This window comes from Corvus cornix, chromosome 21, assembly GCF_000738735.6.
Source record: "Corvus cornix cornix isolate S_Up_H32 chromosome 21, ASM73873v5, whole genome shotgun sequence".
NCBI classification, from domain to species: domain Eukaryota; kingdom Metazoa; phylum Chordata; class Aves; order Passeriformes; family Corvidae; genus Corvus; species Corvus cornix.
The window spans coordinates 5,439,893-5,685,296 of NC_046350.1; the positions used below are offsets into that span (position 1 = coordinate 5,439,893).

A 245,404-nucleotide genomic window follows, 5' to 3' on the forward strand; every position below is an offset into this window, starting at 1 on the left:
TGAAAAATGACCACCATTTTCCTGGGAGACAATGGGGAATTTTTTTTGAGGGAGTTGTTGCGCTCTTTGTGTGCTTTGTGGGGTCTGCTTTGCTCGGTTCTGACTGGGGCGAGTTTTATCAAAGGCCCGGAGTGACTCGGAGCCGCGGGGACAATGGCAGGGGGATGAAGCCACAGCGTTAATCTGCTCTGTGCGGCTCTAAAGAGGTGGAAACTGCCGTGAATGCCATGAAATCCTCTCCACAATGAGCCCGCTCAGAGGTGCCAATCACGAAGCCAGGGCGGCCACGGAAGGGGAAATCCTGGGAGGAAAAGGTCTGGAGCGACGCCGATAGAAGGAACCTCAAACGTGTGGCCATACAGGATTTTTATACACGGAGAAATGGGAAACCGAGGGGATGGGAGTTCACGGAACCATGGAATGGTTTGGGTTGGAAGGGACCTTCAAGCTCTTCCCATTCCACCTGGGCAGGGACAACTCCCACTGTCCCAGGTTATTCCAGGACCCGGCCCCAAACACCTCCCAGCAAGGAGCCCTCATCTTTATTTCAGTGACAGGATGAGAGGAAACGGCCTCGAGCTGCTCCAGAGGAGGTTCAGGCTGGACATCAAAAGGAATTTCGTCATGGAAAGGCTGTTAAAGTTTGGAATGTGCTGCCCACGGAGCTCTGGGGTCCCCATCCCTGGAGGTGGTGACAAGGTGGGGACAAACTGGGCACGGCTGGGACTTGGTGACCTTGGAAGGCTTTTCCAGCCTCGATGATTCTGTGATTCTGGATGTGGGTCAGGAACTCTGGCACAGGAAGGTCCCAAACAGATTTTTTCCTGGTGCCTGCCGAAAGAAAAGCAACCCAGAACTCTCCAAACCAGTCCTGGAGCTGCTGCTCTGTTTTCCTTGATTCTCCCGAGGTTTGTTTGATGGGAAGGGTGGGCTGGGCAAAGGACAGATCCCAAAGTGTGTCCCAGCACCTGGAGAACTCCAGGGAAAAACAGCTGCCTCCTAAACAAGCCGGGCTTTCCCCAGAATATCAATTTTAGGCCTGGAATGAAATATCCCGGCTCTTCGGGAATTCCATTCCCTCTTCCCGCGGGTTCCCCGTGCCTCGGCTCGAGGCTTTAAAGGAATTTCTCCCCTCTTTTGGATTAGTGACCCATTCTAACAGCTCCTCGCTGCCCGGGAGCGTGGGGCTCTCAAAGGCCCCATTGGATCCCGCTTACAAAGGAGCTGAGCCGGAGATGAAGAGTTTACAAAAAGTTTGTAGGAAGCCCTGGAGTCCTTTTAAAAGAGAATAAACTGCCACTGCTGTGTCTGGGTTGAGTTAATCTGATTAGGCCGAGCTCATCAACAGCCCCAGTGAAAGGAATGAGGCGGGGGGGAAAAGCTGTGGACAGGGCCTGGAAAAAAAAAACCCAACAAAAAACCAGGGACCCTTTCAGCAGGGAAGTCAAACAAACCCCATTGAGGGGGAGCACGCTCGCCTGCAGATGGCAAAATGACAGATCTGGTCAAAGAAAAGCAAATAGCGGTGACGGCTTTTTCTTCCCCACCACCTTTCCCCCAGGTATGGGAACAGACACTTCATGGGATTAAGGGAAACTCAAGGGGAAAGGGCTGGGGAATAGAAGAGGAGGATGGGGTTTACCTGCTCTGCGGAGAAACTTGAGGGATAAAAGGACTTCCGTGAGTTTTTTGTGCTGCTGTGTCCCTTAGGAAGCACCATTCCCTCACTCCCAGCTAAAGTTTGGGCTTTCCCAAACTCTGCAAGCAGCAGCGCCCATCCAAGGGGGAGTGAACCACCAGGACCTCACCCAGGAGAGGCTGAATCCCTCGGGAAGCCGTGGCCGGCTCCAGGCTCAGCAGGGATGGGGCTGTGCAGGGCCAGGACACAGGAACGGCACCATCACCCCATCCCCCCCTTGTGAGATTTTAATTGAGTGCCACTCAAAAATCCTCAGTTAACGCCCTGCCAGAAAGTGCCATCCCCACCACCGCCGCCTCCCAGGAGACATTCTGGGCTCTGCATCCGGAGCAGCTGGAACCGTGCTCGGCTTTAACTCCTCAGATAATTCGGAGCCGGAGCAGTGCCAGGCGTGGCCGGAGATTTTCTGCCCCAGGAGATTTTCTGCCCCAGGCTGCCTCACAGCCGCGGGGAACCGACTCAGTTTTCTGCTTCCCGCACACGCACGGCTGCGAGTCAGCCCCTTTTCTCTGTCCTCAAACCACCAGGACCCCATGAAAGGGATCCCTGGGTGGGAGAAGGTGGCGCTGGGCTGTGGTAAATGTGGGCACAGCGCGGCTCCGCTCCCTCCTTTCATCCCCGCCGCCTTTTCAAGATGTTTTCCAGGGAAGGGTAAGTCAGCAGATCCGTGCTTGGGCAGAGTTTTTGGCACTTGCAGAAGAAGGGAACATCTGTCTCAATCAGCTGGGCTATTCTGTGGCGGCTCCTCCTCAGCTCTCAGCACCGAGAGAGACAAAACAAGGGCAAAAATCTTCAAAAAAGGGGGTTTTGTCTACGCCGCCACAATTTCCTTTTAGGAAAATTTCCAAGGGCGGGGAAGGAGGAAAGGAGGGGAGAAAAGAAATTAAAGCCCATTTGCTTCCTCGTGAAAAAGAGTAAAAAAAAAAAAAAAAAGAGAAAGAAAAAAAAAGAATCTCCATTTCTAACGGAGTGAGATTCCTGCGGCGGCGTTGCCATCGCTGCGTTCCCAGCCCTCAAAAGGATGTCCTCAGCAGCAGCGGGCAGGATGAAGAGGAGTTAATTAGTGCAGACAGGAATTTTCTTGGAAATATCTCCACTCTCACCTGGAGGAGCCCCGACAGCTCCTGGGTTCGCTGGGATTTTGCTCCATGATGGAGCAGCCAGAGCGTGGTGGACACGGCGAACGTGCCCAGCCCGGAATCCAGAGCGAAACCCAGGAACGGGGGAGGCCTTTGGCACACCTTGGGGCACGGTCATGGACCCATGGAATCAGGGAATCATGGAATTTTAAAGGTTGGAAAAGGCCTCAAGGCCCAGCCATCAACCCAGCACCGCCACCCTGCCCATGACGTCCTCAAGCCACATCCACACATTCCCCGACCGCTTCCAGGGATGGCGGCTCCCCCACTGCCCATTTCCAGTGTTTACGGCCCTTCCCATGAATTCCTTTTCACCGACATCCGATCCAAGTAAAAGATGGAAGAGCCCCTGGATGGAGACACCCGGCCTGGGCTCCGGAGCTTTGCAGAGGCACCTGGGAATACCCAGATCCTGGATAAGATGGAGCCGGAGCCTGTGGATCCTCCCCGGCCTGATGCTGTTGGAAGTGACTGCAACTGGCCCGGGAGGGACGGGAGAAGCAGAGCACAGCAGGAACGGGCCAGGATGCACAGAAACCGCCCCGCGTTCCCCCAAATCCCTTCCTGGGCCTTTTTTTTTTTTTGGGCGGTTGGATTTTGGCGCTCAAGTGACCCTGCTAATTAATGCCAGCTGATTAGTGCTGGGAGCTCCGCGGGGACAAAAGAGGCCACGGGAGCTTTGCCGGGATGCTCGGGGCCGGAGGCTGCGCTGTAATTTGTTCCCCATTATGGGCCGCTAAAGAAGCTCCTCGCAAGCTGCCAGCCCTTAATGTCTTCATTCCAGCCACCCGCATTCCCCGTGACACATCCCAAAGTGATGGATGGCGCGGGGGGATCCAGGCCGGGGGAAATCCCGGCGGGATTGGAGCCCAATCCCTGGGCAAACAGCGCTGGAGAGGCCGAGCAGCCCCAGCTGCCTGCCCAACAATGCCCCGAGCAAACAGCGCCAGGGAGGGGCACGGGGACAGCGACAAAAGCCCCGCCGAGCCCCCCGGGACCCCGCGCCTTTTCATGAGCCTCTTCACCCCCGCTCAGCCGCAAAGCTTTTCGGTGGCGTTTCCAAATTTCGAGCGGGCTGGATGTAATAAAGTCGGGTTTAGGGATCAAAGGGAGCGGGATGCAGGGCAGGGACAAGTGGGGACGGCCACCAGCGGTTTGTGCGCTGCTTCGGCCGGCCTCGTCCCCTCAGCGCTGATATTGGGGTTAATAACCCGTCTCACACCGCCAGAATTCAAAGCTTTTAAGTTGTTTTTATTTAAAAACGCGACACGCATGAACACGAGGTGTTTTTTTTTTTAAGGGATCAAGATTAAATATATAGGCCAGGCCCAGAGAGGAATCACAGGGACTTTGCACATAAGCCCTAAGAAGCAAAATCCCAGGTCTCCATCCAGAGGCTGTTTGAAGGCTTTCACTTCCCAGCACAAGGTGGAAAACCCAAATTATCCCAGGGCAGGGCAGCACCGGCTACAAGTGAGGAACTGCAGGAGGGGAGGGTGAAATAATCGCAATTCCAGCGGCGAGGGGATAAATGCAGCGGGATAAATGCCAATGAAGGGATGCAGTACCAGCTGCCATTCCAGGATTCACCAGTCCTGGCATTTGTGCCCTTGGCGCCTCCCTCGGACCTTGCAGGGAAGGTAAAATAGGTGTAAAAGAGGTGTAAAAGATGGGCTGGGCTGGAGAGAAGCTGCTCAGAGGGAGAAAAGCCTTGGAGAGGGAGACTCTGCTCAGCACCACTCCTCGCCCTGATATTCCAGCATTTTCCCGATATCCCACAAAACTCCCAGGGATTTATTTGGCACGTCCCCATGGATCTTTTCCCACCTCCCGCTCCCAGGCTGCAAGCAGGGAATTTTCTGGGCTCCTTCTGGGGTCAGGGGGAGTTTTCCTGCTGCAGGGCTGGGGAGTTTGGGCAGGCACAGCTGGCCACAGCTGCGGAGCTCCGACGGAGGGTGGCAGGGCCGTGTTTGTGTCCCCATCCCGTCCCCATTCGATGGCCGCTAAAAGGGTGCAAAACCCCGCAGAATGGGAAATGTCCCTGGGCACAGCCAAATGTGGGATAGGTGGGGAGAAAACAACAAAAATAAACAACCAAAACGCCAGTCCTGGGGGAGGGCAGAATTCCGGCTTCGCCTGAGCTCAAGGAAATGAGATTTCCCCAGGTTTCACCGAGCTCTGAAACCTGAGGACGCTGGAAACCGGAGGAGCAGGGCTGGGAGTGATGTCAGGAGTTCAGAGCGGCACCAATTCTCCCGAGTTATCCCACGGAATTCCCTCTGGAGAGCAGCGCAGCCGGCAAGAGCTGCTCCCAGCCTGGCAATTGCAGCACTCGCTGGGGATTCTGCTGAAATTCTCCATTCGTGACATTTCATTTTTTTTTTTTTTTTCCGGCGTAATTATGTAATTAACGCGTTCAGAATGAGCTGCCGAGGGAGGGGCTTTTTTTTTTTTTTATTATTATTATTATTTTGATGATGATGATGACTTATTTCCTCCCAGGATTTTTACGGCCTCCCTTATTTTTCAGGGAGATTGCACAAGGGGCTGTTGTTCAGAGGTTTATTGCTCTCAGAAGGAAACCGAGCCCTGAACCTTTGCAATGACACTCCAAATGCCCTTTAATAACCTTTATTCTTCCCCAGGGATGCAACCTGCACCTCGGCGCCCTTTTTCCAGAGGAACGGGCTCCACTGTGTTGCCATTTGGACTCCCCCAGAAAAAAAAAACACCTCCCACACAGCAAAAATCATAATTCAGCCCGGAATTGCTGTTCCTGTGGTCACGTGTGCGTTGGGGAGAGAGAGGAAAAGGCTCCTGAAATAAATGAATTCTCCTGGAGCCTTTGATGTCTGCGGGAGGATGAGGCTGCTTCCTCCAGCGCGGCTGCCTTGGGTGCTCTTGGCAGCCGGGATGTGGCAAAGCACCTGAAATTGCTCCGGAGATGAAAGGCCCGGGATCTGATCAGCCGGGAGAATGGGAATACTTCCAAGTGCTTTTCTTTCCTTTTTTCCCGTCTTTTTTTCCATCTTTTTTTTCTCCTTTTCCCCCCCTTTTATTTCCAAACCTCTTTTCTTTCCTTTCCTTTCCTTTTCCTTTCCTTTTCCTTTCCTTTTCCTTTCCTTTTCCTTTCCTTTTCCTTTCCTTTTCCTTTCCTTTTCCTTTCCTTTTTCACTGGAGCGAATTAAAAGCGAAGCAGGAGCCGGGCCAACAACGGGGATTAAATTCCGTGTGAGGTTCCCTTCTCCTCCCAAAGAATTCCCGCAAACTCAGCCGGGTCGCGCTCGTTTTTTTTCAGCGGGAGAACCGGACGTGTTTTCCTGAGAGCTTTCACAATTTTTCTCCTTCAGGATGGGTAAGGAGAGGCGGGGGGGGGGAAAAGGAGCAGCGCTTTTCCAGCCGAGGAACCCTCCCGACTTTCAGCTGTCGGCCTGTGCCAAGCTAATTCCCAATTTATGATTATTAAAAGATTAAAGCCTGCAGCAGCGAGATTTCACACGAGGGCTGCACTCCCAGAAAAGGTCTTTAAATAGGCAGGGTTTGAAATTAGCCAGGAGCTCGGAGGCTGCTTAATGCCGGCGGTGCCACATTAAAGGAATTTCTTTGGGGCGTGAGCCGTGCCAGGCGCGGGGAGCGCCCCGAGCCCGGTGGCCACCGCCACCCCAAACCCCCCCAGGTTTGGGGGGACACGCCGGCCCTGTCCCAAAGGGAGCCCCGGGGTGGCACAGGAACACGGGGGCCGGTTCGCCACCCTGCCCGGTGCCACGCTCGGCCGGGGGGGCACAGAGCCCTGCCTGCACCAACCTTAGAGACAAAAAGCGCCAGAATTGGGGCAAGCGGCCAACTGCCCCCTGGTAGGGGCACGGGAGGGACCTTGGCGCATCCAAGGCGTGTCATACCTGGGGCTGGTGACACAAAGGGGGGGTCCCTCACCACTCCGGGGGGGTCCTGCCCCTTCCAGCCCGGCCAAACCGGGGGGGTCGCGGGGTACCGGGGAACCACCGGAGTGGGAGAAGGCGCTGGGTTACCCCGTCCCCGCCTCGCATCCAGCTTCCTCCCGCTCGGCCACCGCCAGGATTGGCTTCCCGGGGCCGGGTGGGGGAAGCGGGGGAAGCGGGCAAGGAGGGAGCGGAGGAAGGCGGCAGCCCCGCGGGCGGTGCGGCGGGGCGGCTGCCGCTGGCGGGCGGCGGCGGGGCGGGGTTTTCCCATGGCTCCGGGAGCCGGGAGCGCTCCGGCACGTGCTCCAACGGGAAAACGGAGGGGAGGAATGGGAACGGGGAGGGGGAGGAGGAGGGGGGAGCGCACTGGGAACGGGGGAAACCGGGGGGGGGGGGGGGGGGAGAACCGCGCAAGCCGCCGTGATTGACAGCGGCGCCCCCGCCAGCCAATGGGAGGCCAGAGCGCCCGCGCGGCCGCCCGCTCCCCACGCCCATTGGCCGCCCGCCGGCCGCGGCCTCGCGTGCCGCGCCAGCCGCCGCCGCCGCCGCCGCCGCCCCCGGGCCGGGTGTCACAAGGCGGGAGGGCGGGCGGGGCAGCGAGCGGGGCCGCGGCCGGGGCCAGCGCGGTGATGCCCAGCCCGGCCCGGCCCGGCCCGGCCCCGCCCGCGCTCTCCCCTCACACACTCCACCCCCACCTCCTCCCCCCCCGCCTCCCCTTCCCTCACCCCACGTGGCCGCGCTGTGGGGCGGGAGGGGGGGGGTGGGGGCGTTCCCCGCGCGCGTGACGGGGCGGGGCGGGGCTTCCCTCCCCGCGCGCGGTGGGAGGGGGTCGGAGGGGGGGGGAGGGGTGAGGCGCGGACCAATGGGAGCGCGGGGTGCGCGGGCGCCGGGCGCGGGCCGGGCGCTGATTGGCCGCGCTCGAGTGTGGGAACGGCGGCGGCGGCGGGTTCACACGAATGGGCGCCGCCGCCGCCGCCGCCGCCGCCGCCGCCGGGCTATAAAAGGGCGCGGGCGAGGGGCGGGGGGCGCCGCCGCCGCCACCGCCGCACGCCCCGCGCCCGCCGCCGCACGCGCCCCGCGCCCGCCGCCGCACGCGCTCGCTCCCGCGCCGCGCTCCGTCGCTCCCTCCGTCCGTCCGTCCTTCCTTCCCTCACTCCCTCCGGTTCCCCGGTCGCCGCTCCGCTCTCACCGTACCGTACCCAGCCATGCCCGCCGACACGGGCATGGAGAAACCGACCGCGTCGCCCATCGCCGGCGCGCCCGCCAGCGCCAGCCACACGCCGGACAAGCCGCGGAGCGCCAGCGAGCACCGGAAGGTAAATGGAGGAGGAGGAGGAGGAGGAGGAGGAGGAGGAGGGTGCCGGTCGGGGCGCAGCAACGGTGGCGGCGGAGCTGGATGGCGGCAAGCCCGCGGCCGTGCTGAGGTCGGTGATGGTCGGGGGATGGGTGCGGTCCTGGGGGTCCCGGGGCTGTGCGGGGGGCGCTGACCGGCTCCGCTCTCCCCGCAGTCGTCCAAGCCCATCATGGAGAAGCGGCGCCGGGCGCGGATCAATGAGAGCCTGGGGCAGCTCAAGACGCTCATCCTGGACGCGCTCAAGAAGGACGTAAGTGGGGCTGCGGGGATACCGGGGACAGCGGGGGCTTTTCCCGGCCGCGGGCAGCCCTGACCGAGCCGCTCTTGTCCCGCAGAGCTCGCGGCACTCGAAGCTGGAGAAGGCGGACATCCTGGAGATGACCGTCAAGCACCTGCGGAACCTGCAGCGGGCGCAGATGACGGGTGAGTGCCGGCCCCGGGGGCTCCGGGCATGGGGACCGGGAGCCGGGGATGGGGACGGGGATCGTGATCTGGACAGGGACCTGGGGACAGAGGACGGGGACGGGGATCCGGACCGAAGGCAGGGGACCGAGAACCGGACTCTGGAGCAGTGACTGGGGAGTGAGGACGAGAGAACGGGAGCCGGGCTCCATACCCGGGATTAGGGACAGAGGACCGGGAACCGGAGTTAGGGACTGGGCACAGGGTACCGGGGCCGGTAGTTCGAACCTGCCACTGATCTGCCACCCCCTCCTCCCCCCCTTCCAGCCGCGCTCAGCGCCGACCCCACCGTCCTCGGCAAGTACCGGGCCGGCTTCAACGAGTGCATGAACGAGGTGACCCGGTTCCTGTCCACCTGCGAAGGGGTCAACACCGACGTGCGCACGCGGCTCCTGAGCCACCTCTCGGCGTGCCTGGGCCAGATCGTGGCCATGAACTATCCCCCGCCGCCGCCGCCGCCGCCCGCCCAGCCCGCACATCTGGCGCAGCAGCCGCTGCACGTCCAGCTGCCCCCGGCCGCAGCTGGAGCCGTGCCCGTGCCCTGCAAACTCAACCCCGCCGAAGCGCTGTCCCCCAAGGTCTACGGCGGCTTCCAGCTCGTACCGGCCACCGACGGCCAGTTTGCCTTCCTCATCCCGAACCCAGCCTTCCCTCCCAGCTCCGGACCGGTTATTCCTCTCTATGCCAACGCCAACGTGCCGGTGTCCGCGGGCGGCGGCTCGGGGAACGCGGCCGCCACCCCCTCGGCATCGCCGGTGCAAGGCTTGACATCATTTGGGGGCAGCATCGGTCCAGCGTCCCAGGCCGGGAGTCCCATTGGAGAGCGCAGTGAATCCGTCTGGAGACCCTGGTGACTTCCTTCAAGTTATTCCCCCTCTCCAAAAAAAAAAAAAAAAACCAAACTCTCGTTGGCTCCGTTGTATGGAGCCCCTGTTATATTTTGGGGTTTTTTAAGCAGATTTAAGCAGAAAGGAAGAAAAGGACCTTGCTATGAACGTGCTATTTATTACTTTCAGAGGTTGGGATCTCGACTTGTATTTTTACTCCTTTAAAATGCCTTTATTTGAGATACTTTTTTTAAAGAAACAAAAAAAAATAATAAACGAGAACTAGTTTTGTAACGAATATTCAAAAAGTTATAATGCCAAAGTTGTTTGTATCCCGTTGGTCTGTGGGTGTGTGCGTGCCTGTGTCGAAGACTTCCAAAAATGAAAAGAGAAAAAAAAAATTATGCAGGTGTTTCAATAAAGGAACTCTTTGAAATAGATTTTTTTTTTTTTCCCACCCTTTCATTTTGTTTGAGAGTGGGCAAGGACGAGCTCATCCTCTGTGTGCAAAAAAAAAAAAAAAATAGGAATGCACTTTATGGCCTTATTTCAGGATAATTGGAAGGGATGTGGGGAAGTGATTGGGGGGGGGGGGGTTAAAAATCTCGTGAGTTTTGCAGGCAGAAGAAGGATTCCTAAAACAAAATCTGCTGCTGGAAGCTGAGGAAACACCTCGTGCCTGCTACCTGCTCCCGAAATCCGGCTGCTCTCCAGCTTTCCCTCCTTCCCACCTCTCCCGGGGCCGGCCGGGGTGGGGGTGGGCTGCACAGAAGTTACTCTCGGGCCCACAAAAGCGGCGAGAGAGTCTGTCCCTATTGTCAGGAGGGTAATTAGAAGGTATAAAGGGTCTCATCGAGTATGCAGCGGGCTCTTTGGGAAGTTGGGAGCCCTATTGAAGCGCCTGGGAACTCGGAGCTGAGGGTTAATGTGTGTCTTTTTTTTCCCCGGCGCTCTCATTGACAGGGCCAGATAGACTCTGATACTCAATGCTGTTGTAAATTCAATTGCCTGGCCTCACAATGCCCACCTCATAAAAGAGAATAACTCGGGGTTGTGGCTTTTTCTTTGCCACTGAGCAGGGGGACTGAGGAAAAGACAGTTTTGCCACCCATTCTGACTCACCCCCGGCACTTGAATCGTGGCCAAGTGGAAGCAATTGCAGCCTCTCGCACACGGAGAATGAACCGCTTCCAATTGTCACCAATTAATAAGGCCGCGGTGTGGAGAAAAGACCATTAAGAGGGAATGCTCGGGGTGCAAGGCGAAGCTTTGTGCGCTCCGCTCCGAATTTGTGAGGTGGGGCTGTCCTGGAATCCGCAGGAGATGATGTGGGAGTGCCAAAGGCATCTCCCACCTTGGCTGGGGGTCTGTGGGGTCCTGATTTCCCTGATCTCCCCCCCTCCCCTTCCTGGGACCCTGGGGATTGTCCTGGTGGGTGGGCAGGGAGGTGGGACCAGCAGCGTTTCCCAGTTCAGAGAACGAGCTGATATTTGCAGAGCATCCAATGACACAAACACAGGGATTTTTATTACTTTTTTTTTTTTTTTCCCCGAATAGAAATGCAATTCCATCTTTCAAGGTCTGCTCCTATTAACAACCAGGCTGCAGCTTCTGTGAGAACAGGGCCTGTGGCTGTGTGTGCTGGGGGTATAAAAAGCAGATTATCGGCTCCTGAAGGCTTTTTACAGCTTCCTGATGGCTCAGGCGCGGCTCGATAAAGGAGCACAGGCTGCTCGGAGCCTGGTACCGATCCAGCCCAGCAATTCCTCCGCACCAGAGCGTGGGCAATCGATCAGTCTGAGAGCCCTCCATCGCCCCGGCAGAACGAGGGATCCATTCGAATCAGGAGGTTCCCAGGAGGTTTTGTTATGCAATCACAGACATAAAATCATGTTACAGCAATTCTCCTCCATCCCCCACAGCCGGGCCCTACCCCTCCTCTTCTGTCTGAAGGAGGCTCGGAAGAGCAGATGAAAGCCTGGCTGTCGCCTGCCTGGAACCAAATCCCTCCCTGGGGCAGCCCCGCATCCCCGGCCTGGCTCTCACTGCCCGGTCCCCCCCAGATCGCCCCGAGATGCGGCGAATTCCCTTTATTCCCGAGGCAGCCAGGCCAGCAGCGAGGCTGTCACGGCTGAGTGCAGGCAGAGCAGAACCCTCTCCTTTTGAGTGGGTTTTGAGCGACGGCAGCGGTGCAAACACGGCACGGAGCGCGGCGCTCCCCGGGGACGCGGCTCCCGGCGCGGGGGAAGCGGCTGGCAGCGCTCTGCCTCTGGAGTGACACCCCGGGATGCCAGCACGGCGTCACCTCAGCCCCCCGAGACCCCTCAGAGCCCCCGGGGCAGGGTGAGTGCCCACCGCTGCCACCTGCTCTGCTCGGGGCCTCGGGGGCTGCGGGATTGTGCTGCTCCCAGCGCCCCAGAAATGCCAGGTCTTTCCAAGGAATGTCGCTGCCGTGAAGCCCAGGTGGCTTCAGGAGATGCCCAGCTCTGTTCCATCCCTGGGCTGTACCCGGGAGCCTCCAATCCATCCCTTCCAGGTTATTCCCCAGCAACAGCAGCGCTGCCGAGCCCGAACCCCCCCCCAAAGGCTCCGGGTGCGGCCGCTTTTCCAGAGGGTTCTAAATTTGCCCTTATCCCTTTAAAAGTGCACGGAAAGGGCAAAGTGCGCGGTTTCCCAGAGGGAAAAGTCCAAAGGGATGGACGCAGCGCCAGAGCGATAATGGCTCGGTGGAATTCAGGCGGCCGGGAATTCACGGGAATCATGGAATGATCGGGGTGTGGTGGGGGAAGGAGGGGTGGGAAGGAGACAGCGGGGAGAAGTGGAGATTCCTCCTCATCCGACCCGAGCTGCAGCAGCTGCGCCTCGTTCCATGGGAAAGGATGTGGGGAGAGGTGTTAACGAGCCATTTCCAGCGAAACGGAGCCGGGAACGGAGTTCCAGGCGCAAAAAACTCGCTGGAATGTTCGGCCGGGGCTCAGCTGTGTCTCCACAGCGCCGTGACCCCATGGGCATCCCGAGAAATCCTGTCCGGAGCGGGGAGAGGCTCCCCCAGGCCTCCGGGCAGGAAGCAAAACCCTTCCCAGCTCCTGGGCCTGCCCAGGCCGCCAGTGGCAAAAGGAAAAACCACCTGGAAAAGCACTGGAAGTTCTGGATGAGTCTTTTCCCCTTCCCAGCTCCTGTCCTGGTGCCTTTGCCTTCTGCTTCCCAGTTTCCCACCGAGCAGGGGGCTGGGAGAGGAGCTTCCAGGCTCCTTTCATTTCCATTCCATGATTCTGTGACACTTTTCTGGGATTATCCTCCTGCCTCCCACGGCTGTTTCCTCACAGCAGCCACATCTCCTTCCCTGCTGCTTTGCTGCTCCCCTTCCCTGTCTGGGAGGGAAAGGGCAGCGCAGGAGAGGCTGGAAAAGGGGGGGCAAAGCCATCCCTGCCATCCCACACGTCCCTTTTCCCTCGGGAGGTGGGAAAGCGCTGGGTCACAGAGGGATGGGGGGCTCTGGGGCTGTGTCCCTGATATTCCGAAGGCTGCTAATGGGGGGGATGAGGGCATCCCCGAGCTCCAGGGCGGTGATTCGGGCAATCCCACAGCCGCCCTGGCCCTTTGGATGGCTCATCCCGGAGCCCTCGGGAGGAACAGGAGGAGGAGCGGGAGCCCGGCTCAATGGACGCAGGCAGCTTTACTCGGGCTGTTAAGCTGATTAATTGAAATGAAGTTCCTCCCGAGCCTCGGCGCGTTCTTTGAGGTCAGGGTCACCGCACTGAGACGCTTAATCAGATCTTCCCATTTAGCCCCTCTTAGGCAGGGCTGGAATGCGGCCCTTTCAAAGCCGGGCTCTTGGCGCCAAATTCCTGCTCTATCTCCCTCTCCCATTCCATGGGAGCAGCACATCCATCACCGGGAAATCCAACCCAGCGCCACCGACCCGGCTCAGGTGAGCTTTTCTCAACCAGAGCCGGTAGGAAAGGAAATAAAATTTAACAATCAGCTCGCGGGTTGATGCCGGGAGTGTGAAAAAGCAGCGTGGGGAGGGAGGGCGGCTGTCACCCCCGTCCCAGGACAGGGACAGACGTTTCTGTGTGGATAACAAACCCCTTTCTCCAGCTGCAGGAGGTTATGTCAAGGTTACCCCGATTTACTCTTCGGGGCAGGGGTTTTCCAGCGCAGCCCCAGAGCCCATGGTGCTGCCCCGAGATAAATCCCGGCCGCAGGGCAGGGCAGCAGCTCTGCTGCAACAGCGAGGGCAGGGCCCGCACGAATTAAAGCTCGGAGAGCTCCTCCTTTGTCCAGCTGCTGGGCCAGGAGTTCGTATTCCCAATTAACAGGGACCCCTCCATCCCCTGGGAGAAGCACAGGATGTTCCTTCCACAAGGAAGAAGAGAATTATTCCCATTTCATATTCTATTAATTCTTCTCTCCCATGGCCTGGGGCCCGCACCTGCGTTTACAACATCCTCAGACGGATTAAAAACGCAACACGAGCCCATTGCAGAGCTGCACAAGCAATCGGGGAACCTCCCAGACCTCGGGAATGCTGGCTGGGATGGGGGTGTTCCCCAAAAAAAACATCCTTTCCCAAAAGGTCAAGGCAACAGCCGGGTCCAAATTCCTCATTTTCCTGGGGTCGTGGCTCTGCCAAAGCTGCCAGGGCTTTAAAAAGGGAGGAGTTTTACCCTAAAAATCCACTTTAAACCAAACAGCAGCATTAAAAGTGTCAGCCCTGGATCAGGCAGAGGCCTTTGAGGTTTTGAAGCCATCAGAGTCTGTTTCCAGCTTTGTTTTTTAGGAATTCTGACCCCCACCAGCTGGAGATGCCTCTTTGCTGGGAGCATCTCACCGGAGCGGCCACAAACTGGGGTGGGGGCAGGGGTGGAAATGGTAAAACTTCTGCCTGCTCCTCAAATGCTGCAGCTGGAGAAGAGTGGAATCCTGGAATATCCTGGTTTGGAAGGGACCCACCTACTTCACATCCTCGTCTCACGTTGGCGACACCATGGAAAAGGCTGTGGGGGATGTGGGAATATAAACGTGGAATGTTTGTACATGGAATGGGTTCCACAGGGATTTTCTCCCAATCCCCACTCTGCTGTTCAACACGAAATAATCCATAAATAAAATTATTCCTCCCCGCATCCCCCTCACCTCTGCCTCCCCACTCCCTGTCAATCCCTCACGTGCCAGCAGGGTGAAAAATCCTTCTCTTTTTTGGGGGGCAAATTGGGTCTTTCTGGCTCCTTGGAAGATCCTGGAATCACAGAACTGGAAGGATGATCCCATCCCAACCCCCTGCCACGGATCCATCCCTCACATCTGGATCGATCCCCCTTCACATCTGGATCCAGGTGTTGCCCGTGCAGAGCTCAGCGCTTTCCCCTCCCGCCTGCAGGAACGGCAGAACTTCTCCCAGGCAAATATTTGTAAACAGCCTCGCTTCCAAAGGAGAGGAAGATCCCAAGGCCAAGCCATAAAAATAGAGCAGAGCAGATGGAAAAGAGCCCCGAGAATCCACGGAGGCTCAGCGGAGGCAGCTCGGAGCAGCCCGAGTGGTTTTTGGCAGCGTTCGGGTGCTAAAGCAGCGACAAATCCCGAGCTCAGGGGCTCTGCTGGGATTCCCCGGATCCTTCAGGAGCACCAGGGGCAGGGCAGGGAACGCTGAGCTGCGGGGGTGGGATGGGGTGAGGGCAAAAGCACCAAAATCAATCAGCAGCAGCAGGAGCTGAGTTGAACTCCGGTTCTGGAAGCAGCCCCTGGTTTATCGTGTGCTCCTTAAAGCTGTTTGCACATCCAGAGACCCCAAACCTGGAGATAAATCAAGGCTGCTCACACAGGGGCAGTTCCCAGGTTTTCCCTGGGAAGACAAAACAGGATCACTTGGCAGAGGGAGGCTCAGACTCTGACCTTGGGCTTGGGCTAATTCAATTTAAAACCTGTCCCCTCGCACAGGAGGAGGCCAAAAAATGATACCAAAAACTCCACTTTCTCTTTGGGAATCCTAAAACAAAGCCCTGACCCAGTGGGATGCGCAGTGTGATCCCAGGATTTTTCATGGAGCGATGGAATAAAGCCACGGGGACGCTGATTTAATCGGAGTAGGGGCAGTTTTCACCCCTCCTGCTCCGGCTCCACCTCCCCTCGCTGCTCCTGGTGTTCCCCGTGTTTTGGCACACGGGGGATGTGCGGAATGCTGAGCCCCTGGGGTCTGTGGGATCCCCTTTTATCCTCCAGCATCCAGAAAAAGAAGGGAGAAAGTGGAACAACTCCTCCAGGTGCTGAGCAAAGCCAGTGCTGGGTGCTCCTGGTGGCACCCAAGACACCCAGAGGGATCAGCGCGAATTTTTTCGCATACATCGCTTTTTGGGCAGCTTTTCCCACTCTAAACCCAGCTGGGAATTATTTTTCCACCAGCGCTGAGCATGGAAAGCTCCATTTTTGGGGGGAAGCACCAGGCAGAGCTGCACCCAAGGCCGGGAGAGGCCACAAGGAGCTTTATTTAACCTCCAAGCACGCTCAGACACATCCACCGCCGGTTATTTTTAGTGGGGACCAAAGGGCAGCGACCCGGCCGGGAGGAGGGGGGATTCAGCTGCCTTGGAGCGACTCCACAGGATGGGAAAGGGCAAAGTGTCCCTGACGAGGAGCTGGCGGGGCTGGTGTCACCGCCAAGGTGACCCGGGGACAATCCCTCAGATGCAGGGTGTTTACGAGGCTTGAAGTGCCCTGGCCGCGGGCTGCAGAAGGGGGAAGCTGCCCGTGCCCCTCTCCGAGGAGATTCTGGAAGGACAAGGTCAGGGCAGGAACAGAGACACAGGAACATCCATTGGGAGCTTTTCCTTCTTTCCTGTCTCTTTCCTTCCTTCTTTCCCGTCTCTTTCCTTCCTTCTTTCCCATCTCTTTCCTTCCTTCTTTCCCATCTCTTTCCTTCCTTCTTTCCCGTCTCTTTCCTTCCTTCTTTCCCGTCTCTTTCCTTCTTTCTTTCCCGTCGCTTTCCTTCCTTCTTTCCCATCTCTTTCCTTCCTTCTTTCCCATCTCTTTCCTTCCTTCTTTCCCATCTCTTTCCTTCCTTCTTTCCCGTCTCTTTCCTTCCTTCTTTCCCGTCTCTTTCCTTACTTCTTTCCCGTCGCTTTTCTTCCTTCCCGCTGCTGGTGAAATCCCCGGTGAAGCTCTGCTCTCAGAGCCATGGAATCATGGAACATCCTGAGCTGGATTGTTGATCCAGCCCCTGGCGCCAAACTTTCATCCCAAATTCAGCCCTGATTCCTTAGGGCTGGCACAGGTCACTTCTCATCGTCATTTCCCCTCTCCACGCAGAGGATTTGGGATGGTTCTGATGGAAGCAAGAAGCCAAACAGGAGAAGTCCTCCCCAGCTCTCCCAGTCTGCAGCAATTTGCTCAGCCATGGTATTCCTGCTCCTTTGCAGGGATTTTCCTCCCTTTCTCTGCTTCCTGCCTCCAATTCCCTCCGAGGAGTTCGGACAGGGATGGAAATCCCCCCTTTCCATTTGCTGACCCTCCAGGATTCCTCGGACCAGCAGCCCAGCCACCTCCACCCCTGGGCCTGTCAGATCCCATCTCTCAGCCGGGCAGGGATGCGGAGGAACGCTTGGGATGAGCCAGGGAATGATTTGCTGCAGCCATCTCATCATAAATGGATGCTGGAAGTCTCCCAGTGCTGACCTGTCAGGCCGGGCTGGGATGACACATTCGGAGATAACAAACCGGGCTGTCAATCACCCCCGGCGCCCGAGCAGCGCCTGACGTGACAGCTCTGCCTGACAACAGCTGTGATTGACAGCTGCAGGGATTGCAGGTTATGGAATGGGAGCAGGAGCTGGACACGGCCTTTGGAGCGCTTTAAAACCCAGGGAAAAACCAGGCAAGGTTGTGGGCAGAGCGCCTTGTGATGACAATTCCTGTCGGGAATGTTCAGGGCTGGTTTGTGGGAGCTCTCGGGGCATCCTGGTGGAAATCCCAGGCTCTGGAGGTTCTGGTGTCTCATCAGCCAGCGCTGGCACTGCAGAGACTCCCCACACCCCTCACCCTGCAAGGAGCTGCCTCCCGACTTCACTGCTCAGCCCCAGGTCTGGCTGTTCCCCAAAAAATGAGCAGCCAGCTCAGTCCCTCTGCTCTGTCCTGGAGGAGGCCCAGCTGCTCGGTCCCCTCTGGCCCCAGCTCTGCCCAGGGCAGCTCCATGGCCGGGGGGGGTCACTTTGGAGAGCACAAAATTCCCCAGAGCAGCGGCTGCTCCCGCTCCTTTTGGCCCCAGAGCTGGAGCACAGCTCAGAAACTCTGTCTGGAGTTTCGGGTGAAAGCAGGGAGCGTGGAGAACCACGGGATCAGGGAATCATTGAGGCTGGAAAATAAATTCACCACCATTAACCCAGCACTGCCAGGCCAACCAGAGCACCAAACCTTGTCCCCAAGTGCCACATCCACAAGTTTTTGGAGCACTTCCAGGGGTGCTGATTCCACCACTGCCCTGGGCAATCTGATCCGATGCTTTACCACCCTTCCAGTGAAGGGATTTTCCCTGATATCCAACCTAAACCTCCTCCGGCGCAACTTGAGGATTTCTCCTCTCCAGGAGAGGCTGGAACGCCAGCAGGGATGGACACGGGCAGCCAATCCCAGCAATTCCTGCAGGATTTGGCAGCATCCCTGCTGCCAGTGCTCAATCCCACCGGGCCAGCGCCTTTCCCCCAGCACCCAGGGCAGCTTTCATGGCTCACTCCAGGTTTCCCATCCCCTTCCCCTCGGCCGCCTTTCCCCTCCTCCCCCGAACCCTCTGGGCTATTTCGGGCGAGTGACGGAATGCAGGTCGGTGTCCCAGGAGGGGCAGGGGAGGGAAGTCAGCTGTGAATCACCGGCAGGCCAAGGCACGCTCTGGGCCGTGGCTCCGGGGAAGTTATTCATCTTCTCCTTCACCCCTGGCTCCCCTCGGCCCGGCTTTCCCAGTCATTGTGCAGGTATCCTGCCGGGGCTGTCGGGCTGGGAGCGGCCCCTCATCCCGGCCTGGGAAAGTGGGAGCCTGCCAGGAGCTGGAAGGCTGCCGCTGGCAGAGCGTTTGACGGCGTTACAACACCCGCACAGGAGCAGCAGGTTTCGCCTCCCGACCTGCTGCAGGCACGGGAGGAGGGTAGGGGTGGCAGGAGGGAGGGCAGGGAGTGGGGGAAAGGCGGCTGAGCTGGCACTGGCGGCCACGTGCCCTCCGTGCCCTGTGCCAGGGACAGCCAGGAGCCACCCGGAGTGCCCAGAGAGGCGCTGGGCCAGAGGGGATTTGGGAATCAGCGGGGAGAGGGAGGGATGGGGGGGTCTGGGATGGGTCTGTGGCTCTGGGAGAGAGAACTCGAAGGGAAGAGGGGAAAAGGCAGCTGCATCCTCAGGGAGATGCTCCCCCAGCCCCTCTGTGGCTGCTAAATCCATTTATTCCCTGTCAGCAAACCAGGGAACACTTCCCAAGGGATGAAACAGATCCTGGCTGCTGCTGAGCCCCTGAACCTCCTCCTGCAGGGATTTGAACTCTCTTGTACCCAAAATGTGATCAGAGGAGGGGACAGTCCCGACCACCAGCCCAGGCAGAGACTGAGAGAGAGGGAGGGAGCAGAAAAGGCTTTAGTGGCCCCAAAAAGGGAACGGAAAAGTCAGGAAAAGCATCCAAGTGCCCCAGATTCCCCTCCAGGACACACCCCAGCTCCCCCGAAGAAAAAGGAGACCCAGAACCGCCCGTTCCCCCTTTCCCACGGCAGCAGACGCAGGGGCTCCCTCTTGTCTCCCTGCTCCCAGCGCTCCCAGTGCTCCCAGTGCCAGCCCACTGGGATTGAGTGGCTTTGGAGGGCAGCCACGAGCGGCTCGTGTGCCGATGCCCCGATAAGCCGAGCAGGGCCGGTCCCACGCGCCGTCCCCGCTCCCTCCCTCTTTCCCAAGCGCATCCCGGGAACGCCGCTCATTGCTCCGGGGGAGCTCCGTGCCCACACCCCGCTCCCAAACCCCGGGGCAGCCCTTTGAACCTTTCAACAGCTCCTCTGTTTTAAACTTTTTTGGCTTTTCCTCGCAGCGCTCAGCCTCTTAAATCAACCCTAACCCAGCTGCCGAGGGAAATCCGGAGCTGCTCCGGGGCAAGAGTTAAAACGTGTTAAGCACCGAGATCCAGGCCAGATGTGGAACTCTCCAGGGCCACCACGGGGCTTTGAGCCGCTTGTTTGACACCTCTGCTTTCGACATTAGGAGTCCCAGCGGGGAGGAAATCCTCCTGGCCCGAGTCCTGCGCTGTTCACCGAGGGGGCTCCTTGAAAGGAGTCCCAATAAAACCTGGAATAAGAGTAAATTATTAGCACGGGCTGGGAACAGAGGTTTATTTTTTAAGGCAGCTGGTTTTATGGAGTTGTTTTTTTTTTTTTTCCTGCAGTGCTGGATGGAGATAAAAATCCTTGTGCCTCGGAGGGGTAAGGGAATGCTGGGGAGGCAGGGAAGTGTGGGAGAGCTCTGGGTCCTGTTTGGAAAAGCACTCGGCAGGCAATAAACCCCTTCCAGCTAAATCCCTGGCATGGGATAGCTGAGGCTTCTGCCCCCCGAATCAGATGTGGCAGGGAAAAATCAGGAATTTACTGGCTGGATGCTCCAACTCCCCGTTCGGAACCTCCTCCTCTCTCTGCTCCTCTCTGTTCCCAGGTTCTTCCTGTGGGCAGGCATGCCCAGGGAAGTGGTGGAATGGCCGGAAATGCCCAAAAAATGTGTGGATGAGGCACCTGGCGATGTGGTTTCGTGGTCAAGGGTTTGACTCCATGATTTTTGCGGGTTTTTCCAGCCTTATCCCAGTGCTGTGGGACAAATCCCAGCACCTCAGCTCCCGTCCCATTAGCTCTGGGATCTGCCTGCCTGGGAGTCATAGGAAGGGGATTAGGGACACGCTCCTGCCTTTCCCAGCTCACTTTCACCGGCCCAGGCGTGAATCACAATGGATTTCGTTCCTTCTGGCTCTCCTAAAAGAAGGAATGGCCCTTAAAATGCACAAAAAGGATTTCCCTAAGCTCAGAGGGCTCAGGGGTCTTTTCCAGGGGTCTTCACCCTCACACGGGGATCCCACCTGGATCAGAGGCATCCAGGCACTGACAGAGGGTGACGACAGGGCTGGATTTCGAGCCAGGACTCCCAAAATCGGTGAGCAAACCACTCTGGCTCCTGGCAAAGAGATTTCCCCCCCTCCCCGAGGCCGGGAAGAACACAAACCCTCCCCCCGGGGCTGATGTGGTTCAAGGAACATCCCTGAGCAGCTCCCTGCCCCTGTTCCCATGGGTTCCACCCCCAGCTGTCAGAATCCCCCGAACCTGAGCCCTTCCAGGACACCAAACCCGCGTCTCCCGTGCCCTGACATGACTGGAAGTGGCAGGACTGCTCCTGCCCATCACTGCTGCCCTTGAGTTGTCTCCCAGACTCGCTGCTTTTTTCCCCCTCCCAGCGTTTGATTTCCTTCCTGCTGCTCCATTTGCTTGTTTGTTTTCCTCCCTGCTCGGTGTCAGAGCACCCAGAGTGGCCGCAGGGCTCGTTCCGAGGCTGGCAGGGCTGAAGGGATGGGGTTTTCCTGCGGGGCAGACGCTGCTTTAGAGAAATCCTTCTCTTTTTATCCAAAAGGACACAGCCAGTGCTTGCTGGGGATTCGCTGGTGCCAAAGACTTGCAAGGGAGGGGAGTGACAGCTCCTCCATCCCCTCTTCTCCCTGAATATCCCTCCTGAGACTTCCCAGGGCCAGGCTGGGATGCTGGAAAGGACTTCAGGATTCAGGGGAAAGCAGAGCAGACCTAAAATTGCCCACGAAACAGATTTTCTAGAGAGTTCTGCTCACAAAAACAAAAACCAAATAAAGGCCAGGAAAGCCCTGGCCCAGAAATCCCAAAGTTTTCCCCTCAGCAGCTCAGACGCACAGGAATTAAAGGATGGGATACTGGGAAGGAATTGTCCCCTGGGAGGGTGGGGAGGCCCTGGAATGGATTTCCCAGAGCAGCTGTGGCTGCCCCATCCCTGGAAGTGTCCAAGGCCAGGTTGGAGCAACCTGAGATAGAGAAAGGTGGAATGGGATGAGCTTTAAGGTATTTCCAACCCAAACCATTCCCTGATTCTGTGGTTCACTCCTCAGCAGTCCCTGGACGAAGCAGAGTTAGGGGCACGGAGGAAAAACCTTGTGGGGTCACAGACCTGGCCGGTACCAAGCCCAGCATTTCCCAGACCCCACTGTGGATTTTCCTCTTTGCCACAGGATCACCCCGCTCCTGTCAGCCGAAGATTGCAGAGGAACAACCCAGAGAGATCCACCGAGCGTTTCAGAGGAACCCGCAGGGGAACGCAGCCCCTGGAGCGTGGCTGGTGCCCAAATTCCAGCGGCACTGCCGGGAATATGGGGCCCAGCGGTGTCCCCGGGCTGTCCCCGGGTTGTCCCAGGGCTGTCACGCTCCTGAGTCACTCCCAGCTCCGGGCAGGCTCCCTGCCCTGCCCAGGGAGCCGAGGTTCCCATGGCCCAAAGCCGCTCTGTGCCCCCTCCTGACTCAGCCGTGCCCCGGCACCCGCCGGGCCGGCCCAGCCGGTCCCTCTCAGGCGTGGCCGTGTTATTTGCTCGCTCATTACCGAAATAAAACCTTCATTAAAGCTCCTGCTGCCACCCCGCCGGGCGTGTGCCTCCCGTCTGCGGCATTCCCTGATTCCCGGCCAGGCTGCTGCGCTTCCACCCCCCTCCCTGCCCTCCCCGGGATGCTCCGAGGGGCGGCTGCTCTTTGGGATTGGGTTCTGTGTGCCCAGCTCACGGGGCAGCACAGACCCCCACATTTGCCAGGTTTGTGCCTCATCCCCTTGCTGGGCAGTGCAGGGATGGCGGAGTGGGAAGGGGAAAGCAGAGGAGGAAGGAGGGGGTTTCCCAAAGGGTGAACCCAGCACCGGCTCCATCTCGTTATTGGAAAAGGGGAAAAGTGTCATTTTAAACAGATATATTCCTTACAATCACAGGCTGAGCCCCTGGAGCACAGCTGGGTTTCCCAGAGCAGGGATTTGCTGGATTTGAGCTCGGTCCTGCACAAATGCCCCATCCCAGAGCTCGGGGCTGACCCCAAAATCCTCAAAGCCACCAGCAGTGGCACACGGTGACACTGGCACGTGTGTGCCAGCCCTCAGAGAGGGATCCTGGAGTCTGGATGGGCTCTGCATCCTGGGAAATCCCTGGGAAGCAGCTTTTGGGGTGCCAGAGCTCCTTGTGTGGCTGGGACAGCAGTCCCAAAGCCCTCGGGGTTGGCACTGTCCCTCCTCCCCTGACTCTGCCACTGTGACACCCCCAGAGCTGCCCCCAAAATCCCCTCGCCGTGCCCCAGGGAGTGACCTGGGCTGGTCACCTGGCCAGGTGGGGGGGTGGCACACACGGGGACCCTGCAGTGGCAGGGACAGAGGGGACGGAGGTGACAGTTCCTCAGGATTCTCTGGGAAAAGGAGGAGAGCCCTTCTCTCCATCTTGGAAGGTTTCATGCATTCCAGGAAAAGAGAAGCACGGAACTCCCAGAAATCCATTTGCAGCAAATTTTCTTCTTAAAGCTCGGATTTCTGCCCCCTTTGAAGCAGCGATTCCTTCTCGCTTTGCTTTCCCTGTGACCCCGAACCATCCGCTGTGACATCCCCGAGGCCGCAGAGCTCTGCTGCCAGCTCCTCCTGATGTCAGACACGTGGAGCCCCAGGGACCCAGCCCAGGTGTATCAGGGAGTTCACTCTGCCCTCTCCAAAACCATTGAAATTCCACAGCTGGGATCGGGCTGGGAACGTCTCCTGGAACGCTCCAGCCCGACGGAGAGCAGGCTGACATTTAGGCTGGGCTGAAAACGCGTGAAACTAAGCAGGATTTTTTGAGGGAAGAGGGTAAATTCGGGTCAGCAGCGCCGTTTGCTCGGAGCAGGGCAGGAAGCCTCTGTGTTTACGGGGCTGGAGTTGTTTTTTCCTGTGGCACACACACGGAATGCTCCCGGAGCCTGGAAAGGTTTTTATGGCAGGCAGGACTCGCTGTAGGGATTGTCCTGTAGGACGCATGAAAAAACATTTGGAGCGCAAAGCTCTTGAGTGGATGTGGAGAGGGGAGCCTGGGAAAAAGCACGAGGAAGGCTCATTCCAAGTGCTGGCAAGATGGATATTCCCAAATTAAAGCAGCTCCCCGGGAGAGCCCAGATCCAGGGGACCCATCCTCCTTGTTCATAGCCCTGAGCCGGTTCTCACGAGGAGAGAAATCATCTGTGCTGCCCTGGGATCCAGAAACAAATATTAAAGCACCTTCCATGGAATCAGGAGGAATTGAATCCCTCCAACTGGAGGCTTGGACAAAGCCCGGGAGCGCACGGCCAGCGGGCTCTGGGGAGGCTGCAAATGAGATTCCCAGAGAATTTGCCTCGCTCCGTCCCCAGTTTCCTGTGCCCACCTCGGAGACCGAACTGGACACACTCGAAGCCCCCTTTTTAAAGGGAAAAGATTCCTCCCTGGATGGGAGCAGCCATGCAGTCAGGAGCTGGGGAATTCCTGGGATTTCTGCCTCGGCTTGGGATTCCCAGGGCAGCTCGGCCTTGGGTACATTTCTCCCCCATTTTCCTGCTTCATCTCCCACCCCAGGACCGGGGAGATTCATTGGGATCTCCTGTGTCCCTTCCTACAGGGGAACAACAACCCCGCCCTGGTCCATCCTGGAGGAAACAAAGGAATTTTTGTGCCTTCCAGGTTGTTCTGAACTCAACAAACCCTTCCTGTGCGGGGCTGGATTTGGTTCCCAAGGATTTTTCAGGTCTTGGAGGGGAGTTGCTCATCCCAAGAGTGCAATCACTCCTTTCCTCAGCAATCCCAGGAGGAAATAGGTGGGAAAAGCTTCTGGGATTCTCCTGGAGAACCCTCAGAGCCCACAAACCCCACAGAGCAGCCCCAACAGCAGCCCCTCCTCCCCTCGCTGGGGTTTCCTCTTTGCTGTGAGGAGCAATCCCGGAGCTGTTAGGGTTTAACAGCTCGGACAATCCCCTTTGAACAAAGCTTGGGAGCCCATCCCGGCATTTGCAGGGCACTTCAGGAAGGAAGGAAGGAGCAATGAAAGGCAGGGCTGTGCTCAGGGATTGGGGCTGTTCCAGCAAACAGCCCCAGGTGCGGGGAGAGGCAGCCTAGTGATGCTTCCAGCCCTGGGCTGGCTCCTCCAGCGCTCTGGGTTTGCCCCCCCCAACCCCAAATTGCACATCCCGGGTCATTTTCACAGCTTCGCTGGTAGTTCCTGGGCTAAACCACATCTGGTGGCCCTCAGGAGCATCCCCAGAGTGCCGTCCTAATTACGGACAAGGGATTTTGGGAAGACAGAAAACTCATCAGCCACTCCCCACCGCGGGCACAGAGCTGAATTTGGGGTTGTTCCCGTGCCAGGGGAGGAAAACAGGGACAAAACAGAGGGAAAAGTGGCCAAAACCCCCTTGAAGAGCCAGAACTCCCTGTGACCCCACAGCCAACCCGACATGGACCTCACAGAGGGGGCAACGTCCGTGTGGCTGTGGCTCATCCCTGAAAGGGCGACTTTCCCAACCCAAGGGGAGCTGTGTCCGGCAGCCTGGGCCCCTGACCCCCGGGCAGCAGCGGGGTCAGCGCTGTCCGGCCAGGCTGAGCTCACCCTCTGGCCCCTTCCCGGAGTTTGAACTTCCCTGGCACTGCCAGGGCATGGAGAGCACCAGGCAGCAGCTTTGGGAAGCGACTTTCCAAAGGGTCAGGCGGCGTGGGAGGCTGGGAGCAGCCATCTGGGGAGGGAACGAGGGCAGCAGAGGAGGAGAAGGCGCTTTATGACGGGCCCAGATGTCAAAGGCTGCGAGAAGCGCGGGAATGAATCCATTAAGGACCAAATGGATGCCATAAACCGGGGATTTTCCCTTTCTTTGGGTTTATTTCTGTTGCTTTCATCCCAATCAAAAACATTCTCAGCCTTCTGCAGAGGCTTTGTAAGTGAGGCTTCACTGAGGAAGAAGTTCCTGACGGCGGCGTTTTCCTCGTTGTACAAATTCCCGGCTTTTCCAGCAGAAAATTCCCCCCTCAGCAGCAACCCCAAGGAAAAGCTGGGCTGTGCCATTCCCACGAGCAGCCTGCCGCCCGTTTCCTCCCTCCACGTTCCCAGGCTGCCCTTTTCCTGAGGAGCAGGAGGGATGCTGGAAGCACCCTGGGGTAATTAACAGCACAGGAGGACTCATTCCCGAACTTTGGAGCGTGCGGGATGTCAGGATGTGAGGCGGGATTGGCGTCACTTCCTCTCCTCCAGCCTCACCTCAGCACCTTCCTTTTCTCCTCCCTGCCACAAATCCATCCTGCACAGGCCTGGGGATGTCCTGCATTGCCCAGATCCTGTTTAAAAACGAAACTCACCGGAATTCCGGGCTGGGATGGGAAAATCCGGGACGCCTCCTGCAGCTGGAAGCCTCTGGCCAGGTTTTTCACCTCCCCTTTTGCTCTGTGTTGTTCCTCTCAGCTCAAGAAGAGCAATTTTCCTTTCAAATGCAAGGCCTGGCCATAAACTTGGCAGGAAAATCCCTCCCGAGCAAATGGCAAGGAAAGGAGAGGGAGTTCCGCTGTCCTGGGGGGAAGTTTTGCCACCTGCCTGACCTCCACAGCTGCAGGTTTAGAGCAGCATCGGACTCCTTTAAAAAACGATTCAAAAAAACCCCCAATCCAAAGCAAAACGGGCTGATAAATATCTCAAATAAAGAATTCCAGCGGGGTCTCCCAAGGAGAGGAGCTGGTTTTCCCCAAGAGGAGCTGGGAGATTTCCAATTAAGGCGTTACATTTCCAGCTGGGAAAACTCTGGGATATGTTGCTGGGGAAAGAAGCATTTTTTCCCCACAAGAAGGGGATTTCACTGGTTTCATTGCAGTCATTTTTAAGACCCTACGGTCACCCTGCTGCAAAGGCGTTTCCCTGCACCTCAGGCACCTGCAGGAGCCAGGGGAGGGAAAAGGGTGGAATTTCTGGAAGGCAGGAGATCTCCTGTATCCCAAGGAGATGTTGGAAGAGATCTCCAGGAGAGCAGCCTCTGTCACACTCCTGGCTGCAGGGATTCCCTTTCTGCATCCCACAAGACAAGAGGGAACCGTGGAAATTTTGCTCTCTCCAGTCTCCTGACTGCAGGAATTCCCTCACTGCATCCCACAAGACAAGAGGGGGATCCCTGGATTTCGAGACAAGAGGGAACCATGGAAATTTTGCTCTCTCCAGTCTCCTGGCTGCAGGGATTCCCTCTCTGCGTCCCACAAGAGGGATCCCTGGATTTTTTTGGTGTCCCAGTCCTCCTTACAGAAATTCCCTCTCCAAGCGCTGTGACCCTTCTGAGACAAGAGGGACCTCCGGATTTTACGTTTTCCCAATCCTGGCTGCAGGAATTCCCTCTCCAGGAGCCACAACACTTTGAGACAGGAGGGAACCCTGGAATTTGGGCTCTCCCAGCTCTGAGGAGCTGCCTGCAGCCCACCAAACTGCCAGGAAATAACCGCCCCTCCTGGTGCAGCTGGAGACAAAGTCACAGCCCGAGATGAAAGGGGGAATGCGGCTGATCCCGGTCCCTTCACACCCGCTCCTGGCCACAGCAGCCACGGGATGGCTCAGAGGGGTGGAGAGCAAGGAGGAGCGGAGCTTTTATAGCCCCCCCACCATCCTGGCTCAGCCACCTTTGGGAGTTCTCCTCTCCAGGAATAAAATCCGCATTTTTGTGAGCATCGCACGGTTTGGCAAATCAATTATTGAGGAGATTTTTCAGGTTTTTTCCCGCTTAAGGAAGGTTTTCTTTGGGAAATTCACGATTTTAAAAGAAGGATTTCTTGCCCAGTTTGGCCAGTTTGCTCTTCCTGCACAGCACTGGTGTGGCAGCTTCTTTCTGGTGACTTTTATGAGTCTGACTTTCAGATTCATTCACGAGGGATCCAAACCCAGGGCTCCACCTCAGACTTGGAGGAAGAACAGCCCAGGATTAGGTGTCCACATGCAAATCCCGTTGGTTTGTGGGGTCACCAAGCAGAGCTCACAGGTGGGGCCTTTACAAGAAATCAGCTTTTCGGGTCACACAGTTCCTGCTTTGGTCAGGGAGGGAGAACAATGCAAACCCAGCCGGTTTGACAAATAAATCACCTGGAAAAATTCGGGTTTGGGGGTGGGGTGAATGTCCTGCACGTCCCTCTTCCCTGTGGGATGCATTCAGTGCTGGCTGTGTACCAGGTGGGATCCAGCTGGGATCCAGGTGGGATCTGGGGCCAGGGGGACCCTCAGCCTGATCCCCCTTCAAAAGCTGGGAATGTTCACCTGGAGAAGAAAAGGCTCCAAGGAAAGCCCCTTCCAGGGCCTAAAGGGGCTCCAGAAGAGCTGGAGAGGGACTGGGGACAAGGAATGGAGGGACAGGACACAGGGGAATGGATCCCACTGCCAGAGAAAAGGGTCAGATGGGATCTTGGGAATAAATTCCTCCCGGTGAGGCTGATGAGGGGCTGGGATGGAATTCCCAGAGACGCCGTGGCTGCCCCATCCCTGGAAGTGTCCAAGGCCAGCTTGGAGCACCCTGGGACAGTGGGAGGTGTCCCTGCCCATGGAAGGGGTGGGACTGGTTGGGATTTCAGGTCCCTTTGACCCCAAACCGCTCTGGGACTCAAAGACCGGGAACTCTCCCCCGCTCTGCTCCGATGTCCGCGCCCTTTCAGCTTCCAATCAAGTGGAAAGCAAACATCTCTGGGACATGGAGAGCCTTTTCTTCCTGCCTTTATCTCCTTTCTCCCTCTCTCTTTCTTCCTTTAGTGCTCACGGGGCAGAGATTTCAGCCAGAGAAAAGCCCCAAACGCGTGGGGGGAGAGGCCTGGGCCCGTTGACTTGGCCTAGGGATGAATAGGCCCGGCCTAACGGGGACAGGGACCCAGAGGGGCCGGGGACTGCTCATTGTGGGGCTGTTTGGGGTCAGCACGGACCATATGTCACCATTCCAGTGCAGGGTCTCCATGGAGCCCCCTCGGCCCGGCCCTTTGTCCCCGTGTCCCCCCACAAATATTCATGGCCTGGCCGGGCCGTGCCCGGGGACAGAAACAAATTGCTACAACCAAGCGCCCACCCCGTCGGGCTGGCAGGAGCAGACAATGAAAGGCCACTGCAGACTGGTTAAAAGCTGGAGAAAGGGCCGGTTGCCATGGCGATGGGATGGGAGGCCTGTTGCGGCCCATTAAACTCCAATCACATGTAAATTTATCCCCAGGCCTCCAGCGAGGGGGGACCCCCAGAGCTGCCGAATAGCCCCCGACAATAAGCAGTTTGTTTATCAATTCAGGTGCCGTTTAATTGGCTCCATTCAAGCCCCACTTTGTTTAAAGTAATAACCTTTACAAAGCCCCACTGATTTATCATTTCCAGCACTCCATTAGATGGCCTTCTTTAAATCCTTGCAACCACCTCATCTCCCGGGAGAATAAATCAAGAGGGGATGCTCCGAGGTGGTACCCGGGGGTGGAGGGGTCTGGCATCCCTGAGGAGTTTCCTGGGATCCCTTCCATGGCCTGACTCCTTGCAGGGGCTGTGTCAGGAGCAGGTGGAAGGACCTCGCTGTGAGCTTTGGCTCCTCTGCCATCTGCAGCCTGGAGGGGTGGGAAGGTCACCCTGGAGGTTTGCAAAGAGGCAGAGAAAAAACATCCCCGAGCTGAGGGGCAGCGAGGGGGAAACTGATTTTTAGTGAGGGTCTCCATGGAGGAGGAGGGTTTGCTCCTCCGGGTGGTTTTTTGGGGGAAGTTTTAGGGGGAAGGAAGCGGCGGAGAGGCTCAGAGCGATGCTACAACCAGGGACGGCTGAAGGCCCCAGCAGGCGGCAAAGGGAGCCACAAAGCTGGCACAGAGAAGTTGTGGATTCCCCATCCCTGGAATTGTCCAAGGCCAGGCTGGATGGAGCCCTGAGCAAACTGGGATGGTGGCACCCATGGGATGGGTGGCACTGGATGATCTTCAAGGCCCCTTCCAACCCAAACCATCCCATCTTTCCGTGGGCTCAGTGGATTCTGTTTCACTGCTCCTGAACACCGACAAATGCAGTGTCTTAATGACAGCCAGGGATTGATGGACAGCCAGGGATTGATGGATGTCCAACAGCACTGCCAGACAGGCTGGGGGAGCGGCAGATGAGCCCTTGTGGGAGGTCTGTGCATCCTGCACCTCCTATTCCACAGATCCCGCTGGAATTCCCTTTATTCCTTGTGTGCAGAACACGGGCAGGCTGGAGCTCTCTGGATTGCTCAATAATTTCAGCCTTCCCCGAGGAAATTGCAGGGAAAAGCTAAAAATGCAGTCTCCAAAGGCAGGGGAATGAGGAAAGCAAAAAGGACATCAAATAAGTCTGGGTTTGGTGGCAGCTGCGTTGGTTTGGCTCTTTAGCCCATCAGCACTCGGTTGAGGAGACTGAACACAGAATCACGGAGTCATTAGGTTTGGGAAAAAGTCCCAAATTTTTGGGAGAAGTTGGGAAAAAACCTCCAAGATCATGAAATCCAACCTCGGAGTGAGCACCCCCAGCATTCCCACCCAACCATTCCTCCAAGCGCCACCAATCTCCTCCTTTTTTGAGCTCTTCCAGGGATGGTGACTCCAGCACTTCCCTGGGCTGGGGCTAATTACATCTGGCTAACGAAAAAAGCTCCCAATTGCTTTTTAGCTGCAAGGAAAGCAGCCTGAGAGGAGCTGGGATCCCAGGCTCTGTCCGGAGGATCCCCTTTGGAGCGGGATCGGAGGGCCAGGGAAGCAGCAGGGAAGGTCAGGGGTTAAACGACAGCACCGGGAAGTTTTTTGCAAGTGAAAAGTGGGGTCTGCAAACCTGGGAATAATCCCGAGGCTTCCCAAAGCTTCCCAAGGTGCCCCCCAGCCCAGGGAAAGCAGCCCCAGGGCAGAGGGAGCAAATCCATGAATTCATTATCCCCCTGGACAACGCCTCGCTCCCAGCTTGATTTTCCAAATGAGGCTTTTAAAAACCCCAAATGTGACACAAACCTGAACCTCTCCCATGGTTTTCCCCTCTCTTTTCCAGGCTCCAGAGGCAGAGAAGCTGCTGGGAATCTCCCGGAGCCGGTGCGGGCGTCTCCTCCCCGATAGGGAGCCACGGTCTAATTAAGAAGAAACCTCCACAAGCCCCTTACAAAGTCTGAGTGGCAGCTGATTATTGTAGCAAAGTGCAACCTCTGCCATTTTGTCAAGCAAGCCCATCAAATTAGGGCGAAATAAGATGTCCATCTGTTTCCTGAATGGCAGCGCCGCCAAAAAATCAGATTCCCACCAGTTCCTTAAGTCCCAATTATTCCCAGATTATCTTTTGAGATCGGGAGATCCGCGCTGAATAAACCTCGTGGCCTCGTTACTGACAGCCTGGTGCATCTCTAAGGAGGGCAAGGGGGCTCGGGGCCCCGGGTGAGGGTGTCAGTCCCCGGGGTGACCCCGGGGCTGGGCATGGCCCGGTGGGGACTGACAGGGATAAACATTCCCGGCTCCCTCGGGATAAACATTCCCGGCTCCTCGCCTCGGGCACTGCAGCCGCGGAAACACAGCGGGCGTGGGGAGTTAAGGAATAACGAGGAGGAGGAGGAGGAGGAGGGGTGAGGACTGGCAGAAAATTGGGGCTTCATCCCGTTTTTGGGGATGTCAAACCGAGGGTGAGGGGAATCATCTCGGGAGGAGGAAGGGAAAAGTCACCCCGTGGCTCCCAGTCCCACAGGGGACACACCTCAGGAAGGCTTTTCAGGTGACGCAAGAGTTGTCGTTTTTAAGACACTTCCAGCATTTTCCTGAATGCCCCAAGTTTTGTTTCCTTCCCTTTTCCCGCTGGCCAAAAACCCGGGAAAGGATTTCCTTGGAGAACAAAAGACTTGTCCTGCTCTTCCCACTCATCCCCAGATGGATTTTCTCACACCGTAACTCCCCTCTCGTTCCCCCAGCACGGCCACGGTTTTCTCCCCCCTCTCTCTTGGGACTTTTGAAAAATAAAATCCTCTTTCTAGAATCCCGGAATTTGGGATTGGAATCCCAGGTTTAGGGTTGGAAGGGCCCTCAGAGATCATCTCATTCCAAACCCCTGATGGAGTTGCGGACTTCTGCTGTGGAATTTTTCACCTCCCAACTCCCTCAAAATCCATTTAGTTTAAAAGGAGGGATGGGATTGGGAATACAAAGTAAGAATTCCAGTTTGTTCTCTTCCCTCTGCTTCACCCACCGAGTTTAATCCTGAGTTTTCCACACCAGACGCTTTCTCTTGGAAGCCAAGCAAGGACAGCACTGCCCAGAGAGGCAAATCTGTGTCCCACAGGATGAAATTCCATCATCCTCTTCCCACTCATGGGGCCACAAAAGGGGGATCAGAGATTTTGGGAGACCCCCCTGTTCCCACAGCCTGTACACGGGGCAGGAAGAACCCACAGTTCTCCCCCTTCCGCTTCCCAGCCAGCCCAGAACATGGAAAAACTTTTTGATGCCTTTTTTCCTCCTCCTCTTTTCCCCGTTCTGAGGCTTTGATTGCAAATCCTTTTGTCTTCCAGCTCCAGGGAACTCCCCCTCTTGCAGGTGGTGCTTGGCAGGCGAGGGGGAACTTCAGAGATTCCAGCCTGTGCCCGGAGAGAGGCCGGGGATGAGCTGGGCTGGGGTGGGAGGGAGGAACTCGTGCCTTTATTCCATGGATCTAACAAGCAGAGCTTCCCAGAACGTTGCTGGGAGCATCCAGGCTCCAAATCTGCATGAATTTCCACTTCAAACGCTGCACAGAAGCATCTTTATCACTCAAACCGCTGGCCCAGCTCCCCTGAATGAAAGATTCTCCCATCGCCCTCCAAAAGCTCTGCTGAAGTTAAAAAAAAAAACCAAAAAAACCCCCAAACAACACAAAACAGAGGCAAAAATAAAGCTCCAGAGCCTGGTCATGGTGGTTTCTGTCTGGAAATGTCCCAGCTCAGGTTGGTATGGGTCGAGAGCAAAGCACTGGAGATCTTAAAATGAAAATAAAGAGCTCTGACCACAGCAGATCCCCACATTTCATCCAACCAGATTCCCAAATCCCAGGCCCAGCCCTTCCTTCTATCCTTATCCTGGACACTTTTCCCATGAAAACCCAACAGCTTTTTGCCCCCAGATAAATCCCCTTCACCCGGCTGCTGCCCATGAGCGTGTTTTGGGATCCAGGACTGACAGGACCAACCTCCCCTGGATTTTGGTGGCCAGGGAATGAAGTTTCCAGAGGCTGTGGGCGAGCTCTGGCCACCGGGGAAGACGCCCAGCATCCAGAAATCGAGGCAGAATGAGGGGAAAACCGTGCGGGATGTGTTTGGTTTGGGAACTGCCAACGGGAATGCAAATCCCTCCGGGAAAAGCAGCTGGAGAGAGGCAGGGAGGCGGAAGGAATGCATCAATATTCCAGGGAAAGCTGCCCTCCATCAGCACGGGCTGCACCCCCGGGGCAGGGCAGAGCCGTGGGACTGTCCCAGGTTCTTGTTGGGAAAGAGTCCGGGGGTCCCTTTCTCCACCCCAAAGGGACTGAGAGCGCAAAAAAGAGGGGGGAAAAAAAAGCCAACAGCTTTTCCTGCGTGACCCAGATTGGTTTTGAACGTTGCTGGGGAGGGCAAAAATAAACAACAATCTGCTCTGTTGGAGTGGGGACACCTCGCAGGTCAAACCCGGCGTTAAATTGTGGGATGGCACCGTTTCCATGCAAATGCTGCGGGGGGAGAGTTGGGAAAGAGCAAAGGCAAAAAAAAAAAAGAGGAAAAAAAAAAAATAATAAAAGCCCTCCACAAGCCCCAGCCACAAAACTGCAACTCTTGATTTCATTGTGCGCCGGTGACAAGAGCAAACCCAAAATCAAAGAGTTTCATGGTCATTTTTCTATCAGCAAGTGATGCCGGGTGAATAACTTATTTACATGCCAATGTGGAGCCCTGAAATGGCCCAGGATGGGAAAAACGCAGCGCCTCTGTTATCAACAATGATAGCAGCAGCTCCTGGGAGCCACCCCGGGAGGAGGGCCCTAACGAGGCCCGGCTGCAGCAGCAGAATGGCAATGAGTTTTTAATTGGTGACACATTATATTTATCAAGCTGACAGCAGAGGGGCAGAGCAGCAACCTCCTCGTTGTGTGTTTGCCTTCCACGACTTCCTTTGAACCCATTCACGTGTGAAAAGAATTTAAAGGTTATGGGAGGGGGGGGGGGGGGGAAGAGGAGGAGGAGGAGGAGGGGGAGGACGGGAGGGAAGGAAGCCTTGTAATAATCCAGCATCATCCTGAATGATAACACTGAATTATTCAGGAGGGTCCTTAAAAGGGGAGCGAAATCAAGGCTGAAACAAAAGAGGAGCGAGGCCATTGTGCCCGGCTCCTTCCACTCCGGAGCTCCAGGAATCCAGGCAGGAGAAGGGAAGCAGGGCAGGGGAAAAAGTCCTTTCAGAGTCATTTAGCGGAGCAGAATGGGCTCGGCGGCGTGGCAGGGCAGAGTTATTGAGAGGTGTTTAATATTTGTAACCAGAGCCTTTGTGAGCTCGGGGGTGGAGGGAGAGCCTGGGAGCAAAGGGAGCCCTCCCAACCTGGGAAAGGCCATTGGGAGACGATGGGATGGGATGGGATGGGATGGGATGGGATGGGATGGAACAGGCAGGATTGGACTTCTGGCTTTTCCTTCCCCACCTCCTCGTCCTGCAGCCTTCACATCTTTGGCCACAGTGGAGGTTTGGATCGGGAATTGGGAACAAATCCTTCCCTGGGAGGGTGAGGAAGCCCTGGAATGGATTTCCCAGAGAAGCTGTGGCTGCCCCTGGATCCCTGGAAGTGTCCCGGGCCAGGCTGGAGCACCCTGGAAGGTCCCGGCCCATGGCAGGGGTGGAAGGAGCTGACGTCGAAGTCCCTTCCAACCCAAACCACTCCATTGTTCCATGATTCCATGATCCGCCTCAGCAGGAGCTGGGAGCCACCACCCCAAGCGCTGGAATGCAGCATCCGTGCAAGGGCTGGAGTTTCCCTGGTTCCTGTCCAGGGAGGATCCCGGTGCTGCCTGAGGGGACACCCGACGGTGACAGGGCAGCTGTTGGCTTCCCAAACCTTCCTTCCCGGATGAGGGATAAAGTTTGGATTCGTTTTATCCCCGCCCAGCTGTGCTTAAGCTCATCCAGGCTGCAGAGGAGGAGGTTTTCCTCAGAGGGAATCGATCCCAGAATCTCCTGAGCTGGAAGGGACCACAAGGATCACCAAATTCAACCCCCAAAATCCCACCAGATCCTGAGAGCCTTTTCCAAGCACTCCCAGCCCCTCTGGCTGCAGCATTTCAGTGTTGGCCTGCCTAAATAAACAGGTTTAAAAAAATATTGTACCTGGGAAAGTTTCTTTTTTCCCTTCCTCTCCTGCCTTTGTAATCCCACCCAGGACAGCAGCACGAGGAGCTTCCCCCACCTCCAAACCCAGCCCTTCCCCTCCTGAGCCTCTCCTTTAATCATTTGTCGACCCAGACTTTTCATGTCCACATCGGGTTTTTTTTTAAAATTTTTTTTTAAACCCAGAACAGGTAAAAAAAAAAAAAAAAAAAGCGAAAAGAAAAGCCCGAGAAGAAGAACCTAATGAAACATTTAAGATTTTTTTTTTTTTTTTTGCGAGGGAAAGCCTTGGAAATGCTGACAAAGGTTTTGTTTGTTCCCGTCCTTTGTGCGGGCGGCCGGGGATGAGCCTGGAGCAGGTTGCAGAAAGCGCCGGGGTCACTCCAATATTGAGGGGAGCTGTGTTGGCATTGGTCACAGCTGTGCCGCCCCGGCTCCCGGCTGCGCCACCAGCCCCCCGGCCTTTGTCCCCTCGCTGTCCCCGCTTTGTGCTCCGGACGCGGCGCCGAGCCCAGACAAAGTTGATTGCGGGGCTCCTTTGTTCGTGGCCCGGCTCGCCACGCTCGCCACCCCGGCCGAGCCCGAGCCCCCGGCCCGCAGCCAGCGGCGGCCGCTGACAATGCGCAGAATTCCTGCACCGCTGCGCCGCATAATGAACTCAAACGCTGCTGCCCTGCCTCGGAGCGGGAGGGGGAAAAAAAAACAGCCCCGTATCCCACTGCTTTCCTCCTTGGAACCGGGTTTTTTCCCACTAACCGCTCCCTGATTTATGGAGCCTCTCCTGTGCCGAGCGTTTGTGGCTGCGGGCATTTGGCATTCGCTGACATTTCGCTGGAGCAACTGTGAAAGGGCAAATTTTCCTGGAAACGGAGCTGCCTCCCCTCCTTTCTCCCCCGGATCCCGGCAGGGATCTGGAGCATCTCTGACGGGAGAGGCTGGAGCGAGGAGGGCGCATCCCAGCTCCCTGGGCTGCTTTTCCCTCAAGGATATCCCTGCAGAGCCAAACCCTGCTCTCCCTGCCGCCTCCACAGGAGTTTCCAGGGGAGGGCTCACCAAACACGGTGTTTTCTCTTTTTTTTCCCCAGAAAATAGTGATGGATGGGGCTTTTGGGATGTGTTTTCCCACCCTCCTCTCTGGCAGGGTCTCTTGCTGCCATGAGCTCTTTATCCTGTCCCGCTTTTCACCTTGGAGAAGGAAGCAAACAAAAGCCTGGCAGGGATGAACCTGCCCGTGTGCGTGCTCTAATTCAGCCCAGGGGCATCCCAAATGGAAAATCCAGCCTTTTCCTGCTTCTGGAACCCCTCTGGAGCATCTTTGACTCCAGGAATTTCCCGTGAGAGCAGGTGAGGAAGGATTGAGGGACGCTGAGGCTTGGGCACTCCACATCCCAAAGCTCTTCTGCTTGGGATTGGCTTTGGGGAGCAGGAGGAGAATTCCTGAGCACCTGCATCCATCCAGGCACGGCCCCAAATCCTCTTTCCCAGGTCTCCAGCTCTGAATATTCCCAAGATGGGGCTCACAGATCCCAACCTCCCAGGGCAAAAGGAAGGGATGGCTCCTCCCCTCCTTGCCAACAACCCCACACGCTCCAGGCCTCAAACCCCGCATGGAAAAATCCCCCCCAGGGCATCTCGCAGGTCCTGGCAGGGATAACACTGCCAGGATCCTGCTGGGACCTTGCTGCAGGTGCAGCTCGGGGCACACACACAGCTTTTAAAGGAAAAGGTTTGGGGTTTCCCAGGACAAACTCGGCCTGTTTGTTCCTGCACCTCCAACGGGCTCAATTCAGCTCATTCCTTGGAAATCCTGAGCTCTCCTGCGGGACAAATCCACCTTTGCCTCCAGTTCACGCTGTGCTGCGTAAAGACACAACCCCTGCAGCCCCGTGACTGTGAGAAACTCAGGTTTTGCTTAAAAAGCGCTGAAAACACGGCCTGGTGGCTGAAAAATGTAATCTGAGGAAACGCCAGGGGCTGAAAAAACTCTGAGGGCAACCAAAGCCCCCATTCGGCCCCTCTCGGGCTCACAACCTTAAATTTCATTTCCCAGCCGTGCACATTTAGGGCTGAGGCGTGACTTTTTTTTTCCCAGGTCCTCGAGGGCCAGCACAGAGAATGGAGGAGAATTCCTGTGATACGGCTGCAGAACAGAGGGAATTTTCCCGATTTTTTTTGTCCCCGTGCTTTTGGAGATGAATCCAGCCCGGGATTTCCCACGAGTGATTGTGACAGGGCACAACATCCAGAGTTGCTTCGTGCTCAGCCTGGTCCTAGTTTGAGGCATAATAAAAACCACAATAATTGGTGAAGACAAAAAAAGTTAAAAGTGAGGAGAAAAATCCCCAAAAAACCAAAGGAAGGAACCCCCAAAACACCAGAGACACCCCACAAACACATTGGCACCATGAAAACGCTCCAGAGCGGTTGTAGGACTTCTCTGTCCCCTTCCTAAATTGTCCCTGTCGGGCTCACCGAGTCCTCTGCCTGCTCTGGGAGCTGTTTGGGACTGGGAGATCTGGAAGTTCTTTCTAAATGTGGATTTCTCATCATTCACCCCGCTCTGACAAGGAGCTAAAACGGCGTCGGCTGCTGCAGCGATTCCTGATTTATTGGGAATTTGGAGAAACATTCCGGGCTGGGAACAGACAGGTCTGTGTCACACTGTGCCTCAGAAGGAGGAGATAATAAATGCATGAGGAGCCTATTTATAAAAATGGCATCAGCCAGGAGGGAAAATCACTCGGGAATATTCAGCAACCCCAAAAAGGGGAGGAAGAGTCGGAGGGAACAAAAAGCTGCACAGGTGGGGACGGGCCTGGAAAGCGGGGGAGCATCTCCGGGTGCCATTCCAGCAGGGAAGATCAGGAAAGCCTGGGATAACAGCTCCGAGGGAACGCTGGGAGTCTGGTCCCTGCTCTTCCCGCTCGTCCCTGCTCTTCCTGGCAGGACTGGCGAAGGAAATGGACCTGCCCCAAGAATGTTCTCGGGGAGAAAAAGCTCCCCCTCTGCTCCTTGTTCCTCAGGGAATCCTGTGACATTCCCGCTTTCTGCTGGGTCAGCTCCATTCCCGGGAATGTCTGAGCATGGAGGGGTCAAAACAGGGAAAGGTTTGTGTTGGAGGGACCTGAAAGACAAAGGAATTTCATGGGAATTGTGGAATTCCCTGCCCGTGGCCCTGACTCCAAGGCCTGACCCCCAAGCAGAGGCTCGGCTCTCAGGGCCAGAGCAGGGAACAGCTCCAGCTGAAGCCAGTGCATTAAAATATTCCTGGAAAAGCCAAAATAACTTTGCTGGGAGTCCTCTGGAGGACTGAGGAACAGGGATGGAGCTGGTCTGGGCTGGGGGGTGGTTGGAAAGGAGGAAAATATCCAGTGGAATAGCCCGGAACTCATGGAGAGGCAGTTCCCAGGGGGAAATCCCTTGTGCCAAAGGCCAGCACCAAGCCCCAACCCCAATAAATCTCCAGAGTGGATTCCACCTGGGAGACGAGGAATAAAACCCACCCCAGCCAGAAATGGATCTGGGTCTGAACCAGCTGATTTGGGAATTGCTGAGAGGGAGGGAGGGAGGCTTTGATCGATAATTTTTTTTTTTTTTTTTTAAATCTAATTTCCTTCTGGATATCTTTCCAGAAGAGCTTTCCAGGGAAGCTGGCATGCAAGGCTGGGTAATAAGAATAAATGAGAGCACTTTGGTGAGCTCCCTCAGAGCTGCTGGCTCCTTCCCTCTCCCTGATTTGGGGAAGATTGAGTTTTCAGGGCGAGCCTGCTGCTGCTGAGCCTTGTTTCAGCAGAGCTTTTTCCAGAACGGGCTGGTTTTAGTCCAGGTTTCGGCTCCTGGAGTCGAGTGATGTCAGCAGAAAAATCAGCTTGGGGTTGGAATTTATTTAAAAAAAAAAAAAAAAAAAAAAAAGCTTTGTTGTATGAAAAACAACCTGGTGTCCAAAGAGGATCCCAAAGCGGGGTTTTGGTGGGTCTGGCTGCTCAGTCTGGCACAGGGGGAAAGTCCCCTGTGGAATGAAAACCTGGATTTTCCTGCTTAATTGATGCTTAAGTGCATTGATTGAGCTGTTATTAAATGGTCTTTAAGGCCCCTTCCAGCCCAAACCATTCCAGGATTCCACGATTCTCAGGCTGCCGTGTAGGAAAACCATCTGGCACTGGGCACGGTATTCCTGAAAGAGGGATGAATCCCGTACCAGAGCTTGAATCCCTGAACGTTTTCCTGCTGATCTGTATCAGAAAATCATGGAATGGTTTGGGTGGGAAGGGACCTCAAAGCTCCTCCTGCTCCACCCCTGCCATGGTGCTCCAAGCCCATCCAGCCTGGCCTGGGACGCTTCCAGGGATCCAGGGGCAGCCACAGCTGCTCTGGGAAATCCATCCCAAATTCTTCTTTACTCTTACTTTATTCTCCTTCCCAAAATCCCATCTCAAACTCCTGTCTGTCAGTGGGAAGCCATTCCCCTCTGTCCTGCCACTCCATCCCTTGGAAATATTCCCTCTGCACCTTCCCTGCAGCTCCTCCAGGCCCTGCAAGGCCGCAGCGAGGTCACCCCGGAGCCTCCTCTTCTCCAGGCTGAACAATCCCAATTCCTTCAGCCTGGAATTCCCACGTGGCTCTTCATAATCCCTTTTTTTTGTTTGTTTTTTGGAGGAAATGGGAAAGCCCAGCAGCTCCCCAGGCCTCGGTGAGGTGACAGCCACCCACCGCTGTGACAGCGGGCTCGGGGCCAGCTCTGCCATCCCAGAGCTGAGGATCCGAATTCCAACGCACTCACCGAGAAACCGGCGGTGCGAATTCCCTGAGGGCTTCATGGCCAATAAATGTTCGTTTTCCTAAGGGCTCAGAACGCAAAAACACCGCGGAAGGAGAGGGAAGCCGCTCCTCCTCCCAGTGATGCTCCAGTCCATAAATTAGGGAGAGGGGAAACGGAGGCAGGAAGCGAATTTGCTCTCTTGCAGCCACGGATGGTCAACACCTGGGTGCAGAGCCTGAGTTTTGGGGGTAAAACCCTCCTTAGGACTGGAACTGCCCCCGCTCCGAGCACAGCTGGGCTCAGGGAGGGCGGGGGCAGCGGGGTCAGGCTCCCGCAGATCCCAGCACTCCCTAAAGCTGCGAGTAACGAGTGAGAGACCCCAGAGGGAAGGATCACATCCGTCTGCCTCGGCCCTGGATGGGGAGGGGACACGGGGACAGCCCCGGGGCTGGGGAGGGGCTGCGCATCCCTCCGGGGACGCTGCTGGGGGAGCGCGGCCCCGGTGCTCCCGTGCGGCTCCAGGCTGGGCTGGCACGCAGGCGGCCTCGTTAGCGGTAATTAATGATCCCTCAGGTCCCGCGGAGCCATTCCGGCTGTAATCAGCCACAGCTGGAGCGAGGTTTCCGGGCGGATGGACGGGAGGGGTGGCCTGGAGCCCGCCCGTGTCCAGCTCCCGGCGCTTCCCGGAGCCTGGGGGGCTCCTGGGGAGGAAGCGGCTCCGCGGCCCCCCGGGCGTGGGAACCGCTCCAGGCCCTCCCATCCCCTCCTCCCCCTCTTCGGCGGGCAGGCAGGAGGGAGGGGAGACTCCCCAGGGCTTTCCTTGGCTAAGAAAAGCCTGCCTGAAAGCCAGGAGCTGCGGGAAGGCAGGAAGGGGAAGAGGAAAGCTGGGAGGGAGGGAGGGATGGATGGGAGCATCCCGTGTTATCCATGGCTGTGAGGGGCTGCGGGGAGGGAGGGAGGGGATCGGGATCTGCAGGGAGGATGCTGAGGGATGGATCCAGGCCCTGCAGAGACGGGGATGGATGGATCCAGGAGGGGGAGGGATGGATCCAGGATCTGCAGGGAGTGGGATGGATGGATCCAGGAGGGGGAGGGATGGATCCAGGATCTGCAGGGACGGGGATGGATGGATCCAGGATCTGCAGGGAGTGGGATGGATGGATCCAGGAGGGGGATGGATGGATCCAGGATCTGCAGGGAGGGGGATGGATGGATCCAGGATCTGCAGGGATGGGGATGGATGGATCCAGATTCTGCAAGGAGGGGGATGGATGGATCCAGGCCCTGCAGGGAGGGGGATGGACAGATCCAGGCTCTGCAGGGAGGGGGATGGATGGATCCAGGCCCTGCTCGGTGGTGCCAAGCAATTGGAAAAGCGGCAACAGGCAGAGCCAGACGCACAGGAAGCTCCACCTGAATCTGAGGAAGAAGCTCATTGTGAGCTCTGGGCCCAGCAGCCCGGAGCAGGGCGTGGAGCCTCCCTGGCTGGACACGTTCCAGAACCCTCCAGCCACGCTCCCGCGCCACGTGCTGGGCCAGGGAGGTGGGAGCAGAGGGGCCGCGGTGGCCCCTTCCTGTGACCCCGCTGAGGCAGGGGAGGGGTGAACCCCCATCCCTGATCCCAGAGCTCGCCATTCCAGGCTTCCATCCCGACTGCAGCGCCGGTGGGGAGGACCCTGGCCCGCTGCCACCGCCGCCGCCGGCCAAGCGCCGTCCCCCAGCGCGTGCGGGCGGCGCGGGGGCCACCGGGGCCGGGTGACCTCGGCGCTGGCGGTGGCCCAGCCTTGGCAGGGAGAGCGTGAGAAACCAGGGGGCGACACCCAAGTGTCATCACAGCTGCAAAAACTGCTGAGCAGAAAGAGCCTAATTACAAAAATATGCGCCCGGAGGCTTTTCCGTGATGAAAACAGAGCCGCGCTTCAGCCTCGCCTGCCAGGGCAGCAGGGCCGGGCTCTGCCGGGCAGGGGGGGTTTAACGAGCCGGGCGGGGGGCTCGGGTGCCGGGGGCTCCATAAAGCTTGTCATCAGCGAGTGTGGCGTATCTGCGAGATGAAGGAGGAACATAACACACCCCGTTAAAATTAACAAAGCCCCTTTTTCTTCCTGCTTGGCTCTTTCTCCCTCCTCTTCCCCCTCCTCCTCCTCCTCCTCCTCCTCCTCCTGCCGGCTGCCCCTCACCCCTGGCTCCTTGGCTGCCGCTGTTTGCAAAGTGACTTCGGGAACTGATAAAGCACTTTAAGGGCAGCCAAACACCATCCTGGCCTCACATGGCAACGCTGGCAGGAATGTCCCACCACCGCACAGCACGGGCGTGACATTAAAATGGAATCTGCTCGCTTGACGCAGGCAAAAAAAAAAAAAAAACAGAACAACACCAACCCAGGCATGTGCCACCATGTCCCCAAGGCCTGCTTCTCTGTGCCCTTGACACGTGGCTGGCAGTGCCACCAGGGCCACGGGGCTGCCCCGGTTTGACCTCGCTGGCAACAGGGCACAGCCAAAAAGGGGGCATGGTGTCCCCTGGGGACGGGAGGGTCAGTCCCTCTGCCAAGCCCTGGGACAGCGGGGGGATGCCAGGCCGTGGGTTTGGCTGTGGTGATCGGGCTGTGGGGACGCTGCTAATTAATTAATTAATTAATTGCACGTCAGCTCATGGGGAGGAGGAGGAGGAGGCGGCTGGTGTGACCTCGGCTGGGATGTGGATCCCAGGGAAGTGCTCTTTGCTCCCACTCGCCGCCGCTCCAGGCATGTGACATCCCACCCCTTCCCCGGCCAGGCACTGGGTGTCCTGTCCCCCTCCCGAGCCCCTGAGGAGCAGTGGCAGCAGATTCCTGCTGTCCCAGTGTCCCCAGACCTCCACAATCCCAACGGTCCCAGATCTCCACCGTCCCAGTGCCCCCAGGTGTCCCAGCTGGAGCACCCCACCCTTGCTGCTCTCTGAGCCATCCTCAGCCCAAAGACACCCCAAACTTCATTCACAGCCCCGCTAAACCCATGCACACACAGCAAATCTGTTGCCACACCTGCTGGAATCCCATCCCAAGCCGTCCCTGCTGCAGGACACCGTCCCCGCAGCTCCGTGGAGCTCCCCACAGAGAGGGGACACCCAACGCCTCCATCCCTGCCCCCAGCAGGGCTCCCACCCTCCCTTCTGCCCCTTGGAGGGCTCCCAAGCCCTGGGGGTGCTCTCCCCTGTGCTCCCACACCCCGAGAGTCCATTTCACACCAGGAGGTGTCTGGGCCTCCAGGAAATCTCTGCTGCTGCACTCGAGTGGCCTCCACTGAGCGGGGCAAACAAAGGTTGTGGTCCCGGTGTAAATACGGGTATCTTCAGCCTTTATCTAATCAAAGTTACATTTTTATCTTTACTGCCACTGGTGTTTAAATGTTTGCTCTACATTTTTAACTGGCCAATGTAAGAGGGGCCATAAATCCGAGGCGCGTTTCCACTGCGGCGGTTCCGGTTCTGCATTTGCTCTTTCAATTAATCCCCAGCTCAGTTCCTGGAGTTAACAAATGAGCCCCACAGCAGCCGTGGCCATCCCCAGGCTGCTGCTGAGGGGGACATGCCTCAGAAATGGTTATTTACCCATCGCAGCCACATTTCGCCCCTCTGTCTCCAGTTAAATCACATTAAGCAGCGACGGCAGCAGTGTGAGCGGAGCTCTCTGCAGGCCCCCAGCTGCTTGCCAGGCTACGGGTCAAAAACGAGATGTCTTTAATCCCAGAAATGCTCTAAAGGCTGTGAGAAAAAGCAAAAAGCCCCGTGTGAAGCGTCGGCTGAGGCCTGGGGAGGTGTGCTGGGCTGGCAGCGCTGCGCAGCAGCCACGCGAGGCACGGGAGAAGCTTTTCCAGCTGGGAAAGAAGCAATCTCCCGGGAGGAGAGTGGGATCTCAGGCTCTCAGTGCTCCTCCGCTGGGATAAATTAGCAGCCCTAAAATCACTTTTCTCCATCAGGACACAGGGGACGGACCTCAGGTGTCTGCCCGGTTTCTCGACACAGCCAGACATCAGCCAGCACGAGTTTGGGGTCAAACTCTGGCCCAGGAGGGCGAGATTCCCAGTTTCCCTCTGAAATCCCACTGGTGGATCCTCCCCCTGCCCCTCTCGGCTCCTTCCCCATGCTCCAAGCACGCAGGGAAGGGTTGGCTCCCCATAAAAGCCTGGGCAAGCCGAGGTCACGGGGTGGTGTTTGTCTGTGCCAGGGTCAACGCCACGGGGACAAATTCCAGCCATAAAAATTAAAAAAACCAGAGACGGGAGAGGAGGGAGAGGAGAGAGTGAGAGCATCGGGGCTGGCACTGCCGAAAGGAGCCAAGGTCCAGGGCACGAGTCACCTGCTCGGAGCTTCCCAATGGGAATTCGCGGCTCCAGCAGCAGATTGCAGCGCACAGAGTCCCGCAGACAGTGCGGGGGAAGCCTCCGTGTGTTCACCCGCGGCCGCTCCTCCCCGAGCCGGTTCCAGGGGAGGTTCTGGCCGCTGATTGCCACATCCCCGCTGCCCTTATCAGCCCCCGCTGCGATAGCATCGCTGCCTGCAGCCCGCGGAGCTGCCGGCCAGACAGGGAGAGGCTCAGGGGCACCGCGGATGATAAAGCCCGTGCGGAGGAAGCTGCTGGCTCCCAGCAGTCCCCTCCTGGAAGCTCCTGGGCATCACGCGGATGCCGAGCTGCGCATCCCGAGCCGTGTGCGGGAGCCGGTTTGGTTCCTGCTCCTCCCCCGGCAGCGCTGGAGCAGATTAGGGCGGCTGGGAGGGGAATCCAGGTGCTCCTTGTGCAACTTTCCCGAGCGGTTGTTTGCTCCGGGGAGCAGCGAGGGCACGGTGTGACCTGCGGGGGGGTGACACGCGGCCCTGGCAGGGGGACAGGCACCTGAGGCTGCAGAGCTGCCTCCAAACGCAGCCCACAGCCGCTGTGGGACGTGCTGCTGGCCAGAGGACAAGGGACAGAGGCCAGAGCTGTTCCCAGAAATGGCACTTTGCGAAAGTCCCTCCCTGTGTGCCAAAGGAGAATGGGATGTAACACCTCCTAAATCTGGATTCTCGGGGGGTTGGGTCCTTTGCAGCGCCCTCCCCACCCCCAGATTCCCAGCTCTGATCCTGCAGAGCACACACAGGTGGCGTTTCCAGCCGCCAGCAGCACAAAGAGGAGGATGTGAAGAAAACCCCTTTGTTTTAGGAATCAGCTCCCCTCGTGCTGTAACTGGGATTCATTTCAGGACCCTCCGGACATGCCCTGCCCATCCAGAGCTGTGGCATTAAGAAACCCCAAGCGTTTTCCTGCTCCAGCTTCTCTCCCGTTTCACCAACAGGAGCAGAGCTGGAGATAAAGGAAAAAAAAAAAAAAATCTAGGGCAAAGCCAAGCTCCAACTCCCCCTCAGCTCGGCTTTTGTCACGCTGATTAAAGTTGCACCGAGCCGGGCTGGGGTGATTGATCCCTCTGCAGAACGACTGGAGCTGACCTAAATTAGCCAATCAATACCTCCAGCAGGCACTCTCCAGGGCTGGCACCGGCACCCAGAGCTCTCAGGGTCTGGACAATCCCACGGTTCATGAGGGAGAGCAGGACCTAAGGGTGAAGATGAGGAAAGCAGCACCCAAAGTGACGCCACATCTGGCAGGTTCGGATCAGCTGCGGCCTGGATGGTGGAGTTTATTTAAATCCCACGCACTGGAGTAACCAGAGAGGCTCCAACCTCCCCCTGCCACCCCGAAAATTCAGTGTCCTGTGAGCCAGACACGCTGTGTGCCCCAGTTTGTACTGGGATCCCTCAGCAAAACTCCTCCCTGAGTCATTGGTGCTCTGAGCAGAGCCTGCTCTGCCCCAAGACCTTCCCCAGGCCTGGCTGTTGCCTTTTTATTGGGAATTAATGATGTCGTGGTCCCAGGCACCATCTCATCCCACCCCACCTAATCCCAATCCCACCCCAGCAATGAATCAGGAGGTTCCAGTGCTTTGAAAAGGCACTAAAAGAGGATCTGTGGCTGCTCCGGGGGGGTTGGGAGCAGCAGGGAGAGGGTTGGGAGCAGCAGGGAGAGGGTTGGGAGCAGCAGGCACATCCTAATGACCATTTCCCCGCGCGGGGGGAGCTGCTTCGTGCCTGGGAAAGGCGAGCCAGGCACGCAGCCTGCGCTGCCACCCACGCAGCCGCCACTGGAGCTGCTGGCGTGTGTCACAGGAGCTCCTCGTCATCCTCCGCCCCCTCCTCCTCCTCCTCCTGCCGGTCGCTGTCACTCGTGCAGCCGCCCCGCGCTGCCAGGGGCTGCAGGGCCGGGCACACCCCCCTTCCCCAAGGGGGCAGAGCCGGGGGCACTTCTCCATCCTGCCCAGCTCATCCCGAAAGCGCGGCGCGTGTTTATTTCTGTGTTTGCACACATCCCCTCCCCTTCCTTCCTCCTCTCCCGGGCTATTTTTTTCTCCTGCCCTGCATTTTTTCTCGCTGTCAGCCTCCCCTCCTGCCTGCTGAGGACAAACATTGCCCAGCCGCTAATTCCTATCTGCTCCAGCCAAAACACCGGCAGCTGCCGGGCTGGGGAAGACGGATGGGCTGTTCCTGCGGGCTCCTGACAGGGAGCAGCACAAACCCCTCCCGAGCTGGGAGCGCCCCTAAAACGCCCTTTGGGAGCAGCAGCTCCTCCCGGATAACCCGGATAACCTCCTGCCCTCAAGGAAACTCTCCCTGCACAGACGGGGCTGGATTAATCCCCCAAGCACGGTGCTGCATCCCTCTGACTGTGACTGGGTGTTTCCTTGTTATCCAGGCAGACTCCTAATCCCTGCTCCATCTGATCCCCGCTCCATCTGATCCCCGCTCCATCTGATCCCAGCTGCTCACTGCCTGCCCCGTGCTAAACGATCCCGCACGGAGGGTTTGGGCTGGGATCCCTCCCCGTGTGAAGCAAATCCATCCTGTTCTGGGTGCTCCCGGTGTTTTACAGCTCCAGGGATGCAGGATGAGGACGGGGATGGTTCAGTGATGGATGCCAGCACCAGCTCTGGGATTTTAAACACCCTGGGCACCAGGGCCAGCTCGGCTGCAAGTGCTGAGGGCAAGAACTGGGGGCCAAGTGCACGAATCTCGGGCTGGGGCAGGGGAAGGCTGGTTCTTAAAGAGCCGGATGCAAATCGTGGTGTCAAAGGGAAGCAGATCCGGATCTCTGCGTCCCTCAAGGTGCTCCAGGAATGGGGAACTGAAACTCGGCAGGGCTGGGCCGGACCAGCACAAGGCTGAGCTCTGGAACGGGGCCTCAGCCCCCAGTGATTGATGACCCCCAGGTTTGGCCACACCCTGGCGAGGTCAGGGCAGGAGCCACTCACAGCCAGGACACTGCCCAGCCTCCCTTTTTACTGAAATAAGTGACAAGCAATTAAACAAATTGCCTTTAGCCCAGGAGCGGGGCTGGGGCACGGCAGAGGCTCCACGGGGCCGCTCCCGAAGGAAGTCAAACCCAAGGAACCCGGAGTCAGGGAACCTTGGCAAGCAGCGCTCTCCAGGCTTTGCTTCAGTGCTGTCCCGTGGGAAAAGGGAAGCCTTGGGGTTTATTTTTGATCCTTTTCTATCCCTTCTTTTCTTTTCCGAGGCTAAGCCGTTGGAGCGGATGCGCTATCCCAGAAATCCGATTCATTTTCCAGTGACGAGTTTGCTTTTGAAACACAGACACGAGACAGATCTCTTGTATTTATTTTTATTTTTCTCTCCCTCTCTCTCCCAAGGACAAGTGAAACGTCCCTGCCTTCACTTGTACCTGGTTGTTATTGTTGGCTGGCAAAGCCTTCCGTGCATGCAGCTCCTGGGAATGGGTTTTCCAGAGGAATTCTGGATCCCAGGAAGTGTCCAAGGATGGGTTGGATGGGGCTTGGAGTGACCTGGGATGGTGGAAGGTGTCCACGAAGGGAGCGGATGGGTTTTAAGGTTCCTCTGAACCCAAACCTTTCCACCATCCTGTGATTTCCGCTCCTCCTAAGGACAGGGAAGCAGCTCCCGTGGCCCCGGGGCCACGCCAGGAGCGCACCAGGGACAGAGCTCAGCGAGGGGGACAGGAAGAGGCAGCCACAGCCCGGCTGGAGGTTTTATTGTTGCAAGCTGCTCCTGTCCCGGCCACATCCGAGCGCGGGTGCCAAATTTGTCATTCCCGATATAAACCGAGGTGCTAAAAATAAACAAGGCAGCTCGGGGGGGAAGAACTCGCACCGCGGCTGCCGGCGCGGCCAAAAGCGTCTCTCGCTTCCCGCGGCACCATCGCCCGGCCTGCCTGGGAGCCCGCTGCTGGCACCGGGGCTGCCGCGCCGAGCCCTGCCCGGCCGGGACTGAGCCGGGGTAAATCACCACCCTGAACTGGGATAAATCACTCTGAACTGGGGTAAAACACCCTGAACTGGGGTAAACCACACCAAGATGGGATAAATCATCACCCTGAACTGGGATAAATCATCCTGAACTGGGATAAATCATCACCCTGAACTGGGATAAATCATCCTGAACTGGGGTAAACCACCCTGAACTGGGGTAAACCACGCCAAGATGGGATAAATCATCACCCTGAACTGGGATAAATCATCCTGAACTGGGGTAAACCACCCTGAACTGGGGTAAACCACGCCAAACTGGGATAAACCACCCTGAACTGGGATAAACCACACCAGACCGGGATAAACCACACTGAACTGGGATAAACCACCCTGAACTGGGATAAACCACACCAGACCGGGATAAACCACACTGAACTGGGATAAACCACCCTGAACTGGGATAAATCATCCTGAACTGGGGTAAACCACCCTGAACTGGGGTAAACCACACCAAACTGGGATAAAACACCCTGAACTGGGATAAATCACTCTGAACTGGGGTAAAACAGCCTGAACTGGGGTAAACCACGCCAAGATGGGATAAATCATCACCCTGAACTGGGATAAATCATCCTGAACTGTGGTAAATCATCACCCTGAACTGGGAGAAATCACCCTGAACTGGGGTAAACCACCCTGAACTGGGGTAAACCACACCAAACTGGGGTAAACCACACCAAACTGGGATAAATCATCACCCTGAACTGGGATAAATCATCCTGAACTGGGGTAAAACACCCTGAACTGTGATAAATCACTCTGAACTGGGGTAAACCACTCTGAACTGGGGTAAAACACCCTGAACTGGGGTAAACCACGCCAAGATGGGATAAATCATCACCCTGAACTGGGATAAATCATCCTGAACTGTGGTAAATCATCACCCTGAACTGGGATAAATCATCCTGAACTGGGGTAAACCACCCTGAACTGGGGTAAACCACACCAAACTGGGGTAAACCACACCAAACTGGGATAAATCATCACCCTGAACTGGGATAAATCATCCTGAACTGGGGTAAAACACCCTGAACTGGGATAAATCACTCTGAACTGGGGTAAACCACCCTGAACTGGGGTAAACCACACCAAACTGGGATAAATCATCACCCTGAACTGGGATAAATCATCCTGAACTGGGGTAAACCACCCTGAACTGGGGTAAACCATGCCAGACTGGGATAAACCACCCCAAACTGGGGTAAACCACACCAAACTGGGATAAACCACCCCGAACTGGGATAAAACACCCTGAACCATGATAAACCACACCAAACCGGGATAAATCACCCAAACTTGGGATAAATCACCCCAAACCAGGATAAACCACCCTGAACCAGGATAAACCACCCTGAACCAGGATAAATCACCCCGAACCAGGATAAACCACCCCGAACCGGGTTAAGTCACCGCTCCCTCCCCGCGCAGCCACCTCGGAGCGTGCGCAATAACCTCGGCCTCCCCGGGGTGCCGTGAGCTTTAATTGCTTGCAGACGGCCCCGAGCTCCTCCAAGATTTGCAGAGGAGCAAAGGAATATTAATGCCCCGGCCCGGCACACACATTTCCCATCGTTCTCCATCCCGCCCGGCTGGACAGGTTCCCAGCATTTTGCTCCGATGATTTTGCCTCGTTTAATCCATTTTAATTACCTCGCGCTGATTGCTTTTGCCCTTTGTTTAAAACATTTCAGATTCTTAATTGCAGCCCTGGCTTCTCCCATCAGTTGTTGTCGGGGCTGGTTCTTATCAGCCGGGCTGGGTTTGTTTTCCAGGCTCTGGGGGGCTGGGGAGCCAGGCACTGGTGGGATGGGGAGGGAGGCACTGAAACCCCACTCCGGGTCATGTTTATTTGTTTGCTTTCCCGGTGCAGGAACTGGGCAGGTTTTCACAGCTTCTCCAGGAAAGGGGCCACCCATTCTGTGGTCTGCACTTTGCTAACAGATCATTTCAGGCCTGAAAGTAAACAGGCGATTTTGGGCTGCCTGCCGTGGTAAATGAGTGGTTCCCGGGGCTTTTTTTTGGTGGTGGCTGCAGCAGTGAAGCAGCCCGAGACCTCACCTGAACCTTGCAGGGTTCAGCCCGGTGTGGGTTCTGGGATGCTCCAAAGCCCTGGGTAGTTTTTCGGATGCTCCAAAGCCCAGGGTCAGAAGGAAGGAACCCAAATTCCAGCAGGAACCCGAATTCCACTCAGAATCAGCACCAAAAAGCAGCTTGAAAGCTGAGGATGGGAATATTAACCCAGTTATCCCCAGTAAGGCAGGTGGACACACACAGAGCCCAGACTGGGGCACCCACAGCCCAAACTGGGCACCCACACACGGTGACAGCCCTGTCCCAGGCGTGTGCCCGCAGCTCCTGGCTGGGTGTGGCACTCCCAGGCACCGAGCCACGCGTCCCTGTGCCTTGGGGACGGCTGTGCCAGGCCCACCCTGCAGCCCTGTGTCCTGGCACAACCCACGGCCACTGCCAGGGCCACCAGGAGAACCCACAGTGGGCCAGGACACTCAGGGGTGCAGTCACAGCAGCATCACCAAGTGGATGGGACACAAAGGCCACCCCAGAGGGAATCAGGGATGTCTGAGCAGAGCCTAAACCCATCTCGGGCATTTTCTGAGCTGCCTTACCCGCGGCTGGGGAGCGTGGGGCACTCTGCCCTTGGTGCTGTGCCACCCTCGGCCTCCCCACCTGGCTCTGCCCCAGCTCCTGCCATTCCTCTGCTGCCTCTCCCTCGCACTCCCTCCTCCCCCTCTGTGCCCCCAGCTCCAGCCCTGACTCTCCCCGCGCCCCAGCTGCCACCCTGTGTTTATTCTGTCACCGTCAGGGCTCCTTCCCCGGCGTGCCCAAGGCGGGGCTGGCACCTGGCACAGTCCGAGCTGCCTTTCCCTCCCCACCTTCACCTTCCCACCTCCTTCCCCGCTCGGCTGGTGTTGGCCCGTCCCAGCTGAGCCGCCTGTCACCCCCCGAGGAGCAGGGACCCATCACAGCCATTGTCACCCGCTTCCTCCTGCGGGGTTTTCGCTCCTCGCTGGGGATGGGCGTGTGGGGAACACAACGGTTCTGCCTCGCGTTTAACGATCCGCTGACAGCCAAGATCGAGTAGGCAGAAATCTCAATTCTGGATTCTCTCCAGGGCTTTTTCTTTTTTTTTTTTTTTTTTTTTTTTTTTTGGGTTTTGGCTTTTTTTTTTTTTAAATCCACGGGAGCCCAAAGCCTTTCAGCATTTGGGAAAGCAGCAACAGGAAACGAGGCAGGGGGAATTTTAGGAGCTGTTGAGATGGCTGCGGTGTTTTACATTCCCAGAACTCAGCAGGCAGGCAGCTGCCTGGCCCATTAATCCTCCCCGAGCTCCCCTCCTGCCCCACAAACACATTCCCGATGTGCCCGTGGAACACGCGAGGCACGGCCCTGCCCCGCACATGGAAAACGGGGAAGCGCCGGCAGCGGGGGCACATCCCAGACCTGCTGTGCCGCCCGCCACGGCTCCAGGGCCCCCAGCTCCCAGCTGGATTCCCCGTGGCAGCGGCCTGGGGGGAACAGCTTGCAGGGAGACGCGGATTTTTCCGCAGGAAGGCTCAGGAAAGCCTCCCCGGCGGGGCTGCGCTCAGCTGGATGCGCTGCCACATCCGTGTTTTCCTTCCTCCTTGGCCCAGCTGCCGGAGCTGCTCTCCAGACCCTGCCAGCACTCTCAGGGCTGTCTCCCTGCCTTGTGCAAAAGCTGGGAGCATCCCACGTCTCCAGGAAAGTTCTGGAGCTCAGGACCCCTCCAGAGGCCATCTGGATGGAGGAGCAGCAGCCAGGGGAGCTGCTCCAGCTCTAGCTCCGGGCGAGTTCCTCTGGGGTCAGGGTCAGGCCCCATCAGCGGGGCTGTGTGAAGGAAGCCACGGCATTAATTAGAGGAGCTGTGTGGCTGCTGGAGCGTGCCAGGAGCACAGCCCCGGCCCTGGAACCTCGCAGCAGGCTCGGCTGGAAAAACCTTGGCATCCAGAGGTGACCACTGCAGCCTGGCACGGGCTCAGCAGAAAATCCCCGCTGGCTGCTCCCTCCCTACCTGCTGAAGGAAATCTGGCCAGGAGAAAAAAGCCAAAACCTCCTCCCTTTTCCACGCTCCGGTCCCATGCCGGCCCCCGCCTCCCCCACCGCGCCAGGGAGCGAGGCAGAGGCCAGAATTCCTCCCCCAAAACGCAGCTGGAGAGCAGCCACGGAGCTGCACACAAAGGGGAAGAGGAGGCTAAAACAAACAGGCACGCACAGGGCGCGCACACGCACGGACACACACACGGGGATGGAGCGGGGGGAGAAGCGGTGGGAGGGTGGCTGGGTGGTGAGGAAAAATTTCATGCTGGCCTCTTTAAAGGTGTGTTATTTGTTCAAGGCTGTCCAAACATTTGCGGAGCGCTGGCAGGCCCGGAATGTGTGCGAGAGCTCCGGCAGCGTGGCTGAGGCGTGGGAAAGCTCTGCTCTCCTCAACCTTTACAGGCTTGTTCCCCCTCAGGCAGGGATTCAATAAAACCCGCGCCAGAGATTTATTGAGCTGATAATGACAGCTCCAGTCAGCAGGCAGACACCAGCAGGGCCCGCGAGAGGGGGAGAGGGACTCCCAAGTCGCTGAGGAGGGAGCGGAGATCCCAGAGCCTTTCTGGGATGGGGCTCGGCATGGGCTGGGGGCTGCACCTCGCTTATCCCAACCGGCTGAGGAGGCACCAGAGATGCCAGCACCGTCCCAGGACGGGGCTGGGGGCTGCACCTCGGCTCCCAGCAAGGGGCAGAGCCGGATCCCAGCCCCTGTCACCCTGCCAGGTGGGCAGAGGCCGCTCCTGGCAGCTGTTCCTGCAGCACTCCCCGCTGTGGGAATCGCTGCCGTCCTCGCCCCTGGCCCTGCGGGGTCAGGGCTGTGCCGTGGGCCAGGCTGGGCGCCTGCCCAGGGGTCACCGTGTCCTGGCCGGGCTCTGGGGGCTGTGCCCCGCTGGCCCCAGGCCACCTGCACGAGTTGCTTCACCTCCCACTCTGCCACCGCCCCGGCACCGCCGAGCCCTGGGTGATTCCCCTTCCCGGCAAAGGCTGAGCTGAGAGGGGCAGCCAAGGCTCCCAGCCCGAGCTGCTCCCGCTGCTGGAGGCACTGGAGGTGCTGGGAGAAGCTCTGCTCCTCCTGGACATGGTTTTGCTGCAGGTCTGGGTCACACAGCCCAGCCGGGGCTGCTCAGGGACACAGAAAACGCCCCGGGACAGAGCCCCGGGTCCCACCCAGGCCACTGAGCCACCGCCGCTGCCGTCCCTGCTGCTGCCAGAGGCACCTGGTGATCCTGGAGGTCTTTTGCAGCCTTCAGGATCCTTCAGCACAACCGCGGCAGATGAAAGCAGAGGAAGCCCAGCGGTCCCTGTCCCTTCCCTGCTGCTTTCTGGCCGCTCTGGAGTTAAACCCCACAAACACACCTGTGGTTATCAATCCCTTTTCCCAGTGGGAAATGCTTGAGATAGAAGGGAAGTGACTCACCCTGCACAGAGGCAGCAGCAGCAGGGCCAGGAACCAACCTCGCTGACCCCCTGCCCGCGATAACCGCGGGCTTTGTGTGCCTGCAAACAGCCCTGGCACCCGTGCATGGCACTGAAACCCCCTCCTGGCAGCCCTGGGTGGCTCCACACCAATTTTCCTGGGCTGCAAAGCCGTTCCACGGCCCCTTCATGTGTTACCTTGGGATGGGGGGGGAGGAATTTCTGCTGTTTTAACAGAAAATCTCCAAGGAAAATCCTTCCCGAGGTAACTTCCAGCCCTGCCAGGGACACAGAGGCACCTCTGAGCCTTGGCACGGGGTGGCTGGAGGCCGCAGAGGCGCAGAGCAGCGTGGCCAGGGAGCAGAGCTGGATGAAAGGGCCCCGGCCTCGCCTCTCTCATTTAATTATTCCCGTCTGCGCTCTCTCTGGCACCGGGAACTTGGCAGCTCCTTGCCTGCAGGAACAGGGAGTTTTCTCCAGAGTGAGAGCGCTCTGCAGGGCTGGAGAGGCTGGCTCGAGCCTCACACCCTGAGCTGCCAGGCTTTCCCCAGCCCTGGGTTAAATCCCAGCAGGATCCGGTGCTCCTCCGTGCCGCCTGGCGTGGGGAGGGCGTGCTGGGGGCTCTGCAGGGCCCTCGTGGATCCAGCAGCCCTCTGCAATTTGGCTGTCAGCAGCCAGGGCAGCTGGTTCTATAATAAACACCCGGGGATAGGTTTTCAAAGAGCTGCCTGCCTCGGGTGGGTGTGATTTGTAACAGAGAGCAAATTCGAGTGTCTGGAGCGCTGCCTCCCCTGCCTTGCGCTTGGCTCCCGCGTTTGGGCTCGGGATGTGGCAGGAGCTGCTCCTCCGGTGGTTCCAGCCCTGGCTGTGCTGGTTGATGTCTTCAGGGCTGCACTTCCAGGTGATTTCCCAGATGGATCTTTGCTTTTAGGCGGGAGCAATCCCGGTTTTAGCCTTCACCCCCCTCCCCTGACCCCCAGGATTGACCCTGTGCTGCAGCCATGGGTTTGCCTGTGATTAGGGGATCATTTTGTCCTGCCCTGCTCCTGCCTGGGCCCTGCGAGGCCCCCAGCCTCACTTGGCTCGGGGGAGCAGCCTCTCCATCCTCTCCATCCTCTCCATCCTCTCCATCCTCTCCATCCTCTCCATCCTCTCCTTCCTCTCCTTCCTCTCCATCCTCTCCAAAGGGCTCTGCCTCTCTGCCTCTCTGTCACCCTCAGCTCTTGGGTGTTGGTTCAGTGAGGTGCCTCTGATCCCTAAAAAAAGGGCAAGGCAGGCAGGATTCCAGCTCTGGGCAATCCCATAGGAGCCTGGGATGTATTCCAGCCACTCCAGCTTGCAGGGGAACGGGGGGCCAGGGATGCCAACTCTGAATTCGCTGGGAATGTGCCGAGTTGTTCTGCGCTGGAGGAGTTTGAGGAGGGGCACAAAAAATTGCCCATTCCCACCCAGATTTGCCCATTCCCACCCAGATTTGCCCATGGAGAAGGGAAGGGGTTTGGATAGAGTGAGAAGAGCTGGTTCAGGTCTGCAGGGTGAGAGCACTCAGCGAGTGGCACTGACCAGGGGACAGCAGTGGGGACACAGGCCCCGTGAGTGGGACCCACACCGTGCACGTCCCCCCACTCCCAGCAGGGCGAGGGGCAGGAGCAGCTCAGAGTCCTTTCCTTTGTCCTTTTCTTCCTGCCTGGATCCTGATCCACACCCCAGCCCGCTGTGCAGCCCTGCTGCAGCCCAGCTGGTGGCTCCAGGACACCCAGCTCACATCCCACGGCTGCTGCCCAGGCCCAGGGCACCCTGTCCAGCTGCTCCCCTGAGCCAGGAGCTCTTTTAGGGCTGGGCTTTGCCAGAGGAGAGCTCCCAGCTGTGTTCCAGAGCGTTCCAGGGCTGGCTGAGCCCACACGTGCGGCGGCTGCTCGGCCACAGAGCCCCCTTTGATTGCCAGCAGAGCCACCAGGAGCTGCCCTGAGAAACCTCTGCCCCTGTGCCCAGACCCTGCCTGGCACGGGCATCCCCGGCAGGGCAGCCCCTCCCTGGGTGGCAGGTACGGGATCAATCTGGCGCTGCGGGGGGAAGCCACAGCGCGATCCCACACGTGTGCGCCGGCACGCAGCCCTTCCCGAGGCACCGCCGGATCCCCGGCAGCTGTTCCACATCTCCTTCCTCCTTTTCCAGGCTCTGCAGCCTCGCTCCGTCCTCTGCCAGATGTTCCCGCTCCCCCCACCCGCTGCCCGCATGAGAACTCGCTGGGCAGGCAGCGCAGCCGGGGCCGCTCTGGAGCCGCTTCGGGATGGGGTGTGTGGAACCAGGGCCTTATTGCCTCCTTCCCCTGTGCCCCTGAGGGCTGCCCCGGGTGTCCCTCACGCGTGTTTTACGCCCCATCCCTTGTCCCTTAGCAGCAGCAGCCTCTCGGCACGGAGGTGGCTTCACCCCGGCGCAGAATCCGGCGGCTCCCGGCGGTTTGTCCCCGTGGAGCCGGGCAGGGACACGTAGGCAGGCTGGCAGCCAGGGCAGGGGCAGCCCTGCGTGGGAGAGGAGCTGTACCACAGCTGAGGAGCCCGGGCGGGTGGCCCTGGCCCTCGCTGGGGACAAAGCTGTCCTTGTGCTGCTGGTGGGAACTGGCTGTCCCAGGGCAGGGACACACAGGGACACTGTGATGGGAGCCACGAGCGTCGCCGGAGCCATTTCAATCCCCCAGGATTTACCCACTGAGGAAATCTGCTCGAAAAACTCGGCCGAGAGCTCCGATTCCCCCAGGGCTCGGCCTGGAAATGCTGCAGAAAAAGCACAAACACGCCCAGGGTTCTACCTGAGGCCATGGGGGGCTCACGGGGAGCCTCCTGCAGCCCCACTTCTCCTGCACCTTCCCTGGCCCCTCCTGCTCCTTCTGGGACACCCTTGCAGCCCAAATGAGGGGATCTGGCTGCAGGGACAGCTGAGGATCCTCGGGATTCCAGCATCTCTGGGTTTTTGTGGAATCACAGACTGGTTTGGGTCGGAAGGGAGCTTTAAGTTCATCCCATTCCACCCCACAGTCGCCTTCCACCATCCCAGGCTGCTCCAACCTGGCCTGGGACACTCCCAGGGATGCGGCAGCCACAGCTTCCCGGGGAAATCCATTCAGAGGGAAGGATTTCATCCCAAAATCCCACCTAACCCTGCCCTCTAGCAGTTTGAAGCAGCTCCCTTTTGTCCAATCCATTTTCCCTGCGGCGAGACCCTGAGGAATTTGGGGCCGAGGTTCAACTCCGGGACATCTGCAGGCCACAGAGGAGCCAGACGTGGCTTCCCGAGGGAAAACCGGGAGCAGGAGAGGTGAGCCTGACTCCGAGGCATCCACCCAAGGGCTGGGCGCTGCAATTAGCGGGCGGTGCTAATTCCCTGTAATCAGCCGCGCCACGAGGCCGGGCCTCAAAGGGTTCGCGGGGGTGGCGGTGACACCCAGGGCCGTGTCTGTCACCACCTCTGGGTGCTGTCACAGCTCCCCCCCCCCACACCGGGCACAATTCCAGCCATCCCAGCCCCAGCCAGCCCGGCAGCTGCAGGGAATGCGCAGGGACGGCTCGGGGCGTCCTGCTCTGCACAGAGCCCCTGCTCCAGGGGCGCGAGGATGTGCTTGGCTTCGGGGAATCAGGGAATGAGGCTGGAAAAGACCCCCAGGAACACCGAGTACCCCCATGGCCACTGAAGCAGCTGGTGAAGTGCCACATCTGCTCGTTTTTGGGGGCATTTCCAGCGGTGGGGACCCCACCACTTCCCTGGGACACTGTCCCAGCGCTCGCCCATTGCCCGGGGGCCAGGGCTGTGTCTGGGTGAGCGCAGAGGGCTCGGCGCTGAGAGGGAAGGGGAAGGATCGTGGTGTTTTCTGCAGCCTTTTGCAGGAGGAAACATTTCGTGGAGTGCTCGAATCGAGGTCAGGACGGAGCCGAACCCCAGGTGACCACACAGCCTTGGGAAAACCCTACAGGAACGCCCTGGCTCATCCCAACCACCCTGCACCGCTCCTCCTGCTGCTCCAGAACCCACAGCTCCAGTGCCCTCCCGGGCCCAGCTCCCCTCCGGGGCTCGGGATGGGGAAGTGGGCAGGGGAAGCAGCAGGGAGAGGCCGGGCTCAGCCCCGTGGCCACGGCTCCGCTCCGTGGTGGCCGTTTCCGTGTCAGGGAGTTCGCGTCCGCAGAAGGGGAAGCCCTGCACGCTCCTGCCCTGCCCCACGCTGCCTCTGCCTGACTTCCTCGTGCGTCTCCACGCGTGTGGGGCGTTGCCTTTGGCACCCAGGAGGGTGTTTATGCTTTTCCACGCGGGATAACACCGCTGGAGAGGGATCTGGCTTGGGGGGGGGGGAAAAAATGGAAAAGAGACAGAAAGAGCAAACCCCAAAGTGCAGCTGGAGAAATACTGCGAGTTCCAGGGTGGCCAAGATCAACAGCAAGGACAGGCTGCTGCTCTCTGAGGGGTTTAGGGATGGGGTTGGCTGTCCCCCTTCTAATTTGGGATGAAAATAGTGCCAGGAGGAGGGTGATGGGTGCCTGGCCCTCAGCACACCTCGCTCTGGGGCCAGGGGGACACTCCTGGAGTCCTTGCAGAGAGCTGGGAGACACTGGCAGAGCTCCTGAAGGGGTTCAACTCCAAATCCCTTCTGTTCCCTCAGTGTGAGAGCAGCAAAAACCCTTTGGAAGCTGGGACCATCCCATGGGGGCTGGGGGCTGTCCCCTAGCGCTGTCCCAGAGCCCAGACCCGGCCAGGGGTGACACGGGGGTGCTCTGGGTGCTGCTCCCACCCCTCCCAGCCTTTCACAGCTCATTTGTGGTCCGGGAAGGACTTCTGGGGCACCGGTGCTGCAAGAGGGAGGGGAGGCTTCTTTTTTGGGGGGGGGCTGTCAGTTTTCCTTAACTCCTCAAGCGGTGTCACCGTGATGGAGGGAGGAATCACCGGTCCTTGCCCCTGCCCTGTCTCTGTCAATTGTCTCCAGGACTTCCCTCTCTCACCCACCTTTCCAGTCCAGCTCTTTTTTCACTCTCAGCTGCCTTATTGGCATGACACGGTCGGCGAGCATTGCCAAAGTTAATTTATCAAGTGGCCCTCCCCGGAGCCGGCTCTGCGCGGCACAATTGCTCCCCAAAGGCTCCCGAGCGCTCCGGCCACGGCTGAGCGCTGGGGTTTAATGTCCTCATTAAACACCGATGAGTGGCCGCCCCACCCCTCGTCGGTGGCAGCCCGGTGGTGGCAGAGCCCGCAGCCTCTCCTGCGGCCCCAGGGAAGCGCTGGGAGCTCACCCCGAGCTTTGTTGGGATTGCAGACACCCATCCAGAACGAGGACAATCCCCGGCCCGCAGAGCTGGGACGGTGCCGACACAGAAACGATGATTCCTCTCCTTTTCCTGCCCGGGATTAAACCCCCTCCTCTCCAGGGACTAAACCGCAGAACCAGTTCTCCTGCCAAGATGTAAATCCCGGCTCTGCCGGGCCTTCCCATGGAATTTGCTCCACTGAGGATGCCCCGGGCTCTTGCAGGACTCGGAGCAGCTCCATCCCTGGCTGGGCAGATCCTCCTCTGCTTCCAGAGGGATGTAACTGGTGGGTGTTGGAGGTGTAACTGGTGAAACTGGAGAGGAGCTGTTCGCAGAGGCACGAGGCGACAGGACAAGGAGGAACAGTCAGAGTTTAGATGGGATATTGGGAAGGAATTCCTCCCTGGGAGGGTGGGGAGGCCCTGGCACAGGTTATTCCATGGATTCCCCATCCCTGGAAGTGTCCAAGGCCTGGCTGGAGCAACATGGGACAGAGGGAGGTGTCCCTGCCCATGGCAGGGGGTGGAAGGAGATGGGATTTAAGGCCCCATCCACGATTCCCTGATCCACATCAGCCGCAGAGCTGCCGCCCCAGCTGCTCACCCTGCAAACCCCCCGGGCACTTCAGGATCGCGGCGGAGGAGATCAGTTCTGCTTTCCTGGCACCTCCCGGGCAGGGCAGGGCTGGCATCCACGCCCAAATTCCCCCCCGGGAGCCCAATCCCCCGCCCGGCTGGGCCGAGGGGAGCGACCGCTCTGCTCTCAGCCGGCAGGACGGGCAGGGTGGGTTATCTGAGCTGGCAGCTGAGGTGGGCGCTGTGACAGAGCGGTGCCACGGGGACAGCGCTGATGGGCAGCGGTGCCACGGCTCAGCTGGTGCGCGGTGACACTGAGAGCTCCGGGACTCGCTCACGTCTCCCTTCAGACTCATCCCAGCCCTTCAGACTCATCCCAGCCCTTCAGACACATTCCCCATACCCGGCCTGAGCAGCTGAAGGACCAGAGGTGACTCACGAGGCTCAGGGAGGAACCTCTGCTCTGCTGGCAGCCCTTTGCCTGGGCTTTCCCCGCAGCCTGATCCAGTTTTTAGCTGCTGGAACCTGAGCCACGGGTCGGATCTACCTAAGAAAGGCACGGCCCCACCAAACCCCCACAGGGTAAAGCTCAGAGCATGATCCCTCTCCTCTCTTCTTCCCCGTCTAAATCCTAGAAAATCACATTTTCCCTGTTTAATTTTGGGGCTGGGCACACCAGGTTTGTGCACAGAGTTCTGCACGTGCACGCTGCATCCAGGTCGCCTTTCCACGGCACAGAAGAGGATCCCAGCCGGGATCAGCAGTGCCCGCGGCCTCACATCCTCCCTGCTCCTTCCCAGAGCTCGGCATGTTCAGAGATACGCCCGCAAAACAAAGCGGCGGCCTCGTAAAGAAAAACCTCCCATGGAGGCACTGGAGGGAAGATTTCCCCATCCCTGCGCCGGGAGACAATGGTGGGAAGGAAGTGGGAATCATCCTCGGCATTGTTCCCAGCTTCAATCAGCTCCTGGGGATTCGCACCTTGGCAGCTGGCGGGGAGAGGGCTTCGTGCGCCCGTGCGGGGCAGGGCTGCTCTCCGAAGGGCTTTTGCTCCCTGCTGCAGCCCGGCTCGTGGATCTGCGCTGGGAGGAGCGCCGGGAATGGCTCCGGGCAGCACAGAAAGGCCGGGATTTCTTGGGGGTGCTCCAGGGGTTGGGGGACCGACGAGCCCTGCACTGCCTGCGCCTGCCCGCGTCACAAGGAGCCGGCGGGAGGGTGTTTTTTCCCAGAACCTGTTTTCCAGATCCCCTGGCATCCTTCCACGGCTCTCGCCGCCTGCGTCATCCTTTTACGAGGCTGCCTGGTTCCCCGGGAGCCCCTTCCCCTCCCCTTCCCCTCCCCTCTCCCTCTCAGCGCTGAGATTTTATTTATTTGTTTATAACACTTCTCCTGTCCCCAGGACGCCTTTCATCCTGAAAACACGGAGCCGTTTCGGTGACAGGAGGGAGGAGACAGCCTGGGGACACCGGGAATAGCTGTCACTCCTTGACGTCCCTTGGGGGATGCTCCAGAGGCTGATCCCGGTGGGACCGAGCGCTGCAGGAGCAGGGACAGCGTCTCCCAAGGACACAGAGCACCCCTCACATTGTGGGTGTTGCCTCCAGACACCAACTGCGGCCTCTGGCTTCTCTTTAAAGGGATTTCTGGTCGCGGATGGAGCATTAATGGGGGAGATCCTGCTGCCCCTTTGAGAGGAGGCCATGGGCGGGGGATGCCACCCATTATCCCAGGTTGGTCCAAACCCCGTCCAGCCTGGCCTGGAACACTTCCAGGGATGGGGCAGCCACAAGAATCCCAGAGAAAAGCCCAGGAAAAGCTGCCGAGGAGGGGCAGAGGGGCCCAGGTCCGGCTGTCACCCCCGCGGTGAGGGCAGGGGGGGACTTCACACTCGGCACCGCCACTTCCAGGGGAGCTTCCAGCACCCAGCGCGGGATGGGGGGAGCTGAACCTCTCAGCCTGGCGAGTGTCAACAGCAATTAGCGGTTCACACCCGGCCGGAGAGGGGGATAAACACTCCCGAGTGAGCCGGCAGTGCCGGGGAAGGAGTGCCAGACAGGGAGGAGGGGAGCCCGCGGGACAGCGCCTGCGAATGCCACTGCGCATTTCCCCCCTTTTCGGCGAGGGAAGTTCGCGGCTCGGTGGGACAGATGCTCCTCCGTCCCAGACATTTTCCTGTCTCCCCCTCGCTGCTTTGCGGTTCCTGGCTGCGGGGGAGGCCCGGGTGTTGGTGTTTAGTGCCCTGCGGGGCTGCAGAGGGGAGGGAATGTGGAGGGAGCGTGGCTAAACCGGTGCTGAAGGACAGGGATCACGAGGTCACAGCACTGATAATCAGAAAAGACCTTTCTGATCATCAGGCCCAGCCATTCACCCAACACTAAACCCCATCGGGAATGGCTGGGATGGTGCCTTGTGCAGAAAACACCTTCGTTTTTCCATGCTGGGAGCAGGTACAGCTGCGGCAGCCTGAGAGGAGCTGAATGCACGCATTGTCGCTGAGCCAATTTCCCGTCCTCCTTCTCAGGGAGCTGACGCAAATTTGGCTTTCAGAGTTCTCCTGTTCTTCCTGACGGTGCCCAGGAACCGTGGCTGGCTCGCTCCTGCTTGGCTCCTGCTGGTGAAAAACAAAAAATAGGTGCTGAGCACTGGGGGAGGTGGGATTTAGGATTCCGCAGCGTTTTTCCTGCTGGAGCCCCGTGGTGGGGTTGGAAAGCAGCGCTGAGGAGCTGCCACCACGCCAGGCCTGGAATTAAATATTAAACCTCTCTTCCTCGCAGCCTCCACAGTGGCACTGCTAATGACATTTCCTGCTGGCGCTGATGGATCCGAGCCCTGCTGTGCCAGATGCTGCCACGGCAGCGAGGCCCTGCCATCCAGCTGGACAAACCGGGCAGCGAGATGAAGATTGATTCCTTGTTGCAGCACCGAGGAGCAGAGGCCCAGCAAAGCTGAAATGATGATGTCAGCGCCTGAGGGAGCAGATCTCTCAGGAGGAGAGGGTCTGGCTGACTCCATCCCGAATCCAGCCTCGGGAGCTCCCAGGGAAGGCTGGAGCAGGCTGGTTTCCCTCTCAGCAAGACACAAAGGCTGCCTGGGCTCAGCTCCTGCCCCGGGCTGGGCTCTGGGGCGAGCAGAGAGAGGCTGCAGGCCCTGGAGCCCCGGGGTCGGGCTGTGCTGTGCCAGCCCCAGCTCAGTGAATGTCCCTCCAGGAACCAGCCCTGCCCAGCTCCTGGAGCCCGAGGCAGCGCTGCTCCCTCCTCTCCCGCAGCCCTGAGCTGCTGGGGCTGCACGAGCATGGCACAAAGAGCCTTTGTGGGCACGACGAGAGGGCAGGCGGGCTCTTTGCGAGCCTGGCAGCAGCGAGTGCTGCCTGCCCTGCTCCCCTGGCTGCCCATCCATGCCTGCCCTGGCTCCCCAGCCCTTCCTGCCCTTCTCCCTTGGCTCCTCACCCATGCTTGCCCTGCTCCCCAGTCCTTCCTGCCCTGCTCCCCAAACCTCCTCCCCTGGCCCTCCAGCCCTTCCTGCCCTGCTCCCCTGCTCCCCAAACCTCCTCCCCTGCCTCTCCAGCCCTTCCTGCCCTATTCCCCTGCTCCCCAAACCTCCTCCCCTGCCTCTCCAGCCCTTCCTGCCCTACTCCCCTGCTCCCTAAACCTCCTCCCGTGGCTCTCCAGCCCTGCCTGCCCTGCTCCCCTGCTCCCCAAACCTCCTCCCCCGCTCCCCATCCCTGCCCAGCCCCTTCGCTGCGCTGCTCCCCGCTCCTCACGTGCGCTCACACGCGCAGGGACGAGCGGCTGCGGCTGCTGCGGAGGGGGAGCTCCCCGAAGCGGGGATGTGCTGCTGCTCCAAAGCCCGGCAGCTCCCCCGGGAGCCGCTAATCCCACCCAGAGCAGCTCCCGGGAACGGGAAGGAGCCGCCGGAGGATCCCTGCTGGCCGCCCGTGGCTGGCACTGCCCAGGGCGGCACTGCCCAGGCTGGCACTGCCCGCCGGGCTCCTCGGGAGTGACAAACTGCAGGCAGGCTCCCTGGCAGATGTGTTCCCGTCAGTTTCGGGGCTGTTCCTGCGAGGAGCGGCGCGGTCACACGGATCCCATTAGCGCTGTGCTTAACATGAACCAGAACCAGCAGAGCCACCAGCGCCGCCCCGGCACAGACACGAATCCCGGGATGAAATCAGGCCAGAGCTCCGCTGTGCCTGGCTCCAGGGCCCTGGGAGGGCACGCAGGGGCCGCCTGGAAAATTTTTCCTTGGGGAGGGGGAATCCACCCGCGGCAACTCGCTGGCGTCGCGTGGTTGTGTTTTAGTTTAGGGATGGGAACTCCCTGTGCTCTGTAATTCCATGGGTTTCGCTTTCCGGATGGGAACTCCCCGTGCTGCACACGTTATTTACCTCATGGAGGGGAACAACCGTGCTCCCTAATCCTTGTTTTCCACTTTCGGGATGGAAACTCCCCGTGCTCCATCCACCCCCAGCCCCGTGTGAGCCCCGGGGGTCCCGGGCAGGCATCACTCGCTGATGGCTTTGCAAACATCCCAGGGGGTTCAAAGAAAGCCACCAAGTGGGTTTTTCTCTCCTCTCCACCCCCCTACTCGTGCAAATCCACATGAGCACAAAACCCTCCGAGCTGCCGTGTCTGGGGCCGGGATTGCAACACCCGGGTGGTTGGGCAAGAGTCCGGCGAGCAGAGACAGGCGCGGGCACCCTCCTGCAGGGGCACTTGGGGATGGTGACAGGTCTGACACCAGCCGCCCCTCGGGGGTGGCCCTGGCACAGCCCCGCGGAGTGACCGGAGCACTCGGGTGATTAACTGGGGTGTCAGGCAATTAACTTTTTCACACTTGCAGCCTCTAAACTCGCCCATAACTCAGAGGCGACAGACTCGGCGTTTATTTTCTGCTTTAAAGAGGAGCCGGGTGCAGCTCCCAAAGGAAAACAAGCCCTTCCCGGTTTTATAGCCGGGCTCCGGGGCGGATCGCAGGACGGAGGAGGCAGAGGGGTTGCGAAGCTGCGGGCCGGGCCCGTGCCCGCAGAAAGCGGCATTGAGGAAGCGATTCCATCAGCACGGACCTGGGCAGGCTTTGGATGAGTCACTCCGTTCCCTGAGTCACCGTGTCTGTCCCCACACGGATGCAGCAGGAAGCGGTGACACCGATTAGAACCCGACAGGCTCAGGGCAGGGGGAAACCGGGCTGGGTCTCGCTGTGCCCTCGAGCCCCGTGACACGGCACATCTGCTCACCCGTCAGCGATTTTATTGCCTTTTGAAGCATTTGGGGGCAGGGATCCCGACTGGTCCAGCGGGAATCCTGCATCCATGCTCGAGGCTTTGGATTTTGTCCTCGGGCAGCCCTGAGCTGGGTTGTGCAGGTGTTCTGCTGCGCTGAGCCCCAGGACAGCCTCAGACCGCTCCATCTGCCTCTTGTTTTGATGCAAACACCTCTGCACAGCTTCCCTGCCAGGGCAGAGCGTGCCAGGGCTGACAGATCGTGGATCTGGACAGGAATATTCCCAGCGGGAAGCAGAAGCTCTGCTCCTGCCTGGCCGTGGGCCAGGGGCTGCCCCGTGGTGGGTCTGGGTGAGGAGGAGGAGGGCTGGGCTGGGTTTGCAGCAGGTGTTGCTCAGCTTTGCCACTCTCTATTTATTTCTCCAAGCTGGAGATGCTCTGAGTGCTGCCACAGGCGAGGGTTTGCACCGTGGCCAAGGAGGGACACCAGGGACCCGAAATCTGGAACCAAGGCTGGGCCTGGCTCGTGAGTGAGGGTCCTGATGCCACCGGATGGGCCAGGGAATTTGCTCAGAACACCCATATTTTGGTTGGAAGCAGGAGCACCTTCCCAGCCCGCTGTAAGCACTCCAGCTGCCGCACAGGGATTGTTTTTTATAGCAACACCGCCAAGGCCTCAGCCTCGTTATCCCCATTTTTAGAAACGGAGAAGTCAGCACAGGGAGGTGCTGCTGCTCGCAGAAGGTCCCCTGAGGGGCCAGCAGCACATCCCAGCTTCCCTGGAAGCCCTAGCCCCGTGGCCAGACAGTGCTGGGATCGTGCCGGGAGCAGCTCCCAGCTCCCACAGCCATTCCCAGCCCCACAGCTGCTGCTCCGGGCTGACAGCAAAGCCCGGCTGCTCTGAAGGTTAAAAACGCTGCCCGTGGGGAGAGCAAAGTCTGCCAGTGCCTGCAGCAAACTTCTCGCCTGCAGTTATTGCCGGGGGATTAGCAAAGGTCAGGGTTTAGTACTCCAGCCCTTCCCAGTCTCTTCCTTTACTGCACGTTCAGGGATTTTGTTGATTTAGGCTGATCCGTAAGTGCATGGAAAAATCCCACCCAGCCTGGGGGAGCCAGGGGAGCAGAATTCCTGCAGCAGATGTCATCGTGCTGGCAGAGGGAAAATACCCCACCCCTTGGCTGCCGGAGCCTGGGTGGGAATTCTTGGGATCCTGGTGGGCAGAAAGCTCCTTATCAGCCAAGGCTGTGCCAGCCTGGCCCTGGCACCCTCCCTCTGGAAAAGCCGGCTCCTGCTTCACCCTCTGCTCCTCCTGCTCCTGCCTTTTTACTCTTTTCATCTCTTTTCTCCCTCCCGCCCATGTTCACTTTGCCCTGACGACTTTTTCTTTTGCCGTGCAGGATGTGGGAGGGATGAAAGCTGCAGATAATGAACAACCCCGGCGCTCCTCAGCGCTGCCTTCCTGGGAGAGCTCCGAGATTCCTGCTCCCTCCACCTCTGCCTCCCCCTGCAAGTGCTCTCACCCCAGTCATGTGCTGTCTGTTCCCTGACAAATCGCAGCTGGCAGCTCCTGCTCCCAAACACTCCGGGTTTGGATCCGGTTTGAGCTCAGCAGCTCCTCTGGAGATGGGGTCACTGCAGTTTATCCCCAGGAAACTCCATTTGTGGCAGCAGCTCCTTGGTGTGGGCCTGGGAGGGCTTTGCCAAGCCTGAGTTAGGAAAGACTTCCCAACTCCCCAGGAAGAGCAGGAATTGCTTCTCCTGCCTCTGTCCCTCCTGTTTTGTCCCTCCCAGCAGCCCTGCAGGTGGATCAGGCTCAGGGCAAGGGCTCCTGATGTCTCCTTTGTGCTGCCTCCCCTGCCGTTGGCTCGGTTGGAAAGAAGCGCCTGGTCTGGAAAAAGAGATCCAGAAAGGCAAACCCAGCACCTGGAGAAAGAGGAGACCTGGGACAGAAACAAATCAGGGCTGCTGCAGAAACTACCTGAGCAAACAGCAGGAAACCACGGGGAGAGGCCAAGGAGAAGCTGCTGATAAACCCTGATCCCTTCCCGAGGCTCCCACACCGGATCCATCCTGCCCAGGAGGGAGCAGCCGGGCAGGGCTGAGCTCTCTGTCTCTGTCACACCAATTCTGCACGAGCCTGGCCGCAGGAACCTCTCCTGCCCTGCAGAGCCCTGGGGAATATTCCTGGTGCCGTTCCGTGGTGTGGATGCCACCGGCAGCTGCAGCTGAGGCCGTGCAGCTCATCCAGCTGTGCAGCTCATCCAGCTGTGCAGCTCCTCCCTCGTTCCCGGGGCTGCTGCAGAGCTCTGGTGTCATCGAGGGGAGTGTGCCATGGACAGAGAGGAGCCCCTGGCATCCCTGCAGGCTGGGGGACGCTGGGGAAGGGCCCCCTTTGCTTCAGAAACCTCCTGGATCCCAAAGCTGGGTCCAGCAGCTGGAAAACAAGCAGCCCTTCACCCCGGCTTATCCCTTTGCCGTGTCCCCAGGAGAGAGGCTGAGCCCGACTGGCTTCTCCCAGCACATTCAGCCTCTCATCCCAGTTTTCAGCTGCGCCTCTTCCCGGTTTGGAGCTGGGGAGGGACACCTCTCTCAGCTCCAGCTGTTGGCACTGTTTTATTTTGGGGGCTCCCCTGGCTCTCTGTCCCCCCTTCCCATTCCAAGAACTGGCACCCTGTGGCTTTTCTCCCATTTGTGGCCTGCCTTCAATCCCTGTCCCAGCGTTTTGTCCCTGCACCCCCCGCCTGCTGCAGGGATTGAGCATTCCAGCACTTTTTCTGTCTGCCTCCCAAGCCAATATTGACCCAGGACCCCTTGGAGGTGAGGGAGAGGAGGTGAGGACATGGCTGCTCCTCAGAGGGGACAGTCCCACCGGGATTTTGTGTCCCCTGGCCGGACACAGCCCCAGGACACTTTTCCTCCTGCCCTGAGGGATGCTGAGGGAGGAGCTGGTGGTCCTTCTCCCCATCCAGTGCTGCTCCCCTGCTCCGGGAGCACACGGAATGGAAGGGCTGGATCCTTCCAGAGCAGGAGCAGATTTGCACCTCCCAATTACGATCAATTAAGGAGCGCTAATGGGGCTGGGCTTGGCCCGAGCACTGAGGCAGCAGCGGGGTCAGCGCCGCACAATATCCTGTTGACATCACTCCCGAGGGGCAATTCCAGAGGAGAAGGGGCCTTGCCGAGCTGCTCCTCGGCACAAAAAACTCAAAGAGGGCTGTGGCCTCTCCTCCTGCCTCCCCTGGCTCCATTATCCAGCGTCCTTAAGGAAAAGGTGGAGAGGGAAGAGTGGCCCTTTTCCCTCTGGCTCGTCCTGGAGATGCTGGCGGGGAGGGGGCCGCGGGGGGCCGGGGGTTTGGATAACCTGCCTCATTAGTGGCTGGATGACATCATTATCTCACATTAGCCACACTCTTCCAGAGGTAATTGGGAAGCCTCTGGAATGGCCCCGTGACCTTTAATTAATGCAGCGGGGCCTTTTCCTTGTGCAGCTCCTCACTCTGCCTCGAGCAGCTGCTTCTTGTTAAGATGCCAGAGCAGGGGAGCCTTGGTCCCATGCCGGGAGTTTCTGAGCCTCTCTGCCCCGGGGGAGGAATAAAAAAGGTGCAGGAGCAGCCTCAGCTGCTGCCTGACTCTGCTTCAGCCTCTTTCCAGCAGCCCCTCGCTGGCTCCAGGCGCTGTCTGGGCAATTACCCCGGAGCTGATTGTCCCAGCCAGGGCTCCTGCCCGGCCCATGGTGCCACGAGGGCTCTTAGAAAAGTCGGGATGTGGAGAGGAGGATGATGGAACCAACAGAGAGACCCAGGCCTTTTCTTGCAGGAGGGAAAGGAAGAATTTAGGGAGAAATTTAGGCTGGGGAGGCCCTGGCACAGATCTGCCCCATCCCTGGAAGTGTCCAAGGACGGGGCTTGGAGCAGCCTGGGGCAGTGGAAGGTGTCCATGCTGACCGTGTCCGTGAACTGAGCTTTCTTCCAGCCCAAACCATTCCAGGATTCCATGGTTTGTCCCAGCTCTGCGTTTTTACTTTTGCTGCTCTGCCCCAGCTCTGGGAGCCCCCAGCACAGACACTGCCCGAGGCGCTGGAATGGATAATCCAGAGTTGTTCTAATCCTAATTCTGCCTCAGAAACCTCTGTAAAAACCTCCAGCCTGAGGAGATCAGGGCTGCCTGTGATCCTCTGTGGGTTTTGTATTCAAAAATGTGGAAACAAATTAAAGGAAGCTCTGTTCAGATCGGAGCTTTCCATTCCCAGGTGAGCCAAGGCGGTGGATTTTGGGATCAGGGGATGATGTCCTCAGGTCCTTGGGAGCCGTCAGCTGGCAGAGAGCTGGAGCTTTTGTGACAGTGGCATTTGGACTCATCAGGCCTTGGGGCTGAGCCTGATGCTGCTCTTGGCACAGCTCCCTCCTGCACAGCTGGCACCGTGTCACCGTCCCTTGCTGCTGGCACAGCCACGGGGGGCTTGGAAACCCTTCCCGTGGGCAGAGCGGGGTGCAGCTCCCCAAGCATTTGGGGATTCCCACTTCAGATCCTCGGAATTGAGAGGGTTAATGAATGTCCTCGGCTCTGCTTTAATCCAAGCCAGGCTGGAGCACTCCTGGAGCAGGGACTGCGGCGGGAGAGGGGCTGAGCGTGTGCAGGGAGCTGCCGGCTCTGTTGTGTTTGCAACCTGACCTGGTCCCCGCTCTTTGAAGCTGCTGGCAGTGGGTGGGCCGGGATTAGGCCGGGATCAGGCCGGGATCAGGCCGGGATCAGCGCAGGGACTGACGTGCCGGAGTTACAACAACAGCACAGCCGCGGTGCCCATCCAGCCGGGAACTGGAGCTGCTGGGACAGGGGTGGGCAGTGCCAGAGCGAGGAACTCAGGACCTCGCGGGCTGGCAGGGCCCTGCGGATGTGGAACAGCCTGTGTTTGGGGCTGGGCTGAGAGGAGAGGCCCTTTCAACCCAAAACATCGTTAATCAGCGCTCGGACAGCGAGCGGAGCTGGGGCTGCCGCTCCCGCTACCGTTGCCCTTTCCAGGCCCGCAGCCAGAGCAGGGAGGGGAGAGCTTGGCCAAGCCTCAGCTCCTTCTCCCTTTCTCTGTCTCATTCCAGAGCCTGTCCTTGTTCCTGGTGGCCAGGGTGGTGGCCATGGTGGCCACCAGTGCCTTCCATCCCAAAGCAGCCGCTGTCCCTCGCGTCGTGTTGGGTGCAGGAGAGGAAGGACACAAAGGGGTGGCCCAGGAATGCAGCTCATGGTCCCAGGAGACCTCACTGCAGCTTCCTCACAAGGGGCAGGCACTGATCTGGTGGCAGGGACAGGACCCAGGGGAAGGCTGGAGCTGTGCCAGCGGAGGTTCAGGTTGGATTTTAGGGAAAGGTTCTTCCCCAGAGGGTGCTGGGCACTGCCCAGGCTCCCCAGGGAACGGCGACATTCCCGAGGCTGCCAGAGCTCCAGGAGCGTTTGGACAGCGCTGCCAGGGACAGGCTGGGATTGTTGGGGTGTCTGTGCAGGGCCAGGAGCTGCACCAATGATCCAGCTCAGGATATTCCATGATTCCATGGCTCTGGGAGCAGACCTTCGCCAGGGATTTTACCAGCAGTGAGTGAATGGCTGCAGCCCTGGCTGCTCCGGTGCCACCACAGCCCCGCTGTTCTGCACACCCAAGCGTTTTTAGGATTCCCACAGACCCGCTGCAGAGGATTTTACCCTCCGGAGAGGAGGTTAAAAATCCCGGGAAACCGCTGACTTCGTGGCTGTAAGTGACATCTAGTGGAAACGGCAGGGAAAAGGAGCGCACAGGTAAAACCCTGATCCTGTTGGATTCGGGGCGGGGGGGAAATGGATTCCCGGGAGCTGAAACGTCAGCCCAGAGGCCTCTTTTCGGGACTTGTAAAAAAAAAAAAAAAAAAAAAAAAGGAATAAATAGAAGAATAATGGAATAGCAATAGAGGTTAATAATAGAATAATAAAAGAGAATAAAGAGAATAAAGAGAATAGAGAGAATAGCTTTCTCTGCCTGGGTAGAGCTTGTCTCACCTCAGTGGGCAGCATGGGAAGGGAGGTGGCTCGGACATGGCAGTGGTCACCTGGCCCTTGAGCTGCTGTCCCCGAGCCAGGAGCGCCACAGCCACCCAGGCCATGGTGTTACTGTGCTACACAGAGTCATGGAATCATGGAATGGTTTGGGTTGGAAGGACTTCAAAGCTCACCCAGTCCCACCCCTGCCATGGCAGGGACACCTTCCACTATCCCAGGCTGCTCCAAGCCCTGTCCAGCCCGGCTTTGGACACTCCCAGGGGCAGCCACAGCTTCTCTGAGCAGTTCCTCTGCAGCCCTTTGGCTCATCCTGCCGGGTTCTGCGCCTGGGGACAGCTCTGGCACAGGGGACACTGTCCCACAGCCCCTGCCCGTCCAGACAACGCTGGGGACTTGCAGACCCTGTCCCCAGGGACAGTGCCTCCCTGCTCCCGGATCCTGAGCCCATCCCTGTGCCTCTCAGGCATCTCCCTGCTGTGTTTTCCCTCTCCTCGGAGGTGGCTGGCGCTGCCACCCCAGCCCCTGGCACTGCCGCCCTGGCCCGGCCGGAGGGGTCCCGCCAGCAGAGCGGCTGCAGCCCGGAGCTGTTCTTGTGCGAGCGAAGGCAAAGCTTGAGGAGGAATCTGAAACCCGGCGAGACTTGGATTAGCAACCCGAAACTCCGGCCAGGAGCCGAGCTTTGGGAAGAGCTTGGCAGAGTTTCAGGCGAGTGCGGGCTGCGTTTCAAGTGAGCCGAGTGTGACCTTTGCATGAGCCCGCTGCTGGCAGCTCGGGGAGCATGGGCTGGAATTTTAACAGAGCCTGGGGAGCGAGTTTCAGGCAAAAAAAAACAAACCAAAACCAAACCAAAACCAGAAAAAAAAAAAGTTAAAGCGTTTGAGTAAAACCAGTGCGGAGCTCGGGTGGTTTGGGGGTGATAATTGCTGCTCACCTGCCCCAAACCAGCAGAACCAGACGGGTGGTTCCGGCTCTGCTGCACTCGGAGTTTCACTGCAGGGTTAACCCTTTCCTCAGCATGGAGCTGTTCCTCCCAGGCTTTCCCTTCGGTAGATCGGAATTCCTGTTCTTTCCCCTGTTCCCATCCCCAGGGAGGTCTCCTGGCCGTGGGCAGGGTAGGAGCTGGACGTGAGCAGCTCGGCGTTCCCTGATCCCGGGGGCTGAGCTGTCCCTGTGACAGGCTGTGCCTCGCAGGAATTTATGGAAAGGAGGGAATGGATCAGATCAGGGGCAGATCACGGGGTGGGAGGGCTGGGGAGAGCACAGGACGAGTTTCCAGGGAGCAGCTGGACAAGGGCAGACAAGGCCGCTGCTGTCAGTGCCCGAGGCTCAGGGATCATCCAGCTGAAACGGAAGAAAGATGAGAGAAAATAACCACAAATAAACCTCTCTGTCCCGGGCAAGCAGCAAGGGCCAAGGTTGTCTTGCTCCTGAAGCTGTGGATAGATTTTTTTCCATTCTATTTTTTTCCACTGTTTTCCCTACAATCTCTCCCTTCCCGCCCTGGCGCACAGCATGAGATGGGTGTAGATCAGGGCAGGGAGGATCTTCCTAATCAAACCCACATTTCTCTGCATTGTCTGCCCTGTCTCCCGGGGAGCTCAGCCAAACCCCCATGCTCGCGATGCTCCAGCGCTGTTTGAAAAGCTGCACGAAGGTAGGATTTTCCCAAATGGAGTTTCCTGGGTCGGAAGGGAATTATTCCACTTCGCCCTGAGAGCTACTTTCCCAGAAATTGAGGACCCTTTACACTGGGAGCAGTGAAAGCTGAGCCTGGAGCCACAGAAGGGGGCTCTACCCCAAAGGAAGTGCCCTCCATGGCGCTCCCAGTTTTCCTGCCTTTTCCATGCCCTTGATCCCAGCAGTTTCTCCCATGCCAGGCACAGGGGAGCTACATCTGCTGCTTTATTTCGGGCCCTTCTCTCATTACAGGTGACATTGGTTATTTATATCACGTCCTCAGTCCCACAACATCCATCCTGGAGGTGCTGGGTGCCATCCACAGGATGGGGCCGGAGCAGCCCAGCAGCATCCCAGCAGCTGGCACCGGAGAGCTGGAGCCAGGAATCCCGGAGAGGCACAAGAGCCAAGAAGGAAACGGGCCATGGGCTGTCCACTGCCACTAAAGGTCCTCAGCAAGGTGGCACGATGCCCCTCTGCCGCCTGTGGGGCTCAGGGACAGCGGGACGTGCCCTTGAAGGCCACGCTGGGCTTTTCTGGCCCCCCGCAAAAGGACGGGAAGTGGCGGCTGAGGCGTCATTTCCCCACGGGCGCCGTGTGGGCTTCTCCCTGGCCAGGGCAGAGAAATCCTGGGCTGTCTCCTGCTCGCAGACTCCTTGGTGTCCCCGGCTGGGCCGTGTGGCGCAGTTCCTGTGGCCGAGCAGCCGGGCTCCAGAGCGGCACCCATAACGCGGCCCCCGGCCCCGTCTGCTGCCTCTGCCCCTTTCGTGGTCCCTGCAGGCGGAGCTGGAAGGTTCCTCTGGCTAAACCCCGGCTCGGAGGGAAGGAAGTCGGCTGCAGCCCAGGAAAGGAAGCCAGCTGGTTTCCCTTGTGCGTCTGCGAGGCGTGCGGGGGGAGCAGGGCGTAGCCAGATCGAGATAGGATGGGGAGGCAGCGCCTCTTTCCTTCCATGTTTTCCGGGCTGGACGCGGGAAGCGTGGCCTGGGCATTATTTCCTCCAGCTGCTGCTGGGCTGGGCTGTCCTGGCTCTCTGCTCGCCGTGCAGTGCGGGACAGCAGCCACGACGGGGAGCTTCCATCCCGCGGGACGGCCGGGCGGGACACGGGCCCCGCTGTCCCCTGCCTGTGGGGACAGAGCCAGGCGCTGCCCCCCGGCTCCCTGGGGTGGGCAGGGTGGCTTGGCCAGCACCTGGCCCTGGGAGGCGCAGAGCTGGTGGGACCCCCCAAGGGGGATGCAGAGCCCACGGGTCCCTCTCAGCTCCCATGGCATCCCCACCCCTGGCCGTGGCCATGTCCAGCTGGGGTGTCCTGGTGGCCGAGGGGGTGGCTGGAGCCTCGGGGCAGTGCTGGGGGCAGCAGGGCCTGGGGCAGTGCTGGGGTCACTCTCCCTGCTCCTTCAGGGCAGCTATTTCTGGCCCTGGGACGGGGAGGGCGTGTGGGGGCAGGAAGGTGGGAGGAAGGCTCCGGGGCTCATGGGAGCTGAGGGCTATTTCTGCCTCGCTTTGTGACCTGCCAGGCCACCCTTGGCCACCGTGTCAGTGGCCTGTGCCAGGCTGCCCCTGAGCCTGCAGCCCGAGGCTCCCCACAGCACGTGGCCCAGGTGGCCCTGGGTGGCGCGGGACGTGTGCCACACACCCTGCCAGGTTTGTCACAAGACCGTGATGCTGGCTCTGATCTCCTGATGTCACCCTGCAGCAGGCCGGCAATAAATGCCCTGGGAGTGCCCGAAATAGGTGAACCCTGCCCCTGAGGTGATTTTGTGTCATCCTGGAGAGGGTGACTAAGGCAAAGTGGCTCTGTGGGAAAAAGAACAGTCATTGCCACCCAGCTGTGCCAAAGGCTGGAAGCTCCGTGGCCTGTCCCCCTTCCCTGCTGGCCACCCCATGGAGCAACCCCAGAAAGGAGCAGTGGGCACCGGCAGTGGTCCCAGTGCCCCCAGACGTGGCTGTGGCACAGTCACGCATTGGCTGGCACCCTGGCATGTCCCCCACCAGTTCTATATATGGGCCTGCCCTCTCCGGGCCGCGGCACCGGGATCTCAAGTGACACCGGGGAGGGAGGGGGGGGGTCTATTTTTAGCCCTTGAATGGATCTGAGCTGCAGCCGGGCTCCCTGCCCCCGCCGAGGGTTCGGCATCATGTTGTGCCGGGAGGGTTTTCCTGCGTGGCTCCTCGAATGGCTCCGTCCCCGCCTGGGGCTGGGGGACAGGTAGGATGGGCTTTGTCAGCTCCCTGCTTCTCCTGCTGCCGGATCCCCCCGCGGCTGTGCTGCTCCTCCCTCCCCAGGCCCGCGGGAAGGACGGGGCTGCTGCCGTGGCTTTGCTGGAATGTCCTGTTTGCGCTGAGCTTCGGGAGGCCGTGGCAGGAATGCTCGGGAACATCAATCCCAGCTTTTAAGTGGCAAAAGGAGTAGGAAAGGGGGGGGGTGAGGTGTGGTGCTGCTGTGGAGAGAACCCCAAACCTGCTCTAACTCTGGAGAGAGCACCAAGCCCCCTATGCAGCTGTGGGGAGAATCCCAAAGCCCCGGGGCTGCCATGCTGGGGAGCAGAGGGTGGTGGCACTGTCCCTTCTCACTGCTGGCAGGGCTGTGGTCCAGCACAGCCATCCCCATCCTGCTGAGGCTGCCAGGAGCTGGAATTTCCAGCTGGGTTTCAGCTGGACACGAGTGAGGATGAGCGAGGATGAAAGGAGGAACTGGCAGGAAGGGCTGGGGGCACGCACCTCGCCTCTGTCTGCCCACACCGATGCCACCCCCTCGTCCCTGACCTATCCCTGCTCCCCTGCTGCAGGCATGGATAACTTCGAGTACAGCATCCAGCTGAACGACCGGGAATGGGCTGAGTTCTTCCAGGCCTCCGAGGAGTGCAGCCTGGCGCCGGCCTCGCTGGCCACGGCCGAGGAGCAGTGCCTCAGTGACATTGAGCAAGGGGACGCCTCGGGACGGGACTGTCCCCGCAGCAGCGCCGGGCTGACCGCGGCCAGGCCGGGCAGCGAGCCAGCGGCTGGCACGGGTAGCCTGCCCCACGTGGGGTGGCCGGTGACACCGCCCCGCGCTGGCCGGAGCGTGGCCACCTCTCCCTGCCGGAGCTGCTGTCGGGCAGCGAGGACGAAGCAGAGCCGGGCTCTGTCGGGAGGATCCTGTGTGACAGCGACGAGCCCAGGTGCCGGTCACCCGCTGCCATGCCCAGCGCCCAAAGGAGGCAGCCGCCACGGCCACCCGCGGCCACTCCGGCCGGTGGCACAGCCCAGGGCAGCCCCGGGCAGGACGCGGCGGCGGAAAAAGGAGCGGCCGGAGGCGGCCAGGCCATGGAGCCCCCCGAGCAGGGAGGGGATGCAGGAGGGGGACGAGCCCGTGGCAGCGCCCTGGTGGCACAGCCGGCGGTGGTGGCACAGCCGGAGGCTCCAGCAGCCTCTGCCTCCCCGGAGGGACCGGCCGGGAAGGGCTCTGCCAGCGCTGCCCCGTCGGAGCCCCGGAGTGCGGGGACCGCCGGGGACCCCCCCGAGCCCGTCACCGGGACGGTGCCCAGGGTGGCCCAGGAGGAGGAGCGGGCGGGCACGGAGCCGAGCTCGCCGGGCGGATCCCCCAGCGTGGTGAGGCCCAAGGTGCCGGCGCAGCCGAAGAAGAGCCGCAGGCAGCGCGGAGCCAGCGCCACCGAGGGGGACAGGGACCCTGCACCGGGCGCGGCGGGGGCCGGGAAGGCACCCCCGGGCTCGCCGATGTCCCCTCGGAAGGGCAGAGGGAAGGAGAAGGCGGCCAAGGGAGCGCTGGTGAGGCTGGGCAGCGAGGAGGCTGCGGACAGCAAGCGGTCAGTGCCCGGCCCTGGCGTGGATGGCGGCGATCCCGGGACTGCTGCCCCGAAGCAGAGGGGAAGGAGCCGGGGGGCGCAGTCCCCAGGGAAGACAAGGGCCACCAAGCACCCAAAGGCAGCGCAGGCCGGTGGCTCGGGCGTACGTGACAGTGTCCCAGTGGTCCCTGGCGACGGAGCCGCGGCTGTTCCAGGACAGGCGTGCCAGGAGATGCCAGGGAAGCCTCTCCAGCCCGGGAGCGCGGCAGCCTTTGGAGGGAATGCTGCTGAGGGGGCTGGGGGGGAGCCTGCAGCTGAGATCCCTGGAGTTCCTGCTGTTGAGATCTCCAGAAAACCTGCAGAGATCCCTGGAATTCCTGCTGTTGAGATCTCCAGAAAACCTGCAGAGATCCCTGGAGTTCCTGCTGTTGAGATCTCCAGAAAACCTGCAGAGATCCCTGGAATTCCTGCTGTTGACGATCTCCAAGAAAACCTGCAGAGATCCCTGGAATTCCTGCTGTTGAGATCTCCAGAAAACCTGCAGAGATCCCTGGAGTTCCTGCTGTTGAGATCTCCAGAAAACCTGCAGAGATCCCTGGAATTCCTGCTGTTGAGATCTCCAGAAAACCTGCAGAGATCCCTGGAATTCCTGCTGCTGAGATCCCTGCAGCTCCTGCAGCTGAGATTCCAAGGAAGCCCTCAGAGATCCCTGCAGTTCCTGCAGCTGGGATCCCTTGGGAGCCTGCAGCTGTGATTCCCAGGAAACCTGTAGCAATCCCTTGGGAAGCTGCAGCTGGGATCCCCAGGATTCCTCCAGTGGGGATCCCTTGGGAGCCTGCAGCTGGGACCCCCGGGAGTCCTGCAGTCGACATCCCCAGGATCCCCGCAGCTGAGATCCCCAGGATTCCGGCCGTTGAGATCCCATGCGAGCCCACAGCTGGGATCCCCCCGATTCCTGCGGCTGGGATCCCTTGGGAAGCTGCAGCTGAGACCCCCAGGGAGATGAGCCCCCTGTGCTTTGCCGATGGGGCCTCTGCCAGGCCCAGCTCTCTGGATGTGACCTGGCCCGAGATGTACGATTACTTGTTCTGTGATTCCCAGGAGGAGGAGGACGAGCTGGGGAGCTCCGTGGAGGGGTGGAAATCCCCCTTGCAAAGGGAATTCTGCTGGCCCGAGCTGTACGAGCACTTTTTCAACGAACCAGAAGGAAGCAGGAAAAAAGGCAAAGCTAAAGACAGGAAAAGGAAGAAGTTCAGCAGCTTGGACCACGCTGGGCTGCAAAAGGAGGATCCCAGCCCGGCTACAGGCAAGGACACCGTGTTTATCCCAATCCCTGACGTGTATGGACATTGCTTCCCAGAGAGAGCCCAGAGCAGGATGGGCTGGAGAGGGATTTTCTCAATGGCTCCGGCCTCCGAGGTGAAGAAAGCTGTGGGGGCTCTGAAGTCCCTGCTGCAAAGGCAAATCCAGCTGGGAGGAGGCCAAGCCCCAGCATCCCAGGCCCTGGTGCCCAGAGGATCCGGAGAGAAGCTCGCCCTGGTCCCGCTGGGAGGAGCCCAGGTGTGGCCGGGAGATGCAGGCACGGCCCTGGCCCTGAGAGGTAAACCCCGTTGTCCCCTGCAGGGACATGTCCCAGGCTGTGTCACCCTGGCTGGCCCTTGGGATGCTCCCTCTGTCCCCTCTGGCTCTCCCTTGGGATGCTCCCTCCCTCTGTCCCCGTGCCAAGCGGGTGCTGCTGGCCAGGTCCCCCAGCACTGCAGGCATGAGCAGGTAAAATTTGGGATTGTAAAACCCACTCCAGAGGCCTCAGAGGTCACCTGGACATTGCCTGTTCCTGGAGGCAGGTGGGAGAAATGGGAATAAAGGGAGAAGTTTGGCCCATGAGGACAGGCAGGGATTTATCTTTGAGCTTAAATGATGCTCAGAGCCTCAGAGTTAATATTAAACCCAAACAACGAGGGAGCCATCCCGAAGGGAGCCTCAAAATCGAGCTTCCAGTCTGTTTGCATGGAGAAAAACCCCTTTGGGGTGGTCACAGCTGATTAACAAGCCGGTTTTAATTGAAAGCCTGATCAAATGAGTAGGAGCAAGAAGAACCTGATCTTGACATAGGCCTGCAAGTTGTTCCAGGCTGGAACGGCAGCGGGGCAGGGAGCGCCGGGCCCTCAGGGATGTCCTCGTCCCTGGAGGAGGCAGGGAGCAGGAGTGGGGTGGGGTGGGATGCACGGAGGGATGCTGAGCACTCTCGGATGCTGTCCCAGAGCTGGCTGCGCCTCGGGACCTCGGTGACAGCAAGGGGAGCTTGCCCGAGGCCCCAGGAATTGCTCTGTCCTAAATCTGCTCCCCAGACCCAATTCCAGCCTCCAGAGAGAGCTGGGGAGATGCTCAGGGAGGTGGTGAGGCAGCCTGGGGTGGCTTTAACAAACATTTCCCTGGCGTTTTTAACAAAGTGTGAGACTGAGAGGGGTGACAGATGAGCCACTGTCCTTCGGGACTGCGCCCGAGCCCTGGCCAGACCCCTCTGACTGCACCTCTGTTGCAAAAACACCTTCAGGGACGATTCCCTGGGAGCACCAGGCATTTGCTGTCCCAGAGGGTGGGGAGGGGAGGCAGAGGAGGTGGCACAAAGCCCCCAGAGCTCGTGCTCCTCTCGTGGCAGGGGCAGCAGAGAACCCCCGGGTGCTGAGCCACAAGGACATGTGCCTCGTGTTCTGCGCCTTCGCGTCCTGGGCTGTGAAGACATCTGACCTGCAGGCTCCGGATGCCTGGAAGACCAGTACGTACAGTGCCCGCCTGGAGAGGGGTGGGAAGGGCTCTGGGGGGCACTTGGCAGGGAGAAAAGCTGGGATATTTATACCTGCAGCTGCCTGTGGGGAAGTGCAGCGTTTTCCTGCTTTTCCCAAGTGCTTTCCATGCTTTCTGTCTCCTCCGCTCCCGGCTCCTGCTCGCTTCCTTTGTGCTTTCCCTACAAAGTGGCTGCTGGCTGGAGCTGAGCTGTATCCACGGCCTTGGTCCTGCTCCATCCAGCCCCTGACAGGGACCAGTTTGTCAGGATTTCCTTGGGATCGGTGCTGTCAGGGCCTGCAGCGAGCAGGTTTAGATTCCCTCATCCCAGCTGGAACAAAATTCCCTGCTTTTCTGATGTGCTTGGAAGGCTTAATCTTCCCCCCCAAACACAGCTCGGCTGAGGCATCTTCCTGCTGCTCTGAGTCCTGCAACTGCTCAGAGATCTGTGGGATCCCCTCCTCTCCAACCACAGCACCTGGAAGCTGCTGGGAAGAGAAGAAGCTGGGGAAACACAAATTCACTGAATCCCCCCGGAGTGGGGATCGCTGGATGAGCAGGGAACGGCTCAGGGCGAGCAGCATTCCCAATTCCTGCCCTGGATGCAGCAGGTCCAGCCCTGGAGAGCCCTTCCATGGGAAGAAATGCTGGGATCAAGGCTTCCTGCTGCTTTTCCAGGCGAGGAATGTTCCCTGCTAAGGTCACCAGGAAGCTGACACCCGGGCTGGGAATAGCTCCTGAGCTAAGGCTGCTCAGTGCCATCATCACAAGCAGCTCTTGGCCTGCTCCTCCTGGGCGACTGAGTTTGGGATGGAGGACGTGGCCCCGGGAAAGGTGTGGAAAGCGGGATACGCTCCTCGTGCCCCGGGATGGAATAACCTGGGGAGGAGGAGGGAGGCAGGAGCAGTTCCACGCCCCGGAGCAGCCATTCTCTCTGGGCATTTGGGCCTCTAAAAGGTTAATTTCTCTCTTTATGTCCCTCTAACACATAAATCAGAATCCAGTCTGAATATAAGGTGGGAAGTCTGAAGGCACAGCTTGGATTGCCAGCTTTGCTTGGGAATCAGGGGAATTTAACGTCTCTTACAAACCAAATCAAAGACACTGAGTGCAAGCACAGGGCAGAGCTTGCTTTGTCTATAATCCCCATCAGTTATTTCTTCTGTCCCTACGTTTTTTGATCCGGGGTTTTGGATATTTTCTGCTTTTGGCTGGGACCAGAAAATCCACAGGAAGTCCACAAAATGGGATTTTCCTTGGCATCCTCCTGGTTTAAAAAGAAGCAGGAAATGAAGGTGCTGCCCTGAAGCCCTGGTGAGATTTTTCTAGCATGTCTTCCTCATCCAAGATCAAATCTCCACCCAAACCTGTGGCTCCACCCAATCCATGAAATTCCCATCTGGATCTGTGTCCGACACTGTGCATCACCAGTGGAGCCTTTTGAGCATTTCCCCTAAAAACAGCCGTGTTTTATGGAATGGTGGGGTCTCCATGTGCCCAAACTCCGGGACTGGATGTGGCCAGTCAGGCTGTGGGCAGCTGGGAACGCACTGGGAACAAATTCCTCATGGTGGGAATGAAAAGCAAAGGCAGGAGGGGGCTGGGAAAGGATGAGGAGTGACCCCGCTGTGTCCCACGGAGCAGGGGGGGCCCAGCAGTTTGGGATCCCCCACGCCCGGGGAAAGATCCTGAGGTCTGGGAGAAGCACCCGGAGTCACAGTGGGAATGTGTTGGGCTCTTTTCCAGTGTTCCTGGCAAGTTTCGGCACCCTCTCAGCCATCCGCTACTTCCGACGGCAGGTCAGGGAAGGGCACCCCCGGACTTAACCCCGGCCACGCCGGAGCCGCTGCCCGAGGCCGGCGCAGGCAGAGGCTGGGACTTTGTTCTGGACACTGGGAGAAGCCTGGAGCCAGCACCAAGACTTCTGCGGCCCCATCCGTGGCGGGACAGGATGGCACAGGGAGCAGGACCTTCCCGGTGACAGGAACTGACGGTAGGACAGGACAGGACAGGGGTGGCTCTGCCCTTCCCTTGCACGCTCCTCGCGCCATTCCCGGGAATGCCCAGGGTCTGCTCCAGGGCACTGCTGGTCCCTCCTCCCTGCTGGAGTCGCCTGGTGGCACAGGAAGGAGCTGAGGTGGCAGCGAGAGAAAGCAGGGGAGTGCTTCATCCCGACAAAAGCTGGGATATCCGTGAAGGAGGAAAGGAGGGCTTTGGGAAGAGCTTGGCTAGGCCCGGGCTGGGCGGCAGCTCCAGGGGATGGAGGGGCCACTCCCTTGGCAGAGCCCAGCGCTCCCATGACCGCTTTGAACACTCCAGGAGGGCTCATCCTCTTGGATTTCACTCCAAGAAGTGGCAGCTCAGTGCAGCAGCTCTGGGATAAGGTTTCTGTCGCACGTGGCCACCGCAGCCCTGGCATCCAGAGGCACGGACGGGTCTGTCCCTGCGGGACACCTGCTGCAGGGACACGTCCCCGTCCCACGGGGGAGGACGGGCAGGGTCACACAGCCAGAACGGGGGGAAAGGGCGGCCAGGGAGGGTCCTGCGGGGGATGCACAGGGTGGGAAGGGCAGCAGGGAAAGGGCTGAGCTCAGGGAAGTCTCAGGGAAGAGGACAGGAGGATGTTGGAGAGGAGGGAGGAGTGCACGGACAGGTTTGGCTGTGCCAATCAGCAGGGAAAGGGTCTGGATATTTGATTTATTTCCTCGTGTGCCTCCCGTCCCAGAGAGGCAGAGTTTGGCTGGGGGAGATGTGGGGTGGGGGGAGTGTGGAACCTGTGGGGCTGGGGAAGGGCTCCAGGGGCCCTGGAATGGAAAGTGGGGGCAAAAACGAGAAGAAAATGGTTCAGTCTCCCCCCTCTCCCCAGTGCCTCCCTCACCCCTCCAGGACATTATCCAGGAGGATTTTCCTTCCCTCACCAGTCTGGTAACAGCACCAGTGTGGGATTGAGCGCTCAGGGACCAGACCCACCGAGGCTCTGAGGGCAGCAATCAGCCCGGAGCTGCAGTGTGGAGCTGCCTGTGAGCTCTGCAGGAACGCTGTGCTGGCGTTTGTCCCGAAAGAGGAGAGGGGAGGTTTCCTTCCTTGTGCTGAGAGTGCCGTGAAACTTCAGTGTGTGTGTAGGGGTGGGCTGGAGGCCGTGGATTACTGCTGATAGGAGAGGGCAGTGAGACGTGGGACTGGGAGATGGATGTGGCCAGGCTCTGTGTGGGCCAGAGCAGCTGTGCGCCCACTGAGAGCTGTTCTGTGAGGAGGGCAACAGATGGAATGTGCTGGAAGCTTCTAATAAAGCTCTGTCTCATTTACTACTTCTGTGTCCGTCCCTGTGTCTGCGGGGAGCCCTTAAAGGGGTTTTAAAGGAGGATAAGTCAGTGCCCTCTGTGTGTGTGTGTGGATCCAGAACTGCAGGAGCTGACGGCTCTGGAGCCCTGGGGACACAGCAGGCAGGGGGATGGGGCTGTGTCCCTGTCCTTGGCTCAGTCCCCGTTCCTGCCCCCCTGAGACACGGCCTGGCTGTCACATGTCACCAGCAACCCGCTCCAGAGATCCCTCCTGGCTCAGGAGCCCTTGGCTCGTCCCCAGGCAGCGCCTCTGAGCACAGCAGTGAGCCCGAGGCAGTGCCCAGCAGCACGACCTCCATCCCCTCTCCGCTCCCGGATCCCTCAGGATGCTGCATCCAGGAGCTCCTGGCACTGCATCCTCAAAAAAAACCACCCTGAAACACTCCGTGTGCTCTGTCTGCAGCTCACCCGTGAAACTCTGCCCTGCTCTCCATGCCGGGTGGGAGCAGCAGCCTGGGGGGGAGACGGGGAGCAGCTGGGGGAAGTGGGAATTTCACTCCTCCGGGATTTCCTGGGGGGCTGTCCCGGGGAGCTGAGCGCAGCAGGAGTTGCTGAAAGGTCCCGCCAGTGTCAGGAGGTCTGGGAGCCTCTGCCACGCTCAGCCGGGCAGGAGAGCAGCCTGAGATGTTAATGCTTGGATTATTCCCTGACCTTTCCAGCTCTCTCCTCTGCCTCAGCAAGGCCAGCCTGCCCGGGATTTCCCGTCCGTGGCCGAAATTCGGGACTAAACCTCACAAATTCAGTATATCCAAGGATTTCTCCCTGAAAAAAAGCTGCCAGGACAGAGGGGTTTTGACCTCCCCTTTGGGGGCAGCCAGGACGCCCCCAAATCGCAGAGACCTTTCCGTGCATCCTCCGTGCCCCGAGGCTGCTCCCGTGCCACGGGCGCGCTGGGAGCGCTGCCAGGCCTCGCTCGCCGTGCCCCGCACGTCGCTCCCTCATCTGACACCTCCCCAGTGCCAGGCACATGAAAAAGTCAGGCAGGTGCGCCCCGAGGAGCTGAGCCCGGGTCTCACTGATACCATGAAGATTTTTTGCCTTTTCTTTTATACCCCTGTTATACTTTTTTACAGCTTCTGTATTCCCAGTGCTTTTTGCCTACATTCTTGGACTTGTTTGTCAAGCTCAGAGACTCAGCATTTTAGAGGCATCGTAGCTAGGGATCAGTGTGCCCCAGAGCCCAAGGTCCTCTCCAGAACATATTCTGTAAACCAAGATAGAACCATCCAGGGGAAGGCTCCTTGGGGAGGGGGGGCTCACTTGAGCCTCTCATTGGGGAATCTTTGATAGATCTGCTGATTAGTAACACCTATAATGTTATACCCAATGTTGGGAGACACAGAGACACAGACAGAGACAGACTGGGCGGGGTGCATCTCGATGCACATGACCTGGACGTGTGCACCTAAGGATCCTTAAAAATAAATGCCAAGGTAAAATCCCTTTTCCCCTTCTAACCGTGTATGCCTCTTGATTTTAAGACCAGGAAAAGGCATCATCACCCCGCTGGACGCGCCGGCTGGGAGCAGGGATGCCGCTCCCCCTTTTCCCGGGAATCGGTTTGGCCGCAGCGGCTCCTTCGCTCTGACTTCATCTTGCTCCATCTCTCGGGGGTGAAACCAGAGCGGAGCTTCCCACGGGGATTTCTGTGGCCATTCCTGGCTGTTCCCTGCCCTTTGGGGGGGGTTCGATGCGGTGCCGGCCCCGGCAGAGCAGAGGGAGCGCTGACCCCGCTCTGCTCCGGTCGCTCCCGTCCGTGGAGCCGGGAGAGCTCCGCAGGTTTTGGTGGATTCTCCCACCACCCACAGGGCGCTCAGGGAGTTGCTGGGCACAGCCCGGGGCGGATCCCGCACATCCCCGGCGCTCGGGAAGGGAGGGATGGGTCCTTCCCGAACTCTGGCTGTGGTTCCGAGCAGGAAGGGACACACAAACCTCTCCCCGAGGAATTCCTGAACCTCAAATGCCTTCGGGAAGGGAATAAAGATACAGGAACAGGCTGATTTCTGCTACACCCGTTGTTCTCTGGCAGAGAATTTCTCCCAGCTCCCAAAGCCAAAGGAGCAGGTTAAAAGCTCCACTTTCTATTGAGTTGTGGGGTTTTTTTAAATTTCGCTGTTTATTCTTTGAGGGAAAAAAAGAGTTTGGAATCGTGGCTTGAAAATCAGAGAGCAGAGAGAAATCCAACATCCCTGCTGCAGTCAGGGTGAAGGACGGGCTCGGTGGTCGGGGTTTAAGAGGTTTTTGTGGGTTTGCAGGTACCAATTTCCACTTTAGTTTAACCTGGACAGATCTGGTGCTGCTCTAAATAAACCAGTTTTTAAATCCTGAGCCTGCTGAGGAAGGTGTTGGAGGAAAAGCAGGAGAGGAGATTTCACAGCCACAAACCTACCTGGATCAGCATCCGAATAGGGAAAACCAAACCCAGGTCCTGCTGTCTGACAAACCCTGGGGAGGCTTTGGTCAAGGATTAGGGGTTTGCAGGAGTCTGGAAATCCTTGGGACACAGGGCCCCAGAGTCCCCAGGGCAACAGTGATGGGCAAAAATCCACCTCCATCAGAGCAGACGATGGCAAAGAGAGGGAAATTATCCCAGGGGATGTGCATTGGAATTGTCCAACCTCCTAGAAATCCACGAGGGAACTTTAATATCAACAGGAAGGGGACCTTCCCCTTTGATCATTGCAGGAACTGCTGTTGCAGCTCAATTCAGGGATGTTGGTGACCCCCATCAAAGTGTTCACAGCAGCTCAGGGGCATGGAGAGCTCCCAGCACATTTGAGATGTCCCCTAGCACAGTTTAGTTCTCAATAAATGGATCATTTGGGGGTTATCAGATACAAATCCTCCCCGAAACAGAGCAAACCTGAAAGAAAACAGCAGCAGCTCCAAGACCCAAACCCACACACTCCTGCACAGGCCCCTTTACAGAACTGAACACCAGCCACAGCTAGAAAATTAAACAGCTCTTCAACTCGGCCACATTTACAGTTAAATACACAGAACCCACTCAGGCTTTACATGTAAACTTTGTTGGATACCTCCTGGAAAAAACTGAAATTACAGCGGGAGACATTCAAGCACAGCGAGCTCCCGGATCGCTGTGGCTGCACCGGAGGAAGAACCAAAGCAGAGGTTTTGTCTCTGTGTTTGATTTGCAGCCTCTCGAGGGAACAAAGGTTGAGGATTTGGAGCCCCAGGTGAAAACATTTGGATTTGCCGCTGACCTTCCAAAGGATCTGGCCAAAGAGGCTGGAAAATAACAACCCTGAGACTCTGTCCTTTGTTTGTGTCCTGTCCGGGCTCTGGAGGGGTCCAGAGGGACATCCCAGCCCCCCTGGCCCTGCTCTGGTCACTGCTCTGGTCACTGCTCTGGTCACTGCGGGGCTTTGGCTCTCCTGGATTCTCTCCTGTGGGGAATTCTCTCCCCTCCTTGCCCGGACAGCCACAGGCAGCGTTTGGTGTGAGCCAGGGCAGGGGTGGGAGGAAAGGAGGGGTTCCCTGCCGGGGATTTGGGGCTTCCTCTGCAGGGCAGGCCTCAGGGAACACAGGTCACGGGCATTTCTGCTGGCTCTGCCTGCCGAGGGGCTGGGCTGTCCTGCTGCAGGTTTGGAGCCAGCACTGGCAGGAAGGAATTCTTCTGGCGTAAAGGGGAAAGAAAATCCCACTGTGCTCAGATCTGGTTGGGGTTTTTTCCCTCCACATCCTGTGCCCTAACCCTGCTCCTGCAGGAGGACGATCCTGCAGGCACAACCATTGCTGCCAGCCTTGTGTGCCAGCACGGGGCACCTCTGGTGCATCCTGGCAGCCCCCAGAGCTCACTGGGGGAAGGTTTGGCTGTTCCCAGGGATCAGAGGGACCAGCTGAGGGCTCTGCTGCAAAGGAATCCAACTAATCCAGGCACCTTTCTGGCTTTCGAGTGGCTGCTCCCTCCGAACACTGAGCCCCTTCCACCTGAGGGAGCCAGACCCTTTTTGTCCCCGGATTTTCAGGGGGCAAAGCTGTTCTCCCTGAGCACCCCCTGGGCATGGCACTCACGCTGCTCCTCCAGCCCCACAGAGGCTGTGGCTGCTGGGCTCTGCCCCCACCCTCAGATTTAGGGCAGGACCCCTGGACCTGCTAGGGGAGCAGAGCAGGGCTCTTCCCTTCACATCCCTGGGCCCCTCATCCTGGAGGGAAGCCCAGTGAGGGAAGAGCCCGGGGGCTTTCCCGTGCCTGGAGCACCCCTTAGACCTGGTAAATCTGCTGGGCAGGGGATGGGGAGCTGCAGGGGGTGCCCAGCTCCTTCTCCTCGGCTTCCCACAGGTTGTCGTAGCTGAGGTCGCTCTGGAAGCTCTGCAGCTCGGCGTAGTCGTGGTAGGACGAGGAGTCCCGGCAGGGCAGGCGGCATCGGCCAGGCCGTAGGTGCCACCGCTCCCATCTGCAGGAAAACGGAGAGGGAACGGGAAAAAGGGGTCAGGGGGGAGTAAAATCACAGCGCAGGGCTGGGCAGAGCAAGGGGAGCGTGCCTGGAGCACGGCAGGAGCCCCTCGGGGTGGCAGTGGAAGGCAGGCCAGGTGAGCCCAGGCACAGGGCAGGTGACAGAGTCGGGGGAGCAGGAGGGATGAAGGGATCAGCTCTGAAGGGCGTGGTGGGCAGGGAGCAGCCCAGCAGCTCAGGGGTCTCACCTGCGGGGTGCAGCGAAGGGCCCAGCCGCTCCTCTGGCAGGGAAGAGATCTGGAAAGAGAGGGAGGACGAGCTGTGCCATCCTGGGACGCTGCCCAGCAGGGAGTCAGCCCCATCCCTGCTCCACCAGGACGGCCCCTGGCACTGACCAAAGGGCTCAGAGCCCTGCAGGGACCACCGAGGCAAACTGGGACCCGGGGTTGCTCCCCTGCACCCCCTGAGTGTCCCCCTGAAGCCCCCGAGTGTTCCCCTGCAGCCCACAGCGGAGTTTGCAGCCTCACCTCGCCCAGGTAGGAGCCCTGGGCCGGTGCCCGCAGCTGGAGCCGGCGTGAGGTGCCCGGGGTGCTGTAGGTGGGGGCTGTGGGCACCTCCCTGCAGTTCCAGTGCTCCAGGGATGGGTGCTGTGGGGCTGGGACCGCCGGGTTCCCCTGGGCTGGCCCCGTCTGTCCGTGGCACTGCAGGAACTGCAACCAAACCAGCCCCAGGTTGGGTCCCGGCTGGGGAGAGCTGGGAAACGCCAGCCTGGTGCTGCCCACCCCGAATCCAGCCCTGCTGAGAGCACGTTCAGGCCAAGCAAGGACTGCTCTTTGTGCCCTCCCCACAAATTCTGCTCCGTCCCAGCCCTGGAGGCCTCAGATGGGAGAGAGAGGATGGCCAGGGGTCATTCCCAGTGACCCACAGGCGTGGTGGGAGCTGGCCAGAAGCGAAGGCAGGAGGATAAAACCGGCTGAAGGGATGCAGGAGGACAGGGAGCAGCCAAGGAGGACCCTCGAGGGAAGGGGGGTCACACCAGGGTGGAGGATGACTCAGAAAGTCTTTTCCCAAGAGATTGTCACAAGCAGAAACGTGGCCTTCAGCAGGCACTCGCTTATCACAGCTGGAAGGTTTTTGGGGGTGGGCAAAGTGGTCTCTGGCTCTGACTCATCCCCACTTCCCGGAGCCTGGCTCACATCTCAGTCTGTGCCTCTGTCTGGTGCTTTGTGGCTCCTCCCTGGGTTGTTGTGATCAGACAGGGGAAACCTGTTCCCCTCGGTCCTGGAACTCAGCCCTGGAGTTTCCCCATCCCTGCTCAGATGGCAGGAAAAGAAATGGCCCCAGGCACAATTCCTGGAGCCAAGGGCTTGGGTGCTGAGTCAGGGCCAGCTGGGAGCACTGGGGGAACTGGGAGTGTAGGGATCACTGGAAAGGGGGAGCAGTGGCTGCTCCAGGGAGCTGGGAGCTGTGGGGGGCTGAATTCCCACCCAGCTCCATCTGTCCAGCCCCGGGGCAGGATGGAAACAGGGACAGGGCGCTCGCAGCTCATCCCCAGGAGGGGTTGGGGCACGGAATCTCCCTACGAGTAAAATCCCAAATGCTGCTCATCCCTGTGGGATGACGGGGCTGAGTCCTGGCTGTGCCAACGAGGGAAATTCCTTAAGGAACAGTCACTGAGGGTTGGGAAAGTGGCATCACGAACTGAGAACTGATGGAGACATGCTGGAAAACCCTTGGGAGAAGAGGCTGTGTCCCATGAGGCAACAACCCTCCTACGCACGGATTGCCTCAGGCATCGGGGCCCAGCATCCCAGGGCTCCATTGCCCCACCTGCCATGTGCCACCTCCCCTTCCACAGCCCCTTTTCCCATGGAAATGGTTTCACACCTCCTCTGGAGCACCTGCCTGGCCCCCTATCCCTGCCAGCAGCACCGGCACGACGAGGTGAGCCTTGCTCTGCCCAGGCAGGAAGATCTGGCCTCATCCCATCCCATCCCCATCCTGCATCCATCCCCATCCCATCCCCATCATGCATCCATCCCATCCCATCCCATCCCATCCCATCCCATCCCATCCCATCCCATCCCATCCCATCCCATCCCATAGTTCCCATCCCATCCCATCCCATCCCATCCCATCCCATCCCATCCCACGTGCCTCCCCTCACCCTGCCCAGCTCCAGGTGTGCCGGGGGGTGCTGCTGGGGGCAGTGAGCTGCGTAGGGCTCGTGGTACACCGGGGACTGCAGCTCCCCGTTGGGATTTGCAGGGATGAGGCCGCAGCCGCTCCTCTCGGGGTCCTGGTTGGGCAGCTGCTGCCCGCTGCTCTTGCCCTTGGATTTCCTGGTGCTGTTCCCCCGGCGCAGGTCCTGCGTGGGCAGCGCCGTGCTGGGCCAGCTGGGCTGTGCCAGGCACTGGAATGAGAGGACAGGCCCTGGAGCTGGCGCTCCTTTGGATGGCAACACGCCTGGACATCACTCCAGGCTCGGGAATTGCCACAGGCCCGCACTGGGCCCTGCCCCACGCGCTCTGCCATCCCTGGAGAGCAAAATCCTACCTGGCCATCGCCTCCACCCACCTGCAGCTTTGATTTGGGGATTTCCCAGCCTTTGAACCCTTCTGTGATCTTCTATAATCCCCAACAGCCCCTGGGCAGGGCAGAGGACTGGGATGGGACTGGAACTGGGACTGGGAGGGAACTGGGATGGGATGGGATCCCTCAGCAGCGTTTTCCCTGCTCAGCACTGACCAGGCTGAGCCAGGAGCAGCCCCAGCTCCGGGCAGGGATTTGCTCCAACCCCCCAGCAAACACTGCCCAGCCCCCAGACAGCTCCCTCTGCTCAAAGGCAGCTCCAACCCCATCCCAGGGGATCCCCACGGGCATCCCAGGCTGTTTTGGGGTTCACTCACGTGGAGAGGCTGGGAGTAGCCAGGGGAGAGGGGCTCCTCGAGCAGCCGGCCCTCGGGCAGCAGCAGGAAGGAGTGTCCGTCGGGCAGGGAGCCGCTGGGCTGGGACAGCTGGGTCAGGGTGGTCACTCTCCCTGCGGACGCCCAGGAGTTGGTGCGGCCGTCGGAACTGAGGGATCCTCTCCCGCTGCTGGTGAACTGCACGGGGACAAGAGCACCCTGGGGAAGAGCTCCCTGAAACGGGGGCACAGCCCTGCCCAGCCCTCGTGTCCCTGGGGTCTGGGCTGTGTCCCCATGGCCAGCAGTGGCCCGGTGGCTGTGCCGGGGTGTGGGATGTGCCTGGGTGTGGGACATGCTGCTTATGGGGCTGAGTGTGGGGTGGCCGAGGGGAATGAGGGGGTGCACAGCAGGAAAAGGGTGCCAGGCACCCAGCCCCATCCCAGCTGGCAGCGTGGGTCTCCCATTCCTTGCAGGAATCACGGGATATTCCAGCTTGGAAAGGACCCACTGAGTCCAAAACCCTGTCACTGTCCTTGTGCCAGTGCCTCACTGCCCAACCCTGTCACAGGCCGTGTCCAGCCTCTGCTTTTGAAGGAATTCAGTGTAATTTTTGCCTCTATAATGTCCTGTAGGGCTTTAAATAATTTCCAGGGATCAGCAGCTTGCTGGCAGCTTCGAGCAGAGCCTGCTGTGCCACAGGAGTGTGACAGGAGTGTCACAGGAGTGTCACACGTGGCCACGGATGGGACAGCCACGGATTCCCACCCAAAGCTGCAGCACCCCTTACCTGGCTGGGGTGTGGGGGCTTTGACCCCGAGAAGCTCTCGGACCCTGAGAGGGAGGAGTCGGCGTTTCGGAACTGGGCGGTTTTGAGGCAGTAGAGCCACTCCTGGTAGTCCTGGTAGCTGGGACAGGTCACTCGGATGGAGTTGATCAGGCGGCCTGGAAAACATCCCCCACTGCTGATCCTGGGCTGGATCCCTCAGAACCCCACGGGAGCCCTCCTGCTCCATCCCGCCCCACGTTCCCTGGGATCTGGAGGTGCCGCTGCAGGGAATGCTCTGCCCTCGGTGCCCCGTGCAGGAGCTGCTGTGGCTCCCGGCCTCTCCTGCCAGGGCACAGAGGGTCCCAAATTTCCAAGCAGGGCAGTTCGGGGAGCCTGGCTGCCCACCAGGAAGGTGCCACCGCACCAGCCCCCGAGCCGCCCGTGGCTGTGCCAGACACCCACCTTCGATTAAAAAGGAGGTTTTGTCGTTCTCCTCAAAAAGCACCTGGAAGGCGTTGAGTGGGAGCTCTCCCTGTGGAGAGAGGGGCAGGATTGGGATCTCGGAGCCCAGCAGGGCTCCTGCCCGTGCCATGGGGCACAGGGACACCATGGGGAGCTGTGCCCTGCTCTGGGGTGAAGCTCTGCTCCCACAGGGGCTGTCCTGCCAGGGGAGCCAAAGGGCTTTAGGAGCCTTCAGGAGCGCAGGGGTTTCAGGCTTTAGGAGTGCAGGGTTTTGCTGGGAGCACGAGGAGGGAAGCCCCCAGTGAGGATGGAGCAAGCCCAGCTCCTGCTTTGTGCTGGCAGCTGCCCCTAAGAAATGGCCTTTGGCAGCTCGGCTGCTGCTGCTGCTCAGCTCTCCTGCACATCCCAGCAGGATTCCTGCCCCCTCCTGCACACCCCAGCGAGGCTCCTGCCCCCAGGATGTGTAGGGCCGGTGCTCCATCCTCCCCTTCACAGCAATCCCCGAGGGTGCTGAGACACCCTCTGGATAAAAGTCCCACCTCAGGAAGCGCAGCAGCATCCCACAGATAACTCCAGCAGCTCCCCCTCGCTGGTTTCCACCTTGCCCAGGGCCTTTTCCCACCGGAGGATTGGGGTGAGCCCCATCCCAGCCCCTTCCCTGCCCCACACGCTTGGCAGGGGCAGCTGCTGTGGTCGCTGTGAAGCTGCGGAGCAAAAGGGGCCGGGCTGTTCCCTCGCCCAGCCCCAACTGCGGGCAGGGGAAGGGAAGGGAAGGAAAAGTGCACTCGAGCAGCCCCGGGAGGAGGCTCCCGTGCCCTGACACGCCTGTGGAAAAGCAGGTTCCCAGTGTCACAGGCTGGTGAATCAGCCCCGGGAGCGCGGCCCCGGCACCGTGGGAAGGGAACATCGCCTGGGAAGGGAACATCGCACGGGGCAGGTTTAGGGTTTCAAAAGAGATGAGCTCATGGGAGAGCCCAGCCCAGGCCCCCTTGCGTGGTGCCCCATTCCCAGGCGCTGCAAACAACACGCTCCCGAAACCAGGCTGTGCCCGAGGTGTGTCCCAGCGGCTGGAAAACGCCTTCCAGCGCCGCTCTGGGATGGGGAGAGCTCTGGCCGGGAAGGAGCCTCCCGGGAGATGCTCTCCCCGGGGATAACCACAGCAGCGTTCCGCAGGATGCGGAGCCGCGTGGAGCAGGAGCCCGGCGGGTTCCCGGGGCATTTCGCAGCCCTCCAGCTCTGCAGGGCTGCTTGGGGCTGGCTGCCGGCTCGGTGACTCAGGGCTGCGGCAGAGCAGCAGCTCCGGGGTCACAGCCAGGGCGCTGCTCCTTCCGGCACGTTTGTTCCAGCACAGGAGAAGCAACGAGCACAGGGCTCGCAGTGATGCTCGAGCTCACAGAATCTCTGCAAGGGAAGGGCAGAGAGGCCCTCGAGCATCGCCGAGCCCAACCATCAACCAGCACGGCCGTGCTCGCGCTGAGCCGCGGCCCCAAGTGCCACCGGGGATGTCACCAGCTGATTTTAAGGCCATTCTGGCTGCTCAGTGCCACTGGCTGCCCGTGCTGAGGCTCCAGCACTGCTCCCACAGACAGACACCCCAGACACCCTCTGGCATCCCTTGGGATGCTCCCTGTCCCTGCTGAGACAGAGGGAGAACGCTGCCAGCGCTCCCCTCCCCTCCCGTGCCCTTCCCCACAGCACCGGCTGCGCTGCCGGGCTGCCCCCGGCTCCCGAGGGGTTCCCTGGCAAAGGACCAGAGCAGCAAAGCCCCCTCAGGGGCACTCTGGGGCTGTGCCAGCCCGTCTGGAGCAGGAGGGCCGGGCTGGCTGCCAGCACAGCCTCCCCCCTCCTCCTCCTCCTCCTCCTTCTCCTCCTCCTCCTCCTCCTCCTCGCAGAGACGCGGCTTCCCTGGCAGGCAGCTCCTTCCCCCTGGGCTGCCGGAGCAGGCCGAGGTGTTTCTCATGGGAAGGGATCTTGCACCATCCCTGTGCCTGCTCCTGCCAGCTGGCACGGGAGGCGGCACGGGGAGCGCAGGTGGAGGGGAGAGAGCGGCGGGATGCTCCCAAAGGAACTCACCTTGAAACAGAGGCCACTGGGCTCCTCAGACATGATCACCAGCGTGGAGGGGTAGAGCACCAGGAGCCGGTCGTGCTGCTCCTTGGGAAGCAGACAGGGAGAGGGTTGGATCCCTGGGAACAGCCAGGGCTCGGAGCTGGAGAGCCCTTGGCTTTGTCCTTCTGACAGCAGCCTGGGGCAGGGGCTCTGGGAACAGCTGAGCTGCTTCCCTGAGCTGGGAGAGCCTTTGGGGAGAACAATCCACCTCCCTGCATCAGGAGATGGCTTTGGGGAGAGCCAGGCTGCTTCCCTGAGCTGGGAGATCTTTTGGGGAGAGCCAGGCTGCTTCCCTGAGCTGGGAGATCCTTTGGGGAGAGCCAGGCTGCTTCCCTGAGCTGGGAGATCCTTTGGGGAGAGCCAGGCTGCTTCCCTGAGCTGGGAGATATTTGGGGAGAGCCAGGCCGCTTCCCTGAGCTGGGAGATCTTCTGGGGAGAGCCAGGCTGCTTCTCTGAGCTGGGAGATGGCTTTGGGAAGAGCCAGGCTGCTTCCCTGAGCTGGGAGATGGCTTTGGGAAGAGCCAGGCTGCTTCCCTGAGCTGGGAAATGGCTTTGGGAAGAGCAGTAGGAAACCTTTTTCCCTTTCTGTGTGGGTAAAACACCCCTTGGGAGCTGCTGGGTGGGTGGCAGCAGGGAGGCAGGAGCCTGCACCAGCGACTCCACCCATGGATCCATCCATGGATCCATCCCTCCCTCCACCACTCCCCGGAGCTGTGTCCTACCTGGAAGGGCAGGTGCTGGAGCTTCACCTTGGAGATGCAGAGGATTTCTCCCAGGGATTCCCGCTGGGTCCCTCTCCAGTCCTGCACGGGCAGGTTCTGCACGGACCAGCGCAGCTCCTCCTTGCCCCCCGGGCTCTGCTTCCAGCCGCTCTAGGGACAGCACACACTGACCACAGGCCTTCCCCGGGCACAGCCAGGCTGTGGCCCACCTGGGAACACTTTCTTGGGGTGGCAGGAGTGGGAAAGAGTAAATAAACTGGGCAGGAGGCGGTTTTCCAGCTGGGAATGGACAACCATTCTCCATACCGAGCGGCACCTGGAAATGCCTTTCCAAGGGGGATGTTTCTGTTTGGCAAGTGGGAGATGGAGGCAGGGAGGGAATTAAAACACCCTCAGAGACTGGGGGAGACAATCTCTTGAATCTGGGCCTGTTTTCTGGGCCTCCTCCAGGGGTTCTGCAATCTCTGGGCGGTTGCACAAGAACCCAAAAGCGTGAGAGCCTCTGTGAGCCAGGCCCGGAGCTCCGACCCCGCAGAGGTTGTGCTGCTGGTGGCACCTGAGGGTGGCAGCTCCTCCTTCCTGCACATCCACCTGCCAGTGGCTCTCAGACCCCTCTGGGGAGCTCTTTTTGCACCCTTTTCTCCCAGGAAAGCCCCCAAAGGCAAGCTCCAAAGAGAATCCATGCCGGGGTCCCAGCTGGGAGCTGGCGGTGGGACACGGCCGCGGGACACCCACCTGGGACAGCAGGGGCAGGGCCAGGCTCCCTCCACAGAGCTGGATCTGCTTCTCCAGGTGGTACAGCCACTGCTTCAGCTCCGCCTCGGAGGGGCAGAACACCACCAGGGGGTTCAGCAGAGGGCCTGGGATGAGGCACGGGATGAGTGGAGAGATCCGGGCAGGGATCGCAGCATCCAGCGGGAATCAGCCGGCGGAGCTGCCGCACGCTGCCCACCCACCACGGGGTGCTGGGGATGCCCCTGCTCCGCTGCCACCCCCCTCCAGCCCTCCCTGCCACCCCCCTCCAGCCCTCCCTGCCACCCTTTGGTCACATCAGCCCTCTCAGACTGCTCCAGCCCCTCCTCAGGCACACCAAGCCCTGACCACCAGGCACTTTTTAACCCCAAACCGGACCAAGAACAAACCCCGAGGTCGGCCCAAAAGCCAAGCCTGACCTCCAGAGCCAGATTTCAGCTTTCAACCCCCTCGCCAGCAGCTTGTGGGAAGCCTCTGTGTGGGCAGGGGCTGTGCCAGGGTGCTGCTCCCTCAGCAGAAGGCCCCGCGCTCTCTCCCAGTCTCACTTTGGCTCTCCGTACGTAGAACACCAGCAGCTTTCTGACACAGTTTGTTTATTTATTGCCTCAGCGAGCAGAATCCGTGCCAGCCAAGCTGAGGATGACTCCAGACATCCCCTCGGAGGGAGGGCCAGCCCTGCAGCTTGTTGATCTGAGTGTCTCAGAGCACGAGCACAGGTCTCCCACACCCTCTGCCACTCTCTCCCGACACAGCCCGGGGAGGGCAATAACCATTGCTGGCAGGATGCAGAGTGGATGTTGTGATTAATAATTTACCACTCGGCTCACATTAAACCCAGCTTGCTGCAGGCTCAGAAGGATCTGCCTCTGTGGGACTTGGAAGTGCCCAGATAAGCCCGGATAAACGCGGGACTTTGCCCTCCTGCGGTATCGTTAGTGCCCTAATTCCTGCATTATTTATAAACAACATTTCACTGAGCCTTTGAGGCACGTCTGGCTTTCAGGAAATGCACAGTAAACAAAGCTGAGGTGGGGCAGACACTCCCCGAGTGACTCCAAACCCATGACAGCAATTTGGTGTCGAGCGTTTTCTGGGCACCCACGTGTCCGTGGCTCTGGAGTTCTCCTGCCCTCCTTCCCTTTGTTTTCCCTGTCTTTTAACGAGGGCACAGCGATCACAGAGCAGCCAGGAGGGTGTGATGCTGCTCCTTGGGCATTCTGGCAGCTCTGGGTGCTTCCCTGGGCACCCAGCTCCTCACACGAATTATAAATACAAATTAAACGCAGCAGGAATCCGTGCTGCCAGGGCATGACCCGCAGCGTGGCCCTCGGGTGGCACTGCCACCCCTCAGGCACACCCCGGCGGCATCACCCATTGCCACATCTAAACAGGGCCCAGAAAGAAGAGAAAATGAGGAAAGGAACTTGCGGGACACGCCTGGGGCTGCGGCAGGAGCTGCTGTGAGGAGTCTGAGCTGCAAATTCCTGCCATTGCCCCTGGCCCCAGGGCCACGTCCCCATGCCCCTGCCACGCTGAGGTGCAGCCCTCGGGCTCCTTCCCTGTGCCCTGTCCTCGCTCTTTCCCTGGGAGCGCTCCCAGAGGAGCGCTGGAAGCAGCAGAGCCCCTTCCCGGGACAGGAGCAGTTTGTTCCTGCCCAGACCCCTCTGAGGGGAGGCACCAAAGGGGTGCAGCGAGGCACGGGGGGCTCCAGGTGCTCCATAAATCCGTCAGCAGAGCCCAGGGCACAGCCAGCCCCTGTCCCCGTGCCAGGAGGGCTCTGCATCCTTCCCTCTCCCCGATCCCAGGCATCCCGCTGGGCCGAGCAGCCCTGGCCGTGCAGCGATGGGGAACTGCTGGTTCCACAAACCGGCTGCCTCAGAGTCATGAGATGAGGCATTTCCACCCTGACCCTGCGTGGGGACACGGGAAGGGCTCCCAGCCCCTCCGTGCCTCCATTCCTTCCCCTCTAAGCAGGGAAATAAAACTGTTCCAGCGTGTCCCAGCAATGCTGAATGTCCCTGGTGCTCCCTGCTGCTGCTTCCCGAGCACCCAGCGCTGTCTGCAGGGCTCTGGCAGGACACAGCCCCCCAAAGCCGCACTCCCGGGTGGTTTAAGGCAGAACAAGCACCCCAGTCCAGCACAGACAGCCCTGGAAGTTTTCCCTTGTTCCCCCAGAACCCTGGAAAGGTTTGGAGAGCCCTGCCTGGTTCACCAGTCCTAAAAATGAGTGGGGTGTTTATGCCACGTCCTTTTTATCATTTTTGGGAGGTTTTGTCCTCTGGCAGAGGGTACCAGGGGCAGAGTCAGTGGGCCTGGGACACAAATGGGCTCTGTATCATTACCGGGGGTTAATTAATGCTTTAATTGCACTCTGGGGGGCTTGTCCCTCTGTCATCCAGCAATGACTGAGCCCAAAGACGCCTCTATCCAGGCTGCAGAGGGTTGTCATCCCAGGAAATCATTCATGAAGCAAAACCACTCAGAGGAAAGTTTAAAAAGCTAGGGATGGAAGAGTTGGTGAGGTGGCACTGGGTCCTGCCAGCACCAGACTGGTGTTACTGGGAGAGAGGCAGCTCACCCCTGGGCACTGCTGCCCGTCCCGGGAACCTGAGCAGGGCCCTCAGGGTCACTCCCTGCCCTCGGGAGAGGCGGGAGAAGGAATTCTATCCCATCCCACTAACGGGGCAGAGGTGGGAGCTGTCCCCGCGTCTCCCCAGGCCCACCCTTCCCCTGCCCTTCCCTGCGGCAGCACCGGGTGGGTGTTCCCCGGGCTGGCCCAGGGAGCAGCCACATCCCAATCCTGCCTTCCCGAGCTCCCAGACACCCACCTGAGATGTGCAGAGCGTGGTCCTGCTGCCCGGGGCTCTGCCCAGCCTCCAGCTCACGCACCTGCAGCTCCTTCAGAGGCAGCAGCCCCTGGGGAAGGAGAGCAGGGGTTATTCGGGGGCAGTCAGTGCCCTCAGCAGGGTGACCCCACACCCGCAGGGTGACCCCACACCTCCAGGGTGACCCCACACCCGCAGGGTGATGCAGCTCGGGGGCAGGCTGGGAATATTTGGGATTTGGATCCAGCAGGCTCCCCAGGGGAAGCAGGTTCAGCACTCCCCGGGCTCCACAATCCTGTGCCACGCTGAGGAATGAATGTCTTTGTGCTCCACGTTGTTCCTCCTTCCCGTTTTAAGAGAAACCTCAGCACAACAACGGTGGTTTAACGGGAGAAAGCCAGAAAATGGGATTGGCCCTGAAGGCAAATGGAGCTGTCCAGTTCCCAGAGCCTGGACGTTCAGGTTCCCACTCTGACAGAGCCCAGGAGCAGCTGGCAGCTTTGTGCTCCCTGTTCTGGGCTCCCTGAGCGAGCTCCATAAAAGATGCTGATGGCTCTAATGCCTCGGGGCACAATAATTCCTCCTTAATTCCTGCACAATTAATAAACTCAGGAGCTGTTTCTAAAGGAGTCAGGAGAGTTCGGGATGTTGTTTGTCCCCTGACATGGGAATTTTCGGTTGAAGGCTGCCTTGGGGGGTGACCGGAGAGGTTTTACTGATGTTTTACATCCACCTCAAGTCACCTGAAGGCCAATCAATCATTTCTAATTCTACAATCATCTCCCAAACACGCTCACTTTTAGCTCCACACTCGTGTGGAGGAAGAGAACACTCAGGGAGTGCTGTTTCCCAGCCGTGGCTGTTTGGCTGCAGTGCAGAGCAGCCCTTTCGTTCATTATTTGTGACTCCCCAGCACCGCCAGGGTGAGAAGATTTGTGAGGTGAAGAGCTCCCGAGGCTCAGGTTTCTCTTCTCCCACAGAATAATTAACGCTGGAATTGCCCAGCCTGCAGGTGGAGAACTCCCCCTTGGCCCAGGAGCCAAGACCCCCACGGGCACCAAGGCCAGGGGGAATTTGGGCTTCCCAAGGCTCAGCTCCTTGTGCTTGGAGCACAAAGGTGGCTCCAGGTCACCTCCCACCTGCCCCTGCCCCTCCCTGGGCTCCTCGATCTCTGCCCAAGCTCCCCTGAGCTGCTCTGGGGACAGCCCTTGGGACAAAACACCTGTTTGGAGTTCAGCATCCCCGGGAAGGGACCTGGGGACATCTCCCAGAGTTCGTCTGCCCGGTGTCCCCAGCGTGGCCGCAGTGCCCAAAGCCCAGCACGTCCAGGGGATGCCCTACCTGGTAGGTGAGGCCATTGGGGCCCGCAGACTGGAAGTACAGGTAGGACTGGAACAGCTCCAGGAAGCAGTCACTGACCTCCTGCAGAGGGGACACGTTTGGGGTTATCCCAGGACACATTTTGGGGTTATCCCAGGACACATTTTGGGGTTATCCCAGGACACATTTTGGGGTTATCCCAGCCTCCCTCTGCATCCCAGGCCGATCCCTGCATGGAAAAGCTTCTCCATGGGCCACATCTCTGCTCATGGAAGCACTCCCCAGGTGCCCACAGGGACGGCAGCAGGTGGGCACCGCGTGGCAGCGCGTCCTGGGCCTCGCAGCAGCCCCAGGAATTCTCCACGAGTCCCATTTCCCGGAATTACCCCTCCCTTCCCAGTCCTGCAGGGTCACACTGGCCCTGGGCAGAGAAACGCCCACAAAGAGGTGCCTCAGGTTTACCTGGCAGTGCTGGAACTTAAACTTGACCTTGGAGTAATAAATCATTTTGCCCAAATTCCTGACAGTCGTTTTCCTTCGGCCCTTCTTGAACAGGCTGGGGAACCTCTGGTCCAAGTTTTCTTTCTGGTTTTCCTGGTTCTGAATGATCTGTGCCGAGGATACAGGGAAAAAACAGCTCAGAGAAGTGGGGGAGACATTCCCAGAAGATCTTCCCAGCAGGGATTCCTGGGAAAGGGCCCTGGGCAGGTGCCCAGGAGGGGCTGTTTGTTGTTGGGTCTCCTTGCCAACCTGGGGCTGGGGCTCAGTTACTGCTGGGGGCCTGCAAGGAGATCCTGAGCTAAAGGTGGAGTTCCTGGGCTGGAAAAGAGGGGGGCACAAGCACATTTCACTTTTAGGGTGTCCCAGCTCCACAGAAAAACCACCCCTGTGCTCCCTGAGTGTGCCTTCCACTGGGCTGAGAGGAAAGGTTTCCTCTGCTCTGGTTCTGCCTGGGCTCCTCAGCTCTCCCAGCTCGGGTCCCTGCTCAGATCCCTCGGTTCCCCTCGGTTCCAGGTGCCAGACAGTTTTGGGACAGAGCCCCACAGCCATAAAAGCAGCTGCAAGGCAGCTTTTTGTCCCTGGAAAAGCTGCAGGGATCCAGCAGGCACCACAGGAGAGCCAGGGCTGAGGAGAGGAGACGGCACTCGGGGCTGGGGCCTTCCCTGATTTCCTGGTTACGTGGGAATTCTTCCTTCTGCGCAGGAGCACAACCTCACAGCCCTCTCTTCTCACCGGCCTGGGGAAAAAGCTCTTCCTGCAGTTTATTCCCGGGGGCTGGCTGATGTCCCTGGGGAGAAGGGCAGGGCTGTGCCCCAGCCCTGATCCCCTCACTCCACACCCCACCTGCAGAGCCTTTAGCCCATCCAGACTCAGGGAATTCATTCCCAAGCCAAAACTGGGTGGGAGAAGGGAGGTCCTCAGCGGTTCCCTGGGACTCAGCGGGGCTGGTGACACTCCCAGCATGTCCCCATTCCCGGCGTGTGCCCGTTCCCGATGCCATCCCCGCTGTGCTGTGCCAGGGGACAGCTGCGTGTGCCCGTGATGGATGAGGGACCAGCACAGACCCCCGGCTCTGTCCTGCAGGGCCCCTCTGTGACTCACCCCTCTGGCATGGGGTCAGCCCTGCTCCAGACATCCCAGGGAGCTGGGAATGGAGCCGGGAATGGAGCTGGGGAGCTGGGAATGGAGCTGGGAATGAAGCCAGGGGACTGGGAACAGGAGCTGTTGGGAGTCTTTCACCTGCAGAGCTCAGGGCTCCTTCCAGGGCCTGGCCGAATTTTGGTTACTCTTTTTAGGACACGAGTTAACCCTTTCCTGCCGAAATCCTCCCTCCAGCTTGCCCAGCTATGGAACAGAATTTAGGGATCACACCGGGTGCCCATTAAAGGCCTCACTGGGGCAGCTCAGCGTAGGAAAGATGGTATTTGTGCCACAAATCCAGAGCAAAGAGCAGCTGGTCACGGGTACAGCAATAACAAAATGCGGCTCGGATAAGGCACCAGCAGCACCTGGGAGTGGGGAGAGGGTGAAGTAATAAAATCATGGGCACGGAGATAAGCAACAGCAGCAGCCACCAGCTGCCGGGGCAGTGCTGCTGCCTGGGACGTGGCAGCCAAATTTCCCAGGAAAAAACGAGGCAGAGAGAGGAAAAAGCGAGCTGGGAGTGCAGCAGCAGCGCTGGGAAAGAGCTTCCAGAGGGATCCAGAGGGCAGCAGGGAGAAGGGAGAGCGTCCACAGCCACGCGTGTGGCAAGAAATAAATGGAATATTTCCCTCTCCCAAACAAGCCCAGCAGGGGTGGCGGCGGGACTGAGGAGATGGGTGTGATGGCTGGGCACAGGAGCAGCTCCAAGGCCATGGAAAAACGGGACCACATCCCTGAAATCTGCTGCCCTTCCAGGCACCCCTCAAACCGTGGGGATGCCTCCTTTAGCCAGAGCCAAAGGGGCCTGGCATTTTCCGTCCCTCTGGAATTCTCCCCAGCCTGGCCCGTGCACCCTCCCACAGCCCCATCCCGAGCCATTCCCGTTATCCCAGCGCTCCCGCTGCCTTCCAGGCCCTGCAGATCCTGGGAAGCCGGGTTCCTCGCGGGGTTTGGCGAGGTGCAGGCGCCCTGACATGTTCTCTCCCCCCCGTAGGTCTCATCCTACAGGTAGAACGAGTTACTCATGAGCTGCTCAGCCCTGCAGCCCGCGGCTGAATCAGCAGCAGCAGCAGGAAGGGCTCAGCTCGCTGCCCCGGGGCTCCCGCAGCTGCCGCTCCATGGGAAAAGCAGAACCGAGCGGCTCTTGGGGCGCATCCTCCCCCCGGCTCTCACCGGCCCGTGGGAATCGGGGCAGCGGGGCCGGGGGTGCCACAGGGCGCACGGATGGCGCCTGCCCCGGTCCCACATGGCCTGTGGTGGCCAGAGGTTGGGCGATCGCATCTCCTGCGGGGCCGCATCAGAGCCCCGCGCTGGGAGCTCCGAGCCGGCCCTGCGGCTGCGGCTGCTCCCGGAAAGCCGGCGGAGGGAACGGGGCAAAGCCGAGCCTTCCTCCGGGCCACACAGGGAGCTTGGGAGTTTGCATCCCCTCTGCCCCAGGCTAGAAGCCTGCCCCACCCTCCTTCCTTCCGTCCCTGGAGAGATCCCGCACTCCCTGGGGTTTCCAAAGGAGCCATCTCCCAGTGACCTCTTCCAGGATCCCTTCTCCGGGACCCGCTAACACTGGCAGCTTGTCCTGCTTGCCCAGGGAAGCACCCAGGATCCATCTGGGACCTGCCTCACCCCTCTGGATCCAGCTGATTCCCGCAGGGAGCCCTTCCTGGAATTCCCTCTGCCTGGCACCGAGGCTGTGCCTCAGTTTCCCCTTCCCCACATGCACACGGACGGGATCCATGAACACCCAGCACGGCCCAAATGCGCCCCAAATCCCCCCCACACCCCTGGCCCACCCAGCGGGACCCCCCAAACGCGCGGGGGCTCCCAGTTTCCCTCCGCTCTCCCCGGGCAGCGCTGGGAACGGGGCCATGCGGCCACGAGGCTGGGCCGTGCCCGGGGCTGCCCTGCCCTTCCTGATTCCCTTCCCAGGCTCGTTGCTAATCCACTCCTGCTCCGTCTCATTCCGGCGTGGGAATGAATCACCCCACCTGCCAAAGCTCGCTCAGGTTTTCCCTTCCCTCGCGGGCGACCCAGAAACAAAAGAACCGAGAGCAAAGGTTGGGGGGAGATGTCGCCGCGTCCCCTGAGTGGCTCCCAGCATCACCCCGCACCCCATCACAGCTCCTGGCTGATCCAGGTCCCCTCCACACCTGCACGGGGACCCTGGGCAGGGAACTCAGCTGCTGGGAGGGGCTCATCCCTTCCTGGGCTCCATCTCCTTGGGACAGAGCTGCTGCTACCCCCAGACCCAAACCCAACATCCCTCCTGAGTGCTGCGCTCGGGGTGGGTGGGAATAAACCCCTGGAGCAGTGGGGAGCAGGCTGGAGGTGCTGGCACTTGCCTTCGCTGGAATATACTGCAGGATTTTGTCCGTGGTCGTGTCTCTCTCCTGCCCTCCGTCCATCCCAAAAAAGTTGGGCAGCTTTTTCTTGCCATTTTGTCTACAAAGGGAAGGAGAAACATCCTCAAAACACACACATGGAAACCCAGGCTGAGGCACAGTGAATCCTGCCCAGAAATAAGGAAGCCAGGACGCCAAGCAAGCCACTTGTCACGGGCTTTCGAATCATCCCAGCCCGGCCAAGGGCTGACAAAGCCTGGGAGAACTGGAACGGGACTTGTCCTGTACTTGTTGGCGTTTCTCTGCTTTTCTACAGCTCCTTGCTCAGCCCCACGATCAGCTTGGCTCGCCTGTGCCCCCAGACCAGCACCGGGGGCAGATGTTCCACGGCAGAGCACAAAGACCAAGCCCAGCCCTGGCAGCTCCTGCCAGGCCCCCGGAGTGGGGATGGATCCGCAGGTACCCACAGACCGGGCTGCTTTCTGCCTCTGTGGCTTCCCTCTGCCGTTCCTCCCTCTCCCAGTTTCTCCCTGCGTGCACACCAGTACCAGGCAGCCACTGGTGCTGTTGGGAAGCGCTGGGACTGCTTTGCTGGGACTTCCCAGCAGTTCCTTCCTCAGATTGCGGCACAAAACCAGGATAATCCCCGCGGGCGTGGGAAGCTGGGAGTCAGTGGGACTGGAGGAGCTCTGGGGCTTGGCTGCTCCACCACAGGGCCCTGATGTGAGACCCCCAGGCCCAAATTCCCCGAGGGATCCCCTCTCTTCTACCCCAGAGTAACTCCCCAGACTCCACAGGTTTGCCTCTGATTTCTGGCAGCACAGGACACCAAGGGGACAGTTCAGTGTCTCCTTTTCATCAGAAACCCCTCAGCCTGGCAGAGCTTGGGGGGGTTTTGGCACAGCCCAGACACTGAACCCAACACAGACAGGGCTGGCAGGTTCATGAGGAATCACCTGGCTCCCCCCAGAGCTCTTTTCCAGCCCGGGGAGCTCTGGCTGTGCTGATGGGAGCAGTGGGAAAGCCGGGAAGCCTGCAGTGCATTCCCTGGGAGGCTCTATTTTGGGACAGCCACCCATGGCCGCGGTACCTGAGCGCTGCCCCGGCCAGCCCCGCGCCCAGATCCCACAAGGATTTCACGGGGTATTTTCTGCTGCTCCTCCCTGGGGTTTACAAACACCAATCCCACGGCGGAGTGCTGGGATTTGGGGCTTTCTCCCTAAAGCACGAGGAGCGGGAATGTTGTTTTTTCACAACAAGCACCACAACTCTGAGTAAAAACACTCTCGAGTGAAAACAGGGAACATCAGGTGTTCCGCGCCTCGTCCCGCCGGGGGGAGCGTAATTACCCAAACAAAAATTAACGCAGTGGCGCTTCTCCCGAGGGCTGGCATTCCCCGCCGGCTGAGAATTCCATCCCAGGCGCTTGGGGCGAGCTGGCCCCGGGCTCCGACAGCGCCCAGCACCCCCGAAACCACCGGGAAATAGGAAATCCCCGCCGGCTGCATCCCACGGGAGAGATCCCGCCGGGAATCCAGCCCCACTGCCACAGCCCAGAGCCGGAGCCGGGTACTCACTCCTTCTTCAGCGAGGGTTTCCTTCGGAAGGAGCTCCGGAAGCCGCCGGGAGCCTGCGGGACACAGGCGATGTTCCCCATGCCGGGATCGCTGCGGGATCGCTGCGGGATCGCTGCGGGATCGCTCCCGGGCCGCTCCTTTCCGCCCGCCGGGACTCGAGTGGGTGTGGGCAGAGCCCAAACCCCGATCCTGCCCCTCGCTCCCGCCCCGCGGGCTGGGAGGGGCGAGCCAGGTACCTGTTCGCTGGGAATTCACCCCGGGAGCCGCAGACCCAGCCGGCATTCCCGACCCACCGGCGGGATAGAGCCGGAGCCACCGATAAATCCATCCCGGAGCGTTTTCCCAAATGGAATTCGGCCGCCGCACGGGCGGAGATAAGGATGCAGCGAGATAAAGTCGGTGGTTGTTGTTTAAGCATTAACAAAAATCTCCGAGGCTGCGCTGGTTGAAGGGTTCCAAAGGCTGAGCTCCGAGCGGCCGTTCCCACTGGGGTTAGAGACGGGAAAAGAAATGGGCAGCGGGAAAAATATCAAACGGGACCCCGATCAAAATCTAGGAATGATGGAAAATGGATCAAGGAAGCAAAGAGCAAAAGGAGACATGCAAGGGGAGCAAAACCTAAGGGGTATTTACAGAAGAAATGCTTTAAAAGGAAGCAAACTGAAGATTCCTGCCCGTCCTGTGAGTGCCTCACCGCAGGGAAATATAAACAATAAAAATTAGAAGTTCATGACAAAACAAAAGGTAAATACAGGCTCAATATTTCTGCGCCAAAAAAAAAACCCCAGGAACCACAACCATAGGGAACGAGAAACCCTTTTCATTTTCGGGTGGCTGCTACGAAGTAAACACAAAACTTGGATGCTCTGGGTCAAAAAATAGAGAGAATTCACGTGAAAAGCTTTGAAAGAGCTGGACACAAAGGGCTTGGATCGCTGTTGCAGTTAAGTCTTGCAGGACCACGGGATTTGCAAAGAAATTGCACAATTTAACAGGGATATCGGTGTTTCCATGGGTAAAAAACCAGCCCGGTAATTATGGGGTTGTCAGTTGACAGTAATTCCTGGGAAAATGATGTAACAGCTGTGAGGGAGTTGGATTAACTTTGAGAATTACAGGAGGAGAATGTAATTAATACGAATCAGCGTGGGGCTGTGGAAATCAGATCTTGTCAGGCTGATTTAATTGATGGCACGTTTGAAAAAAACAAAATCAGATTTGGTGAATATAAATAACAGTGATAAAGGATGAGATGTGACAAATATACACGTTATTTTAGGAGGACTCTGAGAGGAGGTTTTCCTGGGGAATCCGCTGGAATCAAGCTGGGGTTGATGGACACACGGGGTGTGTTGGACTGTTCCTGTTTGCATTTTACCCTTTGCAGGAGCAAAATATTCCCCAAAAAGGGGATTGCACAGTCAGGCCTGGAGGGAGCAGCTGAGAACGGATGTGCCATAACATTTCTCCCCATCTCTGACCTTTAAAAGCAGCTCCTGCGGCCCCCTCCCCTTTCTGTGCGTAACCCATTAACCCTTCCCGGCCCAGCAAAGCGCCAGCACGCCCCTCCGGAGGGCCCCCAGCAGAAATGCCGTGATTTCCATGGCAGGGGCTGCTCGTGTGAGCTCTGCGCTCGGAGCGCAGCTGGGAAGCAGCGCTGGGACAGCCCAGCCGCAGCCCAGCACCTCCTGGCCGAGATCCGACACTGCAGCGAACAGCCCCGAGAGGGTTCTGCGCAGGCAGAGCGCGATCCCTCCTCGCATCCGTGCCTAACACGGTCAGGCCGTGACCACAAACGTGCTGTTCCTCCAGGGTTTGTTCTAAATAAAACCTCCCGGCTCAGAGCAGGGGCACAACTGCTGCCGCTGCAGCTCCTGCTGCTGTCACAGGTCCTGTTTGCTCACTGGGACAGCAGTGACACCACGAGGGCTGGCACGGGCAGGTGGCACCAGTGGCTGAGGACTGGCCCGTCAGCCAGCTTGAGGGAACAAAGCTCTCCCAGAGCCCACGGCTCTGCTTCCAGGAGAGCCTGGACTGGAGGGAAGCAGCCCCTGGGCTCCAGGAAGGCTTTCAGAGCTCAGCAGTTATTTATAGAAGCCGGAGCAGAAGCAGGAGAGCAGCAGGAAAGGGGACACGAGGGGCTGCAGCCGGGCCAGGCATTCCGGCTCCCCCTCGGGCCCCAGGGCTGGTGCCAGGCAGCTCCCGCTGTTCCTTCCACCCTGCACCCTGGAATGGGCTCAGCGTTCCCATGGGCAGCAGCCCCAGCACCAGTTTGGGCAGCAGGATGGGCTCAGTGCTCCCCTCTGTGGGCAGCAGCCCCAGCACCAGTTTGGGCAGCAGGATGGGCTCAGTGCTCCCCTCCATGGGCAGCAGCCCTGGCACCAGTTTGGGCAGCAGGATGGGCTCAGTGTTCCCCTCCACGGGCAGCAGCTCCAGCACCAGTTTGGGCAGCAGGATGGGCTCAGTGTTCCCCTCTGTGGGCAGCAGCCCTGGCACCAGTTTGGGCAGCAGGGTGGGCTCAGTGCTCCCCTCCATGGGCAGCAGCTCCAGCACCAGTTTGGGCAGCAGGATGGGCTCAGTGTTCCCCTCTGTGGGCAGCAGCTCCAGCACCAGTTTGGGCAGCAGGATGGGCTCAGTGTTCCCCTCCACGGGCAGCAGCTCCAGCACCAGTTTGGGCAGCAGGATGGGCTCAGTGTTCCCCTCTGTGGGCAGCAGCCCTGGCACCAGTTTGGGCAGCAGGATGGGGCCAGCTCTGCACGTCCCCGGGCACAGGGGCGGCTGCGGGTGGCAGCTGGAGGGCAGGGCCAGGCTCCTCATCTGCTTCTCATTCCCGCTGCAGGGAACGCACCGGGAGGCCTGGGGAGGCCAAACTGGGGTTTCGTGGCAGGAGAGGTGTAAATCAGCCTGGCTCTGAAGCCTCCGGGGCTGCTCCTTGGGCTTTTCCCAGGGGTGTCCAGCACCTGGGGCAGGGTGTCAGAGTGGGACACTGCCAGCACCAAATCCTCACTGGGAATACAAAGCCCCTTGTCCCCAGGACAACTCCCCCACACCCACCAGGCACCCAACAGCCTCAGCTGAGCCTGGGGCTGGGACTGGGCAAAAAGGAGTGAGCCAGGGAAGGGAGAGGGAAGGAGGCACGAGGCAGGATCCGGTATCCAAGAAAACGTCTTTATTGTACACGTTGGCTTCTATTGCTTGTATCCCCTCCCCGGTCCCACGTAGTGCAAAAAATTCAGAGAAACAGAGTTCCACATAAATAAAGTCGGATAAGTTACAGAGAAATCAAAGTGACGACGCTCGGACGTGGATCTGGAGCAGGTGCACCCAGCAGGGAGGCCAAGGGAACCTCTGCCCCCCTCAGGGCAGGGGCTCCTGCTGGAGAAACACCCAGAGCCCGGAGCCCCCAGCTCGGGGCCACCCCTCTGCTGGGAATTCACACAAGGAACATCTTGGGTGAGACACCACGGACTAACACTGCCAGGGAAGCCACACAGAGTTGTTCTCCTCCCCTCAGACAGGGTTGCTACGCACAGACAGACAGACACAGACACACGTCCCCTCCGAGCTCTCCTCCTCCTCCTCCTCAGCAGGGGACGTGCAGCACCAGGAGCAATCCCACCCTGGCACCTGCCAGGGCAGATGCTGACACCTCGTGTCCACACAGTGTGGGTCAGGGGGCTCGGGACCCCCAGAAGGTGCTGGGGAATTGTTTTGCCCTTTCCTTCCTCCTCCCTCCGGCACGGGGAAGCAGTGAGCACCTGCATAGTTTGGGCAGCAGAGACGAGAGGCTCCCTGCTCCCCGGGTTTCCATGGATCAGGCTCAGTGGGATATTGCTCAGGACCCAGGCAGGGGGCACAGGAGTCACTCTGGCCCTTCCCTGCTCCTCAGGAGGCAGCACAGCATCACACACGATTTGCAGCGTGACTGCTGAAGGTTCCGGTGGAGGCCGAGGGCTCGTGGCACCAAAGTTCTCCTCAGCTGCTGCATTTCTCACTTCCCTCAGGCTTTGGTCCCGAGGCACAGCCCTCCCCTTCACTCCACAGCAGCCCCAGCTGGAGCAGAGGCTGAGCCACTGCTCCAACACCTCATTCCCTGTTTGAAAGCAGCCCTGCTTCCCCCTCAGCAGTTCCTGCACTGCCCCTCCTCGCTGGGCTCCATCTCCCTTCATTCCTGACTCCTCCCGAGCTGCTCAGCACCTCGGGCCAAGCCCAGCACCAGCACCTTCCACCTCTCCGTGGGGCTTTTGGGCTGATCCTCCTCCAAAAGGGACCCTGGAGCCAGGGACACCTTGACCTGAGCCCAGCAGGAGAGGGAAATCCTGATGTTGGCTACAGGAATGGGATGGGAAGGGTTGAGAGCTCGCTCAGGTGGAGGCACACACACAAACCAGAGCAGACTTCACTGGTTTTGGAACAAAGCAGATTCCTCTGACCTTCCTGGGGCAGCCCACAGGGACCAGGAGACAAGTGCAGAGCCTGGACACTCTGCAGGCCAGGGAAATGGGAGAGCTGCTGAGCTGGGACAGGCTGGGGCAGCGAGAAGGGGACAAAAAAAAGATTTAGAGCCTGTTCCAAAAGCCAGAAAGGCCTCCTCAGGCTGAGAAGCTCAGACTGTCCTTGGGGAGAGGCCGGAGGGGGAAGCAGGCCTGATTTTCAGAAGCTGCTGGGAATTCCAGGTGTCCAACACGAGGCACTGTGAGTGGGCTTGTGAAGGATGCCGGCGGGCTTGGAAAACCTGCAGGCACCTGTCCAGGGGAAATGAGACTGCCAAGAAATGGGTCTGAAGTTGGGGGGTCCCTGTCTCACCTCAAACTCTTCTTTCACCCCCCCCCAAATAAAAGGAGAAATCTCTCGCTACTTGAAAACTCAGGCCCGCAAGTACCACACGAGTGAAATCTGAACTCTGTGAGGGAGAACTGAGAAGCAGGGGGGGAAAAGGAGAAAGGAATGAGTTCCAAACAGCTGGGCCATATTTCCAATGCTACATTTGAACACGATTGAGGTACCAGTGGTTGAGTTGTTCCTCTGTAGTGTGGGGAACACCTGATCTGTGCCTCAGCTCACACCTCACACGCAGCACACCCTGAAAACACCACCCCACAGGGGCCCTGGCTCTAGGACAGGCCTTACAGTACTAATTTATCCAACCTTTAGTTCATTAAAGTGGTTGCTTGATTGGCAGGGAACCGCTAATTGGAAACAGTCCCTCCCGTGCTGCTTTTGGCACCTCACACATGCACACACCCCACCCATCCAGAGAGAACACCTTGCAGGGCACAGGAATCATCTCCTCAACAAATGAGAAAAGGAACTGCATCCCTTCTGCTGCCTCGAGAGCAGAGGGGATGGGGAATACCAGGGCAGTGTAAAAAATAAAGGGACATGAAGTCATATTAGCGTCCAAATAAAAAAAGGCAAAAAAAATCAATACCCAAAAAAAGTAACGCCAGGCAATCCTCCTCGTTCCGAAGGCTGGACTGCTCTTTGTCCAAGAACAGACTCCTTCCCACAAACCCAGAATCTGCTTTGCAGAGAGGGGAACAGCAAACAGGCCGGGCTGTTCCCAGGCTGAGGCAGGCCCACGTGCAGTCCCAGTCCTGGAGCCTGGCACAGCGACGGCAGCGATGCCACCAAGGTCCCCACTCAGCTGGCATCTCAGCGGCTCAGGGAGCGCTGCAGGGGCCAGGATGCTGCGGCCAGCTTTGCCTCCAACCCTCCCCACCCCGCAGGGCTGCGCCTGGGCTGGGCTCCTTCCCTTGGTGTGTTTTAAGGCATCGATGAGACACCCTCGAGAGCCGGGGGGCGGCCCCGGAGTCTGTAACAGTGCAGGCTTGGCTGAGTTTGGCTACAGTGACATTCAGAGGAGCGGTGGTTGCACATTCGCCGTGGCCCCCGGGGCCACCCCAGGGCCGGCGGTGCCCGGTGGCACGGCTGGAGCACGGCAATCCCAGAAGCAGCGATGGTTCGGGTTCCCCTGCCCAAAGGAGCCTTCAGGGGTGCTGGGATGAGTCTGGCCGGAGGGAGAACCCCCTCCACTCGTCCTCCAGGGAAGGGCCAGCCCTGGAAGCACATCTGCAGCTGCTGCAGGTGGCCCTGGTGACGCCGTGGGTGCCCCCAGAGCGGGGAGAGCCCCCCAGGAGGGCCGGGCTGGGGTTCCTGCTCCCCGCTCACAGCGACGCCGGCCGGGGGCCACTGCTGCGCCCCGGCGCTGAGGCACGGCCGGAGCCGGTGTCAAAGGCTCGTCGAGGACACCGAGAGGGTGGGCGAGGAGGGTGGGGGGAAGTTGAGGAGCTCCAGCACGGCCACCCCCACGCTGCTGCGGCGGGTGAACATGCAGGAGGCGGCCACCCACTTGTTGGTGCGGGGGTTGTACTTCTCGATGGAGTTCAGGCTGGAGCTGCCGTCGTTGCCCCCCACGGCATAAAGCCACCCGTCCATGGCCACCAGGTCGTGGGTGCTCCTGGAAGGACCGTGCAGAGACCACGGGGGTGAGGCTGGGAGGTGTGGGGGGAGCTCAGGCACCCCGCCAAAGGAGTGCCCAGCCCCACAAACAGCCCGTGAAAATGAACTGCCGGGGCTCAAACGGGCAGAGTGCAGCACAGAGCCACAGATCTCCCCCTTTGCTCTGACACGCTCGTCCAGACCTCATCCAACACCAAACCCTATGAGCCCAAAATCCTCGGACTTGCAAGCCTGAAATCCTCCCACAGCCCAGCAGCAGCTCCGTGGGCTCAGCCAGATGAACCCCCTGGCTCTTTCTGGCCACAGCGAGTGCTCAGGATAAATCCCTCTGCAGAACATCTCTGCTGTGCCCTCCTGGCACACCCCCCAATCCCTCTCAGCACAGCAGGAGCGTGGTGAGCCAGCCACAAACCCTAAAACCCCTGATGTGTCTGTGTTTGATGGTTGGCAAGGCACAGCACGGTGAGATCCCCGCCCCTGCTGCAGCAGCCGAGGCTCCAGAGGGGGCACAGCCCCTTACCTGCGGATGTTCATGGGGGCCACGCTCTCCCAGGTGTTGGATTTGGGGTTGTAGCGCTCCACGGAGTTAAGGCAACTGGTGCCATCATTGCCACCAGCCACGTAGAGCATCCCCTCGAGTACGGCCACGCCCGCGCTGCTGCGGCGGCTCAGCATGTTGGCAATGGGGGTCCAGGTGTTGATCTGGGGACAGGGAACCCATCAGCCGCTCCACAGGGCATTTCCCACACACCCCTGCCAGATCGGTTCTGGGGGGGTCAGTCCTGCTCTGACCACGCAGCTCCTGGCATAAAAACCCCTTTGGGAGGACCCCACTTCTTTTGTCCCCGCTCTCCCAAGTTCCCAGGAGGAATCTCCGCTGCCTGGCTCAGGAGAGCACAGCAGCAGCTGGCAGGAGCCATCCCAGGGGCGCAGAGATGCCTGTGCCAGGCCACCAGTTGTGTCCCAGCTGAATGCCAGCCCCGCCACGGGGACTGAGCTGTATCTATTTCCAATCTGTGCGAGTGCAGCTGGGGCTTTGCAGCTCATGAAAGGCCTCCAGGACCTTCTCTTTGATCTTTCTGCAGACCTGGCTGGAGCAGAGCTGTGTGCCCCTGGGCACAGCGCATGTCCCCGGCCCACCACACTCCCTGCTCACCACACTGGGTGTGCAGGAGCTCAGCTGGGAGCTGGGAGCAGCTCAGGGCACGGACAGGATCCCTGCAGAACTCCAGGCAGTGGGGACAGAGGGTGCTCTGGTGCTGAAACCTCACAGAGACCTCTCACAGAGGAGCTTGGATCCTTTTTTGTGCTCAAGACTGCACCCTGGACGCTCTGTCCCTGCTGACACCCCCCCATCTCACTGCCACACACGGTGGGTTAGGGCCTTACTGGCACCCCTAAAGAGGGTAGAAGCAGAAGGGGCACCCAGATCTCCTGTGTTTACCTGGGGCTCGTACTTCTCCACCGTGGCTAAGTGGGATGAGCTGTCGTAGCCCCCGACTGCATAGAGGTTGCCTTCTGCAAAGACACAGAGGCACAGGGATGAGCCACAGACACCTCCCTGCCCCGGCACTGCCTCCCACGATGCCACAGGTGCCACTCCGGAGGTGCCCACACAGGTGCAGGCTGAGCCTGCCCTGCCCCAGGCAGCTCCTCCCAGCAGGGCCAGCCCGGCTCCCTCCCCTTGCAGCAGGAGCAGTGTGAAACGTTCAGCAGGCAGAGCTTCCCAGAGAGCTCCTTCTCCTGCTGCTCCTCGAGCTCCTCGTCACAGAGCTCCCCACCAGAGCCACGGGGTGTTTTTAGCGGAGGAAGCTGGAGCAGGGCAATGCCAGGATCGGCTGTGGCAGGCTCAGGAGGAGCTGGGGTTGGAGGGGAGGGAAGCTCTGAGTCAGCAGGGAGAGCTGAAGGCAGGGAGCAGGGCAGGGGACAGGCAGGGGGACACGGGGACAGGGCAGCTCCTGGGAAGGTGGGAAGCATCTCCAGGGAGGTGCAGCTCCTGCTGGGGTGAGCGTGGGGCTGGGATCATCACTGAAAGGACGGTCCTGCTTCCACAGTGAAGGACTCCTCAGGCTGTCCCTTCCTTTCCAGGGATGGTGATCACCCACAGCCAATCCCTTGCTCCAAAGCAGAAGGGAACAAGTTGGGGATCCCCTCAGGAGCTGCCTCCAGGCTGTGATGAACCCCAGCGATTGGGGAGGCTGAGAAGGGCAGAGGCAGGGAGCACCTCAGGATGTGGCAGAGGGGGCAGGAACTGGAGCAGAGCAGCAAAAGGACCCCCCAGCAGTGCAGAGAGCCTGCCCAGGAGCCCCCAGCCCCCGGGCCAGCACCCACCTAGCGTTGCCACGCGGACGTAGCGCCTCCGGGTGCTCATGGCGGCGATGGAGGTCCAGGTGCCCGTCAGGGGGTCGTACCTCTCCGCGCTGCAGCAGGCAGGGACACAGGGAGAAAAGGTGGGACACTGGAAAAGCCCAGGTCAGAGCTCTTGGACACGGGCCCGCAGGGGCAGCTCCAAGGAAATGTTGGGAATAGACAGGGGAAATGGGAGGGAGGAGCTGACACAGGCTGGGTTCTCTTGGGGCACAGGGCTACAAAGTGGGGGTTTTTCCCACTGGAAGGAGCAGTTGGGTTGCAAAACATCTGCTCGAGGGTCAGGAGCAGGGCTCCCAGCTCCCAGGACAGCGCAGGCAGGAGCAGGGAGGGCTGGAGCAAGGCAATCCCTACCTGTTGAGGCACGAGGCCCCATCGTAGCCCCCAGCAGCGTAGAGGAGCCCATGAAGGGCTGCCACACCCAAGCAGCTCCTCCTGGTGCCCATGGACACCTCAGGCTGCCAGGAATTGGTGACAGGGTCGTAGGACTCCACCGTGGCCAGGTCAGAGGTCCCATCGTAGCTGCAGGGAGAGAAGGGGAGAAGAGGCTGCTCAGAGGAGCTGGGGCTGCCCCATCCCTGAAGTGTCCAGGTTGGACCGGGCTTGGAGCAACCTGGGATGGTGGAAGGTGTCCGGGCTGGGACAAGATGAGCTTTAAGGTTCCAGCCCACACCAGTCTGGGATTCTGAGGAAAACGGGAAGGAAATGCCCCAGGTCAGGATGCAGCCACCACCAAACTGGGATCTGGAGAATTTGCCGCGCAGGGAAGAGGCTTTTCCGTGGCTACCCCAGACTCCAGCAGGCCCTGCCGGCCATCCCTGCTGCCAGAGCAGCCCCCGTGCCCCCCTCCCCAGCTGCTCCCTGCCCCACCCCGTGGCCCCTTACCCGCCCACGGCGTAGAGCTTGTTCCCGATGGCCGCGACGCCCACGCGCGCCCTGCGCGTGGACATGGAGGCCACCATGTGCCAGCGGTCCGTGCGCGTGTCGTAGGCCTCGCAGTCGCCGTGGATGGCAAACAGGCTCCCTCCACCTGCTCGGGGAGGGCAAACAGAGCAAACATAGCCCAAAAACACCCCGGGATGGGGCTGGGGTTTGGGATGGGGGGAGCGGCAGGGCCTTACCCACAGCGAAGAGCACGGTGCTGGCCCCCTCGCAGCGCCGCGGCCGCGTCCGGCTGTTGCTCAGGACCCCTCTCTGCTCGGGCATCAGGTGGTACTTGAGGGCCTCGATGAGCAGGTCCTTGCACTCCGAGTGGTGCCGCACCAGCAGCTCCGTGTCCACGTTGCTCATGAGGAAATCCCGGCTCAGCAGCGGCAGCCGCACGCACTTCATGAGCTGGGGGGACAGAGAGCAGGCCTTGGCACACGGGCACGGGGACAGGGCTCAACTGAAACGGGAGACTGAGCTTAGAGATCGGGGAGAAATTCTTTACTCAGAGGGTGCTGGGGCCCTGGCACAGGTTGCCCTGGGGTTGCCCCATCCCTGGAAGCGTCCAAGACCAGGCTGGAGCAACCTGAGATAGTGGAAGGTGTCCCTGCCCATGGCAGGGGGTGGAATGGGATGGGATTTAAGGTCCCTTCCAACCCGGACTGGAAGTGGTAGGACAGGGACCTGCTGCTCCTGCCCTCTCCTGCAGCTTCCTCCAGCTGTGTGCCCACCCAGCCCAGGCACTCGGAGCTGGTGGGCAGGACCAGACCCCCTTTCCCAGCACTCTCACCCCTTCCCAGCCCTCTCACCCTGGGCACGTGCTGTCTCCTGCTGTCCACGTCGTGTTTGACCCAGCTGAGCACAGCCCTGTACACCTCCTCCTCCGAGGGCACATTGAGGCTGTCACTGGAAATGAGGTCCAGCACCTGCAGGGCGGGGTGGGAGGGCAGTGCTGGTTGGTGTGGGCTGGGAGGAAAGGAGGCATTCCCAGCTGCCAGCCCAGCGGAACGGCAGTGCCAGAGGCAGAGCGCTGCCTCCTGGACGTGCTGGGGGTTCCCAACAGCAACGGGGTGCCCCCAAGCAGCTTTGTGGGGACACCTCTGACCATCCTCCCTGGCTCTGCCCCCGCTGGCATGTGTCCCTTCAACAGTTCCTGGGGCAGACCCAGGTGCCCTGGCTGCTCCCACAACTCTCCCCTCACCTGCCAGGGGCTGCAGAGGTGGAGCAGAGGGAATGGGTGCCCTGGGAATGGGTGAAGGGAGGTGTCTGACCCTGCTGAGGGACCACACAGGTCGGTGATGCAGAGCAGGGAATTGCTCCTGGCCAAGGCACAGCAGCTGAGCCAGGGGCCAGACTGGCACCACATGATGACCAGCAAGAAACATTAGCTGAGCTGATTTAAACATCCCAGCCACGTGCCCAGGACTTATTCCCTGGGCTGTGCTCCCAGAGCCAGGGTAGTGTGCTCCGAGCTCACGTGGCAAGCACCAAAATTAACCCGTCCTACCCTCCCATCCTTATTTCCTGTGGAATCCAGCCTGCTGACAGAGCCCTACCCACAGACTGAACAGAGTGGGGCCAAAGCCCAGAACCTGGGTCCAGCCCCTGCCAAGCCCTGTCCCCTCCGTGCAGCTCCCTTGGGCTTCTCACTCACAGATGGAACAGGAAAAGCTTTGCTGCACCCAGACTTCCACACTGCCTGCGGGGCCTCACCTGTTTAAGGGGCAGCAACATGAACTCCTCTGTCTTGGACACCTCCACGAAGTGCTGGAGGACGTACTTGTGGGCAGACTTGAGGAGGTCGCTGCAGGAGTGGGTGTCAGCAAAGCCCCGGATGCCCAGGCAGTTGGAGGGGTCGAGCTGGCTGAGCAGGAACTTGCAGCAAGCATCCCGTACACCATTGAGCTGAAGCAGGCTGGCAGCAGGAAGAAGGGTCTGGCACAGTGGAAAAGAACGGGGGAAAAGGGAGTTTCCAGGGCAAGGGAACGATTTTCACCCTCGTCCCGCTGCGAGTCGCGAGCAGAGCAGGTTTAGTGAGCGCCTGCAGGCACGGAAGCACAGAAAGGACAGAGCACTCCTGGTTTCTGAGGTAAAGAAGGGCTGGGAAGGACACCTGTGACACCCCCCAGGGCCAGGAGGACGGCAGGTGCTTGGGAACGAATCTGGGAACTGCGCAGTGCTTTGAGGAGCCACCTCCAGGAAGGGAAGCAGCTGAACTCCCTGACCACTGCCAGACCCAGCTGCCACCACAGAAACAGCTGGCAGTGCTGAGCAGGAGAGAGGCGTCCCCAGGAGGCAAATCTGCTACAAAACAGCTTTGTGGAGAAGGGGGCCTGGGGGAAAAAGCTCCTACCTGCACATTCCCCTCTCCCACCACGATCTCAGCCGTGTAGGCGTACTGCACCAGCTGCTCCAGCGCCTGGGGGTCGATGTCGTGCAGCGTTACATGAGTCTGGCGGCTCTCACTCATCTCATCTGGGGCAAAGGACACCAAAAATGAGCAACAACTCCCACAGCAGGGCTGCTTCCCCCCCAGGTGGATGCGTGGAATGAGCTGCATCCACCTCCACATCACAGCCCAGGGAGGTTTTCTGTCCAGCTCTGGGGAATGGGGGCCAGGACTGCAGGAGGGGGGACAGGATCCCTGTGCAGGGGGCTGTGGGCAAAGAAAATCAGGGAAGGGAGTGAAATGGAGGATTTAACCATGCATGGAACAAGTGGTTTGTTTCTGGAAGGTTTCCTGCCGAGCTCTAGGGACTGGGGGCCAGGACTGCAGGAGGGGGACACCAGGATCCTGTGCACGGGCAAAGGGGTTCAGGGAAGGGAGTGGAATGAGGAAAACTCCTGCTCCTGCCCACAGAAACGACACACGAAAGGGCAGAGCAGGGAGAACAGGGAGCAGGGCCCGAGCAGGAAGGGCTTGGGAGAGGGGAGGGCTGAGAGCAGGGCGAGCCTGTCCCTGGGGAAGAGAGGACTCTACTTGCTTGTGAACATGGCGTGGAAGTAGGGGCTGCACGATGCCAGCACCACCTTGTGGGCCTTGATCTCCTTGGTGGCCACGTGCAGGACGATGTCGCAGAGCAGCCCCCGCTGCCGCATGCGGTTCATGCACACGAAGGCGTCGTGGTAGTGGCGCTTGGAGTTGTGCGAGATGCTGTGCCCGTCGCGGTTCAGGAGCTGCACACCCCCCTCCATGGCTGCCGCGGGCAGGGAAGGGGGGTGGCCCTTCCCACCGCCTCTGGGATGGGGGAAAAGCACAGAGTTATCCAGGCAGGAGCTGCTGCAGCCCCTGGGTGATCCCTGGGGAGCCAGCCCTGCTCAAACACCCGGCGCTGACAGCGACCCTGACAGCTCTGCCCAGGCCCTGCCCTGCCAGGGAAATGTCATTTGGTGCAAACAAAGAGGGGAAATTCAGGTTCAATGTAGGGAAGGGATTCATCCCCGTGAGGGTGGGGAGGCCCCGGAATGGATTTCCCAGAGCAGCTGCGGCTGCCCCTGCATCCCTGGAAGTGTCCCAGGCCAGGCTGGGTGGAGCTCAGAGCACCCTGGGACGGTGGAAGGCATCCTTGCCCATGGAACCGGACGGCTTTTACAGCCCCTTGCAGCCCAAACCATTCTGTGATTCTAGGAAAACAAAACCTGCCTGATCAAGGACCATTTATTCACGCAGAGATCTCCTCCCCCGGTGCTGTTTGCATCCAGGCTGCTCACGCTGCTCGCAAAGGCCTTTGGCAGCACCCAGGAGCTGGGGCAGCGAGGAGGGGGGCACTGAGCAGCAGGAGGAAGGAGGGGGAGGCAGCAGCAGGGAAAAACCGCTTGAATCGAAACCGAGCCTGCGAGCTGCCCCCGCATCCCCGCGGCGAGAGAATCCCCTCAGCCTCCCGCTCCTCACACACCTCCACATCAGCCCTGCTGGGCCTAAAAATAGCAACCCAGCGCCCTGTGCCTGCTCAGCCACGAATGCAGCCAGAGATTCCCTTTTTGAAGAGCGGTTGTAGCATGTACGAGAGTCTGGGGGAGGAAAAAAGATGAATAAACATGTTTCCTGAGCGGGGAGAAGCCTGCAATGCCCTTTTCTATTTGCATCACCTCGAGTGCTACGAGATTCCTCCTGTCCCTGGCAGCGGGGAGGGCTCTGGGGCACACAGCAGAGGCAGTGCCTGCTGGTGCTTTCCAGCAGGGCCAGCACGGTGCCACCGTGCCCTCAGCAGCAAAGGAGAGCCCGGGAGCGTGGTCTTATCCTCCCACATCCCAGTCTCGGAAGCTGCAGCATCCCCGGGACACCCCATCTCCTAATTCACATCTGCTACATGAGGTGCCCACACAAGGGAGGTTTTTCATTATTAACATCCCCACCTGAGCTCCAGCAGGTCAGGGTTGGGGTTAGGATCAGGGTTAAGCTCCAGAGGTCTTTTCCCAGAGCTGCTTTCGGGCAGGGAGCTGACAGAGCTTCCCCACCTCTATCCCCATCCCAGCCGCAAGCCCAAGGGTTTTCCTGCTCGGCTCAGGCCGGTTTCTCTGTGTCATCCCTGCCGAGCACATTTGTCCCCATCAGTATTTCAGTCATGTCCCAGCTCCAGAGCTCTCTCCTCGTCCCTCCAGGGGGCTGGGAATGAGGGACAGGAGCTCCTGGATCCGCAGCAGGGGCAGGGCCCGGCGGGGACAGCGCAGGACAGAGCGGGGGAAAGGTGGCTTTGCTTCTCCTGGGCGATTGGAGAGGAAGGGTTGGCACCCTGGCGGAGCCCCCAGAGGGCCCAGCAGGCTGGGGGTGCTGCTGGAGCCTTTGGGGGGACCACAAGCATTTCCAAAGAGTCAGAAGCGCTGGGCTCCCTCCCAGCCCTGCCACTCGCCACTCGCGTGGCCCTGGGCAAGTGACAAGGGTGACACTGTCCTCCCTCGCAGTGACCCCCACGGCCAGGAGGCAGAGCTCAGTGCCCTCTCCCTGTGGCCACCAGGGCTGGCACAGGGCTGTGCCACCCACCCTGAGTGACACCACGGCTGTGACACAGCCCAGCAGGGAGCAGGACAAGAGGGAGGTGCCAGCCCAGCCACTGGGCTCCACGAGTGTCCCCAAACCAGGGGACAGTTCTGGCAGCCTGAGCCAGCTCTGCTTGGTGATTTTTGGCTGCAGCCTCCCTGAGGAGCGCTGGCATGGGGCTGGTGAAGCCTTGCAGTGGGTAAAGCCTCTTCAGCCCCACTGTCCTCTCCACCCCACAGTAACTTGTTCCCATCAGAGCTCTTCTGCTTTAACAGATCCGAACAAAACCAGTGTGGGAAAAGGAATGGAGCATCCCAATGCTGCTCCCCGCGCCGAACTCCCCACTTTGCTGGCAGCACTAAATATTCCTCACTTCCCTGCTGAAACTTTCATTCCCAGGAAATGAGGGTCTGTGGGATGTAATTAATGGGGAGCACTGCCTGGACCACAGGAGACAGTGGAGCAGTGTCCAGACTCAGAGGGGGAAGGAAGCACAAGCCCACCTCTGTGGGCAGCAGCAGCCGTGCACGTGGCCCCACGGGCTGGGACGGATGTGCTGCCTCCCTTGGAATAACTCTGAGGTTATGGCACAAAAAAAAAAAAAAAAAACCAACAAAAAAGGAGGCATTTGTTTGGCTCCTCTGCGCCAGAGCGTGGCCATGCATAACAGCTCTGTTAATTAATGCAAATGATCCCTGCCCAAAGGGAGGCCTGTCCTCGCCGCACAAAAAACCATATTTTGCTGGGAGTGAAAAGAAGTGTGCTGAGCAATAAACAGGGAACAGAGGATCCTCCAGGGAGAAGTTCCGAGCCTGCCCTTTCCCCAGGAAGGCCCTGGAGAATGGCTTTTTGTTGACAGCCTGGATGGGGATTTTGTGTCTGGCAGGAGGGCTGGGAGGCAGCAGAGACACATCCTGTGCAGCTGCTCCGATGGTGGGGACAGGGGATGGGGGGACAGCCCCCTGCCCTCGGGCCTGACACGCAGTCAGGCGTAAATCCATCCCCTCCATGTGTCCCCATCCCTTTGTGCCACATCCCTGTGTGCCTCTCTCCCGGAGAATCAGCTGTTTGTGCACAGCTCTGCATCCCCCTCACGAGTGCTGCCTTTGGATAAGGCACAAAGCCCGAGCCCAAGAGTGTCACAGCAGCACAAAGCAGGTCTGGAAGGTGGCACCGTGGTGCCAGCTCCCCTTCCAGGGCTGGAGCCAGAGCAGTGCCCTCCAAAATGGCACAGCCAAAGTCCCCGTGGGATGCAGCAGAAGCTGGGATCCCTGGGGAGGGAGGGGATCACAGTGGAGCAGCATTTTCTTAATCAATAACCAAACGCCAGGGCTGTTTTCACAACCCACACCAGATCTGCACTGCCCTTACCCCTTAGACCTGGCCATCCCAAATTACTCCTTCCTTCAGAGGGCCCATCACAAAATGCATTGCATCCCCACCTTCCCTGCTCCCTTCCCCACAACTGCCACAAGCAGGGAGGATGGGAACCATCCAGCTGTGCGTGCCCGGGACCCAGATGCAAAGCAGGCACTAAACCCAGGCAGCTGTCCCCACCAGGATGTGTCACATCGGTGTCACTGACACAGAGAGAAAAGAAAACGCTCTGGGGCTCAGTCCCTTCCCAGGCCTTGCTCTGCCTGCACCCAGGGAGCTCAGACAGGCACTGGCAGCGTGCAGCAGCTCCCGCTCACGTCAGGTTCACTGCGTGCTCAGGCTGGCAGAGGCAGCGCTTGGAAGGAGGCAGAGGGAGGCAGCTGCCTCGGGAGCAGGAGGATGCGCTGCAGATCCTCAGAGCTCCACACGGCTGAGCTTTCACCTGTGCACAGGTCAGGGCTCAGAACGTGGAGGGAAGGGTGGCAGCAAGGGAGCTGCTCCTCCTGGAACCAGCCCTGCCTTCAGGAGGGACACAGGAATTGGGGAGCTGGCAGTGCCAGGGAAGCTGGACCCCGTCTGCCAGCTCCCGATGGGCACGGGGGGGATGTGAGCGCACACCAACGGGGTGAGGGGCAGCGACAGTGAGCAGAGCCCAGCCCTAAAAACCCCTGCAAACCTCCTCTCCTCTGCTCCCTCTGCCCCTGCCTTCCCTTGCCGAGCCGCTGCTGCTCCTGCAGCTGCCTGGAATGAGTCTGCTCGGAGGGGGGGAGCCTCGAGGCAGCGCAGGGCAGCGCAGACAGCGCTGAGTCTGCAGGACTGAGAATCCCCAGCTCCCAGGAGGGTTGGGGCTTTTTTTTTTTCCTTTTTTTTTTTTTTTTTTTTAATGAATTAGGCATAACTGACACGCACTGAATCCTCCTGTCTAGACATCTGCAGAGAAGTGACAAGCTGCCAGGGAGGATGTGGAGCCTCGGCAAGGGGGTGGGGAGGACAGGGAAAAGCTGTGCTCAGTTGCCAGCTCCAGGCACAGAGACACTGCTGGCTCCAGGCAAGGAGGGCACTCAGCACGCTGACCTCGGCAGAGCCCCGCAGCAGCTCCCTGGGTTGTCATCAGTGGGCTCTGGTGCACACACCAGGCTGGAGGTCTCTCCTAATTAAAGCCTCACTCCTCGTTACTCCTGGGGAGTTTTGTTTGGAAGCTCAAAGTCGCTCTCAGTCACCCCAAAAAGTGAGAGCAAGGAGCGGGAGGCAGAGGCTCGGTGCCCTGGGACATTCTCACACCTGGGAGGGGTGAAGGGCATCCTCACCTCGCTGCCCACAGCCTTCTCCTCACTTCCCACAGGCAGCAGCTCTTCCTTCAGACGCCTCCAAACTCAGCTCCAAGCAGGACTCCATGGTTGAGGGATTCCGAGGCATCTGCGCCAACATTTGGGTCATTTTCAAGTAATTGGGTGCGAGGGTCAGGGCTGGAGGAGGTTTGGGGCTGCTGAATTCCCAGGTTAGGGAGAAACAAGGAATGGAAATGGATTCTTGCCTTGAGGTGCTCAGCGAAACCTGCAGGTCTCCAGCTGCGCTGGGGTCAGACTGGAGCTGCCACGCGCCAGCACAAAGCACGCCAAAATCTGAGCAACATGAGCCCTCTGGCTTTGTCAGGGGCTGGAAATGTGGGTCATGTCCTGATTCCCCTTCCCAGTGTCCCCAGCAGCCACGGCAGAGGAGCCTCTGTCACACCCAGCGCTGGTTTATGGCACAGGCAGTGCCAAACCCCGTCACACGCAGCAAGTGCCCTGCAGTGCCAGGGCTCAGGCTGCACTGCCCATCCCTGTGGAGCTCCTGCTCTCTCCTGTGACAGACAGCTCTGTCCCCAGCCCATTTTCCACACAGGGAAACACAAAGGGAGAGCGCTCAGGCCGTGGGAGGCAGCCTGGCCAGAGCACAGCCACATTCCTGGCTCCCAGACCTGCCCGGGAGCTCCCTCTCTGCAGCATCCTCAGTCCAAGGAGGGACTGCACCCTTCACCTCTCTGCTGTGCCAGCTGCTGGTGGCTCCAGGTGACAGGGGGCCAGCTCAGAGTGGGTCACCACTGCCCAGCAATGCCCTGATGTCACAGGACAGTGATGAATTTGGGGAGACTCAGCAGGAGACACCACTTGGCTTCCAAAGGGAAGGGTAACTCCATCACATGAGGCAGCAGCAGCAGGGGAAGCAGGAAAAAGCACTCGGATCTGCTGGCTGCAAGCAGGCAAGAAGATCTTTTGCAGATGGACGGGACATGGAATAATTCTGCTGCCTCTCCAAACCAGGAGGTCACCAGCGGGCATCACCCGGCTCAGCCCTCCCACGGCACCCACACCGCGTTTAGGGGTGGTTCACAAAGCCCCCTCCGGCCCCTCTCTGCCAACACAGATCTGCACCTCCTGCTCTGAACAACCCCTGAGCTTCTGGAGCAGTGGGAAAGTCTTTCCAAGCCAGGAAACGAAAGAATTCGAGGGAATTCCAAAGAATTCTGCAGGGCACATCTTCTTGGCAAGCAGCAGCACAGGGCACATCCCTGCAAACTGAGCTATGAGGAGCATGTGGCACCACGGCCTTGAGCTCGCTGGCACACTGGGGGCCTGCCAAGGCCAGCAGGTCCCAGACCCTGGGAATTGCAGCTGGAGGAGCTCAGATTCCTGTCCCTGAGGAGCCACATCCTTTAGGGATGGTTTGCAGCAGGCCAGGCAGAGCGGGTGAAGCCTCTCAAGCCTCCCAAGCCCAGCTTGCCCCGGCGTTGGAGGCAGCGCTCCAGCTCCTGAGGAGATCCAGGAGGCAGCACTGGGACTTCAGCGGGGCTGCTCGATTTTTGGAGCTGCTGAGCCTCAAATGCAGCAAAGGAAGGACCCAGAGCAGCCTCCCCAGCAGATCTTCAGCCTTCAGAGGACGCCTGCTTTGATTTCCACTCCATGCACAGAGAGCCAGGCTGGCTGAGGGAGCAGGGGCAGATGGCCGCTGTCTGTGCTGGCAGAACAAAGGCGTCCCACTGCCACCCCCACTGAGCTGACCTCGGCTGACAGGAAGCATCAGGGACCATCCCAGCTCCCCAAGATGCTCAGGAGCAGCTCCATTCGGATGCTGGGCTCCGAAGCCAAGAGAGCAGGTGCCCGTTACGCCTGCCAGCTCCTGGTGTGCTCTGAATTAGCTGCTCTTTGCTGTGATTCATTAATCACTCAGTGCTCAGGAAGGAAACTCAGATCTCTACACCCAACATCTCCCTGAGTCTTACTCACTGCTGTGCTGAATAAAGGATTTCCAGCAGATGTTCACGGGTCGGGAGAGAAGCTCAGGGTGCAGAGGGACGGGATTGCAGAGAGAGGTTTGCTTGGCTGCAGGGATGAAAACCAGAAGGCCACTGGACACTGAAGGGTCAGTGAGCCCCAAAACACTGAACCTGCGACAAAGCAGCACCTCTTGGTGCTAAAGGCACCCAGAAACATCCACGTGTTGCTGAATCACTCCAGGATCACCTCCAGCAGTGCAGAGTCCCCCGGAATAATGCTGTGGGACAGCAGGCATTGAAGTCAAAGGAGAGCTGGCATCCCGCACGGAGACCCAGCAAAGCAAGGCCACTGCCCCTGCAGGCTGGCACAGGAGCCGGGCTGGTGGCACCCAGCGCAGGGACAGCCACCTTCTCCTTCCCTGCTGAGGTCCCAGGGCTGCCGGTCCCCGCAGAGGGAGGCATTTGCTCAGCCAGCAGAACCAGCCCAGCTGCCAGCCTGGCCTGAGCTCCCGGGACCAGCTCCAGCAGCAGCAGCAGCAGCGACGCTGTGGCTCAAGGAGAGCCCTCTGCCCTGACAGCCACTGCAGAGGCCACGGAAAAGCTGCATCCCGCGTCCCCCACAAGTTTCCAGAAAACCCGAGGCAGCGTTTCTCCCCGTGCCCTTCAGCTCGCCCAGCACCACCAGCCCCGAGCCCCCGTGTGCGGCACCGGGGGCAGGGGGCACGGCCGGGCCAGCCCCTCTCTGCGGCTTTTCCCTTTTCCAACGGGATCTCCCCAGGACTTGGCAGAGGACAGGGGAGGAGGGCACAGGGATGCTGCCGGCCCCGGAGACGATGCCGCGGTGCAGAGAGAGCTGGGAAGGACATCGGCTGTTCCAAACCTCTGGAAATATTTGGAAACGACACCAGTTGTGCCAAAACCTTTGGAAACGGCGCCGGTGGTCCCCCCGGACGTGCTGCGTGCTACCCCAAAAGCAAACTTGGTCTCCGAGGAGGGATGCGCAGAAGCAGCGCCGGGAGTGATGGAGAGGCAGCTCCTTCGGGGGTCCCCCCATCACCCCCCGGTGACCCCTCCGGTGTGCCCCCATCCCCTTACCCCTCCGCTCCCCCTCCTCCCGCGGGTCTGAGCGCCCCGGCCCTGCCGGGAAGAGGCACAGGGGGAGAGAGAGAGGAGGAAGAAGAGGGAGAGGAAGAGGGAGACGGAGAGGAAGCGGAGAGGAGGTGCGGGCGGCAGGGCCGTGCCCCGGCGGTACTCACGGCTCCGGGGCGGCCACGGCCCAAGCCGGGGGATGCTGCGGGTGGCCACTACACCCCGCGCCGCTACCTCCGGCCCCCACGCCGGGGAGACGGGGCGGGCCGGGGGCGGGCAGGTGCGCGGCGGCGGCGGCGGCGGCGGCGGCTCCTCCTCGAGCCGGGGCGGCCCCGCGGCTGCGGCTTCCTCCGTCACCCGGAATAACCCCGAGGCGCGGCCCGGGAGGCGCGGCCCGGCCCCGCACGTGTGTCCGTGTGCGGGCCCAGCACCGAACCGAGCGGCACCGGCCCCGCTGCGGGCCCGGCACCGGCACCGGCACCGGGGGCGGGGCCACAGAGCGAGGGGCGGGGCCAAGCGGGAGAAAGGGGCGGGGCGAGCGGAGCAGGCCACGCCCCCCGCGCTGCGCGCCGCACAAAGGCGGGGCGGGGTTAATGAGGGGGCGGGGTTAATGAGGGGGCGGGGTCAACGAGGGGGCGTGGCCTGAGGGGGGTGTCCCAAAAGCGTTGAGGTTGGAAAAGAGTTTTGGGATTATGGAGTCCAAGCTGGGAGCTTGTCAGCGGCTCAGAGCACCGAGTGCCGTGTCCAGGCGTTCCTGGGGCACCTCCAGGGGTGGGAACTGCAAACCTCCCTGCGCAGCTCTTTCCATGGAGAAATTCCTGCTGATATCCCGCCTCAAACCACCCTTGGCACAGCTCAAAACTCTGTCCTCTGGTCCTGTCGCTTGTTAGTTACGTGGGAGGAGAGCCCTACTTTTCTACAGCCTCCTGGCAGGGGGTTGTGGGGAACGAGAAGTTCCCCCCTGAACCTCCTTTTCTCCAGGCTCATCTCCCTGAGCTGCTCGTCACAGGACGTGTGCTGCAGACCCTTCTCCAGACACACCGCAGCACCCTGATGTCCAGCTGGTGGACACACCGCAGCACCCCGATGTCCAGCTGGTGGACACACTGCAGCCCCACAATGTCCAGCCAGTGGACACACCGCAGCCCCACAATGTCCAGCCAGTGGACACACCGCAGCACCCCGATGTCCAGTCAGTGGACACACTGCAGCACCCCGATGTCCAGCCAGCGGACACACCATAGCACCCCAATGTCCTGAGCCGAGCGGCCCAGAACTGGACACAGCACTCGAGGCGCGGCCTCTCCAGTGCCGGGAACGGGGATAATCCCTCCCCTGGCCCTGGCCCTGGCCCTGGCCCTGGCCCTGGCCCTGGCCCTGGCCCTGGCCAGGAATGTCCAGCCCGCAGGGATCGGCCGGCGGGGCGGGGGCGTGGCCAAGGCGGGCGGGGGCGTGGCCAGCGGTGTTGTGGGCGTGGCCGAGCATGGAAATGAGTCGCTTTGCATAAATGTGGGCGTGGCTTTCCCGCCGCGCCGCACGCCGGGAGCGGAAGCGGCGGCCGCGTGGCAGAGGCAACATGGCGGCCCCCGGCAGGAGGTGAGCGCCGCGCCGGAGCCGCCGCCGGGACGCGGGGATCAGCTTTCCCCTCACACGCTCCTTTCTTCCCTCGCAGGAAACTGGCGGAGCTGAGCCTGGACGAGTTCCTCGCTGCCGGCTCGGATTCGGAGAATGACGGCGGCTGGGAGGAGGAGGAGGAGAGCGGTGGGGCCCTCAACGGCGCTGCGAGGCGGCGGCGGCCGAGCGGGAAGGCGGCGCAGGGGCTGCCGGCACGGCCGGGCAGGTGAGGGCTGGGCATGGCTTTGGAGGGGCTCAGACTGGACAAAAGGAGGCTCAGGGGGGACCTTGTGGCTCTGCACAAGTCCCTGACAGGAGGGGGCAGCCGGGGGGGTCGGGCTCTGCTCCCAGGGAACGGGGACAGGAGGAGAGGGAACGGCCTCAGGCTGGGCCAGGGCAGGCTCAGGGTGGACAGCAGCAGGAATTTCCACATGGAAAGGTGGTCAGGCACTGGAAGGGGCTGCTCAGGGAGATGGTGCAGTCCCCATCCCTGAAGCAGTTGAGAAACAAATTTATGATGTTTTTTCCGGATGTTTTTATCTCTCCCGGTATAATCTGGTATCCTGCTGTCAAGATTTCGTAGTCCTTGATGAAAAGTTGTTCTTTCAGCAGCAGCAGACGTTTGAGCAGTGAATAAACACTTAATTCTTCCCCGGCAGGAAGAAGGGAAAGGCAGCTGAGCACAAAGATCAGCTCTCCAGGCTGAAGGACAGAGATCCCGAGTTTTATAAGTTTTTGGAAGAGAACGATCGCAAGCTGCTGGATTTTGATGCCTCGGACAGCTCTGAGGAGGAGGAGGCTCTGCACAGACCCCCTGACACACTCGAGGTGATGCCTTTTCCTGGTCTTAAAATCAAGAGGCATACACGGTTAGAAGGGGAAAAGGGATTTTACCTTGGCATTTATTTTTAAGGATCCTTAGGTGCACACGTCCAGGTCATGTGCATCGAGATGCACCCCGCCCAGTCTGTCTCTGTCTGTGTCTCTGTGTCTCCCAACATTGGGTATAACATTCTAGGTGTTACTAATTAGCAGATCTATCAAAGACTCCCCAATGAGAGGCTCAAGTGAGCCCCCCTCCCCAAGGAGCCTTCCCCTGGATGGTTCTATCTTGGTTTACAGAATGTGTTCTGGAGAGGACCTTGGGGTCTGGGGCACACTGATCCCTGGCTATGAAGCTTCTAAAATGTTGAGTCTCTCAGCTTGACAAACAAGTCCAAGAATGCAGGCAAAAAGCACTGGGAATACAGAAGCTGTAAAAAAGTATAACAGGGGTATAAAAGAAAAGGCAAAAAGTCTTCATGGCATCAGAGGTACCAGGCCCTGCCTGGGAGTGCTGGGATCACTTAATTCCATGTGCAATATTTGTGTTCCAGTGCCAGCCCCCAGTCATGGAATGGTTTGGGTTGGAAGGGACTTTAGACCTCATCCAGTTCCAATCCCAACACCTCCCACTGTCCCAGCTGCTCCAAGCCCCAATGTCCAACCTGGCCTTGGACACTTGCAGGGATCCAGGGGCAGCCACAGCTTCTCTGGGCACCCTGTGCCAGGGCCTGCCCACCCTCCCAGGGAGGAATTCCTTCCCAGTCTCCCACCTAAACCATTCCTGCTTTCGGCAGAGTGCTGGGAACAGCAGTAATAAAGTCAGCCCTGCCTGCCTCCCTCCTCATCAGCTGCTCAGCAAGGGAGCTGGGGCCAGGAAGGAGTTGTAGAAACCTTTCCTCAGTCCTCCTGCTGATTCCTCTAGGAAGCCAGTGACGAAGATGAAGACGATGAAGACGAAGAGCAAGAAAAAGTCAAAAGGAAGAAAGTTCCCTTCATCCACGTGAGCTTGAAAATGGTGGAAGAATGGAAGAAAGCTGCCCAGGTGAGCAGGGAGTTGGGGCACAGAGCACTGGAGAGTTCTCCTCACTGCCTGTAAAAGGGCAGCTTGGGATTTGTTAATGTGTCCCAAAATCCGTGTCCTGTGCCCTCAGCAGGACTTTATCGTTTCTCTTGCCTGCAAGATTCAAGGACTTGCACTCCACAGGAGGGGGAAGCTGGAGAAACGTGGCTCAGAAGAGGCCAGAATGATCAAGTTTGCATTTTTCACCCTCTTGCTACGCCTTTGGCAGCTCCAGGAGCTTTCTTAGGCACGTTTTAAGCAGTGATGGGAGAGCTAAGGGGAATGAAGCTCGAGTTGGAAGTTGCTGGAAGGTGATTAATTCCTTCTCAAGCCTCAGCAACTAAAAGCCAGTTTTAGAGCAGGGGAATGAGTCTGTTCACCCTGTCCTGATGCTTTTCCTCCACCTTAGAGGATGGAGCTGTTCTCACCATCAAACTTCCAGTGAGTTCTAACACTCCTGTCCCAGTCGAGAGCTTCGGAGTTCCACAAGGTCCCTTGCTTCTTGTCCTCAGCGACCCTTTTTCTTCTTTCCCCAGAGGAATCTCACCCCAAAACTCTTCCATGAAATCACCCAAGCCTACAAGGCAGCTGTGGCCACCACCAGAGGAGACAGTGGTGGTGACCCCAGCAAGTTCCAGGTGTCTGACACAGCAGGTGAGGGAAGGGAAAGTTCGGGCTGTGGGAGGTGAGCACTGGGAGGAGTTAATTAACCCTTTCACTTGATTAAGTAGCTTACCTTGCTGTGCTGCTCTGTGCACTGGTGTCTTTTCTCTTGAGGATTCTTGGTGCTGTTTGCCTGCAGAGGTGGCCCCTGTGCCTTCTAATCTTACATAAAACATTGCAGTATAAGGCAGGCTGAGGGGTCTAGAAGGAAATGCAGGAGTTGTGCCATGGAAATTACTGGCCTCAGTTCCTAGGGGACCTCTTTTCACATGAGGAAAACCAGGAATACATGCAAAATCACTCACAAAAGCTTTCCTGGCTTGTTTCACCCAGTGTTCAATGCCCTGGTGTCCTTCTGCATCCGGGACCTCTTCCACCACCTTCACAAGCTGCTGCTCCCCAAAGCCCCCAAGAACAAACTCAAGTAAGTCTGGGGGGATTTGAGACCTTTGGGGAAGCTGGTGGGGATTTTCAGAGCTGGCTTTGAACCTGGGAAAGAGGTGCCAGCTCTTCCCAAACAATGATGATGCTCACAGGGTTCTTTTCTTCCCCCAAATTGTGTCCTGTGTAATGTCAAACTCCAGGCATTTGCAGAGGATGTGTGGCTTCAGGAAGGTCTGGAATTGCCTGGGCTTGCACTCAGGACACAGTTCAGGCACTGGAAATTGGTTTTGAGAGGAAGGGACCGACCTTTCTGCTGTGTCCCTGCAGTGTGTGACCCCAGATCATCCAGCAGTTCATGCTTTGCAGGCAGCTCTTGCTGCAAGGAATTGATCTCACTGCTCATTTTGCTGCTGAGATCTGATTGATTTGGGGTTTTTTTAAAAGCTAAACCCACCTCTTGCTCCTTTCCAGAATGGTTCTCCCTTCCACCAGCCCCCTCTGGGGAAAGCTGCGCCTGGACATCAAGGTTTATCTTGGCTGTACCATACAAGTAAGGAATATCATCATTTTCTGGCTGTGGGGTCAGTCTGTGCCTTGCTGGGCTCGTTAGGATATTTTGGAGCGAGGCAGATTGGGTTTGCCCCTCTGAGGTTTGTGTTCATCGTTTCCCTGTCTTGTTTTGGAAGTATTTGGGCTAATTAAGAGTTTGGGTGCTTGGGCCAGAATGTGTAAGGCAGTGAAGAAGGGTTGAATTAACATTCCAGCAGCTCTCTCTGTTTTAATTTGTCTGGCAGATTAATATTTAATAGGCTTTAAAGTGGTTTGCAGTCTGTGCTCCTGCATTCTGTATCATTAATTCATTCCTTGGTGCTGTGGTCTCTCCACTTGGGGTAAATACTGAGATGTTCTGCTGGTATCCTCACATGTGGCATCTCTGACTGTGATAATGTTCCATCCCATCCATCCAGAATTTCTGGTGTTTCAGAGACACTTTGTGGATTATTTCTGAAGGAAACTTCTGCCCCCACTTAATTGTTTTTGAGATGGCCTCGTTGTGCATGCCCAAATTAGAGCATCAAAACCAAGCCAGCGCTGAAACCCTGCTTCTCCAGCAGCTGAGGGAAGGGAGACTGGCAGAGACAGCCCAAGTGCTGCTGGCCCTCAGCTGGGAGCTGGCACAATGACTTAGCACAAAGAGCAGTTGGAGCAGGAGAGGTTTTTTTTTCCCCTCGAGCCATGGTGCCTCTCTCCAGCAGCACAGAATTGCAGACAAGGAAGAGCTGGGAATGCAATTCTGGAAGCAATCCCTGCTCCTGGGCTGACTCCTGACAGCTCGTAGTGCTTCACCACAGTGGCTTTTCTGAACAAAATCTTCTCCTTCTGGTGTGAGAGGGACTTGGCAAAGTCTGCTCGGTCCAGAACCTTTGCAGAGCAAGGAGGAGGGTGAGGAGGCAAACTGAATGTGGATAAAATTCCTGTGCTGCTTCCAGCAGCTGGGGCTGCATCAGGCAGAGCCTCTCAGAGCTCACCTTGTCTGCAGACTGGAAACTGGGGCTGGCTGCAGGGAACTGAGCTGAACAAGCTGCAGACACAAAGATCCTGGTTCTTCCCGTTTTGCCTGAGCCTTTCCTTGAGGCAGAGGTAACCTCTGCTACCCAGAGCATTCCAGCTTCCCCCTCAGAAGCCCTGGAGAAATGCAGTGTGCCATCAGCTAGCTCAGGAGATGTTTCCTGGTGCAGACTGAGGGTGAATTTGGCCATTTGCAGTGAGGTGACCCTTTGGTCACGGTCACATCACCTGTCAGGTGTCCCACACTGCAGATAAACTGATTTTGCAGCCTCCACAGAGGAGGTGCTGTGTGATGGCCCAGGGGCCATTAACCCTGCAGGTGCAGCAGCCTGAGCTCCCCTTTTCAGGATGAGGCACCTGCAGGGCAGCTCTTTCCCCTGCCCTGTGCCTGCTCCTCCCCTGCTCCAGCTCTTGGGGTTTGTCTGAGCTCCTTCCTGACACGGAGGGAGAGCTGATGAGCCCTGCCTGCTAACTGGGCTTGGTTTGTTCTCCTCCACAGCTGCTGTCGTGCCTGACAGAGGCCTCAGTGGGTGCAGCAGTGCTGCAGCACGTGAATTCCATAGTTCCATATTACCTGTCCTTCCCAAAGCAGTGCCGAGCCCTCCTCAAGGTAAGGGGACCTGCTGGGAGGTGCCTTTGGCATCTGAGGTGCTCTTTCCTCCCTTCAACTGAGCCTTTTGTGGTGTATGGGCTGGACCCCCTGGCAGTTCAGCCTCTGGAGTGTTCCCTTGCTTTGCCTTTGTTCCTGGAGATGATTCCTGCCCCTCTCCAGGTGCCACGGGGCGATGCCAGGCTGAGGTGAGTGGGTGGGTGGCTCTGTTTGTAGCTGCTGCTCCCCAGGGAGGTGTTTTGGGAAGCTGCTTCCTCCTCCCAGATGGAGGAATTGCTGCCAGGCCCTGGGAATGTCTGTGCTGCCTCTCCACGCGGGGAGCTGGGGGTGGAATATTTCTGTGGCAGCTCAGTCACAACTGCTGAGCAGTAACAGCAACACAGGAGGTGTGGAGGAGACACGGAGGGCAGCAGGGTGGCATCTGAATGGAAGCGGCAAGGCAGCTCTGGAAGGAGGCAGGGAAGCCTTTGGTGGTGGGGATGATTCATGGCATGGAGTGCAGGGAGGCTGGCACCCCTCACAGCTGAAGGTGGAGGAGCTGCAGGGCTGCTGCAGGGGGTTCTGGAAGGCTTTTCCAGGCCTGCAGTGAACCCTTCCTGTGCTGTGCAGTTCCTCAGTGCAGCTGAGGTGACTGGATTTGGGGGCACCAGGTGCTTCCTGACAGGGCCAGGTGAACCTGGGGCGATGGAGTCGTTCAGGAGAGTCCAAATGAGTGTTCAGGCACACAAATAGAAGTTACGTGTTTTTTAGAGGTGCTGGTTTTGGACAGGTTCCTTTATTGATCGTGGAAACGTCAGCCTTGCCTGCTGTGTGGTGTCCCAGGGAGAGTGTGAGGACAGGAGGGCTGCCAGTGACTGACTCTGTGTCACCTCTGTGTCACCTCTGTGTCACCTCTGTGTCACCTCTGTGTCACCTCTGTGTCACCTGCCTCCTGGCTGCCTGTTTGCTGGGAAGGAGGGGGGTTCAGGCCTGTCTGTGGCCAGCAAGGAGCTCTTTGTCCCTTCACTCACCTGCCTTTCTGCTTTATCCCAGCAAACCATCGCTCTGTGGAGCACAGGGGAGGAGACAGTCAGGGTCCTGGCCTTCCTGGTGCTGAACAAGATCTGTCGGTACAAGAAGGAGGTTTACCTCAGCCCCCTGCTCAAGGTAAGCCTGGCCCTCGCTGTCATCTGCACCTTTTCTTCCTCATGGTGTGTGCAAATACCTCAAAGCCTTGAGCTGCAGGTGGAGCAGGTGCTGGAGCTGATGCTGGCAGCCTCCAGAAAACCAATCAGGGCAGAAATTCCGTCAGGTCAGGGTGATTCCTGCCTCCCACTGCTGCCCTTCCTGCTGAGGGCTCAGAGGCTGAGCGGGGGAGGTCTCTGGTATTTGATGAATATTTATCTCTCTGATTCCTGAGGGCCTTTCCTGAGTGCTGACATCCTCCTGAGCTGCTCTGACCTCCCAGCTGAGCTCCCAAGTGTATTTTGCTGTCCCAGTGGCACCTGAGCAGGAGAGCTGAGCCCAGCCATCCCCACGTGTGGCTCAGACCCTCCTGCAGCGTTGTCCTCTTGCTGACAAGCAGTGGTGGGCACATCTCCAAGCTGAACACACTCCTGTGCCCCTAGAGAAGGAGCAGGCTGGGTTATTCCTTTGTGTGACAAAAGCAGCACTTCAGCTTTGAACACACCTGGGAGGGGCAGAGGAGTCCAGGCATGGTTTTTGCTCTGTTTTACATGGTGGCTTCTTGTCCTCTTCCCCTGGCAGCAAATGTACATTGCCTTTGTGAAGAACTCCAGGTTCACCTCTCCCAACGTGCTGCCCATGATCAACTTCATGCAGCGCACGCTGACCGAGATGTTCGCCCTGGACACGCACACCTCTTATCAGCACACCTTTATCTACATCCGCCAGCTGGCCATCCACCTGCGCAGCGCCATGACCGTCAGGAAGAAGGTGAGCACCTGGCCCTGCTGGGGAAGGAGTTTTCCCACCCTCCTTGGGGGAAATGTGTGGAGAGGAGGAGTTGCAGTCACCCTGTTCAGGCTGTGGTGGTGGCTGACCCATTGCCGGGGCTCCTGGGAGTTGTCTGTGCTAAAATTTCAGCCAGGAAGGAGAGAAAATGGAAGCTTGGGGGTGGCTAATTGTGGCCTCCCTGGACCTGAAAGGAGGCTGTGAGAAAGTCTCTGCCCAGCTATTTCCAAGGGCTCAGAGTGGCAGGATGAGGGGGAATGGATTCACACTGACGGAGAGGAAGTTTGGGTTGGATCTTGGGAAGGAATTCTTCCTTCTGTGAGGCTGGGCAGGCCCTGGCACAGGTTGCCCAGAGAAGCTGTGGCTGCCCCTGGATCCCTGGAAGTGTCCCAGGCCAGGCTGGGTGGAGCTCAGAGCAGCCTGGGATGGTGGAAGGTATCCCTGCCCACGGATGATCCCTTTGAACCCAAACCCTCCTGCGGGGTGGGAGTCGCTTTTCTCTCCCCACTTGCAAGAGTTGGTGGTGCACTTTCCATCTTGGACACCCTTCTCAGCTCTGAGGCTGCTGTTTGCAGCCTGTGTCACAGAACCTGAGGGTAAAGCAGCTTAGGAGCCACCCTGGGGTGTTGCATCCCCCCAGCAAAGTCCGTGCTGTTTAAAGGACTTAGGTGAACAAAGCAGCTCAGACCTTTGGGGAGCAGCCCTGGTTTCAGCCACCTCCAGTCTGACCTGGGAAATCTGAGTCAGATTGCTAATCCTGGATTTAGTCCTGTTTAGCAAAACAGACCCCACAGATTAATTGTTCAGCTGCCCCCAAGCAGGGTAGGATTGGTGCCCAGCTAAATCTCCTGGCTGGGCAGACATGGGGATAAATAAGCGGAGATAAATGAAGTCTGGGCTGCAGATCCCCTAATTGGATTGCACTGGCTCCTTACACCCTCAGTTGTGGCCCAGACAAGGAGCAAATCCACTTGATTTCACAGCTGGGGAGGGCTGTGGAACTTGAGATGGGAATGGCACCACCGAAATGCCCAAATGCAGGCACTAAGCCTGTTTAGATGGAGCGGTGGATGGTGGTGGGAGGTGATTACCAGAGCAGATTGCTCGTCTGTTCCTGTGCAGGAGAAGCTCAGAAAAGCTTTTTGGTACATCTCAGTGACCTGGGGAGAGCTGGCAGAGCTCGGCCATGCCCAGCTGTGGCTTGGCTTTAAGTCCCTGCTGCAAGGTTTGGCCCAGTGGCTGCAATTAAAGGATTCTGTCCCTGTCTCAGGACTTGTGCACCCTGCTTTTCCACGCAGAAGAGATGAGCTGGGCCTTGAAAGTCTGGAAAACCCCACAAGTGGGGGCTGAGGCACCTTGTGAGTGCTGACTCCTGTGTTTTGAAGGGGATACCGGCAGAACTTTTTGGGAAGGGTTTCCTTCAGGGACTCGTGCTCTAGCTGGGCTTTTATTGAATCTGGCACCAAGAGCTGCTGCAGCACCTGCCCAGAGTCTTGGAAACTATGTCCTGGCCTGGTGCAAGCCTTGGGCCACTCCTGGCTGTGCTGCTGAGCCAGCCTGGAGTCCCTGCTGTCCCTGCTGTCCCTGTGTCCCTGTCCCTGCTGGCCTGGTGCAGTGGTTTTGGTGGCAACCAGCAAGGCCAGAGCTGCAGGTTTGCTCTCTGCCCTGCTGCCTGTCACTTTGACCCTGCAGGTGTAAAGAATGAAGCTGTGCTGGGTGGTGTCATTCCCAAAAGTGCTCCTTGCTCTGCCAGTGATCAGCTCAGTATTTCCTGGGCTTGGCCACATCCCAGTGTCTGTGTGAAGCTGGGAGCTCGTCCTTCTCAAAGCAGCCACTCTTGAGCAACACCAGGCTGGTTTTATTCCCTTTATTTCCTTCAGGCACTGACTGGTACCCAGTGAACTTCAATGGCAGCTCCAGTGTTGCTGTTCCTCCTGGGTAAAATGAGCCTGGAGAGGAAGCACAGTGAGCACCTCTCAAATGTCACGTTTTCAAGCTTCCACCTTTATTTTTTTTCCCCCTTTCCTGCAGGAGAACTTCCAGTCAGTCTATAATTGGCAGTACATCCACTGCCTGTACTTCTGGTGTCGAGTTCTCAGCACCATCCACCCCAGTGAGGTCATGGAGCCCCTGATCTACCCCTTGACACAGGTCATTATTGGCTGCATCAAGTGAGTAGAATTCTTAATTCTTTTTGCTCTGCTTCTGTTTACAAGGTTATTTTACTGTTCTGTGATTTGGATTTAACCCTCAACGGTCTCAAAGCTGCTTTTAATGGAAATTTTCCAGCCCCAGATGTGTGTGAGCACCTGTTTAGGTGGTGCCAAAGTTGTGGTGTGGGTTATTCTTTCCTCTTGGTGTAAGAAGAGTCTCAGTATGAATAACCTGGGCAGATTATCCTTGTAACTGCAAGGACAGTGATCTGCCTTGCTTCAGAAAATCCTCATCTCCAGCTCTGTAAATACATTTAGGAGCTGCATTTTTGGTGCCTGCTGGTTGGGATTTGAAGAAGTGGGACACAGTTGTTATTTTTGGGATGTCTGCTGAGAATTCCCTCCTCCCGTCAGTGTGTGTGGATGAACTGTTTGTGCTCTGAGGTGGCTGTCCATAACGAGCCTTGAGGGAATTTTGGGATCTCTGGTGATCTCCCAAATCCTGTTAGCTCTGTTAACCAGAATCTGAGCTTTAAAACCTGGTCTGCAAAAACTCCCCAGTGGTGATGGAGATAAGCAGATTTAAACGATCAGATAAGAGGATGCAAACATCCCTCCTCCCATCCCCCGCTGCTCCTGGGGAGCTTCAGTGGGCCTGGGGATGGATCCAGGGGGATGGATCCAGGGGGATGGATCCAGGGGGATGGATCCAGGCAGCTTCCTACCTGTCCAGGCAGATAAATCAGGGATCTGGGGCCAAGGAGAGGGGAGGTGGGGTGAGTCTCAGCTTGGCATGAGCTGCAGGTTTTGGAGCTGCCGAGGCTTTGGAGGTTTGGGGTGACCTCATTGTTGCTTTCCAGGACCTGAAGGAGCTACAAGAACGATGGGGAGAGAGGATTTTCAAGGGATGGGGTGACAGGATGAGGGGGAATGGCTTCAAACTGAAAGAGGGTGGGTTCAGATGAGATACCAGGAAAAGATTCCTCCTCCTGAGGGTGGGGAGGCCTTGGAATGCGTTTCCCAGAGAAGCTGCCCCATCCCAGGCTGGACACTGGGGCTTGGAGCACCCTGGGACAGTGGAAGGTGTCCCTGCCCATGGCAGGGGTGGAATTTGGGTGAGCTTTAAGTCCCTTCCAACCCAAACCATTCCAGGACTCTGAGATTCCAGGGCCGGGGAAGCAGAACCAGCTCCCAGCTGCGTTCCTTGGCGAGCCAGGCCGGTGTCTGGGATATGAAGGAGGCAGGTTGGTGGATGTGGGGCTGCTGTGGGACAGGACACTGCGTGACCTCTGCAGTCCCTTCTTTGCCCTGCTCCTGGTGTGCATCCCGAGGGATGGATGGGAGCAGAGCCCCGTTCCCGTGCCGGGAGGTGGCGCCTGGCCCCAGCACAAGGACGGTGTCCCCGTGTCCCCGGCACCTGCTGCGTCCTCCCCGGGTTCCTGCTGCTCATCCCCGTGCTGGCATCTCTCCACGCTGCTGGTTGTTTTTAGCAGCAGGAGCTCCTGTTCTATCCCTTTTTTCCCCATGAACTTTTCGTGGCCTTGCGTGCTCGGGTTTGTGCCCCGCTCGCAGCCTGAGCTGTAACAGTGAGGCTGTTCCCTGGTGTGTGCTTAAAGGAGGAATTGTGGTGCCTGTGGTGTTCCAGCCTCTCAGCACGTGCAGGGAGGAAGGCAGGGACAGCCTGGTGTCCCTGAGTGATGCCTTTTCCTGGTCTTAAAATCAAGAGGCATACACGGTTAGAAGGGGAAAAGGGATTTTACCTTGGCATTTATTTTTAAGGATCCTTAGGTGCACACGTCCGGGTCATGTGCATCGAGATGCACCCCGCCCAGTCTGTCTCTGTCTGTGTCTCTGTGTCTCCCAACATTGGGTATAACATTCTAGGTGTTACTAATTAGCAGATCTATCAAAGATTCCCCAATGAGAGGCTCAAGTGAGCCCCCCTCCCCAAGGAGCCTTCCCCTGGATGGTTCTATCTTGGTTTACAGAATGTGTTCTGGAGAGGACCTTGGGGTCTGGGGCACACTGACCCCTGGCTACGAAGCTTCTAAAATGTTGAGTCTCTCAGCTTGACAAACAAGTCCAGGAATGGAGGCAAAAAGCACTGGGAATACAGAAGCTGTAAAAAGGGTATAACAGGGGTATAAAAGAAAAGGCAAAAATCTTCATGGCATCATGAGCAGGGACCTGGCTGACCTGGAGCAGGGGCTGATGCTGAGAGGAGTTTTCTCTGTCCTCTCTGGTCACCAGGGCTGTGACAGGATGAGCTGTACCAAGTCAAACCAAGCCTTGGTGCTGTTCCCAACCCCACAGCCTGGGAAGAGGACTGGGGCCATTCCAAGTGATAGAGGGGCACTGGGGACTCTGCTCTGAGGTGAAAGGAGTCTCTTTGGAGGGACTGGGCAGCTGCTCCCAGCTGTGTTTGGCATTCCCAGTGCATCCAGCCCCGGGATGTGGAGCAGGCTGTGGCATGGCCACGCACTCTGAAATGAATGGCCTTGGTTTACAGTAAATCCATACACTTAACAGCTTTATTCCTCGATCAATTAATTCCTGAGAATGGCTTTCGTCATCTCCAGAGGTGCCAGGGCAGGGGTGTGAAGCAGATTTATTTCTGTAATGGATCCAGTGATAATTATTTCACTATTTTGAGGGGGGGATGCAGCTGATTTATGGTGCCTGGTCAAACATTTTTATTTTGTGGGCTCTCCTGGATTGCTCAGCAAGTCCTTTGGGGAAGGAGGGGTTCATTTATCAGCTTGGGTCTGTCATCTGTGAGCTGTGGTTTAAAAACATAAAAATTTTCATGCTGGAGGCTTCCATGACTTCGGGTACAGGTCATTGAGTGAGGGGCTTGAGAGTGGGACAGAAATGAGGTGTGGGGGGCTTTAGGCGTTGCTCTCCATTCTCCCTCTGCTCCTGGGGGAGCTAATCCTGCTCAGTCCCAGCCTGACAGGGAGCTGGCATCAGTGACAAACCTCAGCTGCACAGCTCTGGGAGCCCTTTCTCCCAGCAGAGCTGGAGAGCTGAGCTGTGGCAGGAGGAGTTTCTGTGTCAGTGTTACGGGTTTAACGCAGGGATTTTATTTCCAGCTATGGGGTGGCTTCAGCAGCTCTGCAGATTTCTTCAGCCGAGTAGGGGAGTGCTCTCCTGTGTCACTGAAGGCTGCAGGTGCAGTTCCTGTATAAACCTGACCTAATAGAATCTGGTTTTATTTACTTTTCCTGCCCAGGCTGGTGCCAACGACTCGGTTCTACCCCCTGCGCATGCACTGCATCCGTGCCCTCACCCTGCTGGCCGAGAGCACCAGGACCTTCATCCCAGTGCTGCCCTTCATCCTCGAGGTTGGTTGGACCCTGCTGGCACCTTTTCCCTGATAAACACCCTCACTGCACCACCAGCAGCTCCCAAGAGCTCCCACTTTGCTCACTCCCTAAAATCCCTGGCAAACAGCACCAGACTCGGTGAGAAAACAGGATTGAGCTTTCACTGGGCTGTGAGTCGTACCTGAGCCCAGTGGGGTGTGGAAATGCATCCCCAGGGGCTTGAACTGGTGCACCTGGAGTAGGCAAAGGGGTTGCCGGAGAGATTCAGAGCCTCAGCCTGCTGCAGGAATTGCCCAAGCTCCATCTTGCTGATGTGGTCATCTCTTGGTGAAGGCAGAGTTGTTCCTGACTGCAGACAAGGGGAAGTGGAAGAGAAAAAAAAAAACCTGAAAGAATTAAAAAAAAATAGTTAGGAAGGTATCTGTGAGGAATTGAGCTGGCATGAGGCTGGCCACTGAGGAGGAGGGACACACACTGCTGTGGTAAGTGCCTGACTCAGCCAGGCTCACTCCTAATCAAGTTCTGTTGAAGCAAAGGCTTTTGTGGTTTGGGGTTGCTGTAAAGGTCTCTTGCAGACCACATCCTCAGCCTGTGGAAAGTTTATGAACCTCCTGCTCCCTGGCCTGGGTGGCTTTGCCATTCCCCTGCTTCCTTCCTCTTGCTGCTGTGTGTTTGAAATCCTGCCAGCCAGATTTTGGGACAGAGGCATCTCCCCTCTGGGGTCGTGGTGCTCGGGGCAGGGAGGGTGAGGATTCTTTTTGCTTTTTAGAGCTGTCAGAGAGAACTCAGAGCCTTCCCCCGTTTGCATTCTGGCCCTGGCACCTTGTCCCTAATCTGAGTGTCAGGCCCCAGCCAGGTGTTGTCACTCTGCCCCTGATTGTCCTTCAGGTGTTCCCACCCTGCAACCTGATCTCCCTCAATTGTTCCCAATCTGCCCACTCAGGTGTCCCCATTGTGTTCCTGATTGTCCTCAGCTGTCCCCATTGTGTTCCTGAGTGTCCTCAGGTGTCCCCATTGTGTTCCTGAGTGTCCTCAGGTGTCCCCATTGTGTTCCTGAGTGTCCTCAGGTGTCCCCATTGTGTTCCTGAGTGTCCTCAGGTGTTGCCCATTGTGTTCCTGATTGTCCTCAGGTGTCCCCATTGTGTTCCTGATTGTCCTCAGCTGTCCCCATTGTGTTCCTGAGTGTCTTCAGGTGTCCCCATTGTGTTCCTGAGTGTCCTCAGCTGTGCCCATTGTGTTCCTGAGTGTCCTCGGGTATCCCCATTGTGTTCCTGATTGTCCTCAGGTGTCCCCATTGTGTTCCTGATTGTCTTCAGGTGTTGCCCATTGTGTTCCTGAGTGTCCTCAGGTGTTCCCACTCAGCACCCTGGGCTCCCTCAGGTGTTCCTGCCAAAACCTGTCTGAGCTGGAAGGATCTGGGCAGGGTGTTGGTACCGTGATTTGGGGCTGGGAGGTGGAATGAAGGGTCCCAGCATGGGATGTGCTCCATTTGTTAGGAAGGGGAAAAACCGCTGTGTTCCAGCTGGATCCAAGGGCAGTGAAGGAGCAGCCGTGGAGTTTGTGACCCTGTTGTGTGCAGGTTTTGGAGAGGGCTCTGCAGGGCCTGCTTGGAGCTGCTGGTGGAAGGAGTGACCATAACTCTGCATTTCCCTTCTGCACCGAGCAAACCCAGCCCTGGCTGCCTCTCAGCTTGGCCCCGTGGCTGCTGCTGCTCCAGGAGACACAGATTGAGGGTCGGTGCATTCCCAGAGGCACAGGAATTCCCCAGCTGCCAAGGGAAGGGAGAGCTGGCTGCCTGATGCATCCTGACAGGGGCTGCTGCCCCCCAGCATCCAGCCCTGCCCCCGCTCTGACTCTGCTTCCCAGCATGGAGCAAGAGCAGCAGCTTGCACGATTCCATCTTGGACCAGGAGAGGTGGCTTGGGAGAGAGTGCAGAGCAGGCAAGGGTTTATTTTTGTCTTGCTGCTCTCCTTGAAGAGTCTGTGAGATCCCAGCCTTCCTTTCCTTCCTCCCTTCCTTCCCTCCCTGCAGTTACTTTGCCAGCAGGGCTGTGGGTAACCATGGTGGGGAGCTGCCCCAGCAGCCTCACCTTTGCTTTTCCTCGTTCTCCTCCCTCCACCAGTGTGCTGCAGCTCTGAAACTGCAGATGAGGTGAAGTGGGGAGCTGCTGGTGCAGCAGATCAATGTCCTGCAGCACGTGGAAGGTGAATGCAGCAGGTCCCACTTCAACACTAGGGGGGAAAAAAAACCACACAGAAACAAAAAATCCAAGAGATTCCCCAGCAATGTGATGTGGGGAGGCTGGAGCAGGTTGCCTGGATAGATAATGGAGGGTCAGTCCTCAGAGATACTCAGAATATTTGAGTGGACGGGGCTGAGGTACCTGCTGGAGGTGACTTGCAGGGTTCCCTTCCAGCCCCAGCAGAAAGTTGGGCAGCTGGGCTGAACTGGGCAGTAAAATGGGAGCAGTTTAAGGAGATTTCCTCAGCCCTGCCCTCAGTGAGGAGGGGAGGGAGTGACAGAGCTGGGGGAAGCTGGCCCAGCAATGAGCCTGGCCCAGCTGGGAGCGGCTGTGGGGCTGCCAGCTCAGGATCACAGCAGATGCCAGGGGCTTTTCCCAGAGCCTGAGGGCAGGAAAAGGGGGAATGGATGGGGTGATGCAGTGGGGGTGCTGTGGTGCAGAGCTGCTTTGCACTCTGGCAGTGGGAACTGTGTATCCCAGCTCCCTTCCCGCTCCCCACGTGGAAATTGGGAGCTTGGCAGTGCCAAAAATCCCTCTCCTTCCTGCCTGTGCTGCCCCATCCTTCCCTCTGTCTGCCAGTGGTTATCCCTTCAGCCACACTGTTGGCTTGTGACTGTCCTGTGGCCCTCTGGTCCCTCATTATCCCCCTCCCACCCTGCCCCAGGATTCCTAGACATCAGTCACGCTCTCCCTCAGCCTGGCTGTCAGCCCTTCGATGGGAACCACACTTCCTGCCCTTCCCAAAGGCCCTGCCCAGCTCCCTGCCACCTCCTGGGCGACTTCCAAAGCCTCTGGCTTGCCTTCCCTGCCTGCCTGGAGGCGTGGGAGGATCGCAGGGAGCCCCGACGCCTTTAATGTGTCTGACCTGGGGAATCAATAGCTCTGTTTGGGCCAAAGAAATAACTGTGCATAACGAGGTTTATGGCATCGATTCCCCAGGCAAGGGCTCTTTGTTTGCACAAGCCCCCACGCTCGTCCCTCCGTTCCAAATAACCTGGATTGACAAATAAAATGTCAGAAATCAATAACAGTCTCCGTGCTCCTGTGGCCTGGGGGCACTGCTGTGACCTGAGCAGCCTCCCCCTCCTGCTCCCCTCGGCCTGGAGCAGCCCCTGCGCTGCATCCCCACCTTGCTGGGCTGCTGGGGGCTGGTGATGGATGTGCTGCTGCTGCACAGAGGGAAGAGAAATGATTTCCTGCTCGGGAGGGCGATTTCAAGGCGTTTGGGCACAGGCTGAGAGGAGCTGGGGCTGCTCTCGAGGTGCTCCAGGGTGGGGAGGGGGCAGGACACGCTCCTCACCCCTCTGTGGGTGTGCCAGGTGTGCAAATGTTACCAACTGGTGGCTTGGTTTTTGGTTAAATGAGCTCCTGTTGCCACTGCAGCCTCCCTCGACTGCCACGTGGGATCCTGTGGTGGGGATCTCTGGGAATCTGCCTCATACCCAGTGGTTTGGACAGGTCTCCCTGGGACAGTTATTTCAGTGACTGTGAATTTGGTGTAAGCACCATTTAGTCTTGCTTTGAAACCCTTCTCACCTCCAGGGACAGCTCCAAAACCCACTCCAGCTTTGGGGTACAACCTCTGACCGTGAGAAGGGTGGGGCTGAGGAACAAACCTGAGTTTCTCATGCTCTTGCTTGGGTTGGTTTCCTCTTCACACCTCAGCACCTTTCACACCCAGGTCTCCACAGCTTCAGGTGTGGTCGGTGTTTGCTCCCTCCCTGTGTCCCTGGCTGGGATTTTTAGGAAAGCTGTGATCAGGAATTGGGGTTTCTGGATTGTCTTCTTGGCTCTGCCACCACTGCATGCTCTTAGCTGAGTCTTTTGGTGGTTGCTTTGTGCTGGGATCACCTTAACACTAATTTTTTCTTTTCCAGGTTTTCCAGCAAGTGGATTTCAACAAGAAGCCAGGCCGGATGAGTTCCAAGCCCATCAACTTTGCCGTGATCCTGAAGCTCTCCAATGCCAACCTGCAGGAAAAGGCCTTCAGAGTAAGTGGGACCTCGGCCTCCAGCAGTGCCCGGGTTCCCTGTGACCAGCAGAGCACAAGGAATGTGCTCCATGTCCTGTCCCCAAAGGCTGGGGACACCTTTCCCAGCCTGGGAAATCCGTAGGGTTTGGTTGCTGTAGGAGATCTGTAGGGTTTAGGTTGTATCCAGTCGCTTGATTTGTGTTTCTCCTGCTCAGGATGGACTCATTGACCAGCTCTATGACCTGATGCTGGAATATCTCCATGGCCAAGCCCACAGCATTGGCTTCCCAGAGCTGGTTCTCCCCACTGTCATCCAGGTAAGGGGTAGACACTTCTGCTGGTGCCATGAACGTGCAGAGAGTGGGATAAAGTCATTTAAACTAACAGTGAGCTCAGGGTGGCCTCAAAATGAGGGGAGAGCCATTTACCTTTTCTTTGTTTTAGTTTTTATTTGTCCTTTGGGGAGTTGTTGGGGGAGGAACAGAGGCACAGCACCTAATGAGGAGGCTGGAGGTAGGGGAGAGTGGCTCTGGAGTTTGCCACTCTGCTGGGAGCCAGAGTGGAGCAGAGGCTGCAGAACTGCTCCAGGATGGGGTTGGGATGGTGAACTCAGGTGAGTTCTTGGCTCTTTGGAGCTGTCCCAGTTGCTGCAGGGTCTCAGAGCAGAACCTGTGCTCCGAGCCCCGGCTTTTCCTTGTCCTTGGCCTCCCGAGGTGCTCTCCACAAGATGGCAATCTTCCCTCCCAGTCTTCCCCAATCTTCCCTCCTCAGGCTCCTTCTCCCCAGGTCCCTGCACACGAGCCAGTGCAGTTCCTGTGTCCATCCCTCCTCCCTGGCGAGCCTGGTCAGTGCCCCACCACCCTCTGGGGGAAGAGCCTTTCCTGATACCCACCCTGACCCTCCCTGGTCCAGCTCCAGCCGTTCCCTGGGTCTGTCCTGGTGACAGGAGCAGAGGCTGGAGCTGCCCCTGGGGAGGAGCTGCAGACAGCTCTGCTCAGTGCTGGAATGTGTTCCCTCATTCCCAGCCCTCTGTGTTTAACTCAGGAGCGGCTGCTGTCCCATCCTCTGTGGGGCCACGAACCTCTGCTTGTCCTGGTGTGTGCCACGAGCCCCTGCACACCTTGGGAAGCCTCTGGCTGCCTGGGGGAGCATTGGCTGTGCCCCACAGGCTGTTTGGGAAGCAGAGCTCCGTGTCCCTGCCGGGGCTGGCATCTGCCAGGCACACGGCTCTTGGCTGTGCCCCCAGCCTGGCACAGGGGCTGCCTTGGCTAATGGGAGCTGACAGCCCCTGTGTGTGCAGGCAGAGCAGCTCCTGGTGCTGTGCCTGTCCCTGCTCCCCCCTCTTGGCAGCGCAGGGGCCCTGTGCTCTCAGCCAGCAGCTGTCGGAGCAGCGGAGCTGTCGGAGCCGATGTTTGGCTGGAACGAGGAGCGGCTGACGGCCCTGTGGCTTCCAAACACAGCCTGGGAGCAGCCTGGAATTCTGCAGAGGATTGATGCTCTCGGATTCCTGCTTGGCTGCCACTGCCCGCAGCCTCGTGGCGTCTGCTGGGCTGGGGGCTGGTGTTGGCTTCCCAAAATCTCCGGGCCTTCGGGAAGGCGTGTGGGGAGAGGCTTTTCTCCTGGAGCGCTTCCAGCTGACTGTAGGGATCCATCTGTGCCGATCCCCCCTCCCTGGTGAGCTCACGCCTCTCCCAGCGCCGTGTCAGGGCTGTTCCAGCTGGCAGGGGCTGTGGCCCTCCTCCTCCTGCCACACTGGTCAGCGGCTCTGGGGGAAGCTGGGCTGAGCTTTCCAGCCTCGGCTTCCCAAGCTCCCTGCCTGGAAGGCAGGAAGCAGCCGGCAGATGAAAGGAGAGGAGAGCCAGTGGGGACGGGAGGCACTTCAAAGCTGCTGCTCCTGCCCCAGGGCTGACCCCGTGGTGGTCACTGCAGTAGGGGCTGGGAGGGAAGAGCCTTCTCCCTCCCCCAGACCCCTGGCAGGCAGCACAGAGCAGGAGTGGGAGGCTGGAGGGGAAAAGCTGGCACTGGTCAGGGGAGGCAGGAGGTGGCAGGAGCCAGGCTTGGCTTGCAGCGAGGCAGAAGGGCAGGAGGTGCTGCCCTGCCCTGCCCTGCCCTGCCCTGCCTTGCCAGCACCACTCCTGCTGCTGCCACCTCTGCCCCAGGGAAATTCCCTCTGCCCGCTCTGAGTGGGGGACTGGGCAGGGTTCGGGTTCCCTGCAGCACTTCCAGTAAGAGGAGCCGGGGTTTTGCCCTGTGGGCTCTGCTGGGAGAAACCTTTGGTGCTGCAGGCTGGCTGTGGGACAGAATCAACGCCAGGAATGATGGGGCTGGGGTGTGAGACCTTAATGCCACATCCATGCACACGTCGGGGTTCTGGCTGCTTTCATTGTGCAGAGAGAGGATTGTTCCATTTGGCAGGGTAGGAAAAGGCACACACAGACCGTTTTTTCTTTTCCTCTCTGTCCTTTATCTTCTTTTACCTCCCTGGTTGTGTCCCTGCCTCTCCACACAGGGCTGAGATCTCATTAGGTTTCATTAATATCTGGCAGATAGAGGTGGGACCATGAGGGATTGCAAGGGTGGGAGACAGGAGGGGGAGAGCAGGAATGGAGCAGGGGCTGTGTGAGGGAACACAGAGCTCCAAACTGCACTGATAGAGCCCGAGATTTTGCAGGATTTCTGGTGACACTTCTGCGAGGGAAGAAAAATGATAATGTGTGTGGCAGCGGATGGAATGGATCTGGGGCTGCAGCTGGGGGGATCAAGTGAGATAAATCGGATGACAAATGCATGTCTCAGTGGAGATAAATATGCAGCACCTATAAAAAATAAATATTTTAGGACGGGGGGGTGAGGGTGGGACAGGCTTCAGCAGCAGGAGAATACTCGTGCTGATGGTTTCTTTGTGCTTTGGGGGAAGCAGGGAAGGTCTGTGTCCGAATTCCCATTTTTCTGAGCTGGTGCTGTGGTGGCAGCTGGGGTGTGCTGGAGGGAAGGGGACAAGGGAAGCCCCTGCTGCTCCTGAATGGGGAGATCCTGCAGCCAACACCCCTCAGAGAGCAGTGTCCTGGCAGGGAGGGGCTGGCTGGCACTGTCACCTCCTGACTAACAGGAACACCTCCCCACCTGGCATTTCAGATGGAGCTTGACAGGAGGGAAACATCTCCTTCCTTTGCCCAGCTCTGTCTTCCGAGGCAGAACCTTGGAAGCCGTGGGTGGGGAAGGCAGCAATGGATTTGCTGCCTGGAAATCCTTTCTCTCCCTCCCAGTAGCATCTCCAGGTCCTGGGTGAGGGGAGGATTCCACCGTGGTTAACCATCCTCTCCTGCCTTATTGGGTCTCTTTCTCTAAATCAAATGTCTGTGCAGTGTTTGTGTGTGTGTGTGTGTTTATTTGTGGCTCCAGCAAAGAGCTTGGCCTGCAGGATTTAGACAGCACTCCTGGAGCTGGGGAGAACTGTTAGCAGGCAGTGGAGCCCGCTGGAATTCAAGCCATGAATCAGCCTGGACACCCCCCATCCTTCTTTGTGTCCCCAGGAGCGTCCACTGGTGCCTCAGTTCTTGGTTTGGAGGTGTCACAGCAGGGTGGTGGTGCTGGAGAGCTTCATTTTGTCATTTTGGGTGTGGATTTGAGCCCTGGGAAGGTCGGGGGTGCCAGCTGGAGTTGGGTTGGTGCAGCCAGACCTGGAGCAAACCTCACCCCGCTGGCTCCATCCCAACCCTGGAGCAGCACCAGGTTTTCCCACTGAGCCAAAGCCCCTCATTCCCAGTCCACAGACTCCTCCACCCCAGTTTGAAGTCTCTTCTCAACGCCTGCCTTCAGTCCTGGCCATCACTGCCACCCACAGCCCCTGCATGGGGTATTCCCACCCCAATGGCAGCTGAGGTTCCACAGCCTTAGCTCCTTCCCTCATTCCAGTCCTTGCCTGTGGCTCTGGCCATGGAGCATCCACACGTACCCACTGTTATTCCTGGGCTCCATGCAGCTCCACAATCCTCCTTTTTCTCTGCTGAGCAGGAGCCAGAGCAGTTGTGAGTGCACTGGCAGCGGAGGCCCCCAGAGGAGCTCAGAGCTTTTCCTCCACTGATCCGTCTTTTCCAGTGTCAAAGAGCTGGTTTGGAGCAAAGTGCAGCTCTGTGCATCCTCCCAGCCCAGGCCTGACTGTGGGTGATAAATCCCACGGGAGTTTGGGCTGAGTTGAAGGGAACAGGCAGTGCTGTGGGTCTCTGAGGGTGGGAGATGCTTCTTCACCGAGGGGATGTTCATGGAAACCATCGCATTGCTTTCACTCTTCCTCTCCTTTTCCTCCTCCCAGCTGAAATCCTTCCTGAAGGAGTGCAAGGTTGCCAACTACTGCAAGCCTATGCGGCAGCTGCTGGAGAAGGTGCAGGAGAACTCGGCCCACATCTGCAGCAGGCGGCAGCGAGCGGCCTTCGGCGTGGCCAGCACCGAGGCTGTGGTGAGCCTGCGGCTCCTCTGGCCACCTGGGCACACAGGAGGCTCTGGGGACTGGGCTGGGCTGGCAGGGAGCAGGAGGAGCTGATGGAAAGGGGATGTGAGGTGGGGCAGATGTTGCCAAGCGGCTGAGCTGGGGCTCCAGGGCGCTGCAGCCAAGAGCCTCTGGAAAACAGCCCCTAAATCGTGTCCTGCTGCTGTTTCTGGTGCACACATGTGCATGGAAGGGCCTTGCCTCTGCTGGGAATTGCTTTCATCCTCCCATTCCTGGTAGTGCCCACTGTGCCTGGCATGATTTAGAGCAGGTGAGCTGTGGGTGTGAGATCTGAGAGGGACCCAGCACTTCCCTACCCGCTGAAAATCTGCCTGCAGCAGGGTGGTTGGTGGGTCCAGGCAGCCTCTGTGCCCACAGGGTTCATTGGAAGGCCTGCATTTCTGCATCCCTGGCAGCAGCTGCACCCCTTGGCAGCGAGCTGGGCCCCGAGGGCAGGGGCTGCAGGGATGGCTCGGGCTGGTTGCTGCCTGTCTGGAGCGAGGCACTGGGCTGGTTTGGGGGCATTTGTTGGGTTGTGTTTTTGTGGGCACTGCTGTGGCCGCCAGAGGCAGAGATCCCGACCCCCCGGGCTCTCCCTGAGGCAGAGGAGCTGGGGAAGGTCTGCAGCTGAATAAAGAGGGATTTCAACAACCCTGCCACTGGCTGTCCTTCCCAGCAGCTCTGGGGTAAGAACCTGAGGATTATTTTAACTTCTTGCTGCCTGCATGTCTCCTGTGGTGGCTGAGCAGCAGGAATTTGGGAGCTGCCTCCTTTTGGGGCTCAGCTCCCCAGGAGCACCTGAGTTGAGATCTGCTGAAGAATATCTGAGCTGCTGCTGTGTTTTGTGGGCTCATGCAAAGCTTTCTGGGCTCTGTGGTGATGCAGGGAAACAGGTACAGCTCTGGGAGGGAGTTTTTAGCTAAAGGGATGTTTGCAGGTGGAGAATTAAGTTTAATCTGGCATCCCACCGCCCCCTTTCAGCCCTGGGATGCCAAAAGATTGAAGGGTAAAAGGGCTTTTGACCACCTAATTTGCTTCCCCCCATTTAGAGCGTTTGCACCTCCTCGTTCCCTCTGCCTGGGCAGCAGAAATGGGCTCTGCACTCCCTCACTCTGCTCTCCCCAGGCTGGGCCCAGTCCAAGACCCTGCAGCAGTGTTTGTTTCAAAAATAAACACTTGGCTGCAGGACAGGAGAAAGGCACTCAGACAGCTCTGGGTGGTTCTCAGGGCCTGGAAGTGCTCAAGGGAGCTCTGCCTGAACTGAAACCAAGGGCTCAGCAGGTGATCAGAAGCCTCCACTGGAGGGGCAGGGGACAGATTTTTGTCCTGCTGGATCCCCTGATCTGTCCCTTTCTGGTTCCTGCCTTCAGCTGTCATTTGAAGTGTTTTTTTTCCCTTACAGCATCATCTGCCTTGACTCCTGTGTTGTCTTCTCCCTGCAGCTGGAGCAGAAGGGAACTCAGGGCTGGGATAGTAACAGCGGGTCCCAGAGGGCACTGAGCTCATTTTGGGAGAGCCCCTTGTGGGTTCCCAGCAGCTCTGAGACTCAACACCTCTTCCAGCAGGCAGAAATTGGAATTTGGGAACTCCCATTTCAGGCCACCATGCTGAGATAATTTGGGGGTCTGCCATGAGCTGAAGCATCCCATAAACCCCCAGAGATGCTCCTTTGTGGGGGCTTTGTGCTGTCCCTCGGTGCCTTTGGCACCCCAGGATTGCAGTTCCCAACTCTCCACTTCAGCTTTTGGCTCCCTCTGTTCTCCCTGCAGGGCCCAGGCGTTGCCTGGCCTGAGGAGAGCTCTGAGTCCCACCACTCCTGCCTCAGCAGCTGCTTAAATCCACTGAGTCCTTCTCCAGTGTGGCTGCCAATTGCTGCCCAGGAGCTGGGAAAATGTGGTTTGGGGAAGGATCTTCACCTTGTGCCTCCTATTGGAAAACTGCTTGGAAAACCTTTAAATGTGTGCCCCTCTCTCCCCAGGAGCAGTGGGAGAAGCAGGTGAAGGAGGAGGGGACACCCCTGACCAAATACTACACCCAGTGGAAGAAGCTGAGGGAGAAGGAGATCCAGCTGGAAATCAGTGGCAAGGAAAGAGTGAGTACCAAACCCTGGATTTCTGGGCATCGTGTGACACCCAGGATGGTGTTGGGACTTTCTGTCTGGACATAAATGCCCAGGCTATCGTTTCCCACATCTCCAGCCCCAAGAAATGCTCCTTGGCCACTCTGGGAGCTGCATCAGGAGTCTGAGGGAGAACTGCTCATGCAGTGAGGGTGGCCAGGCACAGGAACAGAGCTGGCTGGGGTCTGCAGCGGGGCAGGGCAGCAATGAAACAGTGCATCCCCAGGAGCAGGGCCCAGGGCTCGGGGAGGGGCTGGGATTGCCCAGGGCAGCCCTGCAGAGGGCACAGACAGCAGAGAGTGCACAAAGCACGGGGCCTGTGCAGCCGGGGAATGGGGACAGGGGCTGGGGGACAGCACAGAGCGGGGCCGAGCTCCTGCCCCGAACCCCCTGCTGCTGGGATGGGACATTGATTGTCCTGCTGCTGGGGCAGCTCTCAGCACAGAGGGGCAGCTTTGGGGTTTGCTCTCAGGACAGAGAGGCAGCTTTGGGGTTTGCTCTCAGCACAGAGGGGCAGCTTTGGGGTTTGCTCTCAGTACAGAGAGGCAGGTTTGGGGTTTGCTCTCAGGACAGAGAGGCAGCTTTGGGGTTTGCTCTGGAGAGGGGCAGGTTTGGGGTTTGCTCTCAGGACAGAAAGGCAGCTTTGGGGTTTGCTCTGGAGAGGGGCAGGTTTGGGGTTTGCTCTGGAGAGGGGCAGGTTTGGGGTTTGCTCTCAGGACAGAGAGGCAGCTTTGGGGTTTGCTCTGGAGAGGGGCAGGTTTGGGGTTTGCTCTCAGGACAGAAAGGCAGGTTTGGGGTTTGCTCTCAGCACAGAGAGGCAGCTTTGGGGTTTGCTCTGGAGAGGGGCAGCTTTGAGGTTTGCCCTCAGTACAGAGGGCCAGATTTGGGATTTGCTCTGGAGTGGGGCAGGTTTGGGGTTTGCCCTCAGTATAGAGGGCCAGATTTGGGATTTGCTCTGGAGAGGGGCAGGTTTGGGGTTTGCTCTCAGTACAGAGCTTTGGGATTTGCTCTCCAAGAGGCTGCCTGGCAGCTCTGCTGGTGAATGGGGCTGTTGTGTGGCTCTGTGGGGACTGGTGGCTTAATGATGCAGCTTTGTGAGCCCCAGCAGGAGAGGGAACACCATGAGGCCCATTAGGGCTGGGAAAATCCATGTCCCATTAGCAGCCATTGGGGGAAAAAAAAAACCCAGCCTGGCTGGGAGCTGCAGCTTGCCTTGTGTAACAGCTCTGACCCTTTCTGCTCGTTCCATTTGCTTTTCCCATGGTTTTTAATGGGATCTGGACTAATCAGCTCGGGGAGACTCGGTAGATGGGAAGCCTCTAGCTGGGGATTAAAAGGCTGGCCCCCGAATTAGCTAATTAGTGCTTGTGTGTGATGAACACGGGGTCTGTGGGCTGTGTCAGTACAGGGCTCAGCCCTTTGCTTTGGGGTCACTCCACAGCAGGTTTGGGGTTTATTTTGAGGTGCCCATCCTGAGGGTCCCGTGGGGTCTCAGAAGGGTGGGGGTGGCACAGCTCATCCAGCACCAGCTCCTGTTTGCTGTGCTCAGGCTGTGCTGATTTCCAAAACCGCCTGTGGAAATGGGGATTTTTCCTGGGAAACGTGGAAGCCCAGCCCCCCTGCTGCCAGGACTGGAGCCTGTCCTGTCCCCCAGAAATGATGGGAATTATGGAAAACGTTTTCATCCCCCTGCTCACCCCGTGGTGGGGCTGGAGCAGAACCAGGCTGTGGCTGCCCCATCCCTGGAACTGCTCAAGGCCAAGTCCCTGCCCATGGAACTGGAGAAGGTTTAGGGTCCCTTCCTACCCACACCATTCTGGCATCCTGTAACCCAGCCTAGGATGGGGTCAGCTGAGGGCAGCAGCCTGGCATTGCCTCTGACCACTGCCCCGGCTGCATTTGGCTTCCCAAATCTCTTCCCTGGCATCTCTGGGCTGGTTTTTCCAGCCAGCTCTGTGCTGCTCCCTTCACACACCTTCCCAGCGGGGCTGGGAGGAGGAGAGGCCTCTCAGCGTGGCAGAAGGAGCAGGGGGAGGATGATGACTTCAAATGAGCCCCTGCAAATGGTGCTGGGTGATTTGCTCCCTCTGCCCTTCCTTGCCCGGTGCTGCAGGTGATTGCTGGGAAGTGCTCAGCTCCAGGATCAATATGGCCCAGCTGGGGACCATAATCCCGGAACAGGCCGGGAGAAATTGCTGGAATTGGCCGCGAGAGCAAATGCACAGCTCCATCTCCTGCTCCTCATCCCCATCCTGCGTCTGCTGGGAGCTGCCTCTCCACACAGCCTGTTCCTGGCTGCTGCTGCACGGGGAGGGTGGCTGTGGTCAGACAGGAGAGCGTTTTGGGGTGCTCTGAGGGGTGGCAGGGACAGCAGATGAGTTATGACCCGCGGGCTGAGTGTTTCCAAGCCAGCCCTAATGTGTGCTAATGCCTGAGTGCTTCCCAGGAGGGGTGTGCAGCCAGGCAGGGCAGGGCAGCTGATGCTCAGAGAGCACTTGGGATTTCATTTGCATTCTGATTATCTTTGCCCTGCTGGCCTGAGCCCTTGCAAGTAAATCCTCGCCCTAATTCCCCTCCGGAGAGGTGTAAAGAGCACTGAGGTGGTGTCAATTGAGAGGACTTAATGGCATTGATATTGGCTGCCTGCTCCGGGGGCTCCTGGCCCATTGATCTCCATCAGGGCAGAGATGCAGACAGACCTTGAGCATCCTCAGCACCTGAAATCACAAAATCTGCACCCAAAACCAGAGAGGGGCTCGGGGAACTGCTGCTGCAGACATGCCCAGCACAGTCTGGCTTGCCTGGCTGTCACTGCAGGGCTCCCACAGCCGGCCCCTCGCTGACACCCTGCATCCTTATCCCTGCTGAGGCACCAGCAGTGGATGTTCCATTAGCAAAAGCAGTTTATTAGGGGAAGATCAAGGGAGCAGCAGAGCTCTGTGTGCCTCACCCACCCCTGTGACCCCTCACAAACCTGTGGCTGCCCCAGCTGGCAGCAGACAGACCCAGCTGCTCTGGGCAGGCTGGGCAGAGCCCAGTTCCTGGCTTTAAACACAGCTTGTGACATTGGGAAGGACAGATGAGGGCTGTTCTTACTGCTGGGTTTGTTTTCTTTCCAGCTTGAAGACTTGAACTTCCCAGAAATCAAGCGCAGGAAGCAGGATGAGAGAAAGGAGGAGGATAAGAAGGAATTCAAGGATCTCTTCGAGCTGGACAGTGACTCTGAGGAGGAGAATGGAGGCTTCTCTGTGAAAGGTGCAGGGCTGGGGCTGGGCTTGCCTTCTCCTTGTCCACAATTCCATTTTCTTGTCCACAATTCCGTGTGGTGGGGGTCAGTCTGGCCCTGCCCTTGAGGGGGTTTCATGCTGGTCATGTTGGGTTCAAAAGAGTCACTGATAAGGAGGGAGAGCACAGGATGAAGTGGCACTGAAGGTGTTTGGGAGGCTTTTGTCCCTCTCTCCCTCTCCTGCTTTTTAAAGCCTCAGACCTGTGTTTCTTTTCCTGGTCATGACCCACACTCTCTCCTGCCCTTGGCACCTTCCTTCTGTCACCCACAAGGTCAGAGCCCAAAGCCCAGGGGCTGTCACCAGCACGGGGATCTTTGATCCTGTCCTTGCTGCACTTCTGATTGATTTGTTTTGTCCTGACTGACGTTCCAAGCGTTCCCAACAAGGAAAACCTGGCGAGCAGGGGCTGCTGTCACCTGGGCTGTGACCACGAGAGGGCCACAGTAAATTCTGGAACCTGCCTGGGAAATTCAACAGAGTTTGGGGACAAACCTGGGCATTCCTTCTGTGATTTGGAATGTTTGGGACGTCCCAGGTGTGGCTCCAAGGGGAGAGGAAGGGAAGGGAGTCTGCAGTCACTTCTTGGCGCTCCTGGTGCGGGTGGAGCTGGGAGCTGCCTGCCCATTCCAGCAGGATCACACCCCTGCACCCTCCCAGGGCAGCAGGGAAGGTGGGGATGCAGAGAATTCCATCACAGCAGGATGAGGAAATATTTGTCAGGCAGGAAAGAATCCCTGGCTGGGATCTCTGCAAGGGCTGAAGAGGGGAGGGAATCCAGTTTGGGAAGCCCTGAGCAGGAAAAACCCAGCAGCTGGGGAGGTACCTGCACTCCTGTGTGTTCCAGCTGGCTCTGGGGCAGGAAAGGAAGGCTGGGAGTTAGGAATGGCTCAGGAGGAGGTGCTGGGCTTTGTGACAAACGAGGAGAAATCTCCAGTGTGTCTGGCACTCCTGAGCTCTCTGCCCTTGGCGTGTTCCACTCACACACTGAAACCTCCTCCAGGGAAAGGCAGGGCCGGGCAGGCCTCAGATGAGAGCTCAGAAGCCAGCAGCAAGGAGTTTGGGGAGGAGGACGACGATGAAGAAGGAAATTACGAAGTCGAGGAGGACGAGGAAGAATTGGAAGAGGACAGCGAGTCAGAGGGTGAGTGGGGAAGGGGATCCTTTGAGCTGAGCGGGTCAGGAGGGGCTTCACCCACCCCGGAGGGGAGACCTGGCGGCTCTGAGGTGCAGAGAGCAAAGGGTTAAGGTGTTCCCAGGCTCTCCCAGCCCCCCCAGCTCCTTTCATCTCTTCTCAGGGGCCTCCTGCAGCGAGGCTCAGACTCCTCCAGCCCAGCCCAGCCCGGCGGGGTTCAGGAGCCTTGCCTGGGGCACACAGGCCTTGCTGGAGGCTCCCTGCAGGTGCCACTCAGGGGGTGCCCTCAGCTTTCATCTGAGCCCTACGGGGGGCACAGGGTAACCCTTTCCTTGCTGCTGGCAGGGTGGGCCTGGCAGGAGAGCCCTGCGTTCCCTGGGGTTTCTGCAGTGGGGAATGTGTGCCCAGACCCTGCTCCAGGCACTGCTCAGCTCGTGCCCCCCACTCTCCCTTCGTGCTCCAGCCTCAGCTGGGGCCGTTTGGGCTCCCCCAGGCACCTCAGGCCGCTGCCGTGCCCGTCCCTGCGGGGCTCTCCGGACAATTAATGAGTGGCTGGCATTAATTAGTAACGAGCTGCCGTGACTGTGCCCTGGAAGGGAGGCAGGGTTATTGACACCTCTCCTTTCCCGCAGAGGAGGGCAGGGAAGCAGCCCAGGATTCCCAGGAAAGGCGGCACAGGAGGAGCTGCCCCCGGGGGCTGTCCCGCTCCGACCTGGAGCAGCTGGCACGGGGCAGGGATGACGTCGTGCAGGACCTGGAGTTCTCTGATGAGGACTGAGCACCCCCAGCAGCCTGAGCCCTCCCACAGCACACCTGCAGCACCTGCAGCTGCTGCCAGAGCCAGGGACACAGGTGGGAGCAGCCCCAGGTGCCACCTCGGTGACACAACTTGGACTTTTCACCTCGACTTGGACTTTGCCAGCTTTTTCCACCAGTTCTGGTTTTGGTACCAATAAAACTGTGGCCAGCTCAAGGCCAGTAAAAGCTGCTCAGCAGAGGGGGGGAAAAAGCCCTCATTAAAATCTGCTGCTTTCAATAGCACCGGGTTCACTTCCAGCTCCTGCTGAGTGAGCTGAGCAAGGGCAGGACGAGGTTCTTGTCCTCTCTGTCCCACCACCCACCCCATCACCCCACATTTAGCTCTGGGGCCCTCAACAAACCATCCCTGGTGCCCAGCAGGCCTTAAGGACTGCACAGAGAGTTTTGGAGCTTCCATGGAAGCCTTGATCAGTTCAAGCTGGCTTCTAAGTGTGCTGCAGAAGGCAACTTTAAATTAAAGTTCCTTGGGTTGGGGAGGTTGTGCAGCCATGAAGGAATAAGGAAAAGCCAAACATGTAATGTAGGAAACACTGCCCAGGTGAGGACTGCACCACCCTAACTGGAAAGAAAAGATTATCACTTTGTAGAAGATTTGAACTTACCTGTTCTTCCCAAAGAGAAGGGAATTCCCTTTTGCTTCTGGCTCTAACTTAGCTTGGCAAGGTGGTGGCTGCCTTCTGTGCACCCATGGAAAGGAAGGACAGAGACTGCTTGGGTAAAGCCAGGTACCTTTTGTAAATTAAGTGTTTTTCTTTTTTATTTAAATTGATTGCTGGAAAGCATTTTTATCGTGATGTGATGGCTAATGAATTTTTTTTTCCTTTTTTTACAATATAAAGAAGCTAAAGTACCACCAAAGCTATTCTGTAAGAAAAACGGCAGCACGTGCAACGTTTAAACAAAAACAAACCCAAAAAAAAAGGGGTGGGGAGAGAGAGAGAGAGAGAAAAGTACCACATGTGATTGTTGTTCACAACTGTACAAGTCACAGGAGGTCACCCCCAGGAGTTCCCAGCTCATTCACAGTAGTAAAAACTCTGCCCATTGTTTTCAGCCTGACCCCCCCAATCCCTCCCCTGCTCCCGGGGCTCTGGGCGGGCCCAGGGCTCTGTCTCGTGTCCACAGCACCCAGAATGTGCAACTACATCCACCTCTGGAACAAGGCTTTAACATAAAACCAGCCCGGGCGAGCCCCCCGGCTGCAGGAGCGAGGGGGGCAGGGACCCCTCCTCCCCCGAGCTTCACTGCTGCTGCTGCTCCTGGAAACCAAACATCCCACGGAAAAAGCCACCTCTGCAGGGCTGGAGCACGGCCACAGTCCCTGCTGCTGGGTGCTGCCAGGCCCCTGTGCCAGGGCAGGGTGGCTCTGTACCATCCGCACGAAGTAAACATGGACGGGAACTTGCCTTTTTTTTTTTTTTTTTTTTTTTTTTTGTCTTTTTATCCTTTTTGTCTGTCTTTGGTATTGTTTTCAAAGTTGCTAGAGATGCATAGACACCTGAATGAGGAACTGAGCCCAGTTTCCAGGGAGGAGGAGAGGTCTGGGAGGGTGGCTGGGGTGGGTGTGGATGGGGTTTTTTTGCTCGAAGTACCGATGGGAGGAGCAGAGCCCCTTCCCTTCCCTGTGGAGTCACACCCAGGAGTTCCTGAAGGCAGAGAACAGCCTGTCCATGGTCCCTGTGCAGGGCTCTCCAGCTCCAGTGGAGTGTGGAAGGGAACAGGAATGCTGCCTCCATCCTCCAGCATCCTTCTCTTCACTTGGCGTCGTCCCAGGACAACATCTTTGGATAATTTTCCTTCCTTCCCTTTTTTTTTTTTTTTTTTTCCTTTTTTGACAGTTCAGAAATCTTCTGTGTGGTTCTTTTGTTTTGATTTTTTCCCCCAAAAAAAAAAAAAAAAAAAAAAAGCAAATGCATCCAAAAAAAAAAACCGAAAAAAACCCTTCCCTTTCCTCCCGTGCCGGGCGCTGCTGCTGCGGGGAGGCTCCGCCGCCCCTTCCTCCTGGCGTTCCCTGGATCTGCCGCAGTTTAGGACGGAGGTTTGGTGGTGTCGCTGAGCAGGGAGGGGTTCCCGTTCTCCTGCTTCGGGGAGCCCCGGCTGGGCGGGACGGCGCTGCCGAACGGCGAGGCCACGCTGCCGGTGGAGGCCGGGCGGAGCTCGCCCGGGGCCAGCTCCCGCTCCGGGGGCCGCAGCCCCGGCGGCTGCAGCGGCAGCGCCACCGGGAAGCCGGCCATGCACAGCACCCGGCCCAGCCTCTTGGCCACCTGCGAAGGAAGCGGGAGAAAAGAGCCGTGGGATAAAGGCAGGAGAGGGGGGGGGATGAGAGCAAAGGAGCGGCATTGTGTGGAATCCTCGGACAGAGAAGCCCCATCCCTGGAAGTGTCCAAAGCCAGCCTGGACACAGCTTGGAGCGCCTTGGTCTTGTGTCCATGGCTGGAGGTGGAACTGGATGAGCTTCAGGTCCCTCCCAGCCCAATCCGTTCTATGGTTTTATGGTCACAGCACTGGAACGAAGCAATCCCATCCCCAATGCTCACGACAACCGGACCAGGGGAGGTTTCCTCCTCCCTTTTCCTCAGGGACTCTGTCCCCCAGTCCTGGGCACTGCTGGAGCCCCCAGGTCTGCCCTGGATCCCCCTGTCCCAGCTCCAGGGACACCCCAGGTGAGGGGGCTGCTCACCCTGCCCCTTTTATCCACGGACAGTTCCACAGGACTCTGCTCTCCCTCTGCCGCTGGCACAGCACTCCCTGGCCACTTTGGAACAGCAGGAATTGCTCTTAAAAAGGCCACGGCAAGGGAGGGAAAATAAAACTCCTGCTGGAGGGAGCCTGGCCCTCTCTCCCTGCAGCAGCTCCTGCCTCCCAGCATGGGCCAAAGGCCCCTCAAGCCTCCCAGCACCTCCACAGCTGCTTCCCATTTGAGCTTAACCAAAACCAGGGCTGCTGCTGGACCCAGACAAGTGGGACATTATTCAGGGAGCAGCATCAGGGCTCTGTTCCCACCCCCACCAACCCCCAGCCCTGCCTTATTACAGAACTTTAAACACCATTGATTAAATTGAAGGAATTTTTCGAGTTCCAGCCTGTATCTCACGTTCCCCCCACCCCAAGCCCCATCTCTGAGCTGGTCAGGGCTCTCTGTTTTTGAAGAAACATAAAGAGTTTTATTTCCTCCTGAATTGACCCACGGGGAACAATTGCCCACAGAACCTTTTTATGAGCCCCCTCATAAACAGGGAGGGCTGCAGGGAAAGCAGTAAAGTCGCTCTTGTTGTTCCAACACAACACGAGCAGCGTAGAGCCCGTGGGCTTGGGGACCTGTGCCAGAGAGGGACGTGCAGCAACAGCCACAGCTCCTGCCAGGACACAATTCCCGAGGGAACACAGCACAGCCTGGCCTTTACAGCACCAGGAGAGATTTCCCGAGCACTCAGTGGGGAAAGAATGGAGCAGAGAGTTCTGGGTTTGAGTCCCACTGAGGGGAACTGGAATGGAACTGCTGTGGCTGGAACCAGCCCATTTTAGGAGGTCCCCACTGCACCCCTGTTCTTCCCTCCCACCACTGATCCTGGGCTATTTATTTCTGCCCCTGGGCACTGCATTCTGTCGGTGGTTTCTCCCTGAAACAGCTGTGGCTGGTTTCAGGTGAGGCTATGGAACATTTTCAAGGACAGATCAAGCGTTCTTGAAAGAGAATTGCAGATAAATTATTGCTTAATAAATACTGTTGGATAAACCACGTTTCTGAACAGCCCCAGGGACAGCTGTAAATGGTGGCACTTGCTCTGAGAGAGGAGATTTTCCTACCTGTGACCTGATCTTCAGGGCAGGGCCCAGCTTGAGCCCCATGTTGTTCAGTAAGTGCTCTTCTGTCAGCAGGGGCAGGGTCTCCCCATCGATGGCCTGCTCTCGGAATACCTGAGGGGACACACGCAGGGCCAGGCTCAGTGACACACCTGAGCCACCTGTCCTGCCCTGGCGCAGCAGGGCGCCATGGAAAAGGTGAATGCAAAAACCCTCAGCCCATATTTATCCACCAGGGGTGTTCCCAGTCTTGTATCTACAGCCAGGAGCCAGCCGGGAAAAGGAGACACACGTGGGAATGGGAATTGGGGCTGGATGCTCCCCCAGAGGATCTGGGGGCTGCTCCTGCCCCCTCCCCGTGCGCTGGCTCACACTCAGTGCTGTCACCACCAACCACGATGGGAGGGAGGGTTAAATCCACCCCCACGGCTCCTTTTCCAGCAGGAATTCCCACAGCCTGGAGCCATCCCTTTGGAGAGTGGCAGTGGCTGCTGGAGCCAAGTGGATTTTTATTGCTGGACTCCTCCAGTGAGGCTGCCCAGGGCTGCAGCACGAGCTGCTGCTCTCTGACCCAGCACAGCTCCCTACACCAAATCCTTCCCCTTCCTCTGCAGCCAGCATGGCCAGGAGCCAAAACCCTCCCTGTGCTCAGCACTAACACACTCCACAGAAAGCCTGAACTTGGGAAAAGCGGACCCTGGGGTGTCAGAGACAGAACTGAACATGGGCCAGGCCAGGGCAACTTTTAGTTGTGCTCAAGTTCCCTGGCCTGCCTGAGCTGTGGTTCTGGATGCAGAGCATTCCAGGGAACCTTGCAGGGCTTTCCTGGTTCTGGATGCAGAGCATTCCAGGGAACCTTGCAGGGCTTTCCTGGCAGGAGCAGGAGCTGAGCAGTGCCAGACCTCCCCGGCAGCTGTGGGTTTGGAGCAGGGAACAGGCAGAGCACTGGCGTTTTCACACAGTAAAAAACCCTGTTAAACCCCCAGGCAGGGCCTGGAAACCCTCATTCCCTAAAGCCACAGAGCCCCACACGACTGAGCAGGGCCAGGCCACACCAGGGGCTGTCTGCAGCAGCTCCATCACCCCAAAAGTGCCTGGGATGCACTGGGAAGAGGGAAGCTCTGTCCCACTGCTGATTCCTGCCCCACCGGAGCACCAGGATGGCGTGGAAGGAGGTGGGAATGGGTGATCCTGCTGCAAAGGGGTTGTGCTAATGATTCCTGCACATTTCAGAAGCTTCCAGGCACTTCCAGTGGTCAATCCCCAGTGCAACCTGAGCTCAGGCTCAGCCCTAACCTTGCCCCCGATCCCATCCTCTCCTGCTGAACTCCCTCCTCATTTCTGTCCAAGACTCATCCCACACCTTTCCTGGCAGCAAGTTCAGCAATCCATGAGGAAAACACCCGAAAAGGCCCTGCAGGGCTCTGAGCTGCCCCTTCCAGGAGGGACAAGCCCAGCTGGGAGGCAGGGAATGGGATTCCTCCCATGACATCCTGGGGCTGTGGGATTTACCTGAGTGTACTCAGTGCAGCCTGACAAGTTGGACACGAAGCTGCAAACGTCCTCCACCGTCCATTTGCTGATGTCTTCCAGCGCAGGGCTCTCCTCCCCATCCAGAAACAGACCTCCCATGGTGCCTGGATTGTTCGGAGTTCGGGGGGGGGGGGGGGGTGGGAAGGAGGGGAGGAGAAAGGAACATAAATCATTAAAATCCCACACGGACAACAACCAGCCTGCAATCTGAATATTTTTCTCTAGCCACACATTCATCTTTAATGACCTGTCAATTAAAGCACTGGGCAGGGTCAATTCATAGGCCTCTTCCTCCTGGAGGTCCCCAGCTCGGGAAGGGGGGCAGGGGAAGGAAAAATCCGAGCTAATGCATTTCATGTGTTTAATGTTCTTCAGCTGCGGGGGAAGCAGGGGGAGGGGAGGGGAGAGGAGCAGAGCCTGGAGGAGTTTCTCCACACACACCACAGAGCGGAAAACTCTGCCTGCCCTGTGGGCTCCTCTCCCAGCCCCGCTCCCTCCGACGTGCTCGGAATGACAATGGGGACCGGGAACCGCTGGGGAGCTCTTGCTCCTTCCGAGGGGTCATTTTCCATCCTGCCCAGCCTGAAACACCCCCAGGACGGGGCTGGCTGTGCCCTCACAGCCGGGTGTGTGATGGGCGATGCTGTCCCTGCCCGCCCTGACGCTCCAGGGCCGGTGGGGCTGGGATGGAGCCGCTGTCAGCCCCGAAACGCAACAGCGGCTGCGGCCCCAGCCCTGTCACACGGAAGGTGATGGCTCCGAGGGGCTGTGGGAGCCCCCCCGGCCCTGCAGCAGCGGGGCCTGACAGGACACTCCGAGAAATCCCAACGGGAGCCAAGGAGGAGAGGGAGAGGCACAGGGAGTGACAATGGAGACAGGAACAGCAGCCGGGTAACTCGGACCTGCTGTGGAGGAAAGGGAGAGCACAGAAGAAACCAAAGTCCAGAAAACACCACTTTAGGGTGGGGGGAAAGCCATTATTAACCCCTGGAACTCCCTGCTGTGGGGTGTTTAGACCAGGAGAACACAAGGACATTCACAGGGATGAGAACATGCAGGATTCTCGGGCAGGGAAAGAGTTTATGAGGAGTATGAGCTGTTCTGCTCAGGGCAGGGAGAATGGAATTGCCAAGAGGAAAATATTTCTCCCATGGGGTCTGTCTTGACAAAATTATCTGTCCTGTGGGCTTGGGGCTTTTCCCCGGTGGATCTGATGGATATAACCCTCACTCCTGCCCACAGCAGCTGGGACAGCATTTCCCCACTGAATGGCAAGGGAAAAATGGCTAAAACAAAACCACGGTGGGGAGCACAGGCCCAGAGGCCAGGGAGCAGCCAGTTCCCTGGGGAACAGCCCAGGTCTGAGGGAACAGGCAGGGAAAGGAGCAGAGCCACACAGCAGGGCCCCATGCGCTCCCTGCAAAGCCTCCAGCACAGGCAGGGAGCAGGAAAAGCTCGGGATCTGCACAGGAAGTTACGGTGCCAATGGGATGCCCAACACCAGCAGAGCCTGCACGGGGAGCAGGCAGAGGCTCTGCCATCATTTCCAACATTTCCCCTCCCATCTTCCTGCTCCCTGCCCGGCTTCTCCCTCGCTGTCCCTGCACCTCCTCCTCTTGGGCAGGTGACAGCTCTGGCTGCTCATCCGCACCCACAGCTCCCTGCACAGCTCCAGGCATCCCAGGAGCAGCTCCCGGCAGCCCAGGAGCAGCTCCTGGAGAGGGGCCACGGGGAGCAGCCCCGGCTCCAGACCTCGGGGCGAGTCCGTGTCCCAGCCGGAGCGAGCCCAGGAGTGGCGGCCCCAGAGCCGGCTGCAGCCCCCAGTTCCGAGCTCCCCGGAGCAGAGGGGCTCCTGCCCGTCCTCCTGCGCCTCCTTGGGAGGATAAAACCCCGTCCGCCCCCTCCCCGAGGCTGCACCCCCCTCCCCTGCTCTGGCAGCCCGGACAATGAGAACAAATCGGTGCCAAGTGGCTGCAGGGGACACACCTTCGATCCCAATAATGACCTGTCAGCGGCTGCTGGGGCTGCGAGGAGCCACAAAGGGCAGCAGCCATTCCCTGCCAGGCCTGCTCTGTCTGGCTCGGTGATAAATGATGGTCCGGGAGGCTGGTAATGGATTAGGGAGCGTTTCACCAGCTGGGGCCCGGCGTGCGGGGACTGAAAGGAATCCATCGTCCCAGGCCGGGGCGAGGACAGGTGTCCCCAGCACAGCCCTCGCCACCCAGCCACGATCCATTTATAATTCCCCTCCCTGCTCCTGGTATCCAGCTGCTCCAGAAGGAGAAGCCAGAGGCTGGAGGGGCCATGGTGAGCAGAGCTGCTGGCCCTGCCGGCGAGGGAACGCAGACCCGGGCTGCGGCAGGAGCGGCTCTGCAGCACGGGCACGGCCCGGCTTGTGCCCCTGGCACCACAGGGGACAGCTCAGGTGCCAGCTGGGACACAATGCACCCCCCTGGCAGCCAGCCCGCCTCTGGCTTTAATCCGCTGTGCCCCCCTTCCCCGTTCCCCGTGCACCCCTTCCCTCCCCCGGCGAGGGCTGGGGTCAGGAGCAGCACAAGGCTGGCGTTAATTGCTCTCCAGACTACAGATCAATAGAAGGATTTTAGCCTCCTGCACACTCCATCCTTCACCTTTTCCAAAGGACGGGGCTGCGGGAGGGCGGTGGGAGGAGGAGGAGGGAGTGAGGCTGCTGAAACCTTGAGGAGATGAGGTCATCGAGCCACAGCCCCAGAAGGCAGCTCAGGGAATCGACCCGGCCCGGCTGCCTCATCGATAACGCTCCCCGGCAGGGATGGAGCAGCTCCTGCCTCCAGAGCAGCCTCCCTGTGCTGGCACAACCAACTCAAACTTCGGGGCGTTCTCAGCCAGGTGCTTCTCTCCCCTCTCCTCTCATCCCTACAGCTCTTCCACTCGCTCACCTGCCTTGGCTGGGTGGGTATTTTATAATCCCAGACTCCAGGAACATCCCATCCCTCCTGAGAGAGCAGTCCCTGTGCAAAAAGGGGGTACAGGAATTGTCTGGCACAGGGGGGAGAGGCGGGTGCAGCTCTGCCTGCCTGCCCTCAGGTGGTTTGTGTTCCCCAGACCCACAGTACACATTTTTCACTCACCCCAGGATGGCTGCAGCCCTTGGATCGATACAACCCTCAATATTTCAGCTCTGAACTCCCAGCTCCCCACTCAAACCCTGGTGCTGCATCCGACCCAAGTCCCTGTCCTCCCAGAGCTTTCCAGGTGGGAGGATCCGAGCCCAGCGGGGCCCAGACCCGCGGGCAGGCAGGGAGAGCAGCCCCCAGCCCTGTGTGAAACCAGCCAGAAGCCAAAGAGCCCTCAGGAAAAGTCCTCCAGCCCCGGCACAGGCTGCACAAACCAGGAGAGGCGGGCAGGGAAACCCAGCCCCGAGCTGTGCCGAGGCCTCGGGATGTGCTGGTGATATAAATCCAAAGTGATAATAATAAATGGGCTATTACAGCAACTCACACATGGCTGGGGGAGGGAGGAGGGAGGGAGGGGAGCCAGCCCCAGCCCAGGCCTCCCTGCAGAGCTTCTCACGAGCCACGAGCACCACGGAGCTGAGCCTGTCCCTCTTTAATGGCAGGGAGGAAAAGGCTCCTGCGAGGAAGCCTCGGCAGCCCAAGGCAGCAGGAATATTTATCATCCTGGCCACCTGCCTGTCACTGAAAAATCGCTTCCTCCTTCCTGGCTGGGAGGCAGCTCTAATGAGGGATGGGCAGCCGTGCTCACAGGCAGCTCCTCGCGGGGAGAACAGGCACAGCGACAGCACAGCACAGCACAGCCCCCCTTCTGCCTCCCCCCTGCCAGGGGGTCCTGCCTCCTGCTAATTGCTCTGCCACGTAATTAGCTGGGGCAGATCTGGGCTCTTGGCTGGGCTGGTGGGGCTCCCTGGGTCTGAGACCCCATTTGTGCCACCGGTACCCACTGCTCCTGCAGTGAGAACAGAGAGCTGGCAGTGACCTCCCTGCCTGCCCGTCCCATCCAGCCCAGCTCTCCCAGCGCCTGTGACACTGAGAGGTGCACCACAGGCCAGGCAAAGAGCCCAGCTGCCTCTGCCCTGGAAGAGCAGCACGTGGGAACCAGCTTGGAAAAGCCCTCCAAGGTCATCGAGTCCAACCTTTGACCAATGCCCACCTTGTCCCCAGCCCAGAGCACTGAGTGCCACATCCATCCTTCCCTTGGACACCTCCAGGGCTGGTGACACCACCACCTCCCCAGGCAGCCCTTCCAATGCCTGACCACCCTTCCCATGCAGAAATTCTTCCTCTCGAAACGAGGAAGAGAAGCTGACAAAGCAACCGCAACCACCCTGTGGAACGGGCACGGGGGAAAGCCCCACCTCCAGCACGGCCAAACACGTCCCTGCTCCAGCCCACCAGCCACAGCAGCCCCCAGCCTCACCTGCATGGAAGTAGGGGCTCATGGTGTAGGGGAATCCGAAGGGCAGCGGCTGGGGCGCCGGGAGGGAGGCTGGGGGCAGGTATTTCACCTCGGCCTTGTTGATGCCGGGCCCGAGCAGGTGGCTGGGGGACTCCGCGCTCGAGGAGCTGCAGGGGACGCTGGGGGCCGCGGCCGCCTCGCTCAGCTCCTTGGCCCCCTCGCACGCCTTGCCCGTGCCGTCCTTGCACTCCTTGAGCTCCGCTCCCGAGCCGCCCTCGGCCTTCAGCCCCTCGGCCTTGTCCTCGCCGACCTCGGCGTCGCTCTCCGAGTCCTTCATCTCCTCGTCGTTACAGTCCTGGGCCCCGTCCCGCGCGCGCGGCTCCGCGGCCTCCCGCGCCTCCCCGGGGCCCTGCGGCTCCGCGCGGGGCTGCGAGGACTTGCGGCCGCCCCCGGCCCGCCGGGGCTGCTCCTTGGGCGGGGTGGCGGCGCCGGGGCCGCCGGGGGTGAGGGACAGCAGCGGGGCGTTGTTGTGCCGCAGCACCAGCATGGCGTTGCGCCGGGACAGCTCGTCGCGCAGCGCGTGGCCCTCGGGGACGTCGTGCACGCTGCGCAGCGCGGGGTGGTCCGGGGCAGCCCCGGGTGCAGGCTCAGGGGGTCTCCGGCCAGCAGCCTCTGGCGGTGCAGGTTCTCCAGCTCCTTCTGGCGGATGAGCTCGGCCGACATCTCCAGCCTGCGTCGGGAGAGGGAGTTTGGGTGGGGGGGGTCTGGAGGAACGCGCTTCCCCCCCAGGAGCGAGGGGTCAGCTCTATGCCTGCGCAGCCTTTGCACAGGTCTCACTCGGACGCTGCTGTGCCTTCTGGGCCCATTTCACCCAACACACCCCCTGGTGCCACCAGGATGAACCCAGCCCCTTTTCACTCTTACCTGGCCAGGTTTTGCTTCCGTAGCATCTCCTGCTGCCGTGCGAACATCTCCGCCTGTGCCGGCTGCAGGAACCCGTAACCTGGGGCAGGGAGAACAGCACTGGGGGTTATTCACCTCAGCACTGACCCTTGGCTGCCTCAGGGCCATCTCCCCAGAGGGGCAACTGAGGGAAAAAGGGCACCTGAGCGCTGCCTTTCTGTTCCAGAGCCCAGCTACCCCTCACTGCCACTGCAGCGTGGCCACAACACAGGGCCAGGAAGGCCAAGAGCAGCCAAGGAGCTCCTTTTGCTGCAGAACCGGGGTGAAGTTGGCACAGCAGTCATGGGGAGACACAGAAAACGTGTCCAGGCTGCTTGGCTGAAGGGCAGATTGTCACAGGCTGCACCTCTGCCCTGCCCTGGCTGCCCACAAGCGTCACCCCAGCACTCACCTGGCGTCTGGCACAGCGCCGACGGCACCCCGAGGAAGGGAGGCCTCAGGTGAGGCCCCAGGGCGATGTGGGGAGCGTTCTGGGGTGACAGCAGAGGCGGTGGGTGGGATATCTCCCTGCAGCAATCAGAAAATAAAGCCATGTTGAAAACCTGGAGGCTGCAAAGGGCCCTGGCTCAGGAACATCTTGGCTGCAGATGAGCTGCATCCTGACCCAGAGGCTGTTCTCTGCCTGCTCACCCACATGCAGAGCTTCTAAAATGGAGAGAAAAAACCAAAAGCAGCAGAACCAAAGGGAAAGAAAGCAGCCAGGACTCCACAGGTCCCACACATTCCCCACCTTTGCTTCTGTGGCCTTTCAGCCGGGCTGTCCAAAGGGATTTTCCCTGCCCATGGCAGGTTAAAGGGGGCGGCTGAAGATGCTGCATCTGCCCCTCCCCTTATCACATTTGGGTTTCTACCTCGACCACCTCACAGCTGATAAAGAATTCTGTGCTTGGGGAGCTGGAGAGCGGTTTGGGAAGATCTGAAGGCATCACTGGCTTGCCTTGCAAAAAATCCCTGTCCTAGCTGGGCTAAGGGATGATCTTTAATTCTGGAGAGAAAAGCTGGAAGTGAGGCAGAGGAAGACACAGACAGGAGAGGGATGTGAGCAGGGCAGAATGGGTAGAGCAGATGCCAGGGGGTGGGAAAGCTGGGAGAGGCAGGATTGGGTGGTGGGAAGGGGACAGTGCCTGGAAAAGAGGCAGGGAGCACTTGCTGGCAGCAGGAGGGAAGGCAAAAAAAAAAAAAAAAAAAAAAGGAAGAGAATAAGAGCCAAGGTCTCTTCCATTAGTCAAATCTGCCCTGGGAGCCTGCAAGCAAATCTGCTTTCCGGCTGCACGTCTCTTAATTCCTTTTGATGGCCACTTACAACATTATTACCTTCATCAGGGCACCCAGAGGCAGAGCCAAGTGCGGGGCCGTTTATTTTCATTTTCCAGTATCTCCCTGGAAATCTGCTCCGGGAGAGACTGGAGGGCAAGGGAGAGGGAGCCAGAAGGTGCCTGCGACTTTGCCACAAACCCACCCCGTGCGCAACCAGCGCGGTGGGGGGATAACGGGAGCATCCCGGCCGTCCATGCCCCCATCCCGCACAGCCCATGGAAACCCAGACAGGGACTCTCAGGGGATGAGCTGGGCAAGGACAAGACCTTCCCAGCGCAGCTTTACCCGCATTCCCTGCAGCAGCCACTACAAAATCACTGACCCGGCTGAGCCTCCCCTCCGAAATTCCTCCTCTCCCCTACGCCGTGCCCATCCCGCCCATCCCCCGCGGCCGTCTCCCGGCTCTCCTTTCCCTCCTCCCCGGCTGCCCTGGCTCTCCTCTAAACTAATTGCGGAGCCGGCGGTGTCTGGAGGCGCGGCGCGGATCGATGGGCGCTGTTGAAATGTTAATGCCGCCCGTGCGCCGCGCCGCGCTCCGCTGGCAGCTCCAATTAATCTCAGGTAACGCCGCGCGCGACCTTCGGCTCCGAGCCGGGGCAGCAGCCAAGCGATGCTTATGTAATTACACCGTGAAGTGTGTAATCACCTGCCCTAATCCCCGAGGCCTCACAATTAGCCGGGGCCGCGGTCGCCGGGCTGCCAAGTGCTGCTGCCACCCGCGCCGGCCCGCGGATGAATAAGGGACAATTAAAGCGGCGTGACGGGGGCTCCGAGGTGTCCGCTCGATCGTAATTAGCTGTAATCATGGGGAGACGAGCCTGGCAGACGTGCTGGTCGTTTTATAAGAAGCAATTTAGGAAATCAAGTCGCTGTTAACCATCGCGTGGCCGGGCCCTCCCCGCCTTGGGAATGTGCTTCCTCAGGAGCTCCGGGTTGCCCGTGGAGAGCTCAAAAACAAAGGAGCTCCTTGATTGACGCCAGTCTGTGCCCAGGAAGGAGAGTGCTGGATGGGGATCAGGGCCGGGCGCTGGAAAAGGAAGGGTTCTCCCTTCGGTGGCAGCCCAGCGCTCATCAGAGGTTGTTTTTAGGCTTTCATGTTGTGCTACGGGGCATGACTTTGATCCCTAAGGAATGCACATCTGCTCCAGACTCTGCAGTTCATTCCCTCGGAGCTTCCCTGCCTTCCTGGGCCTGCTCTGGGTGCCTGGCTGGGGAATGGGATGTAACAAAAGGACAAAGCTCCTGGACCCGATCCCATGAGCACGGCAGCCTGGAAAGCAGCTGCAGGTGGCTGGAAGAGGGGCTGGATGGGCCACATCAGTCCCACACACTCCACCACACGCTGGGGACGAGCCTGAAGGTTTGGGAAATCCGGGGACACGCACTGACATACGCTGTCACCGTGCCTGCCTGGCACAGCGGGACACAGAGACCCCTCAGCTCCCCCAAACACCCACACACGGCTGCTGGTGCGGCCAGGAGCAGCCCAAGGTCCCTCACACGGCACTGCCACACCCTGGGGTCAGAGCAGGGAGGCTGCAGATGGCCCAAACAGCCCAAAAAGGCTGCAAATAGCCAAACCCAGAGGTCACTGCACCTCTCCTGCTCAGCACCAGTCCCAGCAGCAGAGACCTTAGAAAGCAGGCAGGCATGCTCATAAATATTTAGGGCAGAGGGGATTTTCCTGCCTGCAGGGAGCCTGATGCTGCCCAGCTTCTGCTCCAGAGCCCTGGGGAACCCCTCAGCTGCGTGGCCACGAGGGACAGATCCTCTGTGCCACCCCAACAGACCCATCCTCCTGGGCACAGAGCCTGTCGGAGCCTGCCCTGCTCCCTGCCAGCCCATCTGCCCCGTCCTTGGCACGGGGAGCTGGCACAGGAGGGAGGCAGCAGCACCAGGTCGTGCCCTGGCATGGGGCTGGGCAGCCCTCCCAGCCAGCCAACTGCTTCCCAGCCAGCTTGGAAAGAACTGGCACCCCCCGAGGAAAAACCCCCGAGACCTTAACAAAGGCTGCTGTGTTTTTAACAGCTGTGCACCAAACACCGACCCCTGCACCCTCTCCCAGCCTTGAATCCCCCATGAAGTTCCTTCCTCCTCTTCCTCCACAGCCCAGAGTCAGAATTACAGTCCCCTCCTCTGAGGAGGTGAATTTAGCCCCCGGCAATTACATCTGATAAGCCTTGTCCTTACCTTGCAGAGAGCAATTCTGTGTTGCTGCACATTCCTCCCCCAGCCCCCTTTTCCTCTTCCCCCCCTAAAATGCCAGCTGGAGGCTTGTGAGCAGGGTATTAGGGGATTTGCACTGCACGCTGCTAAATTTGATATGTCCTTTAACAGGAGACAAATGGTTCACAAGGCTTAAAAAGTATCGACTTTTCTTTAACAATAAGCACTAATGGCCTTCAAATAATCAATATTTAAAGTCATTATGGGGTTACACATTATACTGTTAAAGCCAAGCCTTTCACTTTAACCCCATCATATCCTCCCAAGTCCTGAGCAGAGCTCCCCCCGGCTCAATCCGAGCTCCCAGGGAAGGCTCGGAGCACAGGCTGTGACTGGAGATGTGAGAGGGTCAGGAAATGCAGATTGAAACCGGCAAGGCATGGAAATAAATTTAGAACGGATGGAAGAAGAGGGAGGGGGGGGAAGGAATGCATGAAAGCTCTGCTTTCTTCTGCTCTGCATTTGATAGGAAGAGACACTTTAAACCCGAGGTAACAGGCAGGAGGCACAGAGCTCCTCGCTGCTCTGCCATCCCCAAGACACTGCCAGGAAGGGAGAATAAATAAAATCAAAGGCCTTGCTAAAAATGGTGTTTGGGATTTCCAGGCAGGAAAAGAACATGTGCTGGCACTGCCCTCCCAGGGCAGCAGCAAGGCCTGGCCACAGAGAGGGGCTGGTTTGTGCTGCCCCTCAAAATCCAAACTGGTGCTGAAACCAAACTGGTTAAATCAGGTCAGGCTCTTTGGCCTTTGCTCTGCAGAACATTCAGCCAGCTGGGATCTGGGGAAGGATCCTGCCAGGGCAAAAATCAGAAGATCAGAGCGTTCAGAGAGGAGTGGGGGACTCAGGGCTGGGGTGGGTAAGAGCAGGAGAGAGATGGTGCCCAGAGAGGGCAGGAGATGTGCCCAAGGAGCCAGCAGGGAAAAGGAAAACCTCCCCAAAGCAGGGGGAGGAATTAGGTGGTGGAAGAACAAACCGTAGCAACAGCAGATGGGAAGACGGGAATCCAAAAATGCTGCCTGGGTATTTTGGGCACATCTCTGCTCAGAGAAAGCCTCTGGCTGGTGCACGGTGTCTGTCAGCTCCTGCAGGGGAGGCAGCGGGGGCCTCTCGCACACTCGGTGGCTCCCACCCCCAGCTCACTCCTGCCAAGGGGCTGGACTTCCCAGGACCCCAGGATGGGGGTGCTGATGGCAGCTCAGGCTGGCAGCGTTCCGTGTCCCCTGGCATTCCCTGCCGCCTTCCCCCGGATCCTGGGAGATGAACTGTGCCCCCACTGCCTCTTCAGGCCCCTGAGTGCTTGTACCCAGCACCTGCCCTGTCTGTGGCCATGCTCTGCCTTCTCCCCTCGGGAGAGGGGCAGGTCCCCCCAGACCCTGCCACACACTGCAGGCACCAGAACGAGCTCCCAACAACTCCCAGCACAGAACTGGAGCATCACATCCAACCAGGAAGCTTCACCCCATTGCCCACAGAGTCCAGCAGCTCACCCAGCCCTGCCCCAGCTCCTCTCCAACCCCTTCTGTGTGCAGGGCATGGAAGATTTTCCCTCAAGAGGAAATTTTCCCCAGGCTCCACACAGAGAGAAGCAGGGATGAGCACCTCGGGCAGGAACACGCCAGGCTGAAGGACCCAGCGGAACCATTGCCAACAAATCTTGGAGACAGCACCCAAGGAGCAGGATCCAAGCAGCTCTGCGGGGTACAGCCACCTGCCAGCTCTGCAGGAGAGGCAGCAGTTTGGGGATGGGAAGAGCTCCAGGCTGGAGTAGCTACAGTGGCACCTTTCAGCTGTACCCTTTCCTCATCCAAGTCTTTTTATAACACTGAACTCAACCATCTTCCCAAACAAACCACCAGGCCCTGGCACTCCAGCATCCAAGCTGAATCCATCTCGAAAGGATCTAGGGAACCAAAACCAGGAAAGCAAATGAATTCTCCAGCCTGTGGCTTGAGTCTGCTTTTGGCAAGATATCTCAGTGTCACTGACTCCTTCCAAGAGATGGAGAAGGGAGCAAAGAGGTCAAGGGACCACTATGCCACTATCAGGACCTTGGTCCAAGAAAATCCATATCCATGTGTTTGTGTGTCTCATTCCCACAAAGCCAAACCTCCCAGCCTGTTTCTGACCAGCAAAGATGTAAAAATTAATTAATGACAAATGTCTGAGCACACCCACCCACCTTCCCAAGTGCCCCTTCACACCTGGGCAGCGGAATACTGCGGGCACAGCTCCCATTGCCAGGCACGTTCTCTGCATCGCTGCCTCTGCAGAAACACCAGCACTGCCCTGACCAATGAAACTGGGTCACCAGTGGGGGTTTCCCCTCTTGCTTTGCCAGCTGAAGGGCTGAAGTCACCGATTATTCCTGCCCACAAAGCTGAGAGCTCACCTGAGCCGCACAGATCTCCCGGTAGGACGTGGAAATGGAATTTTAACACCGCGCCAAGCAGCTCTCATGCCCCTGCACTGTGGTTATTACCTCTGCTCCTGGGAAAGGAGACACCATAAATCCACCTATGTTTGCTGGGAATGTGAGGCAGCTTCCTCCAGTGCCTCCTCCCCTGCCAGTGCCCACCGGGACCCTTGGGAATTTCTGTTCCTGCAGGACAAAGGTGCACGAGGCTGCTCTGATTTACCCCCTTGACAAGGACCACAGCAGCAAGTACAAACCCGAGGCTAACGGGGAATGCAGGGGAGGAATTACCCCCCACAAAACTTTACTGCTCTACAACCCATGGCCACGGCTTCTCCTGGCATTCCAGAAACAGCTGTGGCGCTCCGGAGGAACAGCTGGCACAGGCCAGCTCCAACCAGGCCACTTCTGAGAGGGAGCAGATGGACACCCCTCAGCGGTGCTCAGGGGGCTGCAGACCTCTGGGGAGAAATACTGGTCCTGTGGACTGATCCCAGCCTGGTTTGGGTTGGAAGGGACCTAAAAATCACCTAGTTCCACCCCCTGCCATGGGCAGGGACACCTTCCACGGTCCCAGGTTGCTCAGAGTCCCATCCACCTGGCCTTGGACACTTGCAGGGATGGGACAGCCACAGACTCACGATGTCAAGCCATGAGTGTGGGGCACAGTTCCCACTGCCCAGCAGGATTCCCCGGCTCTGCTAACACGGATTATCACCCCTGAGAGCCTGGCCAACTCAATCAAGATGAGCAGCAGTGGTTTGGTCCAAGAGCCATCTCCCAGTCTTCAGTCCCTGTCCCCTGACCCAGCCAGCAACTTCCCTCCGCTCTTCCCAAACCATGGAACGCTTCCTGGCCTGGCCCAGCTCCATCCCCCCAGCACCTGCCCACCAGTGGCAAACACCTCTGGGTTTGATCTGGATCTCCCCACTCTCAGTCTGCCCCTCCTGTGAGCAGCCTCCACCCTTCCGTGGATGCTTTTCCAGGCAGCCCTGGGGCTGGCCTGGCTCCTCTCCAGCCCACACAGCACTGGGGAAGCGTTCCTGAGAGCGGCTGCACGGAGGCTCCTCCATCCCTGCATTCCTCCCTCCCAGGTCTGCTGCGATCCGCACGGAGCGGGCGGATTTATGGGGCGGGTTAGCCAAAGTACGCGCTGTGGGAGAGAGGTTCCAGGGCTGCCCAGCCCCTCCTCAGTGCAAAGGTATTGGTGGGAGAGAAGGAAAACCAGACGGGATCTCCAAGGCTCTAAATGGGGGGAAAGGCTCTGGACTCAACCCATCCATACACACCCTACAGAGCTGACAGGGCAGCCTGCTCCGCCCCCATCCCGACACAAAAGCCAAAAGAAGTGTAAATAGCAGAGCCTTTCACTGCTCATCCCATGATACCCAAAGCTTTTGCATCCCCACGGCCCTCTCCCATCCCGCTATCCCTGTCAGGAACGCACGCAGCTTTAATTTAATTTCCCTCTGAAGTTCTTGATTGCAGAGGGAATGGCTCGTGGCACAGAGCAAGATAAATGAGCTAGAATTTCCTGGGGGCGGGGGGATATCGGCTTTCCAGCACTCCTAGCAGTGGGAAAGGCAAGCTGAGGCTCTTTTCCCTAACAAAGAAAACTTCTTCTCTTTCCGTTCCATCTCAGAGCATTTCTTCTCTCTCGTTATCTGGGGATGCTATGAAACGCAAACTTAAAACACCTTAACTTGCTCTGTGCCCAAGAGCAGGTGAGAGTGGCATCTGCTCTGGATACCCAGCACAGGTTTGGGATCACTCCAGCCTGGCAGTCGCTCCCCTGGATGTGGATGTGCACAGGCACAGATCCCCCCCTTTCCACACAGACACCCCGGAGTGTGGCAGGATCACCCCCAGCACTCCTGAACCTGCACAGCCCCCAAAGGAGACGGTCACACCTCGCCCAGGCAAATCAGCTCTGCCCACCCCGGGCACTGCTGCCCTCTCCCATGGAATCACACAACCCTTAAGGTTGGAAAAGCCCTCTAAAACCACCGAGTCCAACCATTACCCTGACAGCGCCGTGGTCACCACCAAACCACGTCCCCAATGCCACATTCACATGCTTTTCGAACGCTTCCAGGCACGGTGACACCCCCACTCCCCTGGCCAGCCCATCGCAATGCCTGACCCAGTCGTTCCCCCCCTCCCACAGCCCACACCACCCGTGCCACCGCTCCAGCCCGGCCCGAGGGTGCCCCGGTGCGAGCCCCCGCCCCTGCCCAAACCCCGCCCCGGGGCGGGCGAGCGGGCCCGGCCGTGCCTCGGTACCTGTCGGGGAAGTGGCTGTCCCTGTGCTGGGGGAGGCCCTGCTTCCTGCGCTGGCTGGACGAGTTGCTGGCCGAGGGGATGTGCGCTTCCATCGCGCCCGGGGTCCGCGCCGCCGCCGCCGCCGCCACCTCCTGCCGCGCCCGCAGCAGATCTGGGGACAGCGGAGGGAAGGGATGAGGAGCTGCTGCTGCTGCCCGGCACCGCGCCCGCACCCCCCAGCCCCGGCCCCGCTCGGACACACGGACACACGGACAGACGGAGGCACCCCCGCCCCGCTCCCGCCCGCCGCCGCTCCCCGGGGCCGCTCCGGGGCTGCTCGCGGGCGACAGCGCTGCCCCGGGGCTGCTCCCGGCCGTGCCCGCAGCCCCCGGGCGACAGCGGCTCCGCTGTCCCCCCCCTTCCCCTGGCCACCCCCGCGGCTCGGGGCGGCTCTCGGGCGCCGGGGCGGCGGCGGAGCCCGGCGGGGAGCGGCGGCCCCGGCACTCACCCGGCCGAGCGGCTCCGGGCGCGATCCGCCCCCGCCGCCCAGGGAGTTTGGCAGCGGAGGAAATTGTGCAACTACGGCAGGGGGGTGGATTTGCTCTTTAATTGCCTTCCTGCCGGAGGGAGGGAGGGAAGGAGGGAGGGAAGGAGCGGAAAAAAAGGGAGGGAAGGATGGAAGGAGGGATGGATGGATGGATGCGAGGAGAGCAGAAGGAGAGGGAGGCATTCCCCAAACTCCCTCTCCCGGTCGGTCCCGAGCGGAGCCGCCCTGGCACCTGCCCCGGTCCCACCGTGTCCCCTCCGCCCCCGCCGAGCTTCTCGGGGCTCTGCCCGGGACCCCCGTCGGGGGCTCTGCAGGGCTGCACCTGCCTGGCACAGCGAGGACAGAGAAGGGCTGGGCCCGGAGCAGCTGAGGATGGGGTACAGCAAGGGGCCCCTGCTCCCAGCCTTAGGCACGGCGCTGCCAGGACACAGCCACAGGTCAGAAGGAAACGCACCCCCTCATTCACCCTGCACTGCGCTGGCACCTGTGACCTGTGTCACCCCGGCAGTGACACCTGGGCAGTCCCTTCGGGGCGGTCAGTGCAGACCGGCTGCCCACACAGTGCCCTGGGAGGGACAGAGCAGGCAAGGCCGGAACCCACCCCAAGCACAGCCAAGGAGGGGAGGTGACGCAGGTACAGCCCGTGTGCCACTGCCCTGGCCTCAGGGAACAACAAGTGCCATGGACACCTGTGCCAGGCGCACTGAGGCCTTTCCAGGGAGCTGCTCTCTCCCAGTTAAGCATCAGGAGTCCCTCAGTCCCCGAATCTGTATGAAATCCCCCCCCACACAGCTCACATCCCACCCCAGAGCCTCTGCTGCCGTTCACGTGGTGCACAGGAAACATCCCCACAGAGGAAACCTCCCTCACCCTGCACCAACCTGCCAAAGGAAACCAAAACACAGCTGGGGAGAGGAGCAGAGGCAGATTTATCTCAGGCAGCATCACACCTCGAACACTGACCCTGCACAGCCCTCACATCCAGAAGCACATCCACCTCTTCCCACAGCTGATCTGTAAAGCCACATTCCTGTAGGAGCATTGCACAACCCTGTAGGTGCCACGCCTCCCAACTCCTTGTCTCCCTTTTCCCACCAGGCTCCTTTCCCTCGCTTCTGGGAATCCCAGCCACCCCTGTCCCTGCTGGCACCAAGATGTGCCCAGCCCAGCCCGAGCTCCATCAATCACAGCATCAAACACTTTGGTGATGGTCAGGGCTGGAGCCCTGAGGTGGGGTGAGAACATTCCCACAGCTGCTGTTTCTGCTGGCAGGAAGGGGGACAGCGGTGCCCAAATTTCTGGCCACATTCCTTCCCGTGTCCCCACGCCCCCAGCCGAGGGGACAAACACTAAAATGACAATTCTGAACTGCACAAGCCCGTGAGAAACAGCCGAACACCATCAGATCACAGAAAAAGCCCACAGAATTCACCGAGCCAGGGAGACCGTGCACCTCCAATGTTTATAAATTAATTATCTGAAAAACCCAGGTCACTCCTGATTGCCACGGCGGCTGTAATTTAGAAGCCTGGCGTGCAGCCAGCTCCAGGAGCCGCATTGATCCTGAATGACCGCAACAACCCCCGCACACACCCCCTCTCCTCTCCCCTTCCCCCTCCTCCCCTCCCCTGCGCCCCTTCCCTGCTGCCCAGACCCCCCGAGGATCTGTTATTTACAATCCTGCACTCTGACAGTTGGGAAATCAGATTGATTGACAGTGGGACGCTGGCGGATGGAGGTTCCAGGCACGGAGACAGACTGAATTCAGAATGTGGGATGAATGCCACTGGGAGAACGGGGGCGGAGGAGGGGGGGCTGAAAAGCAATTAAAAAAAAAAGATTTCTAAATTATTAACATTTTTTAAATTATTAATGTTATTGGTGCCTCCATGTGAGCCCGCAGATAAACTGCGCTTTGTACTGGCACTAATAATTTATAGCCCAACCAGAGCCCTGTGGCGTGGAGACAATCCAAAAATACACCAAGTTTTGTCTTGTCAGTGTTCCCCGAGCGAGTCTGGCTGTGCAGGCGCCTCCTCCCCCCCTGCCCACCCCAAAACCCCAGCGTGACCCCCCCCAACAAATGCTGATGAGACAATTTAATCATCATCATAAAAACACGTCAAGCTCTCAATGCAATGAGCTGTTCTCGTTATTTGGGGGGAAGGGGTGATCCCAGCTGTCCCCCAGCACACCCTGGTGGGATGGACACGTCCCTGTGCCCAGCAGCCACCCAGGGCCAGTGTCTGTCCCAGTGCTGCTCACACCCCACGTTCTGTGCTGTGTCCGAGCTCTGCTGGGCTCCCCACGGGCTGCACAGCCCCCACGTCACGGCTGAACACTCAGCACGTTCCTGCCTGCGAGTGCCACCCCTTTGTCACACCCTGTCCCTCCCTCTGCGCGTGTTCCCGCACGTCCCTGTGCCACCCCAGCCCTGTGGCACACGGCTCTGCCCCTCAGCCATGAGCTGAGTTTGCAGGAGCTCTGCGATGCCTGGCACAGCCCAGCACCACCCAGAGCTGGTGCCACGCTCCCCACGGGGGCTGGGGCAGGTTTGTGCCGGGCCTTTGCTGATAAGCAAATCCTTCCTCCACAGCAATCGCCTTCCTGCCCCCAGAGAAGCCAATCAAATCAAACAGAGTGGAAAAGAAGACAGCCTCTTCATTAACCTAACAAGGAGCCCTGGGGATTTACACTCGAGACCAGAGATTCTCCTCCAGCTCTCGCTGGATGCTCCGCTGAGGCTGCTGGTGCTCCTGCCCTGCCTCAGCCGGGCTGGGATGTGCCAGCCCTGCACACCTCGGGCAGCGAGCAGCAGAGGGACAGATCCTTGCACGGCTCTGCCCTTCAGTGACACTCCAGCCTTCTGGAACAGCACCACCTCTGCCACATCCCTGGCTGTGCCTGATCCAGCTGGGTTATTTCACTCCCATGCAGGAGAGGACTCGGGACAGGGCACAGCTTTGCTTGGCATCAAACTGGGCCAGTGCCAGCAGGTTCTGCTCACCCGAGGGCAGCTGGAGTGGGTGAGGAGCCCGTACCTGTGGAGGGATGTCATGGATCCTGCATCCAAGTGGATCCAAGGTGATCCCGCAACTGCCTGGTGCCCCCTTTAGGCGCAGCCCAGGACGTGCTGGATCCAGCCAGCTCCCTCCAAAACCCTGGGAAAACCTTCCAGCAACCCCTCAATCCGTGTGGGACTCACCAAATCCCGGGACTGCAGGACCTCCAGACACCGCTCCAGCCCCAGGAGAAGGCAGCAACATCATCTCACCATTCCCATCCCTATATGTCAGGACTGTCTGGCACTGCCTCCATCTCACCCCCCTGGCTCCACACCACAACCCAAATCTCTTACTCCAGAGATTCCCAATACTCAGATGGACACAAACTCTTGAAACAAGGGAAGAGAAGGACCCCCCTCACCTCCCCTGCAAAACACAGAGCACTGCTGCTGCTGCATTCCGGGAAGGAAAAGCACATCCCCATGGGTGGCTGCAGAAGGAATCAGCATTTACAGATGGCCAAGGGGAGATTCCTCCACAGAGATGGACAAAGGCTCCGCAGGACCCCCTTCAGCAGGGTACACCACACCACGTGTACCCACAGCACGACAAACAGCCAGCACTGCAGCCCACCAAGCCCTCAGCACACACGGGGCTCGGGGACATCTCCCAGCCTCATCCCAAATGGGCCCGGGGCTCGGGGACATCTCCCAGCCTCATCCCAAATGAGCCCAGGGCTCGGGGACATCTCCCAGCCTCATCCCAAATGAGCCCAGGGCTCGGGGACATCTCCCAGCCTCATCCCAAATGGGCCCAGGGCTCGGGGACATCTCCCAGCCTCATCCCAAATGGGCCCAGGGCTCGGGGACATCTCCCAGCCCCATCCCAAATGGGCCCAGGGCTCGGGGACATCTCCCAGCCCCATCCCAAATGGGCCCGGGGCTCGGGGACATCTCCCAGCCCCATCCCACGTGGAAGCAGAGCCCTACCTCCGTGGCTGGGCACTGCCATGCTGTTGGCCAGCTGGTAGAGCCGCTGCTGCTGCTGCTCCTCGAAGGTGCCGTGCTCGTTCAGGGCTGACATCATGCGCCTGTAGTGCTCCTCCGGGGTCATCTGCGTCACCGCCTCCTCCAGCAGAGGCGTGTGCGAGTTTTCTGAGGAGCACAAAGATTTGGGTTTTTTTTTTTTGGTTTTTTTTTTTTTCCCCCCCAGAGAGAAATACAGTGGAAAATCAAGATAAGTACAGGGTCAGCACAAAAATAGAGAGGAACAGGGGTAAAGGGACATTAGCACCAATTCCCACAGCTCTCTGTTGTTCCCACTGGGCCTGACGTACCAAGCTGCCACATCAGCTGTCCTTGTGCTGGAGATGTACCATCAAATGTGGTCAAGACCACCTGCAACCTACTAAATCTCCAAATTTACGTACAGGAAAGTCCACAGCACACAAAAAACCTCACCAACCTTTTTTTTCCTTCCCCCTGAAGCACCAAGCACTGCATTGCAACAACACAAGATCACCTGCAAGCTCTGTACCCTCAAAGGGGACAGGGAAGATGGAAGAGTTCACCGAGTTCTCAGCCCTTCATCTTCGGGGATGTGAGTTCTTTGTTCAGCTCATACCTGACCAGACAGGCACCTCTTTCCCCCACCTTTCTGAGCACTCAAAGGACACCACAAAGTGAGAGATGTTCGAGCAATGCTGACACGCACCCAAGGGACAGTGCTGACATCCACCTGCCCAGCTCTCAGAGGGGACATCTCGGGAGCAGGTCGTTTCCCATCTGTACCTGAGACCATCCAAATCAGCCCCTCCCTCTCCACGTTCCCGGAATGACTGCAGATCCCGGGAGGGAGGTGCTCTGGGGAAAGCCCTGCCTGCTCCGGGGGCAGGAGGGATCCCAGTCTGGCAGTCAGGGAGAGAAAACCACAGGGGTTTTGTGTTTACTGTAAGCACAGCTCACAGTAATTACTGCTCTCCGCCTTGGCTGCTCCAACACTATTTTATCTTGGATCTTTCCCACAGGCAAAGCCTTTTCATTACTCAGAGAGGAACTCCCAGGCACGCTCTGAGCAGGCAGAGGGGAAGGGCGCAGCAGGACGGGCTCCCCCCACGCCGCAGCCAGGGACCACCGTGATGCCCGGCGAGTGGCAGGGCCACCCTCCCGTGTGCCCCGGATTCCTGCTGCTCCTCCAGCCTCCTGCTGTCGCTGGCAGAGCCCCTGGGGGAGCAGGGCAGGTGATGCTGCTGCAGGGCTGGCACTCGGCACTGGCCGATGCACGGGCACTGGAAATGCTGCTGGGAGGGGCCGTGGGTCTGTGCCACAGGTGAGAGAAAGGCTCCTATCAGGAAAGGTGAGTCAGGGGCAGACAGAAACAGCCCAGGAGACAGAGTGGCTGTGAAACGAGGCCCTGCCACAGCAGCTCAGGGACTGGTGCTGCCTTTGTCTGACACCCAAGCCACGGCACAGGGGCTCAGGCTTTGGGGGGATGCAGCTTTCACGGGCTGTAATGAAGCCACCCTCTCCCCAAAACACAGGAGGGAAACATCACCATCACCATCATCACAATAATAATAACAGTAATAAAATATAAAAATAAGTAATAATGAATAATGATAATAACAATGATAATTCCAATGATTGATTATGATAATAACAACAATAATAATAATAATAATAGAGTCTGAGCTGCACAGCATTTCAATACCGAAGGGTGGCATCCCTGGCTCCCAAGGCCAGTGCAAAAGGGAAATGATTGCAGCTCAGGCCAGCCCTCAGCACAGCACTGTCTGTCCCTGCAGCCTCAGCTCGGTGCCCCAGTGACACACATCTGCACCCCGGCACTGCTGGCTCCCTGGGCACATCCCGGCTTCACGGGCTGCTCCCGACCCCGCTGGGATGAGGAGCTGGGTTCCCACGCTGTCCTGGGTCCCCCACCCCAAAAACCAGACCCCAAAGGCAGGAGCTGCTCTGGAAACAACCGCGCTGTGCCTGCTCCCTCAATCCCACCCCAAACCTGCAAGACAGCCATGGAAGCAGCAGGGGAGGGAGGAGAGGACAGAATTCCCTTCCAGGCCTCCTTCCCACCAGGGAGGATTCCCTCCTCTTCCTCCTCCACCCCTGCCACCTCCCCCAGGGATGCAGAAGCTCACGGTTTCAGTTCCTCCTGATGCTCTTACCCAAAGGTCTAAGGAGCAAAGCCACAGACCTGATTTAGAAAAACACTGATTTTTTTTTTCCCCCCACAGCTGTGTCATTAGAGCAAAAAAGGGAGGGGGGGAGGGGATTTAATAACACTTAATTACCATAAACTCTATCGGATCAGCCGCAGAGCAGATTTCAGGTGCAAGGAGGGGAGGGAGAATGGGGGTGGCGAGGGGAGGCTAAGAGGAAGGAGGAATCCAGGGAAAGGCTGGATTTCCATGCTTAAAACTTGGAAGATTTCACATGACTCAGCCGGCAGTAATTCCAGCTTTGCTGGAGCTTTGCTGTCTGCTTTTGTCATTACCAGGGGTAATGCGGGAGACTGATCTCGCCAAATCTCCTGCAGCCACTAGGTGTGAAATGGACTCTGGCACAGCCCCGGGGAGGCAGAACCAAGCCAGGCATCTGCTGGGCCCTCTGCAGACCCAGCACATCCCCTGTGCACCCCAGCCCAGGGGAGCCCAGCTCTCCCAGCTTCCTCCCCTCTCCCACCCTCTGCCGGGGTCCTGCCAGCACAGCCACGGGAGCTCAGGTTCTGCACAGACCCAAGGACATTTCACTGCTGCACAGCCTCTCCACAACATTTGCCAAGGCTCATCCTCCCCAGGCAACGCCAGACAGGACAGGAGCACCCAGCCTGTCCATCCCCCCCCTTCTGTCCTACAAGAAACCCGTGGCAGGCCAAGGCTCCCTTTCTCCAACCCCAGTCAGAGCTCAAGGAACCTGCAGCAAACCCATCCCACCCCAGACCCAAGGCCGGGGCTTGGTCAGCAGCTTTCAGGTCTTCTCTTGCCTGTGCCCACTCCCCCATGTTCAGCAGCCTGGTTTGGGGGGCAGTGGTGCTGTCAGCAAGAACGGGGCCAAACCTCATTTCTTCCCTCGGCCTAACTGGACAGCTGCCAAAGCCACCAGCATATGGATGTCCCCCCCAAAGGAGAGGGACAGACGGACAGAGGCTGGATCTGAATTGCTCAGCTGCAGTCCAGCTCCAGTTCTGGGCTCCTTCGTTAACCAGAGAGATTTTGTTTTGCTTTAAAAGGTGCACAATAGCACAGAAAGCAGGATGGCAGCAGGAGCAGCCTGTGAGCCCAGCCAGCCCCCAGGGGGTGAGCCCAGTGTCCTTCCCTACGTGTGTTTGCCAGCACTTCATCCAGCCTGCTTTCCAGCCTCCCCAAGGCTCCTACCAGACACGCTTCTCAGCGGCTCAAGCGGGAACCAAAACGCTCTTCCCCGTTTTCCCTTTCCACCATCCTCCAGCCGCATTTCAGTCTCCAGGCAGTGGGGAAGGAGACCTCCAGCCACGCAGGAGCGAGGGTTTCACCGGGGAATTGTGTCCCCCGTGCCCTGCCAGCACAGCCCTGGCTCCGTCCGAGGCGCTCCCATTTCCACAGGAGACCGGGAGCGTTCCGCTCTGTTTGACAGCGGCAGCGCGGCCCCGTTTCCTCCGAGACACGGCTCCCTTTTGATCTCTGGAGCGAGCTCTGCGGAGGGGGCAGGGAAGGGAAGGAGGCTGCTTCCCTCTGGAAGGGTTTCCAGCCCTACAGGTGTTTTTTCGCTCAGCTCAGGAGCGGCAGTGATTTCCTTGGCCGCCTCTGCTCCCCTCGTCCCATCAGGAGCGGCCACGGCAGCGCGAGCTGAGCCACGGGGTCACTGCTCCTCTTCCAAGGCTCTTCCAGAGCCAGCCCAGCTGTGCCTGAGCCAGAGCTGCTCCCAGGGTCAGCGTGGGATGGAGAGGGGCAGATCCTGCCTGGAGCCCGTCACCATCCCTGGGATGCAGGAGGTGAAGGAGCAGCACCTGCACGAGGCACGGGAGCACCAGGCTGCAGGGAAAGGGTCCCAGGAGATGCTGCAGCCCCGGCTCCTCCAGCAGGACAGCAAGGGGCTGATGGGATCCTGAATTCCAACCAGTCCTTGCTTCCCTTCCCATTCCCGAACTGCACTCTGGGTGCCAGCCAAAGCCCCACACTGTCCAGCACTGCCCCACAGCAGCAGCTCCCAAATCCCAGGTGAGTGAGTATCCATCAGGGGCCATCCCGTCTGGGAATGGTTTGCCACACAAGGTGGGTCCTTCTGTTTCCAGGCAGAGCTGGGAACACAGGGACCGTGTTTTCCCTGTGGCATCCACGCCACAGGAGTGCTGCTGGCTCACAGCAGGATGGGAGTGCTCAGCCTGAGGGGGGTTAGGACACAAACCTTGGGTGCAGCCCCTTTTCACACCGGGGTGGGGAGGTAAAAGCCCCAAAGCACAGCAATCTCAGCCCCTCACTGTTCCAATTCCAGCATCAGCACAGCCTGGGCTAAAATTCCTGCACAGCTCTGGAGAGAACAGGGGCTCCCCAAGGGTCTAACAAAAACCACTGGGAGATCAGCAAGAGGCCCAGCTCTGAATTTCCATTCTGTCTCACCTCAAAGTGGGAGTAGAAAACAAAACTTTGCTTTATTCAGGGCTTCCTGGGAACTCCTCTGTTAAAAAGTTGGGGGAATCCCTGCAACTTTGGGATCCAAGGAGCAGAATTTAGATCCTGAGTGCTTCCTGCAAAGCCAAGGACTCCTCACACCCTGCCCTCAGCCTGAAAAAAGGGTGGGAAGGCCCAAGGAAAGGAACAGAACGAGATCACTTGACCCTGATGCTCCCATGGCAAAAACATCCATCTGTGCCAGCTCAGGCACTTTTTGAGGACGAATCCAAAGGCAATCCCTTGGTCTCACATGGCTTGGTTGAAGTTCAGCCCCTTCCCAGCCAGCCCACACAGGTTCTGTTCCCTGGACTCAGCTCCCAAGCACAAACTTGGAATTACAAGGGGCACAACCTCAGCAGGAACAGCAAAATAGAAAATGTGTCCCAGGAGCCTCACATCTGATGGAACAAATCTGTTTATGAACCTGTGGAAGCATCATCTGGAACTCACCTGCACAGCCACCAGAAACATTCCAGGGATAACAGGAATAGAGCAGATGGGGAAAAAAATCAAGGAAAACAGATAAAGAGGAGCAGTTTAGAGGGTTCCCAGTAAAATCTGAGGCACTTCTGCTGCTCCAGAAGAGTTAACAGGCAGGAGAGGGTTACATCAGAGAGGATTTGGTATTTTCCATAGTGACACCAGCACTCAACATCCTCTCAGAGAATTCTGCCTTCACATCATCATCTGGGCACAAGGAGGGAAGGAACAGGAACATTCTGAGAGATCAGGCTCCAGGAGAGGTCCCCACAACGGATCTTTATAAAGCAGAATATGAAGTGCGTGGTTTGAGAAGGCCTCAGGACAAACTGCTGCAAGAAGTGCCCTCTGAGATTCCCTGGATGGTTTATTGGGAATCCACCCCTGGAGGAGTCTCAGCTGGACTCCAAACCCAGGGAGCAGGATCCAGCTTCACACAGCTGCTCTGCTTTGGGTTTTTTAATGGCCAGAGAGTGCAGGTTTAGGCACAGGGATGGAGGTGGGTATTACTGACAGCTAATTAGTCTGATATTAACTACAAAGCCTTTAAGTAAACGGCCTGCAAAACCTCATTTACTCAACCTGGAGACAAACTCATTAACTGCAGGCTCCATTACCCATCCCACTCTGCCAGTCGTAAAGAAAGTTTAAAAATCGTGTTTATAGGAAAGAACTGGAAGGCAAATCAAGAGATAAAAACCCCAAAAAACAACAACAAACCAAACCCTAAATAGAGAAACCTTCTGCAGATTCCATCTCTATAGGAACGCTGCCATAAATGCATAAGAGAAAACTCAGCAGCCCCATTCTCCCTGACAGGCTCCTTTTTTCCCTTTAAAGGAGCAGATGCCAGCACGATCAGCCTGTGTGTACCTTTTATATTAAACATGCAATCAAGACATTCTGCCTGAAAAAGTAGGAACACCCCTAAAATCCACCTCAAAGGCTGCAGCCTGCTTTTTTTTAATCATCAAGCAATTACTGTAATTAAGAGGCAATCCCCTTTCTCGCCCTGCAAGGCTCCCTCCGAGGAGATAAAGGAAAAAGAGAGCCCTGGTCGCCTCCTCCTGCACCCCCAGTGCCAGACACAGCTCCCACCCCACAGCCCTCCCTCCTTAATTTCAATTAAGTTCCACTCACGGGAAAGGAGAAGAAAGGGAAGGGGGTGGGGGAGGGAGAAGCAGCACTTACCCTTTGGGGACTCACTTCGGGCTTTCTTGCTCTCTAAAGGACACTCACTGCTGCTGTTGGGAGAACATACTCTTCTCTTGCCTAAAATTTCATCTAGGAGAGAGATGAGAAAGCTGAGTGTCAGAGAAGGCTGCACTTTCCTCTGTGCAGGAGCGACCAGAGAGACTTTGGTATTTTGCTGCTCTCTCTCTCTCTCTCTCTCACACACACACACACAGATATTACAAGCAGAGAGAGAAAAAAATGAAAGTAAGAAAAATCATCATCTTGAGAGCCTTGATCTGCTTTCCTAATCACGCAGCCCAAAAGCACATAATGACTATTCATACACTGATCAATGCAACGTTTTCAAGCCATAAATTCTGAATCCAGTTGATTTCCTTACTGAGTTTCATCATTTGCTCTGGTGCCTTTTGTCCCCCCGGTGTTTCCACTCCTTTCATGCCCTGATGCAAAGCAACTGGGGGAGAGGAAGGGGAGGAAAAAAACAACACAGGAAAAAAAAAAAAGCACAACAGATCTCTGAATCTTCCTACCACAGTATCTCTCTCTCTCTCTCTGTCTCTCTCTCTCTCTCAGTCTCTCCCCCTCCCTCCCCCCTCCTCCTTCAAAACCTCAAGGTCCTCAGCAATCTTCCCCCTCTGGATTGCACGGAAACACTCAAGCCTTTTGCATTACTGCAGCCCTCCAAACCAACACCAAATCTCTAATACACAATTACAGCGTTCCCGAGCAGATTTCGAATCAATATCCTCCCCTAATAACGCTGGGGAAACTGAAAGCATGATGGTGCATATGGGCAGGAAGGAAGAGCCTGTTTGTCACTGCAAGCATCAAATTCTCATCTATCAAGGGCTTGTTAAAGATGCAGCACCTTAAAAGAACGAAAAAAATTTTTAAAAAAATCTCCCAAATAAGCAGCGTATCTGAGTGAGAACGGATTGGATCTGCCTGTGAGCCCCAGCACAGCCAGGCTGCTGCAATCTGCCCGAAACGTGGGGGTTAAGGAAGGTTACAAACCCCCTCGGTCCTATTTATAACAACAACAACATTATCACTGTTCCAGGGGAAATTTCCAGCCAAGCAACTGTCCCCTGCACTCAGGATCACTCCCCATCACTTGGAATGCAGCTGAGCAGCCCAGGTTGCTGCCGTGGCAGGGATTTATCAGGGGATCAGAGCACAGGGCTGAGCAGAGCAGCCCCAGCAGGTGCCTCTGCCCAAGGAGCAATCCGGCAGCTCTGCGAAGTTCCAAGTGGCATTTCAAGGCTTTGAAGAGCCCAAGCTGCCTCCAAACTCAGCTTGCCACGACCCTGTCACCAAATCCCTCAGCAAAACTGGCACTCGGAGACGATGCAGAGGCTTGTGACCGTGCAGAACCCAAAGCCAAGGAAACACAGCAAAACAGAGGGAATTGGGAAGAGCCAGGGAAGGACAGGAGCACTGGTGACAGCGCTGGAGCTCTCTCAGCACTTCACATCCCAGGTGCCGAGTCAGCCTGTCCACACAATCGGCATTTTCTCACTCCTCCTGCCTCAGTTTACCCCTTACATAACTCGTCCACAGCCACTCTCAGCTTCCCAAGCTCGCAGGTACCTGGCCAGGGAGCACAACCAGAGCCAGCAGCTCCCTCCCCCTGGAATGCTCCATCCTTCATGCTGATTTTCCTGGAAACGTTACCCTGATACTGCAAACCCTCAGTGCTGGAGGCCAAGATCATATATCCTGCTCCTCCTCAGGACTGTTCTCAGCCAGGATTTGTGGCTTTGGAACAACACAAGTCCCATTGCTCCGCTCGCCCCTCCCAGCCCGGGCAGGAGGCAGCAGAGCCCAGCAGGGCTGGAGGCAGAGGAGTCTCCATGGAAAAGAACTGGTGACAGAAGCACGGGGTCCATGTGACAGCAGTTGGAATGCGAGCAGTGAAGATTCCTTGGTTTCACAGCTCTGCCAAGGCACCTCGTTCCCCCATCCCTGCTTCCCTCCCGCTGTTCCTCTCCCACCCCCGGGCCCATCTGCCGGCAGACGCTCGCTCCGGCTCGCGCCGGGCCCTGCTATTCCCAGCTATTCCCAGCTATTCCCATGCCATTCCCACGCACGTCAGCAGCCCCATCTCCCTCCCAGCTGGCTGCACCGGGGCAGGGCAAGACCAGGATCACGCAGGAACTCTGAACTGACACCAGCCCGCTCCGACCCGTGCCCCACCAGCCCCCGAGCCCCACAGGTGAGCAGCCAGGTGTGACATCTGCCCCTGGGAGAGGGGTCCAGATTCCACACAGTCCAGATTCCCTCCAGAGGGATGCCACAGTTTTCCCCAGGGTGATCCTCCTGGCATCTCAGGTTCACCTGGTCCCACAGCACCAAATCCCACGTGCTGACTCTGGGTTTGGGCTGCCCCCGGCAGTTTTTCAGTGACATCACAGAATCAAACACTTCCTCTTTTTTATTTATTTCCTCAGTTAAGGCAAAGCCCTGCAGTGTGGCAGAGATGCCTCTGGCCCCAGAAGTGTGGGGACTAAATGCACAAGAGATAGAGTAAGCAAGGAAAGGGAATAAAGATCAGCATAAAGATCATCACAGAGATGTAACAACCCACCCCAAATGTACCGAGTTGGGAGCAGAGCACAGGACTGAACTCAGATTTTCTGAGTCCCAGCCCAGGGCCTTAAGAAGTCAAAGCCCATCTTTGCTTCCTGAGCTGCAAGCAGAGAGAGGCAGGTCCCACCTGCTTTAGTAACTCAGTGAACTCCCAGCTGCCAGGGTACAACCTCAGCGAGGTGTCTGTGCTCCAGCACCCATCCTCTCCTCCTCAGTCCTGTGCACAGCTCTGCCACCCCACTGCCACCTGCCCAGCCCTTCCACAAGACCCTGCACTCCCAGTCCAGCCCTGGATCTCCACCATCCAACCCCTCTCTGCCCTGACACAAACAGCAGGACACCGAGATGGGAGCAGCCACAATCCATCTCCCCCTGACTTTGCAGCACCAGCAGCAGCAAAACCAAATATGTTTTGCAAATGAGCTGGCAGAGCAGCTCCTGGATGTCTCAGCACCCTCCCAGACACAGGTTGTGCATTTAGTGCCTTGCTGCTCATCGACCACAAAGCCCCAAGACAGATTTTGCTCAGCCCATGCACCTGCAAAAGGCAACATCCACCTGAAAGCATGGGGAGCGATGGCTGGGGTTTTGTTCTCCAAATCCCTGCTTTTGCCTCCTCTCTCCTGCCTTCTTACAGAGCGTTGCAGTTGAAAGGAAGCCAAATCAGGGCAGTTTTTAATATTACAGCTGAAAATGAAAGAAATTATCAGTGGAACTGTAGGGTTATGAAGCCAGGCCAGGCAGTATCACCAGGAAGGGGGGCTGGGGGAAGCCCCAGGCAAACTGATCACCCACTGCCGCCAGTGCAGCACAGCCCTGAGCACAAACCCCCTCACCCAGGTCCCCACACAGGTCCCCATACCCCACATCACATCCCAGGCTCATGCTGGCCTGGCAAGGCAGCACAGGAAGCGACCCGGAGGGAGGATTTGGGGACAAAGTTGAACATTTTCCCCAAAGCTGTAGAAATCAGAGTGGACTTTTTCCTCCCCTCTTTTGTGGGAAGCCCAGCACTCACCTGCTGCACTCCTGCAGTGGGGCATGGAGACAGGGCTGGGAAGCAGCTGGAGCAGGACAGCACTTCTGTCCCCAGCACAGGGATCACCCCAGGCTTTGCAGCAGCAGGAGAAAGGATGTGGGCACGGCCCCATAAACCAGCTGGTGTGGCAGCCAGGCTGGGGGGGTTATTTTGTCTCCTGCCCTGCTCTAATCCTCAGCCTCCCTGCACTCAGCAGAGCTGCCTGGCTTAAGAGTCATCCTCACCAACACATCTAAGAACCCCAAGCCTCCTGATCAGCTTTGAGGAGAGGACTTGGGAGCCTAAGTCTGGGGAGATTAGAAAACCTATCCCTAGGCTTCCCCAAAGACAGAGGGGCTTTATCCCCACCCTCCACAGGGAATCTGCACCAAGGACACTCATGCTGAGAGCTGAGCACAGGGGTCACCTGGAGAAGGGAGATTAATGAGCTGCTCACAAGGTTTTTGCCCTCCCAGCGTTGCTGAATGGGCTACAAAGGGCCCCAGTTTCAGCTGAGGGACTGCACCAAACTCTCCTGCGCTAAACTCTCCTGCACTGTGCTCCTGCTCCAGCACAATGGGAAGAGATCGAGACCTATCTCACGCTCCCCATGCACAGCACTGAGCCTGCTCTGAAAGCTTCTTGGACCACAAAGTCCCGAGTAAACAGAGAACGGAGCCAACTTCCACGGGAAACCACCCAGGCTTGGCCAGCCAACATCCAGCGAGACCAGAGCCCCTCTTCCACCTCCTTTCCCATTATTTTAAGAGAGGGAAAACATCCTTGCTCTTAACTCCAGCCCTGAGGATGACAATCCCCACTGGCCAGTCTGAGATGTCTTGGCAGCATCTTCCCCTTTTCCTTTGGCACAGACAGGCTCCCACCAGAGGAGCTGCTCCGCTCAGCCGAGCCTGGAGCTCCATCCCAGCCGCTCCTCCCGTCCCTGTGTCCAACACAGCAGGTTTGGGGACACCCTGGGGACTCCCTCTCCCAGCCACGGGCTTCTGTGAGGAGCTGCCCCAGCTTGCTGGGGCTCAGCAGGCCCAGAGCTGCTCCCAACAAAGGCTGGTGGGAGAGGGGGATCCATCAGCACCAGCCCTCACCAGCAGAAATCCACAGAACAAAGGCAGAGGGAAGCACAAGGTCATGGGAGTAACGGGCCATAATTTAACTGAGGGCAACAAGAATGGGGAAAAAAATATTATTGGGGAAGCTGGGGGCAGGGAAGCAGTCAGCTTCTGGGATTTGGGATCCTGGAACAATACCAGAGCAGGGCAGCTCCCAGGGCAGGGAAGGAGGGGACAGGGAATACTGCTGGGTCTCCGCATGGGGAATGCCAAAGCAGCTGCAAAATAAAGGCAGCATCCCCCTCCCAGCAGGCCAGGTAATGGTGTCTGGGACATGGCAGGAGCAGGCTCCAGCCCCAGTGACTGCCCCGGGTTATCTCGCTGCTCCTGCTGTCCCCACACCTTTATCTGTCGGCTGGTGTCACTCAGATGCCGACGGGGAGCGCTCCCGTGCAGGAGCAGCCTGACAGCACAGACAGCAGGGCAGGGTGGCACTGCTGGCTCAGGACTGTCCCCAGCACAGCCCGGGGTGTCTGTGAACCCTCCCCAAGCATCACCCTTTGAGCTCCCTGGGACAAGGGACTCCTGGCAACGAAGAAAAACAGGAAACAAAGGGGAGGGAGGGATGGGACACAGGAATGGGCTCTCCCTGCCAAGCAAGGAGGATGCACTATGGAATAACCAGAGTTCTCTCTTTTTCCTCACTTTTAGAGGCCTTTGGCTCAGCCTGGCTGTGCAGTCACTGCTCTCAGCAGCAGAGGAGGGCTCCAGCAAGAGCCAGTGCCCATCACCACTCTGATCCCAGTGCATGTCACAGCAGCACCACAAAGGCTGGCTCGGTGTCACCGACCCTTCCCCGACTGCCAGTTAACCACAGCACACGGGAAGGAGGGGGCTGAGCAGGATTCCCAGCAGATAACACACCAACCAGCCTTTCCTGGGCACGGGAAGCAGCCTGGATCCCCTTCCTCAGCTCCACAGGACCATCTGCCTCTCCTCCCACCATCCACAGTATCCTGCTGCTTCCCACCTCCTCACGCTCCATCTCCCCAGCTGGAGCAAGGCACCTGAAAGGAATGGCCAATATTTCAGATCCCAAGGAATGAAACAGAGGGAGGTGCAGGAGATGCTGGAGCCATCCTGCTGCCTGCCTGGAATGAGGCTGTTTATTAGGGAAGGCGCTCCAGCATCCCTCTGGCTCCCAGGTTCCTACAAAATTCATTTTTACAGCATGCACCAAAGCCACGGAAAGGTGGTAAATATTCATAGTATGAAAAACGCTCATGGAAAGGATATACTGCACTTAAGAGAGAGATCTGAATTAATTTTATATGCTGCAGAGAGGCTTTTTAGCAATCACAAACTTGTGAATCCCAACTTTCTTACAGAAAAGATTTAAAGAATGCAGCTGGGAGAGTGGGCTGGAAGTCCAGGCCTTGTGGAGACTCATTTTCCTGCCTGGAAAGGAGCAGGTTCCAGTGGGTGACGCAGGAGAAGGGGGAAGTTTGGTAAATCAGGGACCTGAGCACAGCTCCAACAAACAGGTTATGAACTCCCCATCCCTGGCAGTGCCCAAGGTCAGGCTGGACACTGGGGCTTGGAGCAGCCTGGGACAGTGGGAGGTGTCCCTGCCATGGCAGGGGTGGCACTGGATGGGCTTTAAGGTCCCTTCCCACCCAAACCAGTCTGGGATTCTGTGACCACAAACCTCTTGGGCAAAGCTTGATTGGCCCCAATTTCTCCCTCTGTGCTAAAAAGCCGTGAGAGCTGGCACCACTCCCCTGGCACAGAGACTCCTCAGGCCTGGGGAATGCCACCTGTCACCCAGGGAGGCAGGGACAGCACCCCTGTCCCTCTGCTGGCTCCGGGGTGCTCAGAAGCCCGTGGTTCCCTCCAGCACCCAGCAGAGCTGCTCCTTCCCAAGGCTCCCAGCGTTTCCTCAGCACAGGGAAGGCCGAGGGCAGCGATTTCCAGCAGAGCTGCTGGTGGTGCTGTACCCCCTTAGCACCATTTAAATGTCCAATTGCACTCATTCAGCCCCTGAAAAAAACCCTGCTCCTCCAGCCTGTGACAGCTTTGACAGCCAGACTCCTTAATTCCTTTTTCTTATTCCCTTAATCTGTCATCTTTATCAGGCTGGGGAAGTGCCAGGCAGCAAGCAGGAGCCCCGGCCCCGATCAATCTCCACATTACAGCTGACAGAATGGTGCTAATAACTTATTGATCTCATGTTTGCCAAGCCCCAGTGGGGCTGAAAGGCTCCCATTGATTGGCTTGAGGGAAGGAGCCTCTCAGCTGAGAGCCAAGCGGAAAACCTTCAAATTGTCTTCTTCCCCAGGAGCTGGGAGAGGGAGGGAGTGGGGAAGGGAGGGCAGGGACCAGGACAGGGAACTGAAGAGGAGGAGAAATGGGAAGGAAGAAGGATGTGTGTGTCTGTGAGATGGGGATTAGGAATGGAAAAGGAAGTGGGGGGGAAAGGGTTTGAGAAGAAAGAAATGCAGGGAGGAGGGGAAAGAGCAGGAAAGGGGAAAAAAGCAAAGGGAAGAAAAGGAACTGGGAACAGCAAGATTGTGCAGAGCTGAAAAATGAATGAAATAGGCAGCTGACCCTCTTCTTGCTCACAGCAAATCATTAATAAAATCCTTCCCAGGCCCAGCCCTCCATCCTTAAACAACTCTTCCCAGGTCTGCTCACGTCTGGCACAAAGCACTGCCCACTGCCCGCGCAGGGGTGAAGCCACGAGCTGTACCTGGGGACATTCCCGTTCCCCACGGTGACAGAGCTGCAACTGAACCCTGGGGAATCCCCACCCAGCTCCTCGATTTGCACCGAGAGGCCAAGAACCACCAGAGATGCTGAACAGAGGGAAAGCAGCTGTGAGCTCTTTCCTGAGCCCCTGTGGGGACCCCCGGGCTCACCCCGATGCGCAGGGACAGCAGGAGGGAGAATAAACAAAGCAGCAATGACCTCTCACAAACCAGAGTAACAGCTCTGTCCTCTTTCCCATTCAGCCTGGATCAGCCCCGGGGCACACGAGCTGGGGCAGGGCTGAGCTGGCAGGAATTCAAGCCAAGGCAGTGCCAGGGTCACTCACACACTGCCCCGGGGCTCTCAATGCCCAGGGCTCTTTTCCTGGTGGATTTCTCTCAAGTGCATCCATCCCAAAGCCTGGGGCAACATTTCCATGGACACAGACAGGTCCCTGCACCCCTGTCCCTTCAGCAGGACTTGTCCCTGCCTGTCACCTGTGACCCACTGGGCACTCCTGGCAGCCTGGCAGGAGCAGGGGGCACCGCAGCAGCTCCGAGCCTGCTCCTCCCCTAGGACAGGGGCTCTGCCAGCTGTGCCCAGGTGCCAGCCAGCAGCCAGGGAGGACAAGGCAGAGGCCACGCTCCTGGATGTCTGTACAGAACACCAGGGAGGTGTCAAGGCACCAGGGATCTGCTGGCAGCTCTTCCCCAGCTGCCTGGAAAGGCACCTGGCAAAGGAGGTGGAGGCAGGGGGCAGGGAGAGGTTATTTTTGGAAGCAGGATGATCAGGCTCTTCCCAGAGCTGCAGGGAAGGCAGCAGGAGGAGCAGGAGTCAGTGTTTGCTGGAGTTCTGAAGCTGCTGCATGTGCTGGCCGTGGGTTTGGTGGATCCAGCCCCAGGGAGGGACAGACTCTTCATCCCCACCAGGCACGGAGGGGGCTGGCTCAGACCCCTGCCCAGCTTGGCCTTGATGATCTTTGAGGTCTTTTCCAACCTTAACTGAGCTCCAACAACAGGGCCCTAAACTGCCTCGGCTCCTTGTCCTCCAGCAGTGACAGCCAAGAATAAAACCTGAACACTCCCAGCAGCAAAATCCCCTGCACTGACCTGTGCTGGCACAGCCAAAAGAAATGCTTCCATGTTGGCTTTTCCCAATTTTCCTTTACTTCCCAAGACCTCTGCTTGTGCTACAAAAGCCTGTTGGTTACCTCCCACTCCTGCAAGGCTCCAGGAGACATAAAAATGAATTTAAATAGAGCACAGAGAGGGGACAGTGCTCCAGCTCCAGGCCCAGAGGACGAAGAGCAGTGACAGAGCCTCGACCCTCACGTTGCCAAGGTAAACAATTGTCCTTCACGGAAAAACACGTCAACAACAGGGCCTGGGCTTCCAGCTCCTGGATGCCCATTTGGTGCTGATTTTCTGCTCAATTTAAGGCAGCAGTCCAATAAAGGCTGCTGCTTTTTTTCCCCGTTGTTTGGCTTAGTTAAATGAAAACATGTCTGCAGCCCGGCTCATTATCCCGCGCCCCCAGAGCAGCCGTTCGCTGGGATCCTGTCTCTAACCATTAGCTGCAACATCCTTGATCCCAATTCTTCTCCAGCCCCAATATTAACTCCTCCTTAGCATATGAAAGCTCTGGGTCTCAGTGCAAAGCCAAACGAGGTCACTGCAAGGCCTCCACGGCCATGGCAGGGACACAGAATCCAGGGCTAGGCCCACAGAGAGTGAGATAATTCCATGTGGTCAGCTGTGGATCCACACCGGGAGGTACAAGCACTGCCTTGTGAATAAAAACCCCAAATTCTTCAATTTGAGTATCTTTACAGTCCAAAAATTCCTCCTTCTCCCTTGCTTAGTCAACAGGGCACCACATGGAAGGATAAGACAAAGGGGTGAATACAGAACAAATAAGTTCACAGGGAAAAATCGCAGTTCCTGGTGCTTTTTGAGACGTCTGGGTGAACTCTGCTCTTCCAGGGCTGCAAAAGCACCAGGAATGAACGGCCTCTAAGGGAGCAGAGCTCCTGAAAAGTGGGGACACAGGTGTCACACTGTCCCCATGCCGTGGCATTCCCACAGGAATCACTGCAGGTGAAGATGCGCCCAGGACACCCCTGCTCTGGGGCCAAGGCCCTCAGGGTTTGTCATTCCCATCACACTGACCAAAAACCCCTGGGAAAAGGCTCTCTGGGAGCTCTGCCCCACTGGAAAGAAAGCTGCCCTGCTGCTGCTTCCCACACCACAGCCAAGGGAACCTCAGGCCCAAATATTTTATGCAGAACTGCAGTGATTTGGTCCCTGCTGGGGCAGGACCTGAAGCTCTGCCATGTCTCCACTCCGTGCCCTCTCAGAGCATCTCCAGCCACCAAACCAACTCCCTGCAGGCACCAGGGGCAGAAGGAAGAGAGGGAAGAGCTACCCACCTTCCTCTAGCATGAGGGAGCCTGAATCCTCCACTTCTATCCATGCAAATAGTCCTACTGCAACTGGAAACTCATGAAATCTGGCACTGCAGAACAGAGGGTGTTTGAGGAGAGAAAGAGGAGAAATTAACAGGATTTTTTTGCAGGAGAGGAATGAATTAGAGCCTCGGGACCAGGACTCTGGTGCAAAACGCTGGTTCAGGCCCTAAAGCAGCGTGCAAAGCACACACACCCGGGGGGAAGGCACTTCTGAGACCCTCTGGGGCTGCTCCATCCTCCCCACCCCAGACCCTGAGAAAAGGGGCAGAGGAGCCTGCTCCTGCTGGCAGCCACACCAGGCTGCTGGGAGGGCTCCAAAGCCCTGTTTGATGAGCAAACCCCCAGCTCTGCTCTTCCAGGCAGCCCTGGCCCTGCTCAGCCCTCTGTGGGTGTCTCAGTCAGGGTTCAAGCTCCTTGTGCCATCCTCCCCTCTCCAGGGGAACCCCTCGAGGTGCCAGGCAGGGCCCTGGTGCTGCCTCTCCTTTAACTGAGCTGCTGCAAGTGACTTTTGTCCCCTCCTTAGGCTCCTGCCTGCCCTCCCAGCCTGCTCCCCCCAGCACCAGGGACACTTCTCCACCTCTGCAGATGTCCCTAAGCCCCCTCCCAAACCTCAGCTGTCCCCACATGCTCCTAAGGAAGCAGAGACCCCATTCCACCCACCTTTCCTCTCTTCCTTCCCTCCCAAACCCAGCATGACTGCAGTTTAATTAGCACCCAGGAGAGATCTCAGCCCTCCCCACTGCAGAACCGCCTGGGGAGGAGGGGCCAGCAGGAAATCATCTGCAGCTGAGGAGAGACCAGTCATGGTTTGTAGGGAAGCTGTCCTGGCGCCTTTGGGAATCACCAAAGCTGCTTTTCCAGGTGGCTTCTCCCAGCTCCCTGTGCAGGCTGGCAGTCCCAAGGGGCTGGCTCACCCCTCTTCCCGGCACAGGGAGCCAACCTCACCCCCAGACAGCCCTGGCTCCAGCCCTCCCCACCTTCCAGAAGCCAGCAAAGCCCCAGAAGTACACACAATTCTTTGTCATTAGTTGCAGCCCCTTTCTGCATTTCAAAGACCACTCAAGGCGCAGCAACACTGCTGATTTTCCAGTCCATGCTGTTCAAAACTCCAGCACTGCTGTAACCACAAGTCAAGGAATTCCCTCACAGAATTAATCACAAACCAGCCAACCCTGCCAGCCTCAGCCTTTTTGCTGCCCCCATGAGCTGGCAATAAGCAAATCTCTTCCATTTGTGCTGTCCTTGTTCCCAGGGCTCTGCTGAACCTCAGGCACAGGTGAGTCCTGTTCCAGCAGCACTCTGGGCTCAGTGGGGAGCACAGGAGCCTCCAGAGAGCTCCTTCCCTCCTCACTGGGCTCAACTTCAGCCCTAAACCAGCAACAGAAACTTCCAGCAGCAGATCCCAGTGGCCTGTGAGAGCCCTGCGGCTCCCAGCCAGGAGTGATGCGGGGCTTCTTGAACCTGATGGCACCAGCAGCATTTATTCAGCATTGTTTATCTGCAGGTGCCTTTTTGAGGGGGAGATTCTCATAACCCAGTGCACAGAATTGTTCTCCAGGGCAGACAGCTGGGGGCAAGGTTCTTCTCCCCTTATCGCTGGAACAAAATGGTTTAAACAACAACCAGTCCTGCAGACTAACCCAGCACCACCTCTGAAAAGTCTGTCTGGAGCAATTCCTGATTACCCTCTCCCCTCCCAGCCCTGCCAGCAAAAACAGCCCCAGCAGTGCTCAGCCCCAAAGCCCAGAGTGGAACTGTCCCTCCCCCTGTCCCTTCAGACACCTCCCCTCCACATCTGACTCTTTTAAACCCAATCACCTCTTGCTCAACACCCCAAACCTGTCGTGTCCTCAGGAGCTTTGTCACTGGCTTGGTGGCCTCTTGTGCCCATGAGCCTCTTCTTTTTCACTCATGTAATGTTTCATAGGGTCCTTAAGGTTGGAAAAGACCTCCAAGATCACCCAGCACCACTAACCCATGTCCCCAGGTGCCACATCCACAGTTACCTGAACACCTCTGGGGTGGTGACTCCACCACTGCCCTGGGCAGCCTCCTCCAAAGCTTTCCCTCAGAAATTCTTCCTAACATTGAACCCAAACCTCCCCTGGCACAGCTGGAGGCCATTTCTTAATTTAAGAAACGAACCAGAGCACCTCAAACACCAACTCTAACCGACAGGAATTAGAGCTTCTACATCTCATCTTTTCTTCTGATGGGAACAAGGAGATCCCTTTGCATCTCTGGAATGCCACAGGTCCCAAAGAATTCCAGCAATGCTGATCAAGCCCAGCAGTTTCTCTGCAAAGCAAACGCTATTGAAACCCTTTCTGCCATCCAGGGTCAGCTGAGCCACACGGACCCGAGCAGGGTCATAGGGAAAAATGGATCTGTGGCCAGTTTGGCTTTTGGAGCTGTGCAGGGCAAGGGGCTTTGGAAAATTGTTAATGATGAGACTGGAGATTCAGCTGTGAAAGCAAAGTCTGGCAGCTGGCCATGGCTGATGTACAGACACCACAAACCCCTCCTGTGCATATGTGGGACTGAAGATGTTATTTAAGTTTTCACCTTCCAAAGACATTCCCAAAGGGTGTCAGGTGTGGTGTCCCCTCTGGATCTGGGGTTCATTTACACACTCAGCAGAATGACTGACAAAAAAAACCCGGGACAAATCTCCAAGCAGACAGATTTTCAGAAGAGGCCTAAATTAGCACAGAGGGAGATCCAGCTCTGATTTGGAAGGACAGGGATCACTCAGTATAAAAACTGACAGAAATCCCAGATTTTCCTCAACTTTTATTTATAATGGAAGGACCCTGCAATCAACAAGCAGATCTTGGTTTTTTTATTCCAGAGCCTCACTTGTTGACTTCTGCACATTTGCCACCAGCCCATCCCTCCCCACACTCCCTTCCTGACACCCAGGGGTCCCAGGGCAGGATCCCACAGGAACATTTCTGTTTTCACACTGTGGAGCTGAAACCAGGGGAACAACCCAAAACCAGCCAGGTAGCACTAGAAACCCAAACAATTCCACTCCCAGAGGAGCTGGCAGGCCCAGCAGCAGTGTGGGGAACCTCTGATTAATGAAATTACAAATCAAATCATGCTCTCTGCAAGGCCTTTCTGCTTCACGTGGCACCAGCCCTGGGGACATTTCCCGCCTGTGCTGGCGCAAGCTCCTTTAACACAGACCACTGGATCTGAGAACAACACAGGGCTGGGACCTCCAAAGGGCTTCAGCATCACCATGAAATCCTTTCCACGTTCAACTTTAGCCAGAATATTAAAAACCTTCCTATAGCTAAAGTGTAGCACAAACAGAAAAAACAACAGGAAAATGAACGGCCGGGGGAGCGGAAGGGAGAGGAGGGAAAACACAACCCCAGGGCAGCAGGAGGTGCCCCAGCCCTCACCTGCTGCTGCCAGCCCCACGTCCAGGCTGTTCCTCTTGAACTCGCAGCGGCTCTGGGTCTCTGGCATAACGAGCTGGCGGCTCTGGTGCAGGTTGGAGATGATGGTGGAGAGGTCGCTGTCGCGGCTGCAGCAGAGCACAAAAGCCCCACGTTAATGAAATCCCATCTGTCCCCCCCCAGAACTGATTTTCCCCCCTGTGAGCACATCTGGGAGAGGCTTTTGTGTGCTCCAGCCTCGCTGGATTGCAGCAGAGGTCCCCCCCTTCCTTCCCTCCCTCCCTCCCACCCACGGGGTGCCTCCGTAACCTCTCCTCGGTTTTGGGGAGTGCAGAGCCCTTCCCAAGCTTCCCTCTCATTTCCCATCAAGGTCCCTGCAGCTGCCAGAGCTGCTGATTCCAGCCCTGCCAGATATAACTTGCGTGGGCCAGGACTCACATCTAGGATGGAAAAACTGAAAGTATAGGAATTGGCAGATCTGCTCCAGAATTAATAGGAAACTTGAACTGAAATAACTGATAGTTTTCTATCAGTTGCCACCCTTCTATTCTTAAAAACCTAAGTTTTTCCATTCCATCACTGCTGGGACAAAAGGCTTTGAGATTTGATTGAATAATAGTTTTTCTCTTTAGAGAGAAACCCACCACGAGCCCGGACAGCAGCGTTACTCAGAGCTGAGGGGACAGATTGATTTACAAAACCCATTTTCAGCTCTCCCCTCCAACAGATCCTGAAACAATGCTCTTCCTTCTGGGAAAAGAGACTGTGTTAGAGCAATTCAGCATTATTTTGCCTGTTCTCCTTGCATCACATTGCTGCTAACTAGGCTGCTTAGGTCCTTTCTTTCTATTTTTTTTCCTTCTATGGAGAGGGAGAACACAAAAACCAATTCACTGTAGCAGATACTGCAGCTCAGATATCTCATCGAGTGCTTTTGCTGGTGAACCACTCTCCAGTTGCAAAGTATTTCCCAATAAATGACCTACAAAGAGTGAGGAAGGAAGAACAAGGTAGAACCCATGGCAGGAGCTGGCAGTGCTGGAACATCTCCCTTCTGTTTGTTTGCCCGAGATGCTGAACTCCCCATCCTCCCAGCACCAGGGGCTCGCCCCGAGCTAACCGGGGCTATTCCTCCTCCTGCCCTCTCTCTAAAGGGAAGATGACAGCCAGGAGAGCCAGAGACACTTGGGGAAAAGCACACAAATTAGCGATATTGCCCTCCCTGCCCTACCCCAGCTCCCTGCCGTGCCAAAGCCCCCGGTGCCAGCACAGCTCCCACCCACCGGGGTGTCCTCACCTGGGCCCGGCAGGGCAGCCCGGAGGGTGCATTATCTGCAGAATTACCGGGCAATGATCTGCCTTAAATATCCCCCCGCTCCCCCACTGCTGCTCCCCCCGCTCCCGGAGCAGATCCCGGTGCTCCCAGCGCCCATCCCCGGGGCTGCAGCGGGGGCTAATCTGTGTCTAGCTCGCTGCTAATCTGATAAGTTCAGAACAGAAAGTCTTTAGGTACTTTCAGCGGGCGTCTGGCTCCAGCTTTTCACGGGAGGCAGCAGACACAAACAGCCCCGCGATTCCCCCCGGGATCCCCCATCCCTCAGGGGGATCAGCAGGGGAAGGGATGCTCGGATCCCAAAGCCTCTGAGCACCCATCGCATCTCCCCCCCTAAAGCACCTCAGAGTGCTCCTTATGCAAGCACGAGGCTCATTACTTAAGCAAGCCCACAGGTGAGTGGGAAGCCCATTTCTCCTGTGCCAAGCAGTTTTGGGTCTTATCCTCTTTTAGCTGCCACCTTTAAGATGCATTATGCAAATATTTTGGTGTCTTAAGTCATTTATGGGATTAATGTGAAGTGATTATCAGTTCTTTTTAATCATGCCAATCAATAAGTGGCTGTCAGGGACAGAGGACAAATGCAGATAAACGCTGCCATCAGCACGAGGCCCGGAAAGGGCGGAGGAGAGGAGCCAGGAGAGCAGGGAGTGGGAAGAGAAAAATGGGATAATTACATCTTTGCATCTGCACAGTGCCCTGCATCCCAATCGAGCCCAGAGCAGTGCTGGTGTGTAAACACATTCAGCTACGAGGAGGGATTGTTTCATCCACCAGGAAAATGCAACTCCCTCTCTCTGGAGCGGCTCCTCAAAACTCAAGAGAGTGCAGAACACCGGGGTATATCCAGTGAAAACAGAACCCAGGAGATCTCCACGGAAGGCAGCAGCACCACACCAGAAGTGGTGTTTTCCTTCCCCCAAAATCTTAGGCTTTCAGGAGATTTTCCATGGGTTTAGAATTAAAATCATCGTGCTCACAAAGGTGCATCAGCAAGTCCCAGCTCCACAGAGGAGCAGACAGCACACAGGGCACACTCCAGGCTCTGAACTGTGCTCCGTTTACCCACGGAATCAGGCAGAATCCCAGGAAAACACGACTTTGCTGGAAAGCAAACCGAACCCCAAGGTGACACTGAGAGGAAAGGGAAGATTTGAGATAAGGCAAACAGGCTGAGACAGCTTTTAACACATCCAACTCTCCCCAGGAGCTGCTCCTTTTGCCTTGGCCCAGGAGCTTTGGAGCAGAGGCTGCTGTGGTGTCCTGGGCTTGTTCTACACCCGGCACAAGGAGAGGTGGGACAGAGCTGGGGCTCAGCCTTGGGAGGAGAAAAGGGAATGAATGGTAACCAGAGGGTTTTGTGAAAAATTGGGATCTCTTTGTGCATAGCTGAAGGATTTCAGCATTTTTTTGAACTGCCCCAGCAAAGGCAGCTCCAGCAGCTGCAGTCACAGCCCAGTCCCTGCACGGGCTCTAACACAGGACACCCCTGCCTGAGGCTCAGGCTCAGGTAATTCCTGCAAGAGACCCCTCTGAACGTGCACTGAGCAAAGCCCAACCAACTGCTCTCATCCCAGGGCCACTTAACAGAGGTGAACTTGGGAGTCTCAGCTCTCCAGGTACTGCCCCAGCTCTCGGTGCTTCGGCTGGGAAGAATTTCTGCAATTCTCAGAGCTCCCCTCTTTGTGCACACTGCCCACCACACCTGCAGCACTGCAGCTGCATCCCCAGCCCCGGATTTGGTGCTGGTCCAGCAAGCAGGACAGAGGCACTGCCACAGGCTCAGGGAGGTGCAACTGGATCATCTTTAAGGTCCTTTCCAACCCATCCACTCCACAGTTCTTCACTCCCACCTGTCAGCTGTGGAATTTTATTCCCACCTCCTGTAAAAGAGGCCCTGCCCAGCATTTATCCAAGGCCACCTCGCAGGGAATCTCTGCCTGAATATCCAGCTTGTGGGACCTCCTGCAAGATCCAGGATGTCCCTCTGGGGATCCCAACAAAGCCCAGTTCCTGCAGGACCTGGAAGGAGCCACATGGAGGGGGGTGGAGAGGGCTGGTCCTGCCCATGCAGAGAATTCCCTCTGGTGTGCCCAGGGCAGGAACTCCCTCCAGGAGCTCCCTTGCAGCCCCAGCAGGGCCCTGCCCGGTGCTGAGCTGGGCCTGAGCCCTGCAGGTGCCCTGGTGCAGCCCAGCCCTGCCTCGGGCACTCCCAAGCTGATTAAAGTCTGAGCCCTGCCACTGCCACAATATTGTATCCTAAAAACCGGATTAGGGAAGGGGGCTCGAGGGAGATCCAGAGCTCCTGAAAGGTCAGGGAGGAGACAAAGAGCCTCCTGGAGGGCTGCCGGTTGCCATGGCAACGCCCAGTTTGGGAATTCAGGGTCTGGGGACCTGCAGGAACACAGGTGGGACTCCAGCTGTGGGAGAACACAATCTGAGCATGGATGGAGGGAGGGAGGGATGGAAGGATGGAGGGATGGAAGGAGGGAGGGATGGAAGGAGGGAGGGATGGATGGAAGGATGGAAGGAGGGAGGGATGGATGGAGGGATGGAGGGAGGGATGGATGGAGGGAGGGATGGATGGAGGGAGGGATGGATGGAGGAATGGATGGATGGATGGAGGGATGGATGGATGGATGGATGGAGGGATGGATGGATGGATGGATGGATGGATGGATGGATGGAGGGATGGACTCCTGACCTTACCCAGGATTCCAGAGGGGGCACGTGGCTGGTGGGCCACATCCAGATTTCCTTTCCAACTGGGAAGTGACTCCCTGTTCCTGACAGCCTCCCAGGACCTTTCTTCTGGGATCTGGCTCCCACCCCTGCCTGGCCAGGCTGAGGCACCAGGCACGCAGCAATTCCTGGGCCTGATTTCTGGGAACACTCCTCTCTTGTGGAGCAGCACCTGCACCGTGAGCCTCTGACTGGCCACGACTGAAGCCAGCAGCTCCAGGGCTCCTTCTGGTCGCCTCTTGTGCCCTGTCCCTGTGCTGGACCCTCACTCAATCCCTCTTCTCCATCCCAGTCCCTCACAGCTGCTGGCAGCATCTCCCAGCCCGTTCCGAGCCAGCACTCTGGGATGCAGTGACTTCAGGAGGGGATGGGACAAACTGGGGCAGCCTCCAGGCCCTTGGCCCCTTTGGCTCCTGGCCCGTGAGCCAGGGTGGGCACAGAGGTGCTGACAGATGTCCCCGAGGGTCACACACCACCCCCAGACCCGGCAGAGGTGGCAGCTCCCAGCTCAGCCAGACCCAGACTGGGAGCAACGCCTTTTAAATGTGTTTCATTTACAGACATTAGCAGCAACTGCATCTTTAACGAGGAGAAGGATGAGCAGACTAATGGCTGGAGACAATTAACCAACACATAAATCAGTGTCGGGGCTCTGCAGCGAGCGCAGGCAGCCCGGCGCCCGCGGGCCCTGGTGGCTCTGCCCGGCGCTGCTCAGAGTGACTGCGAGGAGCAGAGGGGGAGGCAGGGGGGAGGGAGACTTTCTGGTCGAAATTTAAATAATTTTCAATAGTGGCTGCCTTTCAGTTTGCTGCAGCTCTCCCTCTCCGCAGTGAGGAGGCAGCGGAGCAGTAACCTCACTCCAAATGCCCCATCCCTGCCAGGGGTGAGCCCGAAGGGGCCTCCTGGACATCTCCCACCCTTGCTGGCAGCCGGGGTTTGCTCTGCCCCTGCTCAGAGCCACAAGGTCACTCACAGAAACCTCTCAGTGCCTGGTACCAGGCAGGAAAAGTGCAGTCCCTGTGCAGAGGAGGAGTTCCACCCACGCTGCAGCTCCTCTCAGCAGCACCCACAGGAGCTGCTCCAGTGTTAGGATATTTGTGTCAGTTTGGAGCTCAAGCTGTCATTTTTCTGCTCCAGACCTCCCTGGGATGTCAGGGACACAGCTCTGGGCTGCTGCTGCTCCTTGGGGATGCACAGGGAGAGGGCACCAGACACCAGAGCCCACCTGGTCCTGCAGCCACCGAGCTCCAGAGAGAGCTGGGATAAAACCAGAGGGAGTCCTATTCCCAACAGACACAAAATTCCACAGATCCAGAAGCGGCAAGAGAGATGAGGGAATGGGGAATGAGTCCAGCACCACACAGACTGGGCAGCTCTTTTCCTAATACTTAACCAAATCAAAGGAAAGCTGGGGAAACGCAGTCAAAAATCTCCGAAGGGATGCAAAGGAGGAGATTGGAAGAGAAGAGAGACTCAGGAAGTAAAACGGGGAGGAAATAAAATGGGAAAGTATTTCTTTTAAAATACATTTCACCGTCTCTCCATCCCCTTAACGATCACCCAGTAAGTGCAGGGATTACATTAAATTTTACTGATCAATACAGCGGCCATAAAACTGTCCCGACCCTCTGCCCCTCCCTCCAATAAAGAAAGAAAAAATCCAATATGCAAAAGGAGGAATGTCAGGGCTTGCAGGGGAGAAGACACGAGGGCAGTGATCAGGCCAGGGCAGGGAGAGCTGCCTGGCTGGACCCAGGGCTGGTTCCAGGATGTGTTTCAGTGGCACCCCTGGCTCAGGTGACAGGTTCACATCATTCACTCTGCAGTGGCTTCCCCCCCAAAACCCTCTGCTCCCACCCTGCCTGGCCAGGCTGGTGAACCAGGAATGACAGAGAAGCTCCAAGGAGATGAGAAACCATCACCAGATGCTGCAGAAACACCAGGGACTGTCCCTCCTCTGTTGATCTCAGCAGCACAAAAGGCCAAGTTTCCATGTCAGGAGCAGTGTCCCAGCCAGAGTCACTGGCTGCTGGAGGAAACAGCCTCAAGTTGCACCAAGGGAGGTTTAGACTGGGTATTAGGAAACATTTCCTACCCAAAACAAAGGAATAATGCCCTGAACAGGCTGCCCAGGGCAGTGCTGGAGTCCCAGCCCTGCAGGGATTCAGGGTTTGGGGACATGGGGCAGTTGTGGCCTTGGCAGGGCTGGGGCAGGGTTGGATTTCATGACCTTGGAGGGCTTTTCCAGCCTGAAGGAGCCAGGATTCAGCCACAAGGAGAGGTGGCTCAGGGCTGCCCAAAGTGGAGCACACGCCCAGGGATGGGAGATGTAAATCAGTCAGGGACTGGAGAGAGAATAATGAGCTTTTTATGGAAGCCATTAAAGGCAGAGCCCAGATTGGTCCATAAACGCTGTTGCATCATTACAGCCCTGAGAAACAACCTTATGTAACAGCACAACCGTGGGACGGCGGGGCTGGTGCAACACAGGCACTCCAAGGTGCTCAGATTTCCTAGTTAGCATTTTCTGAAAAACTAATAACCGATTTCTAAAGAAACATCAGCACTCCAGTCCAGCCCCTGGGAAAAAACACCTCTGTTGGTAAATGTGGGGGTTGTACAAGCACCTGGAAGAGCTGCAAGAGCAATTCCTGCTGCAGCTCCCACATAAAATGCCACCACTATCACAGCTTTTCCCTTAACCTGCAGTGTCCAGCCTCTGTGGGCCATTTAATCACGGACTCATTGATTTTTAAGCCCCAGAAGGGACTGCTCTATCTCCCTGCTCTGACCTCCTGCACAGAACCTGTCAGAAAATCAGCTCCTGGTGCTCCCAGCTAATGGTGGCAGCTCAGAGTGGAAAAAATGTGTGAATTGTGCCTCTGCTCAGCAGGGACAGAGACCCCTCCATCCCAACCCTGACCATGCCCAATCCAGTGTTCTGGGAATAAAATAATGTTTATTCCCAGGAACTGATGAATCCTCTCAGCTTCTTCCTTACTAGAACACAAAGCTTCCTGAGAAAATGGGAACAAAACCCATTTCACAAGCTCTGACTCTCTCTTACACACACAGAGCACCAAACCAGTGGAGGATTAACCATCCCCCAGCCCAGCAGAGCCCAGAGTCACCCCGGGTAAGAAATTCTGTGCAATAACTTTCCCCTGAGCGTGCCTGGCTGTGCCCTGGCGTGGCCGCTGAGTGCCGGAGGTCCCTGGGCAGCCAGGCAAGGTCAGTGTCCCTGACCCCCAGCAGTAAAGCCAGGGTGACTGAGTCAGCAGAAAAGGCAGGGATGTGGATCAGGGAAAGCTGGGAAAGCCGCAGCTCAGCCCCAGCGTCCCCTCCTCCCTCTGCTTATCACCTTGCACAGAGCTCCAAACCTGCAGCATCTCCCGATCGTGACCTAAAGCTGGGCACGGCAGGATTGGGGTCAAGGATTTGCAGGCTCAGGTGACGGGGAAGGTGTGGGGGGAGCAGCAGGGGCTGTCCCCGCTGCGCAGCAGCAGCGTGACCCCGGGCCAGCGCTGGCACCTCTCCTGGCAGCGCTGGCACCTCTCCTGGCAGCGCTGGCACCTCTCCTGGCAGCGCTGCCACCTCTGCCACGGCCGGGCTCGCCGCCCCGGGAAGGGCTGGGTGCAGCAGCAGGGATGTGCAGCTCTGAGCAGCACCGGGGCTGTGCCTCCTGCCCCAGCCTCTCCCCATCCCTCTGCCCCCACCCAGGAGCTCCAGGGCAGCCTCTGACCCTCACTTCGTGAGCTGCAGCAGGGAACTCCCCCAGCGCTCCTGCTGCTCCCTCTCCACGCTTCCCAAACTCATCCCAGCTCCTCTGTTTGCTGCACGATCCTGGAGCACACGCCGAGCTGGGACTGAGGGTTGTGCCCAGCGATGATTCAGACTGTCCCTGGCACCAGGAACCCAGCCTGGGACCTGCTGGAGCTCCTGGAAATTCCCCCTGCCACAGGAGTGAGCTGCTCCCATGGGAATTTCTCTAGACAGAAGCATGATTTCCAGCAGGCAAAGCTCAGGGAAAGCTGCCCCTCACTCCGTGGCCACCTCTGGTTTTATTTTTATTGCTCAGCCTTTTGGGTAACTTTTGAAACTTCACCGTTGGTAAAAAACCCTTTTGGTCACTCTCTGTCCCTCTCAGACACGAGTTTGACAGACAACAACTCACCAGCATCCTGCCTCTGCCCCTCGGGTACCTCCACCTCCTGAGGAGATGTCACCCACCAGACACAGGAAAAAGGGAGAGAAAGAGGGAAATGAGGGGAAGGAAAAGAGGAGGGAAGGGTAAACAAGTTTTCCCAACTGGAGGGAGCAGAGAGGCCTGAAAATCCCAACCCTACCCGTGGGCAGCACAGCCCTAAATCTCCCTGCAGACTGAGCCTGAAAAAACAAATTAATCATCCTGCAATGTCCCGAGCAAAATGCCCATAAAATTTCATTAATGCTTATGACAGTTCATAAAAATGATCAGTAGGGCTGGCAACTCCAAAATAAGGTGGAAATAAGTATGAAGATGTTTTTACTGTAAGCCTGCTTTGTCATTCAGCTCAGCAAGCTCATAAATAAAAAAAAGATGGAATTACACCACCCGGAGAGATGGGGAGGAGAGAGATCCCTGAAGTTTTGGACTTGTCAGGGACACACAAACAGATGTTTTGCTCAGGCAGCAAAAGGAATGTGTGGCTGACACAGCTGCTGGGCCTGATGGAGATGAGGGCTCTTTAAATACCCCAAATTCCCCTCATTTTCTCCACTCATCAAGCCGCCCGCTTTGAGCTGATGAAATATTAAAATCCTCAGCTGAGCAGCTTTGATTGGGGCTGGGGCAGCAGGGGAGACCCCGAGCAGAGGGAAGGGAGGATCCACAGGAGTCCCTCACATCATCGAGGTGTTCAGGACACGTCCAAATCACTCCAACCCCACAGAAGGGTGTGAGGGGGGAGCTCAGAAAACCTCCAGCTCCAGGACCACGCCCTTGAAGCTTGGGATCCAGAAGCAGGTGGATGTGGTTCCTTCTTTGATGACTGTATGGACTAAAAGCTATCAGGAATCCTTCCCAAGGCTGCACCCAAGCCTGTCTGTGTCTCAGCAACACACAGAGGCCTTGAGACGCTCAGTTTATCCCAAATCCTTTAGGATACCCTACACAAGGTCCATGAGACCCCTCTCCTCTGCGGATAAACATGGCCAGAATTACACTTAATAAACTTTCCCCCTTTTCTTGTAGGTATCTAACAGCTTTTCTCAGCTTTATTTGGAATATAATTTGAGCTTTAAATGAAAGTTATCAGCTGCCCATTCCCCTTTACCATTCGAATCTCTGCTAGTCCATAAATGGTCTCCTCTCCCTACCCCACCCCTGCAGCCAAACAAATCTTCCTGGGAATGGATGCAAGAGCACAAAGTGCTGCTAATGAAACGATGATGACATAATTAATTCAGATTAAGTAACACTTTTCAGCACTCCACATTTTCTCCTTGTTTGGCCTTATCCCTCCAGGAAAGGGAGAAGCCACTCAGGTACCTCTGCTGTGCCTGATTCCTTCAAACCCAGGATGAGGATTGAAGTACTTCCCTGAGCAGCCCATTCCCCAAACCCAGAGCAGAAATGCTCTGGATGGGCTGAAGGCAGCCTGATGCTGAATAAAAGCCCTCCCCATACCAGGCTGACACATCCACGGTGTCTCACTGGAGACTTTTAGAGCTTTCCATAGAGTCAAGAACCAGCTTTAATCATCCCCCAGAGTCCCCAGGAGTTCTGGGAACAGCTCTGCAGGTCACACACAGTCGGGATCTCCCCAGTCTCCTCCGCCCTGAATTTATTTATCTGATGGGCAAAACCCACCTCGTTCAGCTCAACATCAGCTTTTCCAGCTGGGACCACGAGAGGAATGGGGACTGCCAGAGGGTGAGGGCAGGTCCCCATCTGGGGACATCTCTGGTCCCTGTGCCACTGCCTGGGTTCCCTGCTGTAGCTCCAAGGCTCTCCTCTGACAAAGCCCAGCTCTGGCAGCAGCACCTGCTGAAGGCTGAGGCTGCTCAGGGGTCACATTCAGCCTCCAGCTGCTAAAAACTTCCTCCGACCTTTCAGTCCCTGCTTCAGCTCTCGGAGATTAGAAAGCAAAAGCTTACTAGGAAAAAAAAAATAAAAATAGCCAGCCCCAAAGGCATCCCCTATCAATCCTGAAAGGGCAGGGCAGAGCAGCAGGGTGCTGTGGCACTCGAAAACGTCACCTGTGTGGCACAGCAGAGCTCTCTGCTGACTCAGGAGCAGCCTTGACACCTTCACAAACAGCTGCTTTTCAATCCTCCCCTGCTGTCCTTTCCTCTCCCGGGGTGTCTTTCCAAAGGAAGGAGCTCAATCACTGATTTCCCCTTTTGTTTGCTTCTCCCATCTCATTTCCCAGGTATTCTGCATCTCCTCAGTCCCCTCAGCCTGAGTTGTGTTCTTTTTCTTCCTGCCTCCCCTGTTCCATTCCCACTTAAACCCATTTCCTAAGGGCTGCAGCTGCACCAGACCCACCCAGCCTGCACATCCAACACTCCACTTTGAGCACTGCTGCTTAAACCCAGTTCTGGCTGAGGGGGAGTTTGTGCCTGGCTTAAATCAAGGCCCAAAAAGGGCGTTTTATTCAGATTTAACCACACGTGTCCACGTGCACAGGGACACACAGGCTCTTGGCCAAATGTCTCCTGTCTAAACCACATCCCAACCCCGTGGTGTCCAACTGGGAATGCTGGTTCAGTACCTTGGAAATCTCTGTTTAACCTCTGGCTGTTAAATGCATTTTATTTGCTCTGGGCAAATGCTGCCTTTGTTTTCCTTCCCTCTCCTTATGCAGCCTTCACGTGGGATATACCTGGGTACAGCATTCCCTGGCAGGCCCAGGCAGCTTGGAGTGTCCCCTCCAGAGGCTTTTTGTCCCTCTGGCAGTGAAGGGACTCTCCCCCACTCTCCTGCCTTCTCTCTGTCCGTGTTTTACTGCAGTGCAGGACTCTGGGGGCAGAAATCCTGCCTGGGATGTCCTGCAGAACTCACTCCTGTGCTCAATGTCCCGATGTGCCTCAGTTCTCTGCCCTGCTCTTTGTCTTTGCACAGCTTTAACCAAATCAAACCCACCTCCCTTTCCTGCCAGCCCCTCTTTAACCAGGGCAGCAGCAAACAGCCCTGGAAATGGGGATGGCTTCATTGCAACGAGGGTGTCCTGGAATTCCCAGAGCTATCCCACCCTGAGCTGCACCAGGACGAGGCAGTAACACACCCTGGCCTCGTATCTGCTGCTCACTCCCCTCCCTGCAGCTCCCTCAAGACATCAGGTGGCAACAAAGGGAAGGAAAATCCTTTTCCTGCCCACAACTCCTCTTTATTGCCCGGTTTATCTCCATGAGATGCCTCCCCTCATCAGGGTGATCCTGCCTGGGTGCTGAGAGGGGCAGAGACCAGCTCTGAACCTTTGTGTTTCAAAACTGGACAGGCTTAGCTTGAAATAAAAGCAGAGCATCACTCACTGACCACATTTCAGCCAATTATTCCAGGCACAGTGAGTCCATACGAGAGAATTCAACCTTAAACAGGAAATTCTGGAGGAAAAACGAGCTGTAAACATAAACCCAAACCTGTACCGACTTCAAAGCTTAAAAGGGAAAGGAGCAAAGCACCTGGCAAGGCACAGAGAGATCCCAATCTCCCTTCCAGGACAATTGCCTGATCCTCAGTCTCTGGTTCTTTGTCTAGGCAATGATTTGTCCCCAATTAAATGGCTTTTTATCCAGGGCAGTGCCTCCAGCAATCCTGAGGTGGCTGAATCCAATGGATCCAGGTAGCCTCTGACAACTTGAAAGGAAGATCAAAGACAAACTGGTGGCAAAGGGGGAGGGAAATTCAGGGGGCAGCTGCCAGCCCTGCCTGATTTCAGGTTCCGTGGCGGCTCTGTGCACCCTGGGGCATCTCAGGGATCTCCTGCCACAGGCTGGGGATGACCCAGGAAACTCCCCCTGCTCAGCCGTGCAGGGCACTGATAAAAAAGGTCAGCTCAACCTTTTTGCCAGCCCATGGTAGATTTGAGATCTCTTTTACAGGGCTGTGTGGCAATCTGGGCCACTCAAATATGTAAAATCTCCTTCTGTACTGCCATGTAATCACAAAATCCTTCTTCTGCCACACAGCATAACAGGTTTTTTCCTTCTAAACGGGCTGGATGGGCAACTTTTGACAGCTGGACTCATCAGGAAAAGCAAAACTTCTGTTCCCAAGGGGAATTACTGAAGTTCCTTCCAGGACAGAGCTAAACTGAAGGGAACAGCCAAGCTGAGGAAGCCCAGGAAATGCATTTGCCATAAAAATCAGACCATTATTTTATTCTGTGCATTGCAAGTTCAGAATTATTCTTTTTAAGACGGGGATTTTAATTTCCAAAGGTGCTGGCACCCTCAGCTGCCATTGTGCAGAATCATTGCTCACAGGACCATTAATTAAGGCACTGTCAGCACTTCCATCCCAAACCTCTGCCTTTTAGGAGTTTATAACTCAGCCATAAAACTCTGCTCTGGGCTGATATTTATCATGAAAGGGTCTGCCTGGAAGGAATCCATCCTTTTGTGTTTGAGAATCCCAAAAGCTTCGAGCAGCAGACCAGGGGTTTTATTCTAAGGGCTGCCTTTCAAAAACCTGGTTTTATGGGTGCTGGCTGAGCTGGGCCTGCTGCACCACCCACTGTGGGGTGGGGTTTGTGCTCTTAACGCTGGAGAATTCACAAATCACGGCAGTTGATGGTTCAGAGCCACAGTCTGTGCTTAGGGAAATACCAGAGAATTCCTCTGCGCTCACTGGTCCCTGCTGGAGCGTGAGTCCACAGGGATTTCCCACCTCCATTGCCATGGCCAAGGTTTATTGACACTCCAGTGCTCAGTGAAAGACATGGACATGGCCCTCTGCTCCAGCAGCAGTAGCATTTTCCCTTTCCCATCTCGAACCAAACAGGTTCTGACTGGGCTGCTCTGTGCCAGCAGATCCCACGGAGCAGATCCCGAATGCCACAGTGTGGATGGAGCACTCCCAGACCCTCACTCTGCACTGCCCTGCCCTCATCCGCCTCCTCCTGGTCTCTGCTTTCTCCTCCCTGAGAGGCTTCACAGCTGCTCAGGTTTATTGTTCTCATTCTAGAAAAGGAGCCGTTTTCTACAGCTCAAGGGCTGCATCCCGATCTGGCAGTCCAGGATGAAAGAGACCTTTCCAAATCCCAGTTTTTAGCACAAGTTTCTGCAGCTGGATTTTTAAAGGATTAGAAGAGTTTGTGAGTGCTGGCAGCACGTGGAGATAATGCACCAAGCCCAGGGTATCACCTGACCCAGAGGCCACAGGGGAATATTCATGTTTGCAACTGGAGAGCTTCAATTTATGAATTCCCACCTTCAATTTATGAATTCCCACCTTCTCAGGACCAGAGTGAACACACCAAAACTGGGCTTTCTTTACAAGTCTCATCAATTCTCTCTTCCAGTGTAAAAGGGACTGTTTACCTCCCAACTCCCCCAAAATAAAAACGAAAGAGAGGATGTGTGGGAAGGGGAGAAGGAGGAACAAAGGGAGGAAGGAAAACCCCCCAGCACTGACAGCAACATTCATTCCCATCCTCCAGCATCCAGTAACAAATCAGAAACTCTCAGCCTACCATACAGAGAGGTGCCCCAAAATGGTACCTGCAAGAGGTCTCTCGGAAGGAGATGTTTAAATCCCAGTGGGTGTGAATCCTGTCAACAAACAAACAAAAGAGAGGTCAATGGCACAGGCTCAGCGCTCATCTCCTGCCCCTCAAACCCTGCTCCCCCCTGGGGACCCCCACAGCCCCTCAGCCCCAATTCCTGCCTTGTCCAGCCCCACTTGGAGCTCTGAGTCCACAGCAGGACCCAGGAGCTGCTCAGCACTGAGAGATCCTTTCCTTGCTCCATCCAGACCCTCTCCTGCTGCATCCAGACCCTCTCCTGCTGCATCCAGACCCTCTCCTGCTCCATCCAGACCCTCTCCTGCTCCATCCTGACGCTCTCCTGCTGCATCCTGACCCTCTCCTGCTGCATCCTGACCCTCTCCTGCTGCACCCCCTCTCCCTGAGCGCTGCAGGGGCTGCAAGGTGCTGTCTCAGCTCCCAGGCCCCGTTCAGAGGAGGCAGAACCCCCAAACGTGTCTGCATCGTGTTCCCTCCCCAGCTGGAAATAAATTATCAGCAATTTCCCACCTCGGAAATTAACTTGGCGTGTTCTGTCACTCTGCCTGTGACAGGCAGGAGTAGCAGGCTGGGATGAACAATATCCTAAATTAAGGCAGAGCAGCCGGGGGGGGTTGGGGTTTTGATGGATTTTTTTCTCCCCTCAGCCCCAGACAGCCTCCCCAGCACCCCAGGGGTGAGGCAGTGCTTGACCTCTGTGCTGGGTGTCCCCTCTGGAGCTCTGCTGTCCCCAGCTCAGGGAAGGCTGTGCCCAGGCCGTGTCCCTGTGTCACTGTGATGGATGACAGCCCCAGCCCCCGAGAGCAGCCTGGCAGCAGGGCTGTGTCCTCACACAAACCCTCTCCAGGGCTGCCAGTGCCTGCCAGGGACCCTCTGCTGGCTGTGCTGGCTCCTGGCTGGGGCTCACATCAGCTCCTGCAGGTGCAGGTCCCCGAAAGGCTGCAGAGATCAGAAAGCCAAAGGCACTTCTGCACGTCTGGAGCAGCCCCTCCTGCCCTGCCCTCGGCAGGAAAAGCAGCTGTGGCTGCAGAGCAGGAGGAGCCTCATCCCAAACCTGCTGGAGTGAGAGAGAACCTGTGCTCTGGAGGGCAGGGGCTGTGAACTGTGCCAGGAGACAGCACCAGCTCTGACCCTTCCTACTTCCACTGAATCACAAGGTCAGCTCTTTCTTTGGGGGGAGAAGGTCTGAACCTCCCCATTTTCCAGCACAGGCAAAGGAAAAGAGAGGAGAGGAGAGGAGAGGAGAGGAGAGGAGAGGAGAGGAGAGGAGAGGAGAGGAGAGGAGAGGAGAGGAGAGGAGAGGAGAGGAGAGGAGAGGAGAGGAGAGGAGAGGAGAGGAGAGGAGAGGAGAGGAGAGGAGAGAGGAGAATATTGCCAAGGTTGTGCCCACGTGCTCTGGTTCAGCTGCCTGCCCTGCAGGGACAGAGCTGGTGAAGGTGAATTAAGGATTTCTCTTCAACCAGCACCAGGACCCCTGGGCACTCAGCGTGCCCCGGAGCACAGGACACAAACAGGGCAATCCCAGGGCTGCAGGGCAGGTGTCCTGGCAGGTGCCACTCTCCGGATGCCCGGCTGGGTGGACAGAGCTGGATCCTTTCTTCTCCCTGCTCTTTCCAGTTATCCCTGCCTCAGCTTCCACACTCTCCCTGTATCCACGTCAGCACCCAGAAGGCTGAGCAGGGAGGGAACAGGGATTCAGGGAATCTCATCCATGGTTCCTGGAAGAACAACCTGACAATTGCAGCAGGAGACTGGCACTTGGGGCATCTGGGTTGGTCTCCAGTACGGAATTGCTGCTGCAAGGGTCAGGCCCAAGGAGATGGGCAGAGCTGCCAAGAGCACTTGTGGGGCAGGAGCTCATTTCCTTCCCTTCTTACACTTCACCTTTTCTGCTCTCTCACATCTCCTTCCTGGGCAAGAAGGGATTTCTCGCTGTGTGTGACATTTTACCCTGCAGCATCCCTGGGAAGTGAGCGGCCATTTTCCCTCTCCCTTCCCCTCAAATCCAAGTCCCCATTAGGTCAATGACACCTTCCCAGCACTCTGAGCAGGTGTTTGAGCTTTACTCTCAGCCACACGTTGTTGGGGCTTGGACAAAGCTGCTCCTGACCCACCCTGTTCTATCTCAGATGCTGTTACTGCACTTCTCTTCTTTCCCTCCCCTCCCACACCAATGGAAGAGGCCACTCTTTTAAAACAGGAATTAAATGCATGAACCCACAAGATAATGCTGGGCTTAAATCCAGCAGCATGTGAGGATCTTGCTGGTAAAGCTGAGCCTTCCTCCCTGGCTCCCCTGGCTTTCATCTGCCCGGAGATTCCTGGGATAACATCACGGAGATCCTGAGTGGCAGTTTGCACCTGGGGGTGGAAAAGCTCCCAGGCTGAGGTAATGCATTTATCAGGGCTGGGTGGAATCTCCCTGTGAGGGGAAGGAAGTTAAAGCTTCCCAAACTACTGCAGAGCGATGGAATTTGTAGAGTCTAATTTAGAATTACAGAATCATTAGGCTTGGAAAAGCCCTCTAAGCTCATCCAGTCCAACTTTTAATCCAGCACTGCCACGTTCACCACTAAACTGTGTCCGTAAGTGCCACATCCATGTGTTCCTTGAGCACTTCCAGGGATGGTGACTCCACCACTTCCCTTGTTTGGTGTCTGGGATAATCCAGAGGCCAATAACAAAAGCCAAGACTGGCTGAAATTTTAGTTCAGCTTGTTGGGGAGAGGCAGCTTGGTCAATAGTCTGTGAGAAAAGAAAAAGGCTTCCTGAAGGCAAAGTTTCTGCCTGAATTCTGCTCCATGCTCACTGCACCAGTGCAGCTCTGCCAGTATTACTGTGACTGAAAGAACTGCACAGGTGACACTGACACAGAAATGCCCAACACTGACGCCATCCTTCTCCCCAAACAGCAAAAGCGATGCTCACAGCCAGAGAAACATCCCCAGCAGAGAGTCAGGACAGCTTAACCAGACCTGGGAGTTCAGCAACACAACTGCTGCTTGTAGGCAGCGCTGCAAAGGAGCAGGATTTCCAGGAAGCTGGAATCTGAGAGAAAGGAAAAGGATTTTCCTCTGCAGCACCGTCCCAACAACCTCCAGAGCTGAGTGCTGCAGTCTCCCAGCACAGGGACACTTCGGGAAGGAGCTGGGATCAGCTGGCATGAGCTGAATGCTCTGGCTCAGGTGGGAGCAGCGGGTCCCTGCCCCTTCCCAGGGCTGCAGAACAGGACAGGGAAGGTTCTCTCTACCTCACATCTCCTCTGAAGGCCATGGGCAATGCCCAGCATCACAGAGGAACCTGCTGTCCAAGGCTGAGCTGAGGGACCAGCCAGCAAATTTCCAACTCCTGTTCTAATCCCCAGAGTCTTTCCTTCTCCAGTGCCCAGCCCTCAGAGCAGCAGGAAGCCTCCCTTGTGCCAGCAGTGGAAGGAAACACCACAAATGGAATTGGGAACAGGAGAAAAAGGAAGAGGCCAAGTGCTGAAAGCAGTGATGCAGGTGCTCATAGTGCCTGTGCAGGGGGCACGTCCAGGGCAGCAGGAGGAAAACACAGGTTTGCTGAGGCCTGGCCTTGTTTTCCCATCCCAGTTTAACCTATTTCTGCTCTCAGTGGGGGCCAGCAAAGCCCTGGCCCCTGGGGGAGGACACAACAGGTGAATTAGGGCAGCAGCAGATGGGGCACAGTCCCTGCCGGGCCCAGCTGTCGTGTCTGGGCTGCGGCGCCTTTGTGCTGCTGCTGCTGCTGTCCCCAGAGCCACCCCGGCCACCAGGGCCAGCACGAGGGGGGCAGGCTGCTCCCCACTATGGCTCTGGAGAAGCTGGAGCGCCCAGTCTCCCCCTCTTTGGGACAGGGGGGCTGGGGGACCCCTGTCCAAGGGACAAAATGCTTGGGAGTGCTGGGGGTGGGAGCAGGAGATGGTCCCTGCCTGGGCACCGAGCACTGAATTCCTCTTTCTTCCCTTATTGCTGCACTCACAGGAATCCTGCCTGCTCCATTTGCCCCACAGTTCCAGCTTTCCCCCCACACTGCAGCAGAGCTCCCAGGAGAAGGAAAAGAACAACTGTACAAAAGCAGTGAGAGTCTAACCCAGCCGGGAAGAACGCTGCTCTCCTCCAAGGAAATAAAACTTAACCAAGAGACCTCCAGACAAACTGATGGAGAGCTGGGGGATCACTGCCTAAGGACTGCCAAACATTTTTCCTTCATTTCCTAATAAACAAAGCAAAGCAATTACAGTAATTAAAGATTTAAGATAAGAGCACTTTATATTTGGGGGGCCCAGCATTATCAATTATGGAGTTATCATGCTGCTCTCCCTCCTAATGAGACAATCTAGCACTGTAATTTCGCAGCATTAAAAGCATAATTAAAGGGGGCAGGAGAAGCGGGCAGTTCACCAGAACTGATTAGGAGGGTTCCCTGTGCTCTGTGGCCCCGAGCACGGGCACAGCCCAGATCCATTCCCCAAACACCTTTCCATTTCCAGCAGATAACCCTGGAACACAGCTCCTGGACAGCTGCAATGATAAACCCAGGCTTTAATTACAGGAGGGTTTTATGGGAAGAGCTGGTTGCTCTTTTGTCTCCCTGCTCCAAGCCCTCAGCTGCTGAGGGTACCAGCATCTGTCGGAGGTAAGGGGGAAAAGCTGATCTACTCCCAGGCAAGGAACACATAAAACACCAGGAAAGCAATTACAGGCCTTCAGTTCCCTCTGCTCTGTTTTTATAGGGCTTGTCTCAGGACCTGAGCCCCGGAATGCATCAGAGGGAGATGACAACCGAGATGAGGTGCAATGATCTGCACGGGAGGCTGAGGCACGGTGCCTTTAGGGGTTTATTTTCCTGGAGTTACAGATTTTCTGCAAGTCCTGGTTTTTCAACGGGGTGAGAGAACCCAGAATTTTGCACCTGAATATTGTGGGCACTGAGGCCTCACAGGAGAGGCCAGGTCAGTTACCAGGACCTAACTCAAGACAATCCTTTCTCCTCTTCCTCTAAGTCTGCGGAATTCCAGGATGAATGTTTATGGCACTGGGAAAAACAGGATCAAAATCAAGCAGTTACTCCTCCCTCCTGCAACTCCATCACTTCTCCCTCACTCCTAGAGGCTCTCAGGATGCTCTGTAATCAAACACAGGACCCCACACCTTGCTGCTACCCCTTCCCAAACTCTGCTCCCCAACACTCAATTCCCCTCAATTTAAATGACACCAGAATTTGAGCACAACTGAAAGCAGAAGGCAGGATTTGGGGCCCCCACACCTCTGTGGATAAGCCCACAGACGATTTCTTGGTTGTGCAGCTCCTTGGCCACAAAGACACAGAGCCCTGGGCAGGGAGTGAGGCACAACTGATAATGTGCAAATCCAGACCCTTCAGTGCAAACTCAAGGCCACACAGAGCATCACTCACTCCGAACACGAGTAAGTGAAAATACCCCCCCCCAGCTGCCCTTTGTGAGTTGAACTGTGGCATTTGCAGGGTGGTTTCAGCCCCTGGGGGTGACTCCCTGGGGCAGCACTGTCTCCCCAAGGCTCTGCCCGGTTTCTGTGTCTTTGCCCCCACACGGACAGGGCAGTACCTTCTTTTCATGATACTGATGTGCAGATCCTCCTCCTGCTTCACTTCGGGGTGCTGACCATTGCTCTTGTCGCTCTCCTCGCTGTCCTCACTGTGTGAGAAAATCGAGCTCAGCTCTTTCTTGGGGATCCTGGTGGGGGGCAGGGGGATCGTCCTCTTCTCTGCCAGGCGGCCCCGGTTCTGCGATGGGTTGGGATGGGGAGAGGGAAAGAGAAGACAACAAGAATTTGGTGAGGAATCTCGGACCCGAGGAGCTCCTCTCCGAAGTTGTCAGTCCCTGCAGGGCCCACACTTTGCCCTGTTCATTCACTCTGCAAAAGGACTTTCCAGCAGAGGCACTTCTGTATCCAACTCTTCCACTTCTACCCAAGCCATGCACTTCCAGCCTCTCCTACCCTTTCACTCCCAGCCTGCATCTCATCCACACCGGGAGGAAGGAGGTGGCAGCAGAATCAGGCACCAGTCTCCATCTCCGGAGTATTTCCTACCAAATATCTGCACATCACCATTCAATTAAAGCTCTGCCAGTAGCCCAGGGAAGTCATGACCCAGGGCTGTAAAGGGACACCTGCCTGTGCCAGCCAGCAGCAGGCTCCTGTGACACCAGGGAACACGCTGGAAACCAGGCAGGCTGCAGTGCCACTGCCCCACAGAATCTGTAATTTTAGCCAACAAAACCATGATACTGGGAAGGGAACCCCAGCAAGGGAGAGGCTGCAGTTCTGTGCATGTCCTCTGGACGGGGAGAAAGGTGTGTGAAACAGGGCCCAAAAATGCACAGGAACACTTAAATAATAACAGCTTCTCTGAAAAAAATTGATCTCAACTTTCCAAATAAAGCTGGCAAAAGGCAGAAGTCCTGGGAAAGCCAGTCAGGCTCTCTGCAGGGGAGGAACACTGATAGAAGAGCCCATGTTTTTTTAATTAAACAAATTAAGAACTTTACACAAATACCAAACAAAAACTTGTTTACCTCTGTCTATAAATTCCAGTTGTGGTCATTAAGGGCAGCCCTAATCGCTGTGATAACGAGCTAAACCCATCTGGAAGGCATCACCCCAAGGAGCCACACTGGCTTTTCCCACTGAGCTGCAGGTCCCAGCCAAGCACAGCTGGCTGTGAGCAGCAGCACCCAGGGGAGAGGAGAGCAGTGGGCCAAAAAGGGCACAAAAATGGGAAAATGTGGGGAAAACCATGCACTTTATGAACTCTGCATCTCCTGCCCTCAAATACTTTTTGAGTTCAAGGTGTTTTTCCAGTCCTGCCCCTCTCCTGCTCTGTGCAGACAGAAAATGTGCCCCAAGCGCAGCCTCTGCCCAAAGCCACCTCAGGAACAGAAGCAAACTCAGCCAAAAGGGGAGAAGTTCCAGGGCTATTCCTTGTAAATCCCGGAATTCCATCCCCAGCAATGCAATTTTAGAAGTCCTGTTTGCGCTGTACTTTTACCCTCAGGTTTGGGGCGTTTTATTTCTTTATTTCCTACATCCCTCTGTCCCCAGAAAATTCAAATAGACTGAGCCAATCAATTTTGCCTTTTATACTCATCTATAGCCCGTTTGGAATCAATTGCACTTCCCTAATCTGTTTAGAGGAATCCACCAGCAGATACACATCACTTTCAAATTAAGCACAAAGGTAGCCAGAAGCCTGGCCCAGAACATCCTCCAAAATCAATTGTCTTGCCATTGACTTGGAAGGGCTCTGGTCCAAGCTGCAAACACACAAACCTCTCCAGAACACGCCCAGCACGTCCCCCGTGAGGAGCTGCTCTCCAGACACCCCTGTGGGGGAATAGCCAGGCAGGGCAGGTGTTGATACAGAATTATGGCCCAGGAACCCTCCAACAACCCCAGCAACACCAGAGAGGAGCCAAAGGTGTTTCCCAACACTGATTCAGCTCAGGAAACCTCTTGGAGGTTGCACCCTCCTCTCCCAACACAAGGATTTCCCCAGCCCTTGGATGGGGAGCAGAACATCCCTTTTCCTCTCTTTAATTAGTGTAACCAAACATCTCTGCAATTCTCCAAAGCCTCTGCGAGGGCTGAGTGTTGAGGGCACTGCAGAACAGCCTCGTGTTCGAGGGCTCCCCTCCCTTCATACATTGTTAAAGATTAATTTTGTGGGTTATGGCTCCAGCTAACGAAGCACAGCTGGAGCTGGAGTCAATAACCCTCCATTCCCCCGACAACTCAGCCCCGCTCCTGCGTCAGCCCGGCCCTCCCTGCTCCACCCTCCCAGGGTTTTTTGACACCATTAATTGCTTTCATTGCCTCTCAAAAGTATTGTCAGGGTGGGGGGTGGCTTTGTTTTTAAAAAATCACAGACAGGAATATTTCCTTTCCCCGGGAAAAATCAGATGGGTACCAGTGCCAGTTACCCGAGTCCAGAGATGCAGCTGCAATTAAAAAACAAAACAACAAGAACTTGGGAACAGCAGCAGGTTCTGGGAGTGGAGAAGTCTGGAAGCCTGATCCTTCTGCCATGCAAGGAAAGGAGCATCAGAAAGATGGAGAACACTGGGGATATTTCTTCCTTTTTGGAGAGATGGGGGAAATTCCGCTCTGTGTGGCTGAGTAGGGTCAGCAGAGTTACAAAATCAAATCCTCCTCCCCCCACCCATCCAGCCCCTCCTGGCTCTCCCCTGGAGCCACATCCTCCCAGCCAAGAATCCCAAAATCCAAGGAGTTGCATAAGAGCCCTGGGAGAGCTCGCAGATGGAATGAGGGGCGGAGAGCTCGGGGCTTGGGGGAGACACAGGAAGGGAGGGGAGGGAAGGTTTCCTGCCCTGGGAGCTGCTGCAGCAGGGTCAGAACAGCTGAACGCCCTGGTGTGACACCGAGAGGCAGCCAGGGAAGGGAAGAGCCCTCGCTGGGAGAGTCCCTGGTGAGCCTTTAATTGATCCCAGCCATGGAAAGGCCGAGAGCTCCGAGGGCTGCGAGGAAAAGCAAAAGAATGCACATGAAAGCAGAGCTTTGGCCAGTCCCTGTGAAACCCTGGACAGCTGATCCTGGAGGGAAGTGACCCAAGCAGATGAGCAGGTGCAGTCCCTGTGGACACCGGGCAGCCAGGCCAGGGCCAGAAAAAAGGCACAGAAATGCAAATGCCCTGAGAACTGGCTCACATGTAGAAATATCAAAGCTGTTTGCAAGATGATTCACGTGCCTGTGATTCAACCCTCAAAAATAATTACTACTGGATAAAAAACCTGCGGAAGAAACCAGCCCATGCATCCCTTCTACATATGTAAAGCTGGGAAATACAGGGAGCAGGCAGGGAATGCTGGGGGGAGGTAAGAGGGGAGGTTTGTGAGCTGCTGGGAGCGGGAGAATTCTAAATCTCTTCCATATGTGAAGGAAATCCTCAAGCCCAGACAGCATTTTCTCTCTCTTTTTATTGATAATAAAGATAGGGAAAAGGAAAGGGGGAGGTTCGGAGAGCCTGGGATATTTTTCTTTTGCTTTTCCAAATAATAAACCTGGTGGAATGGCTTTAATTAGGGAAATTACACAGCAGTGGGGACCACACATCCCCCTGTAGAATAACTGGCAGAGTTTGCATTTACCTTCAGCTGTGATTAGTGTAAACACCTCGGAGAGGGTCAGGTTGCCTTCCAAGATAATCCTGCCCTGTCCCCTGGGCCTTCATTAGCCCTTCCAGCCCAGTGTGCTCCCAGCCCCACTGTTCCAGTAGCAAATCCAGCCCAGGCACAGCTCTGCTGCCCTGGGCTCACCAGAATCTGCATCCAAGCAGAGGTCACAGGCAGGAGAAGGTGGCCAGGCTCTCATCCCACCTCCCAGCCCAGTGCTCAGCAATGAACAGAGCTCCAGAGGTGTCCCTTCCCCTGCTCCTGCCAGCCACAGCCACAGCCACAGCCACAGCCACAGCCCAGCCAGCTGGCCACTGGCAGGTTTATCATCCACCATCTCCTCCCAGTGACACCAGTTATTCCAAACTACAACTTCCCTGAGTAATCCCAAGCAGCTCCCTCGACCTCCTCGTGCTCCGGCTCCTGCTGTAAAAGCCACCACCAACACGTTCCCTGCCTTCTACCTGTCCCTCCATCCTCTTTAGAGGGTTTATCCTGGTTGTGCTGGAAGCTCTTTGGGCAGAAGATGACGTGTGGAGGCTGAGGCTGCACAGGGAAATTGGGTCCTGCTATAATTGAAGAAAATATGGAAGTTTTAACCCAAAAGAAAGTTGCCCAGAAGGGAAGCTGCAGCTCTTCCCATCAATATTAAAAATGTGATTTTGTGAAGCCCTAAAGAAACAGATGAACAAGATCTGTGAACAGAAGGGAACATTTCCCATTTAGAATCTCTCAGTAAGTTAAAAAGCCCAAAGGATAATTTGTTAATAGAGCGAGAGCTACGCTTTTCTGGGAAAAGCCAATTGGAATTTCCAGTCTTTGAAGGGAAGTAGGTCTAAGATAGAAAATCTATCAGGCCTTTGGAGCTCCCTGTTTTCAAAAACTCTTTGGAAGAAGGCTAAAAAGTGTCCTGCTCTTTGTTTTCTGTGTCTGTTTCCACATCAAATGACTTTGTCCCTTTCAGCCTGAGGTTGCAAAGAAGGAAGCAGAGATGTGAAGCCAGGTCCTCAGGCAATGTAAGTCAGTTCTGATGAAGCAAAAGTCAACTTACACCAGCTGAGTGTGGAACACTGTTGCTGTCTCCTAAACAAAGGCAAAACTTACAGATTTTTCTCTTTTTTCTTTCCTTGCCTGCTCCTCCTCTCTGGTGAAGAGACAAGGAGCAAAAAGGTGTGGATGCTTTCAGACATTTCCCCTTCTCTTCCCACACCTCACTGCTGCACCTCTGGAGCGGCAGAAAAACAAGAGAGAGAGCAGAGTAATGGTCCAGCACTGCCCAGGTGTCAGTGCCTCCCTCCAAAGGCTCATCACATCACATCCAACAGCCTCCAGAGAATCTGAAACCCTTCCCCAATAGGAACCTGACTTCTGCTTTTCTTCCTCTCTGGAGACACACCCTTAACGCACTTGAGATCCTTGGGATTTCCACGCAGCCCAAAGGAGATGGGCCCAGGCCTCGCTGCAGCCTTTTTGTTCTTTTCTCTAAGTCTTCACTGTCACAGAGAGCAACTCTCACAGAGATCAAACAGAATCGTTGAGTTCCTCCCCACAGCCACAGTTCTGCTGTAACAGAAACCATCCCCTCCCTACAGCACCTTCCTCACTAGCACACACAGAATGATGTAAAACCACCAAAAAAGGCTATTTGCCCCTCTCCCCCTTTCCCTGGTACCTCTCCCCCGATGGGCTGTACCCTTTTCCGCAGTTTCACTCCTTTTCTCGAGCCTGGTGTCCCGTCCCACGTCCCTCCCACCCCACATTCCCTATGCAAACCTCAGCCTCCATCCCTGCTCTGCGATTTGCCTGCCACACCTGGGGGATTTCCCAGCAAATTGTATTACTTTATTTGGTCAATTGGCCTACAAATTGATTTTCCTGTACAAATAATGAACATTTATGGTTATTTTCCCCATAGACTGCTTTATTTCACGTGTAACAAAGACTGATTTCCTGCAGGTTTCGAGACCTGAGCATATGAGCTGCAGTTACTGTGACCCCTGGCTGATGGATGGCAAAGGGCTCCAAGCACAACTGGAGGGTTTTGGGTTTTTTATTTTTACCCTGACTACAGAGAGAGGTGGCAGCTGGAAGCAAATGTTGGTACCAGACTGAGGAATTCTACAGAATAATGGGAATAAATTGTTTTAGAAGAGACTCAGTCCTGGGATCAGGCAGCCACAAGGCCAGGCAAATAATGCAGGTGAAGGAGCTGGCACAGAGGCCAGGGCTGGTGTCCCAGGCAGGGATGGCAGCATCCCCTGCTCGTCACAGCTTTTGGGGACACCCTGCAGGGCCTTTCTGTCATCTTCTGTTATTTTGGAGGGAAGAGGAGGAGGAGTCAGGGAGGCTTCCAGGGAAGCAGCTGGGATGAGGTGCCCTGGCGTGATTTGTGAGCAGGGACTGCAGGATTGCTCTGCCCTGGCCTCCAGGGAGGCAGAGCCACAGCAGCAGCTCCACACACACATTTCATCCCCAGTAATGAGGGAAGGACTTTGGAGACAGAGCCTGGAGCAAGTTTGGAAGGTCAGTCCCGCAGGTGTGGGGACCACGGGGCTGGAGCAGGGCACCCAGCGCAGTGACTCTGGTTTGTCTGTCTGCAGGGGGGGCTACCAGCCCGAGGGCTGGGGGCGATGCTTAATTTAATTCCTCTTGATGGCTGAGCCAGGAGGGACGGAGGCCTCAGAGAGGCAGAGCCAGGGAGGTTTCTCAGGTGAATCTGATTGGGGGTGGCCACAGAAGAGAAAGTCAATTAGTCCGGCTGCCTGCAGCTCCCCAGCCCCCGCCCTCGGGGGGGGGCTCGGCCCGTGAAGTCTGACTTCAAATCCAATAAAAAATTAACTGCTTCTGAACAACTGCTCGACATGCCTCCTTAGAGTGCTGCTACGTGCTCCCTGCTGCAGCACGGAGTGAATTAACGAACGGGGAGAGAGGCTGAGAGTGCCAGCCTGAGGAGCTCCGAATTGCTGCCCCGCTGGGGGATCCCCTCGGCCGGGGGATCCCTCCCTTGTTCCTGGCTAAGGACAGAGCTGCCTTCAGCCCGTGGAGATGCCCAGAGCCCCGGGAAGGTGGCTCACACCTCAGGGCCCTCATCCTGCCTGGCCCCAGCACAACCCTGCCTGCTCTCAGGTGTGTCCTGCCGGCACTGGGGTCACTCCCAGCACCAGAACCACAGGTCCCTGGCACACTGTGTGCACCAACAAACCCAAAGGATAACCCCTGTAGTCCCAGAAACACCAGGAACACACAGCCAGCAGGCTCAGCACGTTGGGAGCACCAGCCCGTGACCACACGATTTACAACATTTGTGTTTATAAATAACACTGGGAAATGAACGACCAACACACACAGTGGCTTCCCAACGAGCACGGGATGATGCAGGGAGTGTTGGGAGTTGTATGTTTTGAAGGTGAACACAAAGAGAATATTAAAAAAAAAATAATAATACAAGAGAGGTAAATAATTCATCAAAAGAATGAAAAACAAGAAGCTGGAAGGGGAAAAAGAAAAACAGCAATGCCAGAGGGAAGAGTTTTCTGAGAAGGTGAAGAGAACCTAATCTCACCTGGGAGTGAAAACCAGAACCCAAGTTAATTGCAGTAAAACAGGGGGAAGTTTTAAAGGTGAAACGATTTATCAGGAAATGGTGTCTCCCCTGTCAGGCACTGGGGAATCTCCCCAGGGTGGGAAGCAGAGCTGGGACCGCGGGGCCGGGGGTGGCTTCCAGCAGCACTGACACCATGGACAGAGGCTTCCACCAGCGGCACAGCAGCACAAAGCCGCTCTCACCTGCAGCACCGGCCTGCAGGAATTCCAGCAGCTCCTTCCACCCAGAGCCCGCAGCCCTCGGTCTGTTGTACGCACACCCACAGTAACACAACGTGCCCACAACTGTTTGTTGTGAGTCTTGGAGGTTTTCCTTCAATTTTTAAAACAAAACTGCTGCAGAGAAGGGGCTGGATTTGGACGTTTGCTGAGGGCCATTCTGCAGCTGCCATTCCCTGCTTTAAATCACAGCACATCTGCAAAAAAACCCAACTAAAACCCACACAGTTTTCAGTGGGAACACCTTGGGTTTCTCCTGCACGAGTAATCCCCTCCAGGCTGGGGCTCCTTCCCGTGCTGGAATGACGCTGAGCCGGGCTCGGAAAGCCCCTGGATGGGCGTTCTCCTGGATAACTGCAGGTAAAACACACCTGTGCCGAGCTCCCGAGGAGGGGAGCCGGGGCCATGGCTGGCACTGCTCCCCTTCCATGCTGACGTGCTGCACAGCAAACTGCAGGCCCAAGTTATTATTTACTTGCTGATTTTCTGGGCCTGTTAAAACAAAAAGCCCGGCCAAACACAAGCTCTGCCAATTACACTGTGCCAATCCTAATCCCCCCCCTGCAGCTCCAGCAGACACAGACTCCTCAGAGGCCTCCTGATCCTCTTGTGCTCTGCTAAGCAGCTCTGGGTCACCCCGGGAGCATCGGCACTGGAGGAGGCTGGGAAAGGGAAAGTGAAATCCCACCCTGGGCATGTTTTCCATCACATCTCCCTCCTGCAGGAGTCACCGCTTCCAGTTTACAGCTTTGGTTTTCCCTGCAGACACCCAGTCCCGAGGTGATGGTACCCACACCTGCTTGAAAGGGCATGGAGAGATCCTGCTCCAGGAATTCCTGTCCCCAGCTCAGGGGAGCCCTGCCATGGACAGATCCTGCTCTAGGAATCTTTCTCTGGATTTCTCTCACTCCAGCTCAAAGCAAAAGCAAAATCCAAATGTCAGAGCACAGCACAACATGCCCTGAACTCCACAGTGTAATCCTTGCACAGGCAAAACCCAACTCAAACCCAGCACAGACCCAAATTCTGATGGAGAAACAGCCAAAATAAGGGTTAAATCAAACTAGGGTCAAACTCTTACACCCATTAGTTCTGGAGACATGAGATCAGGTCTGAGACAGCTCCTGAGAAGTAAATGCCCTATTAAAATAAACAGGGATCAGATGGACAAATCCCTGCAGATGCTTCCAGAGGCTCAGCTGGATCTCCCTGTGCGCTGTGCTGGGGCAGGTGAGCCATCCCCAAACACAGCAAGAGCAAAGCAACACCAGGCACTCCAAGAGGCAGAGGCCTGGCTTTGTTTGGACACTGGGTGCCAGCTGCAACTCCAGAAAAATCCCCTCTGAAATCACATTTAGAGTCAGGGAAGGTAAACAAAAGACAAGAGTAGCATTTAAAAATACAAGTTAAACGAATAATAACTGTGGATTCTTTCACAAAGACTGCCAAGGTGGAATTTAGGAGGAAAGAAATTCGGCCCCCTTGGGAGGCCACTGATTGTTCGCTGATCCCTGTGGCTTCCCGGGTGTTATTTACCGAGCCCAGGAGGGCAGCTGGGACAGGGATAAGGGAGGGAGATTAGGAGAGCTGCACCTCCCCGGGAGGAGGGATCCCACACAGGAGCCCTGCTGGCACCACTGCTGCCTTTCTCACCCTGGGAATGCGCTTTTGGAACCAGGAATGTGCACTGGGAGCTCCTGAGCTGCTTCCTCTCACCTGCTGTCACAGCACAGCGGCTCCCAGAGAGGGAGAGCTCTGAAGGAAAGGGTTGGGGCCACCTGAGCTGCTGAACCTCCAGCCCCTGGTGCCTCCCCTTTCCCCCTCCTTCTTCTTCCCAGACAAACTTGGTACAATTCTCTGCACTGTTAACCCAGGAAGGCTCCAAGTCAGGCTCCTGAGGCTTTTTCCTCGCTGAATTTTCCGTCTGGAATGACTCCCACACATGGTGGGTAATCCATGAGGTGAAGCCAGGGATGACTGAGATGGGCCAGAAAGGCAGCTTTGAATTTGACTGCATTTTTAATTAACTGCATGGCACTTACAAGCCAACGACAGGCTCGTGTTCTATAAATGTGAAGTAATTAAATAAAAAAGCACAAGCTAAAGAATAGTTTTGTATGTGCCATGCATATTCAAATCTTCAAATAATGAGTGTGATATTAATAAAATGTATCAAAGTTCACCTTGATATAAAGCAGATTTGCTGGGCTGTACGTAGGGTACAGCTGGGCCTTACAAGGGTGGCAAAAGCAATAAAAAGAAAAAACAAAATCTCTTTGGAGGGAAGCAGCCACCATCGTGTTTGTGGCATTGTGACACGGGGGGAACCCCATTTCCAGCTCTTTTCCCGGAGGATTACAAGGGATCATTTCCTCTCCTCATGCCCCTCTTCTCCCTCACCTCTTCCATGTTTAAACCAGGGGTTTTCACATGGAGGGAGGATAATGCAGCACCCAGAGTGGTCCCTGTGGGCAAGAACAGCCCAGCCCTGCTCACACTGAGTTCCAAGAGCAGCCAAAAAGCCCCAAAAGCACCTCCTGAAATGCCAGCCTGCCCCCAGCCCTGCTGATGTCACGCCTCCTCTCCAGCTCTAATTACCAGGATTCTCTGATCAAGGTGGAATTATTTGCTGATCAAGGCTGTTATTGATCAGAAGCCGCCGGCCTGCTGGGATCAGAGTGAGTGGCAGAGCAGCCCCCGACAGATTAAACACTGCCAGAACATCCAGGGAGGCTCGGAGGGAAGAGTCCCTCTCCCTGCACATCCCTCAGCATATGGCAGCTTTCACAGCTCGGGGAGACCGAGATGCTCCGTGCCAGGCAGGGCTCACACTCCCAGCCCTCGGTGCCAGCAGCGCTGGGGAGGCTCCTCCGAGCAGAGAACTCCGCTGGGGAGGGAGGGAGCAGGGCAGGAGGGCATTTCCTGATGGAAATAATCAGGGTTCAGAGGCTCCACGCTCCTCTTCTGTGCACACAGCCCTGCACTGACACCTCAGAGCAAACACCAAGGGAGGCTGAGGCTGTTCCAGGAGCCGCAGCCCTGACAGGACACGCTGGGATCACAGCTTGGCACAACGCAAACCCACCTCGCCTCGGGATCTGGAGCCAGAGCGGGAGCCCTGACTGAGGGACCAGGAGAAAACAAGAGCAGACAGACAGACAGGAGGGAGGGCTGGAGCAGCAGCGAGGTGGGGAAGGCTTGGCTCTCCCAAGGCAGCCCCAGAGCCTTTTTTTGGGAGCCTGGAACAGCTTTCCATCACCCAAAGGCACAGCTCGGGCTGCGGAGCGGCACGGAGCACGAGGGGAGGCTGGAGGGACAGCACCACTCCCTTCCCAGAGCCCAGAGCAGCTCCAGCTCAGCCCCACGCCGGCTTTGCCATCATCCCAGCTCTGAACAGGAGGGGGAAGGCAGAAATCCCACTGGAGACACAAAGCAGATCCCAAGGAGTGACAGGCTTTGGGACATTTCATCAGCACAGCATCAGGGGAAGGGTCTTTGTAGTGGGGAAGGCCTGTCCTTCCCCACCCATCAGGAAGATTTTAATCTTCAATAACTGCATGTGTGATTTTAATCATGCCTTCATTCACTGGAGAACTGCAGCCTGGCTTACTGAGGACAGGAGGTAAGAGTGGCTTCAGCCCATTGCTAGATGGCAATGACAGAACCATCGGAAATAAGGCAAAAATAAAAATATTCAGTACATCTTTTGTTTCTGCACTGGGAGGAAAAGCCAGCTCTGGCATGGCATGGACATGCAACACTTTTCACTCCAGCAGTGAATTAGGAGGTGTCCAAACAGAAACTTCCAAAGTGATACAGGTTTAAATCAGCAGATTTGGGTAAGTTGCTCTAAGAGGCTTTTGGGATACTTATCCAGGGAAGTTCTTGAGACACTTCACTCAGATTTTTAATGAGCCTCAGAACAATGAGGAAATACAAGGTAAATGGGAAAACACAGCACTGTGACTGTATTTTAAAAAGCTTAAGCAGAATAATCCAAGTAATTTTATAACCCCCAGGAGAAATAATGAAATAGAGGAAACCGAACAAGTAATAATAAATTAACAGAGGGTGATATAATTTATGCAAATTAAAGCTTGTTAATGGAAAAGATGTTAAACCAATATATCTTTTTTTTGCTGAGACAATAGTGCCAGCATAATGTGCTTGGATTTCTGCGAGGTATTTGCTCTGACACCACACAACTTTCTGAATGTGGAATTAGAGCCCTGCAAGGGAGAATTCTGCCTGCCTGAATCCTCCAAACAACCTGGGCTGGGGAAGGTGTCCCTGAATGAGATTCGAGGGCTTTGAAGTCTCTTCCAACCCAAACCACTCCAGAATTCCATGATCCTAAAAATGAGCAACTTGTTCTGTTCTCCTGCTGGTGAGGGTGGGATTATTCCCAGTGCAGAGCAATTTGCTCTGAACCCACCACTCACACCCATTTCTCAGCCTCCTCTGCCCTTCCCTCTCTCTCACTTTGCTGCATCTCAGTATTTCCTTATGATACGGGGGGAAAAATGAGTTTTCACTCTTGTTTCCAGAGCTTGCCATGAAAAGCAGTCCAGGGGGTTGGAGGAGTCCCACCACAACACCAAAATTACTCTCAAGATGGAAGTTTTTCAGCTAAAGGAAAAGCACAGCAACTTAGGGCACATCATTTCAAATATCCTTTAAACACACTTTTTGCAGATTCTACAGTGATTTAAAGACAACAGCAGACACATCAAAGGCAGAACTAAATCCTCCCAAAGCAAGGATGATTTTTGCCCTCTGCACACACCAGGGGACAGAAATGCTCCCCAGCCTCACGGAATTACTCTTAACTGAATTTATGCCTGAGAAATCCATCATAGCAAGGTGAGACTTCAAAAAAAAACCCCAGATCCACATTGCTGATACAAACAAGTCCAGATCCAGACCTGCACGAGCAGCTCTTGAATTTCAAGCCAAAGATGTTTTAAGAAATCCCACTGTTAATGCAGGGATTAGAAAATGAATTAGATTTTAATTCAGAATTAAAAGCATTCTGCTGAGGAGCAGCCAGGCTGCTCCTGCCCTGCGGTGACACCACGAACTGTCCATTGGGCCTGCAACACCCTCAGCAGGGGTGTTTGGAGCTGCACCACCAAAAAAAAAAATCTATCTGAATAAATCAACCCACTGCTCTGCAAGGGCCAACACAGCCTGAGAAGAAACAGGGCTGCCTGAGGGCCAGAACACCCCAAATTTTCCATGCTCTGCTGGGTGCCCTCTGGTGCACAGCGGATTTTGATGCAAGCCCTGCCAGTCTGAAGATGAAAAGGAAGTCAGCAGAGTTAAACCGAGGTAAATCTTGGCTGATTGTGATCAAAGTCCACCCTGCACTCACGTTTTAACCCACACTCACTTTAGATGTGAACATGATGTTATCGGTCCCACTGCAGCTGAGCAGGAACATGCCAGGCATGGATGAGGTGCCAAGAGTTTTGGGCATGGAACACACAAGGAACAAAAAACTTCCCAGCCATTCATAACATATTTTTATGTGTTTTCATTTTCTTTCTTTAACTCTAAAACATTATAATACTTAAGACTAATGGTGTGCAATGTTTAAGTAACCCCAGTGTTGTAAATTCCAGTGCATTGAATCATCCCTGAAGAGCCTTGCAGTGCCTTCCTTTGCAAGGGCACTTTAGGGTTAAGTGGGTGAATCACAAGGGGGAAATAAAAGAGGAATTGATATCATAGTCCCCTCTGGGAGAGGAGAAAAAATAAAATTAAAAAAGGCAGGTCTGTGTGGTTCACTCCGTGCTACAGAAAAAGAGATCTCAAGAAACACAGCTGTGACGAACAGTGGGGAAAGTTATTGATCTAAAAGAATTCATTTTTATTATAAGGGCTGGTACTTTTACTTATTTAATAAAGGTCTGGCGTCAAATCACTGTGAATTTCAGGATTATCTAATTCCATCTAATCTCATTCAATCACTGATGCTCCAGACTGTAGCAGAAAGGAATGTTTGCCCTTTCCTGTCTTCAGGGGCCATCTCTGGTTGCCCTGGCAACACAGCAAAAGCAGCTCCCTCAGCCAGTACCACCTATCACATCCATCTCTGGATAAAAGGCAGGGATGGGGTTACAGGGGAGGTTTTGCAATTTGATGGGCAGAGATAGGCAGGGAGAGGCAGAGCAGCAGCTGCCCCTGGGGTGGGATCCACTCCTAACCCGAGTGAGCACAGCCCCAGAGCTCTGATAAACACCAGCTCCGGGGTAGGACACTCCAGGCAGGGAACTCTGGCTCTTCAAAGGGAACAGGGAAGTTTCCTACCAAGGAGCTGTGGTGATTAAGAGGCCCAAGTGAACCGAAGTCGTTTAAAATCCCAGAGCTGCTTCTGCAATCGCCTGAAGCAATCCCAGCACTGAACTGGGCACCAGCTCCAAGCAAACACAACTTCGCTGCAGTTCTGTCATCAGAAATATTTCAGCTTCTGTATTTCCTGTCCTGTGGCTCTTCCATCACCAAAAGCTCTCCATTTTTCCAGCTTCCCAATCCTCTGGAATTCCCATTCTCAGCCACGGAGACAACTTCCCTGGCTGGTGCCGGTGGATGTCACCCCAAGGTGACACTGCCTCCACTGACCTGGCTGCTTGGTGAATGCTGCTGCAGGTTCCCTTCCAGCTGGAGATGTAGATGATTAAAGAACCTGCTCTGCAGAGGGATTGAAGCTGTCTTGACATCTGAAAATGAGGGATTTGATGCGCAGCGATATTTCTGTGCAGCTAATCAAAGAACAGGGCAAACTTGGGCTTGATGGGCTTCCCAGATCCTGTGGCTTTGTATCCATGTGCAAAACGAAGTAAAAGCTACAATTTTCCCATGGACTAGAGGCAAAATAAATGAGCAAGAACCTTTCAGTGCTTGGGAATTCCCTTCATTCATCCTTCCTCATCCTCAGACACTGTTACAAGAAAATCCCTTATCAGATTCTATTTCTGACCCAGGGGGATGTGTAATTTCCTCTCTGTCCTCGCTGGTTTTGCTAAAATAAGAGCCAAGAACAACAGGAAGGAAATGCAGAGCTCCAGCAGAGCAGGGGGTGTGGACAGAGGCACCTCCACTCCACAGCAGGCTGAGAGCACAGCAGAGGTGCTCTGGTTTATTTGCAAACTGCACCTGATTCCTGCAGCATTAATGAACTCTTCAGGAGAGTCTTTCCTTGCCCTCAGCTGGAAAACACAAGTTTGGGACAGAGGGCCCTGTAATGAGTTCTCCAGTGACATCTGCCAGGAGTGAGGGAGGTGAGCATGTCCTAACAGCAAGAAAAAGCCCTGAAATGGTGAGAATGGTGAATTCTTCAGCTGAGAAAGTGAAGATGATGAATTTCAATAGAGAAGGAAGAAGGGAGGGAAGAGGGCATCATAAGACATTTTCTAGATAAAGGAAACAGACTGGGCATAGGAGAAACAGGGCAAGACAATGCAGAAGGGGGAAGGGGGGAAGGAAAAACAAACAAACCAACCCCACAAAAGCAAACAAACAGGAGAGAAAAATAAAAAAAATATAGAGCAAACAGCGTGATTTTACAAGCATAATATTTTTGTCAAGCAATAATTAAATAAAAACAGAGGGGATCTCTTTTCCAAAGTCCAGGGCCCATCATAAAATCCCTGACTGGTTTGGCTTGGAAGGAACCTTAAATTCCACCCCCTGCCATGGGCAGGGACACCTTCCACTATCCCAGGCTGCTCCAAGCCCCGTCCAACCTGACCCTGGACACCTCCAGTAGGTTTCCAGCAGGACCCTGCTCTCTGCTCTCCCTGTCCCATAACTGAACCAGAACAGGCATTCTGAAAAGTTCATCATCCCTGCAGACCTGAACTGGTTGATAGTTTTAAATTAACAAAGTTTATGGGGGAGTTCATTGTGCTCTTGATCACCCTTTGCCTTTCAGCTCCCAGTTCACTGAAGGCATTTGCCACCAGGCTCCAAACGAGCACCGCTCCCTTTGAGTGAGGCCAGCGAGTTTGGACACAGAGCAGTGCAAATTAAAACCAGGTGTCTGTGCCCTGAAGCACCAGAGACAGCCCTAAGCAGTTTAATGACATCTCTAAATAATTTTGACAGCAAAATTACTTCTCCTGTGTCACCTTTACACTGCCCTTGACACGGCGCTAACGAGATGATGTTGCTTCCCCTGCTTCTCTACATTTATTTGTCTTTCTTCCCAGGCTTCACTTTCTTTTCCTCAGAGCAGGAGAATTCTGGCACCAGTCACCAGAGCTGGCTGCAGCTGCCCATTTCCTGGGTCAGACCTGCCCCCAGAGGGGCTGAGGGCTCAGAAATTGCCTCTCCCTACAGCAGAGCCCAGGACACTTCAGGGAATCAAGCCCGTGCTGAAGTCTATGGGATAAGGAACCCCCTCTGCAGCTTTAGAGCATCCCAGGAGAAGATCTGCTCCTCCAAGCAGAGCCCTCACACACACCAAGCTCAGCAGAAATTTTCCTTCCCTCTCTCCCAGGCAGGGTTATACTGGCCTGGTTTCCACAAGCACTGACCTCACACACGGATCCTCCTCCGTCCTTCCATCACACGAGACCTTTCCCCTCCATTGTCTCCTCACTGCTCCCTGGAAGAGCAGAAATCTTCACCCCAGCTCCTGCACAAGGGGAAACCTCCCCCCTTGGAGCTCCTTAAAGCCCCTTGTAAGATAAAATTATTTTCCTAAGCCACAGCTGCTTCTACATCTCTGCTGTTCACTCACAAGCCTGCAATCCAATTAATATTTTCCTTTCCAGAGGGTATTTAATAATCCACAAAATTAAATCCTTCAGCATTGTTCTGGCACTCTCAGTGCCATTGATCTGGGTTTGTTTTGCCTCTGTGCAGAACAATAACTGCTCCTTTTATGGGTGCAGCACCCACCCTCCAGCCCCCTGACGGAGGCAGCTGCTGCCGGGTGCAGGAGCAGTTTGGACCATCAGGAATAACTTCACTGCACAGCACATTTCAGAGCACCTCTCCCAGCCACACTGATTCCCATTTCCAGCTGTTTTCTCCTGAAAATCCCCTCTTGGAAGTGCTCTGTGACCCCAAAGCAGTGGATTTTAGGGATCCTTCTGTGAAAGCAGCAGCACAGAGGTTCCCACTGCCCTCAGAGCAGGAACCCCTGTGAGCTGGACCCAAACTCAGCGCCCCTGCCCAGCACTGGGTGGGCTCTGTGAGTCCCTCAGCCCATTTCAGACCAGGATTCACCACATCTCCAGTTTCTCCATAAAGCTGAGATCTGACAGAGTTTGAATAAACTTCTGTTAAGAATTCAAGTTGGACTTGCAAGACCACAGTGCAACCACAGGCTGAAATCCACCTGGGCCAAGTCCTTTAAAAAACAAAACAGAACCAAAAAAACTCCCACGAATAAACAAAAAAAGCCCATCCAACTCCAAAACCTCCAACAAACACTAACCTGAACTAAAATGTGCTGGATTAAAAGCAACAAGCCAAATCAGCATGAAACCACAAATAAAAATCAACAGACTGTGCCAAAGACCTTGGCGGGATTTGGAGGTTTATAAGTCTGCTTTACAGAGGGGCTTTTTCCACATTCATAAGGCAGCCCCGAGGGACACAAAGGCAAAGTTATGAAAACAGTCCCTGCACATAAACCCCAACATTCTCCAGCTCCCATCCCTAAGCCCACAGCAGCTCAGAAAGGACCCTAAATCTAATCTATTCAGTTAACAGTGAAATTTCAGAATTAATCCTGCCTCTGCAGGCAGCCAAGTAAATTCTCCAGCACGCAAAGTCCTCTTTCCATAGGAGAGCTCTCCTGGAAGACTCGTGCCTGGTGTGGGAGATTCTGCTTTTGGTCAAAGCCTCTGAATTTGGATCCCACCACACTCAGTAGCCCCGGGATCTCCCTCCCTTGCCCATGTGCTGTTCTGCTCCTGGCTCTCCAGGGAAACTGTGGAGCAGCCAGGAGGGGAACACTGGGGAAGGACAGAGAGTGGAGCTGCAGCCAGAGCCAACCCATGAGTGACACAAAGCCACTCTCTGGGGTGACACAGAGCTGCTTCCACCCCTGCACCCAAAACAGGGACCAGGAGAATGCTCAGAAACCTCAGGGCTAAACAACAGACTTTGCTCATTACTGGCATTTTTGAAGTTAGCAGATAGTTCCTCTTTCCATCTCTGACAAAGTCTTGGACTGACGCCTGAACCTCAGGGCAGCAAAGGAAAACAACAACCATGATGACGAAAAGCAAAAAGCAGCAAATAAAAAATCACGTATAAATCAACCCAAGAGCAAAACACGGCCCCAGCAGGCAAATTAATTCCCATTGTCAGTGCCCCAGTTTGCACAGCCACCCTGTGTCTCTGCCTGTGATGGAGGAGATGGGGCAAACCCCAAACATCATTTATTGCACTTTTTGTTTTGTTTTGTTTGAATGTGACCACGTCACAACAGCTTTGGGGAAATGCATCTTTCCTTCTCTACCTGTGCCTCAAACGCTGAAGTCTCAACGAGGGCCACTTTTCAGACACCCTGTCCAAGAAATGATGGGAAAAGAGGATGAGGAGCAGCCAATCTCCAGCCCTAACTCCCTTTTAGAGGCAGCACTACGAGAATGGAAAACACAGCAAAGGTCACACTCCGTCTGATAAGGGAAACAATCAAGTGTCTCATAAGGAATGTCCTTCCACTGTTATCCTGGATGTGTGATGCTGGACTTCAGAAATCTAAGGTCTTTTCCTTCATCAGTAAGGATTTCAGGGCTGTAAAAGCCCCCTGCCCCTTCCAAGAGCAGCCCTGGCTGCGGGCTGAAAGCAGAGATGGAGAGAATGGTGCTGTTTGCAGCACTGAGGGAAATTCGATGGGGCAGAGGAAACCCTGGAGGGAATGGGTTTCACCAGAACAGACTGGAATCCATCCAGGGCTCCAAACAACATGAACTGTGCCTGCCCAAAACTGACAAGTACAAATTTGGGGGAAAGAGCCCTGTTCACATCTGGCAGCTCACTCTGTGAAGGTTTGGCGTCCTGTGCCCTGCAAAACTGAAGGGACCCGTGCCATTTCTCCCGTCCAGATGGCAAAAACCTCAGTGAGGGCACAAAGCCCAGGGGCAGACCCCGCTTCCCCGTGGCTGCGCCCGCACCCCGGCCCTGGGAAGGCCCCTCAGCCCTTCCCGTATCCCAGCACGCAGGGGATGGATGGATGGATGGATGGATGGATGGATGGATGGAGGGAGGGGTGGATGGACGGATGCGCTCCGCATCCCGCACCGCCCCATTCCCGGGGTCCGCCCTGCATCCTGCGCGGCTCGGAGCGACCGTGCGGCCAGGAGGAACCCCCCGCATCCCCCCGGCTGCCCCCGCTGATGGATGCATGGATGGACGGATGGACGGATGGATGGATGGACGGACGGCCGCCGGCGCGGGGGCGGCCCGGGGGAGGAGGCGCCGGCGGGGCCGCTCCCCCCGAGCCGCGCAGGAAACCGGCGGTCGGTGGCGGAGCGGGGCCCGGCGCCGGCCCCGTCTGCAGCTGCAGCAAACGAGCTGCGCCGGGCGGCGGGGGGCGGGCGCCGAGCCCCGGCCCCCCCGGGCCACGGGCGGGGGACGCGGCGCCAGCGGCGGCCGGGGGGCACCGGGGGGGCCGGAGGGGCCGGGGCTCGGAGCCCTGCGGGGAGCGGCTCAGGCCGGCCCGGGGGGGGCCGTGCCCGGCTCGGCTCCGGCGGCGCTGCCAGCCCGGGGGCTGCGGCTCGCTGCAATTTCCTCTCCAGACCGACCCCTCCTCTCTCCCCCCCGACCGCGAGAGGGACCCGGGCAGGGGCTCGGAGCCGGCGGTGCCGCCGGGCTGCACGGGCTGGCGGGGCCCGCACGGGACGGCACCGTCCCCGCAGCGAGAGCCGGGCTGTGCTGCCTGGGCGGAGATGCAGACGCCTAAAGGCGGCTGCCTTGCCCCCTTCCAGAGGCAGTGCTTGAGTTTTCCTGGCCTATTCCCGCTGTCCAGGGACTGATTTCGGAGCAGTGCAACCAGCTGCAGGCAGGATGGGCTCCCCATCTCCATACCCCCACCGGGCATTCCAAGTCTATCATGTGCACTATAAAATATACAGCATTTCTGCTTTTGAGGAGAATCAGCCCTTGGATCTCAGCGGTGCTCGAATGGGCGATCACTAAATGGGGAAAGATAAACCATGCCCGATTCCTAATCCTCCTCCTTGTTCTGGATGTGCAGTGCGTGCATGCTACCACAAAGCACTGCCTAAAGACTTCAGGTTCAAAATGTGGAACTGTCCTTTGGTCAGAGATGTGCTCTAATTACAGCACAGAAAGTGCAGGGAGCATTGAGAATCAGTTCTGATACAAGTCCTCACTGGGCTCTGGCCTTGCTGTGCAATTCTGACATCCAAACCCCCTTTCCCAGCTGGGGAAGCAGTGGGAGGCAAGTCCAGAAAGATAAATTTCTCCTTTCCCAAAACTGCACCAACCTCTTTTTTCCTCTATCTGAACTTTCCAAATTCAGTTCTCAAAGCCTGTACCAGACACTGGGTTCATGCAGAGCTGTCTTCCCATCTGGAAATGCACCTACCCCTGCACAACTCCTAAAAATGCTGCTGCTAGAAAAGTGTATTATGACCTTTTGGCTACTGCTAACCCAGAAAATGTCCAGCAGACAGTGTCCCCTGGCCAGGCACTTCTCCACATCCCCACAGTGGCAGCACATCCCCGTCCTTGGCAGATTTTTGGCTCCGACCCACTCAATTGGCAACTAAAGCACAGGCAAAACTCGCAGCTGGAGAAAGCTGCTCACACCACATCACACCTTGCCCCACAAACTCGAGGACTGGGAAGAGCCAGGTTTCAAATGCCAGGGCAATGATGGGCAGCACTGCTGTGGGGTGGCTGCTGCCATACCACACAAGCAAGACACATCTTCCCATTAATTTCTGGAACTGTTGGTTATTGCTCTGAGCCCCTTCCCATGGGAATGTGGATATTTGTAACACAGCCGTGCATGCACAGAGACACCGCGGAGGAAGGACTGGAACTCCCAGCTCTGTCATTCCAGGTGCTAAAGATGCTGCATGTGAACACAGACTGTCCACTCGAGCCCAAGCAAGCAACAAAATCAAAAATGGTTGATTTCCAGTGGATAAAAGTACATAAATTTCCAGCCGTATCTGTTTCCACAGTGCTACTGGCAATGCTTTAAGTCACTGTTGCTCTTTCAGACCAAGAGCTGCTTTAGTTCCCCAAACCAACAGCTCTGGCCTCCCAGTTAGATGTTATTGTACTTCATGGTTATTTTTACACACGATGAACTGTTTTAAGGCCTTACTTTACTAGGATTTCAGTCGCCTTTTATTTATAGCATCAACATCTTTTCCACGAAAATGTTGATGAGAGATTTTTCCAAGTCTCAGGATAAAAGCAAGACAGCAGAATACACAAGGAACCCAAAAGTTGGGAAGATCTCTAAAAGCCATAACTGATCTATGATATGAATGACGCTCAAGTTGTAAGCATTTAACATGAGTTGTTCCTCTAACCGAATTCACTGATGGTTTGTAAACTGTGGCTGTTCTGACTCTAACACGTGGGTGCAATTACATTTCCCTTTTGCTTTATTTAGCCACTTTCACACCTCTGCACAATACACAGAAATGAAGGGGTGGGAATACCGAAGAGGCTCCTGTATGATTTGTCTCTGCACACACAGAGCTCCCCCTGAAAACCAAAAAAATCACACCGAGTGCTGCTTCCTTTAGGTCAAACACCGCTCTTCCCGTCTGCTCTGCTTCCAAGCGCCTCTCTCTGCTCACCTCTAACAGACTGCTGGAACCCTCACAGTGCAGGCAGGGCAATGGCAGCCTCGATGACCCTCAGAGATCACGGCTCCATGACCACAGAAGCAAAGGGATTTTTTTTTTTTTTTTTTTAAGGGAAGGAGGCAGAGGAGAGGGAAGATGTCTTAACTAAAGCACATAGTTTAACAATAATCTTACCACTGGAGACGAAATTCGACACCCAGGGCAATCACAGATTGGAGGATGTACCTGTAAGATTCCTTTGGACATAAGAGTCTTCAAACTTTTCCCTATATGCAGAGAAGAAGAAAAAGCAGAAGAAGAAGAAAAAGAATCAGCACGTTTATAAAAGGAAAGTATTTCGGGAAGGGGGGAGGGGGAGGCACGCGTCCGCTCCCATATAAACAGCCCTCCCCTTGCCTGCCTACCAGCACCCATCCCCGCCTGCCCCTGCAGCCAACTTTCTCCCCCGCAGGTCCCCGCGGAGGCGAGGCCGGCACAGCCCTCGCAGCCCTGCCCGGGCTCGGTGCCGGCGCTGCCGCAGCCCGGGGGAGCCGCGGCCGGAGGCGCTCCCGCAGCCCCGCGGGCTCCGCGCTGCCCCCGCACCGGGCACGGCCCCGGGCCCCTCCCGCTGCTCCTCCGTCCGCTGCGCCTCGCTCCTCCTGACTCACCCCAGAGGAACTGAGGCTTCCCGAAGGCAGCAGGAGCCCAGTAATAAAAGAAACGGGCGCGATGCGCGACGCGGCGACAATTAGCGCGGCCCCGAAGCGCTGCCCCCGCTCTCTGGCGATCAATAACCGAGGCGACGTGTCAGTCACCTCCTAATCGCTCCTCGGCCCCCCGGGCTGACACCTCCAGCTCTCAGCTCATTACGTGCCGCACGGGCTCGGCTCTGCCCGCCCGCCCCCGCCGCTCCCCCGGCCCCGCCGGGCCCCGCTCTCCACCTGCCGCCCGCAGCAGCAGCTCCGCCGCGGAGCCGCGACTGCGGCGCCGGCTCGGGCGGGGAGGGGAGGGAGGCAGGGCAGGCGCCCGTCAGCAGCCGCCGGCGCCGCGGAGGTCCCGCACCACCCAGCTGCGAGGGGAACACCCCCTCCGCCCCGCCCGCCGCCCCGCCGGTGCCTGGCCGGGCCGCGCTGCCGCTCCCCGCGGCGCCGGCTCCGCCACCGCCACCGCCGGCGGCTCGCAGGGGCGGCGGGCGACCACCCCCGCGGGGCCGGAGCGAGCCGAGCCCCGGAGCCCGCACCCCGCCACCCGCTCGGTGTTCAAACCTCCGCCCGCGCCAAATGAAACTTCTCTCCAGCGGAGAGGAGAGCCCCCAATTCCCCCCCCTCCCCAAAAACCCTCCCCAAAGGCAACCGTTCCCAAATCGCTCGGAAAACTTCGGCGGTACCGGGGCGCGGGGATCCGGCAGAGAGGGGCCGGGGGTGCGCGGGGGAGGGGGGCACGGCCGCGGGGGTCGGGACTCGGCTCTCCCCGCGAACGCTCATAGGCGCTGAGCTCCCCCGCGGATGCCGCTGCCCGAGCACGGGGGCGAGAGGGAGGATGCTGAGGAGGAGCGGGGCGGCGCGGGGACCCCGGCACACGGCGAGCGCTGCCTTTACCTTTGTGCCTGATGCTGCGCTTCCAGTCCTTGGCCGTCTCTCTGCCGCTGACAAACTGGAACTCGTTGGGGGTGAGCCACTCTCCCCTGTACCGGATAGAGGGTCCTTTGCTCCCTTGGCACAACTTATTGATGTAGAGCAGCGCCTTGTTCTCCCCGCACTCCACCTCGATGCAAGGCTCTCCGTTGTCAAAGAAGGGCTGGAAATCCGGGATGGAGGAAAACCTCTCCAGCATCAGGTCCTCGGGGAGGTGGTGGGGGTGGTGCGGGTGGTGCGGGTGGGGGTGGTGGGTCTCGTGGAAGCCCAGGTACGCGCGGTGGGCAAAGATCTGGTCGTAAGCCGGCGGGTGCGGGGTGACCACCGGAATGGCAGCGGCGGCCAGAGGCGCGAGGTAGTCAGGTAAGGTTTCCATGGGCTGGTTAAAAGCTGCCAGGGCCATCTCTTCCCTGTCAAGTCGCTCCTTCTTGATAGCAGGCATGGTACCGCCGCTCTCCCCGTGCGCCCTCGTCTCTCCAAAGCACAGTGGCTCTAATGTCTCCGGTTCAACTTGCCCTCGCTCTGGCTGGAGTTTGGATGAAATGCGCCAGCAGCAGCAGCAGCAGCAGCACAAGCACCTTTGGCGCTCGGGTGCCGGAGGTGGCTGGTATCCCCCGGAGCAGCCCGCTAACAAATCTCCTGGGCTGGCTCCCCAGCAGAGCTGTCTGGGATCCCTCTCCCACGGAGAGGCTAATGTACCGTAGACCCGGGAGCTGCTGTGTGGCTCGCAGATCTGCCCCTCCGGACTAATACCTGACATCTCGGAGAGGTCTCTGCTGCCGTAGACATTATTTTGGTTTAAGGAAAAAAAAAAAAAAAAAAAAAAAAGCTTATTGATTCCCCGAGATCAACCCACCTTCTCGCCAGGCTGGAGGGTTCCCCGCCGCCCACCCAGCCCCCTTTCACCCTGCCCCCCTGCTTCCTTTAAACTGACACCTGGTTTATTTATTTATATGCAGTAATTAAAATTAAACGCTGCGCCCCCGCCGCCGCTCCGCGACCCCTCCCCGCCCCGCCGGCGCCCGCCGGGAGGACGGAGCCCCGGCCGGTGCCGGCTCTCCGCGCTCTGCCCGCGGGGCTCCAGACACCCGGGCGGCGGCGAACTTTCCCCGGGGCCGCCCACCTTCACCTGCGCGGTGCAGACTCGCCCCGCTCCCACCGAAGCCTTTATGATCCCCGCCAGTTGGTTTTTAATTCCCACTCCTGCGCGAAATTTTAGAAACGCGGGGTTACGTTCCATATCCCTCTGTATATATACATATAAATATAAATGCAGCTACACACGCACAGGCACACAGACATCTACAGAGCCATCCCCGCCAGCTCTGCGCTCCCCACGCCGCTGCCCGCAGCCCCCGAACGCCGCGCCGGGCTGGGCCGGGCCCCCGAGTCGGGACAGACACGTATTGATCTGTGCTCAGAAGTCACCGCACAGTTCGGAGACTCAGACCAAACAAGATTTCCCTCCGCCGCCGCCGCCGCCGCTTCTCTAACTTGGCCCATTTAAACAGCGGAGGCGCTGGGAAGCGCCGCGCCGGCGGCGGCGAGGGGGTGAGCGACGGACGGCGGGGCCAGCGCCGGCTGCCGCCAGCCCGGGAGGGGCCCGGGGGGACCCGGGGCTGCCCCGGCCCCGCGGGGACACGGCCGAGCTCCGCTGCTGCCCGGCCCTCTGCACCCCCGTGCAGGATGCTTGCTCTCCCTGGCAGCTGTGACCGGGCTCCAGCCTTCCCTTTTCCATGCAGGGATGGGATGGATGGATGGATGGATGGATGGATGGATGGATGGATGGATGGATGGATGGATGGATGGAACAAGACTTAGGAGACACGGGGTAAACTTGTTTTCCGTCACAAGCTGTGGCAGACACGGCACGAGGTCCGTGTGGAACTGCCCCAAGAGGACCCCGCGGCCCAAAATGAAGTTGTGTGGTTGTTACAGGGATGTGTCACCTCAACAAGATGGAGTTCCCTGCCTTTGGATGCTAAAGTGGGATCGACTGGGCTGGAAGAATCCAGCCTACGAGGGAAATAAAAATAAATTATCCCCCTAAACGCAGGACAAGAAATGTGGCCCATGAGTCTTTATCAGGTGGCAGAACAGTGAGAGTTGTGTGAGCTCTGCCTCAGAGCTCCAGAACACACCAAAGTTCCCAGCTTTGTCCCAAGCTGTGTCCCCTGACTTGCCTTCTTCCAGGGTGAGGTGATGGCAGATTGACCTTGCCTTCCAGACAGCGAGAAGTGGATTTGCTGTGTGACAACAGCCACCGGCAGAGCTGGCAGCGTCATTTCTGAGCAATAACTTCCCCTGCCACTTCTCAGTTTTCTCTTGGCGCTGCCTGACCACGATCCTTGTTTCTTGCTATTTTATTCCCTAGAAACTCCAGCTCTGGGATCCATCTTTGCTTCTGGCTCTAATGAAGGAGGCAGATCCACATACCCATCAAACCCTCTCATTTAGGCTTTCAGGCTTAGGCTCTTATTCTTAATGCTTCTGATTGCTCAAGATGACAGGGGAAAAATCACTTTCTATTATCACCTAATGAACCAAGGAAAATGCTTGGAAGAGGCTGTGGGAGACACAGACATTTCTGTGGCAGTCAGAGGCTTCTGGATGGAGGGCAGGTGAGGGGCTGTGTGGTGAGAAGAGCTCACTCTTAGCTCCCAGAAACCTTCATTCCTGGCACATCCAACTGCACTGGGCTCTGCAGAGCCTTGGGATCTTCTTCAGGCTTCCCTTGACTCTGTCTTCTTTGGAACTTGACTTCCTGGGCCTGATTTCTTTTCACTTTTTACAGGGGAGTGGGGATTTTTTCTCAAACCTTCCTTCTTTCACAGCCATCAGGGTTATTATTCTTCCACCTCCGTTCCTAATGGCAACTCCACCTCTAAGCGCAGGGAGAGCTTGGCCACAGCCTTCTTCAAAGGCTCCGTGTTTCCTCCAGGAGAGGTCACAGGAGAGCAGGACAGGAGTGGCCCGGATCCTCCAGGAACCTTTCTCACACACGGAAGATGTTCTGGCAGAACTCAGTGAAGTTTGGGGGGTGCGAGAGGCACAGATTGAGACCGATCCCAGCAGCCTCTTACAAGCACTGAAGTCCCTAACGAGTCCTGCCTGTGATGAAGGACAAGAGCTCTGTGTGTGTGTCTGAGTTCAGCAGCAGAGTCTGGAGTTGTTCAGCTCCAGTCTCTTTAATAGCAGAGCTTTTGGGATTAGTGTAAACAGATTCACCACTGGCGAGCAGATCAGAGAGCACTACGCAAATCCGTGCACATGTGGTTAGAGGGAGAGCCAGGTACGCTTTGCAAATTCCACACGGAGGAATTGGAACAGGTTTCCCAGTCTGGGGGCAGGAATCTCCGTGGCTTTTTGTTGTGTGTTTCCAGGGTGCTGGCAAAGTGAAAGCATGATTCTTAATTTGCTCACAGAGGCACTACCACAGCAAACAGAGTAAATAGTGATCATTTTTCAACATTCAGTTCTCCACCTCTGGGATACATCACGTTGGATTGAAACAAAACCTTTCTCTCAGGTCAAATGTGTCAACAACTGCAAAGAGTTACCTGTGCCAGAAAGTGTTTTCTAAGTGGAGATAATGCTGCAAGCACAGGTCTGAAACTTAAGAGAGAAAGATTTTCCTCCACATTCTATCACCAGTTTAATGAACAAATTACTTACCCTGGATATTTTTCCACTATTCAACCCATAAAAGAAGGGAAAGCTTCCTAACTGTAATTTATTTACATGTGTTTCAGCAAACCTCTGAGTTTCTAACTGAGATCAAAGGTCCTTTGAGCTGCTGCAGATGCAGGCCCTGCCCCTTTACAGGAAAGACAGGTTGAGGCTGGGAGGAGAGAGAAACCTGTCAGATGACCAACCTGAGCTCAGAAAGGGATCCAGGGCTTCTGTCTCTGCAGGATCCAGCACAGATGCCATCCATCCGTGCTGCCTCTGGCACCACTCTGCCTCTGCCTCATCCAAGCTAAATGAAGACCCAGCATTCTGGAAGCACAGCTGCCCCTGCAGCTCTGGCCTTGCTGACCTTGTCTGCAGCAGGAGTTCCTCCCAGTCAAGGACTGACTCTGCCAGCAAGCTCCTGTCCTGCACACCACAAGAGTTTAAACAACAGGCCAGGGCTTTCAACAACTGGGGCAGTGTCCAGTGAATCGTGTTCCCCCCAAAGATGTTGGGGTGTTCAGCCTCTGAAGGCTGCAGGTTAACGGCTCCTCTCCCCACTTCTCCAGCTTTCCCCAGAATTCCCTGACACTCGCACATTTCCAGGGAGGAATAAACCATCCGCTCCCTACCAAGTCACTGCCCCCACCAAAGGACAGGGGAGGAGACCGAAGAGCCACACCAGCAGCCCCTGAGCCAGCCAGAGCCATTCCTCAGCCTCTCCCACAGTCTCGGGGACACCAGGGCTGTGCCATAGCCAGCATTCCCTGCTTTTTGTCCTTTATTCCCTGCCGGGTGCAGCCCAGCTCTGTGCTCCGTGTGAGCAGCCGGAGTCAGGCTCAGCGGGATGGGGATTGGAGTAAGAGTAGCCTCGGGCCAGACTGCTTCATTAGCAGAGATATTCTGACAGCCCAGCACACAGGGAGGGCACAGGGGTGTTCAGGGGAGGGAGGCTGGGAAGGAGGACACTGGAAAGGGCTTTGCCTCTGAAAAATGCTTTCCCAGGAACTGCTGGGCTGTTCCCCTTTTAATCCCACTGCTACAGAACACCGCCTTTTATCAGAGTGGAAATGGAGCACTGTGGAACTCGGAGCCTTTCTGCCTTTCTGGGAAGTGGTGTCATGGTGCCGTGGGCTCACACACCAACCAGAGCTGCAAGCTGCGTGCACCCCTCTCTAATGAAGGTGCTCTGTCTGCTTCCAGAGCAGCCTGGGACAAGTGGTTTAAGAAACTCTCTCCTTACCCAACCATTTTCACAAAATGCCTCTCTCAAACCCCCTTCCTCTCTCCTCAGAGGTTATTTATTGCTCACTCCGTGTGAAAGACTTGAGATACCAGTGTTGTAAGGCATCCACCAGATTCTCCTTTTTCCTAAAACCTTTATTCCTCTCTGCCCACTGCTAAGAAAAACTCACTGCATCAGGAGATGCTGAACTGATGCTCACATTGGGTTTGTCCAAAGCCTGACTGTGTCCCAACACCCTTTCCTACTCCACTTCCCCAACTTCCTGCCTGCCTTCCCTCCTACAATCATAGCAACAGAAAAAGGACCCACTGAAGAACTGACTGTCCAAGAATATGTGTCTGGCTGGAATCCATTGCCAGGTTACAACAATGAGAAATTAGTGACCACTGAAAAGCAGATAACATGAGGTGTGTCCTCCTGGCATCAAACAGGGCCATAAAAAATAAGTCCTGGGTGTCTCCCGTAATTCACAGATGAACACAAACACCTGTGCACAGAGCAGCTTTTTTGGGTGAGAGAGATGAGCCTTGTTAAGGAATCTTTTGGAGGCGATGTGCTAGAAGAGTCTGGTGTAATCAAGGTGTGAC

General features: G+C 57.4%; 6 protein-coding genes across 10 annotated transcripts; 3 read left to right on the forward strand and 3 right to left on the reverse strand.

The window, feature by feature from the left end:
* Positions 1 to 7,864: 7,864 nt before the first annotated feature.
* On the forward strand, positions 7,865 to 9,859 carry HES4 (hes family bHLH transcription factor 4). 2 transcript variants are annotated; one of them, XM_039564103.1, is made up of 4 exons: positions 7,865 to 8,200; positions 8,285 to 8,380; positions 8,466 to 8,553; positions 8,860 to 9,859. In XM_039564103.1, the coding sequence occupies exons 1-4, from the start codon at positions 7,982 to 7,984 to the stop codon at positions 9,444 to 9,446; spliced, it is 990 nt and encodes a 329-aa protein (XP_039420037.1). In that variant the 5' UTR covers positions 7,865 to 7,981; the 3' UTR covers positions 9,447 to 9,859. The 2 variants fall into 2 exon arrangements, with proteins under 2 accessions (XP_039420037.1, XP_039420038.1); XM_039564104.1 differs by having other exon boundaries at positions 7,865 to 8,092.
* Positions 9,860 to 74,373: 64,514 nt separating this feature from the next.
* PERM1 (PPARGC1 and ESRR induced regulator, muscle 1) lies at positions 74,374 to 82,026 on the forward strand. The gene is given in 5 exon segments (XM_039564109.1): positions 74,374 to 75,163; positions 75,166 to 76,262; positions 76,925 to 77,534; positions 78,594 to 78,710; positions 80,465 to 82,026. Coding segments are annotated over 5 exon segments (2,247 nt in total). The 5' UTR covers positions 74,374 to 74,820; the 3' UTR covers positions 80,545 to 82,026.
* Positions 82,027 to 86,194: 4,168 nt separating this feature from the next.
* PLEKHN1 (pleckstrin homology domain containing N1) lies at positions 86,195 to 104,109 on the reverse strand. The gene is given in 16 exon segments (XM_039564092.1): positions 86,195 to 86,435; positions 86,438 to 86,476; positions 86,724 to 86,772; positions 87,003 to 87,185; positions 88,643 to 88,888; positions 89,385 to 89,579; positions 90,169 to 90,323; positions 90,610 to 90,679; positions 92,683 to 92,763; positions 93,441 to 93,590; positions 94,176 to 94,300; positions 97,022 to 97,109; positions 98,360 to 98,440; positions 98,801 to 98,947; positions 102,319 to 102,418; positions 103,896 to 104,109. Coding segments are annotated over 16 exon segments (1,941 nt in total). The 5' UTR covers positions 103,976 to 104,109; the 3' UTR covers positions 86,195 to 86,283.
* Positions 104,110 to 107,049: 2,940 nt separating this feature from the next.
* On the reverse strand, positions 107,050 to 124,632 carry KLHL17 (kelch like family member 17). 4 transcript variants are annotated; one of them, XM_039564051.1, is made up of 12 exons: positions 124,519 to 124,632; positions 116,636 to 116,889; positions 116,005 to 116,126; positions 115,365 to 115,586; positions 114,461 to 114,577; positions 113,846 to 114,059; positions 113,610 to 113,754; positions 113,079 to 113,246; positions 112,689 to 112,777; positions 111,802 to 111,875; positions 110,878 to 111,059; positions 107,050 to 110,355 (listed from the first exon to the last, which is right to left on the reverse strand). In XM_039564051.1, the coding sequence occupies exons 2-12, from the start codon at positions 116,844 to 116,846 to the stop codon at positions 110,127 to 110,129; spliced, it is 1,773 nt and encodes a 590-aa protein (XP_039419985.1). In that variant the 5' UTR covers positions 116,847 to 116,889; positions 124,519 to 124,632; the 3' UTR covers positions 107,050 to 110,126. The 4 variants fall into 4 exon arrangements, with proteins under 4 accessions (XP_039419985.1, XP_039419982.1, XP_039419983.1 ...); XM_039564048.1 differs by lacking the exon at positions 124,519 to 124,632 and adding an exon at positions 121,314 to 124,307; XM_039564049.1 differs by lacking the exon at positions 124,519 to 124,632 and having other exon boundaries at positions 116,682 to 116,760.
* A 1,209-nt stretch (positions 124,633 to 125,841) lies between these two features.
* Positions 125,842 to 155,619, forward strand: NOC2L (NOC2 like nucleolar associated transcriptional repressor). The gene is made up of 19 exons (XM_039563942.1): positions 125,842 to 125,947; positions 126,024 to 126,191; positions 126,625 to 126,793; positions 127,713 to 127,832; positions 128,387 to 128,504; positions 128,847 to 128,937; positions 129,369 to 129,447; positions 130,966 to 131,076; positions 132,109 to 132,222; positions 132,823 to 133,011; positions 135,061 to 135,200; positions 138,415 to 138,526; positions 142,629 to 142,742; positions 142,939 to 143,040; positions 147,036 to 147,179; positions 149,188 to 149,301; positions 152,448 to 152,583; positions 153,616 to 153,756; positions 154,380 to 155,619. Exons 1-19 carry the CDS (start codon positions 125,859 to 125,861, stop codon positions 154,523 to 154,525), a joined length of 2,397 nt encoding a protein of 798 aa, XP_039419876.1. The 5' UTR covers positions 125,842 to 125,858; the 3' UTR covers positions 154,526 to 155,619.
* Positions 155,620 to 155,973: 354 nt separating this feature from the next.
* On the reverse strand, positions 155,974 to 240,675 carry SAMD11 (sterile alpha motif domain containing 11). The gene is given in 15 exon segments (XM_039563941.1): positions 155,974 to 156,830; positions 158,374 to 158,484; positions 159,883 to 160,007; positions 164,320 to 164,928; positions 164,931 to 165,028; positions 165,223 to 165,301; positions 165,653 to 165,768; positions 173,504 to 173,654; positions 178,024 to 178,188; positions 184,371 to 184,463; positions 197,679 to 197,803; positions 211,456 to 211,506; positions 217,063 to 217,241; positions 238,461 to 238,552; positions 239,864 to 240,675. Coding segments are annotated over 15 exon segments (3,027 nt in total). The 5' UTR covers positions 240,660 to 240,675; the 3' UTR covers positions 155,974 to 156,593.
* Between the last annotated feature and the right edge of the window lie 4,729 nt (positions 240,676 to 245,404).

What these genes read in the sequence shown, in the direction of transcription:
- HES4 (XM_039564103.1), top strand. Translation starts at nt 7,982, where the DNA reads ATGCCCGCCGACACGGGCATGGAGAAACCGACCGCGTCGCCCATCGCC. An exon ending in AAGCCCGCGGCCGTGCTGAG is followed by an intron (nt 8,201 to 8,284) that starts GTCGGTGATGGT and finishes CTCTCCCCGCAG; the next exon opens with TCGTCCAAGCCCATCATGGA. An exon ending in TGGACGCGCTCAAGAAGGAC is followed by an intron (nt 8,381 to 8,465) that starts GTAAGTGGGGCT and finishes CTTGTCCCGCAG; the next exon opens with AGCTCGCGGCACTCGAAGCT.
- KLHL17 (XM_039564051.1), bottom strand. Translation starts at nt 116,846, where the DNA reads ATGGAGGGGGGTGTGCAGCTCCTGAACCGCGACGGGCACAGCATCTCG. An exon ending in TGTTGCTGCCCCTTAAACAG is followed by an intron (nt 114,578 to 115,364) that starts GTGAGGCCCCGC and finishes CCCGCCCTGCAG; the next exon opens with GTGCTGGACCTCATTTCCAG. An exon ending in AAGCTCTACGCCGTGGGCGG is followed by an intron (nt 113,247 to 113,609) that starts GTAAGGGGCCAC and finishes CTCTCCCTGCAG; the next exon opens with CTACGATGGGACCTCTGACC.
- NOC2L (XM_039563942.1), top strand. Translation starts at nt 125,859, where the DNA reads ATGTGGGCGTGGCTTTCCCGCCGCGCCGCACGCCGGGAGCGGAAGCGG. An exon ending in CTGCCGGCACGGCCGGGCAG is followed by an intron (nt 126,192 to 126,624) that starts GTGAGGGCTGGG and finishes CTTCCCCGGCAG; the next exon opens with GAAGAAGGGAAAGGCAGCTG. An exon ending in GCCCCCAAGAACAAACTCAA is followed by an intron (nt 128,938 to 129,368) that starts GTAAGTCTGGGG and finishes GCTCCTTTCCAG; the next exon opens with AATGGTTCTCCCTTCCACCA.